The sequence below is a fragment of the Ranitomeya variabilis genome, chromosome 4, assembly GCF_051348905.1.
Source record: "Ranitomeya variabilis isolate aRanVar5 chromosome 4, aRanVar5.hap1, whole genome shotgun sequence".
NCBI classification, from domain to species: domain Eukaryota; kingdom Metazoa; phylum Chordata; class Amphibia; order Anura; family Dendrobatidae; genus Ranitomeya; species Ranitomeya variabilis.
This window is the reverse complement of record NC_135235.1, coordinates 265792069-266045521: the sequence shown is the minus strand read 5'-3', so window position 1 is coordinate 266045521 and position 253453 is coordinate 265792069. Positions and strand designations below refer to the sequence as shown.

The following is a 253453-nucleotide window of genomic DNA, read 5'->3' as shown; positions in this document are numbered from 1 at the left end:
GTTGGAGACTCAGGCCTCTCTACCACCAAGAGTACCCCCGGGACAGGAATAGTTAGGGTTCCAGTTCAATGGACAGTTTGAGGCCCTCTTCCTTAATGAAGACCATCACAGTATAACACGTTTACTGAGCTATCAGAAAATATGCTTTTGTTTAAATGCTTTTTAACATTCATTAATATTTTTAACATATTTTTTAAGTTCACTATCCATGGAAAAACCTTCTGAAATCTTGTACTTTTCACTTTATCCATTGAGCCTCATAATAATGTGTTACTTACTACCTGTCCTTTAGAGTTCAGTTTTCAGCAATTATCTCATTATCACTACAGACAGGTTTACGATGAAAGATAACATTTATGTATCACAGGATCAACCATTTACTATAGGTGAATACATTTAATTTCCATCCAGCAGCCGGGCTTTCGGTGCAGGATGATGGCATTATTTCACATGACAGGTTTCCTTTAAAGTAACATCCAGTGACATAAATGGTGGGCTGTGCTAAATTTCAGCAGTCTTCCAGCAGGACAATGACCCTAAACATACTTCAAGAAGCCCCCAGAAATGGATGGAAACAAAATGCTGGAGAGTTCAGAAGTGGCAGCAATCAGTCCGGATCCAAATCTTATTGATCACCTGTGGAGAGATCTTAAAGTTGCTTTTGGGAGAAGGCGTCTTCACTAGTGATGAGCGAGTATACTCGTTGCTCGGGTGATCTCAGAGTATTTGGATGTGCTCTGAGAATTAGTTTTCATCGCCTCAGCTGCATGATTTACGGCTGCTAGACCGGCGGAATACATGTGAGGAATGCCTGTTTGTTAGGGAATTCCCACATGTATTCAGGCTGTCCAGAAGCCGTAAATCATGCCGCTGAGGCGATGAAAACTAAATCTCCGAGCAGTCATAAATACTCGGAGACCACCCGAGCGTGCTCTGGGAAACCCGAGCAACAATGCTACTCACTCATCACTATTCTTCACTAGTGATGAGCGAATATACTCGTTGCTCGGGTGGTCTCAGAGTATTCGTGACTGCTCGGAGATTTAGTTTTTGTTGACTCAGCTGCATGATTTACCGCTGATAGCCAGCCTGAGGACATGTGGGAGTTGCCTGGTTGCTAGGGAATCCCCACATGTATTCAAGCTGGCTAGCAGCCGTAAATCATTCAGCTGAGTCAACAAAAACTAAATCTCCGAGCAGTCACAAATACTCGGAGACCAACCGAGCGTGCTCGGGAAAACGCGAGCAACGAGTATATTCCTTCATCACAAGTCTTCATATATGAGACACCTGGAGCAGTTTACAAAAGAGTGGTCAAAAATTCCAGCTGAGAGGTGTAAGAAGCTTGTTGTTGGTTGCAGCGCCCCAGAGTCCTGGTCGTTGCAGTACTGACACTCCGCCACTAAGGGGTCTGATGGCACTAAAGGAGTTCACCTGACCAGGTATCACTGTCACATATTACACTTCACACTCTGGCCACCAGGGGGAGCAAAGGGTTCTATGTATTAGGCCACTCCTCACAATCTGGTAAAACTGGGGGTTGGATAGGAAGTTAGAGAGAAGCTGACTGGGTTTTGCCCAGGCAACATCCTGTGAGAGAGGGAGTTCCTGGGAAGATTCAGGGGGGTCTCTGTCAGGGGTGGGATCCTGACAGTGTCCTAGCGAAAAGGACAGAACGTTACGGAGCCGCGCCTGCACCCGTTGCGGTGGCATCCTAAGAAAGGACACGAAGCGAGGTTTATTGTGGAGAAGTGAGAAATGAGATCACAGCACAAAGGAGAATAGAACCAGTAGGAGTCGTGCCTTAAGATCGTGGCAACATCCTACTGAGGCGCGTAGCCGGTGGCCGGAACGCCGAGGAAGTATTGGGCTCCAAGCATTACTTCAAACAGCGGCAGGACAGTTAACTATAGGTTGGCTGTCTCACCTAAATCACCTAAGAAGACAACGGAGGCAATTGTGGGAGAGGGGCGACTCTAGGGTCCCAGAATAACTCCAGGCCTACCCCGTCATACGGGTGCGTCCTAGCCAAATCATCTGGGGGACGGAGAGAAAGAACATCAGAAACAGAAACAACAGTTGTGAGGACTATCCCGTGGTGCTCAGCAGGGAGGTACTACAACACACAGGCGCTAGAAGGTAGGCACTGATTTCCACCTGCAAAGGGAACTCTGGATGTGCCTTTGGACCGGCCGGTCTCAGCCAGCCCTGTTAGCAGTGCTCTGGATTGCGGATCCTGAAGCCTTCAGTAAAGAGGTAAAGAGACTGCAACCCTATGTCTTCGTTATTCATCGCACCTTGCACCACGCACCATCATCACGCCTTTCATTGGACGCCCCTTAGCAGGGTCACGGACCGGGTCTAGCCACCGTGACAACCCCAGGACCGAGACAGAGAGGCCCAGTACCGAGTACCCCGCGGCCCTGCGTCTGGGGGCGCTCTATTGGTTATAGGAAGAGATTGATTGCAGTTATTTACTCCCCAAAGGTGCAACCAAATATTAAATTGATTGTCAACTATTGTTTCCCGACCATTTTTTTTTTTTGTGAAATTATGTCCAATTTGCCTTTTTTTCTCATTTTTTTTAGTTGCTCCAATACACACAAAGGAAATAAACATTGGTAATTGCTTTTCTGTTGTGTGAAAAATACTTCATTTTCTGGTACAATTTCAAGGGTGCCAACACTTTCAGCCATGACTATAACCACAGTGAGTTTTCAGACCTATTCAACTCTGCTACATCACTGGACTCTACTACATCACTTCATTGAGCCTACAGCTCTACTCTGCTCTGACACTGCTGTTCTACTTCTCCAGTTACTATCCAGTTTCTACAGCCTCTCCAGTTGCAACAAGACCCCCCCGTCTACATCCACATCATTTGTCCACGCTGTTTTCCAACTGCTCATCTGGACTAAGAACTTTGAAGATCCACCTCACCAGGTGAGGTATAACACTCAGAAACTCAATTGACTGACTATATGTCTTTTCTCCAGGAAACGATTAGGTACTGGGAGCTCTGTTTTACCAAAACTGATGGAGCTTTTATGGTTCTTCATTCTGATATGAACTTTATTAGTGATGTTACATAATGAAGGTTGCACGTACAAACAATTATGTGTATCTCAAAGTCTGATTTGCTTGTGTACCTGACTTTGATCTCTTAAAAAAATTACCAGAATTATCGGTGTGTAAATCACCCTTGATGAAATTCTTACATCCTGAAAAGTTAACAGCATGAAAAGTTCACATTTTCTGGGAGGGAGAAGCAATTAATTGCTCGCTTTTTTGGAGGCTAGTATCTGCTTTCACAATATTACTACAAAAATTCTGTCTCCATCTGTTTGATCTCAAAAGCTGAAAGTGAAATTATTTACATGTGGATTAATATCTTCCAGGATAGACCAGAGGAAGTCTAAAATCATTTTTTTAATTAGTATGACTATACAGTATGTAGAGACAAAAGGGATTGGAGTGTTGTTTTGTCTTTTAATACATTTAGAATACATCTCTTTTACTGTATTGTCTGCCTTATCAAGATCACTCGCTATCCTTTTCACATGTAGCAATTGGCTCCATGGAAGTGAGAATTGGTATCATATAGCAGAAGATTGTTGCAGTCCATTGATTTAACATACAAATCGGATTTCAACTACCCTCCTGCTACATAGATAAGAGTGTCCAATAACCGGATGTTTATCTGCAAACAAGTGAGCTTAACTAGACTGAATCTCAGGCATTCTATTATTTCCATATGGAACTTCCCAAGTTCTTCTTTCATACCAGTCCACACCAGAAAAATATTATCTATGTACTGAAGCCAGCAGCGAACATAGCACCAGAGACTAGAGTGATAAAAAGACTTCTCCTCTATGGCTGCAATAAAGATGTTAGCATATGTTGAGGCCATGTTGGACCCCATGGCGGTACCATGGCTTTGCTGGAAAAAATCATCCCCAAAGAGGAAATAATAACTTCATCCAGCACTGCGAGGATGAAGTTTCTGTATGAAGACTCATAGAGAAAAAACATATATAAATGATGTAACTTTAAAGGAGTTCTCCAGGAAAGGTAGTCAATACCAGATCTGTGGTGGTTCAATACCTAGCATCTCCATCATTCAGCTATTTCCATGTCTTGCAACTGGAGTAAACAATGTATGAAGCTAGAACACAACAGTACTGTACATTATCCAGTGGCCATTATAGAGTAATGTAGCTGAGTACCTTATAGTTGTCCTTATACTATATAACAAAGGTGTCTAGAGTACAGAATTTTTGAAGGAAAAAAACAATGACAATACTATTTATTTTCAGTTTTTTATTCTGTGAAATAATTTGTCTTAAAAAAATCAAAATTAGCTCGAGTCATTGATTTAATCATTTTAAAAGCATAAAAAAGTTAAATTTGAGTGAAGGCTAGGGTGAAGTCATTACTTTTCCATGTTGTACGCTTGTGCCGAGTAGTATACAGCCGTTGTCAGCAGCGGTAATCGTTGAGTAAACGCTTCAGTTTACAAACATCATCATGATTTCCACAGACAATGTCGACCACTTTAATTCTGTTAGGATTGTGGATACAATCTTCCTCCTGGCCACTAGGATTCATACCACAGAGCGGTGGGACCCAGGCACTGTTATAGCCATTATGATGCCACGTTTTCTGTAATGGGTGACCTTGACGGTCAATTTTTTTACTTTGCCAACATTCACCCTCAACTTCAACACAACCTTTCTGGGTTCATTGTTTAATGGGTATTTCTTAGCCTTGTTTATGTCTCGGCTCACATAGACCCCTTTGCCTAGCATGCCATCGGGGGATGCCATGAATCCATTCCTGATGATCTTCTTGGCTGCATCGTAGGTGGTGCCATGATACATCGTATAGATCTTGTTCTCTGTCGGATGTTCACTGCTGTGCAGGCAGATTTCCTGAAATGTTGGTAAACACTCTTCATACCAAATGTTACATGAATCCATCATAAAAACAGGTAATAGAGGACAGCGCTGTAGAATGGGATCTATGTTTTATCTAAAAAAATAAATAAAAAGATTACCATATATTGACTGAGGGATAAGCAGTAAAGTTAAAACAAAGAGTGCGGTGGTGGGCTGATTAATCTGTAATGGTAGATTGATCCGAAGGGTGGAGAGGGGAATATAAGAGAAAGGCAAGAAGAAAGAGGAAAGAAAGAAAGAATGAAAAATAGGGGAGCGAGAAGAAAGAGAATGGAAAGAGAGATGAAAGAACTAAGGAGAAGAGAGGGATAAACAGAAAGTGAGAGAGTTAGAGAAAGGAGAGAAGAAAGAGGAAAATAATAACAACTAGGGGAAAAGATAGTCGAGAGAGAATGGAAAGAGAGAACAAAGGATAAGGGAGGGGGAGATGGAAGAAGAGAGAAGGAAAAAAGATGAAATGGAAAGAAAAATGGAAAGAGTGAAAAACGAGAGAACAGATAGAGGGGAGCAGAGAAGTTGGAGAAAGAGGAGAGGAGCAGGGAGAGAGACTAAAGAGCAAAGAGATGAGATAAAGAAGAGATCAAGAAAAAGGAAGAGGAGAGAAACAGAGAGAATGGTTTGAGTGAGAACAAGGTAGAGACTATGGAAAGAAAAGAGTGAGAACAAAGAGGGGGTAGAGGGAGGATAAGAAAGAAGGGAAGAGGGGAAAGAGTGAAAAGAGACAGAGAAAGAGAAAGAGAAAAGGAGGGCGAGAGAGGAAGAGAGGAAATATAGGACAGAGAGGATAGAAATAGTGATGGGTGAACAGTAAAGTTTGGAGTCTGCACCAAACACCTACTGTTCAGACATGGACCCCGAACACAGACTTCTCCAAAAAGTCCCTGTTACTGTTTGACTTCTGCACCCCGAACATTGGGTGTTGCCCACATTGTCATCTATCTGCATGACAGTGAGAGAAGCATGGACGGCTCTGATCGACGGTAAGATTATTACAACCGATCATAGAACTGTGCTTCATCTGACAGTGGGCTCACGGTGTCATCTGACATGGGGAAAACCGCAGCTCTCTGACCGCCGGTAATAATTTTACTGCTGATCAGAGGCAGATGACAGCGTGGCAAACAGATCTTCGGGCTCCCCATTCTTCTGAATTGGGACCCGCCCCATCCTGGCTCCTCCCCAGTTCTACCCATTTTTAAACTGCCATGGAGATGCTAAGTCATACCTCCCAACCGTCCCGATTTCAGCGGGACAGTCCCGCTTTGGCACCGGGGTCCCGCTGTCCCGCTTCGGGCATTTAAAATCCCGAATTTGCGGCCGCCGGTGAAGCCCCGCCCACTTCCGGGACGTAGAGAGAGCCTGTTTTTTTTTTTTTTTATATAAAAGCTGCCTCCTGACCGCCCGCGCAACACCCCCCCCCCTCCCGCCCCCTGTGCGGCGCTGCCACGCTGAAGGAGAGAGCCTGCAGCAATCAAGAAGAAAGGTCAGCGATTCACTACCTCTGGCTGTGTGTGCACGGAGCTCCGGCTTCTGCTCTTAGCTGCTATCCCGGCAGAGAAGGAGAGACGGGGGAGGTGCCGGGATAGTGCAGAGCTGTGAGCAGGAGACTGAAGACTTCAGCAGAGAGCTGCACATGGACATCAGCCGCCCCTGCATCACAGAGGAGATTGTGTGTGTGTGATGTGTGTGATGGCTGCGTGTGTGTGTGTGTGATGGCTGGGTGTGTGTGTGTGATGGCTGTGTGTGTGTGATGGCTGCGTGTGTGTGTGTGTGATGGCTGCGTGTGTGTGATGGCTGCGTGTGTGTGTGTGATGGCTGTGTGTGTGTGATGGCTGCGTGTGTGTGTGTGTGATGGCTGCGTGTGTGTGTGTGTGATGGCTGCGTGTGTGTGTGTGTGATGGCTGCGTGTGTGTGTGTGATGGCTGCGTGTGTGTGTGTGATGGCTGCGTGTGTGTGTGTGATGGCTGCGTGTGTGTGTGATGGCTGCATGTGTGATGGCTGCGCGTGTGTGTGTGTGTGTGATGGCTGCGTGTGTGTGTGTGATGGCTGTGTGTGTGATGGCTGCGTGTGTGTGTGATGGCTGCGTGTGTGTGTGTGATGGCTGCGTGTGTGTGATGGCTGCGTGTGTGTGATGGCTGCGTGTGTGTGATGGCTGCGTGTGTGTGATGGCTGCGTGTGTGTGTGATGGCTGCGTGTGTGTGATGGCTGCGTGTGTGTGATGGCTGCGTGTGTGTGATGGCTGCGTGTGTGTGATGGCTGTGTGTGTGTGATGGCTGTGTGTGTGTGATGGCTGTGTGTGTGTGATGGCTGTGTGTGTGTGATGGCTGTGTGTGTGTGTGATGGCTGCGTGTGTGTGATGGCTGCGTGTGTGTGTGATGGCTGCGTGTGTGTGTGTGTGTGATGGCTGCGTGTGTGATGTCTGCGTGTGTGTGTGATGGCTGCATGTGTGTGATGGCTGCGTGTGTGTGTGTGTGTGATGGCTGCGTGTGTGTGTGTGATGGCTGCGTGTGTGTGTGTGTGATGGCTGCGTGTGTGTGTGTGTGATGGCTGCGTGTGTGTGTGATGGCTGCGTGTGTGATGCATTTGTGTCAAAGCTGCATGTGTTTGTGAGCTGCGTGCGTGTGAGCTGCGTGCCTGTGTGTGAGCTGCGTGCCTGTATGTCATTATACAGTATGGAGCATCATGTGTGGTCATTATACAATATGGAGCATCATGTGCGGTCATTATACAGTATGGAGCATCATGTGCGGTCATTATACAGTATGGAGCATTATGTGTGGCCATTATACAGTATGGAGCATCATGTGCGGTCATTATACAGTATGGAGCATCATGTGCGGTCATTATACAATATGGAGCATCATGTGCGGTCATTGTACAGTATGGAGCATCATGTGCGGTCATTATACAGTATGGAGCATCATGTGCGGTCATTATACAGTATGGAGCATCATGTGTGGCCATTATACAGTATGGAGCATCATGTGCGGCCATTATACAGTATGGAGCATCATGTGTGGCCATTATACAGTATGGAGCATCATGTGCGGCCATTATACAGTATGGAGCATCATGTGCGGTCATTATACAGTCTGGAGCATCATGTGCGGTCATTATACAGTCTGGAGCATCATGTGCGGTCATTATACAGTCTGGAGCATCATGTGCGGTCATTATACAGTCTGGAGCATCATGTGCGGTCATTATACAGTATGGAGCATCATGTGGGGTCATTATACAGTATGGAGCATCATGTGCGGTCATTATACAGTATGGAGCATCATGTGCGGTCATACAGTATGGAGCATCATGTGTGTTCATTATACAGTATGGAGCATCATGTGTGGCCATTATACAGTATGGAGCGTCATGTGTGTTCATTATACAGTATGGAGCATCATGTGTGGCCATTATACAGTATGGGGCACTGTGTGGCCATATTTTTTTGTTTATAATTATTGTATATGAAACAGTGTGATCGGCAGTGCTAAATGGGTGTGGTTGGGATGTGGATATGGGTGTGACTAATTATGAATGGGTGTGGTCAGAGGCGTGGCCTAAAATTTGCCGCGGCGCGCAAAGCGCGCCGCAAACTTTGTCCCTCTTTCCCATCTTCAAAAGTTGGGAGGTATGGCTAAGTCACAAAATTTTGCAACTGTTCAGTATTTTACAACAGCTTCTAGTATAAACCCGTTCCTGTATCGGCCCCAAAGACTCCTTCTAGGGCTTTTATGTGATTGTAGCTATAAAATAACATCTTCAGTTCAAATTAACATTTTCATTCCTTTTATGCCATTTTTTTGGGGTGCAAAAGTCACAAAATTTATTGCAAGTGGTATTTGCACCAAAATGTTGCAACTTTTTTGACATGTGTGGGCACCTCCCAATTTTTAGCTGAGGATTGGCACTTTGAAAATACAACAGCCAATCTTTTTTTTTGGAGATAAGCCACCGCCAGAGATAAGCCCCCTAGGGGGATCAAACCTACTTGATCGTTTGTCCAATATACTGCGATAGTGTAATTTTTCAGTGTATTTGAAAAATACTTATCTCCTATGAAGCCCAGACACAAGTTGGACTTCATAGATGTACAAACATGGTATATTTTTGTCGACTTTGCCTTGACCGACAGAGGCATCTAAGCAGTTAAACGCCTGCAGCCAGGGCTAGCTCCATTTACAGTAGCTAGACTCGGTGCCAGCTGTATAACACAGACGGCACTTGTGCGCCCGAGTCCGTTCTAGATATGTAGTGTGCACATCCGCCATACTGGTCCCCAGCACCACAGACCTCAGCACATGCTGGGGTTTGCCAGGTGCTGGCGCTGGCCCTGATCATATTCAATAGGTAAATAGTATTTTTAAATAGACCGTTTGTATTCATATATTTTTGGGCTGATTTTGCATTGTTCTACCATTTTCAGTAATGTGAATTATTCCTCCTTTTTTTATTCACATATCGGATTTATCTGAAATAACTTTCAACAATGCACATCATTGGCGGAAGCTCAAAGAACGACGTTCCCGTCTTCCTCCGGTGTGTTTTTACAGACTTTTGTTGGACTTTGACTTCTTTTATTGCCTGTGTCTAGGGATGAGAGGACCCGTGGAAGTTCAGGTTCAGGTACCCTACCCGAACTTTATTCTCTTTCTCTCTTCTTCCTCCTCCTCTTCCTCTTGCTCCTACTCTTCTTCCTCTTTCTCCTATTCTTCTTCCTCCACCTCTTCTTCTTCGTCTTCTTCTACTCTTCTTCTTCCTCTTCTTTATCCTCTTCTTCTTCTTAGTCTTCCTCTTCCTCCTATTCTTCTTCCTCATCTTATTCCTCTTCATCCTCTTCCTCCTATTCTTATTCCTACTCCTCTTCCTCCTCCTCCTCATCTTCCTCCTCTTCTTCTTCCTCTTCTCCCTCTTCCTCTTATTCTTCTTCTTCCTCCTCCTCATCATCTTCCTCTTCCTCCTATTCTTATTCCTCCTACTCTTCCTCTTCTTCTTCCTCTTCCTCCTATTCTTCTTCCTCCACCTCCTCTTCTTCGTCTTCCTCTGCTATTCTTCTTCCTCTTCTTTATCATCCTCTTCTTCCTCTTTGTCTTCCTCTTCCTCCTATTCTTATTCCTACTCCTCTTCCTCCTCTTCTTCTTCCTCCTCCCCATCTTCCTCCTCTTCTTCTTCCTCCTCCCCATCTTCCTCCTCTTCTTCCTCATTCTTCTCCTCTTTCTCTTATTCCCTCCCCCAGGAACTTTGAACATTACAACAAACTTCCAGGAGAAGTCCGTGATCGGCGTTTAGCACCGGACAATAACTGGTATTGCTGATCTCCACCTGTCTCTGACAGTCATAATATCCCCCTTAATTGACCCAAAAATGTTGCTGAATTTTATATTTTTTGCTAATTTGACAAAAATATCAAGTAAGGGGTATTAGGACGAGGGTGAAAGGTGCAAGCTATCATAATAAATGGGGAACCTAAAATCTGTTTCTTTCCTGCCCTAAAAAACCTTACGCTCACGTACATTTCATCTGAGATTTCACAAGGTCGTGTTTTTTGAGAGGAGTCCCGGATTGATGTTAGTTAATTTCTTGAGAATTTTTGAAGAACAGGTTTGAGTAATTAATTGATGTGATAAATCTGCGCCCTGGATATTGGCAAGATTAATCCTTGATTAAGATGCAAAAAGATTTTATTTGTTGATGTGATTAGGAAATCCACATGTACTAACACATTAGGAGAATGTGCAGCCTCCTCCTAAGGCCGGAGACACACTGGTGCGAGAGACGGCCGAGTCTCGCTGGTTAAAAGCAAGCTGTGGCACCTGCATTCCGGAGCGGAGCGTGCGGCTCCATGTATTGCTATGGAGCCGCACGCTCCGCTCCAGAGTGCAGGTGCCACAGCTTGCTTTTAACCAGCGAGACTCGGCCGTCTCTCGCACCAGTGTGTCTCCGGCCTAAAAGCCTTTCTGATGAGTCAAGGAAAGATAGAAGCCAGGAACAATATTGTCCACAATGTGCGAAAACAAAAAGTCAGGACCAAATGTGCGAGTTAGATGAATGATTGTCACATTGTATCACTGGATGTATCGCCGGGTGTGGATGCATTTCGTCTCATAAAAATCTCAAATGCATTGAAATCGCAAAAATAAGTGCAATTCCACAATTGTTTTTTTGTTTTTGCTTTTTGGGGTGGGGGGGTTATTTACCATGTTCACTATATGGTAAAACTGACCTGGCAATATGATTCCCCGGGTCAGTACAAGGACGCAGATGCCAAACACGTATCGTTTTTTTTTTTTTATCTCAGTGGTGAAAAAAAAAATTGGAAATTTGTAAAAGAAAATTTGCTTTTGCCGCCATTACCTAAGAGCCAGTAGTGCTTTCATTTTTTGGGATCTGAGGCTTATTTTTTGCGCCCTGAGTTGACATTTTTACTGTTACCATTTTGGGGTAGATACAATGTTTTGATCACCATTTATTGCAATATTGACAGAAAAAAATAGAATTTTTCGAGGTGACAGATTAAATTATTTTATATTTTGATCAAAATTTTATGAATGTAGCAATATCAAATAGGTGTTTTTTTTGTTTTTTTTTACTGTTTGATTTTTCATGCAGCAAAAAGGAAGTGATTTGAACTTTTGGGCTTTTTTTTATTTTTTAAGACTTTTTTTCATAGCAACGCAGCAGCACCGTTATGTGTAGCAGAAATCACCATCTCCTATGAACGCGGCCAAGGGGCTGGATTTCACAGGAGAATCGTTATGACAAGCACAGAGGTCTTCAGCAGACCCCCAGCTGTCATGATTATGTCATGCTGTGGAATGACATGATACATGATCCCTGCGCATTAAATGCCGCTGTCAGAGATTGACAGCAGCGTTTAATAGGCTAACAGCCGCGTGCGGAGATCTGACTTTCGAGATATACTGGCGGGCACTTTTATCACCAGGGCCGTTATGGTCATATGATGGGAACCAATAATACCTTTGTGCCGGTGACCACACACTGATTGCGAACTTTGGTACAGTTCTTCTGATTGACTTATTTTTCCTGCGGAGTGATTATACTACCAATGTGCAAACAATAAAAAGTTCCCCTCCGCATCAGGAGGCGATGTCATCCTGCTGATACCTTAGTGACACATTATATATCTACAGTACTGTGCCATAGTTGGCAGCATTTTTTTCCGACACCTGCCTGAAAGTAAGAATCTTCCAAAACTATAAGTGTTAACAGTTTATTTTATTCATTAACAAAGTGCAAAGAAAATGAAGAAAAAAAGTGAAATTTAAATCAACTCACTTTCTACCTGCCCTTTGATTGACAGTGCTGACTTTACAGGAGCAAGAGGAAGGGGAGATGGTCGGCGAAACAAGTATGTCACGCTGCTGCAATGCAGGTAGAAGCTAGCTCCACTAGGTGGCGATAGAGTGGAGAGAGGTCATGCACACAGATGAAGCAGACCTGCCGTGCAGCAGCGAGGCTACCACCAGGTGGCAGCAGGCAAGTCAAACAAACCGGGTCAAATCCAAGACTGTAATATAGTACCAAAGGAATAAGCAAACCCAGGGTCAGAGACAAGCCAGGGGGTCAGGAGTGGATATGCCAAAGACAAGAGACAAAAGCAGGTCAGGGTCCAAGCCGAGTTCAAGTACCAAGAAGTCCAGACACGAAGGAAACACACAGAGACAGGACAGGGAGCAGGGTATAACACAGACACGGGTCAAGTCAGGAATAACAGCAGGACAAGTCAGGGTGTAACAGAGTCAGCTACTCACGCCATAGGCAGAACTATAACTGACTTGGCCTGCAGGACACAGCGGAGATAAATAGCAAACCTGAGACCAGACTGAGGCTGAGAAAAGTTATCCCCTGACATGACCAAAACGGGAAAAGGGAAGACAGGACTCAAAACCTGGTCTGGATCATGACAAAGTAATTGTGAAATCCCTGCATGGGTTGCAGATGTCTAACAGACATGCAGCCGCGGGGACTCGAACATATTATTCGAGCACACCGATGGCACTCGGTTAGGACCCAAGCATGCTCAGATAACACCTTATCCAGCACGTTCGTTCATCATTACATGTGATAGTTGGGGCCCCGGATCTTCGCGTTGCACCTCTGGCTGCTATAGTAGTTGGCAATGGAACACCATGAAAAAAACATGATTTCATCTAAAATGTAAAGAAATCTAAATTACCAAAAGCCTCTGATAAAAGATCAGTAAATCCTGTGGAAAAGGCGAATATTACTGGTCATAGAACGCAGGAAGCAAATAGTTATCATATTAGTCATTGGTAAGTAATCTCTTCTCAGCGCCGTCATATTCAGCACAGAATCACACAGATTGCAGCTTTATCACAGCCGCGCTTTGTTGGTGGCAGCTATAGTGCCTAATGGGGTACATTGTGCCAGGATCCAAAACTACGGCCATTTCACGCAGCCTAGGAATTCTCTGTATAAGGCCTCGTTCACACGGTCAGTATGTGGTCAGTATTTTACATCAGTATTTGTAAGTCAGAGGAGAAGTATAGTAGAAAAATGTTACCACTTCAGTATTTATCACCCACTCCTGGTTTTGGCTACAAATACTGATGTGAAATACTGAAAAAATACTGACCGTGTGAACGTGGCCCAAAACAGTGCAACCCCTGATGAGCCCACAGGGCAGTGGAGTACTCGGTACCAGGTCCTGTGTTCAGAGGGGGATGTCACGGTGGCTGCGACCCGGTCCGTGGCCCTGGGCATCAACGTTAAAAAAGGGAAAGGTCTTTAAAGGGGATAAAGTTTATGTTCGTGACGCCACCTGTGGTATTCGGTCAGGGTGACCGACGCTGCTTTAAGGGGTCCTCTGGGGTGATGTTATGGCAGCTAGATGGTATACCTTCCCAGGGGAGAAGTGTATCCCCAGGGCTCCCGGTGTGTAGATGGAAGATGGTGAATGGTGCAGTAAGGAACGAGGACGCAGGTTTGCAGTCTCTTTACCTTGTTTACTGACAAGTTCAGGCAGCCACAGTCCAGGGCACCGGATCACAGGGCAGGCAGGGTCCAGCAAGCTTGAAGGCAAGTTAGGAGTCCCCTTGTCCAGGTGGAAATCAAAAGCCTTCCTCTAGCTGTGGTGTTGTAGTCCCTTACTGCCTATGGCTTCACATAAGGTCCTCACAGATGTTCTCTCCCTCTGTCCCCCATATAGGATAGAACATAACCCATATGACTGGTGACTTGAGCCTGTTTATAGGGACTCTAGCACGCCCCGGGCTCTAAACGTGTCACCGTGTCTCCTGGGTATTAAGGCGGACAGGTAACTTGCAGCTCAGCTGTCCTGCTGGTCTCTGATGTAAGTCGTAGTGAGCCTTACAACCTCAGTGTTCCGGCTACCGGTCTCTGCGCCTCAGAAGGAGGCAGCCTGCTCAGGGCTGGTCTCCTCTCCTGTGCTTCGCTCTCCTTCACGCTCACTGCAATGTATTTGGTTTTCTGTATGTCTCTTTCTAGGAACTGCTGCACTGTCGCTACACAGCTCCGTAACCCTCTTCTGCCCCAGACTGATCCAGTCTGTTTCCTGGCAAGAACTCTTCTTACCTTTCCCTCCAAAAACTACCTTATATATGGGGAGTCACCTTGTGAATAGGATCAAAAGCTCCCCCTGGTGGCCTGGAGTGTGAATGTGTTGCATGCTTGTGTTTACCTGGTGATAGTTATCCCTTCTTGCCTCCAAAAGTAACATCACTCTCCCCGTGAGAAAAGCGACATTACTGTGACGACCAGGACCCTGGGGCGCCACACCCACCTATACATGTAGATGTTCTGTAGAAGTGCAGATGGTCTGAATTAAAGCAGCACCCTACATAACAAAGGCAAGAAAAATAAATAAAAACAAGTTTGGGAAGGAATTTTTTTCCCCAATGTGGAGCTTCCTCTTGGCAACATGTTTTTTTTTTGCCTTCCTCTGGATCAACATGTTAGGGCATGTTAGGTTAGGCTATGGGTTGAACTAGATGGACTTAAAGTCTTCCTTCAACCTTAATAACTATGTTACTATGTTACTCTGTCACGAGTTCAAGAAATAGCTGCACTGTGTTCATGGTTGTGTCGGGTGCTACTGAAAGCTGCAGCACATAGAGACTGTGGCTTTAGTTCAGGAAAAAATCCTGCCCCTCGCAGTATTCGCCTTGTAAGCACAAGTCTGATCCACTGCTGGTTATCAACAAAACTGGCACTGAACTGTGCACATTATTTATCACATTTCTTTGCAGAAACAAAAAGTGAAAGCTGGAATACAGAATCTGCAGCATGAACTGAGAGTGCAGAACTAGTGTCATCTACTGTATACAGAGGGGGTATCAGTCATTGTACAGGAGGAGGAGGTGAGCTGTGATATCACCTATTATGAATGGTGGATCCTGTGTTATTTACTGTATATAGAGGTGTTTTCAGTCATTGTACAGGAGGAGGTGAGCTGTGACCACCTATTGTGAATGGTGGATCCTGTGTTATCTACTGTATATAGAGGTGTTATCAGTCATTGTACAGGAGGAGGAGGTGAGCTGTGACATCACCTATTGTGAATGGTGGATCCTGTGTTATCTACTGAATATAGAGGTGATATCAGTCATTGTACAGGAGGAGGAGGGGAGCTGTGATATCACCTATTGTGAATGGTGGATCCTGTGTTATCTACTGTATATAGAGGTGTTATCAGTCATTGTAAACTTTGCACTTAATTCTCTAATTTTCTCTGACACCGCCGCCTATAGGACATGTTCTTATATCCTAGAGTGAAGGTTTCTATAATACTGAACTTTTATCAAAAAAGACAATGAGATAAATATTTATTTTTACTTCTGTTTTTATTATGCAAAATCATTTTGAAAATAACAATTATAGATTTGATTTGATTTATTTGGACAGTGAGTAACATGAGTGAATCCGGAGCTGAGATCGTCAGTCCTCCATATTTTACGCTTGTGCTGAGTAATATACATTGTCACAGTAACTGCTTGAGATTACAGTCAAGTAAAAAAGGCAGCACACTGCAGCGCTAAGACATGCAAACATGAAACATGAAAACTGAACTGCAATACTGCACTAGAAATATGAAAAATGAGAGCGTTTAGCGCATAAAAATGGCCAATTTTATGTGTACCTGATAGCCCCTTTACGGCATCTCTCGTATATCAGGTCCTACGCTTGCCTACCTCGCTGAGAATAAACGTCTCCATGTGAATGGGTACCTGTGAAAACCTCTTCCTAGACTAATATTCTCTCTCTCTGTGGAGGGGTACTGGACCTACTGCGATTAAAACACCTGGGCTAGGAGGCGGAGTGCTCGGTCAGAAGGCTAAATAATATATTTGAAAAAACTGACCGTCACATCCATACATAGACTAAGTGTGAACAGGTGCTGAACCTAGAGTAACCAACTCATATACAGTCAAGTAAAAAAGGCAGCACACTGCAGCGCTAAGACATGCAAACATGAAACATGAAAATTGAACTGCAATACTGCACTAGAAATATGAAAAATGAGAGCGTTTAGCGCATAAAAATGGCCAATTTTATGTGTACCTGATAGCCGTAAAGGGGCTATCAGGTACACATAAAATTGGCCATTTTTATGCGCTAAACGCTCTCATTTTTCATATTTCTAGTGCAGTATTGCAGTTCAGTTTTCATGTTTCATGTTTGCATGTCTTAGCGCTGCAGTGTGCTGCCTTTTTTACTTGACTGTATATGAGTTGGTTACTCTAGGTTCAGCACCTGTTCACACTTAGTCTATGTATGGATGTGACGGTCAGTTTTTTCAAATATATTATTTAGCCTTCTGACTGAGCACTCCGCCTCCTAGCCCAGGTGTTTTAATCGCAGTAGGTCCAGTACCCCTCCACAGAGAGAGAGAATATTAGTCTAGGAAGAGGTTTTCACAGGTACCCATTCACATGGAGACGTTTATTCTCAGCGAGGTAGGCAAGCGTAGGACCTGATATACGAGAGATGCCGTAAAGGGGCTATCAGGTACACATAAAATTGGCCATTTTTATGCGCTAAACGCTCTCATTTTTCATATTTCTAGTGCAGTATTGCAGTTCAGTTTTCATGTTTCATGTTTGCATGTCTTAGCGCTGCAGTGTGCTGCCTTTTTTACTTGACTGTATATGAGTTGGTGACTCTAGGTTCAGCACCTGTTCACACTTAGTCTATGTATGGATGTGACGGTCAGTTTTTTCAAATATATTATTTAGCCTTCTGACTGAGCACTCCGCCTCCTAGCCCAGGTGTTTTAATCGCAGTAGGTCCAGTACCCCTCCACAGAGAGAGAGAATATTAGTCTAGGAAGAGGTTTTCACAGGTACCCATTCACATGGAGACGTTTATTCTCAGCGAGGTAGGCAAGCGTAGGACCTGATATACGAGAGATGCCGTAAAGGGGCTATCAGGTACACATAAAATTGGCCATTTTTATGCGCTAAACGCTCTCATTTTTCATATTTCTAGTGCAGTATTGCAGTTCAGTTTTCATGTTTCATGTTTGCATGTCTTAGCGCTGCAGTGTGCTGCCTTTTTTACTTGACTGTATATGAGTTGGTTACTCTAGGTTCAGCACCTGTTCACACTTAGTCTATGTATGGATGTGACGGTCAGTTTTTTCAAATATATTATTTAGCCTTCTGACTGAGCACTCCGCCTCCTAGCCCAGGTGTTTTAATCGCAGTAGGTCCAGTACCCCTCCACAGAGAGAGAGAATATTAGTCTAGGAAGAGGTTTTCACAGGTACCCATTCACATGGAGACGTTTATTCTCAGCGAGGTAGGCAAGCGTAGGACCTGATATACGAGAGATGCCGTAAAGGGGCTATCAGGTACACATAAAATTGGCCATTTTTATGCGCTAAACGCTCTCATTTTTCATATTTCTAGTGCAGTATTGCAGTTCAGTTTTCATGTTTCATGTTTGCATGTCTTAGCGCTGCAGTGTGCTGCCTTTTTTACTTGACTGTATATGAGTTGGTGACTCTAGGTTCAGCACCTGTTCACACTTAGTCTATGTATGGATGTGACGGTCAGTTTTTTCAAATATATTATTTAGCCTTCTGACTGAGCACTCCGCCTCCTAGCCCAGGTGTTTTAATCGCAGTAGGTCCAGTACCCCTCCACAGAGAGAGAGAATATTAGTCTAGGAAGAGGTTTTCACAGGTACCCATTCACATGGAGACGTTTATTCTCAGCGAGGTAGGCAAGCGTAGGACCTGATATACGAGAGATGCCGTAAAGGGGCTATCAGGTACACATAAAATTGGCCATTTTTATGCGCTAAACGCTCTCATTTTTCATATTTCTAGTGCAGTATTGCAGTTCAGTTTTCATGTTTCATGTTTGCATGTCTTAGCGCTGCAGTGTGCTGCCTTTTTTACTTGACTGTATATGAGTTGGTGACTCTAGGTTCAGCACCTGTTCACACTTAGTCTATGTATGGATGTGACGGTCAGTTTTTTCAAATATATTATTTAGCCTTCTGACTGAGCACTCCGCCTCCTAGCCCAGGTGTTTTAATCGCAGTAGGTCCAGTACCCCTCCACAGAGAGAGAGAATATTAGTCTAGGAAGAGGTTTTCACAGGTACCCATTCACATGGAGACGTTTATTCTCAGCGAGGTAGGCAAGCGTAGGACCTGATATACGAGAGATGCCGTAAAGGGGCTATCAGGTACACATAAAATTGGCCATTTTTATGCGCTAAACGCTCTCATTTTTCATATTTCTAGTGCAGTATTGCAGTTCAGTTTTCATGTTTCATGTTTGCATGTCTTAGCGCTGCAGTGTGCTGCCTTTTTTACTTGACTGTATATGAGTTGGTGACTCTAGGTTCAGCACCTGTTCACACTTAGTCTATGTATGGATGTGACGGTCAGTTTTTTCAAATATATTATTTAGCCTTCTGACTGAGCACTCCGCCTCCTAGCCCAGGTGTTTTAATCGCAGTAGGTCCAGTACCCCTCCACAGAGAGAGAGAATATTAGTCTAGGAAGAGGTTTTCACAGGTACCCATTCACATGGAGACGTTTATTCTCAGCGAGGTAGGCAAGCGTAGGACCTGATATACGAGAGATGCCGTAAAGGGGCTATCAGGTACACATAAAATTGGCCATTTTTATGCGCTAAACGCTCTCATTTTTCATATTTCTAGTGCAGTATTGCAGTTCAGTTTTCATGTTTCATGTTTGCATGTCTTAGCGCTGCAGTGTGCTGCCTTTTTTACTTGACTGTATATGAGTTGGTGACTCTAGGTTCAGCACCTGTTCACACTTAGTCTATGTATGGATGTGACGGTCAGTTTTTTCAAATATATTATTTAGCCTTCTGACTGAGCACTCCGCCTCCTAGCCCAGGTGTTTTAATCGCAGTAGGTCCAGTACCCCTCCACAGAGAGAGAGAATATTAGTCTAGGAAGAGGTTTTCACAGGTACCCATTCACATGGAGACGTTTATTCTCAGCGAGGTAGGCAAGCGTAGGACCTGATATACGAGAGATGCCGTAAAGGGGCTATCAGGTACACATAAAATTGGCCATTTTTATGCGCTAAACGCTCTCATTTTTCATATTTCTAGTGCAGTATTGCAGTTCAGTTTTCATGTTTCATGTTTGCATGTCTTAGCGCTGCAGTGTGCTGCCTTTTTTACTTGACTGTATATGAGTTGGTTACTCTAGGTTCAGCACCTGTTCACACTTAGTCTATGTATGGATGTGACGGTCAGTTTTTTCAAATATATTATTTAGCCTTCTGACTGAGCACTCCGCCTCCTAGCCCAGGTGTTTTAATCGCAGTAGGTCCAGTACCCCTCCACAGAGAGAGAGAATATTAGTCTAGGAAGAGGTTTTCACAGGTACCCATTCACATGGAGACGTTTATTCTCAGCGAGGTAGGCAAGCGTAGGACCTGATATACGAGAGATGCCGTAAAGGGGCTATCAGGTACACATAAAATTGGCCATTTTTATGCGCTAAACGCTCTCATTTTTCATATTTCTAGTGCAGTATTGCAGTTCAGTTTTCATGTTTCATGTTTGCATGTCTTAGCGCTGCAGTGTGCTGCCTTTTTTACTTGACTGTATATGAGTTGGTTACTCTAGGTTCAGCACCTGTTCACACTTAGTCTATGTATGGATGTGACGGTCAGTTTTTTCAAATATATTATTTAGCCTTCTGACTGAGCACTCCGCCTCCTAGCCCAGGTGTTTTAATCGCAGTAGGTCCAGTACCCCTCCACAGAGAGAGAGAATATTAGTCTAGGAAGAGGTTTTCACAGGTACCCATTCACATGGAGACGTTTATTCTCAGCGAGGTAGGCAAGCGTAGGACCTGATATACGAGAGATGCCGTAAAGGGGCTATCAGGTACACATAAAATTGGCCATTTTTATGCGCTAAACGCTCTCATTTTTCATATTTCTAGTGCAGTATTGCAGTTCAGTTTTCATGTTTCATGTTTGCATGTCTTAGCGCTGCAGTGTGCTGCCTTTTTTACTTGACTGTATATGAGTTGGTGACTCTAGGTTCAGCACCTGTTCACACTTAGTCTATGTATGGATGTGACGGTCAGTTTTTTCAAATATATTATTTAGCCTTCTGACTGAGCACTCCGCCTCCTAGCCCAGGTGTTTTAATCGCAGTAGGTCCAGTACCCCTCCACAGAGAGAGAGAATATTAGTCTAGGAAGAGGTTTTCACAGGTACCCATTCACATGGAGACGTTTATTCTCAGCGAGGTAGGCAAGCGTAGGACCTGATATACGAGAGATGCCGTAAAGGGGCTATCAGGTACACATAAAATTGGCCATTTTTATGTGCTAAACGCTCTCATTTTTCATATTTCTAGTGCAGTATTGCAGTTCAGTTTTCATGTTTCATGTTTGCATGTCTTAGCGCTGCAGTGTGCTGCCTTTTTTACTTGACTGTATATGAGTTGGTTACTCTAGGTTCAGCACCTGTTCACACTTAGTCTATGTATGGATGTGACGGTCAGTTTTTTCAAATATATTATTTAGCCTTCTGACTGAGCACTCCGCCTCCTAGCCCAGGTGTTTTAATCGCAGTAGGTCCAGTACCCCTCCACAGAGAGAGAGAATATTAGTCTAGGAAGAGGTTTTCACAGGTACCCATTCACATGGAGACGTTTATTCTCAGCGAGGTAGGCAAGCGTAGGACCTGATATACGAGAGATGCCGTAAAGGGGCTATCAGGTACACATAAAATTGGCCATTTTTATGCGCTAAACGCTCTCATTTTTCATATTTCTAGTGCAGTATTGCAGTTCAGTTTTCATGTTTCATGTTTGCATGTCTTAGCGCTGCAGTGTGCTGCCTTTTTTACTTGACTGTATATGAGTTGGTGACTCTAGGTTCAGCACCTGTTCACACTTAGTCTATGTATGGATGTGACGGTCAGTTTTTTCAAATATATTATTTAGCCTTCTGACTGAGCACTCCGCCTCCTAGCCCAGGTGTTTTAATCGCAGTAGGTCCAGTACCCCTCCACAGAGAGAGAGAATATTAGTCTAGGAAGAGGTTTTCACAGGTACCCATTCACATGGAGACGTTTATTCTCAGCGAGGTAGGCAAGCGTAGGACCTGATATACGAGAGATGCCGTAAAGGGGCTATCAGGTACACATAAAATTGGCCATTTTTATGCGCTAAACGCTCTCATTTTTCATATTTCTAGTGCAGTATTGCAGTTCAGTTTTCATGTTTCATGTTTGCATGTCTTAGCGCTGCAGTGTGCTGCCTTTTTTACTTGACTGTATATGAGTTGGTGACTCTAGGTTCAGCACCTGTTCACACTTAGTCTATGTATGGATGTGACGGTCAGTTTTTTCAAATATATTATTTAGCCTTCTGACTGAGCACTCCGCCTCCTAGCCCAGGTGTTTTAATCGCAGTAGGTCCAGTACCCCTCCACAGAGAGAGAGAATATTAGTCTAGGAAGAGGTTTTCACAGGTACCCATTCACATGGAGACGTTTATTCTCAGCGAGGTAGGCAAGCGTAGGACCTGATATACGAGAGATGCCGTAAAGGGGCTATCAGGTACACATAAAATTGGCCATTTTTATGCGCTAAACGCTCTCATTTTTCATATTTCTAGTGCAGTATTGCAGTTCAGTTTTCATGTTTCATGTTTGCATGTCTTAGCGCTGCAGTGTGCTGCCTTTTTTACTTGACTGTATATGAGTTGGTTACTCTAGGTTCAGCACCTGTTCACACTTAGTCTATGTATGGATGTGACGGTCAGTTTTTTCAAATATATTATTTAGCCTTCTGACTGAGCACTCCGCCTCCTAGCCCAGGTGTTTTAATCGCAGTAGGTCCAGTACCCCTCCACAGAGAGAGAGAATATTAGTCTAGGAAGAGGTTTTCACAGGTACCCATTCACATGGAGACGTTTATTCTCAGCGAGGTAGGCAAGCGTAGGACCTGATATACGAGAGATGCCGTAAAGGGGCTATCAGGTACACATAAAATTGGCCATTTTTATGCGCTAAACGCTCTCATTTTTCATATTTCTAGTGCAGTATTGCAGTTCAGTTTTCATGTTTCATGTTTGCATGTCTTAGCGCTGCAGTGTGCTGCCTTTTTTACTTGACTGTATATGAGTTGGTTACTCTAGGTTCAGCACCTGTTCACACTTAGTCTATGTATGGATGTGACGGTCAGTTTTTTCAAATATATTATTTAGCCTTCTGACTGAGCACTCCGCCTCCTAGCCCAGGTGTTTTAATCGCAGTAGGTCCAGTACCCCTCCACAGAGAGAGAGAATATTAGTCTAGGAAGAGGTTTTCACAGGTACCCATTCACATGGAGACGTTTATTCTCAGCGAGGTAGGCAAGCGTAGGACCTGATATACGAGAGATGCCGTAAAGGGGCTATCAGGTACACATAAAATTGGCCATTTTTATGCGCTAAACGCTCTCATTTTTCATATTTCTAGTGCAGTATTGCAGTTCAGTTTTCATGTTTCATGTTTGCATGTCTTAACGCTGCAGTGTGCTGCCTTTTTTACTTGACTATATATGAGTTGGTTACTCTAGGTTCAGCACCTGTTCACACTTAGTCTATGTATGGATGTGACGGTCAGTTTTTTCAAATATGCTTGAGATTACAGACATAGGTGGGATTCCCCCAGACAACGTCGACCACTCTAATCCTATGAGGATTGTAGATGCAGTCTTCCTCCTGGCCGCTCGGATTCATGCCGCAGAGCGGTGGCACCCAGGCAGTGTTATAGCCTTGCTGGTGCCACGTCTTCTGTGATGGGTGGTTCTGATGGTCTATCTTCTTGACTTTTCCCACCTTCACCCACAACTTCAACACGACCTTTGTGGGATCGTTGTTCATTGGGTATTTCATGGCCTTATTAATGTCTCGGCTCATGTAGACTCCCGGCCCTAACATGCCATCTTTGGATGGTTTGAATCCGTGCTGGATGATCTGCACGGCGGCGACGTACGTTGTGCCGTGGTACATTACATAGGTCTTATGATGCGTCGGGTGCTGACTGCTGTGCAGGCAGTGTTCATGAAATGTCGGCAGACTCTTTTCATGCCAAGTATCACATGTTTTTGCCACAAATACAGGACATGGGGGGCGCAGAAGGCAATTCTGAGGAACAAAGTTCATGATTTATCTGAAAAAATACAAATATAGGAGACAAAATGATTATTCTGTAGAAAGGAGCATCAGAGATAAAAGGGCAAAAAGTGCTGCTGCCCCCCAGCTGCCCTGATAGCCGCCATCCCACCATTACATTTCTTTTGTAAAGGTTTATTGTTTTTGCCTTTGTTCTTCCATTCACTGTTTTTATATCATTTTAATTTATTTATTAAAGATACAATATTTGCAAATTAAACTTTAATATGTTGCCATTTTGTATTGGACGCAATGGCTGCCAGGAAGAAGAGACTCACACAAACAGAACAATTACCTGTTGCTGATGTTGATCTGCTACTGCAACATTCTCCATACTGATCGCTTTTTGCCATTTTATTAAAAAATATAAATAAATAAAAATAAATGGCCAACACCAACATAGGGATGAAGTTTGGTACAATTCATGGTGCTTGTTATGGAGAGAGAAAGAAAAGAAATAGAGAAGATAGAGGAAAGAGGGAAGTGAGAGAAGAAAGAAGCAAAAGGAGGGGGAGAAAGAGAGGGAAAGAAAGTGGAGACAAGAAATTAGAGGGTAGGGAGACAGAAGACAGACAAAGGAGGAAAGAAAGTGGAGAGAAAAGAAAGAAAGGGAGAAAGAAAGAAAGAAAGAAAAATAAATAAATAGAGAAGAGAGAGGCAAATGAGAGAAGAGAAGGAAGAGAGAAAGAAGCAAAAGGAGGGGAAGAAAGAGAGGGAAAGAAAGTAGAGACAAGAAATTAGAGGGAAAGGAGATAGAAGACAGACAAAGGAGGAAAGAAAGTGGAGAGGGTAAAAAGAAAGAAGGAAAAAAGAAAGAGAAAGAAATAGAAAGAACGAGAAAAAAGAAGTAGAAACAAAGAAATAAATGGAAATAAAGGGAAAGAGAAAGAAGAGAGAAAGAAAAGAGGGGGAGAATGAGAGTCAAAAAGGAAAGAAGATTGAGAGCAGGGAGGTGAGAAATGAGATGAAGAAGAGAAAAGGAGGAAAGAGAGAAGATAAAAAGTACAGAGGGAGAAAGAGTAGAATGTAAAAGCAGCATAAAAGTCTTCATTTAGTGTTCCGTGGTGCATAGAGAAAATAAAGTGCACGTTGGTGAAAGAGCCGACTATTGTAGTAATATACTGTGGTGTTAGCAGCAATCTTCTGCGCCTATTCACACCACAGTTGGACAATGTGGGATATAACAATAATAATGATTATTATGTGCAGCCTTGGCCTTACAATAGGGGCAATGCCAATCTAATAATGTATTGAATTACAGACTGTGCATTTCTGGTGAATGTAATGCACACACATCTCATGTAGGCCGTGTTCACACTTTGCAGCGGCGCGCTGCGTGGAATATTGCATGCATGTCTGATGTGAATATAACCATGCAGCCAAGAACCCTGGGATAGCCGCCCAGCCGTGCACTGCAGCTTCTATCACACCCGTTAGCCAAGTTGCGCTATCCGCATGTGGACCGGGGATTTGCAGCGCAGCTCCAGTGCAATATTTAGGGCACGGGACACTTTATAAGCAGTTATCACTTTATATTTTCATTCATGTTTATGTGGATTTTTTTTGTGACTTTTATTCTTTGGTTACTCGAGCGTATTATTACTTGTCACTGCATTCACTACAATATACAAATCCTCTATTGTTCTTTATATTTCTATCTTATAATAGCGGTGTGTTCCGTGTAGAGGAGTCTCGGACATACATGTTTTCCGCGCCATCGCCAGTTCAGGATGAATTTTTTATGATATTTATTTTTCATTTCTTTTACCTGTTCGGACTTGTCTGTGGATTCCACATCTATAAACCGCTGGCTACATCACAATTATTTCCATATTTTATACAGTCCCACCTCCGGTTATTCTATCTTGTTGAGTATGTTTTCTTATTTTGTTACATTATGTTTTTATGATCTGTTCAATAAAATGTGAAATTTATATATTTATAGGTTTATCAGATCTGGCTCGTTAATTAAACTTGGAACATCCTGTTACAAAAATTCTAGTAGTAGCCTCTGCCTAAACTTTAGTTATAGGGCGAAAAAGGCATCGGAGATGAGAACGGAGTGCTCGGACTGGCCGGCGGCTCTCCCGGCCAGAGCGGGATAGCCCCATAGAAAGACATAAAGCTGTCACAGTCAGGTGGGGAGAGCCGCCGGCCAGTCCGAGCACTGTGCTCCAGTCTTGTTCAGTATTATATGGCCGTCTGATTGCACCATAAAAGCATTTACATCACAGGACAAAAAAGAAAAACTCACGATTCAGCAGAGAAATCACCAAGACTGGAAACTGTTCTTCACCCAACTGCAGGTAGAGGACAGCACCGCTCAGCACTTATAGGATGTGCGATATCGCGTGGGCTGAACTATCAATTCTCAAGAAAGAACAATATGACACAAGTATAAAATAAGATTTCCATTTCATCATTCCAGGAAGCAAATTGACTTTTCTCCAGAAGCAAGAACTTTCCCAAAGTGTCATCCGGGGAGGGTGAGAAAAAAAAGTTAGTTAAAAAAATACAGCTGGGAAATAGGGGTTTCCAAAACCAGAAACCTCCACTAAGAAGAACCTGAAGTTCCCCCAGGTTGCACGCTTGGCCAACATCGGGGAGTCTGTAGCAGTGTCCGTGTTCACAGGTCCAGTAGTCGTTTCTGCTTTCGGATGACAAAAACAGAAATAAAATGATCCAGTACAGAATCCATTCAATCAAACACAGAGGGAAATGTCCTAAAATGTTCTCAGTGTGGCTGCGATCTGTTCAGACGCTTCTAGTATAAATGGATCCGTTACAAATGGAGCAAAAACGGAAACCAAAGTCAGATCCATTCAAAGATCAAAACCTTACTTTCCATTTTGCTCCTTTTCTTTTTCAATATTGGGTCAGCTACAAATGCATGATGAGCGCACATGTGAGCCTGAGCTGGTGAGATCAGATGTGATATCCGTTCTTCTCAGTGGCTCTGCTGGTTTTCCTGTTGATATGGACGATCCATGCACACTGGAGGAGGCTTTGGGGTGTACGGGGGGCGGCTGCTGAGAGATGTGGGCGAGCTGCTGCTCCATGACGCCCCAGCCCAATGTGCCGTTACGTGTGGGGTGTGTCACACTCACTTGTAGGCCGCAGACCTCCGCTGTCTCCAGCCCTGAATCTTCCGGAGCCACCGCACATAGATCAGGGGACGCCCAGAAAGTTTCAACACATAGAACTTTACTGGACTGTTAGTTTATCAGATTACAAGATGCGGTATCGGGCACAACACTTCCCATTTCTTGTTTTCTTAATACAAGTACATTGTCAGTTCTTCCTGGACTATCCCTACATCCACTGATCCGGTCAGTCCCAGGGATTCCCAGCCCAGTTCCGCAGTACTGCCGAGATCTGTTACCTTTCCCACACAAGGTTCCACGTCCATCTTCCTCTGTACAGAAGGGGTTACGGTGCCCGACACTCTACACTAAGAATAACCTTTACGTTACCTATTCATGACAATTCACATTATATCACATAAGCTGCACAATACACCGAAAAATGCAGGACATGGTTCACACTCAGCAGTGGTGACCCCGGCATGCCCGAAATCGCCGGGTGTGGACAGCACTTTTGCACGCACCTTTTTTCCGGACATTATGGCCAAGATGGGAAACTTTTACATTTTCCGGCTGAAGCTTTGGTTAGTTTTTACATTATATTACTTCCTTATATTTGTGTCACCCTGTGATCCTTACAAGTACCTCGCAGGGAGCAGTGAACGGTCTAGGGGGTGTAAATGTGGCCATCGGGTCCCTGCTTTCTCCAGGCTCTCATCCTCCAGGAGAGCTCTTGCTTCCACTGGAATGGCAGCCCTGGTAGATGCGGAGAGTTCAAGCTTCACCCATGGGAGGCCACCGATCCCAGACCTTCACTGTGACATCTGGTTCAGAGAACCGCTAAGTTTAATGGCAGCTCTTCTCCTTTCGGAGACACACAGGTTGCATCCTTGAGCAATTTTGTGTGAGACAACGATCACATTTTTTGCTCACTTGGGTAGAGGGTCCTAAGAAATTGTCAGCTGCACGCACATTGACCACCAGCTAATCTGAGGGTGCTGGACACTGATAGATGTTCCTATAGCAATGACTTAGGGGGACAAGCTGCAGTGAAGGGAATGACAGGTCGACGCTCAACCTACCTGCTCTTCTGTGAAAATCCAGGCCCACGCCGCATATATAGGTTTTGTAATAATTAATAACCCTTTAATTTAGACTTCACCTGCAGTCCTATGTAACACCACAGATAACACAGGGGTGACTCTCCGAGTTTACATAATGTAGTAGATGTCACCTGGAGTCCTATGTAACACCACAGATCACACAGTGAGGACTCTCGGAGTACAGATAATGTAGGAGATGTGATCTGTAGTCCTATGTAACACCTCAGATCACAGTGATAACTTGCTGAGTACAGCTAATGTAAATGTCACCTGCAGTCCTATGTAACGCCATAGATCACACTGTGAGGACTCTCGGAATACAAATAATGTGGAAGAGGTGTAACCTGCAGTCCTATGTAACACCACAAGTAACAGTGATTACTCTCTGAGTACAGAATGTAGATGTCATCAGCAGTCGTATGTAACACCACAGATTGCACAGTGAGGACTCCCGCAGTACAGGTAATGTAGTAGATGTCACCTGCAGCCCTATGTAATACAGTGATGACTCCTGGAGTACAGGTAATGTCACCTGCAGTCCTATGTAATGCCACAGATAACACAGGGGTGACTCTCAGAGTACAGGTAATGTAGCAGATGCCACCTGCAGTCCTATGTAACAGCACAGGTAGCACAGCGGTAGTGTAGGAGAGTGATGTAAGGTTGCACATTCTCTGGTTGTAGATCTGGATTGTGTAACCACACCAAACAATAACACTCTTCTTATCTTCTTTTCTTTACCTCTCTGTTGTCTTCCGCCCTCTGACATTAATCCTGACATTACAATTCTCAAGAAATGTTTTGACCCAAAATCTCAGGTTGTAAGAAAAGGTTACAGGAGCGGACACGTCTCCTCCTTGGCTGCAGTCACACATCCGTGCTAAGGCTCCGGGTGCTGCCAGATTTCTTCCTTATGAGTAACACCCTTCATTTTAAAATGCATGGAAAAACGGGGGAAGAAATTCCAAATAGGGCAAAATAGTGGAAAAAAAAAATTCACTCGCCCTCCTCCACATTTTCTAACCCAAAAAAAATTTAAAAAATCATATTCAGTATTGCTAATAAATGAAAAAAAAATATTAATTATACAACACATACAGTAAATAGCTGTAAAGACACCTCCTGCAAAAAAATTGCAATAAAATACGATCACAATACTGTGTGCACCCTAAAAAGCAACTCAAAGCGCAAAACACAAGCCCTCACTCGGCTACATTGACTGTAAAAGAAAAATATTTTACTACATTCTGAATTTATCTATTTTTAATCACTAATAAAATATATATGTGTGTCTATATATGTGTGTCTATACATAATATAAAAAAAGAACCCTGGAAAAAAATAAATTACATTTCCAGGTCATTTTTACCCCACAAAAGAATTCCATAAAAACAAAGTCCCCAAAAATAGGTATTTTTGTGTGCTCACCGTAAAATCCTTTTCTCCGAGCCAATCATTGGGGGACACAGGACCATGGGTGTTATGCTGCTGCCACTAGGAGGACACTAAGTTAGCACAGAAATATTAACTCCTCCTCTGCAGTATACACCCTCTCACTTGGCAATATTCAACCAGTTCGGTAGAAAAGCAGTAAGGCTACGTTCACATTTGTGTTGCGTCGGGCGCAGGTTCGGCGACGCATGCATCATGCGCCTCTATATTTAACATAGGGGCGCATGGACATGCGTTGTCTAGCGTTTTGTGACGCATGCGCCATTTTTGGCGCAAGAGTCAGGGCGCAGAGGACGCTGCATGATGCAGTTTTTTTGCGCCAAAAATCATGCCAAAAATGGACGCATGCGTCACAAAACGCTGCGTTGTGCATGCGTTATGCGTTGCGTCACCGACGCTGCGCCGCAAAACGCAAATGTGAACGTAGCCTAAGAGTATTAAACGAAAGACAATAAAACTATGTCAAAACCAAAGAAGTAACAACAAGCCAAAAGGCTAACAGGGTGGGTGCTGTGTCCCCCAATGATTGGCTCGGAGAAAAGGATTTTACGGTGAGTACACAAAAATCCCTATTTCTCCTACGCCTCATTGGGGGACACAGGATTATGGGACATCCTAAAGCAGTCCCTGGGTGGGGAGCAACATAGCTGCTATTACCCCATGTACCATAGACTTACAGCTAAGGTATTACTGCCGACTGCAGAATGCACCTGCCAAGGGCAGCGTCTGCAGAGGAAAAGGAATGAATGTGGTAATGCTTTGTAAAAGTATGCAAGCTGGACCAAGTCGCAGCTTTGCAGACCTGTTGTGCTGACGCCTGGTGCCGAATGGCCCAAGAGGCGCCCACTGACCGAGTAGAATGGGCCTTAATCCCTGCTGGGATAGGAGCACCCTTGACACGATAGGATTCCTGAATAGCCGATCGGATCCACTTGGCTAGAGTGGCCTTGGAAGCAGGTAAGCCCTTCCGTTGTCCCTCTGGAAGCACGAACAGGACATCTGACTTGCAGAAGGGAGCCGTCCGTGAGATGTACCGTCGATGAACCCTAACCACATCAAGAGTGTGCAGAGCTTTCTCAACGCGATGGACTGGTGCCGGACAGAATGAAGGCAGAATAATCTCTTCATTGAGGTGAAAGGAGGAAACAACCTTGGGTACAAAAAAGGGAGAAGTCCTCAAGACTGCCTTATCCGGGTGAAAAATCAGAAACGGGGGTCGGCAGGAGAGAGCCGCCAACTCCGAGACACGCCTGATTGACGTAATAGCCACTAGAAAAACTACCCTCCAGGAAAGGAAGGTCAGAGAGATGTCCTGCAGTGGCTCGAAAGGGGCCTCCTGAAGAGCTCCAAGAACCAAATTAAGATCCCATGGATCAAAAGGCATTTTATAAGGAGGCGCCACACGGGAAACTCCCTGAATGAACTTCTTAACCGGTAATCTAGTGGCAATTTTTTGTTGACAAAAAGGACTCTGGGGGGAGATTACTGTCGTGGATGGTTGTGGTCAGTACCTCAGCCCAAGCGACCATAGCCTTAGCTACCCAAGTAGTGGCGAAAGATGGAAAGAGCGACGCTCCTGTCGCCTCTAAGACAGATCGAGCCAGGTAGTCAATTTGGCAGTCAGAGGGATTTTTGACTGAAGAACCGTCAGACAAAGAAAGGAGCGTCTTGGAGGCGAGATGCGATACTGCAGGGTCCACTGAAGGAGACTGCAGCCAGTCCTTCATTAGTTCCTGAGCGAAGGGGTATTTGGACTCAAGACTCAATTAGCTTTTGACCCGTGAAACGTTTATCGGGCCTGTCCCTGTGTTTTGGACAATGTCCTTAAATTCAGGATGAGTGACAAATACCCTTTGGACACGTTTTGACTTTTTGAAAGACACCACGTGTTCCTGAGTGGAAAAGGATTCCTCATCCACCTTCAGGGTCTTATTGACTGCCTCAATAAGAGAAGCAAGCGTCTCTTGAGACGTCGAGGAATCCTGAACTAACGATGCATTGGACTCATATTCAGAGTCATGTGCATTGCGGTTCTCAGGAGAAGGGGAACGAGACATTGAAATCGCGGAGGCTGAAGCACAAGCGCGGCCATGGAGAGGGGATGCGACATGGGTCCGTTTTCTGGCACCCTGAGCCCTTAGTGACAGGGTGCGCCCCCTGCTGGTGGACGGATCCGTACCGTCGCCAGAGTCCTCTGCGGTAGACAACATGGGGTTCTGACTTAGAGAGGGACCCCGGAGGGAATCTATTGCCTTGGCCAGTGAAGTCATAGAACGTGACAGGGAAGCGGCCCACTCAGGGGGACTAGGCTCCGCAGGGTCAGAGGCAGCGTTGGTGGCGGCGAGAGGTGACTGCACAAAGGCTGGATCACAATCCGCACATAACAGGGTATTGTGAGCTCGAGGCAAGACAGTATGACAAGTGGCACATGAGGTAAAAAACAGTGTACTTTTTGTTAACCTTTTTGGCCAATTTAGGGTGAGACATAGTGTGTCTTTAAAGATGAGGGCCAGATATGCAGGGTATGCGCTTGCAGGGAAGGGTTAAGCTCTCCTGTACAGCTTACCCCACGGTCCTGTGCCCCCAGGGAGGAATAGGAGAAGATCGGCGCCTTCAGAGCAGTCAGGTCAGCGTTTTCGGCCGGTTTCCCCGCAGAAGTGGAGTCCCAAGATGGCCCCCGAGATTTGCAGGGCGCATCTCGTTCCAAACGAGAAGCGCCTGGATAGTGGGTGGGGAATTAAGCTTGCGGCCTAGTCCGGCTGAAAAGCCGGGGACTACATTTCTGGAACCTGCCGGAGGTGCGTGCCGTGATGGAGCGCAGGATGACCGCCGCTGGCATCCAGCCAGCGGCACCTCTCCCCGGGGACCAGAACCGCACCTTCCCACGCAGGCAGCGTGAGGAAGGGAACTACTCACCGCTACCGAGTGGGAATGCAGCCTCCATTGCGAGGGTATGAGCTCAATCCAGCCTCCCATTGTCGGGGGATGGAGAGGACCCTCTGTTCATCTTCATCTGTGCCTGCCACAGGGGACTTACAGCTGTCGTGGAGACTACATGACGCCATCAGGTGAGGGCCTTGATATGTGGTGGAGCCCAGAACTCTATGTACTCGCCCTCTTACAGGGGAAGATCGGGACCGTATAGGAACCGTCGCCCTAGAGTAGATTATGCGTGCCCCATTCGTCGGAGGAGCGGTACGGGGAGGTATACTCCGCGTGCTCGCCTGTTGATGGTTCGGGGGAGAGCGGACCATTGAAAGGAATCCGTCGCCCCCTTCACTCCGTTAATTAAAAAATGAAAATTTACAGAAAATCCAAAAGAAAATAAAAACGTTGGGGTCTGAAACAGACTTAAGTGCCTCCTACAGACACTAAGCAAGAACTGGTTGAATATTGCCCAGTAGGAGGGTGTATACTGCAGGGGAGGAGCTATTCTTTCTGTATTACTTAGTGTCCTCCTAGTGGCAGCAGCATAACACCCATGGTCCTGTGTCCCCCAATGAGGCGTAGGAGAAACAATGGAATTTTTTTTCCACCTCACTTGGAATTTTTTCCGTTTTTTCAGTACGTTACATGGGTAAAATCAATGGCGTCATTCTAAAACTTCACCCACAAAGAAAAAAAAAAAAATCTTGTATGGCTGTGCGCACGGACAAGAAAATAAGTTCTGGTTCTAGGGGAGAAAAAAAAAAAAAAGCAAGAATGCAGAATTGCCTGGTCAGTAAAAGGTTAAACAGTCATTATTAATGGGGGCGGACGTTACAGTCACCTAAAAGACGCCTCTACCCCATAGGAAATTAGAGCTATAAACTACATGTGATAGTTGGGGGTCTCAGTTCGTCATGTTATACAGTTATACACCTTTGGCCCTTATGGTGGTCAGCAGAGATGAGGCTCCATTGCTTGCACAGTGAGGGTAGGGGGTCTGACTACCCTGGATTCAGACACAAGGGGAGCAAAGCATGTGACAAAAATAAGCATGTGACGGCGTAGAATGTTTTAATACAAGGGCGCAAAAAAAAAGGTCATGAAGTATTTTAGCTCCTCCCTGTATAGTTTTTAGAAATGTCTGTATACCATCCAGCTCTACCAAGGGGTGTACACGATTAGGAACATAAAAAGGTAGTTTACTTACTTCAGAAGTTGAGCCATTCTTGCTCATGGCTTTGTCTGGTATTGTATCTGATAACTGAAAGCGATGGAACGGAAAGCATCCCCTTTGGACTATTAGTATGTAACAGACAGGACTCAGGCCGGGTGCACACGATCCGGAAGTAGCAGCACTTTGAAGGCAATGCATATATGCTGCGTCCAAAGTGCTGCAGTCTATTGAATGCAGGTGAATCCGCATGGGATCACTGCACTGTGCGGATTCACCGAGTTCAATACATTCTACGGGTGAAATTTCTCTTGCGGAGACTCACCCCTCCGCAAGAGAAATTGTCATGCTGTGGTCTGGAAAGATGCGCCGCATGTCTGTCTCCGCGGTTGAGCCAAAGGCGTCTGTGGACGCATAGTGGACATGGGATTTCTTGAAATCCCATCCACTATGCTGTAACATCTGGACGCTGCGTGCTGGACGCTGCACAAGTACAACCCGCAGCAATTACAGATCGTGTGCACATACCCTCACACGTTCTAAGTTTACTGCAGCAAAATTTGCACCGAATTGGGCAAATTATCATGTGGACTCGTTTGCGGAAATGCTGCAGATTTTCCACTCAACAATTCCAGATTGAAAGTGTGCACCCTACTTTGACAGGCTGTGAAAATCTGTAGGTCGATTTCTCCACCGTTAACTTTTGTAATGTCTCGCCCACAATATCAGTACGGTGACCCAGCCGATTTTAGCCCTGAAAATCTGACACATGACCTTTCCGTGTGCACATATTCACCATTAGTAATAATCAGGTCATGGCCGAGCTTCTACGTCACGTTTATTCCACAGCACAATAACTCCTATGCTACAAAATATTTCCTAGGAAGGAGACGCTTGTAAAGTTGCATACCGACTCAAACACCTTTGTACAAGTCCTCCAATCCAGAGAGTGGAAATTACCAACGCTCCATATCCATATTTTTATATATTTATAAAAAAAAAGTCATATTGCACATATGAAATCGCCGAAGAATAAACCATTCCTTATTCCTATGGTAAATCAGTCTGAGGCGGAGTGTCCTAGCTAGTCGTCGTCAGAACTTTCCGAGCTCTCATCTTTGGCCACCTTCCAGTTGGTCCTCCGGCTTTTCCTGGCTTCCATCTCTGAGTCTTTTTTCGATTTTGCTCTCCGGTGATGTTTCCTGCTGGATTTTTCAGTCCTTCGTTCCTTATGTTCCTGTGTATCGTGATCCTCGGATCGGCTCATCTCGTTGCTGGAGGCGTCGCTGTCCTGCCCAGAGGAGGACGGCTGCTTCTTCGAGGTCTTTTTCCGAGTTTTCTTCTTGCGCTTGGATTTCTTTGCTTTTTTTTCCGCGTGGTCCGAGCTGTCGCTGTCACTTGAGGACTCTGTGCTGTCCTCCTGCTCTTTTTTCCTTTTCTTCAACTTTTTGTGTGATCGCTTCTTCTGCTTTTTCTTATGAGTTTTTTTGGATCGTTTGCGTTTATGAGATTCTTGCTCTTTCTGGCCTTTGTGTTTGGGTTTCTCGTCTCCGTTGGTTGTTCTTTTGCTTCCCCCTTCCTCTTCATCACTGCCAAAAGAAGCACAAGTCATTACCTTTCAATACTGGTACCTGTAGCCGGGATGCATCTATTGTGATTTCTGCTGCGATTTTACCCTTGGTGAAATCTTTGGTGACAATCCGTAACGTAAACTGACAAGTTGTAGATATGAAATCCACAGCTCCGCTCAATTTATGCTTTGGATTTTTTTTTTCTACAGTGGCAGATTTCATGAAAATCTCATAAAAAATAATCCTGGACTGGAAAACCAACAACATATCTGTCTAATGACTGACCGGTCTGTCCCTTTACACGCAGGCAGTGAGAGACCCATTACTCCAGAGGAGAAGCCACCAAGAACCGGGCTTTCCAACTAGTCACCTGTTCTGCTCGGTTCCCGGTGGCTTTTAAAGTATGTTTTTCCCTGAAATGCCACAACATTTCAGAGTCAAACATACCTGGCTGAGATCATACAATCGCTCTCCAATTCACTCTGCCCCCAGAAAAAAAAGAAAACAAAGGGGTGACAGCACGAATGACAAATAAGCAATGGGCGGTTTATTTTTGCTCCCCATTGGCTGAGAGATGTCAAACTGCAATGTCCCCTGTTCTTCCACTACTTTACTCCATAAAAGTCATAATAAACTTTAATAACTTCTTGTGTCTCCACACATACCTGTCTGTGTCGAATTCATCCGGATACAGCTCCTTGTAACCGCTATGTCCCCACCTGGAAAAAAGTAAGAATATGAAGGTTTACTGTAAGAATTTTTTTTTTTCCCACAAACTTTTTGCATTTTTATTCAGATTATGCAGCATCCATAATGATAACCTGATTGTCAATGCAACGGTTACATCAGAAGCCACTGACACTGAGGCCAATATTACCAGGAGATAAACGTAGAGCTTGTGATATATTTCATACATGTCCACGCTGGATTAAAAGGAGAACACTCACCGGTCAGGAATGCTGGACTCACACTCGTAGTACTTCTTGGTGAGGGCTCGCACGCTCAGCGCGGCCGGTCTCGGAGTCACTTCTTCAGCAGTCTCCTTTCTCACAACTTCTTTGCCTCCTTCAGCATCAAACCCATCAGATCTCATGCGGCTCCTAACATTAAATATCACTCTGGTAGAATTATTGCACTTTCCAGACATTTTATTTTCCCAAGGTCGACCACTATAGGGCGAGTTCATGGAGCGATTTCTTAAATACTAGACCGGACACGACACCAACTACTCCAGTTGACGAACAAGCCGACAGGAATGATTTTTGAGATCTATGCATGTGGATCCTCCAGTGCGTGACGATTTCAGGAGGGTGAAACATACAGGGATACGCCAGAAGCCCAAACCGCCTGGACCGATAAGGATATGCTCCCAGTGATGGGGCAAATGCAATAGTTTTTGTTTTGCTTTTGTCCACAGCTTAAAAAGGAACCTGTCAGCTCCAATAACAATATTTACCTACAGATATAGGGTTAATCAGATTGATAACGTTATGAAGGTGACCGGTTGCCACTTTATTTTTAAAAACTTTATTCCTCCCGGCTTTCAGTCATAGAAGCGTGCCGCCGGTGCGGCTTTAATCACCGTTCAGCTGCCGTAATCACGCCCTGGCACACTGACTGACAGCGGACTCAGCAGAGTCGCGCTTATAGCCGCCGATCACTATGTACTGAGCGGTGACTGAAGCAGCTGCACCTTTATGACTGAAAGCCGGTGGCTCCTGGGAGGAATAAAGTTCATTTTCACCCAGAAGTTGCTTTTTCAGTACAAAGTCTATGCACCTCCATAATGCTATTTACCCTTTATTTTTCTACACACCTGTAAGTGGCAGAATGACTTCTGAAATACAGTTTTACTCCAGCGACTGCTGTTCCCACAAGTGCACTGAAGGTGGGTCCTAGATCTGGCGTGCACTGAAGGGGGGGCCCTAGATCTGACGCGCACTGTAGGGGGACCCTAGATCTTACGCGCACTGTAGGGGGACCCTAGATCTGACGCGCACTGTAGGGGGACCCTAGATCTGATGCGCACTGTAGGGGGACCCTAGATCTGACGCGCACTGTAGGGGGACCCGAGATCTGACGCGCACTGTAGGGGGACCCTAGACCGGACACACACAGTCCTCTACAGTTGATTAATGGCTCTTGGTTTGATACCACAGCAGGGCCTCGCTCACTACAGAGACCAGCCTTACACCTCAGCACTAGGTTCTGCCTCCAGTGCAAAAGCGAAAGGAACAGGTGCTGAAGTCAACTGCATTTCAATGATGAGAACGTCCTTGATAAACAGAAATTACCGTGATGATGGAGGGAGACACCTACCTGTTATCATTAAACTCCTCTGGATACAGCTCTTTATAGCCATTGTGATCCCATCTGTACAGGAGAGGCAGAGTCAGAACCACACACAGAAATAACAAATTACATCTGGATGCTCAGTGAGCAAAGAGAAGATGTTTACACCAAATTCTTGTAAACTAGAGATGCAAAGAAGTGTTCACACCTCAGTGTGGCCCTGCCCAACACTGACAGTGTCCATCTCTGACCTGTTAACGTCTGGTGACACGCGTCTCCGCTTTGTCCTGGAATCTTCCGTCTGCTTCTCCATTTCCCGAATCTTCCACATCTCACTTTCTTCTTGGATCTAAATACATTAAACACGAAGGTAAAACACAATTTTTTACGTTATCAGATCTTGTATTTTGCTGTGGTCTCACGGGTCCTAAGTGGGTGCGAACAGGAGGGAGGAAAGCAAACAGGGGGTGCACTAACTAAAGATGGTGGGTGAAAAAAATACAATCCAAGGGTCCGTGTGTATACACCAAAGATGCAGCATCCAGCTGTGGGAAAATCCCTTCCTTGCAAGTCCTGCCACTCTCCTGCTGTCAGGTGAGGGTCCGGTTATGCTGCAAGCATAGCAGAGTGCACATGGGGGGGAGCAGCGAGGCCGACGAGCGCCTTATTACACAGCACAGAATGGTGGTCCCGCCGCGGCACCTGGTCCTCACCTGTTCCTGTCTGCATCCAGCTCCTATCTAGTAACGCACCTGCTTCAGACACAGATTGACAACTATTGGTGGAGCATTATGTGCTGTGGACGGGATCACTAACCTTGTTATGTGCGTCTGTATGCCGGATAACATTTCTCAGCAGAACTTTTCCAAGAGGCACTCGGGACATCCCAGAACCTAAGATGTGAAATGTAACTAGAGACGTTACATCCGTCCTGCAGCCGGACGCGTCTCCCCCACACCACAGGGACAAGTGACCCCCCACACACAAATCAAAGTCCTACACAAGTACTCTCTCCCCCTACATAACGGCGTCGCTCACATATCCCCTCACATAGTGAGGCAGGTCACATATTCCTCCCCCACACCCGTCATGTATCTGTAGCACCCCTGAGGGTCCAGTTGCCACAGAGGTACTGCACCTCAGCCAGAGGTGTGCTGCCCCAACTCTGTGGTAAGGAGGGACACTATACAGAACCCTGACACTAGACCTCTCCAGGCCAGGGAGGGATTAGGTAGAAGGTGTGGAGGGAGAAGGGGACGTGAAGGAGAGTAGTAGGAGAGAGAGAGAGGAAGTTGGAGCTAAGAGGAGCTCGTCCCAGCACGAGAGAACAACAGAGTGTAAAGGGAAAGAAGCTCCCAGAAGGAACCAAGGGGTCCTAGGGGCACGGGAACTGTGGAACCCACCCGTGGGGCCCGCATCCACGCTGACCATTGTCAGGTGGAGGGACCAGGTCGCAGTAGGGGACCGGCCCTGAACTAGTGGAGGAACTACAAGTCCCAGCTAGAGATAAGGAGGATGTCGTGTCTGCAAGTGCGACAGCCGGTTCCACACATGTCTCGCTAAAAAGGGAGCCATAGAGGGTGAAGGGGACAGTGAGGACGTCGCCCGACAGGACCCGCGGCGACCAGCTTAGGACACTGTGTGTGAGGCGCAGGGCAGGAGAAGTGGAATCCAGAGAAATGAGTCGACCAGGAAGGGAAACACACGAAGGGGGTCCTGGATAAGTTCCCCAAGCTACCGGAGAGTTGGCTGGACCACTGACCCGGAAGACACAGCACCCGGCCGAGTACCATACTCTGAGAACTGTGAGTAAAACGTGAAGACTGCACCCTGCTGTGTCCTCTCAATACCTTCCTGGGACACTAGCCCTGCACTGCTACCATCCATCAGCGATCTTACTTAAAGCGAACCTGTCACCCCCAAAATCGATGGTGAGGTAAGCTCACAGGCATCAGGGGCTTATCTACAGCATTCTGTAATGCATTCTGTAATGCTGTAGATAAGCCGCCGATGTATCCTAAAAGAGAAAAAGAGGTTAGATTATACTCACCCAGGGGCGGTCCCGCTCCGGTGGGTGTCTCAGGTCCGGTACAGCGTCTCCCATCTTCATTCCATGACGTCCTCTTCTGGTCTTCACGCTGCGGCTCCAGCGCAGGCGTACTTTGCCCTGTTGAGGGCAGAGCAAAGTACTGCAGTGCGCAGGCGCCGGTAAGATCAGAGAGTCCCGGCGCCTGCGCACTGCAGTACTTTGTTCTGCCCTCACCAGTGCAGACAAAGTACGCCTGCGCCGGAGCTGCGGTGTGAAGACCAGGAGAGGACGTCATGGAATGAAGATAGGAGGCGCCGGAGCGGACCTGAGACACCCATTTGACCGGACCGCAGCAGGACCGCCCCTGGGTGAGTATAATCTAACCTCTTTTTCTCCTCTTTCAGGTAACATCGGGGGCTTATCTACAGCATTACAGAATGCATTACAGAATGCTGTAGATAAGCCCCTGATGACGGTGAGCTTAGCTCACCATCGATTTTGGGGGTGACAGGTTCCCTTTAACACCTTTATTTGCCCTGGGGTCTCGCTCTACCCCCGGAGAGCTGTAACAACTCCGCTGCGTCACCGTCTGCCCCAGTGGATCTGAACTGCAGCGTCGGCTTTTCCTGGCCGAACAATACGGGTGGCGTCATGAACAGTCCCCTTATCCCCCATAGACTTTAATCTCATACACAGATCTACCTTTAAATATTTCACTGCACGCCCAGGGCCACCGCTGCCGTTACCACCCCTTTAAGAACCGTCCGACCGGTTCTGAGTACCCCATGGATCTAGCGGGTGTTGCACATACACCCTCACATATGGGGCCAGACACGTACCCCCCACATATATGGGGCCCATCACGTATCCATCTCCCATATACCAGGGGCCTGTCACTTATCCATCCCCCTCATAGCGGGAGCCCGTCATGTATCCATCCCCCACATACCAGGGGCCCATCACGTATCCATCCCCCACATACCAGGGGCCCATCATGTACCCCCTCTATATACCGGGGGCTCATCATGTACCCCCTCCATATACCAGGGGCTCATCATGTACCCCCCCATATACCAGGGTGCTCATCATGTACCCCCTCCATATACCAGGGGCTCATCATGTACCCCCCCATATACCGGGGTGCTCATCATGTACCCCCCCATATACCGGGGGATCATGTACCCCCATATACCGGGGGCCCGTCATGTACCCCCTCCATATACCGGGGGCTCATCATGTACCCCCTCCATATACCCCTCCATATCCTGGGGGCCCGTCATGTACCCCCTCCATATCCTGGGGGCCCGTCATGTACCCCCTCCATATACCGGGGGCTCATCATGTACCCCCCCATATACCGGGGTGCTCATCATGTACCCCCTCCATATACCGGGGGCTCATCATGTACTCCCCCACATACCGGGGGCTCGTCATGTACCCCCCCATATACCGGGGTGCTCATCATGTACCCCCTCCATATACCGGGGGCTCATCATGTACCCCCCATACACCGGGGGCTCGTCATGTACCCCCCCATATACCGGGGTGCTCATCATGTACCCCCTCCATATACCGGGGGCTCATCATGTACCCCCCCATATACCGGGGGCTCGTCATGTAACCCCCCATATACCGGGGGCTCGTCATGTACCCCCTCCATATACCGGGGGCTCATCATGTACCCCCCCATATACCGGGGGCTCGTCATGTACCCCCCCATATACCGGGGGCTCGTCATGTACCCCCTCCATATACCGGTGGCTCGTCATGTACCCCCCCATATACCGGGGGCCCGTCATGTACCCCCCATATACCGGGGGCCCGTCATGTACACCCCCATATACCGGGGGCCCGTCATGTACACCCCCATATACCGGGGGCCCGTCATGTACACCCCCATATACCGGGGGCCCGTCATGTACCACCTCCATATACCGGGGGCTCGTCATGTACCCCCCCATATACCGGGGGCTCATCATGTACCCCCCCATATACCGGGGGCTCATCATGTACCCCCTCCATATACCGGGGGCTCATCATGTACCCCCCCATATACCGGGGGCTCATCATGTACCCCCCATATACCGGGGGCCCGTTATGTACCCCCCATATACTGGGGGCCCGTCATGTACCCCCTCCATATACCAGGGGCTCATCATGTAGCCCCCACATAGCACCCACACATTAGAGCAGCATACACACACAGCAGCCCCCATACACGTCCGCCCTGTGCTCACCCAGCAGTTCCATGCCATCACCCCTCCCTCTGCACCTCCCCGTCCGTACACAGAGCACTCCGTTCCACACCCCAGCACCGCTCAGTCCCGGTGACGTCCGCTCGGCGGCGCTGTACACACACTGTCACTATGACAGGGCCGCAGTCTCCCACCTCAGGCCCCCAGGGTCGGCGCTTCCCGTTCCTTCCGGAAATACCTCTCAGCTGCTGCACAGATCCGGGAGCGGAACCTGTTGTGTGAAGCTCTAGTTGTAAGGGGGAACTAATTGACTGCTGCACCGCGTTCAAGTTTCCATAGTAACCCCAGCGGCTCTGCTTTGCCTCTTGGACTGAGCTCGTGAGTATAACTGGCCGCCCTCACACCGGGTGTAAATCCGCCGCCTTCCTTCATACAATTACACACGGCGCAGAATTCATCCTGGTAACGCTGGACGGCGGCGCAAGAAACAAAACAAAACCGTTACCGGCTCCAACCGCGTCACGTGACCAAACGGCTGCTCTAGAGTGGCGGTCACGTGACGGCCTCATGACGTCAGCGGCAGTTTAGGCGGGAATCTGACAAGAAGGACGTGGCGCTTTTCCTCAAAGACCTTCCATAGCACAGTGACAGAAATGTTACCAGAGGCGATGTGTAAATCCCCAGACAAGCAGATGTCCTCTGTATAAGAGCCTTAGAGCCCCCCGCTAGGTCCGCTGTATAGGAGCCCCAGAGCCCCCCCGCTAGGTCCGCTGTATAAGAGCCCCCCCCGCTAGGTCCGCTGTATAGGAGCCCCAGAGCCCCCCCGCTAGGTCCGCTGTATAGGAGCCCCCCGCTAGGTCTGCTGTATAGGAGCCCCAGAGCCCCCCCGCTAGGTCCGCTGTATAGGAGCCCCCTGCTAGGTCCGCTGTATAGGAGCCCCAGAGCCCCCCCCGCTAGGTCCGCTGTATAGGAGCCCCCCGCTAGGTCTGCTGTATAGGAGCCCCAGAGCCCCCCCGCTAGGTCCGCTGTATAGGAGCCCCCTGCTAGGTCCGCTGTATAGGAGCCCCAGAGCCCCCCCGCTAGGTCCGCTGTATAGGAGCCCCCCGCTAGGTCTGCTGTATAGGAGCCCCAGAGCCCCCCCGCTAGGTCCGCTGTATAGGAGCCCCCTGCTAGGTCTGCTGTATAGGAGCCCCAGACCCCCCGCTAGGTCTGCTGTATAGGAGCCCCAGAGCCCCCCGCTAGGTCCGCTGTATAGGAGCCCCAGAGCCCCCCGCTAGGTCCGCTGTATAGGAGCCCCCCGCTAGGTCTGCTGTATAGGAGCCCCAGACCCCCCGCTAGGTTTGCTGTATAGGAGTCCCAGAGCCCCCCGCTAGGTCTGCTGTATAGGAGCCCCAGAGCCCCCCGCTAGGTCTGCTGTATAGGAGCCCCAGAGCCGCCCGCTAGGTCCGCTGTATAGGAGCCCCAGAGCCCCCCGCTAGGTCTGCTGTATAGGAGCCCCAGAGCCCCCCGCTAGGTCTGTTGTATAGGAGCCCCAGAGCCCCCCGCTAGGTCCGCTGTATAGGAGCCCCAGAGCCCCCCCGCTAGGTCCGCTGTATAGGAGCCCCCTGCTAGGTCTGCTGTATAGGAGCCCCAGACCCCCCGCTAGGTCTGCTGTATAGGAGCCCCAGAGCCCCCCGCTAGGTCCGCTGTATAGGAGCCCCAGAGCCCCCCGCTAGGTCCGCTGTATAGGAGCCCCCTGCTAGGTCTGCTGTATAGGAGCCCCAGACCCCCCGCTAGGTCTGCTGTATAGGAGCCCCAGAGCCCCCCGCTAGGTCCGCTGTATAGGAGCCCCCCGCTAGGTCTGCTGTATAGGAGCCCCAGACCCCCCGCTAGGTTTGCTGTATAGGAGTCCCAGAGCCCCCCGCTAGGTCTGCTGTATAGGAGCCCCAGAGCCCCCCGCTAGCTCTGCTGTATAGGAGCCCCAGAGCCGCCCGCTAGGTCCGCTGTATAGGAGCCCCCCGCTAGGTCTGCTGTATAGGAGCCCCCCGCTAGGTCTGTTGTATAGGAGCCCCAGAGCCCCCCGCTAGGTCCGCTGTATAGGAGCCCCAGAGCCCCCCGCTAGGTCTGCTGTATAGGAGCCCCAGAGCCCCCCCCGCTAGGTCCGCTGTATAGGAGCCCCCCGCTAGGTCTGCTGTATAAGAGCCCCAGACCCCCCGCTAGGTCTGCTGTATAGGAGTCCCAGAGCCCCCCGCTAGGTCCGCTGTATAGGAGCCCCAGAGCCCCCTGCTAGGTCCGCTGTATAGGAGCCCCCCCTCTAGGTCCACTGTATAGGAGCCCCAGAGTCCCCTGTATAGGAGCCCCCCGCTAGGTCCGCTGTATAATAGCCCCAGAGCCCCCTGGTAGGTCCGCTGTATAGGAGCCCCAGAGTCCCCCCGCTAGGTCCGCTGTATAGGAGCCCCAGAGTCCCCCCGCTAGGTCCGCTGTATAGGAGCCCCCCGCTAGGTCCGCTGTATAGGAGCCCCAGAGCCCCCCCCCCCGCTAGGTCCGCTGTATAGGAGCCCCCCGCTAGGTCCGCTGTATAGGAGCCCCGGAGTCCCCCCGCTAGGTCCGCTGTATAGGAGGGCTGTGACGGTATGTGAGCTAATTGGGAATCTGTATTGGCCGACTGTAGAGCTGATTGACACCTCGACTCCAACTGAGCTGTCTGATGTTTGGGGGCATCCTTGTGCCAAGTGTACCCGTCCTCTTACCTAGTCATTCACACAGGGGTCCTGAACTGTATCACTATGGTGCAAAAAATTGAATGTGATCGTATTGCTGATCAGTTTACTGCTAGCAAAAGTGAATTTATTCCATAAAGGGTCAGTGAACATGCCATATTACAGGTGGTCTGCTTGGTCCCATAACCGCTGAGAGAGCAGCTACAAAATCCAGCGTCTTTCCCCAGGATTCGGTGGTCACTTATTAACATTTGGTACGTGCTGGTTGTTTACCGTCCCAATGGCACATAAGGGCTGTGACAATAACGGTAAATGGGTTTCTAATAATGTTGAGCGAACGTGCTCGGACGAGGTGTTATCCAAACTTGCTTGGGTGCTAACTAGTGATGAGCGAATATACTCGTTGCTCGGGTTTTCCAGAGCACGCTCGGGTGGTCTCCGAGTATTTGTGACTGCTCGGAGATTTAGTTTTCCTTGCGCAGCTGGATGATTTGCGGCTACTAGACAGCTTGATTACATTCCCTAGCAACCAGGCAACCCCCACATGTATTCAGCCTGTCTAGCAGCCGTAAATCATCCATCTGTGCAAGGAAAACTAAATCTCTGAGCAGTCATAAATACTCTGAGCCCCCCCGAGCGTGCTCGGGAAATCTCGAGTACCGAGTATACTCGCTCATCACTAGTGCTAACAGATCCCCGCTAGCTCGAATGCTATGTTTGACTTGCCCCGGCTGCATGTCTCGGAGCTGTATTAACACATGCAGAGTTTACCTAACAGCCGCGAGAGATACAACCTTGGTGCCTCGAGCATAGTATTCGAGCACGCCGAAGATACTCTGCTAACAGAGCATACTCGGATAACACTTTATCCAAGCATTATAGCTCAACACTAGTTTTACCCATTTTCTACCACCATTTCAGGATACTGTCCGGAACTTCGGATAGGTCATCCGCATCAGATAAGTATAATTACCGGGACATCATTCTACGCGGTAAGGCTGCCGTCGCACTAGCAGTATTTGGTCAGTATTTTACACCAGTATTTGTAAGCCAAAACCAGGAGTGGGTGATAAATGCAGAAGTGGAGCATGTGTTTCTATTATACTTTTCCTCTAATTGTTCCACTCCTGGTTTTGGCTTACACATACTGATGTAAAATACTGACCAAATACTGCTAGTGTGACGGCAGCCTAATGCATTTCAGCTCCTATTGAAGTGAATATAATCTGACATGCAGTATCTGAGAGCGATGGTGTCTCTGATGTCAGAACCCCACTGACCCGATATGACCTAGTCTAAAGATTGGCTATCAGTCCTGGACAACACATATTGATTTCTCATGGGTTAGGACGCATTCAGATGTCTGAGATGGGATTGCAGTACACAGACTGACCTCGGGTCAAACGTGACCCACGGCCAATCCGTGCATTGCTGTCTGTTCTAAGACCAATTTATACTGACATCTCAGTGCTCCCTTGGCATTACATACTGCAGCTGTAATCCTCCGCAGGGTATGTACTTTGAGTATTTGCAACAGAAATTTCTGCACCAAAATCTTATTAGCAGGAAAAAGGCTGTGTAAAATACCCGTGTTTTATACCCGTTTTTGAATATCTTTTTGGTGTTTTTTTTCCCTATTCACTTGCATAAACATGGAAAGAATTGACGTTCTGCAGATTTGAAACTTCAGTGGATCTGCCAGGAAAAAATAAGCAGCGTGTGCATGAGATATAGGAAATCTCATTCATTTAGCTGGTACTGCTATGCAACATTTTTGGTTGAGAAATTTCTTCTACAAGTACTAAATATTTGCACATACCCTTAAAAGCGATGTTTTTGAGAGGATGGTCCCATAATACATGATTTAATGGACCATGCCAAATTTTTAATTTTACTGAATTCTTTGAATCCATAAGAGTAAAATCTTCTGTTGATCTCTGTATGGAACCAAACGCATGGCGTTACGGTATGCCCCATAGATTATGGATCTGTCATTTCTTTTTGATTTAGTGTTGCTGGGTGAAATAACTTTTTGTAAATGTGGTCACAAGTGTCCACTCGGCAGTTCCAATGCCAGTAAAGTCCTCTGCCTCTTATCAGTAAACTCCTACTTGGAGTTGATTGATGAGATTTCTCTGCTGGACACATTGTGTCAGTGCTGTGCGATATTAGTCAATTGACACGATGGGGGAGAGTTTCATGAGGCGAGCCAGCATACTTGATTGGCTTGGGACTGCAAAAGTAATCATATTTTCATAAAGAAAAAAGTCACAAGTAGACAAGAGAGAGAAAATGCATTATTTTCCATGAGGTTCGGGTTTTGGTACCTGACCCGAACCTTTTAGAAAGATGTGTTTGGGTACCACAACAGTACCCGAAGCCCTTTGAAAATAATGGATTCTCTTTCTTTCTCTTTTTCTTGCTCTATTTCTTTGTCTCTTTCATTCTCTCGCTTTCTTTCATTCTCTTCCTCTCGCTTTCTTTCATTCTCTTGCTTTCTCACTCTCTTTCTCTCGCTTTCTTTCTCTCACTTTCTTTCATTCTCTTGCTTTCTCTCACTCTCTCGCTTTCTTTCTCTCGCTTTCTTTCATTCTCTCGCTTTCTTTCTTTCATTCTCTTGCTTTCTTTCGCTTTCTTTCTCTCGCTTTCTTTCATTCTCTTGCTTTCTTTCTCTCGCTTTCTTTCATTCTCTTGGTTTCTCTCACTCTCTTTCACTCGCTTTCTTTCTCTCGCTTTCTCGCATTCTTTCTTTCTTTCTTTCTTTCTTTCTTTCTCTCGCTTTCTTTATCTTGCTTTCTTTCTTCTCTGCTTTCTTTTCTATATTTTCCAGATCAGCTGTATAAACCTGCTATGGCATCGGTCTGTGAGTGTTAGATTGTTTTTGCTTACATTGGATTACAGGCTGGTTCATAATCGCCTGCTTGTGCTTTAAGAAGTGGCAGCGCAAGATATCACATCTCATACACTCCTCATCATTGAAATTGCAGCACCAAGAAGGACAAATCGTGGAATTATGGAAATAGAACTACAGTGCAATCCTTGACTTCCGTCTCATCCACTAAAAGTGTGGACCGGAAAGTCCAAAAATTTGCACAGTTATTATGTTGATCAGGACTTGTCTGCATTTGACTTCTGTTTTCCATTTATTAATTTGTCATTATCTCTTTTTCTCTATTAGAGAATAAAGGCCACAGCTTTTCTGCCAGAAATCAAGATGGACACGAGTATGACCCCAGAGCACCTGTTATCTCAGGTCAACCACTTCTGGGGCATGCTGGACGACATGGCCGAGAACAACCCGCAGAGCTACCAGAAGTTCATACAGCGACATCTGGAAGAAGGGAGGGAGTTCATGGCGCCCCCCGAACCACACTGGTGTCTTCAGACAAAAATACTGGTACAGTTCTATTCATTACAATTTGTGACTTCATTAGATTGGCTTAATGCCATAGCATTCAACACAGTGTAAACCCCTTTCAGACATCCTGATATTTCTGGTACTGGAAAAACCAGTACCGGTGCTATCCATGTCCGTGTGTACCATCCATGTCCGTGTGTACCATCCGTGTGCATCATCATTGTGACACGTACGGGTATAGAATGGAGAATTATAATGACAGATGTTTAGGTGTTAAATGTGCAAAGATAGATAATAGATATATGTCAGTGACACATATAATTTATTTCTTTGCGTGTGTAGTTTTTTGTACTTGTATGTAGCTAATAAATAAATGAAAACATGGCATGGGATCACCCTTATTTTTACTAACCAGCTAAGGGTATGCAGACAGCTGGGGGCTGGCGTTATTATTCTGGGAAGGCGCCAATATCCATGGAGCCTCCCAGCCTATTAATAACAGTTCACAGCTGTCTGCATAGCCTTTTTGGTTATTAAAAAGGGGTGACCCAAAGAAAAAATAAGGGGTCCCCCAAATTTTTAATAACCAAGAAATGCTAAACAGACAGCTGCAGGCTGATATTAATAGGCTGAGAAGGTGCCATGGATATTGGCCTCCTCATAGACTAATAACAATAGCCCTCAGTCTTTCCAGATATGGTGCATCCATTAGATGCGCCAATTCTGGAGCTTAGCCTCGGCTCTTCCTGATTGCCCTGGTATGTTGGCAATTGGGGTAATGGTTTTGGGGTTGATGTCAGCTGTGTAATGTCCGCTGACATCAAGCGCAGGGATTAGCAATGGAGAGGCATCTATCAGACACCCCCATTACTAACCCTGTGGGGTTAGACGTGTGCAGTCCCATAGAATTACACTGAAACACTGAAATGTGAAGGAGGCTTTAGGCTATGTGTACACGTTGCGGATTCGTGTGCGGATTTTTCCTCACCGTTTTTGAAAAGTCCGCAGGTAAAATGCAATTTACCGCGTATTTCCTGCGGATTTCACCTGCGTTTTACCACCTGCAGATTCCTATACAGGAACAGGTGTAAAACGCTGTGGAATCCGCACAAAGAATTGACATGCTGCAGAAAATACAATGCAGCGTTTCAGTGCGGTATTTTCCGCACCATGGGCACTGCGGATTGGGTTTTCCATAGGTTTACATGGTACTGTACACCGCATGGAAAACTGCTGTGAATCTGCAGCGGCCAATCCACTGCGGATCCGCAGCAAAATCATCCGCAACGTGTGCACAAACCCTGACAGTGAAGCCTCTTAGTGCTGCGGTTTGCTGACACCTGCAGACGGGAATGGAGACAATACATAGTGATTTATACAAGGGGTCCTAGATTTATGTAAGCTAAGCTTGTCTCACTAAGGCAGGGTTCTCACGTTTGTTATAGTTTGTGATCAAATCACAATCCCCGGCATGGCTAACAGTTCACCTTACTTGAGCTAACTGTTTTAGGCTTCTTTCACACTGGCGTCATCTGGCGGACATCGCAATGCGTCTTTTTGGAGAAAAAACGCATCCTGCAAAGTTGCCCGCAGGATGCGTTTTTTCTCCATAGACTTGCATTAGTGACGCATTGCGACGTATGGCCACACGTCGCATCCGTCGTGCGACGGATGCGTCGTGTTTTGGCGGAGCGTCGGCACAAAAAAAGTTCCATGTAACTTTTTTTTGTGCGTCGTGTCCGCCATTTCCGACCGCACATGCGCGGCCGGAACTCCGACCCCTCCTCCCCAGACATTACAATGGGGCAGCGGATGTGTTGGAAAACTGCATCCGCTGCCCCCGTTGTTCATTATTTTCACAACGTGCGTCGGTACGTCGGGCCGACGCCAGTGTGATAGAAGCCTTATAGATGCATGTAAAGCAGTTGTTTCAGGTCAGGAGGTTCGTCAGTCGGGCCGGGCATTTCAAACAGGGCCAACACTTTCATGGGTAGTTCTTCCTGTCACGTTCACTCAATGATGGTCGAGGCATTATGGACTGTTGGATATTTAACTTCCATTCCCAGGTCAGCAAAGCTGCCACTTGGGACTTGGTTTGTACCTTCGACTAGTTCTTCAAATTTCTCATGGCATCTGCCGATGCTAGTGTGATGTGTAAGGTCTTGCAAGCCCCTCTGTGTGCTAGGTGATCTGCACTGGCAGTTTTTGGTATTGCCCAGTCTCTGGGACTGTCCTAGGATATCCTATGGCATGGAGTCCCCAGGAACATTTGATTTTTTGCCTTGAAGTAAAACCCTTTTCTCATTGAATATAGTGGAGGCCACCGATCTCACCGTTTAGGCTACTTTCACACTAGCGTTAACTGCAAACCGTCTCAAATAGTCTTTTTTGCCGAAAAAACGGATGCGTCAAAAAAGTGAAAAACGTATGCAACGCATACAGCATTTCGACAGATCCGTCGCAAATCCGCAAAATGTTTCCGTCGAAATACTGGATGCGTTGCATCCGTTGCATCCGTTTTTACCATCCGTTGCATCCGTTTTTACGACGGATCCGTTTTTAAAATGGGAGGCTCCCAAATTTGATTGGCTACTGGAAAATATGGAAAACTATATAGTTACTGTTTTTACAGCCCATCTTTGAGGGTTTTAGTTTTGTGGCAGCGATGGAAGGTGTTCTTGTGAGGATTGCGAGTTTGGTTACCGACGTTATATTTGAGACGAATCGCCTGGATATCACAGTGCGGGAGAAGGAGGCGGCAACGGAAAGACGTAGGATGCTTCTGCAGGAACGGAGACGACTCTGGATACATCCGATTAATGAACTACGGATGACCCGGGGTGTCCAGTTCACTCTGTACCTGGAGTTGCGTCACAATCCACACAAATTCTACAATTACGTACGGATGGGGATGAAAAAAATTTGACTTTTTGCTTGAAAAACTGGAGGATGTTATCCGAAGGCAGGACACAAGGATGAGGCTTGCCATCACACCGGCGGAGCGGCTGATGGTGACCCTGCGGTAAGCCTCTTTTTTTATTTCATTGCTCATATTTAATGTTATATTACATGCTACAGACAATACTGCGCTGACATATTGCGCACTATTTTCTGCAGCATGTAATTTTTGTTTTGTTTGCGGCCATTCCACTGCTTTTTTTTTTATGTCATTGCTCATATTGAATGTCCTATAACAGACTGCAGAAAATACTGCGCTGAAATATTGCATTGCATTTTCTGCAGAATGGTTTTTTTTTTGGGGGGGGGGGGGTTTGTTGACATGCAAAACTGCTTTTTTTCCTGTCACTGGTCATATTTAATGTTATATTACATGCTGCAGACAATACTGCGCTGACATATTGCGCACTATTTTCTGCAGCATGTAATTTTTGTTTTGTTTGCGGCCATTCCACTATTTTACACCGGTTTCATGCAGGTTTTATTGTGTGTCCCGTCCTAAAAAAAATTTTCACAATGCCATTTATTGAAACTCGTTGGTCTGTGCAATTTTTTCTAACATTTTTTTTTTTTTTTTTTTTTTTCAGCTTCCTAGCTACGGGTGAATCTATGACTTCGCTCCATTACCAATTCCGGCTGGGCATTTCCACTATTTCCGGAATAGTGAAGGAGACATGTCGGGCTATTTGGACCACTTTACAGCCAGAGTATATCCCCCAACCATCCATGGACATCTGGTTGAGAAGTGCAGAACAGTTTCAGCAAATTTGCCATTTCCCAAATTGTGTTGGTGCAGTTGACGGGAAACACATAAGGATTGCGAAACCGGCAGGAACAGGATCGGAGTACCACAATTACAAGAAGTACTTCTCCATCGTACTTATGGCTATTGCAGACGCCAACTGCAAGTTCCTTGCTGTGGACATAGGAGCATATGGACGGTCCAACGATTCTCAAGTTTTTAAAAACTCTCCAATGGGTCGTTGCCTGTATGGAGAGACCTACGATTTCCCGTCAGCCAGACCACTGCCAGGAACAAGTGAACCAGCCATGGAATATGTTTGTGTAGGTGATGAAGCGTTTCAACTCTCGCCGCACCTACTGAAACCGTATAGTAGCCGGAACTTAAACCGTACCAAACGGGTATTTAATTACCGGCTTACTAGAGCACGAAGAGTAGTAGAGTGTTCTTTTGGTATATTGACGGCGAAGTGGCGAGTTCTGCTGACGGCAATCAAACTGAAAACCACAACTATAGACGAAATTGTTAAAGCCTGTGTGGTGCTCCACAACTTTGTCCTTTCAAAGGAGCCCGTTTCCTTGGATGACGAAGAATTGGAGACAACCTTGTGGGACTACCGCGGCAGCTCGGTTTGCTCCACAGGTTCTGTTACAAGGATGAGGGACCAGTTTGCGGATTATTTTGTGTCACATGTCGGGCGGATCCCATGGCAAGACATCATTGTGTGACCTGTTTTCCATGTGTTTTGTTTATGTAAAAAATGTGTTTCTCCCCCCAAAAAAAAAAAAAAAAAGGCCCAAAAGCGTGGTTTTCTTGCTAATAAAACCAATATGTACCTTTCACATGTCTGGTGTTTATTTTTAGTTTACCTTTTTTATTAGTTACCACATTACCTTAATAAATCCACACACACACAAAGAGTAGAATTTAAATCAGACAGAATTTTATTTGAACTCTTTTTTTTAAATTGTTTTTTTTTTCTTTGCAAAAAACATATACAGTGGGGCAAAAAAGTATTTAGTCAGTCAGCAATAGTGCAAGTTCCACCACTTAAAAAGATGAGAGGCGTCTGTAATTTACATCATAGGTAGACCTCAACTATGGGAGACAAACTGAGAAAAAAAAATCCAGAAAATCACATTGTCTGTTTTTTTATCATTTTATTTGCATATTATGGTGGAAAATAAGTATTTGGTCAGAAACAAACAATCAAGATTTCTGGCTCTCACAGACCTGTAACTTCTTCTTTAAGAGTTTCCTCTTTCCTCCACTCATTACCTGTAGTAATGGCACCTGTTTAAACTTGTTATCAGTATAAAAAGACACCTGTGCACACCCTCAAACAGTCTGACTCCAAACTCCACTATGGTGAAGACCAAAGAGCTGTCAAAGGACACCAGAAACAAAATTGTAGCCCTGCACCAGGCTGGGAAGACTGAATCTGCAATAGCCAACCAGCTTGGAGTGAAGAAATCAACAGTGGGAGCAATAATTAGAAAATGGAAGACATTCAAGACCACTGATAATCTCCCTCGATCTGGGGCTCCACGCAAAATCCCACCCCGTGGGGTCAGAATGATCACAAGAACGGTGAGCAAAAATCCCAGAACCACGCGGGGGGGACCTAGTGAATGAACTGCAGAGAGCTGGGACCAATGTAACAAGGCCTACCATAAGTAACACACTACGCCACCATGGACTCAGATCCTGCAGTGCCAGACGTGTCCCACTGCTTAAGCCAGTAAATGTCCGGGCCCGTCTGAAGTTTGCTAGAGAGCATTTGGATGATCCAGAGGAGTTTTGGAAGAATGTCCTATGGTCTGATGAAACCAAACTGGAACTGTTTGGTAGAAACACAACTTGTCGTGTTTGGAGGAAAAAGAATACTGAGTTGCATCCATCAAACACCATACCTACTGTAAAGCATGGTGGTGGAAACATCATGCTTTGGGGCTGTTTCTCTGCAAAGGGGCCAGGACGACTGATCCGGGTACATGAAAGAATGAATGGGGCCATGTATCGTGAGATTTTGAGTGCAAACCTCCTTCCATCAGCAAGGGCATTGAAGATGAAACGTGGCTGAGTCTTTCAACATGACAATGATCCAAAGCACACCGCCAGGGCAACGAAGGAGTGGCTTCGTAAGAAGCATTTCAAGGTCCTGGAGTGGCCTAGCCAGTCTCCAGATCTCAACCCTATAGAAAACCTTTGGAGGGAGTTGAAAGTCCGTGTTGCCAAGCGAAAAGCCAAAAACATCACTGCTCTAGAGGAGATCTGCATGGAGGAATGGGCCAACATACCAACAACAGTGTGTGGCAACCTTGTTAAGACTTACAGAAAACGTTTGACCTCTGTCATTGCCAACAAAGGATATATTACAAAGTATTGAGATGAAATTTTGTTTCTGACCAAATACTTATTTTCCACCATAATATGCAAATAAAATGTTAAAAAAACAGACAATGTGATTTTCTGGATTTTTTTTTCTCAGTTTGTCTCCCATAGTTGAGGTCTACCTATGATGTAAATTACAGACGCCTCTCATCTTTTTAAGTGGTGGAACTTGCACTATTGCTGACTGACTAGATACTTTTTTGCCCCACTGTATATTTGTTATTTTCAATTTTTTTTTTTTTTTACTTTTCAAATTATTTTTATAAAATTTAACATTTGTACATAATGTTATAAATCTTCAAAGTGTGGGGTGGAGATACGAGGGGAGGAGGGGCTGGAAGGTTGGACCACGTCGATAGGTGGGGAAACCCTACTTGGTTGGGGTGCAGTGGAAGGGGTGCTAAAACCAGGAGGCTGACCAGAGGGGGGGTGGTGTTTGGGTAGGGGGAATACTTACTGGGGAAGAAAAGCTGGGCAAGGAAGAAAACATTGGGGAAGAAATTTGGTTTGGGGACCGGGATGGGTATGGGGACTGGGTTGGGTATTGGGACTGGGTTGGGTATTGGGACTGGCGTGGGTATTGGGGCTGGGTTTGGTAATGGGGCTGGTGTGGGGATTGGGGCTGGGTTTGGTATTGGGGCTGGTGTGGGTATTGGGGCTGGGTTTGGTAATGGGGGGTATGGTGTGGAAATGGGGCCTGGGGTGGAATTGTAGTGGATGTGTGGGTAGATTGGGGTTCGTTAAGGGCCTTCAGTAGAGCATTATGGCAGGTATTCATTACCCGCATCTGTTGCTCAAAAGAAAGCTTTTCCATGCTCCTGAGCATGGATTGAAAAAAAAAGATTTGCCGGAGACTGACTTACATCTGAATGCAGCCTATCCAAGCGACTGCTGGTTTCATGGCTTGTTTCACTGATGCGGGATTGCACCATGTTGAAACCAGCAGTCACTTGCTCTCCCAAAATTTTGAAAGAGCTTTGGAAGGATGCATTCAGATGTAAGAACTCAGGAGCATAGCTCCTTTCCTGACCCCTCTGTCGCTGCCGCCACGAACCTAATGGTGGTCTAGAGGTGGCAGGATCAGAGGGGTGGGGTAAAGGGAACGCTATCTGTTGAGCATCAGATGCGAGCAATGAAGGCTGCAATAATGCTCCACTGCTTGGGGCGGATGAAGTGGAGGGGACAGAGGGGTCAGAGGAGGGGTCAGAGGTGTGGGGCCTACCGACGTGGCCCTCGGTGGCGGACTCAGGAGGGATCGCTCCAGAGGGCGCAGAGGAAGATGCAGGCGCCCGGTGGCTGGAGTAGGTGCTGTGAAAGAAAAAACTAAAGAAATTAATATATTGATATGAAAAAGCCCTGACTGAAACCAAACTAAGTAGACAGGTTAACATGGTTATTAGTGGGCTGTAGAATACTTACACTCGGCTCAGCATTGTTCGCCTCAGGAAGGAGAGGGCCTGGCCGTGTTTATATCTGCTCCTCTTCCTTCCTGCAGAGCCACTCGGGGCCTGCATCTCCGCGTTGAATTCCCTCTTAAAGCGATCCCTCAGTGACAGCCACCGCTTCCTAACCTTTCCACCTGTGAAGACAACAATGAAAAGAAAAAAAAAAATTGGTCAATGCAATACATTACATTCAGCTCAAAACATCACTGAAAAGTGAATACTTACATAGTTTGCTCTGCTGCTGTGGATGAAGGTCCTCCCACCTCGGAAAGATGTTCTGGCACACTTCGTCCCAGAGCCGACGGGTGACACCGGTATCGGCATGCTTGCGGTCAGCCATGTTCCAGAGCGGCTCCCGCTCGCGAACCTCCTCGATGAGACATTCGATGTCTATATCGTCATCGTAGTCTTCGGCGGGAGCATGCCGTGAAGCCTGTGCAAAAAAAAAGAAGAAGAAAAACAAATAAATTAGTACACTGAAACACAAAAGTACCAATAGAATCCCCCTCCAAAAAAAAAACTCACTGATGGCTGACCACGGCGATGATTCCGCCGACTCTGGGAGCGGCTGGGAGAACCTTCACGATTTGCTGACTGGTCAGCAGCAGCAGCAGGAGCAGCAGGAGACTGAAATAAAGGAAACAAATTCTCTTTAATGTAGGCATATATTTTCTGTGTTTAGTTAAGTATGAAAATCTGTTTTGTGTATGGTGCAGTGTGATGTGTGAAGCAACGGTTTCACCACTACTTAAACTTGGTTCCTCCTCCACTTGCATCTCTCCACCCGTCTCGCCCCCTTCTGACAGCTCCTCATCTGATTCAGCTTCCTGTTTAAACATAATTTATGCATGTAGTGATCAACAAAAATGTAAATTAAAAAACAAAAAAAAAAACATTTTTTGTGTTAACTTACCGATACACGCTGTTGCTGTGGAGGAGGGCTGTCAGAAGAGGACATTGTGGCGGTAGCAAGGCCGGCGGCTGTGGTCCTGGTGTCTCTGTAAGTTAAAAGACACTTGCAATCTGCTCTACACATTGAAGTAGCAGATTTGGGGTCTTCAAAACTTACTTTTAACGATTGTTGGATGTGGTCCTGGTGGGCTGGTCCTGGTGGGTTGGTCCTGGTGGGAACACAGGCTGCGGCTGTGGTCCTGGTCCCTGGTGTATCTGTAATAAGTATAATGGATTTATAGTTGGACCACCCCCTGAACTAGGTAATGTTTAACGATAAACACCCTGCTGAAATGATGTGAGAAATGTTCATTAACCCCTTTCTGACATCTGACGTACTATCCCGTCGAGGTGGGGTGGGCCCGTATGACCACCGACGGGATAGTACGTCATACGCGATCGGCCGCGCTCACGGGGGGAGCGCGGCCGATCGCGGCCGGGTGTCAGCTGCATATCGCAGCTGACATCCGGCACTATGTGCCAGGAGCGGTCACGGACCGCCCCCGGCACATTAACCCCCGGCACACCGCGATCAAACATGATCGCGGTGTACCGGCGGTATAGGGAAGCATCGCGCAGGGAGGGGGCTCCCTGCGGGCTTCCCTGAGACCCCCGCAGCAACGCGATGTGATCGCGTTGCTCCGAGGGTCTCCTACCTCCCTCCTCGCCGCAGGTCCCGGATCCAAGATGGCCGCGGCATTCGGGTCCTGCAGGGAGGGAGGTGGCTTACCGAGTGCCTGCTCTGAGCAGGCGCTGGTAAGCCTGCTGCACTCTAGTGAGATCGGTGATCTGACAGAGTGCTGTGCACACTGTCAGATCACTGATCTGTAATGTCCCCCCCTGGGACAAAGTAAAAAAAAAAAATTTCCACATGTGTAACAAAATAAATAAAAAATAAATTCCTAAATAAAAAAAAAATATATATATTATTTCCATAAATACATTTCTTTATCTAAATAATAATAAAAAAAAACAATAAAAGTACACATATTTAGTATCGCCGTGTCCGTAACGACCCAACCTATAAAACTGCCCCACTAGTTAACCCCTTCAGTAAACACCGTAAGAAAAAAAAAAGGCAAAAAACAACTCTTTATTACCATACCGCCGAACAAAAAGTGGAATAACACGCGATCAAAAAGACAGATATAAATAACCATGGTACCGCTGAAAACGTCATCTTGTCCCGCAAAAAACGAGCCGCAATACAGCATCATCAGCAAAAAAAATAAAAAAGTTATAGTCCTGAGAATAAAGCGATACCAAAATAATTATTTTTTTCTATAAAATAGCTTTTATCGTATAAAAGCGCCAAAACATTAAAAAAAATGATATAAATGAGGTATCGCTGTAATCGTACTGACCCGAAGAATAAAACTGCTTTATCAATTTTACCAAACGCGGAACGGTATAAACGCCTCCCCCAAAAGAAATTCATGAATAGCTGGTTTTTGATCATTCTGCCTCACAAAAATCGGAATAAAAAGTGATCAAAAAATGTCATGTGCCCGAAAATGTTACCAATAAAAACGTCAACTCGTCCCGCAAAAAACAAGACCTCACATGACTCTGTGGACTCAAATATGGAAAAATTATAGCTCTCAAAATGTGGTAACGCAAAAAATATTTTTTGCAATAAAAAGCGTCTTTCAGTGTGTGACGGCTGCCAATCATAAAAATCCGCTAAATAAACCGCTATAAAAGTAAATCAAACTCCCCTTCATCACCCCCTTAGTTAGGGAAAAATAAAAAAATGTATTTATTTCCATTTTCCCATTAGGGCTAGGGCTAGGGTTATTGCTAGGGTTAGGGCTAGGGTTAGGGCTAGGTTTATTGCTAGGGTTAGGGCTAGGGTTGGGGTTAGGGCTAGGGTTGGGGCTAAAGTTAGGGTTAGGGTTTGGATTACATTTACGGTTGGGAATAGGGTTGGGATTAGGGTTAGGGGTGTGTCAGGGTTAGGGGTGTGGTTAGGGTTACCGTTGAGATTAGGGTAAGGGGTGTGTTTGGATTAGGGTTTCAGTTATAATTGGGGGGTTTCCACTGTTTAGGCACATCAGGGGCTCTCCAAACGGGACATGGCATCCGATCTCAATTCCAGACAATTCTGCGTTGAAAAAGTAAAACAGTGCTCCTTCCCTTCAGAGCTCTCCCGTGTGGCCAAACAGGGGTTTACCCCAACATATGGGGTATCGGCGTACTCAGGACAAATTGGACAACATCTTTTGGGGTCCAATTTCTCCTGTTACCCTTGGGAAAATACAAAACTGGGGGCTAAAAAATAAGTTTTGTTTGAAAAAAAAGGATTTTTTATTTTCACGGCTCTGCGTTGTAAACTGTAGTGAAGCACTTGGGGGTTCAAAGTTTTCACAACACATCTAGATAAGTTCCTTGGGAGGTCTCATTTCCAATATGGGGTCACTTGTGGGGGGTTTCTACTGTTTAGGTACATCAGGGGCTCTGCAAATGCAACGTGACGCCTGCAGACCAATCCATCTAAGTCTGCATTCCAAACGGCGCTCCTTCCCTTCCGAGCTCTGCCATGCGCCCAAACAGTGGTTCCCCCCCACATATGGGGTATCAGCGTACACAGGACAAATTGGACAACAACTTTTGGGGTCCAATTTCTCCTGTTACCCTTGTAAAAATACAAAGCTGGGGGCTAAAATATAATTTCTGTGAAAAAAAAGAGGAATTTTTATTTTCACGGCTCTGTTTTATAAACTGTAGTGAAACACTTGGGGGTTCAAAGCTCTCAAAACACATCTAGATAAGTTCCTTAGGGGGTCTACTTTCCAAAATGGTGTCACTTGTGGGGTTTTTTAATGTTTAGGCACATCAGGGGCTCTCCAAACGCAACATGGCGTCCCATCTTAATTCCAGTCAATTTTGCATTGAAAAGTAAAATAGCGCTCCTTCCCTTCCGAGCTCTGCTATGCGCCCAAACAGTGGTTTACCCCCACATATGGGGTATCGTCGTACTCAGGACAAATTGCACAACAACTTTTGTGGTCTAATTTCTTTTCTTACCCTTGGGAAAATAAATAAATGGGGGCGAAAATATCATTTTTGTGAAAAAATATGATTTTTTATTTTTACGGCTCTGCATTATAAACTTCTGTGAAGCACTTGTTGGGTCAAAGTGCTCAACACACATCTAGATAAGTTCCTTAAGGGGTCTACTTTCCAAAATGGTGTCACTTGTGGGGGGTTTCAATGTTTAGGCACATCAGGGGCTCTCCAAATGCAACATGGCGTCCCATGTCAATTCCAGTCAATTTTGCATTGAAAAGTCAAATGGTGCTCCTTTCCTTCTGAGCTCTGCCATGCACCCAAACAGTGGTTTACCCCCACATATGGGGTATCAGCGTACTCAGGACAAATTGTACAACAACTTTTGGGGTCCGTTTTCTCCTGTTACCCTTGGTAAAATAAAACAAATTGGAGCTGAAATAAATTTTGTGTGAAAAAAAGTTAAATGTTCATTTTTATTTAAACATTCCAAAAATTCCTGTGAAACACCTGAAGGGTTAATAAATTTCTTGAATGTGGTTTTGAGCACCTTGAGGGGTGCAGTTTTTAGAATGGTGTCACACTTGGGTATTTTCTGTCATATAGACCCCTCAAAATGACTTCAAATGAGATGTGGTCCCTAAAAAAAAATGGTGTTGTAAAAATGAGAAATTTCTGGTCAACTTTTAACCCTTATAACTCCCTAACAAAATAAAATTTGGTTCCAAAATTGTGCTGATGTAAAGTAGACATGTGGGAAATGTTATTTAATAAGTATTTTGCGTGACATATGTCTGTGATTTAAGGGCATAAAAATTCAAAGTTGGAAAATTTTTGCCAAATATCCGTTTTTTTTCACAAATAAACGCAAGTTATATCGAAGAAATTTTACCACTATCATGAAGTACAATATGTCACGAGAAAACAATGTCAGAATCGCCAAGATCCGTTGAAGCGTTCCAGAGTTATAACCTCATAAAGGGACAGTGGTCAGAATTGTAAAAATTGGCCTGGTCATTAACGTGCAAACCACCCTTGGGGGTGAAGGGGTTAAAGGTGAACACCAAAAACAGGTGCACGTTATACCATTCATTTCCAAGTCCCCAAAAAAATATTTTTAAATGTGAACCCACCATGTAAAAATATATTTACCACATTTTATTTTCTAAAATCACCTCACCCAAAAAAACTTTAAAGTATAACCTTTATTAAAAAATGAGATGTCAACCAACTCTGTATTGCATGTGTAACCATTGGTACATACACCAGTTTTAAATTTACCTTTCTGAAATGATACTACGGACATTTTTTTAACAAACATTTTATTATTCTTTTTTTTTTTTTTTCACATCACAATTAGGAGCTGAAATGCTCTTTATTTTAAATACAAGTACGGTACATCAACTGCGAATGGTTTCAACAGAAAATCAACACTTTTAAATAGAAAAAAAAAAACGCACGCTCACACATTCAAACCACAAGCTGCAGACTAGACTTTGCAAAAATACATCCGATTTAAAAAAAAAAAAAAAAAAAAAGATAAAAAAAAAAAATACACACATTTAAACTACATGCTGCACAGACCACTATACTTAGTAAATACATCAGAAAAAGGCAATTAACCAATTAGGCATGGACAAATGCACATGCAATCAACAAGATGCACACAAACATGCCTGGTATGTGTCCACGTTCAGGATTGCATCAGGATTTTCCATCAGTATTTGTAATCCAAAACCAGGAGTGTAACAATTAGAGGAAAAGTATAATAGGAACATATGCTCCACTTCTGCATTTATCACCCACTCCTGGTTTTGGCTTACAAATACTGATGAAAAATCCTGACCAAATCCTGATGCAATCCTGAACGTGGACACATACCCTCCCACATGAACAGGCATAAGATTGGCGAAGGCATAATAAAGGCCCCGACACACACAGCGACGCTGCAGCGATACAGACAACGATGCTGATCGCTGCAGCGTCGCTGTTTCGTCGTTGTGTGGTCGCTGGGGAGCTGTCACGCAGACAGCTCTCTCCAGCGACCAACGATCAGGGGAACGACTTCGGCATCGTTGAAACTGTCTTCAACGATGCCGAAGTCCCCCTGCGGCACCCGGGTAACCAGGGTAAACATCGGGTTACTAAGCGCAGGGCCGCGCTTAGTAACCCGATGTTTACCCTGGTTACCAAAAAAAACAAACACTACATACTCGCCTTCTGTTGCCCGTCAGGTCCCTTGCCGTCCGCTTCCCGCTCTGACTGTGTGCCACCGTACAGTGAGAGCAGAGCGCAGCGGTGACGTCACCGCTGCGCTCTCACTTTACGGCGGCAGTCAGAGCAGGAAGCAGACGCCAAAGGACCTGACGGGCAACAGATGGTGAGTATGTACTGTTTGTTTTTTTTTTACATTTACGCTGGTAACCAGGGTAAACATCGGGTTACTAAGCGCGGCCCTGCGCTTAGTAACCTGATGTTTACCCTGGTTACCAGTGAAGACATCGCTGGATCGGTGTCACACACACCGATTCAGCGCTGTCAGCGGGACCTCAACGACCAAAAAAAGGTCCAGGCCATTCCGACACGACCAGCGATCTCGCAGCAGGGGCCTGATCGCTGGTACGTGTCACACATAGCGAGATCGCTACTGAGGTCGCTGTTGCATCACAAAACTTGTGACTCAGCAGCGATCTCGCTAGCGAACTCGCTATGTGAGACGGGGCCTTAAGGTGCAGGCACATGAAGACATACTTACAAAAGCACACAGCCGTACAAAAATATACACACACACACACACACGAACACACACACACAAGCACATAAGCTTTATGCAAATACACATATGTACAACAAAGGCAGAAAGGTGGACCCAAACAGAAGACGCACACACATACACACACACGTAAAAAAGGCTGACAATCCTCCGGCTGGAGCTGCATGTCTTCACAGTGGCTGGCATCAGGGTGGATCTGGACTCTAGCATGGCACTGGCTGTTGCAGGACGATGGCAGGCCTCTGGTTCTCTTCAGGTTTTAAGCTCTTGCTGTAGTCAGTACCTCATACACACACAAATGCACAGGCACACCGATGCACACAAAAATTGCAATACTCACGCTGGCTCTATGGTGGCTGGAGTCTTGTGGCAGGCTTGCTGGAGTCTTGTGGCAGGCTCCTGTGGCAGGCTCCTGTGGCAGGCTGGGGGTCTTGTGGCTGGCTGGCTCTTGCTGGCAGGCTTCCTTGCTTCTCTGTGTCTTGCTGGCATATGTGGGGTTGAAGGCCCAGGCCAGGTTTATATAGATTTGGGGGTGTCTGGCCAATTGGCAACAAAATCCAGCTTCTGAGCATGCTCAGTGTAAAAAAACGTATTGCAGCGCTGCATTGCGTCATACGACGTATCCCGATGCATCCGTCGCTCATAGGCTTCCATTGTAGCCAACGACGCATGCCGCAGGATGCGTCGTGACACGTTTTTTAGGCGGAGACAAAAAACGTTACAATCAACGTTTTTTGCCGACGACGTGTCGCCAATTTTCTACGCATACGTCATACGACGTACACGACGTATGCCAATACGTCGCCAATACAAGTCTATGGGGAAAAAACGCATCCTGCAAGCACTTTTGCAGAATGCGTTTTTTTCTGAAAAAAGACGATTTGAGACGGTTTGCAGTTAACGCTAGTGTGAAAGTAGCCTTATTTGTGTGACCATCTTGGAGATAGTTCAGGATGCCTTTGGTCAACTTTCTCTTTCCAGGGTTCAATTCCTTTCTCTATCGCCTCTCATTGGGGGACACAGGAACCATGGGTGTATGCTGCTGCCACTAGGAGGCTGACACTATGCACTATAAAAGTTAGCTCCTCTGCAGTGTAGACTGGCATTATGCACCTCAGTTTAGCTTAGTGTCAGTAGGAGGTGGACACGGGTCTTTCATTAGACCCTTATCTACCTCAATGTGTGTTGTTTTCTTACAGGTTTTCCGGAGGGATACAGGGTGAACAGTCACACCTGTAATCCCACAATACGGACTATGAGTACGGCGTGTACTGCCACCCCGTATCCTCATAGATCGCTCAACAGGACCATGATCCTAGCACACAAGCGTGCTCAGAAGTCCGGTCCTGCCTCCGTCCCTCACCCACTCGCCCACCAGAGCCTGTCGGTTGCGGAGACGAGGACGTCCATCAGCTCCCTGGACGTCTCATTCCTCTTCAGGTTAGTAATGGCGTGGGATGTTTGAGGTGAGTATTTTCCCCATTCCATCCCATCCCAGATCTTCAAAGGGGGTGCTTTATTGAGGGGATCTCAGATACTGGTCGTTGCATGCGGGCAGCTGCACGCAGATGTAGGGGCCTTTTTTTCTGTGAGCTCGTCTTCCCTTTCCTCACATATACTCTATGCACGTTTTTGCTCTTGTACTGCTTTTGGCTCTAAACTGAGTTGCCTAACGTCTTAGAGGCTATTGCCCACTGTCAATCACTTTTAGCACAGTGTATACTCTCAGACCTGTGTCTTCCAATGTATTCAATGAGAAAGGGATTTTACTGTCCGTACAAATACTCAATTTTTCCAAAATCATAATATGCATAGACCGTTATATTCACATTATTTAACTATATTTGAATTACTTCGTTACCATTTAACATGTGTTTCTTAATAACTATACATGCAGGAACCAGATGAACAATTGCTTTTTATTAACATTTGTGGATGGAGAAGGGTCCCGGATCCTGAATCTGATGGACATCCTGTGCCCCTCGTAGCTGGGGAATTAGTGGACATGACGGATGGAGCAGGTGAGAGAGAACCAACATTATTTCTGCCAATCCTGGACTGTCAAAGAAATAGTAAATTGTTATTATAACTTTTCTACACAGGAATGTAAAAAGATGGACATGAGTAATTGAATGAAAGTTGATATCTGTAATCAGACACTCTTAGGCTGCCGTCACACTAGCAGTATTTGGTCAGTATTTTACATCAGTATTTGTAAGCCAAAACCAGGAGTGGAACAATTAGAGGAAAAGTTTAATAGAAACATATGCACCACTTCTGCATTTATCACCCACTCCTGGTTTTGGCTTACAAATACTGATGTAAAATACTGACCAAATACTGCTAGTGTGATGGCAGCCTTATTGTCTTAGAAACCTAAGAGAATCAAGTAAGGAAGAAAAAATAAGATTGCAGCCTGCTCGGCGTCATCCAGATTTAAAGGGAAACTCTACCTTTTGTCTGCTGTTTACAGCCAGTTTCAATCCTGGCTCTAGTCTGAACTGTGGTGTGTGCAGCAGCCGTGCATCTCCTGACCCAAACTCAATATAAGGCTGTCAAATTCGGGTCAGAAGATCCGTGACCAGTCCGGACATCGATGTCTGTACTCCGACCGTGACTGTCCAATGTGCACAACCGACCTTATAATGCACAGGTGTTGTGCAGACATTGGTGAACTCTGGTGTGTCATACATTGCACACACTTTAGAGGGAAGAGGTGAGGTCCCAGTGCTGTTCACTTCTGCATTGGGAGGTGAGCGACTTCTGGACGTGTGTACAACTCATACTGCACCTATTATAGTCAGTGGGGTCTGTTAGGAACCGCTGCAGTCCATTATGTGAAGGATCCAGCACTTCCATCATATTCATTTTGTTTTTTCTAAAAATGAGTTGATAAATGCAGGAGTGAACAGAGCCTGAAGCACCTACACAGACACTGTCAGACATGATGTTCTTCACATGTTGTGATGCACGAATGACGGGTGGGGGTCACATAACTGATGCCATGTGTAATCAGTTTCCTGTAGCCCTATTATGTGTTACACGGCCTTTACCATTTCTTGGTGCATGGACCGAGGTTATATCATGGGTATAACACCGATATGGAAGCAGAATTTTAAATATATGTATATTAGAAAATTGCATTTTTCCTATTCTAGAAATTAAATGAGAAACAAAATGCTTTTATCAAATCTTAGTGACTATAGCACTGAAGATGTGCAATTGTGTAGTAACTACGTGTGATGTTTTCTGCCAGTAATTAGCATTGCCTACAGCCCAGAGGTCCTGAAGAAAGCTGATGAAGACCCAGTAGAAAAAGACCAGCTCATCCGCCTAGCAATGAAGTACATGGAGCAGCAGCTCCGTGTCGTCCTCTGCCATTCTTACCGCATCGCTCCATTCAAGCTGAAAGGTGCCGCACAGCAGATGAGGAACAGCTTAGAATTAAAAGGAAAAAAGCCGAGAAAGACAAAAGGAAAAACCGAAGAAGGTGAATGAATGTGTTCTAATAATACATTTAGGTTAATATTTGGAGTGGGGGGGTTGCAGCTTATCTGCAGCAAATCTGTTTTTGTTTTCTTTGGTGCTGATTGTACACTAATGTCCCCAAAATATCCTCCATTTGTGCATGAGATCTCTTGACATGTCACACTTAGCCGGTGCTACATTATGCTGCAGATTTTTTGCACATAACTTCCACTTGCTGTAATTCTGTATGAACCTTCATTGTTTACTTCCAAAGGATAGAAAATCATTTCTGCTCAGTGCTGGACAAGAAAATAATTGCAGTACAGATACCAGAGCTGCGTCATATGACAAGCCGTGTACTTGTGTGATCATTACATGACCCAACCGTTATTCATTGGATGTAGGATGTTGTTGAACAACAGTAAGCAAAGATCTTAAGAAATTAGAAAAAAAAAGATACTGGAAAATTGTGTACATTTTTATTATGCTAAGAATATAATTATTTCTCTATCACCTCTCATTGGGGGACACAGGAACCATGGGTGTATGCTGCTGCCACTATGCACAAAAAGAGTTAGCTCCTCCTCTGCAGTGTACACCCTACCAACTGGCATTATGAACCTCAGTTTAGCTTAGTGTCGGTAGGAGGTGGACACGGGTCTTTCATTAGACCCTTATCTACATCAATGTGTGTCGTTTTCTTTCAGGTTTTCCGGAGGGATACAGGGTGAACAGTCACACCTGTGATCCCACAATACGGACTATGAGTACGGCGTGTACTGCCACCCCGTATCTTCATAGATCCGACAGCAGGAGCAAGATCCTAGCACACAAGCGTGCTTAGAAGTTCAGTCCTAGTTCCGTCCCCCACCCACTCGCCCACCAGAGCCTGTCGATTGGAGGAGACGAGGAAGTCCATCACCAGCTCCCTGGACGTCTGATACCTTCCCCATTAGGCTAGGTTCTCATTTCGTTTTAGTGTGAGCGCTAATGGACAGCGTTGCACGGCGAAATTAACGCCGTGCAACGCGTCCGTTAGCGCTCCCATTGCCAGCAATGTTAAAGCGCATTGCTAGCGCGTGCCATTTTCGGCACGCGCTAGCGATGTGCCGGTCTTTTGTGGCGCGCCTCGGACGCTGCTTGCAGCGTCCGCGGCGCGCCCGAGGTCCGTTCCCCGCTCTGGCAGATCGGGGATCTGCGCTAGCGGGGACGTTTAACGCGACCCCTAAAAAGACATTGCGTTAGCGCAATCCGCTAGCGCTTAGCGCTAAACGGATTGCCCTAACGCAATCTGAACCTAGCCTTAGGTTTGAGGTTAGTAACAGATGACGTGGGATGTTTTAGGTGAGTATTCCTACCCTAGAATCCCTCCTCAAATCCGGGGTAGTCATGGGGGGTCCCTTGGTTTTCCCTCTGTCAGGCCTGCAGCAATCCCATTATGCCCACCGCTCAGGATCCCCCTGTTGCTGCTCCGCTTGAGAATGAGGCCTCCACCCCAGGTTGGGCTTCCGCTCTGTCACATTCGGTAGCGGATCTAACACGGGTGTCCCAGACCCTTGTGTCCGTACTTGATAGGTTGCCCCTGCAGACTCCCACAGTAGCCAGCGGGTCGCAGGAACCTCTGTCCGAGCCTCCCATTATAGGCCGCAAAAGATCCAGACAGGAACGCCGGTCTGAGTCCTCTTCTCGTTCCATCTCGCCACACGGTCCTTCTCTGCAGTCGGCTTTCCCCCGGTCCTCCTCACCTGAGTCAGGCGAAGCTTTCTCTGATGCGCCTTCAGAGGATAATTTGGAGCTGGATTCGAACCAAATCGCTAGCATGAGGGATATGGTTCAGAGTCTCATTGGAGCAATCAACCAGACATGTGGCATCAAAGATTCCTCTACGGAACCCGCAGATCAGGCGGTTTCGTTTAGACCGTCTAAAACACCTTCCAAGGTTTTCACTCCTCACCCTGAGTTCGATCAGCTTCTGACCAGAGAAAGGGAGAATCCGACCAGATGTTTTCAAAGAGGAAAGCGTCTTGGTGTTTCATATCCTTTTTCCTCGGATCTCATCGCCAACTGGACTTCTTCTCCCTCTGTGGACCCGCCTGTTTCTAGACTTTCCACCAACACAGTCCTCCCGCTGTCTGGTGGAGCGTCTCTGAAAGATTCCAACGATAGAATCATAGAGTCCTTTGCTAAGTCGGCCTTCGAAGCTGCCGCGTCTGCCCTATGCCCGGCCTTTGCTTCCACCTGGGTTTCGAAGTCTATGTCCGAATGGGCCAAACAACTCCGTCGGGGCATTGTGGCCGGAGCTCCACCAGAACAGCTGGCGGAACTTGCCACCCAGATTTCTCACGCTGGGGAATACTTGGTCTCTGCTTCCCTGGATGCCGCGTCTTGTGCCGCTGAGGCATCTAGTAATGTTGTTGCCATCCGTCGTACCGTTTGGCTCAAGGCCTGGCAGGCGGATGTGTCACCGAAAAAGTCCCTTACCAGTCTGCCTTTTCAGGGATCTCGTCTCTTGGACGCTACCGGGGGCACAAGTTCCCTTCTTCCACAGTCCAAACCTCGCCGGCCTCCTCCTAGGCGGCAGTTTCGGTCCTTTCAACCTTTTCGTCGCTTCGCAGGGTCAAACTCCTTTTCCCAACAGCAGCAGAGGCCGCAGGCGTGTCAAGAAAAGAAGACGGTATCCTTTAGACCCGCTCCTTCCTGGCGTTCCCGCTACTCCCAAGGTAGATCTTCCAGGTCTAGGACTGGAAGATGCATCTCGGAATGAGTCACGGCAAGACCCCAGCGCACCTCCCAAGCTGGGCGGCTATCTCCTCTTCTTCAGGGACGTCTGGATCACCTCAGTGGAGGACGCATGGGTCAGGGAAGTGGTATCCTCAGGATACAAAATAGAGTTCATTTCTCGGCCCCGGGATCGTTTATTCGAATCCCGCCCTCCAAGAGACCCCGCTCTCCAAGAGACCCCGCTCTAGTTCCGGGTTTCTCTGCAGCCATCGATTCCCTCCTCAAATCCGGGGTAATCGTTCCCGTTCCAGAAAAAGAGCGGTTCTCAGGGTTCTATTCGTATCTTTTCGTGGTACCGAAAAAAGACGGCAAGGTTCGTCCCATTCTGGATCTCAAATTGCTGAACAAGAGGGTTCGCCTGAGACACTTCAGGATGGAATCCCTTTGTTCAGTAATTGCTTCCATGGAGGCTCAGGAATTCCTGTGCTCCATAGACATCCAGGACGCCTACCTCCATGTCCCGATCTTCCCGCGTTTTGCGGTACATCAGGAGCATTTTCAGTTTGTCGCCCTGCCGTTCGGTCTCGCAACCGCCCGCAGGGTTTTCACGAAGATCATGGCAGCGCTGATGGCCATCTTGAGGGGGTCAGAGGCCTGGTTCTTTTTCCGTACCTCGACGACATCCTCATCAAGGCTCCGTCTTTTTCTCAGGCTCACGAAAGTCTGTTCATCGTCCTCGACACCCTAGACCGTTTCGGGTGGCTTGTCAACCGGTAGAAGTCCTGCCTTATTCCTTCTCAGCACCTCGTTCTTCTGGGCATGCTCTTCGATACTCGTCAGACCAGAGTCTTTCTTCCCGAAGACAAGAGATCCACCCTTCGTCGGGACGTATGCTTGCTCCAGGGTCCTCGGTTTCCCTCCTTCCGATCGGCCATGAAGGTTCTGGGGAGGATGGTAGCGACATTGGAAGCTATTCCCTTCGCCCAATTCCACTCACGACCTCTTCAGCAGGCCATCCTGTCACAGTGGGACAGGTCTGTCTTCTCCCTGGATCGTCCGATCCGACTCTCTCCCCGGGTCAAACGGTCCCTCAACTGGTCGCTGACGTCACCTCTCATCAGGCAGGTGGTGACGATGGATGCCAGCCTGCTCGGTTGGGGTGCTGTGTTTCTCCACCTGACTGTTCAGGGTCGTTGGTCGGCGCAGGAGTCAACTCTGCCAATCAATGTCCTCGAGATTCGGGCCATCTTTTTGTCCCTTCGTCACTGAGAGAGGATTCTCAGGGGTCTACCAATCCGAATCCAGACGGACCATGCCACAGCGGTGGTATATGTCAACCATCAGGGGGGGACTCGGAGCTCCTTGGCCCTGGCCAAGGTATCCAAGATCCTCCTCTAGGCAGAGGCAACGGTTTCGGTGATATCCGCGGTGCATATCCTCTGCATGGACAATTGGGCCGCCGACTTCTTCAGCCGCGAGGGCCTCGCGGCAGGGGAATGGTCCTTGCATCAGGAGGTCTTCCATCAGATTTGCCTTCAATGGGAGACTCCGGATGTGGACCTCACGGCGTCCCGAATGAACAGGAAGGTTCCACGGTTCGTCTCCAGGTCTCGCGACCCTCTCGCAGTGGGCGTCGACGCTCTGGCCATTCCTTGGTCGCAGTTCGTGCTCCCCTATCTGTTTCCACACCTTCCCTTGCTTCCCAAGCTGTTGAAAAAGATCAAGGTGGAAGGGGTGCCGGTCATTCTGATCGCCCCGGATTGGCCCTGGAGATCTTGGTTTGCGGACATCGTCAATCTTCTCGTCGACGCCCCCTGGTGCCTTCCAGACAGACCCCATCTGCTGTCCCAGGGTCCCATCTGCCACCCGAATTCTCGGTCGCTCAGTTTGACGGCGTGGCTGTTGAGACCGCAGTACTAAGAGCGTCTGGACTTTCGGATCGGGTGATTCATACTATGATCCAGGCTAGGAAGCCTTCGTCTTCCAGGATCTACTATCCTACCTGGAAGGCTTACTTCCGTTGGTGCGAGTCCAACCGCGTTTCACCTATGTCTTTTTCCCTGCCTTCCATTCTGGCCTTCCTTCAGGCAGGGCTGGATTCGGGCCTTGCTCTTAGTTTCCCAAAGGGCCAGGTTTCTGCGCTCTCCATCCTTTTTCAGAAGATGTTAGCTCCTCAGCCACAGGTTAAGACCTTCCTTCAAGGAGTAGCCCACTCTGTCCCTCCATACAGGGCCCCTGTGGATTCATGGGATTTAAATCTTGTGCTGGATGTTCTGAGGGGTTCCCCCTTTGAGCCTCTCAAGGAGGTTTCCCTGTCGGTTCTGTCTTGGAAGGTGGCCTTTCTTGTGGCCATCACTTTGATCCGCCGCGTTTCCGAGTTGGCGGCCCTTTCTTGCCGACCTCCGTTCTTGATTATCCACCAGGACAAGGTGGTCCTCAGGCCTCCGCATTCCTTCCTTTTAAGGTGGTTTCCACCTTCCACCTCAACGAGGACATCGTTCTACCTTCCTTTTGTCCAGCTCCGACTCATCCTCTGGAGCGATCGTTGAACAAGCTGGACCTCGTCAGGGCGGTGAGGATCAACCTGACTAGAATGGCCGCTTTCCGGAAGACGGATTCTCTTTTTGTCATTCCTGATGGCACGCGTAGAGGCCTGCCGGCTTCCAAGGCGATTATTGCTCGCTGGATCAGAACGGCAATTTTGGAGGCTTACCGGGTCAAGAACAGAGTACCCCCTCCTGGGATTAAGGCTCACTCTACCCGGGCAGTCGGTGCCTCCTGGGCGGTGCACCACAGGGCTTCCGCCTTACAGCTTTGCAAAGCAGCAACCTGGTCTTCCATCCACACGTTCGCCAAATTTTACAAGGTCCATACCCCTACGCTTTGGCAGACGCCAGCCTTGGCAGAAGGATCTTGCAGGTGGCAGTGGTGAGTCCTCTGACCTGATGGAAGTCTGTTTTTCCCACCCCAGGGACTGCTTTGGGACGTCCCATGGTTCTTGTGTCCCCCATTGAGAGGCGATAGAGAAAACAAGATTTTTGGTTGTTTACCGTAAAATCTGTTTCTCGGAGCCGTCATTGGGGGACACAACACCCTCCCTTGTTATTCAGTTTCTGTTGTTCTGTGTTCTATGACTGTTTCTCACGTTTACAGTTCTCATGTTTGTGGTTATGTTTCAACCTTATTGTTTTGTCTCCTACTGCTTTCTCACTAACTGAGGTTCATAATGCCAGTCAGTGGGGTGTACACTGCAGAGGAGGAGCTAACTTTTTTTGTGCATAGTGTCAGCCTCCTAGTGGCAGCAGCATACACCCATGGTTCCTGTGTCCCCCAATGAAGGCTCCAAGAAACAGATTTTACGGTAAGCAACCAAAAATCCTGTTTTTATGAAACAATAATACTTCTTTAAATTCCTGCATCTAGAGGTGAGTAGAATTGGTGATCTCACGTCTGTTACGGTGTTACCGAAACCTGCCAGAGCCCAAGGTATCGTGCACCTGTGCCATTCTCATCATTAGGATGTGTGCATGGTACCTAACAATTGTGCACCTGTCCCAGTGGACTTTAGTAGACATAACCAGTCTCGCTCACCTCCAATACAGAAGTATGCAGACCTGGAATATATCTTTAAAGGGGTCATGCAGTGATCGGGACAGAGAGCACAAACCGCTCATAGGACATCAAACATACAGGTCATGCACCTCTATATCAGCATTGCTGTCCACTTCAGAGGCATAATCAGTGTGTAAAAGAGTTCAACCCAAAATCTGCAGCTTTTTCATCTGAACTGAGCCAATACCCAACTGAAGAGAACATTATGGGACTTATGTGTGAAAATGTGCGGACCAAAGACTTCTCAGGCTCCCAGCGTGCCAAAGGGGGTTCACGTGTTTTTTTTGTATTTATTTATCTACTGAAGTACATTCAGTTTTAGTTAATGATTCATTCAGGTTATTAATATTGCTTTTGCCCCTCAGTCCCGGACAGATCATTACTGGAACAGCTAAGCAACATCGCCCTGAAAGAAGAGAAACCTAAACCATCCATAGAGAGAATGACCGAAAGCAAGACTAAGCCAAAAGTAGGCCTGATAGAAGTGATCTCCAGCACAGAGCTACATGAGGATCCGCCGGGCCCTCCACAGTGTGACCTGCCACCCCCTCCACAGTATGACCTGGCTGTAATAAGGGACAAGTCTGGGAAAACACAGAAACTAGTTCTGACGGCACAGTTACAAGGGGTGCGCTCTGTCTCCAGCTGTGATCTAAATGTATCTAAGGTAAGAGGATCGACGTGCATCACTTGTTTGATAAATCTGTCTCATCAATCACAGGCAATAACTTTCACATGGGGTAAAATTCTGTCACTTTTTCTATGGCCGGGTCTGGGGTGGAGAAGAAAAGCAACTTTTGTTTCTCTTCTTTATGGCTTTACTAAATAAATGTCATAATTTTGGACAGGCTGGCAGTAAAAAAAATTTTAAATTGTAGCAAGCTTTGAGTATAGTATTTTTCTAATAGTATTGTCCAGGAAAAATAGCCATAAAAGATGTGAAGGTTTAAGAAAAAAATTAAGCAAAACCTGGCCTTGGAAAAGTCTTTCTTTAATGCAAGTAAAAAAAAAAAAAAAAAATGCTACTGAAAAATGCTCTGTAAAAGAGGCCTGGATGTGAGTCAAGATTCACAGGCCAGTTTACACATCCAACATTTATGGTCCGAGTACAGACCACTATGTTAGGGCTCTTTCAAACGTCCTGATATTTCCAGTACTAGTTCTTTGTCAAGCTTGACAAAGAAAAATCGTGTTCGAAACGCGTTGCTTGCTGACCATCCTGTTTCCGATTTTTCAAACCTTGATGGAATAAAGACTACATTTGATATTTTACCAGAAGCTGGAACTGCTCCCTCCTCCTTTTTCTACATTTGCCAACACGAATGGTCTGCTCTCGCTGTTTTCAGTTGAATATAACTCCCATCATTGTCGCCTGCTATCGCTGATCGCAGCATGAGCAAGGGCTAATGATGAGAGCTGACTCCAGCACCCGGTGCCGAGAAACAGCGCTAACATTACCGCTGCTTGCCAGGAGCCGGTACGTGTCACACTGATGACATCTGTGTGCACGTTTTGCGGCCAGTGCTGCTGTTAAAAAAAAAAAAAAAAAAAAAAAAAAAAAAACGGACCTGATGTCAGCGTGTTTTGCCCATGGACACACTGTCTGTGGAAAAATACTGATGTGCACAGACTAATTCACTTGAATGGGTCTACGTGTGAAACCTATCACCACACGTATCGGACACACTGACATCTGAAAGAGGCCCTTAGGCTACGTTCACATTTGCGTTGTGCGCCGCAGCGTCGGCGCCGCAACGCACAACGCAAACGCGGCAAAACGCATGCACAACGCTGCGTTTTGCGCCGCATGCGTCCTTTTTTCTATTGATTTTGGACGCAGCAAAAATGCAACTTGCTGCGTCCTCTGCGCCCGGACGCAGGCGCCGCAGTGACGCATGCGGCGCAAAACACAAGTGCACCGCATGTCCATGCGCCCCCATGTTAAATATAGGGGCGCATGACGCATGCGGCGACGCTGCGGCGACCGACGCTGCGGCGCACACCGCAAATGTGAACGTAGCCTAAGATGTGCTGAAGGTCCCCTGAACAGGACTGAACATTTGGGTCAGAGGATGCAGAGCCAGTCCTCACATCTTAAGGTCCATCCTTGGTCTGTGAATGACCCTAAGAGAAGTTGGTTCAGAAATGATGTGTTAGAGGGAATATTAACAGATCTGGAAATTAAGAGAACCTATCACAAGGTCAAAAGTGGCCACTGTTTTGCTTTTATTTTGTTCCCACAACTTTCCTGAGTATTCAGATTTTTTTTAGTGTGGATTACAGTAATAAATCAGACAATTACATTTATTTTACTTTTTAGGATGATTTGCTGCTTGAAGTCCCTGGAACATACAGATTGTGCTTAGATCTCCCCACGCTGGTGAATGAAGATACGGTTACTGCAAAGTACAACAAAGCGAACAGCAGCCTGACCGTCTCCATGTCCGTGCTATAGCTGCACCTACCGACAGCCTGCAGTACGATGCCAGACCACAGCCTAATATCCCTGTAGCAGTGGAGTGGTAATGTCTTCAGATTGTTCACAGCTGCGCTGCAGTGTTCTGGCCTGAGTGTAGAGTTCAGCACCTGCGACACCCTGTGATTTTATTTTCCACCATTAGTTTAGTACCACATATTCACACCCAATTGCTAAACCCAAAATGGGTAAATCTAAAGCAGCACAATAGATGTAAGGCTGCCTTCACACTAGCAGTATTTGGTCAGTATTTTACATCAGTATTTGTAAGCCAAAACCAGAAGTGGTGCATATGTTTCTATTATACTTTTCCTCTACCTGTTCCACTCCTGGTTTTGGCTTACACATACTGATGTAAAATAATGACAGAGTGACGGCAGCCTAAAGGCGACAGCGCTGTGGTGGTGTCCAGGAGCTGGAGCGCATTCACACTGAAGATTCAGGAATGTTCACTTGCAGATTGTTGTTCTGCCTAAATAAGCTACAAATCCACCGACAAATGAGCAGAGGTCGTCTTTCGTCAGGTGAAATGATTATTAAGCCTTTTGTAAAATCAATGTTCTTGGCAGCACCTTGTCCTGTGTGAACATGCAGCTATTAGTGGTATTTTATGCGCACACGATTGCGGTAATGTTCTCTGAACATGAAAGTGCTGCCAACCTGTCTGACTAGCTATCATTTAACAGCAAAATTCTTTTAGTATAAATGTGTCCTTAGGCTAGGTTCATATCGCGTTAGTGCCATCCATTAAATGGATCTGCTGATGCCCAATATCTTTTTTTCTACAATCGCACTAACGCATGGTATCGTTGCGTTGGCATGCGTTAGTAATGGAGGTCTATGCACAGCGAACGCTGGAGGGATGTTTGCACCTTAGATTTGCTGTGGATTTTCCTTCCGAAATTTACATGGAAAATACAAAACACCAGAAGTACAGAGAATTAAATAGGATAATTCTTATCTACACTCTGCAGATAATTTATATATGGAAATTCACGTATGCAGAATGTCAATTCTGTGCAAAGGCTGAAACCTCTGGTCACTTGTTTCAGTGTCAATGTTCTTCTGGTTTTATTTACTGGTGGACTCTACAATAAACTAATCAAAATAGCAGAAAATGTCCATTTGGTGCGAATTTCTGTAAGCTTTAATATGGGTCAAGGCTGTTTTTAAGTACATATATGTAGGACAAAAGTTATATTAAATGTGTACTCCACTACTGTCATTGCAGAATAGAATGTTGTAGCCTAAAATCCATGGATAATGAAAGCCTCCCCCATACTGTAGTGCAGACCAAAAATAATCTTGCATAAAAATGGAGCAAAAGTAAAAATCTAAGGGTATGTGTACACGATGCGGATCCGCAGCAGTTTCCCATGAGTTTACATTACAATGTAAACCTATGGGAAACAAAAAACACTCAAACGCAGCGGTTTACATTCCATAGCATGTCCCTTCTTTCTGCAGATTCCGCAGCGGTTTTACAGCTGCTCCAATAGAAAACCGCAGTGAAATCTGCAGAAAAACCGCGGTAAATCCGAGATAAATCTGTAGCAAACACACAGCGTTTTTGCCCTGCAGCTTTATCAAATCCGCTGTGGAAAAATCCACAGTGGATCATTCTACGTGTGTGCATAGCCTAAAGTTTCACTTTGAAAAAGAAGAAAAGTTGAGGCCAAGTGATGGTGCAGAATACCACATGTAATGGTGCGGAAACTGATAAAAGGATTGTTTTTTTCCCTCTAATAATTGGAAATTAATATATACCTTAAAATATATCGTAAGGCGCTACAGATATCAAAGTTGGTCTGCAAATATGTATACTGTACGAGTAATAGGTGTTACACACTGTAAATAGTGGTGTAGTGCTGAAAACGGATCATTCCCACCACCATCCACAGTTCTAATTCATACAGTTTCCGTCACTCCTTCAGCTGTCATTCATCCTTGGACGTTTCTGGTAAATCCTTTTAATGCAACGATGTAAAAAGAAAAGCCCAGCTCGCTCCTGCACCGGGAAGAACATGTCACGTTGTTCTAGGATTGGGAACAAGACGGCATCTTCACTTACCTGACCGCGATCCACACTTCACGGAACCCCGACAAATCTGGAATGGCTGATAAATAGTATACATATTCTGATACTGCATTAACGAATTGTTACTCCTCGGAAGTGATAAAATAATAAATCTGTCTCATCGTCTAAACAGACCTTTATTCATCCATTGCCAAAATCTGCAGACCTCGTACATATAATCAGTGGACCTGATTTGACAGCAAGGATTTAAAACCATCTAGGAAACATTGACCTTTGTGAGAAGACATTGAGGACCTGGACGCAGCACAGTTCTCAGGAGATCCGGCACTGGAGTGATCTGTACGGCCACACAATTAGGTTTCTTTTTTTCCCCATTTGTTCGCTTAAATAAAAAAAAAAAGTTACGTATCTGCATGTGAGTGTTCGGAGACAGGAGCATATAAATAGTCCTATGAGCGCAGCAGATGACCCACAGGGAGGAGATCCAGCAATCTATAGCAGCATGGTGGTCGGCTTCTCCAGGAATTTCTTGAATTCAGCCAACCACTGAGCACCGACGGCTCCGTCCACCACGCGGTGATCGCAGCTCAACGTCACAGACATCATATTGGCAACATCAAACCTGGAACAAGTTCAAGAAATAAAGCTCAGGGAAAATGTGGCCATTTTTTTTTCTTCTTTCAAAAACAGCCATCCACCGAGGGCAAGGGGCGACATGAGGCAGATATAGTGTACAGAGCTAGAGCACTTGCCATAACTGGTTCTGCCCTCGGAGCACTTGCCAGTTCAGTTACATGATGGACAAAATGTTTATTCAGTGTTGATAAATCGATCTACAGTCACTCAGATTTACTGTAAATGTATTTTCGGGTATTTACAGACTGCCGTGGCAGCCACATAACATCCTTACCCTTTCTCGTTATCGGCTGGCACGAGTCTGTTCTCCGATCCTCCCACAGCCAGGATACACGCCTGAGGGGGGTTAATAATTGCAGAGAAGTTCTTGATCCCATACATACCCAGGTTGGAGACAGTAAAGGTCCCGCCCTAGAATAGATCACATGGATGATTATGATTAAATGGCTGAGGTCACTTTGGATTTTATACCTTTATTTCAATGATTTTACATCGCACACAAACCTTCATGATTATCTCATGGCTTTACCCTCTCCTACATCAGGAAAACATGACGGCTATTTTCCAAAAACAAACCTGGGTCCATTGAAGTGAATGAGGCTCGGCTACAGTTTCACATGCAACCGGTGGAAAGGTGGGGTGCCGTTTTGGTAAAAAGTAGCCAAGTTTTTCCAAACCTGGACCTTTAATGAACACTGTAGATGCCTCCTTCACCTAAGTCTCCAAGCTCAGTAGCCCAGTGATAAGGGGAGAACTTACTAACTGACGAGGCCCTGAGACCCCCAGCAATGCCAATACTGGGATAATGTAATGGTGCCCATGTGCGACCTCAGTCTCATCCACTGTCTATGAGACTGCTACAGAAAGCAGAGGACAGCGCTCTCTTATTTCCAGCAGTCCCATAGACAATGAATGAATAGAGTTTGAGCACGCACACCTCTGTTATATTCAGGACAGGTCAGCAGCACCCCGTAGTCAGAATCGGTCTGGGACCCAGAGGAAAGACCCTCAGCAATTAATAACTTCTGCTTTGTGGTACATACCTGGAATTCATGGGGCTTTAGTTTGCCGTCTCGTGCCCGTGTCGCTAAGGACACCACATCTTTGCTAATGGATGTGAGGCCTTTTATGTGAGCATTGAAGACTATGGGTGTAATGAGACCGGCGGGGGTGCTGACCGCCACGCTGACGTCCACCACGTGGTTTCTAGAAATACAGATAAGATTAGACACACCGAGCGGCGTCAGAACGGTTCATCACCAGACAGCCGGACCTACTGCCTAATAACGGTGTCCAGCCAGGAGGAGTTCGCCTCGGGCACCTTCAGACACGACAACGCTGAGGCCTTAATAATGAAATCATTGACCGAGAGCTTAATGTTTTCAGACTTTGTAACCTGTGAAACAGGAAGATATGAAAATCCGTGACATGGCGGTCACTGCTGATGCAGATGTTGGTGTGGGGCGCAGCGCGAAATATTGTCACCTCGTTTAACTCTTTCCTTAACTTCAGTATTTCTCCCATGTTTATGTCGATAGACAGATAGTAATGAGGTATGGTTTGTTTGGACTGCATGAGCCGCTGGGCAATCACCTGCGGGCAGAGATGGGAGAGGAGGTCAGAGACGTTAGTGAGACCCTATGGGCACGGCCGTGTGGCACAGAGGAGCCAGCTCCGTACAAGAAAGGTTAGGAGCGTCGCATCTATCCGTCCGGTGGATCGGTCATGCCTGACGGTTTAAACCCACAGGGTAGGAGTATATTAAAAAACTGCCGTGCCTACAATTTCCTATTATTTAAAGAAATAAATATTGCACTATTTTGGATAGCATCAATAGTAATTACAGGCAGCAGCTTTATATATCTTTCATTTTCCTACGACCGACGACAATGTATAATGACAGATGTCAGATGAATGCTCTCACCTTCCTGATGTTGCTTATAGGAATATCGGTGAAAACTCCAGTAGGAACAGCGCCCACGGCGGGAGATGGTGGTGCAGGAGCCGGCGCAGCGGGAGCCTACGGGCAGACAAATGATCAGGAATAAGCAGCACCGAGCTTTACCATCATGGCTGGATAGAAGTCCGATTCCAGATCCTCTCACGGGGGCAAATAATGGACGTAACCGGCGTATTACGAGCCGCCATGACGAGACGGGAGAGAATTAACCCCTTCACCCCCAAGGGTGGTTTGCACGTTAATGACGGGCCAATTTTTACAATTCTGACCACTGTCCCTTTATGAGGTTATAACTCTGGAACGCTTCAACGGATCCCGGTGATTCTGACACTGTTTTCTCGTGACATATTGTACTTCATGATAGTGGTAAAAATTCTTTGATATTACCTGCGTTTATTTGTGAAAAAAAATGGCGAAAATTTCGCAATTTTCCAACTTTGAATTTTTATGCAATTAAATCACAGTGATATGTCACACAAAATACTTAATAAGTAACATTTCCCACATGTCCACTTTACATCAGCACAATTTTGGAACCAAAATGGTTTTTTGTTAGGGAGTTAAGGGTTAAAAGTTGACCAGCAATTTCTCATTTTTACAACACCATTTTTTTTTTTAGGGACCACATCTCATTTGAAGTCATTTTGAGGGATCTATATGATAGAAAATACCCAAGTGTGACACCATTCTAAAAACTGCACCCCTCAAGGTGCTCAAAACCACATTCAAGAAGTTTATTAACCCTTCAGGTGTTTCACAGGAATTTTTGGAATGTTTAAATAAAAATGAACATTTAACTTTTTTTCACACAAAATTTACTTCAGCTCCAATTTGTTTTATTTTACCAAGGGTAACAGGAGAAAATGGACCCCAAAAGATGTTGTACAATTTGTCCTGAGTACGCTGATACCCCATATATGGGGGTAAACCACTGTTTGGGCACATGGGAGAGCTCAGAAGGGAAGGATCACCGTTTGACTTTTCAATGCAAAATTGACAGGAATTGAGATGGGACGCCATGTTGCGTTTGGAGAGCCACTAATGTGCCTAAACATTGAAACTCCCCAAAAGTGACCCTATTTTGGAAAGTAGACCCCCTAAGGAACTTATCTAGAGGTGTGGTGAGCACTTTGACCCACCAAGTGCTTCACAGAAGTTTATAATGCAGAGCCGTAAAAATAAAACAAAAATTTTTCCCACAAAAATTATTTTTTAGCCCCCAGTTTTGTATTTTCCCAAGGGTAACAGGAGAAATTGGACCCCAAAATTTGTTAACCAATGTGTTCCGAGTACGCTGATACCCCATATGTTGGGGTAAACCCCTGTTTGGGCGCACGGGAGAGCTCGGAAGGCACTGTCTTACTTTTTCAACGCAGAATTGGCTGAAATTGAGATCGGACGCCATGTCGCGTTTGGAGAGCCCCGGATGTGCCTAAACAGTGGAAACCCCCCAATTCTAACTGAAACCCTAATCCAAACACACCCCTAACCCTAATCCCAACGGTAACCCTAACCACACCTCTAACCCAGACACACCCCTAACCCTAATCCCAACCGTAAATGTAATCCTAACCCTAACTTTAGCCCCAACCCTAACTGTAGCCTTAACCCTAGCCCCAACCCTAGCCCTAACGGGAAAATGGAAATAAATACATTTTTTTAATTTTTTAATTTATCCCTAATTAAGCGGGTGATGAAGGGGGGGTTTGATTTACTTTTATAGCGGCTTTTTTAGCGGATCTTTGATTGGCAGCCGTCACACACTGAAAGACGCTTTTTATTGCAAAAAATATTTTTTGCGTTACCACATTTTGAGAGCTATAATTTTTCCATATTTGAGTCCACAGAGTCATGTGAGGTCTTGTTTTTTGCGGGACGAGTTGATGTTTTTATTGGTAACATATTCGGACACGGGAGATTTTTTGATCGCTTTTTACTCCGATTTTTGTGAGGCAGAATGACCAAAAACCAGCTATTCATGAAATTCTTTTGGGGGAGGCGTTTATACCGTTCCGCATTTGGTAAAATTGATAAAGCAGTTTTATTCTTCGGGTCAGTACGATTACAGCGATATCTCATTTATATCATTTTTTTTATGTTTTGGCGCTTTTATACGATAAAAACATTTATAGAAAAAATAATTATTTTGGCATCGCTTTATTCTGAGGACTATAACTTTATTTTTTTGCTGATGATGCTGTATGGCGGCTCATTTTTTGCGGGACAAGATGACGTTTTCAGTGGTACCATGGTTATTTATATCCGTCTTTTTGATCGCGTGTTATTCCACTTTTTGTTTGGCAGTATGAGAATAAAGCGTTGTTTTTTGCCTCTTTTGTTTTTACGGTGTTCACTGAAGGGGTTAACTAGTGATATAGTTTTATAGGTGGGGTCGTTACGGACGCGGCGATACTAAATATGTGTACTTTCATTGTTTGATTTTTTTATTTAGGTAAAGAAATGTATTTATGGGAATATTTTTTTTTTTTTTCTTTATTTAGGATTTTTTTTTTTTTTTACACATGTGGGAATTTTTTTTTTAAACTTTTTTACTTTGTCCCAGGGGGGGACATCACAGAACAATGATCTGACAGTTTGCACAGTACTCTGTCAGATCACCGATCTGACATACAGCCGTGCAGGCTTACCAGCGCCTGCACGGCACCCGGAAGTAATCCTGCAGGACATTTTGGATCCGGGGCCTGCAGGGATAGGAGGTAAGAGACCCTCGGAGCAACGCGATCACATCGCGTTGCTCCGGGGGTCTCAGGGAAGCCCGCAGGGAGCCCCCTCCCTGCGCGATGCTTCCCTGTACCGCCGGCACACCACGATCATGTTTGATCGGTGTGCCGGGGGTTAATGTGCCGGGGGCGGTCCGTGACCGCTCCTGGCACATAGAGCCGGATGTCAGCTGCGATAGGCAGCTGATACCCGGCCGCGATCGGCCGCGCTCCCCCCGTGAGCGCGGCCAATCGTGCTGGACGTACTATTCCGTCAGAAAGGAGTTAATATGTAATTGTTGATGATAAAGTATCAGGGATTGATACGTACACTGACCGGCGCGGCCTTGGGAGGAACAAAGGACTCGATATCTTTCTTCGTAATTCTGCCGTCCGGCCCCGTACCTGGAATATTACCGGAAAACAAGAATGACAACTGGGCATGAAATGACTTGGGACGACCCCTTCTTTTATGAAAGAGCCCTATGTCAGATAAAACCCGCATACACTCGCCTCCAGGACGGCGCCATGTCTGCAGGGCTCGCCTGACACTACGTCATAGTGTGCAGGCAGGCGACATTGTATTCTATGGCAGGTGGTGCAGATGGCGGGGGGCACGCCGCACTTACCCCGGACTTGCTTAATATCGATGCCCCTTTCTGTTGCCAGCTTCTTAGCCAGAGGACTCACAAACACTCTCCCCTTGGATGCCGGAGCCGGGGGATGAGCTGGTGCAGACACGGGAGGAGCGGCAGATACAGGTGGAGCAGGAGGTAGTGCTGCAGCCTGCAAGACAGACATGGCTCCATGTGAGAACAAGAAAAGGCACAACTAGTAAAGAACCAATAATCTGCGCGTTTCTCTGATACAGCTCCTGGCTGGGTAACAGGACGGAGGATAGGTGTTGTAGTTGTCATTTTTCTTAGGGGATTCCTCTAACAGAAATTGCTGGGAAGCGACAGGTTACTAAAGAATTTAGCAAGCCTTAGAATTGCAGGAGTCACTTGTGGCATCTACCACAGCTGGCTGGTGATGGATGGGCACGGGTGGGGACTTGTCAGAGATACAGACTTTAGTGGGAAATCGAGGTCCCTATAATTCAGTGATGTCTCCCTGGCTCCGCTGGGAACCATTGTGCAACAGATCCAGCAAAGTGTTCTGCCTTCTGTTATAAATGGAGGGGAAAATGACATTTAGGTGGAGACTTGTGCAGAGCCTCTCTGGTGTGGAGAGACGGGTGCGGGGGCCGCAGGGGGCTCAGATATAGGACACGGGCAAGAGACCTGCCATTAGTGCAGTAAGGAGAGGTTCTGCACTGTGACTTCAGGCTCGGGATGCCGGGACTTGCATGTAATCATGCAGCAATTCCCATGTACGCAGCCTCGAGTTGCCATTTGAGGGTGCAAACTTCTGTGCGAGATGCGAAGACTTCTGCATTAGGAAGCCCTGATCCTAGACTAAAAACAAGCAATGCTGAGACCCGCAGAGCCCGACATTGTAAGATGCTGGCATTCCTTCCCGATGCAGATGTGAACCGAGCCTTAGGTTATGTGCACATAGAGGATTTCACAAAGAACGAGATTTATAGTGGAAACCTTCTCAGGAAACGCTCTTTTTTTGAGACGTTATGGAATTGTTTCCTGAAGAAGTGTCTGAAAAGTTTTTGGAGAAATTTTTTTTTCTCCATGAAGCCTATTGATTGTTCAGTGGCTAGTTTGGACCATTTGCCACCAGGAATTTTTATAAGACCTGAAACAGAAAAACGCATAAAGGGAACCGATCACCCCCAAAATCAATGGTGAGGTAAGCTCACCGTCATCAGGGGCTTATCTACAGCATTCTGTAATGCATTCTGTAATGCTGTAGATAAGCCTCTGATGTAACCTGAAAGAGGAGAAAAAGAGGTTAGATTATACTCACCCAGGGGCGGTCCCCGCTGCGGTCCGGTCAAATGGGCGTCTCAGGTCCGCTCCGGCGCCTCCTATCTTCATTCCATGACGTCCTCTCCTGGTCTTCACACCGCAGCTCCGGCGCAGGCGTACTTTGTCTGCACTGGTGAGGGCAGAGCAAAGTACTGCAGTGTGCAGGTGCCGGGCCTCTCTAACCTTTCTGGCGCCTGCGCACTGCAGTACTTTGCTCTGCCCTCAACAGGGAGACAAAGTATGCCTGGGCCAGAGCCGCGGCATGAAGACCAGAAGAGGACATCATGGAATGAAGATGGGAGGCGCTGTACCGGACCTGAGACACCCATCGGAGCGGGACCGCCCCTGGCTGAGTATAATCTAACTTCTTTTTCTCATCTTTCAGGATACATCGGCGGCTTATCTACAGCATTACAGAATGCTGTAGATAAGCCCCTGATGCCTGTGAGCTTACCTCACCATCGATTTTGGGGGTGACAGGTTCCCTTTAAAGGACCGAACTCCTGACCAGCAAAGCAGTTTCACAACAGAACTAAATACTAAGAGTCTTTCAAGGGGATTTTTTCAATATTTTTCGGACCCGCGTCAGATCTCTGTGTGCACAAAGCCTTACTTCTACAATGGTTGGTGACTGTTACGTACCGGGGCCGGCTGCGGCTTAATATCCACTGCTGCAGCCGCTTCCTTGTAATCCGCAAAGCTTCCGACATCGGACTCCTTCTCCACTATGATACAGAGGGGGGTCCCGAGGGGAACGTCACGGGTGCCCTCAGATATCAGGATTTTGGCCAAATACCCTTCTTCTTGTACTTCAAAACCTTGCAAAGTGTAAAGAATGAATGTTATTAATCCTTTGTCTGTAATATAATCAATTATCCACATTAACCCATCACTTTCTGACAGCTTCGGAGGCCTGGACATGCGATAAGGACAAATGCCTCTGCAATATGTCTGATGGGAAGCACATACCTAACGGGATGTGCACCTGCCTCCAGAACAGGAGTCCCCCGATTCCCACTGCCTGCCTCCAGAACAGGGGTCCCCCGATTCCCACTGCCTGCCTCCAGAACGAGGGTCCCCCGATTCCCACTACCTGCCTCCAGAACAGGGGTCCCCCGACTCCCACTGCCTGCCTCCAGAACAGGGGTCCCCCGACTCCCACTGCCTGCCTCCAGAACAGGGGTCCCCCCCGACTCCCACTGCTGCCCGACCACAGGAGAGGTGGCTTACATGCGCAGGTTCACGGCCACCTCCCTCACCATTGCCATCGGGCACCAGTCGGCATGGTAGATTGGTGACAGTTAGGATATTGTAGGGTATATGCCAGTCGTGGTCACTTTTTTAGCTATTTTTGGCAGATCTTTTTTGCCAGGAGAACACTGGGATAGGTGTAATTTTATATGGATATATAATAAAATTTGCTTTTTAAGGGAATTTATGTTCACTACTGTTTTTCTGAGTTCCCATGATTATTTAGATATGTTAGATTACCTCATTAATTCATAACATGGCCAGTTTTTTGTCTAACCCCATTAATACGGATCTATGGGCACAGGACGCTAATCAGGTCTTTTCTACCAATTACGAGGCGGCTGAAAACGCAGAGAATCCATCCCTCAAAACGCTCTTTAAGGAATTATATATAGCCTACAAAGAAAATATAAAATCTTGGTGGGAAACAAAGGGGTTGGAAAACTATATAAAAAATAGGATTGTCCCCAAGGGCCTCCGTATAGGTATACAATTTTCACCTAGAACAGCTAACCCCCAGTTATTGGCAGCGTGGACGAAGGAGTCAGTGGAGGCGTCAATAAGGTTTATGCAACTCCTTCTTATAGAAGAGAAGAAGCAGTTTGAGGAGTCAACTAAAAAATTGAACAGTTTGATTGAGAAAGTTCAGAAACATAAAGCAGACCCAGATTTTACTAGACGTGAGAATACACTGCAGACATCTGTGGAGAGATTTCAATCTAATCTGAAAGATCGGAAGCACACACAGTTCACACGGGACCTCAGTGAGTTTAAAGAAAACAGAGCGTACGATTACCAGAGTGGTGTTCAATCTGAGGTGTCATCATCGGACGTAGACACGTCGGACACAGAAAGAACAGAAAGTTTTACCACGTCTAGAGGAAGGGGTAAACAGTCACGAGGAAAATGGCGTATGCCAAGGTATCAGCACAGACAAAGAGGGGGTGGCAGAGAGCCCAGATTGCATCAGGGTACACCTTCTTTGTCTACCTCCTCATCAGTACCTCAATCATCATCTTTTTTAGACCTGGGTCCCATGGGGGGTTACGATCTGAGGAGAAAAGCATTGTAGGGCAAGGTGAAATCATTAATCTTTCATCATATGTATTGACTAGAGAGGACTACTCCTTATTGGGAAGGGGTCTAAATTTTGTTCCCACAGGCTCATATGATTGCTTTAGATGGGTGAAGGATTTAAACTTGTTCGGACGAAATTTGAAATGGAAACTGTTTTTTCAGCAGAATGATATAGAGCACTGTAGGAGGCTAGGCATATCGGAAGATGACATTGAGAGCTGGCGTACTCTGACGGATCTGCTAAGTGAGAATGATCAGGTGCGAGGGAAGGGCCCTTTTACGGATTTAAAGAATAAGAGTACCAGGATGCCTCCCATCAGTGATATCACCAGCATAGACATCTTTATGAAACTGGTGGAGGATGATCTGTCTAAGATCAAAAATGAGAGTCATGAATGGGCATGTAATTTGACCCAGGATGAGAGAGCATCCCTGAAAAGGCTAGAGAAGAATAAGGATATTATCATAAAGTCATCAGATAAAGGGGGTAACCTCGTTATAATGGACCATCCGATATATTTGAATATGTGCCATGCCTCATTATATGAGCATGATACATATGAGGTCTTAAGGAAAGATCCCACAGATGAATATAGGAGGCGATTGGAGGATATTCTGGATCAGGAAAAAGGAGGAGGTTTAATATCTGACAGTGAATATAAGTTTATGCTACCTGAAAAACCCATAACACCAACTTTTTATACCCTGCCCAAGGTGCACAAGGGTCTGATGCCCCTTAAGGGTCGTCCCATAGTATCTGGGATCGACTCGCTTACACAGAATAGTGGTGTGTACCTGGACAGGGTATTGAGACCATTTGTCACATTACTTCCATCTCATGTGAGAGATACATCCCATTTATTATCTATGCTGGATGGTATTACTGTGGGGGATGACATATTGCTAGCGTCGATAGACGTTGAGGCACTGTACAGCAGCATCCCACATGAGTATGGGAGGGAGGCTGTGGCACATTTTCTAAAGACAAGGGCGGTGGAGTGTGGTGAGCATAATGTTTTTGTTCTTAGGTTATTATCGTTTGTCCTGACCCACAATTACTTCCTGTTTAGTGGGAAGTACTTCCACCAGCTCAGGGGTACAGCGATGGGGAGCCCTTGTGCCCCCACGTATGCTAATATCTTCCTGGGCTGGTGGGAGGAAACCCTCATTTTTGGGGAGGAGGAAGCGTGGTGGAGCCCCTTCATCACGTTATGGGCCAGATATATCGATGATATTCTGATATTCTGGTCGGGCTCTGCAGATGAGTTTTGCAGGTTTGTTGAGAGCATCAATGTCAATATGATAGGCTTGAGGTTCACATCTGAGTACCATGAGCACAGTATAAATTTTCTTGATCTGACCATGTCAAAAAAACAGGATGGAGGGATTGATACATGTACTTTTCGTAAGCCTACTGCGGCTAATAATTTGTTGAAATGGACAAGCCATCATCCTTTGCCCCTAAGGAGAGGAATACCGAAAGGGCAGTTCCTACGTATTAGGAGAAATTGTTCAGACGTTAGGACTTTTAAGAAGCAGGCAAAGGACCTGTATGGGCGGTTTAGAGCAGGAGGCTACCCTAAGAATATGCTGGATGGCCCATTTAGGGAGGCTTTAACAACTAATAGACAGTCCCTATTAGTGAAAAGGGATCGGGAAACAACAGAGAATGTAGTTAGAATGATCGGCACCTATGATGGGCAGTCAGATAGGGTATTCCAGATTTTTCGTAAGCACTGGGGTATCCTACTTGCTGACCCCAATCTGAGTAATCTGGTGTCTCCTAAACCGAGTATCACGTACAGAAGGGGGAGGACCATTGGAGATACCCTGGTCCACAGTCTGTATGAGAAGCCCAGGAAGGAGGGTACATGGTTAGACAGAAAACCGAATGGTTTTTTCAAATGTGGTAATTGCTCGAGGTGCTCGATGATGACACAGTGTAAGACCTTTCGCAGTGCAGCAAACGGGAAAGTATATCATATCAGAGACTTTGGTAATTGTAAGTCAACCGGTGTTGTATACAAAGCCACATGCACCTGCCCGAAAGACTACATCGGTAAAACGATTAGGGAACTGAGGGTAAGAGCTGGAGAAACACGTGGGTGACATAAGGAATAAAAGAGACACCCCGGTGGCCCGTCATGTGAATGAAGTACATGGGGGCAATTTGAAAGAAATTACCTTTAATATGGTGGAATTGATTAGACCTAAAATAAGGGGTGGTAACCTAGATAAAGCCATCCAACGGAAGGAAACAGAATGGATGTACAGGTTGCAATCATTATCCCCGAGGGGGCTTAATGAGTATCTGTCATAAACCTATTTTATTTGATTTCCTTATTTTTTGATAGATTCATTTCTGTGCTCGTGAGAGGTGTTATTGGTGGGGGATATATTTTTGAACCAAAATGGCATGTTATGGCATGTGTGTACATGCACCTCATTGTGGGTTTTATCAGAATTTGTATGTTTTATACTGCATACCTTTATCAAGAAAGACTGCCGTTGTCCTTTAATTACAATTTTCGCCTCTCTAAAAATAAAAAAAAGTTCCCCTATGTATCTGGGTTAATTGGGTAGTGATGGATATTTAGTATCACTATCATATCTTACCCTGTGAGATTGTGCACTGGGGTTTATGCATGTATCAAAATTTTCCCGGTACTTCAACATATTGGGATCGGTACATAAATCTCAGTTGTTACTTTAGGTGGAATGGGAGGGGACTTCCCGGCTCTGTATAAGCAAAAAGTGATTCAGTAGTGCTGTGCGGGTTAATTCCAATAGGCATGCACAGTGCTCTGTGTCTCACGCTATGCATCACAGACAGGGGTAATGAGACGTTGCTTCCGGTCCTGCGCATTGAGCTGGAACGCACGCCGCAGGATGGAACGCTGGTGTTAGTCACTCTCAATGGGGGGACTACTTCCGGGTATCTGTAATGCTTGGGGCTCCACGCTGGAGTGGGAGATCCGCCGTTGGGGCATGGCAAGTAACATCTGATTACTCAGTTTTCTCGGCCATCGCTGATTAGTGATGGTGCTGATTGGAGCGATGGTATAGACGGGGGTATTTAACTCCGCCCGATGTGGACCGCCGGTTATGCTTTATATCTATGGCATCTGGTATCTGATGTATATGACGGGCCTCCTGATGAACCGCACCACGGGGAAACGCGTGGAGGCGTACATTATCAGGATAAGTGTTTCCCATCTTTACTACTATGCAGCTTAACGGCGCATTCTATATGGATTATTGTTGTCACAGGCCCCATCTATGGGCATTGTCCAGACTACTAGATAATCATTTCTGCTAGGGTTTGGCTCTATATAGTATTGTATGGGCATTTTTCTTTCTTTTTTTGTACATTGATACTGTTGTATTGCTGTATTGTTATCTGTATATGGCAAGGCTGGTAATATACCCATTGCTACTAAATAGCAATTAGCAACCATGCTGATGAAGAGATTGTAATCATAAATGGTGGCATGTGTCCTGCTCTGGTCTTTTTTTGCTATTTTTATTATATTTAGTTTTTTTAATTTTTTTGTGACCGTTTTTTTGCTTTTTTCATTTCTGTTCTATTACACTGGCCAACAGTGAAAATGTTTCTGAAATGAAAATAGCTGGTTTGTAATAATTTTAGCATCCTAAAAACGAATATGTTACTTAAAAATCATTATTAGCTCTTGTTGCTGAGATACAGGTCATTTAAGATTATTATGCAGGAAAATAGGGAAATTTTGAATTTTCAACAAATGTGTATTGGTAAACCTGATTACAGACCTGTTGAACCAATGTCAGCCATTTTATAAATTGTGTCTGCATAGTTTGTACTAATTGAAGTCTCTTTCTCTTGTTGCAGTAATTTTGTGGAGAGAATTTACACTTTGAAAATGCCTCGTAAATGTGCAAATATTGTTAACAATTTTTGTTACGTGTGTGGTTATGTGACATTTGCCAACCAAAGAAGACCAATTACTCCACTTGTGAAGACTGCTTACCATCATTACTTTGCTTATACGTGGCACTTAAATACGTGGCACTTATACGTGGCACTTAAATACGTGGCACTTATATACGTGGCATTTTGAGACCTATAATTTTTCCACATTTTGGTCCACAGAGTCATGTGAGGTCTTGTTTTTTGCGGGACGAGTTGACGTTTTTATTGGTAACATTTTCGGACACGTGACCATTTTTTATCACTTTTTATTCCGTTTTTTGTGAGGCAGAATAACCAAAAACCAGCTATTCATGAATTTCTTTATACCGTTCTGCGTTTGGTAAAATTGATAAAGCAGTTTTATTCGTCGGGTCAGTACGATTACAGCGATACCTCATTTATATCATTTTTTAATGTTTTGGCGCTTTTATACGATAAAAACTATTTTATAGAAAAAATAATTATTTTGGCATCGCTTTATTCTGAGGACTATAACTTTTTAATTTTTTTGCTGATGATGCTGTATGGCGGCTTGTTTTTTGCGGGACAAGATGACGTTTTCAGCGGTACCATGGTTATTTATATCCATCTTTTTGATCGCGTGTTATTCCACTTTTTGTTCGGCGGTATGGTAATAAAGCGTTGTTTTTTGCCTCGTTTTTTTTTTTTTTTTCTTACGGTGTTTACTGAAGGGGTTAACTAGTGGGACAGTTTTATAGGTTGGGTCGTTACGGACGCGGCGATACTAAATATGTGTACTGTACTGTGCAATTTATACTCTTGTAATGAATTCTTCTCGCTACCTACAGCACATACTTCCATGGCGTGTATCTAAAAAACGAGAGCTAATTAAACAATTCTGTGGGTATATTTGAGTTTCTCGACCCAAAATTAGTAATATTTGCCTATTTTCATCAAAGAAACATAAAAAAAGTTGTTTTTTGTTGGCCTGTGTTATCATTGTTTTCCCACCTGTATATCAGGGTGAGATAGGGCAGTGAGGGGTAGTCCACGTTGAGTGGGGGCGCCAAAAAAGCGTATCTAGGGTGCCAACCTCCACAGCAAGGCAGGTGACAGTTAGGATATTGTAGGGTATATGCCAGTCGTGGTCACTTTTTTAGCTATTTTTGGCAGATCTTTTTTGCCAGAACACTGGGATAGGTGTAATTTTATATGGATATATAATAAAATTTGCTTTTTAAGGGAATTTATGTTCACTACTAGATTGGAAGGACCCAGTTCTGGATAAGGTGCAGGACGCAGAGGTGGATAAGCCATAATGTCCATCGTGACACAGCCCCTTTAAGCAGGATCACCGGTTCCTCCCGGACTGATAAAATAAACCCTATTATATTCCACCCCGTGTCTCAGGGCAGATACCTATGGTGGCTTTGTCCGTTTCGATCTCTGCCAGCAGATCTCCCTCGCTGAGCTTTTCTCCGACCTTCTTTTCCCATTTCTGTATTGTGCCCATGGTCATTGTAGGTGACAGTGCGGGTAACATGATCTGTGCAACAAGAGAAAACAGTGATGATATGCTACAAATCCACCGACGGCATCAATAGTAAAGGAGTCTACTCAGTATTCACCGGTAAGCGCTGCAGAAAACGCACAGCAATAAAGCAACCATATAATCACGTGATTGCAGCATCTATGCGACCCCAGATCTGCAGGCACCTGCACTGGAGTCTCTCCTGGTGATCCTTGCAGACCACAGACAATAATGATGATGTGACGTCAGATTGCCGATTGACGACCTTCCAACATGAACAATACGGGATACGGCCTCCTGAAAACCATTCCTGGTGGTGGCGATAGTGCAACATGACATCTGTATGTAACCTTGAATGGCCACCTGGTCAATGACACATCCCGCAGACATTTACACTATGTCCAGACAGGACAGAAGAGAGAAATCTGTACTGTATTTGCCACCGATTTTACCTTATGCACAGAGTTGACAAATGGTGGACGTAAAAAGAAAAATTGACTCTGCACGCAGAAATTTGGAAATTATCCACCATGTGTGCTGTTATTGCAAGAAGATGCAAATTTTCCATCTGAAAATCCAGACGAAAAATCCGCAGAAAATATGCAACATGCTGTTAATGGACACCACGACGTTGTCCCTTGTCTGCTGGACGACGTCAATGTCTGGATTACCTTCATGTGAGTGGGATAGGAGCTTCCGGGGGCTTGAACAGGAGCTTGCTGTGCAGGAGCTGGTGGTGCGGCGGCCGGGGCTGCAGGAGCTGCGGAGTCCAAGGTGTAGTTCTTAAAGGCATCAATGAGTTCTGGCCTGTGCATAAGAAATGAAGATATATGTATTAGTAGGATACGTCCTCAGGGGGCCAATATACTGCAGACCCTCCTACACCAAGCCCCCTGTCCTGCACCAAACGTTAGGAGGTGTCAGAGCCACAACCGACGATATCATGACTCCGGCGCTGATGATCATCTCACCCGACGGTCGTGCGCACCTGTCCCGCTCATTACATTGTTGATCACATAGGTGTGTATAGACGTGACGTGAGCGGCGTTGGAATAACACTTTATTCCATCTTTTGGGTAATAAGCTGTTAAACCTCTACGTACAGAATATTCGCACGCTACCCGGCACTCACTTGTCTACCGTGATGCAGATGATGGACCCGATGGGGACGTCTCTTGTCCCTTCTGAAACGAGAATCTTCGCCAGGTAGCATTCCTCCAGACTCTCAAACCCCACTGTGGCCTTATCCGTCTCTACCTGTATATAAGAAAACATGTCAGAGCCGAGCGATTGTGCCCAAGCTGCAGGATCCATAGTGGATGAAGGCGCCCGCTCTCCGTCACTCTGCCCATGATGGAGGGCGCAGGCATCACCTCCATGATTACCTCCGCGATCAGATCCCCTTCATTAATTTTCTCTCCTTCTTTCTTTTCCCATCGAGCAATGGTCCCCATCTGCATTGTGGGGGAAAGAGCCGGCAAAGGCACCTATGAGAGAGAATGCGGGTCCAGTCAGACTAGGGTCCGTCCCAGCACATTGTGCCCCCAACATCCATATAGTCAGATGGGAGTCCCAGCACAGAGTGCCCCCAACATCATATAATGGGGGAAAGAAATCATTTGTGATGCATCATTAAAAATATACTAAACCGGTGGGGGATGGGGGGGCCAAGATCACCAAGGAACTAGAATGAGACAAAGCTAAAAATGGCTGGTGGATGCCAAAGACAGCAATGAATGCCGAACAAGAAGACCGGGGGAGGGGGTCCGCGCTCTTTCTTGCTGTCTGCTCTGAAGTCACAGAAACTCGCTGGATACCAACTGCATAACACGACACAGCGGACCAGGGCCGATCCCGTCGTTACTAATCCTCATCATTAATGACGCCATCAGCTCGGAGCAACATTGATATTAAACGCTGCACATAGCTGCCAGCACTCGCACACTAGAGGACGGCGCTCCCTGATCATGTCTATGGGAAAGTCCATCACATCCTCACCCAAGAGTCTTTACCTGGAGTCTGCGACATTGTCTGCACAGTTATTTTGTGGTTACAGAGGGGTAGCAGGGAGAGGAGGACCCCACAGAGCCGCCCATGGCACCAGGGAGGGGGGAAGGCACCATAGAGCCACCCAATACACCAGGGAGGGGAGAAGACCCCATAGAGCCACCCAATACACCAGGGAGGGGAGAAGACACCATAGAGCCACCCAATACACTAGGGAGGGGGAAGACCCCATAGAGCCACCCAATACACCAGGGAGGGGAGAAGACCCCATAGAGCCACCCAATACACCAGGGAGGGGGAAGACACCATAGAGCGCCCAATACACCAGGGAGGGGGAAGACACCATAGAGCCACCCAATACACCAGGGAGGGGGAAGACACCATAGAGCCACCCAATACACCAGGGAGGGGAGAAGACCCCATAGAGCCACCCAATACACCAGGGAGGGGGAAGACCCCATAGAGCCACCCAATACACCAGGGAGGGGAGAAGACCCCATAGAGCCACCCAATACACTAGGGAGGGGAGAAGACCCCATAGAGCCGCCCAATACAACATGGGGGGGGGTGGGGGAGAGAGACCCCATAGAGCCACCCAGGGCACCAGGGAGGGGGAAGACCCCATAGAGCCAGCCAATACACTAGGGAGGGGAGAAGACCCCATAGAGCCGCCCAATACACTAGGGAGGGGAGAAGACCCCATAGAGCCGCCCAATACACTAGGGAGGGGAGAAGACCCCATAGAGCCGCCCAATACACTAGGGAGGGGAGAAGACCCCATAGAGCCGCCCAATACACTAGGGAGGGGAGAAGACCCCATAGAGCCGCCCAATACACTAGGGAGGGGAGAAGACCCCATAGAGCCGCCCAATACACTAGGGAGGGGAGAAGACCCCATAGAGCCGCCCAATACACTAGGGAGGGGAGAAGACCCCATAGAGCCGCCCAATACACTAGGGAGGGGAGCAGACCCCATAGAGTCGCCCAATACACTAGGGAGGGGAGAAGACCCCATAGAGCCGCCCAATACACTAGGGAGGGGAGCAGACCCCATAGAGCCGCCCAATACACTAGGGAGGGGAGCAGACCCCATAGAGCCGCCCAATACACTAGGGAGGGGAGCAGACCCCATAGAGCCGCCCAATACACTAGGGAGGGGAGAAGACCCCATAGAGCCGCCCAATACACTAGGGAGGGGAGAAGACCCCATAGAGCCTCCCAATACACTAGGGAGGGGAGAAGACCCCATAGAGCCGCCCAATACACTAGGGAGGGGAGAAGACCCCACAGAGCCGCCCAATACACTAGGGAGGGGAGAAGACCCCATAGAGCCGCCCAATACACTAGGGAGGGGAGAAGACCCCATAGAGCCGCCCAATACAGCAGGGAGGGAGAAGACCCCACAGAGCCAGGCATCGGGGACCCCATAGAGTAGTCCACTGCATCAGTGAGCGGGGGACCCCAAAGAGCCGCCATGCACACACAGAGTCTGTCTGCAGATAAGTTGTGACCAATCTGCTCAGACATTTTCTGCACTGTGTGCCCGCTCCCTAGAGCGTGACCGTCACTGTGGAGCAAGAATGGACATGTTGTCTAGGAGTTTGCGCCTGTGACGGGACGATGCGCCGCACATAGATGTGTGATCAGACCCGCCTGGACCACCATACAACTGGTCAGTGGTCGCTGTTGTCAGTAGTGACCAATCAGAGAGCAGCTTTCATGTCCCACTCTGCGCTGGTAGGATGAGAGCTGCGCTGTGATTGGTCGCTCAGCCCCCTGTGATCCTCCGCGGCCTCGGTGCCGTCCTCACCTTCTGATGTGGGGGCAGACTGTACCACCGCCGCCCGCTCTCCGGTCCATGTAGCCCCGGCAGCCGGGCTGTACACCCCCGAGCTGGAGCCGCTGTGAGAGCCCGGAGCCGGCTGCCTGTGCCCGTGTGGTACCGCCGCAGCCGCCCTGCTTGGCTCCCATTCCCCCGGGCCGGGAGGACAGAACGGAGAGGGCCGCGGAGCCTCAGGCACAGGCGGAGCATGGCTGCGGAGGGAAGACTCAGGGCCTCGGTCCTCAATGACCTCCCCGGCGATACGGGAACACTGACGGCAGACGCTGCAACCTCAGCCTCCCCCTAGAGGTCGCGCTTCTTAGGGTGTACTAAGAGCCGCCATCTTAGTACACCCACGGGAAAAAAGAAAACCCCAAGTAATATTACATAAAACACGTGATGTATGAGGCCGGGCGCGGAGCTAACCCTCACAGTGAGCTACAGGGAGCGGAAAATATCACTGTAGGGGCAACATTCTCATCAAAGGGAGGACAAAGATGGCGACTGCAGACTTCCGGTGACCTCAAGGTTCGGGCGGAGTAAGATGGCGCGTTCTGACGTTAGCCTGCGGCAACGTGAGGTCGCTGGATGGGCGGGGCGGGGGGTGTCAGCGAGTGACAGCTGCTCCTGGCAACGCTCGGATCACGTGATCACACGAGCAGCGTCTGGGGGAATGCGCTGGTGACGGCGCCGGGGAGAGCTGATCCACTGTGACTACCGGGAGGGGGCGCTGTGCGCACTGGTGTGAGGGTCCATGCTTTTACATTCTTTAAGGGGTCTTTTCATTCTTAAAGGGGTTTCTTCCAGATGCAGTACTGCGCATAACCTGTGCACACGTGTGGCGCTGTTTGGTTTTTTTTGTTTTTTTTTTAGAAATCAGCCGTGTTTCTTTAAATTCCTATAGACTCGTCCTCATGGTGTGACCCCTCCAGGCGCTTCCCTCGGTGCCAGGTGGGATGACTGCATCGGACCTTTTGGATTCCCCCCATTCCCATTGTCTTCCCATGTGATGTCCGGGCTCACAGCCCCCAGATCCAGGAATCAGAGGGCTTCATGTAAGGCGTTTTATTGTCATCGGGATCCTGGTGGCCACGTGCAGCCCCCTAGTAGTCCCCGGTGGTCCCTGTACCCCATCGGCCACGTGCAGCCCCCCAGTAGTACCTGTACCCTATCGGCCACATGCAGCCCCCCAGTAGTCCCTGTACCCTATCGGCCACATGCAGCCCCCCAGTAGTCCCTGTACCCTATCGGCCACGTGCAGCCCCCCAGTAGTCCCCGGTGGTCCCTGTACCCTATCGGCCACGTGCAGCCCCCCAGTAGTCCCTGTACCCTATCGGCCACGTGCAGCCCCCCAGTAGTACCTGTACCCTATCGGCCACATGCAGCCCCCCAGTAGTACCTGTACCCTATCGGCCACGTGCAGCCCCCCAGTAGTCCCCGGTGGTCCCTGTACCCTATCGGCCACGTGCAGCCCCCCAGTAGTCCCTGTACCCTATCGGCCACGTGCAGCCCCCCCAGTAGTACCTGTACCCTATCGGCCACATGCAGCCCCCCAGTAGTACCTGTACCCTATCGGCCACGTGCAGCCCCCCAGTAGTCCCCGGTGGTCCCTGTACCCTATCGGCCACGTGCAGCCCCCCAGTAGTCCCTGTACCCTATCGGCCACGTGCAGCCCCCCAGTAGTACCTGTACCCTATCGGCCACATGCAGCCCCCCAGTAGTACCTGTACCCTATCGGCCACGTGCAGCCCCCCAGTAGTCCCCGGTGGTCCCTGTACCCTATCGGCCACGTGCAGCCCCCAGTAGTCCCTGTACCCTATTGGCCACGTGCAGCCCCCCCAGTAGTCCCTGTACCCTATCGGCCATGTGCAGCCCCCCAGTAGTACCTGTACCCTATCGGCCACATGCAGCCCCCCCAGTAGTACCTGTACCCTATCGGCCACGTGCAGCCCCCCAGTAGTCCCCGGTGGTCCCTGTACCCTATCGGCCACGTGCAGCCCCCCAGTAGTCCCTGTACCCTATCGGCCACGTGCAGCCCCCCAGTAGTACCTGTACCCTATCGGCCACGTGCAGCCCCCCAGTAGTACCTGTACCCTATCGGCCACGTGCAGCCCCCCAGTAGTCCCTGTACCCTATCGGCCACGTGCAGCCCCCCAGTAGTCCCTGTACCCTATCGGCCACGTGCAGCCCCCCAGTAGTACCTGTACCCTATCGGCCACGTGCAGCCCCCCAGTAGTACCTGTACCCTATCGGCCACATGCAGCCCCCCAGTAGTCCCTGTACCCTATCGGCCACGTGCAGCCCCCCAGTAGTACCTGTACCCCATCGGCCACATGCAGCCCCCCAGTAGTCCCTGTACCCCATCGGCCACGTGCAGCCCCCCAGTAGTCCCCGGTGGTCCCTGTACCCCATCGACCACGTGCAGCCCCCCAGTAGTCCCCGGTGGTCCCTGTACCCCATCGACCACGTGCAGCTCCCCAGTAGTCCCCGGTGGTCCCTGTACCCTATCGGCCACGTGCAGCCCCCCAGTAGTACCTGTACCCTATCGGCCACATGCAGCCCCCCAGTAGTCACCGGCGGTCCCTGTACCCCATCGGCCACGTGCAGCCCCCAAGTAGTCCCTGTACCCCATTGGCCACGTGCAGCCCCCCAGTAGTCCCCTGCGGTCCCTGTACCCCATTGGCCACGTGCAGCCCCCAGTAGTCACCGGCGGTCCCTGTACCCCATCGGCCACGTGCAGCCCCCCAGTAGTCCCTGTACCCCATCGGCCACGTGCAGCCCCCCAGTAGTCCCTGTACCCCATATGCCACGTGCTGTGCGTCCCGCCATCGTTCTGCTCCCCATAGAGCAGACGGACGTTTATTTCCCGCCTGCAAAAAAGTCATAGTTACTCACCGTTAACGGTGTTTCTCGGAGCCCATGACAGCACTACGGAGAGAGGGGATCCGCCCTTCAGGGACAGGAAACCTACAGATAAAAGGGCGGTACCTCTCCCTCGCATCAGTTGGTTTACAGAGCATCAGAGGACCTCCAGGTTAGTTGCAACAGAGAGAACATTATTTTATAAAATTTCTTAATAGAGGAACCCCGTGCCTAAACGTATAGTATATACATCATATAAATTATATAAATTATATTTAAAAAGGTGCTCACCGCACTCGTAATGGGAGGGAATAAGCAGGTGCTGTCATGGGCTCCGAGAAACACCGTTAACGGTGAGTAACTATGACTTTCTCGGTCTCCCATGACAGCACTACGGAGAGAATTGCAGAGATTAAGCTTAGGGAGGGACCACCGCCTCAAGGACCCTTCGTCCGAAGGTTAAGTCAGATACAGAGGCTAGATTTAGTCTATAGTGCCTAAAAAAGGTTGATGGTGATGACCAGGTGGCCGCCTTACAGATTTGCTCTATTGATACCTCTGACCTCTCAGCCCATGAGGTAGCTACTGCTCTTGTGGAATGCGCTTTTATACCATCTGGGATCGTATTCCCCGAGGATGAATATGCCAAGGCTATTGCTTCCTTAATCCATCTGGCTAAAGTCCCCTTGGATGCCCGGAATCCTTTTCTGGGACCCTGAAAACAGACAAACAAAGAGCCTTCCTTCCTATACTCCCTGGTGGAATCTAAGTATTGGACTAGGCATCTTCTAACGTCTAGATTATGGAAGTTTAGCTCTTTCTCGTTTTTCGGGTCTGGACAGAAGGATGGTAGGGATACCTCCTGTGACCTATGAAATTTTGATGCCATTTTTGGCAAATAGGCTGGGTCGGGTCTAAGAATGACTCTATCATCCAAGATTTTAGTGAAAGGTGGATTAGAGGAGAGGGCTTGGATGTCACTTATTCGGCGCGCCGATGTTAGAGCTACTAAGAGAATAGTTTTAAGTGATAATGTTTTTATGGAAATCGTTTGTATAGGTTCAAATGGAGGGCCCGTTAATGCTGAAAGGACTAAATTTAGGTCCCATGAGGGTGTTTTTTGAATAACTAAGGGTTTTGATCTTGTAACCGCCTTAATAAATCTTATTGCCCATGGGTTAGCAGCAATGTTTTGGTTATATAAGGCTCCTAAAGCTGCTATTTGTACCTTCAGGGTACTGACTGCCAGCCCCTGCTCCAGACCTTTTTGTAGGAACTCCAGAATTTTAGGAATTGAAGGCCTGTCCTGGATATTTACCTTGGAGACAGATAGGAATTTCCTCCATGTCTTCCCGTAAATTTTAGTGGTGATGGGCTTTCTACTTTTTAAGAGTGTAGCCACTAAGTTATCTGAGAAACCTCTTTGTCTTAATAGTCCCCGTTCAAAAACCAGGCTGTCAAATGGAGGTTCGACTCCTGTGGGTGGAAGATTGGACCTTGATGTAGAAGGTCTGGCATATCCGGTAGAACCCACGGGTCTGATATCGATAGTATCCTTAGCCAGGAAAACCATGCTCTTTTTGGCCAGAATGGGGCAATCAGGATCATTTTTGTTTTGTCCTCTCTGACTTTCCGAATGACTGCTGGAATCAGAATGGTTGGCGGAAAGGCGTATGTCAGTTTGTGTGTCCATGGAATCAGAAAAGCATCCAGAGCCTGGGGATTCCCTTCTGGGCTTAGAGAACAAAATTTGCCTACTTTTTTGTTTTTGCAATTGGCGAACAGGTCTATTGTTGGTGTCCCCCACATTTTTGTGATCTGATTGTAGATGGATTGGTTTAGGGACCACTCGCCTTGTTTTAACTGAGTCCGGCTCAGGTAATCTGCCCTTTCGTTGTTTGAACCCTGGATGTGTAGTGCCGAGAGGGATAGTAAGTTTTCTTCCGCCAGTTTGATAATTTTGGCTGAGGAACTCATCAGTGAACGAGACCTTGTTCCCCCCTGGTGGTTTATATAGGCTACAGTCACTTTGTTGTCCGAAAGAACTTGGACATGGTGTCCCTGAATATCGGCTAGGAAAAAAAGAAGAGCATGATATACCGCCCAAAGTTCTTTTTGGTTTGAGGATGCTAATAGTATTTGATCTGACCAATTTCCCTGGGCTATTTTGTCCCCCAGGTGGGCCCCCCACCTTTTGGGGCTCGCATCGGTTGTTATTATCCGAGAGATGTTTGGTACCCAAGGGACTCCCTTTGACAGGTTTTGGTCTTTTCCCCACCAGAGAAGGGAATGAATAACTGACGAATCTAGGGTGAGCCGGCTTTCCAATTTGTTTTTTAGTAACAATTGCCATTCCAGGATGTGCCACTGAAGCTCTCTTGTATGAAATTGCGCAAAGGGTATCGCTGGTAGGCATGAGGACAGGGAGCCCAGAAGCGACATTGCCCTCCTTAGAGTCATTGAGGGATTGTGTAACGTTCGCGCTATCATGGACAATATGCTGTCTTTTTTGGGACCCGGAAGCCGGCATTCTTGGACCCGAGAGTCCAATGTCAGTCCTAGGAACTCTTGTACTTGACAGGGTTCCAATTTCGATTTTTTTATGTTTATAAGCCATCCCAAGTCCCTCAGGATGGTCATCACTTGGTCTCTCTTTTCTCTGCAACTTTGTGCTGAGTTGCTTGCGATAAGGCTACGTTCACATTTGCGTTGTGCGCCGCAGCGTCGGCGCCGCAGCGCACAACGCAAACAAAAACGCAGCAAAACGCATGCACAACGCTGCGTTTTGCGCCGCATGCGTCGTTTTTTTCATTGAATTTGGACGCAGCAAAAATGCAACTTGCTGCGTCCTCTGCGCCCCGACGCGGGCGCCGCAGCGACGCATGCGGCGCAAAACGCAAGTGCGCCGCATGTCCATGCGCCCCCATGTTAAATATAGGGGCGCATGACGCATGCGGCGCCGCTGCGGCGCCCGACGCTGCGGCGCTGGCCGCAAATGTGAACGTAGCCTTAGAAAGTCGTCCAGGTAAGGGACTATTAGTATATCTTGTTCCCTCACGTGGGCCATCATTTCCGCTATTATTTTCGTAAATATACGTGGGGCTATTGAAATCCCGAATGGAAGAGCTTTGTATTGAAAAAACCTTATTTGGCCCTTTATGGAGACTGCCATCCTGAGGAATTTTTGGGATTGATTGTGGATGGGCACATGATAGTATGCGTCGGTTAGATCTATTACGACCATGTAGCAGTTCGGGAAGAGAATCTTTATAGTGGACCTTATCGTCTCCATTTTGAATTTGTAATTTACGACGTATCTGTTTAGGTTTTTTAGATTTATCATTGTCCGAAAGGACCCGTCGGGCTTTGGTACTAAAAATAGAGGGGAGAAAAAACCCTCCCCTACCTCCTGAGGAGATATTTCCCGAATCACCGATTTTTGTAGTAGGGTCATGATTTCCTCCTCTAATGCAGTCTGTTCTGCAGCCGAAGATCTTGTTTTTGTTATCACATAGTTCCGGGGAGGGAAAGACACAAAATCTATTTTTAGGCCATACCGTATGAGATTTAGGATCCAGATGTTGTTGGAAATTTTTTCCCAGGCGGGAAGGAACGATGTTAGTCTTCCTCCCACCAGAGGATAAATGTCATTTGGAGAACTTTTTGTCACGGGAGGTGTTGCCAAAGAGGTAACCCCTATCCCTTCTCCTTCCTTCTTCCCACTTATTCTGCTCTCTGGGGGGTCTACGACGAAAAAATCTGCGGCTCCGAAAAGACTGTTTAAATGGAGTCGGACCCAGATTTGGAAACCCCTTCTTCTTATCCCCCGCCTTTTGGAGGATGTCATCCAGGGTTTCTCCGAATAAAAAATTGCCCTCACAGGGGATAGAACATAACTTTAATTTTGTCTGTAGATCTCCCGGCCAGCTCTTTAGCCACAAGGTTCTTCTGGCAGCGTTGGAAAGAGCAGCGGCCTTAGATGTTAGGCGTACAGAGTCCGCCGAGGAGTCCGCCAGGAACGCTGCTGCTGCTCTCATTGCAGGGAACGAATCCAGCAATTGTTTTCTGGGTAACCCGTCTTTAATCTGATTTTCCAGCTGGTCGATCCACACCATAAGGGATCTGGAGGTGCAAGTAGCTGCAACTGCAGGTCTCAGGCTACCCCCAGCTGATTCCCATGCTCCCTTGAGGAAAGTATCCGCTTTTTTATCTAACGGGTCTTTGAGGGTACCCATGTCCTCGAATGGCAGCGCGAATTTTTTCGAGGCTTTGGCTACTGCAACATCTAGTTTTGGTGCCTTATCCCAGAAAGAGGAAGCCTCATCCTCGAAGGGATATTTTCTTTTAAGGGAGGGTACCGAGGAATTTCTTCTATCCGGTTTCTCCCATTCTTTTTTAATTAATGTCTGGACATTAGGATTTAGGGGAAAAGTTCTTCTCTTTTTTTGTCCCAGACCTCCAAACATCACATCTTGGGCCGTTTTGTCGGGTTTGGGTTCCTCCACCCCCATAGTAGCCCTAACTGCTCTCACTAAGGAATCTACTTCCTCTAGTGGGAAGCAATGTCGGCCCGACTCTTCCTCGGACGAGGAAAGGAGGGATTTTGAATCGTCCGAGTCAGCATTTTCGGACGACGATCGGCCCGAGTGGGAATGTACTGATTCCTTCACCTTCTTCACCTCTTTTTTGGAGGATAGAAGGGCATTCTGAACCTCAGATCTGATCACATTTTTTAGTTCAGAAGCGAAGTCGGGGGTCTCCTCACATAGTAAGCGTTGGATGCATGACTTGCAAAGCTTTTTCTCCCAGGTTACTGGTAAAGCTTTGTTACAGGTGGGGCAGACCCTATTTTTCCTTTTCTCCGTGCTCTTCTTACCCTAGTAAGGGAGAAGAGGGAGCTCCATTATAAATATGTACATTCACGAAGATCACTCACCACCTGGATGTGAAGGCAGGTACCGGTTCTGGAGGGGGACTCGGGCCTGGTAAGGAAGGTCCTTGAGACGGAGTATTAGTTTTCGCAGCGGATCTGCTGCGCCGTGTGGAACGGCTGCTAGATCCACTCCTGGTGCTCTTTGCGTGGCGCTGCTGTCCAGGCTGCAGCTCCTGCGTGTCGCTGTCCTCCATGGTTACAGGGAGAAAGTGCGACACCCATGTGTGCACAATCTCCCTTTTTGTAACCGGCGCCAATCCCCCAGCGTCTGCCGCACTTCCGGTTTCCTGCGCGCTCCCAGGGAGAAGATATTACTGCGCATGCGCGCGCGATGACCCGGAAGTCCTTGCCGCATTTCCGGAGCGGCGGCCATCTTTGTACACCCGGAGCGTGCAGCGGTCGGCACAGGAGCTCCGGGTGATCAGCGCCCCTTCTTCCTATGGAGTCTGGCGGCGTTCTCCCCTCGCTCACCCTGAAGGACCCCTCGGTCCCAGCGGTGGCGGCTTCGGGAGCCGGACAAGCCGCGGCAGGAGCCTCCTCGCTGCCGGAACTCGACCGCCCGGTCCCGGTCTCGGTCCATCGGTCTTCATGTCAGGTACCGTCCGATAGAGAGGTTCCCTGTCAGGGACAGGAAACCAACTGATGCGAGGGAGAGGTACCGCCCTTTTATCTGTAGGTTTCCTGTACCTGAAGGGCGGATCCCCTCTCTCCGTAGTGCTGTCATGGGAGACCGAGAAAGAATGGGTTTCCAGTGTCAAAATCAAAGCGGCTCTGTCTGAGGATAAAGGTCTGGTGTTAGTTTAAAGGGGTTGTCCGGAGGGGGGTTATATGGGATGGGTGGGATTCTGGTACCCGGCGCCCCCACGATCAGTGGCTGGAAGGAACAGTGCACCGAGCTGAACCGCTCCATACGCCATATAGTGGCCATTCTCAGTACTGCAGCTCGGATCACATTCACTTCAATTGGAGCCGAGCTGCAGCCTAAGAGAATGGCCACTAGAGGGCGCTGTGCCGGCTCCATACATGGTGTATTTCCGGTGATCGGTGGGATACTGGGTGTAAGGTCATCGATATCAGATCAGTGGGGGCCGTGCACATGTCCAGATGTATTCCTCAGCCCTAATTCTAACCACTAGTATGAAAGGAGACAGAAGTGACACTGGGCCCCTCACACAGTACAGGGCCACACAGGAGCCGCATGGCCCGGGTCTATGGATACAGATCGGGCTAAATGGGGGATTCCGTTTATAACAAACAATTGTCGGTGAAACAAACAAAGCAGAAGGAATTGTCAGGATGTTGGATTTGGAAGAAGTTTGGCAGTGACTAAGTCTCCTCTCACCATTGTGAACACTTACTCACCGAGCTGGGCGAGCATCTCAGGAGGGATAACCTGTAGATATCTCATAGGCAATTTTAAGGTTTTGTCCGGAGTCCGGCTCTTCCTCCTCGGGAGGTGAGTGAAGCCAATGACGCTGTGTATCGGGTCTCGTGCGGAGTAAGTCATGAATGGCGGTAAATAAGCAGCCGGCACCGATGTGACACATCCTTTATATACAGACACTCGTATGTACAGTGCGGGGAGCAACAACCCCAACAGTTTATAATAAAATAAAGCCAATAGTGACATTTGCTCCGTACGAACCGGAGGCAGAAAACAGTAATAACCGTACAAGTGGTGTAGAGAAACGTCTGCTGCGGACAATACGTCTGCCGATACAAAGACCTGGAAAAATAGACTGTATGAAATACAATGAGATACAAAACAGATACAGCACGAGGAAAGACGCCGTCTACACACAGGCAGCCAGTACTCTCACAGAGCATGGCGCCCACGTACCATGTGGCGGTGTACAGTGCGCAGATCACATATATACAGATGTATCGGTGTGAAGAGCCGGAAATCAGAGAAAATCCACTGACGGCAGAAATGGTGAAGATGGGGAGAAACTGAACCCCAAAATACGAGAAGAACAACAACGTCTCATTTATTTACATGAAACCAGAATCTTCCTGTAATAAACCTGATTTATATGTGGAAACCATACGCACTGAGGCTCCACGGCACTAGGAGCCTTGTCCATGGCCATGAAAGGGTTCATCTGGTTAAAAATGGCTGCTCTCTTCCAGCGTGGACACATTACCTCTATATAACGTACTGAAATTTTGTTGCCTAGACCCTTCATAAACATGCACACTCCACACGACATTGGGTGTAAGCCAATGCCTATGTCCCCCTCCAGACCCTTCTGTCCCCCTCCAGGCCCTTCTGTCCCACTCCAGGCACCTCTGTCCCCCTCCAGGCCCTTCTGTCCCCCTCCAGGCACCTCTGTCCCCCTCCAGACCCTTCTGTCCCCCTCCAGGCACCTCTGTCCCCCTCCAGACCCTTCTGTCCCCCTCCAGGCACCTCTGTCCCCCTCCAGACCCTTCTGTCCCCCTCCAGGCACCTCTGTCCCCCTCCAGACCCTTCTGTCCCCCTCCAGGCCCTTCTGTCCCCCTCCAGGCCCTTCTGTCCCCCTCCAGACACTTCTGTCCCCCTCCAGGCCTTTCTGTCCCCCTCCAAACGCCTGTCCTCCAGCCTCTTGCCTCCCTCCAGATGCCCTATATCCCCTCCAGACCCTTCAGTCCCCTCCCGGTGCCTGTTCTCCTCTAGACCCCTCTGTCCCCCTCCAGACCCTTCTGTCCCTCTCCAGAAACCCCTACCTCCTCTAGAGTCCGTTGTCTCCTTTTAGACCCCTCCACACACCTTTCCCTTGCAGACTCCCCTCTGTCTTCCACTATACCCTCTTGTCCCCCTCTAGATCTCTGTCCACTCTAGACCCTTCTGCCCCCGCCAGACCCTTTTCTCCGTCTATTCCCTCCAGACACTTTTGGCAGTGGCATGCTGAAATGTAACAGCCTGGTCCTTTCGGCCCTCATACCTGGGATACCCCCCATACACATTAAGGCTGGGGCTACACGGTAATGTTTAGTGCGACCAAAGCTCGCTGTGCGTCGCTGTTACATCTCGGGAAATGCAGCAAGTGAACGTGGCGGCATTGTGACCCATAAGATTGTGTGATTTCGAGACGCAAGTGGTAAAAAGTCCACCGGCGTCTGATTTCTTGTGACTTGCCTTTTGCGGGTGCAGTACCCTCAGGATTTAATCGTGACCCCATTCACTTATATTCCACCGCGATGTGGCAGCGACACGTAAGAAACATTGGCCACTTGGCAAAGTCTTGGGCAAAGTGGTGGTGTAGCCCCAGCCTATACAGTCTCATGGTCCCACTAACATTGCTGGAGTCAGTACGACCACCAGAGGCGATCACGCTGGATCTATTCATGAGTCCAGATCTGGAGTGATCTCCTCAGCTTGTAGTTACCCACTGCCCAAACCACCGAGGCCCGAAGAGCAACAATGGGAACCTCGGAGTGGTCACCGATCTCCATCACGGCTGGATTTTGGTTTTCTAGTGATCCCGCCATTGTGTCTGGCATCACACCAATTACTACACAAGTCACACAGAGCCGCCGTCCACACCGCTCCCAGGATGGCAGTGCGCGCAGCACGTGGCGGCTTAGTCTGTACAGGCACTTATCCACGTACGAGGCCACTACATTGTACACCTATTGCCGCCTCCAATCGATATAGTCACCAAAGTCATAGAAAATATAAGAACATCTGCAGATAAATGATATCTATGGGGTGTGAATATCCTCGGGACTATTCTTCTATTTTCAGCACATTCCCACAATCCCAACCTTCCCTTCTCCTCCCCGAAGAAGTCTGGATAATGGAGGTTTGGGAACAGATATCTGCATTGTATGTAGTAATGGTGATGACTGCGAGAGCCAACTCCATCAACAACTGTGCAGCGATAGAATTCGCCTTAAAGGGATTGTCCAGGACTTTAATATTGAAGATCAGATGATCAGAGCTGCAGTACCGACAATGGCCACTAGTGTTCGGTGTTGCGCTGTTCTGCTCCGTTCACTGCTTATATACCGTCGCTGTAAACAGCCGATCGGTGGTGGACCCCCGCCTATATACTTTCAACCACTGGACAACCCTTTTTAATAGTTCTTGGTGCGTAATACTTCATGTGGTTGGGGAAACGTGTGATTATGAGGTATAGCAGGTTTTATAGCAGCAGTTTGGGGGTGAACGCATGGAATGACCTTGTGAATCGGATGAGTATTTGTCTTCATACCAGTGATGTAATGATGATGTCATAATGAAGATAGCAGCAAGCCGGGAAGAACTAGGAGGTAGCAGGACAAGGGCGCCAGCAGGCAAGTGTCATTCATAGGACAGGGGGTATTGAATGAAACCCACCAAGACAGAATGATGGGGAGACATCAGCCCATCCTGGGGACCACCGCTACAGAGTGACGAGGAGACACCTGCCCGTCCTCAGGACCACCACTACAGAGTGATGAGGAGACATTAGCCCGTCCTCAGGACCACCGCTACAGAGTGATGATGATACATCTGCCCGTCCTCGGGACCACCACTACAGAGTGACGAGGAGACACCTGCCCGTCCTCAAAACCACCGCTACAGAGTGACGAGGAGACATCCACCAATCCTCGGGACCACTGCTACAGAGTGACGAGGAGACATCCACCAATCCTCAGGACCACCGCTACAGAGTGACGAGGAGACACCTGCCCTACCTCAGGACCACCACTACAGAGTGACGAGGAGACACCTGCCCTACCTCAGGACCACCGCTACAGAGTGACGAGGAGACATCTGCCCGTCCTCAGGACCACCGCTACAGAGTGACGAGGAGACATCTGCCCGTCCTCAAAACCACCGCTTTAGAGTGACGAGGAGACATCCACCAATCTTCGGGACCACCGCTACAGAGTGACGAGGAGACACCTGCCCTACCTCAGGACCACCGCTACAGAGCGATGAGGAGACATCCGCCCATCCTCGGGACCACCGCTATAGAGCGACGAGGAGACGTCCACCAATCTTCGGGACCACCGCTACAGAGTGACGAGGAGACACCTGCCCTACCTCAGGACCACCGCTACAGAGCGATGAGGAGACATCTGCCCATCCTCGGGACCACCGCTACAGAGTGACGAGGAGACATCCACCAATCCTCGGGACCACCGCTGCAGTGACGAGGAGACATCCACCAATCCTCGGGACCACCGCTACAGAGTGACGAGGAGACACCTGCCTTACCTCAGGACCACCGCTACAGATTGACGAGGAGACACCTGCCCTACCTCAGGACTACAGAGTGACGAGGAGACACCTGTCCGTCCTCAGTACCACCGCTACAGAGTGATGAAAAGACATCTGCCCATCCTCGGGACCACCACTACAGAATGACGGGGAGACACCTGCCCATCTTCAAAACCACCGCTACAGAGTGACGAGGAGACACCTGCCTGTCCTCAGGACCACCACTACAGAATGACGGGGAGAGCCCTGCCCGTCCTCAGGACCACAGATGCAGAGTGATGAGGATACATCTGCCCGTCCTCAGGACCACCGCTACAGAGTGCTGAGGACACATCTGCCCGTCCTCAGGACCACCGCTACAGAATGATCAGGAGACATCTGCCCGTCCTCGGGACCACCGCTACAGTGTGATGAGGACACATCCGCCCGTCCTCAGGACCACCGCTACAGAATGATCAGGACACATCTGCCCGTCCTCAGGACCACCTCTACAGTGTGATGAGGACATCCTCAGGACCACCGCTACAGAATGATGAGGACACATCTGCCAGTCCTCAGGACCACCGCTACAGAATGATGAGGACACATCTGCCCGTCCTCAGGACCACCGCTACAGAGTGATGAGGACACATCTGCCCGTCCTCAGGACCACCGCTACAGAAAGATCAGGACACATCTGCCCGTCCTCAGGACCACCGCTACAGTGTGATGAGGACATCCTCAGGACCACCGCTACAGAATGATGAGGACACATCTGCCAGTCCTCAGGACCACCGCTACAGAATGATGAGAACACATCTGCCCGTCCTCAGGACCACCGCTACAGGGTGATGGGGACACATCTGCCCGTCCTCCGGACCACCGCTACAGAATGATCAGGAGACATCTGCCCGTCCTCGGGACCACCGCTACAGTGTGATGAGGACACATCTGCCCCTCCTCAGGACCACCGCTACAGAGTGATGAGGACACATCTGCCCGTCCTCAGGACCACCGCTACAGAGTGATGAGGACACATCTGCCCGTCCTCAGGACCACCGCTACAGAGTGATGAGGACACATCTGCCCGTCCTCAGGACCACCGCTACAGTGTGATGAGGACATCCTCAGGACCACCGCTACAGAATGATGAGGACACATCTGCCAGTCCTCAGGACCACCGCTACAGAGTGATGAGGACACATCTGCCCGTCCTCAGGACCACCGCTACAGAGTGATGAGGACACATCTGCCCGTCCTCAGGACCACCGCTACAGAGTGACGGGAACACATCTGCCCGTCCTCAGGACCACCGCTACAGAATGATTAGGACACATCTGCCCATCCTCAGGACCACCGCTACAGAGTGATGAGGACACATCTGCCCGTCCTCAGGACCACCGCTACAGAATGATCAGGACACATCTGCCCATCCTCAGGACCACCGCTACAGCGTGATGAGGACACATCTGCCCGTCCTCAGGACCACCGCTACAGAATGATCAGGACACATCTGCCCGTCCTCAGGACCTCCGCTACAGCGTAATGAGGACACATCTGCCCGTCCTCAGGACCACCGCTACAGAGCGATGAGGACACACCTGCCCGTCCTTAGGACCACCGCTCCACAGGCAGCTGCTTTCTGTGAGATTCTTTTGCTTGATTGTTACTATGGATTGTATTGAGCGGATTAGATCTGGCCATAGCGGATGATCGGTCCGTCTATGGCCAAGCAACGAGTTTACCAGGTCCCCGAACGCTCCCCTGCACCCAGTACAAATGACACTTGTATGCTGCACCCTAAAAGCAGATAAAGGAAAGGTGCTACTGATGGGGGGATTATTGGTGTGCGAGAACAGGGATCTAAAAAACAAAAAACGGGAGAAATCACAGAACTCACTCCAGATACAAAGTGGAATATTAATCTCACTGTCAGGTTGTAATGGATCACATCATCACAGGCAATATTCAGATCGTGCAGTCACCAGTGAAACCATCAGACACGTGACCATTACCAGTGCATATACGCAAATAATGTAGGCATATTTAAAGGGAGTGTGTCACTCAGGCTACTGGGGCAATACCAGTGTCGGGCTTGGGATTAAAACACAAGTGCAAACTTACTTTTTTGGCTGCAGATAGAATCGGCTTTTAAGAGAAAATGAACTTTGCAAACATGCGGTAAAGTGCTCCGGCCCTTAGCAGTGAACCCATCCCGATGACTCCCCCTTGGCCAGATATAGACACTGAAATCTTGGGATTCCTTGACCGGTAAGTGTGCATTGCTCTGGGAAATGGCCGTACTGCAAATGTCAGAGACGGTTACCTACAGCATGATCAGGACCACCCGTGCGCCAGGAATGGGCACATATGGCACATGCACAGAAAGTCTCACAAAAGATAGAGCCAAAGAGGCGTTGGAGCACTTTCCAGGGGAAGGACTGCCCAGTGAGCACCTGCCACGAGAGGGACTGCCCCCTGAGCACTTGCCGTGACAGGGACCGCCCCCTGAGCACTTGCCATGACAGGGACTGCCCCCTGAGCACTTGACAAAAAGCTTAGGGTAAAAATGATCAGACTACGAGTCACGGTATCGGTGGTCTTGGGTTAGCGGCCATCATCCTCCCATACGTGGGTTTAGTGCCATATGGAGGATGGAGCTGTTCTGAAGATCTAGTCTGTGCAGCTGCTAGAAGCCAAGGATACTCCCATTACCGGCAAGATGCCCGTCCTCACAAATCCTCATCCCGGTCTCCGGAACGATATATTCTCGCACTAATATTGGCATCGGTTACAAAATATTACGATGCTGTGAATAAAAAGAACCTCAATCTAAAACGTGTCGTCAGTGAGAACTCGGACGTCACAAAGTCTATAGGAAAACTACATCTATGAAAATAGGACGCTCCGAAACCTCAGTAAAAGGCGACATCTCGCCCCTTTTTTTTCCAAAAAATACTGAATTTGCTCCGTTAGGATATGTACAAGAAGCTTGTGATGTCCACAAGTCATGGACAAGCTGCTCTGTAAACCACTACGTCCACCACGCTCCTCTATATACAGCCGTCGGCACTGCTCCCTCTGTATAAGCAATGTCCGGAAGGTGCCCATAGGGACCTTTTTTGGCAGCTTGAAGAATAATGCACTCAGACGATGAGTCCGTCACTTGTCTCCTCCGGTGAAGGTGCTCGGTGCTGTTAGTTGCTTCCGTGGTCCTCCTCCACCCATGCCACGATTTTACCCTCCCAGCCTGGAATGATATCTTCATCATGAAATACCTGGCAAAACAGAAGAAAGCGAAGGTCGACTTCATCACCCGCCATATGGATTTACCAGTCACCTATGCAAAAATTCACTACTTCCATCCAGTCCCATTTGCAGCCATATTTAGGGCCTATATGGCAGCATAGGTATGTGTAATATGGAGCCGCACGGCCTCCGGGAGATGCCACAGATATATAATCTCCCACAGGAGGGCAGAATATCTCCACATTTTACTCTGAGCTCGGAAGGGTATGCGGGGCAGGAGGGGCACACACCTATACGCATTAGCCCTTATGCAACCGACAGGGTCTATGTGCCGAAAATAAGAGGAAGTTGGTATAAATGTGACATCTGCGAGAAATCTGGCGCTTTGTATAAGGGCTGAATGGCCACCGTAGTAATAACAATGGATGCCATGTCACACGGGTGCAGCACCACTATAGGGTCCGTGTGGGTCTGACCGCCAGACCCTCGCTGCTCACAACTTACTTCTTCTTTGACTGTTCCAAATTCAGGATCCAGAGCTTTGAAGTGATATCTGTGGTTTCCTTCTCTGTCAATGGCGACCTTGAAATCCCTCAGCGTCACCTCTCCTAACCTGGGGACACATAATCCGCCATTAGTCTCCGGAGCGGGCACCATTGCTGTAGTGCCGGCGTTCTGCACGGATCACAATCACCGCTGCCAAATCATTGTATTAAAAATGCAACATATATAAATGACTGTCAGCTGATTATAGGATATAATAGTGTAGTGCGGACCATGGCGGCACTCGTCTACCGCACAGTGTCTGCTAGTGGTAATGGGGGATCTGCAGGTGAAGCCCACTGGTAACTCACAGGGCAGGAAGCATTTACCTCTTTGGTATGTTAACCATGAAGGGTGTCAGCGAGCGATCTGTAAAGTACAGCACTTTGGTGCAGGAATTACTGCTTCCCATAACCGGGGCACTCTGAGAATGCGGCATCTCTGGAAAGAAAGAGAACGTTGGAAATTATTGTATGTGTACAAGATACGGAGAGAAGTATACGGCACCAGTCTTAATCACTGAACTCTGCTTTTTCCTCCAGCCTCATTAACCCCAGTATATAACCTCCGACCCCCTCACCCCCAGTGTATAACCTCCGACCCCCTCACCCCCGGTGTATAACCTCCGACCCCCTCACCCGACCGGTGTATAACTTCCGGCTTCATTGCTCCCATGTATAACCTCCAGCCCCATTGCCCCCGGTGTATAACCTCCAGCCCCATTGCCCCCGTTGTATAACCCTGCCTTTACTACCATGTGACAGACCAGTCGGTGGTGCGGAGTTCACTGATACCAGCGCGGTCCTGTAATAGGAGACACCGGGGTAACAAATCCATTCATGACATTTCTTTCCCCTATCACCTGTGAGTGATTATTATTGAGAAATGGAAGAAACCGCAGCAACTCAGCCACAAAGTGGAGACCCTGTAACATTACAGAGTGGGGGCCGTGTGCTGAAGACAGAAAAGTCACCAACGCTCTGCTGACCCCATAACTGCAGAGTCCAGAACTCCTCGGGTATAACATCAGCACAAACACTGCGCCCCCGCTGGGAGCTTCATGGCTGATGAGCTGCATACTGCTGTACATCACCAAGCACAATGCTGAGCCTCGGATGGAGTGGTGTAAAGCCGCCACCACTGGACTATGTGATAAGAGCGGAGAGAACTTCTCCACATATATATACTCATCACACAAATCTCCAGGGGGACATAAACTAATAACTAATGTCACCTCCATCCTCCCCCATTACTCTGCAGACGGCCGCCCTCACACATAGAGCCGCATTCACACCACGTCTCCTTCCAGGGCGGCTTACTGGCATTTGGAGGCCACGAGTCTCTGTAATCATTTATCTCTTTATTTCCAGACAGTCGTCCTCGTGCCTAAATATGGGAGAGATAACACAAAACATTAGAATAATTTTCAAAAGAGCAAAATCAGAACCCCAGCCAAGCTGCTGCAGAACATCTTGGAGAAGAATTAATAATCAACAGACATTTGTGATTCTCAACAGGAATTTTCCCTATTTTTCCTCCAAGAGGTTCTGTAGCTGCTGTTATGTGTATTTTAAGGTGTAAGTCATTGCCCTTGGCAGCATAATAAAAATCTGTATGTAATGTGTGTGTATATGTATGTGTATGTATATATGTGTATATGTGTATGTATATGTGTGTTTATGTACGGTACGTGTATATATGTGTATATGTGTGTGTATGTATATGTGTGTGTGTCTATGTATGTGTATGTGTGTATATGTGTGTGTATATGTATATGTGTATTGTGAATACTTTCTTTCACTCCCTGCCTGAGCACCATGGACGTACGTTACACGGCTCTTACCTTCCTGTCCTGCCTCCTCTGGTTCTCGATGGCGTGCAGTCTGTCCATCAGGCTTGCTATCCCCTGCTCCAGGCTGTCTATGGTGTGATGTTGGGGGTCATGACCACTGAAGCTATTTCTTAGACTGCGCAGAGCATCGCGGACCAACTGCAGATCATTAGCCTAAAGAGAAGGCACTGGATTAGATCTCTGTGTATATAATGTGGCATATAAAAGTTTGGGCACCCCTGGTCAAAATTACTGTTATTGTGAACTGTTAAGCAAGTTGAAAATGAAATGTAAGATTTGTGTGGTCAGATAACTTTGACCGAGGTTTCAGACCTTAACTAGCCTGTTAGGGTTATGGCTTGTTCACTATCATTGTTAGGAAAGGCCAGGTGATACAAACTTCCCAGCTTTATAAAAACCCGGCCTTCTCTAACCTTGTGTCAAAAACCAGCAGCCATTGGTTCTACTGAGCAGCTACCTAGCATTCTGAGAAAGGTGGAGGCCCATAAAGCAGAAGGCTATAAGAAGATGGCAAAGAGTTTTCTTGTTGTCCTTTCCTCAGTTCAAAACATAATTAAGAAATGGCAGTACATAGGAACATTGGAGGTCAAGATAAGATCTGGAAGACTAAGCAAAATGTCAGTGAGAGCTGCTCATAGGATTGCTAGAGAGGCAAATCAGAACCCCCGCTTGAGGGCAAAATACCTTCAGAGAGATTTAGCAGACTCTGGAGTTGTGGTACATTGTTCTACTGTTCAGAGACACCTGCACAATACGGCCTCATGGAAGAGTCATCAGAAGAAAACCTCTCCTGTGTCCTTACCATAAAATTCAGGGTCAGAAGTATGAAAAATATCATCTAAACAAGCCTGGTATATTTTGGAAACAAGTTAAAATAGAACTTTGTGGCCATAACGGTAATTTTGACCAGGTATGCCCAAACTTTTACATACCACTGTAGTTTGTAAGGCTCAGATTCCACCAATACCACAATCTGACCAGTCCGGACTTCAATATGACAGATCAGGTCAGCGTAATTCACCATCATGACCAGCAGGGGACACTATTGTCCAGTACAAGGTCTGGTCTCTAAACTGCGGCTGCACGGCATGCTGGGAGTTGTAGTTTTCAAACATGTGGAGAGCCACAGATTGGAGACTATGGACTGACAGTATATCTACATGAGGCAGTTTTGCCATAATTACTTCTGATCACCATGGGCCAGATATACCCACCGTACGGGGCGCAGGGTCTCGTGTAGGAGCTTTCCCGGACGTCTGCAGGAATCCGTTAGTCTGTGACGGGCGACTGATGTAACTGCTGACCTGGGAACACCGAAACCACAAGATGAAGAAATATAGAAAGTAAAGGAAGGCGGGGGTGACTGACCTAATGGAGGAGGGGGCAAATGACCTAATGGAGGAGGGGGCGACTGACCTAATGGAAAAGGGGGCAAATGACCTAATGGAGGAGGGGGCGACTGACCTAATGGAAAAGGGGACAAATTACCTAATGGAGGAGGGGGGCGACTGACCTAATGGAAAAGGGGGCAAATTACCTAATGGAGGAGGGGACGACTGACCTAATGGAGGAGGGGACGACTGACCTAATGGAGGAGGGGGCGACTGACCTAATGGAGGAGGGGGCGACTGACCTAATGGAGGAGGGGGCGACTGACCTAATGGAGGAGGGGGGCGACTGACCTAATGGAGGAGGGGGCGACTGACCTAATGGAGGAGGGGGGCGACTGACCTAATGGAGCAGGGGGGCGACTGACCTAATGGAGGAGGGGGCGACTGACCTAATGGAGGAGGGGGCGACTGACCTAATGGAGGAGGGGGCGACTGACCTAATGGAGGAGGGGGCGACTGACCTAATGGAGGAGGGGGCGACTGACCTAATGGAGGAGGGGGCGACTGACCTAATGGAGGAGGGGGCGACTGACCTAATGGAGGAGGGGGCGACTGACCTAATGGAGGAGGGGGCGACTGACCTAATGGAGGAGGGGGGCGATTGACCTAATAGAGGAGGGGGGCGACTGACCTAATGGAGGAGGGGGCGACTGACCTAATGGAGGAGGGGGCGACTGACCTAATGGAGGGGGGGGGCGACTGACCTAATGGAGGAGGGGGCGACTGACCTAATGGAGGAGGGGGCGACTGACCTAATGGAGGAGGGGGCGACTGACCTAATGGAGAAGGGGGCGACTGACCTAATGGACACATTCTGCCCAGATGAAGACTTTACGATTCCAGTATTTCTATTTCTCACTGACTCCCCTGTAACTGGGGCCGGTACATTAGACCCGATTACATAGGAAATTCACAGTAGGGCTGATCCGAGTGCTGAGACCCAGCAATCACAGGATCACTAGGACGGGGGTGAGGACTTATTGTGCGGCACTCGGTCAGCTCTGTGTATCAGGAAGGCATAGAGGTCACCAACCAGCGCTGCCTTCTCTATGGGGAGTGCGGCCACCTCTGACCGCCGGCTCCTACAGACGCACGATCTCCCGCAGACTCTGACCCCCGATCTCCCGCTGACTCTGCAGTGAAGTTATAAATCCTCTTTCCAGAGTCACGCGGACCGGTCTGATTGACAAGTAGATTACCTGGTCCTCCTCCTCCCTGCTCAGGAACTGCTGGAGAAGAACCTTCCTGTTTTCTAACTCTTTCTGGAGATCGTTCTGCATGAAAAAGACATATATCAGGAAACCACGGAAACATCTTTCTAGGACTTCACTACTGATGACCCATCTTTAGGGTTTGACTTCAGCACCCGCATCAATCTACTGCCTGAAGCGCCCCGACACCGCGGAGGTGGCCCAGCTCGGAGCATGGTGGCTGTGCGTGGACGTTCCGCCTGGCTCCCTGAAATCAGCAGGCTCTGCCGAGCTTCCTCCCATGTACATGCGGGGTTAATACTGACGGATCCTGCAGGCTCGGCCGAGCTTGCACCTATGTGCATGCGGGGTTAATACTGATGGATCCTGCAGGCTCGGCCGAGCTTCCACCTATGTGCATGCGGGGTTAATACTGATGGATCCTGCAGGCTCGGCCGAGCTTCCTCCTATGTGCATGCGGGGTTAATACTGACGGATCCTGCAGGCTCGGCCGAGCTTCCTCCTATGTGCATGCGGGGTTAATACTGACGGATCCTGCAGGCTCGGCTGAGCTTCCTCCTATGTGCATGCGGGGTTAATACTGACGGATCCTGCAGGCTCGGCCGAGCTTCCTCCTATGTGCATGCGGGGTTAATACTGACGGATCCTGCAGGCTCGGCTGAGCTTCCTCCTATGTGCATGCGGGGTTAATACTGGTGCGTCCCGCTGGCTCGGCCGCACTCCTACCTTTTGATGATTGACTTCAGAAACTTTTCGATGCACCTCGTCCAGTTTTCCTTGCATTTGCTGTATGAGCCAATCCTTTTCTGTGATTTCTTTCTGCAGGAGAGAAGAGGTTTCGCCATTTACTCCGTGTTTCCCAGGCAGCGCGTGTAACCTCCCATGCACAGGTAACAATGGACTGATCCCCTGCCAATGCCATCCCTCCCGATCGCTCTCGATAGTCCGATTTTCCTCCAAGCATCACTGTGTATGACTTTATCCATTCACACAACTCGTATAAAAATAAAGCCGTACTTTATATTCTGCAATATACTGGTTTCTTTCTTCCAATTTCCTTTGTAAATCCACCTAAAAAAAATAAAATAAAAGACATTGTAAAAAGTCTTAGCCAAATCAATTCTGTTTTTACAAAACTTCCCAAAAAGACTGGGGTTTCCCTTCAGTGCCTCCTGTGATTGCAGACATTTGTTCCAGCAAACCAAAGATAAATCCAGCAAATGTGATGCAGACTGGAATACGTTCCAGTACCTATTGTGCCTGCAGAATGCTATTAAAGGGGAAGTAACAACTAAAAAAAAAAATGGAAGGCAAGAGGCAGAGCATGGAAATTGGGACTGACTATAGTGCATTTATCAAAATTAGATCAAGCAAAAAGCCAAAGTGTTGCCCGTAGCAGCCAATTAAGGATTTTTTGGGAAAATTCTAGCAGTGGGGCTAATACTGGCGATAGGCCATCCCTTCACTTTTCCTTTGCACTGTGATAGTTACGTTATTTTGAAATTCTGGCTACTATTTGCCCCAAGTCTGTAGCCGCCTCTTAGGCTCTCGCACCCTGTGCTCAGGTCTATGGTGGATCACTTGGTCACCGGATGGTTTGGTGACATTTCAGTGCCACTCCTGAATCCACTGGCAATCGCTATCCCCGGAGAAAGCAGAGCTTCTAGAGACCCCCAGGTTCGGGCTACTCACGCTCTGATTGTGCAGCTCGTCCTTGTCCATGTTGGTCCTCAGTAATTCCTGCTTCAGCTGCAGCACGCTGTCCTCTTGCTGCGCCATCCTCTGCTGCAGCGCGTCCTGTGGGGAGGAGGAGACGCTAAGGGATCGTTCACATGGGACAGAAATGCCTGCCAAGTGGCCGACGGCAAAATCTGGAGCAATGCGCGATATGTCGGCGCTCCATCAATAAAGATTAATGTTCTTTGCAGTATGTTTCCACCTGTTGATTTATGCTGATTTTCTGCATGGATTTCACCCATTTCGGGTCCTCGGCAGCACGGAGGTGCATGCGGATTTCCTGAAAATTTTGCCCCAAGCATTGCACAGAGCGATCCCACATCTTTCCACCACTTTGTATGGAAAGGGGGAAGACGAGGGATGTTACACAGTGCGGCCTGTGCAGGAGAAGACGGGCAGCCGGATAAGTGGAGGCTACCAGATGGGTGGAAGGTCCTGCAATGGCCGTGGTCCCAGCACATGTGGCCTCTGCGCTCAGAAGATGCCCTGACACCCAGATATAAAGCATCTAATGTGTACGGAGGCTCCCGAATCTTCCCAGACAGCGCAAGAGACAGGATATTCTCTGCTGCCTCCATGACACCCCGACACACTCCTCACCTCCATGACACCCTCCTCACCTCCATGACACCCCCGACACCCTCCTCACCTCCATGACACCCCCGACACCATCCTCACCTCCAAGACACCCCCGTTACCCTCCTCACCTCTGACACCCCCGTTACCCTCCTCACCTCCATAACACCCCCGTTACCCTCCTCACCTCTATGACACCCCATTACCCTCCTCACCTCCGTGACACCCCCCTTACTCTCCTCACCTCTGTGACACCCCCGTTACCCTCCTCACCTCTGTGACACCCCCGTTACCTTCCTCACCTCCGTGACACCCCCGTTACCTTCCTCACCTCCGTGACACCGTTACCCTCCTCACCTCCGTGACACCCCCGTTACCCTCCTCACCTCCATGACACCCCCGTTACCCTCCTCACCTCCATGACACCCCCGCTACCCTCCTCACCTCCATGACACCCCCGTTACCCTCCTCACCTCCATGACACCCCCCGCTACCCTCCTCACCTCCATGACACCCCCGTTACCCTCCTCACCTCCATGACACCCCCGTTACCCTCCTCACCTCCATGACACCCCCCGTTACCCTCCTCACCTCCATGACACCCCCGTTACCCTCCTCACCTTTATCGCTTGCAGGTTGCGATTTTCCTGCTTGCAGCTCTGAAGTTCCTTCTGCAATGAGAACATTTTACGGGTGAGACTTACTAACGTCAGCTTTCAGCCCGACCATGTCTGGGATTACAAAAAGAGACTCTTTTTATTTCGGGAAAGAGCACCACTCTTAGCTACAGGCCGTGACTGGTATTGCAGCTAAGCACCATTCTCTTTTCCAATCCTGGACATCCCAATTAAAAGAGGTTTTAACAATCAACTGTGTGAAATAAGGTCTGCAGATCCTCATCCCCCTGCACTTGTATGATTGTCAGCAGCTCATCCCCCCGCACTTGTATGATTGTCAGCATCTCATCCCCCTGCACTTGTATGATTGTCAGCAGCTCATCGCCCCTGCACTTGTATGATTGTCGGCAGCTCATCCCCCTGCACTTGTATGATTGTCGCCAGCTCATCCCCCTGCACTTGAATGATTGTCAGCAGCTCATCCCCCCACACTTGTATGATTGTCGACAGCTCATCCCCCCTGCACTTGTATGATTGTCAGCAGCTCATCCCCCCGCACTTGTATGATTGTTGGCAGCTCATCCCCCCCCCCCCCCGCATTTGTATGATTGTCGGCAGCTCTTCGCCCCTGCACTTGTATGATTGTCAGCAGCTCATCCCCCCGCACTTTTATGATTATCGGCAGCTCATCCCCCTCTACTTGTATGATTGTCGGCAGCTCATCCCCCTGCACTTGTATGATTGTCGGCAGCTCATCCCCCTGCACTTGTATAATTGTCAGCAGCTCATGTCCCGGTTTTATGCATTTTCTTGCTTGCCGTTTGATCAGCAGAATTGTTTACACAGGGCCAAGATCGGGAAATCCTCCCCCAACATTACCACCAGGAGACCCCTTTACATGCAATAAAGGGACTGTCCCATAACAACTTATATATGATGCCAAGACCCCACTAATCCCAAAAATAGGGTCCCAAGGCCCGCAGTGAACGATGCATCCCCACCACCCTTACTCTGAATGGAGCAGTGATTGGACATTTTCACTGGCGCTCCATTCACACAAGCTTCTTTGGGACCCTCGTTCTTAGGATTAACGGGGGTCCCAGAGATCTTCCCTGGGGCAACATAAAAATAAATTAATTAATAAAAAACAATTTAAAAGAAAAAAAAAATTGTAAAAAATAAATAATATCTACTTTATAATTGTCTAAGGGGTACTTCTGTCTGTCTGTAACGGAAATCCTGCGTCACTGATTGGTCTCGCCAGCTGCCTGTCCTGGCTGCCGTGACCAATCAGCGACGGGCACAGTCAGGCCGAGAATTAGTCCCTCCCTACTTCCGTCCAGTCAGTGCCCGGCACCCACTCCATACTCCCGTCCAGTCACCGGTCACACAAGGTTAATGCCAGAGTTAACGGACCGCGTTATACCGCGGATAACGCACTCAGTTAACGCAGCTCTTAACCCTGTGTGTCCCCAACTTTTTACTATTGATGCTGCGTATGCAGCATCAATAGTAAAAAGATCTAATGTTACAAATAATAATAATAAAAAATAAAAGGTTATTCTCACCTTCCGACGTCGCGTGCTGGCCTCAGCAGTGCAAGCGGCAGGTTCCGGTGCCAAGGATGCTATGCGAGAAGGACCTGCCATGACGTCACGGTCATGTGACCGCAACGTCATCACAGGTCCTGCGCTCATACCAACCCTGGGACCGGAAGCTGCCGCGTGCACCGCACACAGGCGCCAGGACTTCAAGGGGCCTTCGGAAGGTGAGTATATGTTTATTTTTTATTTTAAGTCTTTTTTAACCACGCATATAGTGCCCACATTGCTATATACTACGTGGGCTGTGTTACATACTGCGTGGGCTCTGTTATATACTACATCTCTGTGCTATATACTATGTAGCTGGGCAATATACAACGTGACTGTGCAATATACAATGGGACTGTCCAATATATTACGTGACTGTCCAATATACTACGTGGCTGTGCAATATACTACGTGCTCTGTGTTATATACTACGTAGCTGTGCAATATACTATGTGGCGGTGTCGGTTCTGTTATATACTACGTCGACTGTGCAATATACTACGTGGCTCTGTTATATACTACGTACCTCTACAATATACTACGTGGCTCTGCTATATACTACGTCGCTGACCAATATACTACATAGCTGTGCAATACACTACGTAGCTGTGCAATACACTACGTGGCTGTGTTACATACTACGTGACTGTTATATACTACGTGGCTGTGCAATATACTACGTGGCTCTACAATATACTATGTGGCTATGTAATATACTACGTCGCTGACCAATATACTACATAGCTGTGCAATACACTACATAGCTGTGCAATACACTACGTGGCTGTGTTATATACTACGTGCCTCTACGATATACTACGTGGCTATGTTATATACTACGTGGCTCTGCTATATACTACGTCGCTGACCAATATACTACATAGCTGTGCAATACACTACGTGGCTGTGTTACATACTACGTGACTGTGTTATATACTACATGGCTGTGCAATATACTACGTGCCTGTGCAATATACTACGTGGCTCTACAATATACTACGTGGCTATGTTATATACTACGTGGCTCTGCTATATACTACGTCGCTGACCAATATACTACATAGCTGTGCAATACACTACATATCTGTGCAATACACTACATAGCTGTGCAATACACTACGTGGCTGTGTTATATAATACGTGACTGTGTTATATACTACGTGGCTGAGCAATATACTACGTGCCTGTGCAATATACTACGTGGCTCTACAATATACTATGTGGCTATGTTATATACTACATGGCTCTGCTATATACTACGTGGCTGACCAATATACTACATACCTGTGCAATACACTACGTGGCTATGTTATATACTACGTGGCTGTGTTATATACTACGTTGCTCTGCTATATACTACGTACGCTGTGTTACATTCTACGTAGCTCTGTTATATACTACGTAGCTATGTTATATACTACGACACTGTGCAATATAGTACGTAGCCTGTGCTATATACCAGATACCATATATCAGAATGTAAGCCCGCAAGGGCAGGGTGCTCGCCCCTCTGTATCAGTCTGTCATTGTAAGTTTGTCTACTGTAAGTGATATCTGTAACTTGTATGTAACCCCTTCTCATGTACAGCACCATGGAATCAATGGTGCTATAGAAATAAATAATAATAATAATATACTACCTACATATTCTAGAATAACCGATAAGTTAGAATCGGGCCACCATCTAGTAAAATAATAAAACCTAAAATGTTGATTTATTCATTTCCACGTCCAAAAACAAATTAAGATGAAAAATAATATTACGCATATTTGGTATTGCCATGGCGATAACGGTCAAAGTATTGCGAAGGAACAAAAATTAATAAAAATGTCGGCATTGCCCTTTTTTACATTTGCCAAAAAAACTCCTCCCAAAAAAAGTACAATACAAATTGATCGAAACGTTGCATGTACCCCAAAATAGCACCAACGGTATAGGGTGCTCGCCCCGCACACAGCGAGCCCTCGCACAGCCCCATCGACCGAAAAGTTAAATAATAAGTCTCAGAACATGGGGACACAATTACGTTTCTAGGTCGTTTTTACTGTACAAGGAACGACATAAAAACATACCATGGAGGAATTACTTTTTGCTTTTTTTGGAGCCATTTCACTGCAATTGGAATTATTTCCCATTTTTCGGCACATTATTTAGCAAAATGAGCGGTGTCGGCCAAAACCCCAAAATGTTCCCATCTACCCCGGAGGTAAGACCGCGCAGGGCACCCGCCCAGAACGCACAGCCGCCTCTCACCTTCACAGCCTGGTTCTCACTCATACTTTGGTCCAGGCGACTTTTGATGATGACCTGAAATGAGAGTTTCCGTCAGTGGCGTCCGGCAGCACGGTGACCGGGTGCATACGACCAAGGTGGGAAGGAAAGGTGCGGGCTCACCAGCTGTTCCTCCGGGCACGCCCCGTCCTCGCGCAGGCAGAACAGGCTCTCCTGCTCGTCTTCGGGAAGGGATCCATGTAGCAGTAAGGCCTGAATAGGAAACACGATACTGTAACCAAGGGGGGAGAATGGCGTGGAGCCGCCTGTCACTGGAGACCATGGAGGTGAAGATAAAGAGCTCCATTGTGAACGAGAAAATAGGACGACATTTCTGTGACCCGAGTCCGGAAGAAAAAAAAAAGTAATGACATTGTGTCGCTTTTTTATTTTCAAGTTTAGCCCCAATAATGACAGAATCTGGGGCACTTTATTTATGTAAAATTATTCTTTCCCCACTTATAAGCCACTTCTCAAAGGCAAGAAGGACTGCAAGGTCACTGAGGAATTAGATTACATCTGTCTATTCAAGTCAACGGACAAGAGTGGGTCACTATTTTAGCTTTCTACTAAGTGTTTTATCTCACTCCAGAGCTGGTCTCACAGCTACACTGCTCAGTACTGCTGCATAGTGTTCTCCGAGTTGCTTTAGAGCAGTGTTTAATCTCATCCAAGAGCTGGATTCACAAATACACTGCTTAGTCCTGTAGCATAATGACCTCCATGCTGCTGCTTTCCAGTGTTTCATTTCACAATAGTGCAGGATTCAGAGCTACACTGCTCTGTACTGTTGTATAATGACCTTTATGCTGCTGTCGCTTACTACAAAGTGCTTTATTTCCCTACAGATCAGTTTTCACAGTACTGCACTATAATTCCTCCCATCTTGCTGAATTATATTAGTATTTTATGCTGTGTGACACCAATCCCTGATAGATGTTCATTATGGGCCGATACACACCGTGTGACCCCAATCATTGATCAGTGCTCATTATGGGCAGATACATGCTGTGTGACCCCCAATCATTGATTAGCACTTGTTATGGGCAGATACATGCCATGTGACCCCAATCATTGATCAGTGCTCGTTATGGGCAGATACATGCCGTGTGACCCCAATCATTGATCGGTGCTCGTTATGGGCTGATACATGCTGTGTGACCCCAATCATTCATTAGCACTTGTTATGGGCAGATACATGCCATGTGACCCCAATCATTGATCAGTGCTCGTTATGGGCAGATACATGCCATGTGACCCCCCATCATTGATCAGCACTGGTTATGGGCAGATACATGCCATGTGACCCCAGCTTGTCCCCATAAAACACCATCACCCATTTTCCCAGTGTGACCAACGTTCTCCTCCCACTGCACGCGAATGACAGACGGGCAGATAACAGAAAAGCCCCATATAGTGAGCTGATAATTATGGTTTCACACCACAGATGTGGCGGATGCCATGACGCTTACTGTCCTCTCTGTATTATAATTAGCAGGTACGCCATGATCCAGCCGCACTGCACTCCTTACCACCCACAGCCGACACATGAATGACAATGACCTAACACCCGGCAGCGGCATCCTCTGCTCACACCTGCTGCTGCTATTCCGACCACATTGTGAAAAACCTGTTATTTACCAAAACGGCATCTGATAAATGTGATAAAGCCGCGTACAAAGAATCCAAGTGCACAGATCTGCAGGAGCAGAATATCCCCAAAGTGGCTGCATCTAAAGAGTTAGCAGGGATCTTGTGTATGGCAGTACACATTACTGACTGCAGGGGGCAGAAGTTTAGGTTTTTTTCCACCCCTGACTCACCTGTAATCCGGATATCATTTTTTTGGCTTCCTCCATCTCTTTCTCCAAATGGTCCTGCTGCTCCAGGAGATGGTCCTCCCAGGAGGTGTCCGGGGACAGAGCAGGGCTGGGGGGCTGACAGTCAGGTGGAGGAACGGGGGCTTCATCTGTGAGAAGCAGAGCACAATGTGTGGAGGGCAGAAAAATCAGGACAAAGCAGAAAGTATTATCAGCAATGCGGTACTATGGGGGCATGATATGGCGGTATTATATCACCAGTCCTGACATTGTCTGCTATTCAGGAGCATTTTTTTGGGGGGGGGGTTGGGGAATTCTGCATTGTGGTGTTCCTCTATTATTCCTCCTGGAAATGTTACAAGCCGGGTCATCACTCACCTTATCAGAGGGATAGGGGTGTGTCCCAACATAATTAGCCCTAATTGGATAGTATACGGACACGCCCAAAACTGGCACCGCCCCACTATCAGTTTTGATGCGTTTCCAGGAGGAGTAACAGAGGGACGGCAGAATGAATTGTGAAAAAAAAATACAGTACTCCACTTGTTTGCTGCCTCTAAACCTAATAATGATTGTTCTCATTCACTGACAGCAAGCAAATATCTTGAAAATGGAGGCCAATGTTGTATAACTCCAGCCCCCGAAGACGCTGCCCTCGGCACAGCACGGCGCTCAGGCAGAAATGTGGCTCCTCACAAAATACAAATTTAGGAGCATCTTTTATTTCTAACCTTTCCATGTACTATTCCTCTATTGTTCCGCCTGGAAATGTATGAATAAAATGATAACTATGTGTCAACATTGTTAAAGAGGCGCGTCTCTACATACTCAGCACTGATTGGACAGTATCAGGGTGTGTAGCGACACGCCCCCAACTGGCACCGCCCCGCTAATAATGTTTCTGTATTTCTAGGAGGAGTAACAGAGGGGCGGCACAATGAATTGTAAAGATTATGCTAAATTTTAAGGGGGGAAAGCGCCAATTGTTCTATAGAAACCGAGGTATCAGGAGAGGCGTCAGACCCCCTTTAGGGACCACCTTGGGAACAGGTAGACCTGACCTCGGCATAACAGAGTTGGGCAGAGATCAGATGAAAATTCTGGTGCGCATGCATCACTTTTTTGACCACTCTTAATAAGGGGTGTGGTTTAATGACAATGGGTGTGTCCTACCAGGAAGTGGGCGTGGCTTGCAGCCTCACCTTTCGCGGATATGCTCTCCTCGCACTGTATGATGGTAATCTCGGCCTTCTCTTCGCACTGGAGCCCGTTGACCTCGGATTTTACGCTGTGCACAGGACTTGGCGACGCCAGGCTGAAAGCGAACATATCGGAGGGTTACAGCTCAGACGCCCTCCCTGGTATGAGAATACGTCACTGCAATGGCTGGAGGGATTACGGGGATATGTGACCCCGCGCTGATCACGTGGCCGGCCACATCACACACGCAAGATGTATGCAGCCACTTCTGGCTGCGCTTTTACGTCTCAGGCTGCAAGAAATGGTTCATTTATGGGTCCCCACTGAATTATGGGAAATTACAGCTGTCAGACGAGCTTCATCCATAATCATCAGACAGTGCAATCGCATTAGTCTCCAGGGGGGAGTGGGCTTAGTGGGGTCTAATCCTTTATACAGAGACCCTGATCATCTGCCGGGGTGAAACGTAACCCTGACTGGTGAGAAGGATTTTACCTACACTGTGCAGAATTATTAGGCAAGTTGGATTTTAGAGGATTATTTTTATTATTGATCAACAACCATGTTCTCAATCAACCCAAAAGACTCATACATATCAAAGCTTAATATTTTTGGAAGTTGGAGTGGGTTTTTTTTTAGATTTGGCTATCTTAGGAGGATATCGGTTTGTGCAGGTAACTATTACTGTGCAGAATTATTAGGCAACTTAATAAAAACCAAATATATTCCCATCTCACTTGTTTATTTTCACCAGGTAAACCAATATAACGGCACAAAATATAGAAATAAACATTTCTGACATGCAAAAACCAAACCCCAAAAAATTAGTCACCAATATAGCCACCTTTCTTTATGATGACACTCAGCAGCTTCCATCCATAGATTCTGTCAGTTGCTTGATCTGTTTACGACCAACATTGCGTGCAGCAGCCACCACAGCCTCCAGACACTGTTCCGAGAGGTGTACTGTTTTCCCTCCCTGTAGATCTCGCATTTTATGAGGGACCACAGGTTCTCTATGGGGTTCAGATCAGGTGAACAAGGGGGCCCTGTCATTATTTTTTCTTCTTTGAGACCTTTACTGGCCAGCCACGCTGTGGAGTAGTTGGAGGCATGTGATGGAGCATTGTCCTGCATGAAAATCATGTTTTTCTTGAATGATACCGACTTCTTCCTGTACCACTGCTTGAAGAAGTTGTCTTCCAGAAACTGGCAGTAGGTCTGGGAGTTGAGCTTCACTCCATCCTTAACCTAAAAAGGTCCCACAAGTTCATCTTTGATACCAGCCCATACCAGCACCCCACCTCCACCTTGCTGGAGTCTGAGTCGGAGTGGAGCTCTCTGCCCTTTACTGATCCAGCCTCTGGCCCATCCATCTGGCCCATCAAGAGTCACTCATTTCATCAGTCCAGAAAACCTTTGGAAAGTCAGTTTTAAGATATTTCTTGGCCCAGTCTTGACGTTTTATCTTATGTTTCTTGTACAAAGGTGGTCGTTTTTCAGCCTTCCTTACCTTGGCCATGTCCCTGAGTATCGCACACCTTGTGCTTTTTGTTACTCCAGTAACGCTACAGCTCTGAAATATGGCAAAACTGGTGGCAAATGGCATCTTGGCAGCTTCACGCGTGATTTACCTCAATTCATGGGCAGTTATTTTGCGCCTTTTTTGCCCAACACGCTTTTTGCGACCCTGTTGGCTATTTGCCATGAAACTCTTGATTGTTCGGTGATCACGCTTCAAAAGTTTGGCAATTTCAAGACTGCTGCATCCCTCTGCAAGACATCCCACAATTTTGGACTTTTCAGAGCCCGTCAAATCTCTCTTCTGACCCATTTTGTCAAAGGAAAGGAAGTTGCCTAATAATTATGCACACCTTATATAGGGTTTTGATGTCATTAGACAACACCCCTCTTCATAACAGAGATGCAAATCACCTGATTTACTTAATTGGTAGTTGGCTCTCAAGAAAAAACACCAAAAACAGGCAGAGATGCTTACCTGTCTGAATAGGCCTCAATACTAATGCACAAGCAGGATGCAGCGGACCCAAATGAAATAGCAAATGCACAGGTGCAATACCTGATGAGACAGCCAGCCTTCAATAAGGGTTTGGCCGTGTGGTGCACCCGTGCACTAAGATAAAAACTGTATGTGGCGTGTTCACACAGGGAATGCAGGCATCTGGCTCCAGCCTATTAATGACGCCCTATGGCGGGCTGCCCAGTGCCAAAATGCATCCCGTGTGAACAGAGGCCACAGTGTACAGAACCAATTGGGCCCAGCTGCACCCTGCAAAAAGATATACGTGCAAAAACAAAACATATAAATATATGTAAGGTATTGGTTGATATTCTGGCCATAATATGGAAGCTGGCAACCCACGTCAAGGGTCCTTACTTATTGCCAGTCCTACACTAACATGAAAAACACCAAAAAAGGAACAATCCAAGAAAAAACACCAAAAACAGGCAGAGATGCTTACCTGTCTGAATAGGCCTCAATACTAATGCACAAGCAGGATGCAGCGGACCCAAATGAAATAGCAAATGCACAGGTGCAATACCTGATGAGAGTTGGCTCTCAAGCCTGAACAGCTTGGAGTAGGACAGCATGTATAAAAAGGATCATGTGATCAAAATACAACTTGCCTAATAATTCTGCACGCAGTGTATTAGTGAGACAGACGCATTGGAAGTAAGGAGCCTTTAAGAAAAAGCAGAAACTCGGGACATAACTGGAGATGGGGAAAACCATGATTAATGCAGACAGTGATTCTACTTCCCACTTATCAATGAATACTTTTCTGTAATTATAAGGAAAGATGAGGTGGGAAAGTGTCCTGTAACATTAACTTGGGAAAAGTCAGGTTATTAATAATTGTCCTTGCCTCCACAAAACTGCATGGTCTGACACCGGGAGACCACCTAAGACCTGCCGAATATCGGGAATACCTCAAAAGGAGTGCTGTAACCAGAAACAGCCTTACAAGACCTGCCGTATGCTGAGAATGCCCCACAAGGCCTGCCGTATACCGGAACACACCCCACAAGACCTGACGGAAACACCCCACAAGACCTGCCGTATACCAGAAACACCCCACAAGACCTGCCGTATACCGAGAACACTCCACAAGACCTGCTGTAAACCGGGAACACTCCACAAGACCTGCCGTATACCGGGAACACCCCACAAGACCTGCCGTACACCGGGAACACTCCACAAGACCTGCCGTATACAGGGAACACCCCACAAGACCTGCCGTACACCGGGAACACTCCACAAGACCTGCTGTAAACCGGGAACACTCCACAAGACCTGCCGTATACCGGGAACAACCCACAAGACCTGCCGTATACCGGTAACACCCCACAAGACCTACCATATACCGGGAAGACCCAAAAAAACCTGCCGTATACCGGGAACACACCACAAGACCCGCCGTATACCGGGAACACCCCACAAGACCTGCCATAAACCGGGAACACTCCATAACACAAGCCATATACCGGGAACACCCCACAAGACCTGGCGTATGCCGGGAACACGCCACAAGACCTGCCGTATACCAAGAACACCCCACAAGACCTGCCGAATACCGGGAACACCCCACAAGACCCGCCGTATATTGGGAACACCCCATAAGACCTACCATATACTGGGAACACCCCACAGTACCCGCAATATACCAGAAACATCCCACAAGACCAGCCATATACCGGGAACACCCCACAAGACCTGCGGTATACCGGGAACACTCCACAAGACCTGCCGTATACCGGGAACAGCCCAATATTGAGACATGCAGTCTCCTAACACAAGGCTTTATCAGATATCAGGACGTCTCAGTTCCCGGAGGTTTGGACACATTTCTAAATGTGGAATAGATGAGATGTCCCCTATATGCAGTGACAGATCACCAGGTGGCAGCTTCTGATCATGCAGCCAGATGCTCTTATCTTGATAGGACGGATCTTCCTATTCAACAGCTTAAAAGGCCAAACACCTCATTAATTCCAGCAGCTGGGCCCGTCCGGAAAATTAATTTAAAGAAAAATTGTGATTAACTCTTTTGAAGCCATAAACTAATAGAATTAATCTGAGCAGCGTTATGTTTCTATTGTTGGCTTCAAAGGAAGGAGAACGGAGACTTAATTGAAATATTCATCTGTGGCACCTGCCGAGCAGAATCCTGCGCTGGAGCCGGCTCCGCACCCTGCAATCTGCCCACCCATCAATATCCCTACTAAACAGACAAGAATCACTGCAAAATCCAAAACCTCTATAAAATCTAACATACTTTAATGGATAAATATTATTACTGATTTTACAGCAACTGCTCCGCCATTACCAGAGCTCCCATGGCTATGCTTGTGAACAGGGTGCAACCCGCAACTACCAGACATTTATGGCATTTACAGTCAAAATGTTATATATGGCCCATATAGGGCAGCCCCTATAACCAGTGACAGATTGGTGCATCAGGGGGACCTCAGGGCTTATAATCGGCCAGGAAAGAGGGAGAGAGACAGCAGGTGAAGGTTAAAGCTGTAAATATGGTGGTTGGGGGGCAGAAGAGTGTTGGAGGTGGAAGAAATGGGTTTTCACATTGCTTTTGAAGGTTTAGGAAGTGGGTGAGAGTCTGACGGATGAAGGACACAGAGGTATTGTCACGACACAGTAGCAAGGTATCCCGGGCCTAGGGGTTCCTTCCCTATCCCTAAAGCTAGGGGCGACCTAGCTATCCCTACTCCTCAGATTATTTCTGATGGTGAAGAAGCCAGGGCCACGTGCCTTACTGAGCTCCTGAATCATAACTTACCTGTCCCCTCCGGCACAGAGGGACGTGGGGAGTTGCTGTGTATATGAAGACACAAACCAGACTAACAAGGGAAGACGTACAAGGATAAATGAAAATACCAATACTACAAAATATGCACTCACAAACAACACAGTGGAACGCCGGGAAGTAAAGGGAGGAAAAAACAAATAGAAGAGGATGAGGATATGCACACAGACAAATCACCAAGCAACAATCTCCTGAAAAACACTCCAAAACGCCTCAACAAACGACCAAGACCTCCAGCTCCAACCAGGCAGAATAGAACTAACTTTGGCAATGCCTGATTGCCAGAGGGGAGTCGCCAACACTGAACAGCTGAGACCATCAAAACACAAAAGCTAAAGGGACTCTAAACTGAACAGATTAACCCCTGTGCTGCTGGCAGAAACCTCCACTGTTTAATATGAAGAAGTGCTTCTAATTAGTGCAGAGAGTACAAGAAATCATATGCTATGGTTATCTGGCTCCTGTCAGTCACAGTAAATTCGTGACGATTGTAAGCAGGGTTTTAGGAGGTCCAGAGATTACATATGGGGAAATATCAGGTGTTTAGGACAGAGATGTAAGGAAAGGACAGGTTATGGACTGGAGATTACATGTGGGGAGGTATCAGGAGATTAGGGCAGAGATGTATGGGGAGGACAGGTTATGGACTGGAGATTACATGTGGGGAGGTATCAGTAGATTAGGGCAGAGATGTATGGGGAGGACAGGTTATGGACTGGAGATTACATGTGGGGAGGTATCAGTAGTTTAGGGCAGAGATGTATGGAGAGGACAGGTTATGGACTGGAGATTACATGTGGGGAGGTATCAGGAGATTAGGACAGAGATGTAAGGAGAGGGCAGGTTATGGACTGGAGATTACATGTGGGGAGGTATCAGGAGATTAGGACAGAGATGTATGGAGAGGACAGGTTATGGACTGGAGATTACATGTGGGGAGGTATCAGGAGATTAGGGCAGAGATGTATGGGGAGGACAGGTTATGGACTGGAGATTACATGTGGGGAGGTATCAGGAGATTAGGGCAGAGATGTGTGGAGAGGACAGGTTATGGACTGGAGATTACATGTGGGGAGGTATCAGGAGATTAGGACAGAGATGTATGGGGAGGACAGGTTATGGACTGGAGATTACATGTGGGGAGGTATCAGGAGATTAGGGCAGAGATGTATGGAGAGGACAGGGCGATGGTACAGGGGAAAAGGCAAAGGAGTAATGTCGAAAAAGGTAATTTACCCAGGCAATAGAATTGAAGATAGATTGGAGGAGGCAGGAGGATGTTCTAGTAGTCTCAGGAGGAGATGATGAGGACATGCATTAGCATTTTTGTTGACTCTAGTTTGAGCATTGGAGAAACGTTTTGAGGTGGAGGCACAGGAGGTGACGTGCGGCTTCAAAGAAAAATATGAGAGTCATGCATCATATGGCTATCCTGGGGTATCCTCAGTGCCTTACAGGTAAGTGTAGAGCCATTTATCTCCTCCAGACTGCAGTGAGAGGGGAGAACCAGGGAAGAGCGGGGGACACAAGTATCCCGTGATGGCAGCAGTGGGACCAACAGCCATCTAGCAGGTGACAGGCTGTTTAGGCATAAATTCCTTATAGAATGTTTTTTTTTCCTATTAACCCACTTTCTTTAGTTCTGTAACCAAATCAGTGCACCTCCTCCCTGCTGTGCCGCCATCTACAGTACTTGTCACATGCTGACACATACTGTACACGTCTCCTTTATATCTTCATCAGACGCCGTATAGCACTTATATATTATGTATGGGATTTTACATGAGTTCAGACAAAGCCAGAAAACAAATCCTCGGGAGAATTCTTCACATGCGACGTCTTCCCACTAACCGGTGTCAGTCCGGGTTAATAATTCATCTCATTTATTAGACCAGCGATCTGCAGTAACAAATTGCAGGGACCGAGACAGAAATGGAGGTCGTGGGCGATATGTATAAATCCTGATCAAGACTAATAAGATCAATACGACACGACAGAAAACTCCAGAGCTGCGGTATTTATCAAACTCAGCAGAAGCTGAAATCACTGTGTAAGCCGCCTGCATATGGCGGCACATGTGCACCGCCGCTTTATAGGCGACAACACCGTCACTGCACCTGCATACTACACTTCTGCAGGCCTGACATTCTGCATGTGCCGCCATATCACGCCATTAGTTTTTTCTTCAAAAATACACATGAATCTGAGAAAAACTTCTGTATCACATGAAATTTCATCAAAGAAAATGTGTGGTCGGAAAGCAACCTATTATTCAATCACTGTGTTTGTGGTTTATGTATTTGTTTTACATGTTGATAACTTTTTTAACTTTCATATCAATCTTTTTAAGTGAAAATCTAACTTCTTGCAATTCTCACACTGGCCACTAGTCCTAATACTCAACTCCTACATCCTCTTGGACAAACTGACTGACTCAGGCCCTGCTGTTTGTAGAGAAGTGTTATCTGTGCATGCTGTATTCTGGGCAAAGGTCCTTGTACAGAAGGAAGAGGTGAGCTGTGACATCACCTATTGTGAATGGTGGATCCTGTGTTATCTACTGTATATAGGAGGTGTTATCAGTCATTGTACAGGAGGAGGAGGAAGTGAGCTGTGACATCACCTATTGTGAATGGTGGATCCTGTGTTATCTACTGTATATAGAGGTGTTATCAGTCATTGTACAGGAGGAGGAGGAGGTGAGCTGTAACATCACCTATTGTGAATGGTGGATCCTGTGTTATCTACTGTATATAGAGGTGTCATCAGTCATTATATAGGAGGAGGTGAGCTGTGACATCACCTATTGTGAATGGTGGATCCTGTGTTATCTACTGTATATAGAGGTGTTATCAGTCATTATACAGGAGGAGGTGAGCTGTGACATCACCTATTGTGAATGGTGGATCCTGTGTTATCTACTGTATATAGAGGTGTTATCAGTCATTGAACAGGAGGAGGTGAGCTGTGACATCACCTATTGTGAATGGTGGATCCTGTGTTATCTACTGTGTATAGAGGTGTTATCAGTCACTGTACAGGAGGAGAAGGTGAGCTGTGACATCACCTATTGTGAATGGTGGATCTTGTGTTATCTACTGTATATAGAGAAGTTATCAGTCATTGTACAGGAGGAGGAGGTGAGCTGTGATATCACCTATTGTGAATGGTGGATCTTGTGTTATCTACTGTATATAGAGGTGTTATCGGTCATTGTACAGGAGGAGGAGGTGAGCTGTGACATCACCTATTGTGAATGGTGGATCCTGTGTTATCTACTGTATATAGAGGTGTTATCAGTCATTGTACAGGAGAAGGAGGTGAGCTGTGACATCACCTATTGTGAATGGTGGATCCTGTGTTATCTACTGTATATAGAGGTGTTATCAGTCATTGTACAGGAGGAGGAGGAGGTGAGGTGTGACATCACCTATTGTGAATGGTGGATCCTGTGTTATCTACTGTATATAGAGGTGTTATCAGTCATTGTACAGGAGGAGGAGGAGGTGAGGTGTGACATCACCTATTGTGAATGGTGGATCCTGTGTTATCTACTGTATATAGAGGTGTTATCAGTCATTGTACAGGAGGAGGAGGTGAGCTGTGACATCACCTATTGTGAATAGTGGATCCTGTGTTATCTACTGTTATATAGAGGTGTTATCAGTCATTGTACAGGAGGAGGAGGGGAGCTGTGATATCACCTATTGTGAATGGTGGATCCTGTGTTATCTACTGTATATAGAGGTGTTATCAGTCATTGTACAGGAGATGTGTATAGATCCTGGGCAATATCTCATTTTGCAGGGATCCAGGAGGCAGCATACCCACATTACGGGTTCTTTAGTGTCAACGAAAACGACCTCTAGTTCTGGGACTCGCCACAGAGAAACTCTTCCTAACAGTCACAAAGTTCCACTTTCCTTCTAGGACGCTGTAAACCGAGGATGTCTCTGCCTTCAGCCTTATTTATGGAGTATAATCAGTCTTGTCAGTATGAATTAATCACAGGAATGACAGATGCGTTTCTGGAAGGAGTTTCCTCTTCTGAAGAACATCAAAGGGCGGACGTGCAGCCGATATTCTGGCTTTCCTGAAGTATCAAGAGACTACTGAGGATTTTACGACCTAAAATATATTTGCTTTTTACACGTCCTCTGAGAAATCACCGATCCTTCACCATCACACCCTGCCTACGACAAGTCAAATTAGTGAAATATATGGGACGCGGGGACCATGTAGGAAATATTACTGTAATGTCTATGATATGGGATGTTTATATTACTGTGTATAAAACATGTTATATGCTGATAAATATTGCTGACAGAGAAGTGCGGGGAGGCTCCTGCTGCAGACAGAACAGTGGGGGGAGGCTCCTACTGCAGACAGAGCAGTGGGGTGAGGCTCCTGCTGCAGACAGAGTAGTGGGGGGGAGGCTCCTGCTGCAGACAGAGCAGTGGGGGGAGGCTCCTGCTGCAGACAGAGCAGTGGGGGGAGGCTCCTGCTACAGACAGAGCAGTAGGGGAGGCTCCTGCTGCAGACAGAGCAGTGGGGGGAGGCTCCTGCTGCAGACAGAACAGTAGGGGAGGCTCCTGCTGCAGACAGAGCAGTGGGGGGAGGCTCCAGCTGCAGACAGAGCAACGGGGGAGGCTACTGCTGCAGACAGAGCACTGGGGGGAGGCTCCTGCTGCAGACAGAGCAGTTGGGGGAGGCTCCTGCTGCAGACAGAGCAGTGGGGGGAGGCTCCTGCTGCAGACAGTAATCTTACTGCCACAACAAGATTATTTTTTATAGATTTTGCATTTTTATTGTAATATCATACAAAATAGCGTTGATTAGCAGAGGATATCAAATATGCCAGTGAAAAATTTTACATCAGAAATTTGTTTACGTCACCCTGCCCTCTTTTCACCGCCATGCCATTTTCTAACCCACACACACACACACACACACACACACACACACACACACACACACACACACCTACATTTTTCCATAAGGAATTGGGGCACAAGAAACTCTTTTTGTAATCACTGGGTTCTAGGAGGGTACTGGCCCGGACTCGGAGATTAGCAGCTCAACCAGTTTTCCAGCCTTGGCCTTACTGTAATGGGGTAAGGTATTTGAGGCCATCAATAGTCACAGGCTACTAGCTGATAGTATGGTGCCTGTGCAGGGGCGTACACATATGTGCCAAATTTTAGTGCTGCCGTTGTGGGAGGTGTCCACTTTTCCTTATGGCCGTGAGGCCGTTTTCACATCATGCCCTCTCCATGCTGCCTGAATGTGCGTTTGGGCTCCATCATCGAATGAAGCATCACAGCATCACGCAAAAAAAAAAATTGCTGATTTTTAGGAAATTTTGGGAGGTTTCATTGGCGCCCAGGAGATCTTTCAGTTCAGCTGAGACTCTACAGCTATGGTCTGTGTTACTAGACGTACAGTAGGCCCGCTGTGCCCCTTTATGGTTTCTGTAGACCCCCTGTATGTAGGGACGACAGCTCTGTATTAATTCATGGGTCGACGCGTTTCACAAGTTATATTAGAGCTGCACATGGGCAATGCTGGGCCCATGGGGCTCTATAGTACTATATGGCTATGTACCATGGATCCGAGGCAGGAAGCAGAAGGCCTTGTGTTGGGCGTCTGATGAACGCGCCTATCGGACCTAGCTGAGAATAATCTGCAGCGAGCCTGTTGTAGACTTGGTAGTGCACATACATCGTCTTGCTCCCATTCCCTAGTGCTTCATACAAGACAGCGATGCTGAAATTCACGGCACTGGGGTGATATCTATACCCTGTGCTAATGGAGAATGATGTCACCCTAAGAGCACAGTGACGGCAGGGTGACTGCCATGTGTAAGGTGAGGGCTTCACCGAGAGGGAATGGGTGGAAATAGATTCATATCAGTACCGTTATAATGAGTGCTGCAGACATAGCGCGTGCTGATAATATGCACAGATGTCTGGGGGATCGTCGCCCTAAAAGCCTCCAAGCTAAAAACTGTAGCCAAAAAAACAACCACGTAAATGCACCGCCATATAGGAGGACATACAGCGAGCGTCTGATGATATACAGCATCCAGAAATACAAAGTGATCACACTAAATAAGGGGCCACCGGCCACAGTTGACCTCTGGATGGGGTGTTAGGGCCTGAGGGCCTGCGATCGGCTCCCCTGTGGGTTTAGGTGGAGGACCAATATTGTACGTCTGTCATGAGCCGCCAATCAAAAGTAGAACAAAGCGCGAAATGTACGAAAAATCTATAATGAATGACTGCAGCTGATAAGAGAATGCACATGACGGCCCAGTGGGGCTATGGAGACATGACCTGTATTACCCTCGCACCGCTCTGCGTTATGCCATGTTTGTTATGTGGCTTGCTGTGGTACAACTGTCTGCAGCCCGTGCACCCAACGCGCTCCGCACCCTGCATCATTTATGTGTTTGGCAGCTAAAGCGTCCATATCCCACCCAATATAAACCCTCACCAAGACCAAGGGGTCTTCCACAACCTTTTTCTAACAACGCCCTGTCCACTGGTCACTGAAGCCACTGATTGCCGGCAGGATCGGGTGACTGATGGATGGGACGCCATGACTTCCAGGTGGATGATATGGTGTCAGTCACCTGAGCCTGCAGCCCATCAGTGGTCAGAAGGTGGAATGGATGGGACGTCATGACTCCTGGTCCCAGTAGGGGGGGATAGAGCAGCGGGGAAGAGGAATGGTAATTAACACTAATTTCTTATTACAGTTGATAAACTGAGTAATAAGTGTATGGCCGGGGTCAAACATGGAGCAAAAAGTGTAAGGTTAGCAAGTCATACTGCCCCAAATATGCCAAAATGGAGGTATTAAAAAAAGCTCAAAATCTGAAGAATGATAACGGTGTTCTTACTCCATAGAGTGTGTACATCCACCACTGCCGGAGCGGACTGGTGGGGGGCTGGGTGTGTTAGCCCCTCCAATCTGATATTACTGAACTGTCCTTATGACTTCATATCTAATTAATCATAATGCCTCTGAGGGCATCAGGGCCTTATAATGGCATTAGGCAGGGCAGGATTTAAGGATATGGCCAATTAGGCACAGATGAGAGAGCTGTAAAAAAAGCCACGTACCATCTGTGCCGTAGCGAAGTCATCAATTACAGCGAGGCACATCCTGCACCTCAAATACAGCCATAACGCTGACATATCCGCGGACGGGTCCCTCCCTAATCATCCTCCTGGCTCGGGATATCTCCAGATGAGCAACTTAAAAATAAAGTTGTGTTCTTCTGTCGGGTGTTGTTTATGCTCTATGTGTCTATGTGCAAATGTATGGGAGGTCCTAAGGAAACTGGCTGGAAGGGGAGGGTGGGTACATCTGTACCGAGAACTGGGCGGTGGTCGCCTAATGATCTCCAAACGTGACTGTCCGTTCTATGTGTCCGAAACATGGCACCCGGCACTGCAGAGGGGGACACTGACTATTCAACACAACATCAGATGTGCCCCTTAGAAATCAATGGAAACTGACCCAAAAGTCCCAAGATAGCAAGTTATCATTCTGTCATTGCTGGAGAAACTTCCACCACTGGGACCCCAACCGCTCCGGATCATGTAAAGCTGGAATGCATATCCTCGACCACCACTCTGTTCAGGTGGTGAAATGTAGACTCCCAGTCTCAAGATTGGTGGGTGTCCGAGAGGTGGAACCCCCCCGGCGATACGTCAGTTATCACCTATCCATAGATCCCCACCGATCTGGAGCATAGAAATCTGCAATGCCCCATCTGAACGGAGCGGTGGCAATGTATGGAGCAGTGCTGCACATAACTGGCGCTCTCCTCAGATGGCAAACTGCTATTCCTGGGTTTGGTGGGGGTCCCACAGGTGAAACCCCCCGTGATAAGTCAGTCATCACCTATCCAAAGATCCCAGACGATCGGGAGCTTAGAAATCTGCAGTGCCCCATCTGAATGGAGCGGCGGCGCACATTCTCAACCACTGCTCTGCTCTCAGATGGTGAACTGCAGACTCTCAACTCAGGTTCGGTGGGGGTCCCAGTGGTGGACCGCCCCTGAGAGAAGTCAGTTAGTTCCTGAAGATCCGAAGCAGAGACATCTGCAGCGCCCCGTCTGAACAGAGCGTTGGCGATATATGGTGCTGTGGTGGTGCACATAATCATCTGGTGCTCTGCTCAGATGGTGAACTGCAGATTCCCACCCTCAGGTTCAGTGGGGGTCCCAGTGGTAGACGGCCCCCTAGAAAAGTCAGTTAGTTCCTGAAGATCTGGAGCAGGGACATCTGCAGCGCCCCGTCTGAACGCAGTGGTGTGGCACATAACAAATTGTCGCTCTGCTCGGATGGTGTACTGCAGATGCCCACCCTCGGGTTCAGCGGGGGTCCCAGTGGTGGACCTCCCCCGTGATAAGTTAGTTAGTACCTATCCTTAAGTTCCTGAAGATCTGGAGCAGGGACATCTGCAGCGCCCCATCTAAACGCAGCGGTGATGCACATAACAAATTGTCGCTCTGCTCAGATGGTGAGCTGCAGACGCCCACCCTCGGGTTCAGCGGGGGTCCCGGTGATCAGTAAGTTATCACCTATCCTATGGATAAATGAAACTTGCCATCTTGATGAAAACCTTTTAAGTAACGGTAACTGCGTCTGTCCTACCGCCTCACACCCTTGTGCCAGTCATCACATGGCACAAGCATCTCGTGCTGACGGGCGCCCTACAAAGAAGCAGCTTGTGAATACAGAAGACATAAATTACATTAAACCAAATGTTCTATATCCAGCATGTGAGACCTGCACGCCCGCGGGTATCTCCGCAAGCTCTGCCTAAAGACCAAAACTTCAGACTCTGCAGGGCGGTAATGCCCAAAAGCCACATTGTGACCGCAGCGTGAAGAACGCAGCAAAACCGGCTGCAATTCTGCCCGGCTATTACTTGCATTTGACGGTGTCACAACCTATTGGTCTCATCCCCCGGACGGTATTTGCAACTGGTGGCGGCAGATGCAGCATCAAGCAGGGTGGCCTGTTTGCCGAGACAACGGTGTGACGCCAGAAGGTGGTCCTGCGGGGGGCAGACGTGTACACGTCCATGGTGCCACACACCTAATGCCGCCTGTGATCATTAATAATGGCGGTACTACAACATATATATATTCAGAATGCCAGCATGTGGGAAAGGTGCAGCATGAAGCGGGTGACATCCTCCTCACCATTTCACCAGCTTGCCTCCCATGGTTCGGATTCAAGCCTTTGGCATCATGCAGTCTGTGCAGCCGCCGTGCGTGGTTTACCAGCCGCGTCCCCTCCAGATGCTGCTACCTGTTTACCGAGCCCGGCGCTGCTGCGATCCCTCCATCATCTGCACTTTGGCGGCTGATTCGTCCCTGGTCTCCGGCACATCAGACCTTCCTGGGCGGTTTTCATTCCAAGCCCCCAGCTCCATCCCACCCTGCAGCTTGTTTTCCCTCTGTGGCAGCCTTCTAGGTGCGGGCAGGGACGGAGCTCACCGCAGCCGAGGGGGCACACACCGACGGCATCGTCTTAGCACCGGTACAATGCAGCCGTCCCCGCAGCCATTCACTGATCCTTCTCCTGCTTCTTCCCCTCGTCCTGTCACCCGGAGCCGTGCAGGAGAGTCATCCCACCCAGCATCACAGAAGATGAACACAGGCTCCGGAGGAGGGGGAGGGGACGCTCCGTCCAAGAGGCGGAGGAAGGGACGGCGGGTACCCGGGGACGCCGCGCAGTACGAGAGGCTGCTTTGGCTTCTCCTATCCGAATTATTAATATTCACAGGAACAGGATGGAAGAACGGAAAATACAGGAAAGTGTCTGATCAGTGACCCCAAACTTATAGAGACCAAGGCGCAATGATGGATGATAGACAGATAGATAGATGGATGGATAGATAAATAGATAGATAGACAGATAATAGCTAGCTAGATAGATAGATAGATACACAGATAATAGATAGATAGATAGATAGATAGATAGATAGATAGATGGAAAGATAGATAGATAGATAGATAGATAGATAGATAGATAGATAGATAGATGGAAAGATAGATAGATAGATGGATGGATGGAAAGATAGATAATAGATAGATACACAGATAATAGATAGATACATAGATGGATAGATAGATAGATAGATAGATAGATAGATAGATAGATAGATAGATAGAAAGATAGATAGATAGATAAATGATAGATGGATAGATAATAGATAGATGGATAGATACATAGATAGATTATAGATGGATAGATAAACAGATAGAAAGATAGACAGATAAATATAGATGATAGATAGCTAATAGAAGATGATAGATAATAGATGATAGATAAAGATAGATAGATGATAGATAATAGATAGATAATAGATAGAGATGGATGGATAGATAATAGATAGATAATAGATAGAGAGAGAGAGAGAGAGAGATAGATAGATGGATAGATAATAGATAGATACTGAAGGTAGGAGACCCCAACGCACGTTTCGCATTAGCTTCTTCAGGGGGGAATAGTGCGTTGGGGTCTCGTACCTTCAGCAACCAGGTCAATAAGATGAGTATACCATCTTTTTCACCCCATGTCTGATTATTATTATCTTACCATGTTGTTCTATCAGGCTTCAGTACTGATTTGTTCTGACTTCAGTGTAATGGTATCTTATGCCTTATGACTACATGCATCATTTGTTTGAATAATCTCATACCTTGTCTTATACATGTCACTTACCCCTTTATATTGTTTGCAATGACTGGCTCTTCCTAGTTCCTTATACCTTTCCCACTTGGGACTTTTAAAGGGACCTTATACCCCTAAAGATTCCTCATGAGCTCAGGGTTTTTATGAGCCACCATCTGCAATAATGTGACTGGCTCCTGACCTGTGTAAAGTATGTGTATCTTGCCCTACTTGGTTGCGTGAAGGTGCTTTGCTGCTCTTTCTCCTTTCTGATTTGTGTATTACCTTTTATTATGCTTTTTATTAATTGTTATAATAAAATTTATACTTTTTAGTATTCAGTAAAAAACTTCCATTTTTTTTCGGTTTTCTGCAATTTTGGAAGTGCCAGTAGTATAGACCTTTTTTTCTTTTGGAATTACTAGTGTTAGGCTGGGGTCACACATTCGGCTCGCGTGTAACAAGTGTCCGCGGTGCGTCTGCTGAGAGGCCGCTTATTACATTTCGCCGCATTGCTAATAACTTGATTAACTATTGTTAATGGCCGCATGCTTTTGTGGGTGAAACAGCTGTTCCCTGCAAAATCGAGCAATTGCTACATGAGTCATTAGAAATCCATGTGGTTTTCAGATGCAACGCGGCTGCTCTATCTTTCCTCATCCCTGCCTTCCCCCATTTGGCCTTACCCGTACCCTGCTCCATTCTGCCTCATCCCTTATCATTCTCCAGCTAGCCACGTCCCAACCCTGCTCCATCTCACCTTACTCTACTCCTTCATGCCTTACTCCATTTGGCCTCACCCCTTACCCTTCTCAGGTAGATAAGCCTCTATAGTGATCTATTTGGCCTCACCCCTTACCCTTCTCAGGTAGATAAGCCTCTATAGTGATCTATTTGGCCTCACCCCTTACCCTTCTCAGGTAGATAAGCCTCTATAGTGATCTATTTGGCCTCACCCCTTACCCTTCTCAGGTAGATAAGCCTCTATAGTGATCTATTTGGCCTCACCCCTTACCCTTCTCAGGTAGATAAGCCTCTATAGTGATCTATTTGGCCTCACCCCTTACCCTTCTCAGGTAGATAAGCCTCTATAGTGATCTATTTGGCCTCACCCCTTACCCTTCTCAGGTAGATAAGCCTCTATCGTGATCTATTTGGCCTCACCCCTTACCCTTCTCAGGTAGATAAGCCTCTATCGTGATCTATTTGGCCTCACCCTACTCCATTCTACCTTACCTCTTACCCTGATCCATTCAGCCTCATCCCTTACCCTTCTCCAGCTGGCCAAGCTTCTAGCCTGCTCTATTTGGCCTTAACCTACTCCATTCTACCTCACCTCTTACCCTGATCCATTCGGCCTTACCTCTTACTCTTCTCCAGCTGGCCAAGCCTCTACCGAGCTCTCTGTGGCCTTACTCTGCTCCATTCTACCCCACCCCTTACCCTTCTCCAGCTGGCCAAGCCTCTACTGAGCTCTATTTGGCCTTACTCTGCTCCATTTGGCCTCACCCCTTACCCTTCCAAGGTAGCCAAGGCTCTATCGTGATCCATTTGATCTATTTGGACTTACCCTACTCCATTCTACCTCACCTCTTACCCTGCTCCATCCGGCCATACCTTTTACCCTCCTACATTCTGCCTCACCCCTTACCCTTCTCCAGCTGGCCAAGCCTCTACCGAGCTCTATTTGGCCTTACTCTGCTCCATTTGGCCTTAGCCTACTCCATTCTGCCTCACCTCTTACCCTGCTCTATCTGGCCATACCCTTACCCTACTCCATTGAGCTCACCCCTTACCCTTCTGCAGCTGTCCGCACCCCTAACCTGCTCCATCTGGTCTCATCCTGTTGTTGGGGAAGTATCCAGCTGAATTTCTTTTACCCTGTGTTGGCACACAGTGACATCAATGGGCCATCCATGTAATGTAGCTGCGCTGTGCTCTTGTCTATCAAGGGGGAGACCTGAGCAGGAGATCCTTCTCCTTTGCATTGATTACCCCCGTAGGTCACATGAAAAGAGATTGCCTGAAGGTGGCCGACTGCGATCGGCTAGTGAGCCTTCGGATGCCAGTCACCCATTTATGTTTTATAGTTGACTGATTTTTTCCAATAAATGTCTATGGCGAGGACAAATGACAAATCCCCAAATTCTGTGATACTGCGCCGTCTGCTCCGCAGTATCGTCCCCTGGTGTATGTGATCCATAGAGCTGCATTCAGCATAAGATAGGTAGACATGATTGCTCGCTTATGTGGCTGATCTGAATGCACGTGCCACAAGGAATGCAGGGCGCCATCATTATGGCAGAATTATTATATGGTCTGTAGTACCCACCATCAGGCTGCTGTTTGCAATTTTACGGTATTATGTAGTAGTACGACACAAGTGAAATAGCCTTTAAAGGGGTATCTCCATTTTAACAACCACAACATAGATGATAATGTGCTGATCACTGGTGGTCCCCAGACAATGGATGGAACATGTGCAGCCAACACTCCATTCAAACGAGGGACTTCAGTGCCTAATTCCTGAGATGGGTGTGAGCCCCAGTAGTCAGCAAGATATCACCCATGCTGATGATAAAAGATAAGTGGAGTTAAGCAAAAAAGATTTGTAGGTCCAGCGGCCATACTGGTTGTCTCTGGCCACAGGACCAGAGCGCTGCGGAGACCCCCACAACGTCACGATGCAATGTACACATGGCATGGTGGAGGCCGAGTGATCAGAAGAGACGCCGCCAGAGAGGACGTGACCACTGGATTGGGGTCTTGCTAATCTTTTTGCTCAACTGTAGAGATAATTTGCTGAGATGGGAATTACCCTTTAAAGGGCTCCATTCACTTCTAGGGGAGATCAGAAAACTGCAGAGCAGTCGTGTGTGCACAGTGACCACTCCATCATTGGCCCAGTTCTATCAGAGGTAGCACCCGCATCTGTCAGATATTTAGGACCTCTCCTATAGATCAGTGATGACGATGGCGCCTCTTACCCCGATGACTCGGATGGAGAGCGACTGCCTTGACCTTCGTATTGCTGCACCATTGCCCGCACGCTCCAGTACGGGTTTCCAATCTCTTCTTCCACGCTGCTGTTCCTGTAGATTATTATATAATGTTAACATCCAGACTCATATATTGGCGAATAGCTCCGTACCTACATATACTCCCCCTGACCCAGCTGACTGCTGATAGAGGGGCCGCACTGTGAGGCGTACCCCACCGCTGCAATCGTTATCCCCCAGCTATAATGTTCTCACCACTGCTAATACCTCCTGCCAGCAGACAGTGCTGGAAAGAAGGATCGGGCATGACGGACTACAACCCCCATCCTTTTATTTTCCACGTCTGGCAGCAGTTACGATCCAATGCACACTCAGTCAAACAGAGCATGCATGTGAATGGGGGATTCATTTTTGTAGAATGTGCGCTCGGCTGATAGGTATACTGTCACCTTTAGTTTGCCCCAAAATTATATAAGAAAGATAAGGTTTAAGGTAAGAAGATGGGATTGATTTGAAGAAGAGTGCCACATCTGACCACAGGCTGGTTCCGGTATTGCAGTTCAGTATCATTTACAGATGAGACGCAATAGCATGCACATGTGCGGTGAGGATAAAATACAGGGATCCATGCTGGTGAGTGGCCCTGATTCACAATGTTTGGGGCGTTCTGTGGATTTCACGTCACCCTTTGCACGAGTCGTGATCCCTCTGTTCTGTCCCATGGTTGGGATGATTGGTATTTTACTCCTCCTCGCTTTGTGCACGGTTTTTATACCGCTACCCTCGGCCATTACAGCTGTGATTTATACCTGGCAGGAATAACTCTGCCGCCGCACAGGAATAAACGCGGACAATAAAGCTGCCGCCTGGCGGTGATGAGGCCTTATATCTCTCAGCTGCTGCACGGAGAGCAGACAGAGAGGGATTCATCGGAGGGGGAAACAATCTGCGGACCGCTGCTCTCAGTGTAAATGACGGCACTGAGAAGCCTCGACTCGTCATCTACTCCGATTTCCATTCAATTCCTACCTGAGAATCTGGGTAATGATGGAAGATAAGACACCGTACCGAATACTGATCACGGTCCCCTGACACCTTGCAAAATGAATGTCTGCACTGTTCTTAGAAAATAGTATGCAAAGATGTAGCAGAGCCGAACGGGTCGTTGCCCACTGGAATGGAGGCATGAGAGATTTCTGCACATATCACAGGAATCAGCCCGTGTCATGCAGGTAATGACCCCTGGTGATGCCCCCCACTGCTGCAAACCTCTGCAATAATGGATTGGGCATGTTGGAATCCATCACGCATCATACAAGGTGCTTATAGAATGTGCAATGTCAGTATCTCTCCTGCCCTTTCCCAACCACTATACACAAGTGACTGGGGGGTTTGATCTCCAATAGCCGATCTTCTTGCCATCCCTTTGAAAATGCCCTGTGCACATCTCACGCTGTCACTGACCGCGGTTACCTTTGTCGATAGCGGAAAACATCTCGTCCTGAGCGCGACATGTCCTGGCGAACCTCTGCGAGGGCGGCGGCGGCTCCCTGCGCCATGGCTGTGGTGGAGTGGGGCCTGTGATGGGCAGAATGAGCGGGCTGGCTCTTCCCTGGCGCACCCAACGCGCCATGATTGCTGGATCGTCCGGACACTGGCTTGAAGTGAGCGGCTAAGGTGAGTACGAGTCTCATGATGGACTTCAGGTTTCCCTCCACAATATCTGTAGTTAGACAATGACATAGTTTAGAGGTGGAGGGATTTCCAGGACTGATGTATTGATGGCCGATCCTTAGAAGAAGCCACCGATATCAGACCAGTGGTGGTCCGACCTCCGGCACCCCACCGATCAGCCGTGACCAGGTCCCAGATGTACGGTTTATGGAGCCGTACACCATGTAGTGGCCGTTCTGCGGTACTGCAGCTCAGCTCCTGTTCAGGTCATTAGAGGCTTTCTATTCTGTATCTGATGCAGCCATTCTCTATCTGAGCCATCCCCCCTATCATCTCTCATGGGAAGCCCTGTCTCCAGATTTCTCCTCTCCTCCGCCTTTCCCCAGATCTTTCTGACAGTCCATCACAGTAAGTGAGTCCTCCCCAATAATGGGAAGAGACAAGATTAACCAGTTCATGACCACAGGCACATTTGCATTTTCACACATGTGAACGAAAAAATTTAAAAAAAAAATTGAAATCATTATTTCCTCTTTTATTTTATGTGATATGTGGGGCCAAACTTTTATGTCCTTTTAGTTTCCCATTATTAGATTTTTTAAAGACAACAAAGGAGCACTATGATACATTTTAAACTGTGCTCTCCTTTCCGTAGTAATTATTCTTATGTATCACGCACACGGGCATTTTTTTTGTGGGTCAGAGCGAGAGACAGTTGTCTGGACTAACATTTCCTTCCTTCCCCATTTTCCTTTCCCCCTTCTCTTCTTTGGCTTCTTCCCTTCCTTCTCTTCTTGCTTTTTTTCTCTTCTTTCTTTCCTTCCCTTCTATCTTTCTCTTCCTTTTTTCCTCTTTCCCTCCTTCATTTCCCTGCCTTTTATTCTTTACCTTCTTTCCTCTCTTTATTTTATTTCATTCCCTTCTTTCCACCCTTCACTCCTTCCTTCCTTTCCTTCTCTTTTCTTTAATTCCCATCTCTCATTTTCTTTCCTACTTTCTTTCCTTTCCTTTCTTTCTCTTTCCTACCTTCCTTTTGCTTCCTTCCCTTCTTTCTTTTCTTTCCTTTACTTTCTTTACCATAATTGCTTCCTGTCCTTCTTTCCTTCACTTCTCTCTTGTTTTTGTCCTGCCTTTCTTTCGGTCTTATCCTTTATTTAACTTTTCTTCCTTTACCTTATTTCCTTCCCTTCTTTGTCTTCCTTCATTCCCTTCTTTCTTTTCTTTATTTCCTTCCATCCCTTCAGTTCTCTGTCATTTCCTTCCTTCCTTTCCCATCCCTTCTATCTCCTTCCTTCCTTTCACTTCCTTCCCTTCTTTCCTTTCCTTCCTTTCTTTACCTTATTTCCATCCCTTCTTTCCTTCCTTCCCTCCTCTTGTTTCTTTCCTTCATTCCCTTTTCTTATTTTCTTCCTTCCCTTTGCATCCTTTCTCTCTTTTTCTTTCCTACCTTTCCCTTTCCCTTCCCTTCCTTTCCCCTCCTTCCTTTACATTCAGAATTTGTAAAAATTGAACCAAGAGTTAAATGGGTATTAAATATATATATATATAGCACATTATAAGAGGGGGTAACGCGTGGTCCTGGGCCGCAGTAATTCTCACCTTTGGCCGACGTTTGATGCATTCGGATCTTTTTAGATGCCATGAACTGCAAAACTTTCTCCACGTTGTCCTTCATCTCTAGCGTGCCGCTCGGCTTCCAGTGAATCTCGCTCAGTTTTTCACCAGCTATGGCCGTGGGAAACAAAACGTATATTACGTATCAGAGAAATCAAATCGATCCGATTCTATACACTGGGCCCAAAATCTTATTCCAAGGGGACAGAAAGAATGACACAGCGTCCACTCACATCAATAGATTGTGTAATGCAGGACTGGTCCTCCAGGGACGCTATTTGGCCAAGAAATGAGGGTCCTGAACAGCCCCCCATAAGATATAATGCACTAATAGGGTTTTCCGGCTTACGTTTCCTCTGAAACGCTGCAGTGCTTAAGAATAAACCATACATGTCGGCAATAACGCAGCCAGACTGATTCATTGGGCAGCCTGAATTTACCGTCAGGTTCCCTTTATAGTGTGTATGGGGTCAAAATGATGTTGGGGGAGATGAGGATCTATAAGGTGGTGGTGAATGAATCCCCCATTGGTACGTATTAGATGTGGTGGTAGTGAGAGTGTGTAACGCACCACAACTCCGGAGTTTCGCTTTACCCTTTTTTTTGTCTGCCGTGTGTTAAATGGAAGGTCCATGGATAGTTTCTAGAGAGACCCCTATATGTGACAAATATAATCCCAAATAATTTGCACTCACCGACTATTTCTATCAGATGAGACAACACCACCCCATCTCGCAGGTCCAGCCGCAGATCCTGGACGGGGTTAACTCCTGCCTTCTTTTTCAGCTGAGAGTTCACCCAGGCGACATAAGCCTGCAGCTGTTGCTGTAAGACATAAAAATCCGATATAGAGAATAAATATAGGATCTGATATACCACACGACTGCATAATACTGTACACAACACGCACTGTAATGCTAGAAATGGCACACTTGTACTGCCCCTATTATGGGACGGGGACCGGAACTTGCTTGCTGGGACTGGTGCGGGTCTGAACCTCACTGAGGTTGAACAGTCATTTTGCCAAAATTGGTTGTGGATGAGGAGTTACACGCTACAGAGAAAATCCTCAGGGTAAAATGAAAGGGAATGGTTGATCTGACATCTAAAGCATTAATTTATCCTACAGATTTTCAATTTTTGCAATGTGTTGTAAATCCACAGCATTTCTGCACCAAAACCCTCCATCGTTTGGTGCAGATTTTGCTGTTCTGAAGGATTTCCAAACCGCACAGCATCTCAATTTTTGAGCAGATATTTTCAGTAACATTTTTTATGCTTTTTTTGGGGGGGGGAGTAGGTGGGCGACAACACTAATTCATGTATCTGTATGGTGGATGTTGGGAAGGATTTAAACTAGAACTTTCTCATCTGTTAAAAGGACAGGACTAATACAAGCTCAGGTCCCTAAGAAAATGGCTCCTGTGCACTGGGTTAATGCAGTGGGTTAACTGTTTGCGTGCTGTATGCTGTGTGTGTGCACGGGACACTGACGGTTAATACATTCAGGTTCTCAAGTGCAATATTTCTATAAACCGCAGGTCACAACATATGCATTGAGGTCACGGATCAAGGACCTGCAGCGATTGATCTGGCAGGGTAAATCCTCAGCCTCAGCGAGGTCGGACCAGTGTGCTGATTATCCGGTAGATGCTGAGTCAGTCGGATGTCTGACATCTACATGACAATGAACGTGGATCAGAATAACAGGAAAGTGAGGGCAGAAGAAATTCATTGTACACACAGGGATATATCAGGCAGGGAATATCCACACCGCCTTGTCTGGGGGTGATGCATCAATACATCTATCCCTCCATGTTACACTTTATTTAAAAAAAAAAAAAAAAAACCCACATCATAGCTACAGAAGAAGGGGATCTGAGCTTCTTGCTAAAAGCCAGTCATTCTGATATCTCAAAGTGTATTATATCCACTCCTTGAAGCTAACATTACCCATTAGATGTGTTACTCACCCGTCCCAGCTCCACTGACGGACTTAGCTCTGCTTTTTTTTAAACTTTAGGCCTTTTCGAGATGATTTCATCGTATACTTGCTTAACTGTTCTCAATTAACAGTAATTTTGACCAGGGGTGCCCAAACATTTACATGCAATTGTATGTCTCTGTTGTTAACAATATCCCTGCTGCAAGTATCTGATTGCATATATGTCGCTATTGTTAACCCTATACCTGCTGCAAGTACCTGATAACATATACCTCTCTGCTGTTTACCATATCCCTGCTGCAAGTACCTGATAACATATACCATATTTTTCTGACCATAAGACGCACTTTTTTTCCTCCAAATTTGGGAGGAAAGTGTGGGTGCGTCTTATGGTAGGGATGTAGCATGTGGGGAGGGGGGCAGCAGCCAGTGGGATCGCACTGTTATCCCACTTCAGGAGGTAGAAAAATGTCCCCACTGCCAGGAATCAGCGCTGGGGAAACCATGTGGTCCCGATGATTAAGTGCAGTGAATATTCATTAGCTACTCCCCGCCCACCTATCAGCTGAGCGGTGAGCCAGGAGCAGCAAATGAATACTGCACTTAAGCAGCACACACATGGATTCCCCAGCTCTGATTCCTGCAGCAGCTGGGGAGATCCGTGTGTCCGGGGGAGGAGGAGGCAGCAGCAGCAGGGTCCGGGGGAGGAGATGCTGGTACCTTCCTGGGCTGGAGCTGAGTGCTGTGCAGTGTGCACAAGGAGGACCTGTGATGATGTCAGAAGTGGGCGGGCTGGAGCATCACCTGGCAGCACAGAGTTCTCCCTCTTCTTGACATCATCACAGGTCCTTCAGACTCCAACACTAGAATCTGCAGGATTCCATTACCTGTGCTGTGGAAAGGCAACAAGAGGGAGGGCTCTGTGTGTGCAGTCATTGGATGCTTTTACGTCACTACAGGCTGGCTGCCACAATTAAGAGGTTAGTCTTTCCAAAACACAATAAAGCACTCTGCCACTCCTTTAGTGAACTATAACTCCCAGCATGTCATAGGATCTGCAGGACATGCTGGGAGTTATAGTTCTCTCATGGGATTTTAAAGCAGCACTCCAGTGTTATTTTGCAGTGCTGGAGTGGTGCTTTCAATATAAGCCCTGTGCCCCCATTTTTATACTCACCCTCCAGCGTCTTCATATAGTACTTCACAGACACCACACTGGTCCCGCAGCTTCCAACATAATAACATACTATTATATATAATAACACCACATATAATAGTATGTTATTAAATATTTTACCACATTTTTTGCTTCAAATATTTTTTCCCCTATTTTCCACCTCTAAAACCTGGGTGCGCCTTATAGTCCGGTGCGTCTTATAGTCCGAAAAATACGGTACATCTCTGCTGTTAACAATATCCCTGCTGCAAGTACCTGATTGCATATATGTCTCTATTGTTAACCATATACCTGCTGCAAGTACCTGATAAATACGTCTCTGCTGTTAACCATATCCCTGCTGCAAGTATCTGATAACATATACATCTCTGCTGTTAACCATATCCCTGCTGCAAGTACCTGACTGCATATATGTCTGTACTGTTAACCATATACCTGCTGCAAGTACCTGATAAAATATACATTTATGCTGTTAACCATATCCCTGCTGCAAGTACCTGATTGCATATATATCTCTGCTATTAACCATACCTATACTGTAAGTTCTGGACCGCATATACTTGTTATCCCTGTATGTAACTGCTCTCCAGCAGAATCCAGTGCTTCCAACTTCACTTGCCTTTCTGCTGTTCTGTATTGCCTACTGCTATGATCCTTGCCAATCCACGTGGTATCCTTTTCCACTGCATCATTACCTCCGATCCCTGCTGTTCCCCCTGATTGACGGCTTAGAACATCCACCTCACCAGGAGGGCCTATGACTCATGTGATGTTGTAATGGTACACAGTGACAAAAGTCTCCATATAGTTCTAGAAAAATGTTTTACATTTTCTCTTTCAGGCCGTAAGCGACTCACTTGCTATGGACTTCATGACTTTTCTGGGGTTTTTTCCACAGTAACATGTTACACAATTGTTTGTTTTGAAGCACCAATTGTCTGACAATTGCTGTCACATGTCGCCATGTAGCCCCAGCCTAAAATTCCATATATATATGGTGAGTCCCACGTGATGCCCAATGCTTCCCCTCTCCCCCTGCCTGGGTCCCTCTGTGTCTCCTCTTTCAGCTGCGACATATTTGTGACTGCTGCAGCTAATCACCCAGTGATTGTTTGCAACCAAAGCAGGCTCTACAACGATCAAGCTGTTGTACAAACATGTGACCGCTGCAGCCAATCAATGGCCACTGATCGCATGCACACGCATTTGCATGCATTACAGGAGTATTCCCGTCTTAGGATATTCACTAAATAGGGGGTACAGTGACCTTCAAGACCCCCCACACATCCCAAGCAGTGTTGCCAAAGCTTCATTCTATACATTACTGGGGGACGGACCCCCATGATAAGTGATGGCACGTCCTACAGATACCGAATGCTAATATTAACTTTGCTGGGAAAACTGCCCAAAATAGCAACAGATTTTACTTGCAAATGACAGCAGCCATGGCATGACTAAAGCGCCAGCCGGCCAGCATATGCCAACACTAACACACAGCCTCTGCCATGGCTGCAGCTGAGCCTGTGTAAACATGGGACAAGAGGGTCGGCGGCCCAGCTCCTGGGGAAGAATGGCCCATCTGTGCCCGTCACACTGCAGACATTGTTTACCGGCCTCTCGTTACCCCGGGCTGCTCTCCAGGCTTTGGCTCCATTTCAGATATCGAGCTGCCATGCAACAATTACTCAAGATAACAAATACAAAGCAAAGGGAAAATCAATACAGCAGGATGCCTGCGACCTTCCCAGTAACCGCTCGGAGTCCCAGCAATGGCAAGGAAGAAGATAGCAGGAGTCTGGGAGAGATGAGCGGCACTGGGAGGTCACCAGGATGAAATCCACCATCGGGGTCTTCTGACCTTGAAGCCACTTTGTGTAGCGGGCACGGAGATGGCGGAGGTTGAGCGTAGGCTCTATGCAAACCATCAATAAAAGAGCCTTTCTGATCCCGCAGTGAAACGGTCGCTGGTATTTGCTTAAATCAATAGTACAAGCAAATATAAGGACATTAGTAATATATCATATCAGAAATATATGCCTTTTTTTCTCCACTTAGGAGCCACTTTTTTCCTCTTCCTGAACTTATCATCATTTACTCTGAAAAACAGCTGCAGTCTATCTTGGCCAAAATAAGGTGGACTGCCGCCTCACTGAGAGATCGCATTACAGCTACCTACAGAGGTCTATGGTGCGGGGAGCAGAGTGATAGAGGGAGGCAGAGAAACATAGAGTGTGTTGCTGCTTTCCAGTAAGTGTTTATCTCCTCTCAGAACTGGATCACAGCTACACTGCTCAATGCTGCGGTATAATGTCCTCCGTGCTGCTGCTATTTTCTACTAAGTGTTTATTTCATTCCAGTACAGGATTAACATTTACACTGCTGCTAATTTCTAGTATTTCTAGTAAGTGTTTATTTCACTTTAATGCGTGATTCACAGCAAGACTGTTCATCACTGCTATATAATGGCCTCCTTGCTGCAGCTACTTTCTAGTAAATGTTTAATTCACTACAATACTGGATTCACGGCTACACTGCTCAGTAGTGCTCTATAATGTCCTCCATGCTGCTGCTACCTTCTAGTAAATGTTTAATTCACACCAATGTTGGATTCACAGCTACATTGCTCAGTAGTACTGTATAATGTCCTCCATGTTGATGCTACTTGCTAGGAAGTGCTTGTTTCACTCCAATGTAGGATTCACCAGTAAACTGCTCAGCACTGCTGTATAGTGTCCTCCATGCTGATGCTTCTTGCTAGGAAGTGATTTCTCTGCAATGTAGGATGGGCAGCTACACTGCTCAGCACTTCTGTATAATGTAATCCATGCTGACGCTACTTGCTAGGAAGTGATTATTTCAATCCGATGTTGGACTCACAGTTGCACCTGTATAATGTTCTCCATGCTGCTGCTTATGAGCATGTGCCATGTAGAGACAGGAGAGCACAAATTCCTCCCGTCTGTGTGTGCTGTGTATGTGTGACACCAAAATTTATTTCTTTTACCCATCGAAAATTAACAATAGAGCTCACAGAGGGTAAAATTGTTGAAAAAATACAAACTGTATAATGACCAGAAATAGGCAAGCTCCTTCTCCTCGTGCACATGAACAGCATCTTATTCTGAACAGTCATCCAAGAGGATAATGCCTTTCATTTCTTTCCCTCAATAGTCACAACTAAGCTTCCTGCTTCCTTTAGCAGTGACTCCCTTTTTTGCTAGCAGCCATAGCAATTATCAAAACAGCGCTTCCTCTTCCCCCTCTCCCAGTTGCAACATCATTGCCTCCCCTTTCCCCCATTCATGAAAGCAGTGCCTTCCTCTTTCCCCAGTAGTCACAGAAGTGACTTCTCTTAAAGTAAATCTGACCCCCATCTATTAACAGTCTTCCTCGTTGATACAAAAATCGATGAAAAAGAGACCTTCGTACTGTATGAGCGTAAAGCTGTAGGGGATGAAGGAAGGTCCAGGTTTGGAGATGGAGGAAGGTCCAGGTTTGGAGATGGAGGAACGTCCAGGTTTGGAGATGAAGGAAGGTCCAAGTTTGGAGATGAAGAAGGTACGGGTTTGGAGATGGAGGAAGGTCCGGGTTTTGAGATGGAGGAAGGTCTAGGTTTGGAGATGGAGGATGGTCCAGGTTTGGAGATGAGATAGGTCCAGGTTTGAAGATGGAGGAAGGTCCAGGTTTGGAGATGGAGGGAGGTCCAGGTTTGGAGATGGATGAAGGTCCAGGTTTGGAGATGGAGGAAGGTCCAGGTTTGGAGATGGAGGAAGGTACAGGTTTGGAGATGGAGGGAGGTACAGGTTTGGAGATGGAGGAAGGTCAGGGTTTGAAGATGGAGGAAGGTCTGGGTTTGGAGATGGAGGAAGGTCCGGGTTTGGAGATGGAGGAAGGTCAAGTTTTGGAGATAGAGGAAGGTCCAGTTTAGGAGATGGAGGAAGGTCCAGTTTTGGAGATGGAGGAAGGTCCAGTTTTGGAGGTGGAAGAAGGTCCTATTTTGGTGTCTCAGTTATACTTTTTTAATTTTGCAAAGTTGAGAGCTATTTCTACTATAACGTCCTGGTGGTACCGACCTGATGGACCAATCTGACCTGGAGCTAGTTGTGAAGTCATATAATTTGGCTCTTGCATGTCTTTGGATGAGCACTGCTGAATGCTAATCTGGATTGGTGATATGGCGGTTTCACTTCATAGATGCGTCGGCCGACAGCTATCTCTCCTGACTTCCCTCATACACGATCATGCTCGGTTTGCCTAATAACGCATTCACTTTCCAGGACCTCTTTATGTAAGACGACATGCTTCAAGGACACTGTATTTTCCATCTTGTGGATAAACTTGACATTCCCCAGGGAAAACTTGTCAACAAGCAAGAATGCTTCACTGCACAAAACCTCCCCGCTGTGTGGTGCCATGGGAAACTGGCATGGCTTCCTCCAACAAGCCACGCAACTCAATCAGCTCCAAGCAACGAGATCCAACCATTTACCGGGGTGGAGGATGATATTCAATAGCTTTTCTGCACGTGTTTGTTAGCTATTCAGAGCGGCCAAGTACTGGTAGTGCCAAGGGAGGGTGCAAATATGCATGCCCAAAACAATGAATGTTCTGCGAGAGGTTCTTTTGGATATTTTGCCACCATATTGGCAAAACATTAGATAAAAACTCAGTTAATGGGGTCTTATCGTATACGCTCTGGTATCTAGGGGGTCTATTAGGTGATAGAGTGCAGTAGTATGTGCCAGCCTACTTCTCACAGTGTATAAAGAGGGGCGATCACATGGAAAAAGTGACCACACAAATCTTGCAAACTGATCCCATGTCCTGTTTGTACTGCACTCTGACTACCGGATAATAGGTCACAACTTAGATCAGCGGGGATCTCAACCAAAAGACAGCGGGGGTAGGAAAGTGCACTGCCACCATGCATCCTGTTGGGTATGCTTATTATTTTGGCAAACACTAACCAGCAGCAAGTAACCTGCAGACACTTTAGTAAGAAAAAATATAGCAATAGGTTTTGACAATCCTCCACCTTAAAGGGATGGTTTCTTCTAGGCTACCCCTGGCTAGCCTGACGATTAGCTAATTGCCACAAGTTTGGCTTCATAGATCACTGACGATCATCTACAGGGAAAGTGTGTGATTACATGGCCGGGTGTGCCATATTCTGCTCTCCGCCCTGGCTAATGAAGGGTATCCCGCCATTTATAGGCCCCAGGTGACCCTTAGCAAGCGGCAGAGCGGCTACATCACTGCTGGCCACGCTTGTCATCGGGTTCAATGATGCACATGACTGTTCCATGAGCTGTAAACTGACAGCAATGCAGGAAAGCAAATCATCAACCCTCCGATATCTGGAAGCCGACGGTCCACTACAGGGTTAATTTATGACAAGGACAACTTCTTTTTCTTCTTCAAATACGTTTTATTACAAGGATTTCAACAATTGATCCAAAATTACCAGCTCCAAAGTCTGCAAGAGGTTCTGCCCTGTGGATAAGCGGCAGCACAGACGGCTGGCAGCAGCTTATCTCCCCAAAAAATAAAACGTTTACAATGGCTGGTTTCCAATGAGTTTTGTGTGGTGTCAGAGGGCCCAGGCGATTTATCATCTACTCCTTGTCGCTCCATTGTCCAGGAGCCTCACAGGAGAGCTGGCAAGTATAACCGGTAATTAAAGGGAAGTATCATAAAAAAGTAGCAATGAATAGACTCTGACCCTATCTTTTGTATTAAAGAGTCTAAGTGTACGCAGATGTCACAGGGAGGAGGAGGTGTGCTGTGACATCGTCTATTGCGAATGGTGGATCCTGTGTTATCTACCGTATATAGAGGTGTTGTTATCAGTCATTGTACTGGAGGCGGAGGTGAGCTGTGACATCGTCTATTGTGAATGGTGGATCCTGTGTTATCTACCGTATATAGAGGTGTTGTTATCAGTCATTGTACAGGAGGAGGAGGTGAGTTGTGACATCGTCTATTGTGAATGGTGGATCCTGTGTTATCTACTGTACATAGAGGTGTTATCGGTCATTGTACTGGAGGCGGAGGTGAGCTGTGACTTCATCTATTGTGAATGGGTGATCCTGTGTAATCTACTGTATATAGAGGTGTTATCAGTCATTGTACAGGAGGAGGAGGTGAGTTGTGACATCGTCTATTGTGAATGGTGGATCCTGTATTATCTACTGTATATAGAGGTGTTATCAGTCATTGTACAGGAGGTGAGCTGTGAGATCAGCTACTGTGACTGGTGGATCCTGTGTTATCTACTATATATAGAGGTGTTATCAGTCATTGTACGGGAGGAGGAGGTGAGCTGTGACATCACCTATTGTGAATGGTGGATCCTGTGTTATCTACTATATATAGAGGTGTTATCAGTCATTGTACAGGAGGAGGTGAGCTGTGACATCACCTATTGTGAATGGTGGACCCTGTGTTATCTACTGTATATAGAGGGGTTATCAGTTACCTATCATTGTAATCTTATCTTTGTTGATAAGGAAACTGCTGAAAACTCTTCCAGAAAGGACTGGAAGTTAGAATCTAAAAGATTCTCAGTGGCCAATGTGAAAATTGCAAGTTGATTAAGTTTTTTTTATGATTGTGATCTTTAAAAAAAAACAACAATGCCAAATTAAAAATAAATAAATGTAACATGAAAAATTATTTTCTGATTATAGCTTCCCTTTAAAGAGGCTGTTGATTCATGCAGCAAGGACAATGCATGAGAAATAAGACAATGTGCAGCCTGTTTGTCTGTTTTCACAGTGAAAATCGTTGATTCAGACGTTCAGTCATCCAGAAGAGGAGCAGCAGCCGCTGTGTTCGCTCCGGAGAAGTGCAGCACATGAATTTAGCAGTCGGCTGGAGGGGCCGCGCTCCCCCCATCTGCTCCCCTACAGGAGGACGGTGAATGAAATGCACAGCGCGGGGGCATATGGGTTCAGTACGACTACGAGGGTATGAGGAACGCTAAATATCTACCGGCCCAGACAAAGCCAAGGCTCCCGGTGTATCCCTTTAAATGATTTCTCAATTTAGTGATATTCGGAAATAGCGTAATGAACAAATGTCACATAAAGCTGCCAAATCGTGTGGCCGGCGATTATCTGCAGATCTCCTGATCAGCTCGTTCCTATAATGTGATGAGTGACTGCAACTGGAAATCCGCCAGATGTAACGACCCACAAAAGAAAGGGAGGTCCGAGGAACTAAAGGCAAAAATATACCCGGGACCAAACACGTCCCCGCGGCGTCCCTAGTGCAGAGATAAAAGGAAATGTAAGTGTATACATAGAAAACAGATCGCCCCAATACACCCGTGTAACTACTACACCACAGATATACAGCAATACAACTGGCTACCAGTACAAAACCATCACTGGCACCAGGCACACCTGTCACGGGAGACCTAGGCAGGAAAGAGCTAATAACCCGGGCCCCTGCGATTTCCCTCAGACTAGGGAAATCCTGACTGACCCTCTCCCAGAGTTTACACTGATGGTGTGCATGTCTGGGCCTCCACCCTCGCCCTATCTCCTGTTTCAACCCTAGGCTGAAACTACCTCCCACCACCCAGTGAAGACCACACTCCAATACCCACAGTTAGCACAGACAAGGATAACGGAAAAGTAAGCACCACGCCGCAGTCACTCAGGAATACACTATGAATGCAAAGGGCAAAACAAATACAAATATAGGAAGGAGCAAATAAGACAAAGGGAAATACACCACCAGCAACGAATCTCCAACAACCAGCTCTCCACTCCAGACCGAGATAACCACGCACTAGACAGAAGCTATAATCGGCGACGCCCAATGATCAGGAGAACTATTTGAAGGCAATGGGCTTGGCCCAGCTTCCAATCCGAGCACCAGGTAAATTAACCCCGGACCAGCTAGATAAAATCCAGCCGACGCCAATGAGCACATAGTGGACAAAAGCGGAATTACTGCTGTCTGTCGAACGACCTGGTCTGAACAGCGTCCGACATGACAACACCCTCATTGGGGGCCACAGCCGCCTCTCTATTCACATTAGATAACCATCGGCCAGTCAATTGCTCAGCCCACAGCTGTACCGCCCCACTCCCCCGTACACAGGACCCCACAGCTATACCGCCCCACTCCCCCGTACACAGGACCCCCAGCCCACAGCTATACCACCCCACTCCCCGTACACAGGACCCCCAGCCCACCGCCCCACTCCCCGTACACAGGACCCCACAGCTATACCACCGCACTCCCCGTACACAGGACCCCCAGCCCACCGCCCCACTCCCCCGTACACAGGACCCCACCGCTATACCGCCCCACTCCCCCCGTACACAGGACGCCACAGCTATACCGCCCCCCTCCCCCGTACACAGGACCCCCAGCCCACTGCTATACCGCCCCACTCCCCCCGTACACAGGGCCCACAGCTATACCGCCCCACTCCCCCGTACACAGGACCGCCAGCCCACAGCTATACCGCCCCACTCCCCCATACACAGGACCCCCAGCCCACCGCTATACCGCCCCACTCCCCCGTACACAGGGCCCACAGCTATACCACCCCACTCCCCCGTACACAGGACCCCGCAGCTATACTGCCCCACTCCCCCGTACACAGGACCCCACAGCTATACTGCCCCACTCCCCCATACACAGGACCTCCAGCCCACAGCTATACCACCCCACTCCCTGTACACAGGACCCCCAGCCCACCGCCCCACTCCCCGTACACAGGACCCCACAGCTATACCACCGCACTCCCCGTACACAGGACCCACAGCCCACCGCCCCACTGCCCGTACACAGGACCACACCGCTATACCGCCCCACTCCCCCGTACACAGGACGCCACAGCTATACCGCCCCACTCCCCCGTACACAGGACCCCCAGCCCACTGCTATACCGCCCCACTCCCCCCGTACACAGGGCCCACAGCTATACCGCCCCACTCCCCCGTACACAGGACCGCCAGCCCACAGCTATACCGCCCCACTCCCCCGTACACAGGACCCCCAGCCCACCGCTATACCGCCCCACTCCCCCGTACACAGGGCCCACAGCTATACCGCCCCACTCCCCCGTACACAGGACCCCCAGCCCACCGCTATACCGCCCCACTCCTCCGTACACAGGGCCCACAGCTATACCGCCCCACTCCCCCGTATACAGGACCCCACAGCTATACTGCCCCACTCCTCCGTACACAGGACCCCACAGCTATACTGCCCCACTCCCCCGTACACAGGACCCCACAGCTATACTGCCCCACTCCCCCGTACACAGGACCCCATAGCGATACTGCCCCACTCCCCCGTACACAAGACCCCACCGCTATACCGCCCCACTCCCCCATACACAGGACCCACAGCTATACCGCCCCACTCCCCCGTACACAGGACCCCCAGCCCACCGCTATACCGCCCCACTCCCCCGTACACAGGGCCCACAGCTATACCGCCCCACTCCCCCGTATACAGGACCCCACAGCTATACTGCCCCACTCCTCCGTACACAGGACCCCACAGCTATACTGCCCCACTCCTCCGTACACAGGACCCCCAGCCCACAGCTATACCATCCCACTCCCCCGTACACAGGACCCCACAGCTATACTGCCCCACTCCCCCGTACACATGACCCCACAGCTATACTGCCCCACTCCCCCGTACACAGGACCCCACAGCTATACTGCCCCACTCCCCCGTACACAGGACCCCATAGCGATACTGCCCCACTCCCCCGTACACAAGACCCCACCGCTATACCGCCCCACTCCCCCATACACAGGACCCCACAGCTATACTGCCCCACTCCCCCGTACACAGGACCCCACAGCTATACCGCCCCACTCCCCCGTACACAGGACCCCCAGCCCACTGCTATACCGCCCCACTCCCCCGTACACAGGGCCCACAGCTATACCGCCCCACTCCCCCGTACACAGGACCCCACAGCTATACCACCCCATTGCCCCATACACAGGACCCCTCAGCTATACTGCCCCACTCCCCTGTACACAGGACCCCACAGCAATACTGCCCCACTCCCCCGTACACAGGATGCCACAGCTATACTGCCCCACTCCCCCGTACACAGGACCCCCAGCCCACAGCTATACCACCCCACTCCCCCATACACAGGACCCCCAGCCCACAGCTATACCACCCTACTCCCCCGTACACAGGACCCCCAGCCCACCGCCCCACTCCCCGTACACAGGACCCCACAGCTATACCACCCCACTCCCCGTACACAGGACCCCCAGCCCACCGCCCCACTCCCCGTACACAGGACCCCACAGCTATACCGCCCCACTCCCCGTACACAGGACCCCACAGCTATACCGCCCCACTCCCCGTACACAGGACCCCACAGCTATACGGCCCCACTCCCCCGTACACAGGACCCCACAGCTATACTGCCCCACTCCCCCGTACACAGGACCCCACAGCTATACCGCCCCACTCCCCCGTACACAGGACCCCCAGCCCACAGCTATACCACCCCACTCCCCGTACATAGGACCCCACAGCTATACTGCCCCACTCCCCCGTACACAGGACCCCACAGCTATACCGCCCCACTCCCCCATACACAGGACCCCCAGCCCACAGCTATACCACCCCACTCCCCGTACACAGGACCCCCAGCCCACCGCCCCACTCCCCGTACACAGGACCCCACAGCTATACCACCGCACTCCCCGTACACAGGACCCCCAGCCCACCGCCCCACTCCCCGTACACAGGACCCCCAGCCCACCGCTATACCGCCCCACTCCCCCGTACACAGGGCCCACAGCTATACCGCCCCACTCCCCCGTACACAGGACCCCCAGCCCACCGCTATACCGCCCCACTCCCCCGTACACAGGGCCCACAGCTATACCGCCCCACTCCCCCGTATACAGGACCCCACAGCTATACTGCCCCACTCCTCCGTACACAGGACCCCACAGCTATACTGCCCCACTCCCCCGTACACAGGACCCCACAGCTATACTGCCCCACTCCCCCGTACACAGGACCCCATAGCGATACTGCCCCACTCCCCCGTACACAAGACCCCACCGCTATACCGCCCCACTCCCCCATACACAGGACCCACAGCTATACCGCCCCACTCCCCCGTACACAGGACCCCCAGCCCACCGCTATACCGCCCCACTCCCCCGTACACAGGGCCCACAGCTATACCGCCCCACTCCCCCGTATACAGGACCCCACAGCTATACTGCCCCACTCCTCCGTACACAGGACCCCACAGCTATACTGCCCCACTCCTCCGTACACAGGACCCCCAGCCCACAGCTATACCATCCCACTCCCCCGTACACAGGACCCCACAGCTATACTGCCCCACTCCCCCGTACACAGGACCCCACAGCTATACTGCCCCACTCCCCCGTACACAGGACCCCACAGCTATACTGCCCCACTCCCCCGTACACAGGACCCCATAGCGATACTGCCCCACTCCCCCGTACACAAGACCCCACCGCTATACCGCCCCACTCCCCCATACACAGGACCCCACAGCTATACCGCCCCACTCCCCCGTACACAGGACCCCACAGCTATACCGCCCCACTCCCCCGTACAAAGGACCCCCAGCCCACTGCTATACCGCCCCACTCCCCCGTACACAGGGCCCACAGCTATACCGCCCCACTCCCCCGTACACAGGATCCCCAGCCCACCGCTATACCGCCCCACTCCCCCGTACACAGCACCCCACAGCTATACCGCCTCACTCCCCCGTACACAGGACCCCCAGCCCACCGCTATACCGCCCCACTCCCCCGTACACAGGGCCCACAGCTATACCGCCCCACTTCCCCGTACACAGGACCCCCAGCCCACCGCTATACCACCCCACTCCCCCGTACACAGGACCCCCAGCCCACCGCTATACCGCCCCACTCCCCGTACACAGGACCCCACAGCTATACCGCCCCACTCCCCCGTACACAGGACCCCCAGCCCACAGCTATACCACCCCACTCCCCCATACACAGGACCCCCAGCCCACCGCTATACCGCCCCACTCCCCGTACACAGGACCCCACAGCTATACCGCCCCACTCCCCCATACAGAGGACCCCACAGCTATACCGCCCCACTCCCCCATACACAGGACCCCCAGCCCACAGCTATACCGCCCCACTCCCCCGTACACAGGACCCCACAGCTATACCGCCCCACTCCCCCGTACACAGGACCCCACAGCTATACTGCCCCACTCCCCCGTACACAGGACCCCACAGCTATACCGCCCCACTCCCCCGTACACAGGACCCCCAGCCCACAGGTATACCACCCCACTCCCCCGTACACAGGACCCCCAGCCTACCGCTATACCGCCCCACTCCCCGTACACAGGACTCCACAGCTATACCGCCCCACTCCCCCGTACACAGGACCCCCGGCCTACAGCTATACCACCCCACTCCCCCGTACACAGGACCCCCAGCCCACCGCTATACCGCCCCACTCCCCGTACACAGGACCCCACAGCTATACCACCCCACTCCCCCGTATACAGGACCCCCAGCCCACCGCTATACCGCCCCACTCCCCGTACACAGGACCCCACAGCTATACCGCCTCACTCTCCCGTACACAGGACCCCCAGCCCACCGCTATACCGCCCCACTCCCCGTACACAGGACCCCACAGCTATACCGCCCCACTCCCCCGTACACAGGACCCCTAGCCCACAGCTATACCGCCCCACTCCCCCGTACACAGGACCCCACAGCTATACCGCCCCACTCCCCCGTACACAGGACCCCACAGCTATACTGCCCCACTCCCCCGTACACAGGACCCCACAGCTATACCGCCCCACTCCCCCGTACACAGGACCCCCAGCCCACAGGTATACCACCCCACTCCCCCGTACACAGGACCCCCAGCCTACCGCTATACCGCCCCACTCCCCGTACACAGGACCCCACAGCTATACCGCCCCACTCCCCCGTACACAGGACCCCCAGCCCACAGGTATACCACCCCACTCCCCCGTACACAGGACCCCCAGCCTACCGCTATACCGCCCCACTCCCCGTACACAGGACTCCACAGCTATACCGCCCCACTCCCCCGTACACAGGACCCCCGGCCTACAGCTATACCACCCCACTCCCCCGTACACAGGACCCCCAGCCCACCGCTATACCGCCCCACTCCCCGTACACAGGACCCCACAGCTATACCACCCCACTCCCCCGTACACAGGACCCCCAGCCCACCGCTATAACGCCCCACTCCCCGTACACAGGACCCCACAGCTATACCGCCCCACTCTCCCGTCCACAGGACCCCCAGCCCACCGCTATACCGCCCCACTCCCCCGTACACAGGACCCCACAGCTATACCGCCCCACTCCCCCGTACACAGGACCCCCAGCCCACCGCTATACCGCCCCACTTCCCCGTACACAGGACCCCACAGCTATACCGCCCCACTCCCCGTACACAGGACCCCACAGCTATACTGCCCCACTCTCCCGTACACAGGACCCCCAGACCACAGCTATACCGTCCCACTCCCCCGTACACAGGACCCCACAGCTATACCGCCCCACTCCCCCGTACACAGGACCCCACAGCTATACCGCCCCACTCCCCCGTACACAGGACCCCCAGCCCACAGGTATACCACTCCACTCCCCCGTACACAGGACCCCCAGCCTACCGCTATACCGCCCCACTCCCCGTACACAGGACTCCACAGCTATACCGCCCCACTCCCCCGTACACAGGACCCCCGGCCTACAGCTATACCACCCCACTCCCCGTACACAGGACCCCACAGCTATACCGCCCCACTCTCCCGTACACAGGACCCCCAGCCCACCGCTATACCGCCCCACTCCCCCGTACACAGGACCCCACAGCTATACCGCCCCACTCCCCGTACACAGGACCCCACAGCTATACCGCCCCACTCCCCCGTACACAGGACCCCCAGCCCACAGGTATACCACCCCACTCCCCCGTACACAGGACCCCCAGCCTACCGCTATACCGCCCCACTCCCCGTACACAGGACTCCACAGCTATACCGCCCCACTCCCCCGTACACAGGACCCCCGGCCTACAGCTATACCACCCCACTCCCCCGTACACAGGACCCCCAGCCCACCGCTATACCGCCCCACTCCCCGTACACAGGACCCCACAGCTATACCACCCCACTCCCCCGTACACAGGACCCCCAGCCCACCGCTATACCGCCCCACTCCCCGTACACAGGACCCCACAGCTATACCGCCCCACTCTCCCGTACACAGGACCCCCAGCCCACCGCTATACCGCCCCACTCCCCCGTACACAGGACCCCACAGCTATACCGCCCCACTCCCCCGTACACAGGACCCCCAGCCCACCGCTATACCGCCCCACTTCCCCGTACACAGGACCCCACAGCTATACCGCCCCACTCCCCGTACACAGGACCCCACAGCTATACCGCTCCACTCTCCCGTACACAGGACCCCCAGCCCACAGCTATACCGCCCCACTCCCCCGTACACAGGACCCCACAGCTATACCGCCCCATTCCCCCGTACACAGGACCCCCAGCCCACAGCTATACTGCCCCACTCCCCCGTACACAGGACCCCCAGTCCACCGCTATACCGCCCCACTCCCCGTACACAGGACCCCCAGCCTACAGCTATACCGCCCCACTCCCCCGTATACAGGACCCCCAGCCCACCGCTATACCGCCCCACTCCCCGTACACAGGACCCCCAGCCCAACGCTATACCGCCCCACTCCCCACCGTACACAGGACCCCCAGCCCACCGCTATACCGCCCCACTTCCCCGTACACAGGACCCCACAGCTATACCGCCCCACTCCCCCGTACACAGGACCCCCAGCCCAACGCTATACCGCCCCACTCCCCCGTACACAGGACCCCCAGCCCACCGGTATACCGCCCCACTCCCCGTACACAGGACCCCCAGCCTACAGCTATACCGCCCCACTCCCCCGTACACAGGACCCCAGCCCACCGCTATACCGCCCCACTCCCCGTACACAGGACCCCCAGCCCAACGCTATACCGCCCCACTCCCCCGTACACAGGACCCCCAGCCCACCGCTATACCGCCCCACTTCCCCGTACACAGGACCCCACAGCTATACCGCCCCACTCCCCCGTACACAGGACCCCCAGCCCAACGCTATACCGCCCCACTCCCCCGTACACAGGACCCCCAGCCCACCGGTATACCGCCCCACTCCCCGTACACAGGACCCCACAGCTATACCGCCCCACTCCCCCGTACACAGGACCCCACAGCTATACCGCCCCACTCCCCCGTACACAGGACCCCTAGCCCACAGCTATACTGCCCCACTCCCCTGTACACAGGACCCCCAGCCTACAGCTATACCGCCCCACTCCCCCGTACACAGGACCCCCAGCCCAACGCTATACCGCCCCACTTCCCCGTACACAGGACCCCACAGTTATACCGCCCACTTCCCCATACACAGGACCCCACAGCTATACCGCCCCACTCCCCCGTACACAGGACCCCACAGCTATACCGCCCCATTCCCCCGTACACAGGACCCCCAGCCCACAGCTATACTGCCCCACTCCCCCGTACACAGGACCCCCAGTCCACCGCTATACCGCCCCACTCCCCGTACACAGGACCCCCAGCCTACAGCTATACCGCCCCACTCCCCCGTATACAGGACCCCCAGCCCACCGCTATACCGCCCCACTCCCCGTACACAGGACCCCCAGCCCAACGCTATACCGCCCCACTCCCCCGTACACAGGACCCCCAGCCCACCGCTATACCGCCCCACTTCCCCGTACACAGGACCCCCACAGCTATACCGCCCCACTCCCCCATACACAGGACCCCCAGCCCAACGCTATACCGCCCCACTCCCCTGTACACAGGACCCCCAGCCCACCGGTATACCATCCCCACTCCCCGTACACAGGACCCCACAGCTATACCGCCCCACTCCCCCGTACACAGGACCCCACAGCTATACCGCCCCACTCCCCCGTACACAGGACCCCTAGCCCACAGCTATACTGCCCCACTCCCCTGTACACAGGACCCCCAGCCTACAGCTATACCGCCCCACTCCCCCGTACACAGGACCCCCAGCCCAACGCTATACCGCCCCACTTCCCCGTACACAGGACCCCACAGTTATACCGCCCACTTCCCCATACACAGGACCCCACAGCTATACCGCCCCACTCCCCCGTACACAGGACCCCCAGCCCACAGCTATCTCACCCCACTCCTCTGGCAGGTTGGATACTATATAGCTGGAGGACCTGATCAGATAAATCTACATTTCTGTTGGGAAAGTTTCAGTAAAACTTGCCTTTTTGTTCATTGAATTCCCTGGTGTTGGTAGGTATAGGAGTCCAGTGGGCGGACCTATATGTCTGTGCATGCTCACACAGCTGTCAATCACTTGTAGGACCGCACACTGGACTCATATACATACAAACACTAGGGAGGTAATTGGATAAAATGAAATTTATATTGACTCTTTTCCAATAGACTCATATATCATTCTGCTTCTCTATCCTATGATGCCCAGAGATCGGACTACATGTACAACATGACAGGTCCCCTTTAAATTTGGGATTGTGGTCTGACCTTGGAGCACCCGGCTGTCCGGTTGTATAGCACTGCAGATGTGGCGGTCCTCCTGCCACTCGGGGTACAGAGGAGATTTCCTCGTTATTTGCTTTACCGTACAGGTTTGTGCAGTCTCAGCCCTCGTGGAATAATGGTGCCTTGCTTTTATGAAGGATTTGGCTCATTGTGCAGGTTATCGGCATTATCTGGCCACGTCTGACCCCGGGGATTTACCAAACTCATCTACATTTTTAGCTTTTAGTAGCAGATTTCTGCCCGGTGTCAGATAAATCATCACGGCAGATGCCCTCACCCCCGCTATCAACTGCTGAGAGTGCAAAACTGGTGAATGTCAGCGAAACCCCCCCATTTATCATCTGCACAATGACTGCACACTCCCTGCACGGGGGGGGGTCTGTAAGGAGGGTCTGCTCCGTGCACTGGGAGGTCACACTAATCCTATATTAAATCTGAATAGAAATATGTGACCCCCAACCAGATGCTACATCCGTCCTTGAACAAATGTATCTAAAATACACAGACGTGTTGTCCTTATCTGACGGTTCCCCTTGAATTCTCGCTAATAATACAATTTTATATCTCTTTATGGCAATCAGTTATTCATTTTCCTGATAGACAGCTCCAAATCCCTAGTTTACGACATTGGTTTATAGGATAAAATTCTGCTACGTGCAGCCGCCACTAGGGGGAGCTCCCTGTATACTGTATACATTGTACCGAGCTCCCTCTAGTGGTGGCTGCATGCATAGCATCATGTGTATGTCTATACCTATGCAGGACATTGGGATGACAAAAAACCCAAATATTTGATCAATCAACAGCATTCACGGAGCGGTGCAGAAGTGGCGTAAAAAAAAAAAACACCATGTATTCATCCACCCGCCGTCATTGCAGACGTCCAGGAGAGGATTATGCTCTTCTTGTATTGTCAGTGAGACGGTATAATATATCTGGAGATCGGAGACCGCCAATAGCCCAAAGGGGGGATTTCTACAGATATCAGTTCTTTATTGGATAAAATAATTAGAAAACCATGAAGGGCTCAGATAAGACCTTCATTACATAACCGGCAGCTCCAACGGATTCACTTAGTGTTAATTACTAATCATCTTATCATTGCCAAATAGCGGAGAGATGGAGGGGTCAGATCCACTGTGTGAGTCCGGCACTGTGTATGGGGCAGAACGCCGGCAGCACAGATCCTCCATACAGAACCGCTGACGACACAGCCGGGGCACTGACCCGCTGGCCTTGGACAGGTGTACGGCCGAGTGACCCAGTATTCCTCCCAGGGAACAAACGGATCCACCGGCATCCATCCAGCTCGGCCCCAGTACAGACACCACGTCCAGACCCCTGCTGATGAAGACCCCTGCGAGGGTCGCAGCGTGGTGTGTGTGTGTACTGATGCCAATAATAAGACGCTGGATGAATGCTGTCTGTTTATCTGCACATCAGATGTTGTGATAATGGGGGCCATGTACTGAGACCCCCGCCGATCGCTAGCACAACAAGGAAGCCTTTCCAATATTCCAGCCTACAGTCCGGACTCCACTGACGACATCTTATCTACAACATGAAGGAAGTTATCCATATGATTAATGAAGCTCCAGAGTGTGGGGTCTCATCACTGGGGTCTCCTCCCCATGGGGCGGACATATCATATATGATACCCGAGCACCAGAGTTAGCAAGGCCGAAAAAAAGACATTTGTCAATCCAGTCCAGCCTGTATTCCATCAGAGGAGCAATGCAGACAATTGCCCTAAAAAAATAACAATGGCCCTACAGCCTAGTAGATCACATGTGAGGGACCACGCTCCATCCCATCCGTGTCTTACAATGACTGGAGACGTCTACGGCGACCACAATACGGTCACTACACAGCGTTTAGACATTAAGGGGCCCATACACTTTTTGCACAGGGGCCTAAAGCTGGATGGAGAAGCCATTCATCGGAATGGCTGCCGTGTAATACCCTGTTTCTCCTGCAGAGGTCAGCGCAGGGGAAAATGCCCAGGTGGTCGACAGATTGATAGCGGTCGTTTCTGACACCTGACAATCACCTACGGTTATACAGTGATCCCCTGAAGCAACAATAGCAATACGTAATCCTAATCCCTAATTGTAGTAATTAGATTATCGTGATTGTCGCGCTGGTAATGGCGGGTTATATAACTTACCAGTAAATAGGAGCCACAGCAACAGGGACGTACGTGGCACAGAGGCACACCATGCCCCTGCCTAAGGGCCGTGGGCAGAGGACGCCCAGCTCTGGGGGGGTCTCATCCCCTTTAACTAGTGGGTGATGGGAACTAGAATGAAACATTGGACTGTAAATTTGGCCTTAGGCTACGTTCACATTTGCGTTGTGCGCCGCAGCGTCGGCGCCGCAGCGCACAACGCAAACAAAAACTCGGCAAAACGCACGCTAAAACGCTGCGTTTTGCGCCGCATGCGTCCTTTTTGGCCGAAAGTTGGACGCAAAAAAAATGCAACTTGAAGCGTTTCTTGCGTCCAACGCTTGCGGCCATGCGGCGCAAAACGCAGCACAACGCATGTCCATGCGCCCCCATGTTAAATATAGGGGCGCATGACGCATGCGGCGCCGCTGCGGCGCCCGACGCTGCGGCGCTGACCGCAAATGTGAACGTAGCCTTAAAAAGGCAGAAACATTTTGGCCAAGAGGAACCAGGAGGAAGTGGGACATTACACACGAGTATCTACATACAGTATGTGCCAAACTGTTACAAAATGGATCACATATTTTTGGATTTTCAGACTGACAAGTCTTAGTTCACGTATATATTAAAGAGGTTGTCTGGATTTTGGAAAAGCTTTGCAGCTGCAACCTGCGGCCGCAGGTTGTTTAAAAAAAAACAAAAAAAAAACAAAACCAATGCTTTTACTCATCCTCCCCAGGTCTAGCTCAGAATCACCAACGCTACTCCCAGTGTCTGCTATTGTCTGCAGCGGTGATGTCAAGTCCACAGCCGCTCATAGTTACTGAACTCATTGATTGGCTGCAGCGCCGCAGACAATAGCAGACACTTGGAGACTCAGCGCTAGACCTGGGGAGGGTGAGTAAAGTGTTTTTTTGTTTTTTTTTACTGGGGCTGGGGACGGAGTTTTCTGAAACTGGAAAACCCCTTAAAGTAGAAAATCTGCTCCAATGTGTCCATGATGTCCCGCATTTATCAATGTATTTCCGCAAGTTTTTGGCATAAACTGGGTAATCACATGCACCGATATTGTGGAAAATATCGCTTTTATGCCACACCAGGCAATGGGCATTGTCTCTATACTTCGGTTGAAGGCCAGAAAATGGTGCAAATCTCTGTTAGCTAACTTTTGGGGGGTCCCAGATCTGACTAATTTGCACTGTTTTGTAAATATTGTGCAAAATGTGGCAACGAATTGCCAGTGTGAATAAATGTGGGCCGTGATGTGGCTGCAGCGGGTGTAGATGAGCTGGTGCGATGCTCGGAGTACCGCAGGGAGGTTTACAGGCTGTGATGTGGCCGTGGCAAGTGTAGATGAGCTGGTGCGATGCTCGGAGTACCGTGGGGAAGATAAAAAGGCCATGATGTGGTCGTGGCGGGTGTAGACGAGCTGGTGCGATGCTCAGAGTACCGCGGGGAGGTTTACAGGCCGTGATGTGGCCGTGGCGGGTGTAGATGAGCTGGTGCGATGCCTGGAGTACCGCGGGGAGGTTTACAGGCCGTGATGTGGTCATGGCGGGTGTAGGCGAGCTGGTGCGATGCTCGGAGTACCGCAGGGAGGTTTACAGGCCGCGATGTGGTTGTGGCGGGTGTAGACGAGCTGTTGCAATGCTCAGAGTACCGCAGGGAGGTTTACAGGCCGGGAAGTGGCCGAGGCGGGTGTAGACGAGCTGGTGCGATACTTGGAGGACTGTGGGGAGGTTTACAGTTCGTGATGTGGCCGTGGTGGGTGTAGACGAGCTGGTGCGATGCTCAGAGTACCACGGGGAGGTTTACAAGCCGTGATGTGGCCGTGGCGGGTGTAGACGAGCTGGTGCGATGCTCAGAGTACCGCGGGGAGGTTTACAGGCCGTGATGTGGCCGTGGCGGGTGTAGATGAGCTGGTGCGATGCCTGGAGTACCGTGGGGAGGTTTACAGGCCGTGATGTGGTCGTGGCGGGTGTAGGCGAGCTGGTGCGATGCTCGGAGTACCGCAGGGAGGTTTACAGGCCGCAATGTGGTTGTGGCGGGTGTAGACGAGCTGGTGCGATGCTCAGAGTACCACAGGGAGGTTTACAGGCCGTGATGTGGCTGCGGTGGGTGTAGACGAGCTGGTGCGATGCTCAGAGTACCGCAGGGAGGTTTACAGGCCGGGATGTGGCCGAGGCGGGTGTAGACGAGCTGGTGCGATACTTGGAGGACTGCGGGGAGGTTTACAGTTCGTGATGTGGCCGTGGCGGGTGTAGACGAGCTGGTGCGATGCTCAGAGTACCGCGGGGAGGTTTACAGTTCGTGATGTGGCCGAGGCGGGTGTAGACGAGCTGGTGCGATGCTCGGAGTACCGTGGGGAGGTTTACAGGCCGTGATGTGGCCGTGGCAGGTGTAGATGAACTGGTGCGATGCTCGGAGTACCGCAGGGAGGTTTACAAGCCGTGATGTGGCCGTGGCGGGTGTAGAAGAGCTGGTGTGATGCTCGGAGTACCTCAGGGAGGTTTAAAAGCCGTGATGTGGCCGTGGTGGGTGTAGATGAGCTGGTGCGATGCTCGGAGTACCGTGGGGTGGTTTACAGGCCGTGATGTGGCCGTGGCGGATGTAGACGAGCTGGTGCAATGCTCGGAGGACCGCTGGGAGGTTTACAGGCCGTGCGTTCAGCAGCTCAGGATTTGCTATGTAAAAATGAAGCCAGCTGCTGACGGATGGAAGGTGTCTGACGGCTCTCGTCACTCTTCAGGATGTGGTTCTTTACCTTCGTGCGCATCCTGTTGTGTCTGCGAGGCAGGATGTCCCCTTATACTATAAGCCCCCGGATTAGTGCTGCTGCAGGACGGGATTAAACGAACCACACAAAATCTGCATCTGAGGTCCCTGAATAATAATCTGTCATTTGGGGGGAGTGAGGAACTACAACTCCCAAAAATGCCAAAATAAGTCATCAATGGGAGCAATTCCCAAATTTGTAACTGTCAAAATCAAACCCTGAATGTCATCTGCAGCTATCGGAGCATGCTGGGAGTTGTAGTTTCACAGCAGCTGCTGAATCCTGTATAAAATTCAATGGAAAAAGCAATTCCTCAACTGTGCAATTCCCTTATGTAGTATTTCTAAATGAATTGTACAATTTGAAATATGGAAGTAGAGGTTTGGTTAGGTAGATGCTTGTCTCCTGAGAAAAATGGCACCTTTTTTGTGGCAATCCGATGTACCAGTCATGAGAAATCTTGAGTAGAAACGATATGCAAATCAAGCAGGACATGCACTGGGGGTGCTCCTTTCACATGCAGTGACACGCCCCCAGTGCACTTTTGCTTGATTTGCATATAGTTTCTACTCTAGATTTCCTCATGACTGGCACATCGGATCTCTACAAAAAAGGTGCCATTTTTACCGGGAGACAAGCACCTATAAAGTCATACCACTAACATCATAAAACAGTGTGCGGACAGGTTCCCTTTCATGCCGCCCAAAATCTAAAGTTTCTGAGAAAATATAGAAAAACTAGTCATGCAGGGGTAGAAGAATCTGCAGGGCGGCTGCTCCTTCAAGCTTCTCCCTGCTCAGTTTTAATTGACTGACAGGTCCCTCCCTTTTTGCATATAGAGAGATCTGTCAACCAATCCATGGTGGGAATATGCCAGAGGGACCCTCCCAGCGACTCTTCTCCTCATGCCCTTTTTTTTTAACAAGAAAGTTTAAGAGTCAACTATAGTGGTCTGTGACAATGGAGCCTGTCTGTATTTCATACTGCCCGTGGTCGGAATCCTGCCCCCCAATGCATTGTCTGATTGAAGGTGCCGCAGTCTCCAGTATTGGCAGAGCGCTGTACATTGTGCAGTGGCCATGAGCGGTACTGCAAGCTCTCCTCCATAAATAGTAGAAAGCACGCAGTACCACACATGGCCACTATGGAATGAGTGGCGCCATGACACTTCCAGTTGTGACTCAATCAGTTGATCAGTCGAGATACCCAAAGTCAGACCCCCTCAGTCTAATATTGATTACCTATTCCAGAGTGCCCCTTTAACATCTTTTTCTTTTTTACAAATAGTGTATGCCTAGGCTAACCCATAATGGGTCGCATATATAAATGCTGGCAGGGTCACGGGGAGGAGTGCGGAGCTGCTGATAATCTCATGACAAGAGCATGGTCGGCTGACATTACATCTGCCACGACTTCAGGCCATCCCTGACCATCACATGAAGTCACGGGGTTAATACCGCTGGTCGTCCCTTGTTGTATCCGCTCCACAACTCGTCATTTGCATTTTGCACTTTCATCAGAATATAAAGTATTAGCTCAGACTAATCCAGGGGCTCAGTGTGGACCCCCATCACATCCCTGTGCTCATCATACAGGCGGATTATACGTCTGCACTGATTATTGTGCCGGGCGCCAGGACGTAATCTGCTGTCTGCGGAGTGACATGATAGGTGCGGACGCCGTAAGACAACTGCTCCCAGACAGAAGAATAAAGCAAAATCAGAAAATGACCAATGCTGTAAATCATTTTTTTGTTTAAAGATACACTCATCCTACTCTTCTTCCTCCTCTTCCATTTGCTCCTCCTCCACTTGCTCCTCCTCCACTTGCTCCTCTTCCTCTCATCCACTTGCTCCTCCTCCTCCACTTGCTCCTCTTCCTCCTCCACCTGCTCCTCTTCCTCCTCCTCTACCTCCTCCTCCACTTGCTCCTCTTCCTCCTCCTCCACTTGCTCCTCTTCCTCCTCCTCCACTTGCTCCTATTCCTCTTCCTCCTCCACTTGCTCCTCCTCCTCCACCTGCTCCTCTTCCTCCTCCACTTGCTCCTCCTCCTCCACCTGCTCCTCTTCCTCCTCCACTTGCTCCTCCTCCTCCACCTGCTCCTCTTCCTCCTCCACTTGCTCCTCTTCCTCCTCCACTTGCTCCTCTTCCTCCTCCACCTGCTCCTCTTCCTCCTCCTCTACCTCCTCCTCCACTTGCTCCTCTTCCTCCTCCTCCACTTGCTCCTCTTCCTCCTCCTCCACTTGCTCCTATTCCTCTTCCTCCTCCACTTGCTCCTCCTCCTCCACCTGCTCCTCTTCCTCCTCCACTTGCTCCTCCTCCTCCACCTGCTCCTCTTCCTCCTCCACTTGCTCCTCTTCCTCCTCCACTTGCTCCTCTTCCTCCACCTCCACTTGCTCCTCCTCCTCCTCCACTTGCTCCTCTTCCCCCTCCACCTCCACTTGCTTCTCTTCCTCCTATCAAAGTTTTCATCCTCTTAATATATTGCAGTCATCATATTATATAGCACTGTGTACTTATAATTGCTCATTTGTCTACCCAGTTCATTATTCAGTTTCCCATTAGGTCTACGACCTCACGTGATTAAAAACTGAGGAGCTGAATCCTTCTAAGCTCTCTGTAGACACTGGAGGTCAATTTTTCCTGAATGAGTCATAAGTTTCTGCAAAAGTCCTTAGTAGAGGGGATGAGAGAGCCACAGGGTCAGGAGGAGAAGAGGGTGATGACTCATGCAGGGACAAGAGACTTCCTGTTTCTACATAGAGCAGAGAAAAGAGGAATTAACTGGGTAGAAAGGGAAAATTAGCAATTGTAATTGCACGGTGCTGTATAATATGATGATTGCAATATGTGAAGATGATAAAAACCTTGATGTGAGGAGGAGGAAGAGGAGGAGTGCTTTTTTAACTGTTTTTTTTTTAACATTTTGACTTTTTGTTCCCCATAGCACAATCCGAATTAAAAATAAATAAATAGAAATCTTGCAGACATCAACATTGTATTTGTGACTGTATTGAAGAGGCCAATGAGAGTGAGGAAAGATCATTGGGAAGGGAAGGGAAGAGAAGGTGAGCTGTGACATCACTTATTGTGAATGGTGGATCCTGTTATCTACTGTATATAGAGGTGTTATCAGTCATTGTACAGTAGGAGGAGGTGAGCTGTGACATCACCTATTGTGAATGGTGGATCCCGTGTTATCTACTGTATATAGAGGTGTTATCAGTCATTGTACAGTAGGAGGAGGTGAGCTGTGACATCACCTATTGTGAATGGTGGATCCTGTGTTATCTACTGTATATAGAGGTGTTATCAGTCATTGTACAGGAGGAGGAGGTGAGATGTGATATTACCTATTGTGAATGGTGGATCCTGTGTTATCTACTGTATATAGGAGGTGTTATCAGTCATTGTACAGGAGGAGGAGGTGAGCTGTGACATCACCTATTGTGAATGGTGGATCCTGCGTAATCTACTGTATATAGAGGTGTTATCAGTCACTGTACAGGAGGAGGAGGTGAGCTGTGACATAACCTATTGTGAATGGTGGATCCTGTGTTATCTACTGTATATAGAGGTGTTATCAGTCACTGCACAGGAGGAGAAGGTGAGCTGTGACATAGGCTCTCGCCTCACCCCTGAGCTTGTCTCCTGCTTTTTCCAGGCATCCTGCTTCATGGTATACCATTACTTAGCATTGGTGCTGTATCTTTTGGCACATTCCTTTCTCCCATTTCTCCCTTTTTTCATTCAATTCCATGCAGGCTATTGTGCCAGACTTGTGATAGATCTCTCTCTGCGTGTTTCAATTAATAGGGGGTGATTGGTATGTGCCTGATTAAGGTCTTGGGCGTATGGTCTATGCCCATGCTCAGATAGTCTTATTCATGCTATCAATACACTGGGTAAAGAGCATGCTCATTTAACACTTCATGCCTTTATTCTATCTATATTGAACAGGACAGTGAGCACGCTCATTCAAAACTTTATACTTTCATGTTCCGTCTATAGAGTCTCAGTAAATCGATGACTGGTCAGTGTATCACCATTAGCTGTGGCATGTATTATTATTCTGTGATCACTATTCTGGGCAAAGAGCATGCCCATTTAACACTTTATGCCTTTATATTCTTTACATTTAACAGGACAGTGAGCATGCTCATTTAAAACTCTATACTGATATGTTCTGTCTATAGAATCTCAGCAAATTGATTACTGGTCAGTGTATGTTCATTGGTTGTGGCATGTATTATTTTGTGATTTGAAATACTATCTGCATAAACAGGAGACATTGTATATATTTAATATTAAGCACTTTATCCATGTGTGTTATTATCATTTTTTTGCAACATGTATTCAGGGGTGGCGGTCTATGGTTCTGTATCCAGGCCTTTTTAAATGGTTTTACTGTGTACTTGTCCTTTTGAGGTGTAATAAAAGTTTTTGATATTTTGTATATTCTATGGGTGTGCATACCGTTATTGGTCTAGTCTTTTTCTTCCTTGTTTGTGACATCACCTATTGTGAATGGTGCATCCTGTGTTATCTACTGTATATAGAGGTGTTATCAGTCATTGTACAGGAGGAGGAGGTGAGCTGTGACATCACCTATTGTGAATGGTGGATCCTGTGTTATCTACTGTATATAGAGGTGTTATCAGTCATTGTACAGGAGGAGGAGGTGAGCTGTGACATCACCTATTGTGAATGGTGGATCCTGGGTTATCTACTGTATATAGAGGTGTTATCAGTCATTGTACAGGAGGAAGAGGTGAGCTGTGACATCACCTATTGTGAATAGTGGATCCTGTTTTATCTACTGTATATAGAGGTGTTATCAGTCATTGTACAGGAGGAAGAGGTGAGCTGTGATATCACCTATTGTGTATGGTGGATCCTCTATGGTGGATATAGAGGAGTGTTATTAATCATCGTAATCCTGCCTCTCATGATAAGGATATTGCTAATAACTGTTTCTGAAAGGATGAAGTATGAGTCTACATACAGGACATCCTATAAGTTATTGGGTCCTGGTTCACCTCTACTTACATAAAGTAAGGTGGACGTACCGAGCTCCTTGGAACTGGCCCAATCTAATATGTGGGAGGATACCCTTAACCTCCCCTTAGAGCAGATATAGAAAATCAAGACGGATCAGGCATGTTGAATTTTAACATGACCCATCCAGGACAATTAACGAGAGAAGCCTGGTAGTGGCAAAAAGGGGTTGTCAACTACTAGACAACTCATTTTTAATAGTGCTGCAGCACAAAAATAAAAATACGGAATACCACTGGTGTTGGTGTTGTATCACGGCATGCTCATCTGAGATGAGCATGCATGTGTACGTATGCAAAGCCTTTATAACTGCTGTGCCCTTGTAATCATCCCATGCCGGAGGATGGTCTGATATAATATGCAACACAAAACTGGCAGCAAACGACAGCGCCAAGACGCGCAGCAGGCTCACTGACAGCACAAGGGCTTCTATTAAATAAAACTTTTATTAAACGATGACCCAAAATTAGTATTAAACAGAAAACTAAACCAAAACTAATTTATACAAAATCTTTATTACAAAACTAGGATAAATAAACCGACACACCTTATTAAAAAACCCTTCTATATGAGACTGGGTTTACAAACTGGCCTGTATGTTCAAAAGCAAAGAAGGTGGAACACCTACCTCACATATGGTACCTACACGTCCCTAGGGTACCCCCTACCTATCTGCGGAGGTTGGCACCCTCTTGGACGCAATGTGGCGCCCCCGCTCCTCGACGGCTGACCCTAGGTGCCCTGTGGGTCCCTAATAAATAAATTTGTTCATGGACACCACATACTCGCCCACACCTGGGGCCCAACCTAATATAAACAAAACAGATGCCAGATGATATTACACCAAAGTGCCACAATGACAAAAAAACAATTTGCTGCCTCAAAAGGCTAAGTTTGATAACATGTGGCACACATGACCGTCTATTCTAAACCTCCTTCACTGGCTATTATACCCTTATGCGCCCCTGCCCAGATTACCCTGCCTAACAGCGGAGGTTGGCACCCTCTTGAACGCAAAGTGGCGCCCCCGCTCCTCGGCGGCTATCCCTTATAGACCCTAGGCAGTTCCCTATAGACAAATGAGACTGCTCAGGGAAAGTGCCTATGGGGCTGTACTAGTGGGCTACAATGGAAGCATAGGTATATGACAATTATAAGAAAAATGCACAGTGAATTAACCCCAATATCCATATGCCATGTATCAACTCCGTTGGTAAATTATCACAAGCAAAGGAGATGTACTACTCTCTATATATTAAAGGCGCATGAATTCAGTGACAATTTTGTTAAAGTATACACATGGTGAACATCAAAGAACAAATAATTAAAAATCTGATACACTTATCTGTGCTCAGATCTCGCCTCTACGCGTTTCCCCCCCATGATATGGTTCCTCAGGAGGCACATGGGAAAAAGAGCCGTGTGTTAAAGCCACATCGGCGATATGCTGTGCCTGGTTGCAGGTTTTTGTAATAAAGATTTTGTATAAATTAGTTTTGGTTTAGTTTTCCCTTCTATTAAATAAAGATTCCTGCACTTCATGAATGAGGCTGACTAAAAAAGAAAAATGACGACTCCTACCTTATTGATACATATGAGAAATATTTGTGCGCGGATTCTGCTCCCAAATATTCTCTGCACCATTGTTATACGGATCCGCAGCGTAACAGGAGGCTGATTAATCTGCCGCACTCACTCCCAGCTCTGAGCCCATCGGCTGTATCCCCCCGTATGTGACTATATGAGGGGATTCCTCTTCCGATGGTCAAAACAATTAGCTAAAATGAAGGTACTGGCACCGACCGCCGCTCCTGGGAATCTGATGCCGCGTCCTTGATAATGCACGCCGCGCGGTCGCTTTCTCCGCTCTGGCACGTGCGCTTAGTGCTCGGCTTACTTAGCTCACCCTCTCTGTCATCTAAACCTGTCCCCACGTGCCGAGACCACAACAATGTGACGGGGAATACGGGTCCGGCCCACCCTGTGCAGACTGCAGGGATTATCGGGGGGTCTTACTATGACAAGAACCTGTAATAATGAGGCTGGGGACTCATCGTCATCATGGCTTCCATTTCCACGCCGCTTTTTTCGGATCCGTTATTGGACACATCCATGTGAATCCCGACAGGGGAACTATGGGGACAGATAGCGTAAACGTCTCCTGACAGAGTATCACAACATCATGTTTCTCTTTAAGACAGACCCCCCACTATACTGCTATTATACGGGATCAGGGATGAAGTCGAGAATATACTGGAAGTCCACGCATCTCCCTCACATCCCTGTATCCGGAGACACCCGGTATATACTAGAAAGATTCTGCGGTATCCATGTACGCCCGATACTCCCTGGCCGGGGAGCAGCCATTCATTAGTAAAGCTCCGGCCTGCCGTGCTGCCGACATGTGTCACGTGTGTTTGGGATGTTGCTTAGTAATAGGTGTCATAGTACAGAGGACGGATGTGATGGTGGCACAGAACTGACAAGTGACATCTGGCCCAAACACACCGATCAGCCATAATACAGCGCCACCAAAACAGCTCCGAAAGGCACGAGCTGTCGCTTGTTCATCACTTGTCCTTACCTAGATCTATTGTGTAGCTATTAACATCTCCATGCCATATACTTGAACACCCCACAAGATCTTCCGTATACCGGGAACACCCCCACAAGACCTGCCGTATACCAGGAACACCCCACAAGACCTGCGTATACCGGGAACACCCCCACAAGACCCGCCGTATACCGAGAACACCCCACAAGACCCACCGTATACCGGGAACACCCCCACAAGACCTGCCGTATACCGGGAACACCCCGCAAGACCCGCTGTATACCGGGAACACCCCACAAAACCTGCCGTATACCGGGAACACCTCACAAGACCCGCCGAACACCGGGAACACCTCTCAAGACCAGCCGTACACCGGGAACACCCCCACAAGACCCGCCGTATACCGGGAACACCCCACAAGACCTGCTGTATACAGGGAACACCTGACAAGATTTGCCGTATACCGGGAACACCCCCACAAGACCTGCCGTATACCGGGAACACCCCACAAGATCTGCCGTATATCGGGAACACCCCGCAAGACCTGCCGTATACCGGGAATACCCCACAAGACCTGTCATATACCGGGAACACCCCACAAGACCTGCCGTATACCGGGAACACCCCACAAGACCTGCCGTATACCAGGAATACTCCACAAGACCTGCCATATACCGGGAACACCCCACAAGACCTGCCGTATACCAGGAATACCCCACAAGACCTGCCATATACCGGGAACACCCCACAAGACCTGCCGTATACCAGGAATACTCCACAAGACCTGCTGTATTTTGGGAACACCCCACAAGACCCGTTGTACACCGGGAACACCTCACAGGATCTGCCGTATACCAGGAACACCCCACAAGACCCGCCATACACTGGGAACACCTCACAAGACCTGCCATACACAGAGCACACCCCACAAGACCTGCTGTATACCGGGACACCCCACAGGACCTGCCGTATACCGGGAACACCCCACATGACCTGCCGTATACCGGGAACACCCCACAAGACCTGCCGTATACCGGGAACACCCCACAAGACCCGCCGTATACCGGGAACACCCCACAAGACCTGTCATATACCGGGAACACCCCACAAGACCTGCCGTATACCGGGAACACCCCACAAGACCTACCGTATACTGGGAACACCCCACAAGATCTGCCATATACTGGGAACACCCCACAAGACCTGCTGTATACCGGGAACACCCCACAAGACCTGCCGTATACCGGGAACACCCCACAAGACCTGCCGTATACCGGGAACACCCCACAAGACCTGCCATATACTGGGAACACCCCACAAGACCTGCTGTATACCGGGAACACCCCACAAGACCTGCCGTATACCGGGAACACCCCACAAGACCTGCCGTATACTGGGAACACCCCACAAGACCTGCCGTATACCGGGAACACCCCACAAAGTCCTGCTTTATACCGGGAACACCCCACAAGACCTGCTGTATACCAGGAACACCCCACAGGACCTGCCGTATACCGAGAACACCCCACAAAGTCCTGCTGTATACCGGGAACACCCCACAAATTCTGCTATTATGGAGAAGCTTGGACTCGTCATCTAGACCTCATTATCTGCCGGAGTTGCTCGGTCCCTTGTCGCTCGCCGGTCACACATCGGCCAGCCTCGGTATATACTGCAGGCGCCTCCTGTATCCGTCTGTGCACACGATCCGCTGCCTCCAATCAGCCATAACTCACATTCGGCTATACTGTATCAGCAGAAACTATTACAATACACCCGACAGCGGTGAATTACGGTAAAACTCTGCTCTCCTGACATAAAACCTCGGTGGAGCTGAACTCGTCATTAACGTCTCGCCTTCCTTCATAAGGATAACTGTGAATTGAGATAATCCGGCCAGTTTTCCTGCAGATTCGGCTCTGCTACATCTGCACAAATATTAGCAGAGTTTGACTTTTTTTCCTCCATATCCTGTTTGCTACGAACCCTCCACGACGTGCCAGGCGGAAAATGACATTGACCTCGCTGCGAAACCAAACTTCTGCCCAAGTCTCCCAACTGGAGGGGGCGAGCGCTTCATCTCCCATCACAAGCCCCTACATACATGGAGGCATCGGTACAGCGTGCAAATACCTCCGGGAAGCCTTCATTGAGAATGTCCTGCAGATTGCCCCTGGCCAGGTAGGCGATCATCATCCGCCACGGCGGTGCACCGGCTCTCCTGCTTAGTTCCGCTGGCGTTTGCAGTGTTCCCAGGCTAATGCCAAGCACAAAGAATGAGTAGCCATCAGGGATAACGCCGGTCCTGTCTGCTCATAGGAGACTGGAGGCAAAGCTGCAGGGAAGGAGGGGGAGATGCAAAGCAGCACTGAGCATGCTCGTAATGGGATCTCCTACCAGCGAGTGCGGTGTCAGCCCTGACATCACTCACACCGCCGCTTTATAGGATGGAGACACAGGAAGAAGTAACAGAAAACAGATGCAAACCTCTGTAAAGTCAGAGTAGGACCCAGAACACAGTGGCTATAGGGGGCAAATCCGCCCAACGGAAGCTGAGCGGCCAACACATACGTATAACGCCGGGCGCGGGTACGACCCCTGTCCATAAACAGTAAGGCAACGACTGATCTCCGGATATCAGGAACGATCCCATAGAAAATGTATCAGCCGAGCACGGGGACGGTCACATCCCGGACGATGCCCGCGCGCTGACTATCTACGACCAGCAAGAAGCGCGCAGCCATGATACGGAAGCTTTAAGAGTGCACAATTTGGGCCATTTAAAAAAGTTGCAAAACTTTTGAAAACTTTTTTTTTTCTTTACGTAATTGGGTTTCATTAAAGGTTTTGCACCGTTTACCTTCAGTGTTCGCGCTGGCTGCAGAATGAGTGAACTGAGAAACCATTAGTGAGCTAATTCAGAGACTTGGTGACGCCTCTATCTGTCCTTTTCTGAGCTCCTCTCAGCTGATTTATAATCATAGATCGCACCAAACTCGAATGGGCAGGAAAGCAAAGAGCCTGTAAAAGCCAAAGGGTGCAACGTTTTTAATGAAGCCCAATTGCAAAAACAGTTTTAGACAAAAAAAAATGCATTTATGTTAAAAAATAAAGTCCTCAAAGATAGACAACCCCTTTAATAACTTAAAACGGGCACTTTTTTTGCTAAACCTCTGCCCCCATTGCAGTCTGGCATTCCTTGGCAAACTTAGGCAAGTATGCCTTGGTCCATGAAAGCTTAGTTTTGCAGCTATGTAACCGGGCATTCAGGAGTCTGGGAAAGCTGGGTGGCATCCTGTGTAGTAGCAGTAGTACAACTGGTCATTACCCAGGAAGAGACGACTATATTTAACAGAAGGGCACAGGACATCGGGGTTACCCTCATCTGCAATGTTCACCCCATAGACCCCCGGCGGAGCCACTGGTCGCCCCCATGGTCTGGTCACTATGACTTGTTCTCGTCCTGGGTGGGGGGACTTCACATGGAACCTGAGCCCCCCCATATGTGTACATTACTGGGAGGAATGCAGATCCGGTTGTCTCCGTCATGAAGTTGTAGAACTTTCCGGGACTTGGCAAACAATATGTTCTCAGTAAGACGTCAGTAAATATTTCTATCACGTTACAGTTATTTTATGGCAGATCTGAAATTAATGTTAATAACAGATTCGGCTTTTTCCATAACGGACGCTGTGCCCACAAAATGACCCCAAAGCCTCGTCCTGATCCTCCTGCACCCTGTGGTGCTCTGTCACTGTCCGGCTGCAGAGGGAGTGAACTAAGAGTCTGTGAGTGAGCTCGGTCCTACTGAGTGGCCGGAGACTGTATACCTCTTATCTGTCTGTGTCTGGGCTCCTCGCAGCTCAGTTCTGACCACATCAAAACTCAACGTGAAGGAAACAAAAAGCTTCAAAAAGCCGAACGGTGAAACAATTCATCATGACATCCAGCTGTGAATGAGACCAGAAAGTTTCATATATTATCTCATCACTGTGTGCATTGTGTCTACACCGTGACATCACTGTGTGCATTGTGTCTACACCGTGACATCACTGTGTGCATTCTGTCTACACCGTGACATCACTGTGTGCATCCTGTCTACACCGTGACATCACTGTGTGCATCCTGTCTACACCGTGACATCACTGTGTGCATCCTGTCTACACCGTGACATCACTGTGTGCATCCTGTCTACACCGTGACATCACTGTGTGCATCCTGTCTACACCGTGACATCACTGTGTGCATCCTGTCTACACCGTGACATCACTGTGTGCATCCTGTCTACACCGTGACATCACTGTGTGCATCCTGTCTACACCGTGACATCACTGTGTGCATTCTGTCTACACCGTGACATCACTGTGTGCATTCTGTCTACACCGTGACATCACTGTGTGCATTCTGTCTACACCGTGACATCACTGTGTGCATCCTGTCTACACTGTGACATCACTGTGTGCATTCTGTCTACACCGTGACATCACTGTGTGCATTCTGTCTATACTGTGACATCATTGTGTGCATTCTGTCTACACTGTGACATCACTGTGTGCATTCTGTCTACACTGTGACATCGCTGTGTGCATTCTGTCTACACTGTGACATCACTGTGTGCATTCTGTCTACACTGTGACATCACTGTGTGCATTCTGTTTATACTGTGACATCACTGTGTGCATTCTGTCTACACTGTGTGCATTCTGTCTACACTGACATCACTGTGTGCAATATGTCTATACTGTGACATCACTGTGTGCATTCTGTTTATACTGTGATATCACTGTGTGCATTCTGTCTACACTGACATCGCTATGTGCATTCTGTCTACACTGTGACATCACTGTGTGCATTCTGTTTATACTGTGACATCACTGTGTGCATTCTGTCTACACCGTGACATCACTGTGTGCATTCTGTCTACACCGTGACATCACTGTGTGCATTCTGTCTATACTGTGACATCACTGTGTACATTCTGTCTACACCGTGACATCACTGTGTGCATTCTGTCTATACTGTGACATCACTGTGTACATTCTGTCTACACCGTGACATCACTGTGTGCATTCTGTCTATACTGTGACATCACTGTGTGCATTCTGTCTATACTGTGACTTCACTGTGTGCATTCTGTCTATACTGTGACATCACTGTGTGCATTCTGTCTATACTGTGACATCACTGTGTGCATTCTGTTAATACTGTGACATCACTGTGTGCATTCTGTCTACACCGTGACATCACTGTGTGCATTCTGTCTATACTGTGACATCACTGTGTACGTTCTGTCTACACCGTGACATCACTGTGTGCATTGTGTCTACACCGTGACATCACTGTGTGCATTGTGTCTACACCGTGACATCACTGTGTGCATTGTGTCTACACCGTGACATCACTGTGTGCATTCTGTCTACACCGTGACATCACTGTGTGCATTCTGTCTACACCGTGACATCACTGTGTGCATTCTGTCTACACAGTAACATCACTGTGTGCATTCTGTCTATACTGTGACATCACTGTGTGCATTCTGTCTATACTGTGACATCGCTGTGTGCATTCTGTCTACACTGTGACATCGCTGTGTGCATTCTGTCTACACTGTGACATCACTGTGTGCATTGTTTATATTGTGACATCACTGTGTGCATTCTGTCTACACTGTGACATCGCTGTGTGCATTCTGTCTACACTGACATCACTGTGTGCAATATGTCTATACTGTGACATCACTGTGTGCATTCTGTTTATACTGTGATATCACTGTGTGCATTCTGTCTATACTGTGACATCACTGTGTACATGATAGTCACCAGGAGGAATTGGAATAACAGCCATACTGCTTGTCACTTTGATTTCCCATAAGATGTAAGAAACCCCTCAGTCCTTTCTTCTATATCTTCAATAATACGTAACTGTTACCTGCCGCAGTAAAGCAGCACACTGCGGTGTGACATCCTCATGTAAGCGATGGGGCTGACAGATCAGCAATTAGGACATTTAAAGCAATTATTTAGGAGCTTACTGAATGGTACAAAGCGACTAATCCGCGGGCACATGGTCACGTCGTCAGCAGGCAAACACGTCGCCACTGACTGATGGCAGCTAATGGATAGCAGGAGACGTTGTGCCCCTCTATGACGCGGTAATGGTGCGTGCAGTGCGAATCTGCAACGGATGTGACTGCAAATCTACGGTGATACTCCACAGAGGTCAGACATAGAAGGGTCCCCCACCTCAGGACCCCCCACCCATCACCAGAGCAGGCGCCATCATGTAGCCATTATAGATGGGGAGGAGGCCGCTCAGACGCGTCTTACTATTCAGTCCTATGGAAGGTCCGAAAATAGTTGAGCTCGTCTGATCGGCCATTTCTGGAAGTAACTCGATTCATTTAAAATTAAGAAAGTTGTGGAATTTGGGAAAAAACAGAAAGCGAATAGACAGATAGTAGATCGATAATAGACAGATAATGGATAGATCTTGGGGGTACTCACCGGTGCTGGTGCGGGGCCGCTCGGGGCCAGACTCCCCATACTCCTCTCTACGGAGAGCTGAATCCTGGAACACAGAACACAGGTGTCGCAGGTTACACACAGACCCTGGGGATCGGCCGCGCTCATTACTCAGGGTGGGACGCTCGTAAACCTCAGGATGTAAACTACACGGATGTTTATAGGAATAATCCCACGTGTGGCATCGTATATAGGGCGAGATCAGACACTGGGAGGCTCCAGCACGGATCAGTCACCACAGTCTCAGCATTACAGATATGGACGGGTCCTGTGCACATGTAACGCGGCTGCCATCCAGGCACTGTGCTACCAGGAGCCACTGACTGTACTCCGCACATACACAGGGACCACCACCTCAAGGGGAATGTGTCATCCTAGTGTTTACACCAGGTTACATGGATTTTTTAATGCAATTTTTTAAAATCATTGTCTATATTAAAAAAAGTGGTAATTTTGCAATTTGGTTTTATAGACCATAACTTCCTGTTATTACTAGAAGAGTTTTCAGCAGAGACAAAATTATAATGACTGCATAGAGATATACAATAGAATACACAGGATCCACCATTCACAATAGGTGATATCACAGCTCACCTCCTCCTCCTGTACAATGACTGATAACACCTCTATATACAGTAGATAACACAGGATCCACTATTCACAATAGGTGATGTCACAGCTCACCTCCTCCTCCTGTACAATGACTGATAACACCTCTATATACAGTAGATAACACAGGATCCACTATTCACAATAGGTGATGTCACAGCTCACCTCCTCCTGTACAATGACTGATAACACCTCTATATACAGCTGATAACACAGGATCCACCATTCACAATAGGTGATGTCACAGCTCACCTCCTCCTCCTGTACAATGCCTGATAACACCTCAATATACAGTAGATAACACAGGATCCACCATTCACAATAGGTGATGTCACAGCTCACCTCCTCCTGTACAATGACTGATAACACCTCTATATACAGCTGATAACACAGGATCCACCATTCACAATAGGTGATGTCACAGCTCACCTCCTCCTCCTGTACAATGACTGATAACACCTCTATATACAGTACATAACAGGATCCACCATTCACAATAGGTGATGTCACAGCTCACCTCCTCCTCCTGTACAATGACTGATAACACCTCTATATACAGTACATAACAGGATCCACCATTCACAACAGGTGATGTCACAGCTCACCTTCTCCTCCTGTACAATGACTGATAACACCTCTATATACAGTAGATAACACAGAATCCACCATTCACAATAGGTGATGTCACAGCTCACCTCCTCCTCCTGTACAATGACTGATAACACCTCTATATACAGTAGATAACACAGGATCCACCATTCACAATAGGTGATATCACAGCTCACCTCCTCCTGTACAATGACTGATAACACCTCTATATACAGCTGATAACACAGGATCCACCATTCACAATAGGTGATGTCACAGCTCACCTCCTCCTCCTGTACAATGACTGATAACACCTCTATATACAGTACATAACAGGATCCACCATTCACAATAGGTGATGTCACAGCTCACCTCCTCCTCCTGTACAATGACTGATAACACCTCTATATACAGTACATAACAGGATCCACCATTCACAACAGGTGATGTCACAGCTCACCTTCTCCTCCTGTACAATGACTGATAACACCTCTATATACAGTAGATAACACAGAATCCACCATTCACAATAGGTGATGTCACAGCTCACCTCCTCCTCCTGTACAATGGATGATAACACCTCTATATACAGTAGATAACACAGGATCCACCATTCACAATAGGTGATATCACAGCTCACCTCCTCCTCCTGTATAATGACTGATAACTCAGGATCCACAATTAACCTTCAGCAGTTTTTCTGGATGCACTTGAGCATCTCGGCAGGAGGTTGTTCCACACATGTTGGAGACCTGAGCCCAGATCTCCTGCGTATGAGGCAGATCCTTCATGTGACCCCAGACTGGCTGGATGATGTGAGATCAGGGCTCTGGGACATTGGCTGGATGTCACTGTCACAGCTAAAACACCAAGCCCCAGCAGTGGCAGAGCGCCAGCACTGGACACAGGGAAGGAGCATTTGGTTTTTATTATTATAGATTTTTAAGAGTGTTTGTGGTCTACTTTCCTGTGGAAAAGTCCTTTTAAACTAGATATTAAGGGGTTAATTACCAGTGTATATGGGCAGTGCTGGGTCCATCTAGTGGTTACTTTGCAGTACTGCTATGTAGCTTCTCCATATATACATAGCTGTGTTGTCGCCATCTAGCGGCTGTCTCCCAGTACTACACGCTTGTCTGGCGGCGGGATCAGTGACACTCGTCACGCACCGGCCGCCCCGTCACGTGGTGTGATGGCCCGGGAGCAGGACGAGGTACCGGAGTGCAGTCTGGACGTCACCTCAGACTCGTTTGACCCGCTGCTCGCCCTCTACTCCACCGACACTCCGCTCCCGTTCCCGGACGTGCGCTGCTTCAACAACTTGGCCGAATATGAGAGCTTTCTGCAGAGGGGTGGCCGGCCGAGAAGCCGGTCACAGAAGCCGGAGAAGAAGGGCCGGAAGCCGGCGCCGGACCCGGAGCGCGTGCAGCGGCTGAAGAAGCTGATGCTGCCGGTGGAGGGCGGCGCGGAGCAGAGCCGGGCCCCGCGGAGGGGCAGGAGGCCGCCCCGGAACGTGCTGACCCGCATGGCCCTGCTGGAGGGCAGCCCCGTGGGCCGGCTGTACCGCTGCGTGCAGGAGCGGCTCCGGGTGCACGTCCACACCCGCACCTTCCGGGGGCTGCGCGGCGTCTGCTCCGGATTCATCGTCGCCTTCGACAAGTGCTGGAACCTGGCCATGGTGGACGTGGACGAGACGTACCGGAGGCCGGTGCTGGGCCGGGCCTTCTACAGCGAGCCGCAGCTCACCCTGCCCCGGCTGATGGCCCGGCTGCGGCTGCAGGAGGACCGGCCGGCGGAAACGGGGAGGAAGGAGACGCCCGACTGCCAACCCGGGAGGAAGGAGACGCCCGACTGCCAACCCGGGAGGAAGGAGACGCCCGACTGCCAACCCGGGAGGAAGGAGAAGCCGGACTACCAGCGGGTGTACACCCGGCACATACATCAGGTGTTCATCAGAGGAGAGAGTGTCCTGCTGGTGCATGTCCCAGAGTGAAGGGCCTGGACTACAGCTCCCAGCAGGCTCTGGAGGGAAGCCACATTCACTGACCCCAGGACTCCTACTCTCAGCCTGCACTGACACCCCCAGGACTGCAACCCTCAACATGCTGACTCCTCCCAGGACTACCACATGCCCTGACACCCCCCAGGACTACAACCCTCAGCCTGATGACACCTCCCAGGAATACAACCCCTGAATCCGATTCCCACACCCACCCCCCCTCCAGGACTACAACCCCGACTTCACCCCTCAGCATGCTATTGGGGTAGTGGAGCCACAGGCTGTAGAGCCGCATTATATACTGTGCTCAAGTAGGTTTAGGGGCCATCTTAATAGTTTGGGGGGAGTCAGGTGGGCCACATGCTGGGTCAAGCAGGCCATTGGGTGGCACATGTACTGGGGTCAGGCGGAACGTGTGTGGGTAGGGCGGGCTGTGTCCTGATCACTGTGGGTTAGGCGGGCCCTTGTGTGGATAGGGCGGGCTGTGTGCTATGGTCGCCATGGGTCAGATGGCCCGTGTGTGGGTAGGGCGGGCTGTGTCATGATCACTGGGTTAGGTGGGCCCTTGTGTGGATAGGGCGGGCCGTGTGCCATGGTCGCCGTGGATAGGGCGGGCCGTGTGCCATGGTCGCCGTGGATAGGGCGGGCCGTGTGCCATGGTCGCCGTGGGTGAGGTGGGCTGTGTGTGGGTAGGGTGGGCTGTGTGCCATGGTCGCCGTGGGTCAGGCGGGCTGTGTGCCATGGTCGCTGTGGGCTGTGTGTGGCTAGGGCGGGCTGTGTGCCATGGTCGCTGTGGGTCAGGCAAGCTGTGCCATGGTCACCGTGGGTCAGGCGGACTGTGTGCCATGGTCGCTGTGGGTAGGGTGGGCTGTGTGCCATGGTCGCCGTGGGTGGAGTGGGCTGTGTGCCATGGTCGCCGTGGGTCAGGCGGGCTGTGGGCCGTGTGTGGGTAGGGCGGGCTGTGTGCCATGGTCACTGTGGGTCTGGCAGGCTGTGTGCCATGGTCACCGTGGGTCAGGCGGGCTGTGTGCCATGGTCGCTGTGGGTAGGGTGGGCTGTGTGCCATGGTCGCCGTGGGCGGGGGGGGGGGGGGGGTGTGTGTGCCATGGGTCAAGTGGGCCGTGTGTGGGTAGGGCAGGCTGTGTGCCATGGTTGGGTGGGCTGTGTGCGATGGTCGCTGTGGGTAGGGCGGGCTGTGTGCCATGGTCGCTGTGGGTAGGGTGGGCTGTGTGCCATGGTCGCCGTGGGCGGGGGGGGGGGGGGGTGTGTGTGCCATGGGTCAAGTGGGCCGTGTGTGGGTAGGGCAGGCTGTGTGCCATGGTTGGGTGGGCTGTGTGCGATGGTCGCTGTGGGTAGGGTGGGCTGTGTGCCACGGTCGCTGTGAGTTAGGCGGGCCCTATACAGGTCGGACAGTCCTCCGGTTCCAGAATCCTATAAGACTCTTTTTATGGTGGTTTATCATTTTAAACCCCCCCCCCCCCCCCCCACTACCTCGGCACTTTGCCTCCTTCACTTCAGTGACTCATTTTTATGGAAATTACAAGCGGCGTGGTGCACATCACAATGTCTTCCCTTCCAAACCCCCCCGCTCCACCGCACTGCTGGCCGCTTCTTCCAACAGAGTCATCATGTCAGCAGCAACAGATTGGCTGCAGCGGTCACTTTCTATCTGAGCCAGAAAACAACATCTTCTGAAGCGTGATCACTGCCACCAAGAGTGAGGGGATGGTTTCATCCAGCTCAGACAGAATTAACCGCTGCAGCCAGTCCGCAGTTGCTGACGCCTCTGCTGGAAGAAGCAATTGGGGTGGTGTGGAGGAGCAGCGGGCCCAGTACGCTCACTACTGTAGATAGGCAATCATGTACTACTACCCCTGGGGTCACGGTGGCCCACATCAGGCGAGCAGGGGCGTCTATATCATGTCCATGGGTCGTATAAAGGGTCCATGTGGTGAATCAGAAGCACTTTAGTGGGGGCTACCTCTCTTATAAATGCACATTGCTGGGATATGCCATCTCTGTGATTGGAGGGGCCACAACACAGGATCGGACACTCCAGTACAGCTCTGCAGGGAAAACATGGGAGTAAATGTAGCTCCAAATCATGCTATGGCCCCTTTATTCTCAAGCCAAGGCCTTAAACCATCATACAGTGATGGATGAGTTGCTTTAAGCGCCAACACATGAAAGATTAGGGGGCCTTATATTTTATCTAGCATTCAGCTGGAAAGGACATGGGAGGGGATATATCACAGTCATGTTTGGTGAGTGTCGGACGGTGACGGTCATATCGCTGCACCAGGAGGCTGCTATGGGGAAATAAGACACATTAGAATGATCTTGCACGTAACCGGGGTGAGGGGGTCTGCATGGGACCCTTTCAAATATCTCATCTACAAACACCCAGTGTTAGACCCGGGAAAACCAATGAGGATTGTAGCAGTTTCAGCAAGAGGCTTCTGCGTTAATCCCTTTTTATTTGTGTACTGTTTTCCCGTCTGTGTTTGTCTTTTTGTTATTTCATCTTTTTGTACCTTTTTTATATATTAAATCAAAAACATAAATTAATATGTTTGTTCCTTTCTGCTCTAAACGTGCCCACAACCTCTAAGAAGGAAAGTCTAGGTGAGCTGTGTTACCGTGTGTACGGGGGTGTTAGGGGCTCTCGATGGCCTAATAAAGGGGGTGGATGTGTGAGCGGTCTACCAGGTGTTAGAGGCGAGTGGGAGAAGCGGAGTCCCCCTTTATAGTCGTATTCGATTCACGAGTGCATTAAGTAAACGGGCATAAGTCACCCCCCCAAGTACTTGGAAAAAAGAAAAGGCAAACAACATAAAAGGGTAAATGTCCCCAATACCAGAAGCAAAGAAAGCTCCATGGAAAACAGTTGATCAAAGTCAGAGTCCTAGTGATCAATAATCTAAAAATATCTACGTATACACCATGTTCCAAATTATTATGCAAATGACATTTTTCTCGGATTTTCCTAAATGGTCAGTGCAAATGACAGTCAGTCTAATAAAAGTCATCACCCGTTAGAGTATACATCGAATTTTATTGAAGAAACCTCCCAATGATAACAGTATAATCTCCAAAATGAATAAAAACTCACAATGCACTGTTCCAAATTATTAGGCACAGTAGTATTTCTAAACATTTAATATGTTTTAAAGAACTGAACATGCTCATTTGTGGAATTTGCAGCATTAGGAGGTCACATTCACTGAACAAAAAAGCTCCAAACTCCAAAACCTCCTAACAGGCCAAGTTACATGTTAACATAGGAACCTTTCTTTGATGTCACCTTCACAATTCTTGCATCCATTGAACTTGCGAGTTTTTGGAGAGATTCTGCTTGTATTTCTTTGCATGAAGTCAGAATCGCCTCCCAGAGCTGCTGATGTGAACTGCCTCCCACCCTCATAGATATTTTGCTTGATGATACTCCAAAGGTTCTCTATAGGGTTGAGGTCAGGGGAAGATGGTGGCCACACCATGAGTTTATCTCCTTTTATGCCCATAGCAGCCTATGACTCAGAGGTATTCTTTGCAGCATGAGATCGTGCATTGTCATGCATAAAGATGATTTTGCTCCTGAAGGCATGTTTCTGCTTTTTATACCATGGAAGAAAGTTGTCAGTCAGAAACTCTATTTACTTTGCTGAGGTCATTTTCACACCTTCAGGATCCTTAAAGGGCCCTACCAGCTGGTTCCCCATGATTCCAGCCCAAGACATGACTCCTCCACCTCCTTGCTGACGTCGCAGCCTTGTTGGGACATGGTGGCCATCCACCAACCATCTACTACTCCATCCATTTGGACCATCCAGGGTTGCTCGACACTCATCAGTAAACAAGACTGTTTGGAAATTAGTCTTCATGTATGTGTGGGCCCAATGCAACCATTTCTGCTTGTGAATACTGTTTAGGGGTGGCCGAATAGTAGGTTTATGCACCACAGCAAGCCTTTGAAGGAGCCTACACCTTGATGTTCGAGGGACTCCCGAGGCACCAGCAGCTTCAAATATCTGTTTGCTGCTTTGTAATGGTATTTTGGCAGCTGCTCTCTTAATCCAATGAACTTGCCTGGCAGAAATCTTCCTCATTATACCTTTATCAGCACAAACACATTTGTGCTCAGATACAGCCACAAATCTCTTAACAGTATGATGATCACGCTTAGGTTTTTGGGAAATTTCTAATGTTTTCATCCCTTCACCAAGGCATTGCACTATTTGATGCTTTTCAGCAGCAGAGAGATCCTTTTTCTTTCCCATGTTACTTGAAAACTGTTACCTGCTTAATAATGTGGAACATCATTTTTAAGTAGTTTTCCTTTAATTAGAATCACCTGGAAAGCCAATTATCTCATGTGTTTAAGATTGATTTCAGTGATCCATTGAGCCCTGAGACACAATACCATCCACGAGTTTATTTGAAAAACAAAACAATTAAATCTTTATGACACTCAAATCCAATTTGCATAATAATTTGGAACACAGTGTAATAACAATACAGCATTGTCACTCGGTGAGCAAGATCAGATGACAAAGGTTTCGCCATCAGCGGCTTCATCAGGGGTGAAATGACTCCATACAAAACCTGTGACAGAAGGTTAAACCCAACATATAAAGGCATCTCTTATCTACATAATAGGCGATATCTTGGGAGGGACAATCGCCTCCGCAGCCATGACTCTAAAGGAGGCGGCTCAGGAGGTGAGCCCGCAGCATACTGAGCAGAAGCTGCTAGTGTTGCTGGATCTCTGTCTGATCGCCAGTTTAGCCATTTCAATGCCACTGTCGGTCTCTTGCCAGCGACATTTAAGCGATGCCATTTCCAACGCTCACACTCCAGCTACTATCTGGTCCCAGAGACGTGATCATGGGGAATTCATGGGGACGCCCTAATAATTCCCATTCCAGTCCTCCCGTGAAGCTCAGCTACATAGGAGCTTAATAGCGATTTTGCTATAATCCTGCAGTAAATAGCACAGGCAACTGCAGCTTCAATGGACTAAAAAATAAAGTATAAATTATTTTTTAAAATGTGTTTAAATCGGTCCCTTCTGTTAAAAAAATAAACATTTGATATAGTTGCATCGGAAAAAGTCTGATCTATCAAAAAATGCTTCTTTTTTTTTAAGCAATGATGGAAAATATAAGAACGCCAGAATGACCGCACTTCCCAAATAAATGTGATAAAAAGCAATGGAAATGTCAAATGTAAGTGTATAACATATATATCAATAGCATGAGGACTATGAGGGGAAAAAGTAACAAATATTCCCTAAACAAAGCAACTTACTAGAGATGCAAAAATATATATAATATGCTGACAAACCGCTCTGTAGAGGCATATAAGGAGGGGCTGCTAGATGACAAGCCTCCTTTTCCCAGCACCCCCGATGACCCTTTCTTCTCAGCACTGCTGCTGGCCACCTCTTCCCAGTGCCCCCGCCGGCCCACTCTTCTCAGCCCTGCTGCTGGCCGCCACTTCCCAGTGCCCCCGATGGCCCTCTCTTCTCAGCACTGCTGCTGGCCGCCTCTTCCCAGTGCCCCCGCCGGCCCTCTTCTCAGCCCTGCTGCTGGCCGCCACTTCCCAGTGCCCCCGATGGCCCTCTCTTCTCAGCACTGCTGCTGGCCGCCTCTTCCCAGTGCCCCCGCCGGCCCTCTTCTCAGCACTGCTGCTGGCCGCCTCTTCCCAGCGCCCCCGCTGGCCACCTCTTCTCAGCACTGCTGCTGGCCGCCTCTTCCCAGCACCCCCCGATGGCCCTCTCTTCTCAGCACTGCTGCTGGCCGCCTCTTCCCAGTGCCCCCGCTGACCCTCTCTTCTCAGCACTGCTGCTGGCTGCCTCTTCCCAGTTCCCCCCACTGGCCACCTCTTCTCAGTGCCCCCGCTGGCCCTCTCTTCTCAGCACCGCTGCTGGCTACCTCTTCCCAGCACCCCTGATGGCCCTCTCTTCTCAGCTCCACTGCTGGCCACCTCTTCCCAGCACTCCCGATGGCCATCTCAGCACTGCTGCTGGCCGCCTCTTCCCAGCACCCCCGCCGGCCCTCTCTTCTCAGCACTGCTGCTGGCCGCCTCTTCCCAGCACCCCCGATGGCCCTCTCTTCTCAGCACTGCTGCTGGCCGCCTCTTCCCAGCACCCCCGATGGCCCTCTCTTCTCAGCACTGCTGCTGGCCGCCTCTTCCCAGTGCCCCCGCTGACCCTCTCTTCTCAGCACTGCTGCTGGCTGCCTCTTCCCAGTTCCCCCCCACTGGCCACCTCTTCTCAGTGCCCCCGCCGGCCCTCTCTTCTCAGCACCGCTGCTGGCTACCTCTTCCCAGCACCCCTGATGGCCCTCTCTTCTCAGCTCCACTGCTGGCCACCTCTTCCCAGCACTCCCGATGGCCATCTCAGCACTGCTGCTGGCCGCCTCTTCCCAGCACCCCCGATGGCCCTCTCATCTCAGCACTGCTGCTGGTCGCCTCTTCCCAGCACCCCCGATGGCCCTCTCATCTCAGCACTGCTGCTGGCCACCTCTTCCCAGCACCCCCGCCGGCCCTCTCTTCTCAGCACTGCTGCTGGCCGCCTCTTCCCAGCACCCCCGATGGCCCTCTCTTCTCAGCACTGCTGCTGGCCGCCTCTTCCCAGCACCCCCGATGGCCCTCTCTTCTCAGCACTGCTGCTGGCCGCCTCTTCCCAGTGCCCCCGCTGACCCTCTCTTCTCAGCACTGCTGCTGGCTGCCTCTTCCCAGTTCCCCCCACTGGCCACCTCTTCTCAGTGCCCCCGCCGGCCCTCTCTTCTCAGCACCGCTGCTGGCTACCTCTTCCCAGCACCCCTGATGGCCCTCTCTTCTCAGCTCCACTGCTGGCCACCTCTTCCCAGCACTCCCGATGGCCATCTCAGCACTGCTGCTGGCCGCCTCTTCCCAGCACCCCCGATGGCCCTCTCATCTCAGCACTGCTGCTGGTCGCCTCTTCCCAGCACCCCCGATGGCCCTCTCATCTCAGCACTGCTGCTGGCCACCTCTTCCCAGCACCCCCGCCGGCCCTCTCTTCTCAGCACTGCTGCTGGCCGCCTCTTCCCAGCACCCCCGATGGCCCTCTCATCTCAGCACTGCTGCTGGCCGCCTCTTCCCAGATCTCCCCACTGGCCACCTCTTCTCAGCGCCCCTGCCGGCTCTCTCTTTGCGATGCCGCTCCTCTTCTCAGCCCACCAGTTGGCCCTCTCTTCACGGCGCTGCAGCCAGTCCCCTTTTCCCTGAGCCGCAGTTGGCCGCCTCTTCCCCGTGCTGCTTTGCTTCTTCCCATCGCCGCCTGCCTGCTCAGATATATACATTACATTTTTGTATATCTAATACATTGCAGAGTCTAGGGGACATTTATGTTACATTTGATATTAAAAAAAAGTAACTCAAAATAGTGGAAATAAAACCATCAGCCCCGTGAGCAAAAAGAAAAACAAGCTCCGTACGGAAACTAAAAGTCACAAACTGTTCTTTCTTCCTTTTTCTGCACATTTCAGGTTATCTATAATAACCCCAGAAGCGTTAGGTTTTGCCGCCGTCATGTGACCCGCAGTCGCGCCGCTATTTCCTACCGCACCATAACCGCTGTGAATAATGGCGGTCTGCGGGTTTTCACTGCACTTCTGGTTTTTTTTTGTTATTTTTTTCTTGCTGTAAATGATAAAGTGAATTCTGTCACAGAAAGCGACAAATAACGAGACTTCACGTCAGCGCGGACGGACGATAAAAAGATGCGGAGAAACATCGGCCTGGACGGGCTTGTAGCGTGTGTGCACACTGCGGCTTTCCGCCTGCGGTTCGCCCCCTGTGAGCTCTGCGCCCGGCACTGATGCTGAGCGGCAGCGGATCCCTCAGACATCACCTCATCCCCGTCACACTGTACTCACCGCACAGCAGAAGACGCAGCCGACAATTCAGCGCTGCCGCACGTCTCCACACAGCGGCCGGCAGCGTGCGGCAGTCACCATAGCAACCGCTACCACAGGGGAAGAGGCGTGGCCATCAGTGCACCCTCAGCCTATGGGAAGCCTCTATCCTCGGTTCCGCCCTCTGCTTTCTCATATCGGTATCTGACTGGTGAAGCACGTAATGAGGCGGGACTAAAAAGGCGCCGTGTGATTGGTCAGCCCGATGATTGACAGCCGCACTGGATGGCGCCTTGTTTACTTGTCCTTATGACCTGGCAGCTGCCTGTGTGGTCGCATCACGGCAGCAGAGTTGTCAGGATTGTCTTTAGGCCTTTTATAAATAAAGCTTTAAATTATTGTGTATTAAAAACTTCTGCTTGTTTCTCATCTACTTTGTGCACATGACAGCCCTAGATGCCCCTTATGTGAGAAAGTGTGTGATGAGGCGTTGCCCATGGTGATGACAACACGTAACCAGGGGACGTGCTACATCCTTAAGGCCAGCAACGGACTGGTTGTGACTGATCGTCAGGACAAGAGCTGCCGTCCAACGCTGCTCAGGGGCCGGCTCTTCCCAGCGCTGCTGCGGGTGATTGACTGCTCTTTGCTACTTACACACATTGGGAAAGACCTGTCAATCACCGGCGTCAGTGCTGGAAAGAGGCGGCGCTGGAAAAGAGGCAGAGGAAAGGGGCGGCGCTGCAGAGAGGCAGAGGAAAGGGGCGGCGCTGCAGAGAGGCAGAGGAAAGGGGCGGCGCTGCAGAGAGGCAGAGGAAAGGGGCGGCGCTGCAGAGAGGCAGAGGAAAGGGGCGGCGCTGCAGAGAGGCAGAGGAAAGGGGCGGCGCTGCAGAGAGGCACAGGAAAGGGGCGGCGCTGCAGAGAGGCACAGGAAAGAGGCGGCGCTGCAGAGAGGCACAGGAAAGAGGCGGCGCTGGAAAAGAGGCAGAGGAAAGGGGCGGCGCTGCAGAGGAAAGGGGCGGCGCTGCAGAGAGGCACAGGAAAGGGGCGGCACTGCAGAGAGGCACAGGCACTGGAGAGAGGCAGCCGGCGGCGCTGCAGAGAGGCACAGGAGAGAGGCAGCCGGCGGTGCTGCAGAGAGGCACAGGTGCTGGAAAGCGGCGGCAAAGCAGAGAGGCACAGGAAAGAGATGGCTGGTGGCACAGCAGAAGCGGCAGCGCTGCACTAGTCTCATCTCCAGCTATGATCCCCGGACTGGATATATAAACTACACCTTCTATAAACACTGGAGAGTTTCAGAGAAATAGTCCTGACCGCAATCGTGCAGCCGAGCTTTGATCCAAGCCGTCCGCAGTGAGGGCAGCACAGATCAGCCCGACATCTCCCTTTAATGGGAAGCTGCAGGTTCTTGGGGCCCCGACTACCATAAGTTACTCTGGAGCAAATGCGGCAATTCAGAGACAACATCCCCCCGATTCATCATCTGCACTTATTTCAAAGCAACTTTTTTTTTGTCTTGTTTTATTCACTGACTTTTTTTGGTGTCAAATTTCTCAAGAATTGCGCATGTAGATCGATGAATTTCTCCAAAAGAACCAGTTATTTACAACTTTTTTATTTCTAAGATGCTTTCCTTTTTTTCCTCTCTGTTACTTTATGGAGCAAAAATCCTTTAAAATATCACACGTTAATTTTCAACTGCATAAAAATAAATAAATCAGAACGATTTTCCATTCGGATACCTGGAGTACAATTGCACAAAAATGTTGTGCCATTTTGAAAAGTCGCAAACAAATTAGGCTAAAATATCCGGATAGGTACAGTGCCATGCGAAAGAATTCGGCCCCCTGGAACTTTTCAACCTTTTCCCACATATCATGCTTCAAACATAAAGATACCAAATGTAAATTTTTGGTGAAGAATCAACAACAAGTGGAACACAATTGTGAAGTTGATCGAAATTTATTGGTTATTTTACATTTTTGTGGAAATTCAAAAACTGAAAAGTGGGGCGTGCAATATTATTATTGTTAAATATGCTCATTTTGCACATTTATTTAATCAAGACTATTCACCAGGTGCGTTACTCTTAAAGAAAAAAATATCAAGATGTTTTCATAAAAAATGTAGAGGTTTATTGAATTGTCCACAGAAAAACCACATTGCAGCAAAACATAAAAATAGATGAAATAGTTACGAACAGATTGTCCATTTGTAAATATCAGCGCTTGTTACTCATCTTTACCAAAGTTCTGAATGGTAAAAGCAGTCTGTCTGTGTGAAGTCTGAAGTCATCATGGCTACCAGCTGTTCCTTCCTTGTGTGACTTGTCTGATGTCCATGGAGAATGATGGTGAAGGCAGGAGGTGACAGCTCCCACGTGACAAGCCCCCCCACCTCCTAAGAGCTGTGTTTATATATGTGTCCTACAGATCACGTGTTCTCTCTATATGGTGTTAACTTATACTCTGAGCTACATATACAGAAATAGCTTTTTGTAATGTCAGCAAGAAGCAATGTGTTCTTTACTGAACACATTCAGAATAAGAATAATTCAATTAATAATTAATATTTAACACAAACTCACTCCAGAAGTTCATTGTGGATCTTTGAATGATCCAATGTTGTCCTAAATGCCTAAAGATGATAAATATAATCCACCTGTGTGTATTCAGGTGTCCGTATAAATGCACCTGCTCTGTGATAGTCTCAGGGTTCTGTTTGAAGCACAGAGAGCATCATGAAGACCAAGGAACACAACAGGCAGGTCTGTGATACTGTTGTGGAGAAGTTGAAAGCCAGGTTTGGATACAAAATGATTTCCAAAACTTTAAACATCCCAAGGAGCACTGTGCAAGCGATCATATTGAAATGGAAGGAGCATCATACCACTGCAAATCTACCAAGACCCGGCCGTCCCTCTAAACTTTCATCTCAAACAAGGAGAAGACTGATCAGAGATGCAGCCAAGAGGCCCATGATCACTCTGGATGAACTGCAGAGATCTACAGCTGAGGTGGGACAGTCTGTCCATAGGACAACAATCAGTCGTACACTGCACAAATCTGGCCTTTATGGAAGAGTGGCAAGAAGAATGCCATTTCTCAAAGATATCCATAAAAAGTGTCATTTAAAGTTTGCAACAAGCCACCTGGGAGACACACCAAACATGTGGAAGAAGGTGCTCTGGTCAGATGAAACCAAAATCGAACTTTTTAGCAACAATGCCAAACGATATGTTTGGCGTAAAGGCAACACTGCTCATCACCCTGAACACACCCATCCCCACTGTCAAACATGGTGGTGGCAGCATCATGGTTTGGGCCTGCTTTTCTTCAGCAGGGACAGGGAAGATGGTTAAAATTGATTGGAAGATGGATGAAGCCAAATACACGACCATTCTTGAAGAAAACCTGTTGGAGTCTGCAAGAGACCTAAGACTGGGACAGAGATTTGTCTTCCAACAAGACAATGATCCCAAACATAAAGCAAAATCTACAATGGAATGGTTCACAAATAAACGTATCCAGGTGTTAGAATGGCCAAGTCAGAGTCCAGACCTCAATCCAATCGAGAATCTGTGGAAAGCTGAAAACTGCTGTTCACAAACAATCTCCATCAAACCTCACTGAGCTCGGGCTGTTTGCCAAGGAAGAATGGGCAAGAATTTCAGTCTCTCGATGTACAGAACTGATAGAGACATACCCCAAGCGACTTGCAGCTGTAATCACAGCAAAAGGTGGCGCAAAAAGCATTAAGTTACAGGGGCCGAATAATATTGCACGCCCCACTTTTCAGTTTTTGAATTTCCACAAAAATGTAAAATAGCCAATAAATTTCGTTCAACTTCACAATTGTGTTCCACTTGTTGTTGATTCTTCACCAAAAATTTACATTTGGTATCTTTATGTTTGAAGCATGATATGTGGGAAAAGGTTGAAAAGTCCCAGGGGGCTGAATACTTTCGCAAGGCACTGTAGTACCGTGGTCACACCGTCAAAACAAAAAAAGAAAAGAGACCGAACAAAGTTATCTAAAAAAAAGCAAAAAAAAAAAAGCCACAAATTAAGCAGAGGATAAACAGCAATGATGATTAGAACCAGGTACAAGGACCATGGTGAATCAGGTCACAGCAGTGGCCACTGGGGGGCGCTCCTCAGACTTCCCACCCGGCGTCTTTTTCTATTAGTGCATACGGAGAAACCAGTCAGTTAATCATGCCGGGCAGGGCGGGGAGAAGCTATAGGGCAACACCCTGAGTGAAATGATTATTTCTCGTCACTTTTTGATACAATACAGACATGTTATGAAATAAATCTGCAATCACAAAGGAGAAATTAGGAACAAGATATTTAATAAACACATACAGACAAATCTCTACAGTCCTGCTCCCTTTCCTGAGCGCTCTCGTCTCGGGTTGTATCATTAGCTTGTAAGCCGGTTCTGTAGATTATGCTTCATAAGGCATTTACACTGTCTGGGATCAGCCATATTCCGCTGCCAGATTACAGGACTTTACTCTTAGATTAAGTGCCGTCTATATTGAGATTAATAATGAAGGAAACAAACTTTATTAAAAAAAAAGTAAAAGAATCACAAAAATAACATCATAACTTTATAGATACAAACTGGAGGGATAATACACTGCATTGATGCGCACATTGATTTAGTGCATTACAGATCAAAAACTGATAATACAAAGTGCAGAATTAGGCCACATTCACACCTTGATCCAACCGTGGGGTCTCCGGACCTCAGATAACTGCATCATACGCGGTCGGCAGGTTCTTCCAATCCATGAACATAGTGTGACACTGGCCTTATCCATAGGAAGCCCAGTAAGATTTAAAAGAAGGCATTTTTTTAAGCTAAAATTATTTTTGCATTATGGATTTCATTAAAAAAAAAAAGTGAGCTATTAATGATTCTACAGCCTCTATGTATCAGCAGTCTGCAGAATGTACCATGTTCCTTGATACATAGAGCTTGTAGAATGCAATCTGCCGAAATGTTTTTAATGAAACAATTCTAAAATAAAATAATGTCTTTATTTAGCTTCTATAGCCTCAATGTATCACAGTACATAGTCTGCAGAATGTACCATTTAGTGTGATACACAGAGGCAGTAGAAGAGAAAATGTTCACATTTTTAATTAAACCCGATTCTAAAATAGAATATTATGACTATTTAGATTATACAGCCTCAATGTATTATAGTACATGGCAAACAGCAGACTGAACTACGGTAAATACTATGATACACAGTAGCTGTAGAAGCCGAAATGCCAACATTTTTAATGAAACCGTATTCTAAAATAGAATATAGCCACTATTTAGATTCTACAGCCTCAATGTATCACAGTACATAGCACACAGCAGAATGTACCATTTACTGTGATACACAGAGGCTGTAGAATATAAAATTTCCATATTTTTAATGAAAGCTTATTCTAAAATAGATTATTGTCACTATTTAGCAACTACAGCCTCAATTTATCACAGTACATAGACGTCTGCACAATGTACCATTTACTGTGATACACAGAGGTAGAAGAAGAGAAAATGTCCACATTTTTAATGAAACCAGATTCTAAAATAGATTATTTAAATTCTACAGCCTCAATGTATCACAGTACATCGCAAACAGCAGGATGTACAACAATGCATAGAGGCTGCAGAAGACGAAATGTAAACACTTTTTATGAAAACCTATTTCACAACGGTCACAGAGTATTGTCACTATATCCAGGGGCTGTTTTTAGGTACTGCCCCCTTGCATTACAATTTTAGACACTTTATTCTTCTATTTATAATGACTTTACAACTCTCCTGACATCTCTCATTCAGAAAAACCTTGTATTCCCCCATGAAATAATAATTCTAATTGTTCTCAATGGGGAAAACCTAAACTTTTCTATTTTTCATACATTTTCCCAGCGCAAAAACATCATGCACCCAAACGGGACGTCTGACCTGGGGCTTATTGTAGATGAAAGGGCTCCATGACAGATGAGCGACCTCAAATCGAATTTACTATGAATTCCCCCCCCCAAAAAAAAAAAATAATTCAGATTTGGCAGAATCCACATTTTTTTTTCATTTCGGAATTCGATTAAGTATAAATTCCAGCAAATTTCTAGCCGCCAGCCTGCAGTCATGAGGGGCATGACGACCATGACGTACGTCGCACCCCATGTGGGTCCCAGCGGACAATGGAAGGGTCGGAAGTTGGGAAGAAGGTAATAGGACATCGGGGCGGTACTTAAAGGGGTTGTCTACCTTTTCGGACTTTTTTTTTTTTTTTACCTTAGTATGCATTTGGGGCTAAAAAAAAACAAAAATTGCAGTTGGGCGTCATTAAAAAGTTTGCACCGTTTTCCTTTTTAAGCTTCTGTGTTGCATCATATGTCGGCTGCAGAATGAGTTATCTGAGCGCCTGTCAGTGAGCCGGCAATGGTGGTATGTCGGAACGTTTGTAACTTTTATCGGTCTTGTTTTCTGAGATCTTCTCAACTGATTTATGACCACAGTTTGTAAAAGCAAAACGGTGCAAAAGTTTTAAGGAAAGCCAACTGCAAAACTAATTTTTAGTCCCAAATACATACATTTACGTTAAAAAAAAAAAAAATGTCGCCAAAGGTGGACAATCCCTTTAAATGTGCCACATTTTTCACATCGCTCTTGCCAAGTATGGCGGCTACAAAAAGCCCAGCATGTCCCCAGCAGATAACGCCAGCAGTCTCGGTGAATTTGGCGGGGTACCTTCTATGTTTCGAGTTTTTGCTGTAAATATCGGCACGTCTGTGAGCGTCCAAGTGTGCACTGAACCCGACAGAACCGTGCCCGTCCTCCAGCTCCGCCGCCGGCTCCGGTCCAGCAGTTCTGGGCAGGCTCGCTACACCAAGGTGCCATTGACAGAGTTGTATTTCCGATACGGTGGCGCCTGCCCAGCATAGCCGCCATCATGGGCAGGCTTACGCGGGGGGGTGACGGCACGTTTCCTGGCGGTCTCCTGTGGGATAAAGTTTATGGTAGCGTATTCGGTCACTCCAGGGTCTTGCCGGACGGCGGCTTTCTTCTGGGATCGGCTGTGCATTGGCCGCCGCACCACCTCGATTTCTGCGTACTGCACGCTGTCATCCGCCGGGAGATTTCGTTTCCGAGTCTTGTCCACAACGGAGTAGACCGGCACATCCGCTACCGTGTCGTACATTGGGGCTGCCAGAGGGGCGCTCTAAGAGACGAGAACATTAGATACGGGCATTACTGCAGGCACCCCGGCATTACTGACAACCCCCGGAACTTCTGACGACCCCTGGCACTACTGACGGCCCCCGGCACTACTGACGACCTCCGGCACTACTGACGACCGCCGGCATTACAGACGGCCCCCGGCATTACAGACGGCCCCCGGAATTACCGACGACCCCCAACATTACTGATGACCCCTGGCACTTCTGACGACCCCCGGCACCCCGACATGACTGACGACCCCCGACGTTTATATGGTTCGGTACCTTCACTTACATTTACTCGTCTGACTTTCGATTTCTTGCTCTTTAATTCTGAAAAAAAAATAAACATTTTTTTGACTGCACATTTTACTGGTATTTTAACACCAAGAGATTTTGTTCAGGTTGTTGAAGGGATTTTCCTATATTTTACTTCACTGTATATAGAGGTGTTATCAGTCATTGTACAAGAGGAGGAGGTGAGCTGTGACATCACCTATTGTGAATGGTGGATCCTGTGTTATCTACTGTATATAGAGGTGTTATCGGTCATTGTGCAGGAGGAGGAGGTGAGCTGTGATATCCCCTATTGTGAATGGTGGATCCTGTGTTATCTACTGTATATAGAGGTGTTATCAGTCATTGTACAAGAGGAGGAGGTGAGCTGTAACATCACCTATTGTGAATGGTGGATCCTGTGCTATGTACTGTATATAGAGGTGTTATCAGTCATTGTACAGGAGGAGGAGGTGAGCTGTGACATCACCTATTGTGAATGGTGGATCCTGTGTTATCTACTGTATATAGTGGCGTTATCGGTAATTGTACAGGAGGAGGAGGTGAGCTGTGACATCACCTATTGTGAATGGTGGATCCTGTGTTATCTACTATATATATAGAGGTGTTATCAGTCATTGTATAGGAGGAGGAGGTGAGCTGTGACATCCCCTACTGTGAATGGTGGATCCTGTGTTATCTACTGTATATAGTGGTGTTATCAGTCATTGTACAGGAGGAGGAGGTGAGCTGTGACATCACCTATTGTGAATGGTGGATCCTGTGTTATCTACTGTATATAGAGGTGTTATCAGTCATTGTACAGGAGGAGGTGAGCTGTGACATCACCTATTGTGAATAGTGGATCCTATATCTCCTGTATATAGAGGTGTTTTCAGCTTAGAAGCCTTATGTAAACAGGCTGGGAGTGCACTGGGGGTGTGTCAATAAGTTTCTGCCAACTGCAGTGAAACGCCCCCAGCGCACTTCATTCCGGATTTGCATACGGTTTCTATTCTGGATTACTCATGACTGGCACATCGGATCTCTACTAAAATGGTGCAGATGCGATTCATTAGAGGGAACCGCTCTGTGCACAATATGTAGCAAGACCAGAACAACGCTCCCAGGAGAAACTCATGGCCACCGGCCAAAAAGGAAGCTGTGCTCTGATTGGCTGTCGTGGAAAACTAGTCTGTATGTGTATATGGTGGACCGGTATATGGGCGCATCTATACGCCGCGTTATTCACCTTACCTTTCTTCTTGGTCTCCTTTTTAAACAGTTTTCTGTAAAGAAATTAAAAACAATTAAAACCTCTGCTGTGTGATTCATTCGCCTTCATTTGCCATTTAATACCTTGTAAATAGCGCCGACATATTGCGGATCCGTATAAATCTCTCAATCATCATATTCGCCCTTTCTCTTGTGGGTATTTGTAGGGGTTTGGTTAAAAGGTCTGTAGCAGTGATGTGCTGCGGACAATCACTGCTCATATGAGCCTAGTGAGTGACTGCAGCGGTCACATGTTGCAGACAGGACATCACTGCTGCAAACAAAAACTGTCAGTGAGCATCAGAGGTGGAGATCGAGCAGTAACATTACAACCCATGACTCTTTTTTTTTTTTAGTTGGATAAACAGTTTTAATACAACATAAAACTACACTGTAACCAGAGGCAAAACTGATGATCACAGCCTTACTGTGGATGTAACATCGCCACGCTCCAGGTATACATATATACCAGTCATGGTGCAGATGTATGGAGGTGGCTAGGAAACAGAGATGCATGCAAGGAATGCATGGCAACCAATGGCTAGCTGAAGCCCCCCTCCCTTGTGAAATCCAGTCACATGCTGAGACATATAGAAAATGTCTATATAAATAAGGATAAATTGCAGGTAAAATTAAAATATAATTTTTTTACATATTTTTATTCTTCCCATTCATTCTATATTAGAAATACTTGGCCTGAAAGGGTTTAAAAATATCTTAGATTTTTTTTAATTATTATTTAATTTTGGAGAGAAATAAAGTTCAAACTAAGGCTAAAGTAATAGTAAGTGCAGGAATGAAGAGTGCCCCGGTGCCCTCTACTGGCCACACTGCGAATTGGAGGTGTCAAGGATTATGTAACCAAAATAAACAAGATAAAGACAGAAATAAATAATAAATGTGTCAGAAATATGTTTATTGTTTAATGGAATCCTGTCCCTGCTATAACAATTCACTCTAGACTGAATTTACTGATCTAAGGGAATGTATAACCATTACGGGCTCATCCTCATTTATTCACGATTTTAAGTTTAAAATTTTTTAAAAAGGTGTGTGTATATACATATTAGTAAAAAGTATATATAAAAAGAAAAGAAACAAAAAAAAAAAAAAAAAAAGAAATCCCACTGTCTGTTCTCTCCGGTACAGATTAAGCTCTGAGGTCCTGGCGTTCCTCCTGGTCACTGGTCACAAGCAGGTGATCGCTGCAGCATCAGCGGCCATGATAGTAGTATCCCGCCCATGACGGCTGCTGCAGCGATCACATGCTGACCAATTGTAAATAGCGCCTAGGGGACCGCTGGAGAGCGCCAGTGCTGGATCTTGGGGAAGAGAAGAGGCAGGCTGTCCAAATATCGGGTGGGCACGTAAGACCCCAGCTCTTTGCAACCATTGTCCGCTCTAATGGATGATCTATAGTGCGGTTTAACCCCTCGGCTCCGCACACACAAGTAGCACTGGTTTGGGGATTTCTGGAAATCTCGGACCGGCACCAATGCTTTTCGGGTAGCACAGGTACTCCCAGGTACTTTTAGCTGTAATATAACACCAGCTGCTTTTGCATTTATTGTATTTCGGGTTATATAAAGAATGAGGAAGTAAGCGGAGGATTCAATGACAAGTAACAGAAGAGGATTAAGAAACGAGCGACAGTGAAACCAGTCTGACGTACGGCCTGAAAAGAAAAAATAAATAATGTTTTTGATGTCACATGTTCCTCCACCGGTTCCAGCACATACACTGCATCGCCCTTTTTTCTATCTATAATATTATTGTTTGTTTTGTGCTTTTAGCAGATCTTCTGCAGGCAGGATCACTTTTTCTTCCCTGAGCCACAGTGATCTCTATCTGCACCTCATCCCTCGGCCGCTCTTCTATGTCGGGCTCCATGACAGATGCTACGAGAGTGATATATGTGAATTACTGGGGCAATTCATGAATTGCTATATGCAAGAAAAAGTCACAAAATAGAACGTACTCCACATTTGTGCCATGATTGGCAGCTTCTTCCTGCTTCACGCCTTTCTGGACAACTTTTTAAAAAGTGGATAAGAAGTAGCCTATCATTCACACCTGACAGTGGCCCGTCATCTGAGCAAGACATATTACTCTATGGTGGTCCCAGCCTAACCTAATAATAAAGTAAAATGGGGTTTTTCTACTTAAAAAAAATAACCCCCAATGATTCCAATAATATAAAATAACAAGGACAGATCCACACCACTGCTCTTTTCTCAGTGTTTGGCTGCAACGATGACGTCACGTCAACGCTGCAGACAATCAGGGAGCTCAGCGGCTTCTGCCATCCACATTGTCAGAGCCGCTGAGCTCAGTGATTGGCTGCAGCCAAAACAGACGGTAGCAGGCACTGGAATATGGGAAGGAGGGAGGGTACTGTTTACATTACAGAAAATTTTTGGGGGTCCACTCTTCTAAAACTACAAACCCTCCTTTAAGCCAACTCTGTCAGCGACACAGACAGGGGCGCGCGTTAGGACTTTGGCATGCAATCTCTTCTTCTTTTATTTAGATGACGTTTCCGCAAAACATCACTAATATCCTGACATGAAGAGAGGCTTTTAATTATGCTGAGAGAATGGCTCATATGTTAAGCCCGGCTCGGCCCTCACAAAGGGCTGCATTGAGCAGAGCCACTCCTGCTGTCACACATCCAGGAACGGCGTACCCTCATGGCTCAGTGAGGAAGCAGACTGCACAGTTTCGACCGAAAGAAACCAAACAACTTCACTTACATTCCCTGACTGACAGCCACCCCCGGAGAGCCGGAAATATCAGTTCTGAAAAAAATTCACCCCCAACATGGCAAATGCACCATGCATGGCACGCTGTGTGCAGGACGCTGCAGGGAGGACGGTGAAGTCCATGGATCGGTCGGGTCTGTGACATTGTACTCAGTGCATCTCTTTAAGGACAAATCATGGTATCTCAACCAGTAAGATGGTGTCTAAGACAGTGTGGCAATGCCAAAAACCATCCGAGAGAGGATATGGCATGACGGCCGATCCTCGCATTGCCGGAGTTGCTGCAGGTGGCTGGATTTAGGTAGGTAAAATCTAGCTGGTAACGTACCTGGTTGACCAGTCACCTTTAGCCCGGCAATATATACCGTAATTATAGTTGCCGTGACTATAATTGTATATAAGGACCCCTAAAAGCATGCACGCTCAATTTGACAAGGCATGCATGTGTCATTTCAATAGGATGAGAAGAATAAAAACCGATGACAGACACTTTTCAAAAGTGGGCATGTCCGATTCAACATGCCCGATCCTAGTCTCCACAACATCGGACAGTCAGTGGCTGCTCCCATCATAGGAGAAGAACATATTAAGTGTAAGGTCACCGTCTCGCCTGCCCTGTCCCCTACGCCCCTCAAGGTGTAACACACGTCGTACTAATATCCGACTAATACGACGGTAAAGTTTCTACAAGGTGTAACTAAAAACACAACTAAAAAGGAGCAGGTATTCTACAAGCCCTAAAGAAAAATGTGAAGCACGAACAAGGACAGGTACAGCCGGTACGGAGCAGATGGGTGTGCGGCATACCACGGCTAGGGGCTCGTGAGATAATGGGGTATGGACAGGTAACACAATAGGCAGCACCAACTACTGTATAACTTAATGATAGTTCTGCAGCTAAAGCCATTGCAAACACACCCTAACCAACACACCAAAACGGTCACTGCCTCCTCCATGATCTGCACACTCCTCTCCTGCTGCTGTGAAAAAGTAACACCACTCAGCTTCACCATCTCGTTCACTGACATTGTACTGTACTTGTGCGCCCCTTTAAGAAGGACTTGGGCACATTGGGGCATTTTTATGGTAGTTGTCGAACGTTGGGGTTTTTTTTAATGAGGGTCTAAGTCAGGACTTATGAGTGAGGCGGTGATACACAAAGGGGTCAAAGAGAGAAAAAGACACAAACATTGGAGACAAATGGAGGGCAGATTCTTCACCGGGGGCCACCGCTCCAAACGCTCAGTTATGTTGGCGCTCGTCACACCCTGAACTTGTCACCCAGATTCAAAGAGAAAAGCATGACCATCTCTCTGCAGCCGCGGCCAACTCACACGGCCGCGCTTCCAAAATGGCACCTGCAGCCCGGGCAACCGGCCTGGCAGCCGAACAATAAGGTCTCATCTCCCAGGAAAAAGGGCGCTAATCCCAGTGTCGGGGGAGAAGCATTCTCAGCACCAGAATCCAACATTTTGTGAAGTTAGGTTTTTTTTTTGAGGTTTTTAAGCAATAACGAGACAAAAAAAAAAGACAATTCTGAGGTAAAAACTATAGGTATGGAGATGCTCCGATCTTAGGCTGGCCTAAATATGGACCCCACTGTCTGGACCAAGCTCCACAGCCACATACAGGAGACCATTCAAGATATCGCGGTCTGAACATAGACCATAAAAGAGGATTGTGTGAAAGTGCTTTTCTTTTTAATAATCTTACACGTAATTTTGGGGCACATTTATTAAAACGGTCTAGCGCCATAGTTGGCTTTGTTGCCCATAGCAACGCAGCACAAGGCTGACTGGTTCAGTTTAGGGGGACTCTTAGACAGTAAGGACATCGTGGTCTGTGCTCAGACCGTTATATATGGATGTGTGAAACCGACCTTTAATCATTTTAATTTCTATACAATTTGGGGGCAGATTTATCAAAACGGTGAATGTGTCTTTGTTGCCCTTAGTAACCAATCACGACGCTGCTTTCATTTTTCCACAGCAGCCTGAGAAATGAAAGCTGCGCTGTGATTGGAGGAAGATTCAGAGTACGCAAGACTTAATAAATATGCCCTAAAAAAAAAAAAAAGCCACGTTTTGCTGTGAAGCTTTTTATTTTAATTTTTTTTAGAAAGTCATTTACTTTCTGTGGGAGATCTTAAAAAAAAGATCTGCATAAACTGGTGCCGCTTTTCCTCTGGCTCTCGTCAGACTTGAGGCAAAAATGTTCCACGGCTAATCTAAGCTTGGGCCTTATTCACAAGCTGCATGTGGGGTTCCAGAAAATGGAGCAAGATCTTATCGTAAGCAGTTTATATGAAAGATTCTGGACCGATGTTTGTATATGAGGTGCGAACTGTGGGAAAAAAAATAATCTGCAGGGGAAACCACACACATGACCTTCAGAGTGGAATTAAAGGGCATGTGCACACGAAAGTTCTGAAACTGTCCTATTATTAAAGTGGTGCCACTTGGCAGGGCTGTGGAACTGGAGTCGGAGTCCATTTTGGTGGAGTTGGTGCCATGGAAATTGAGGAGTCGGAGGTTTGGCTTCGGAGACTATTTTGGTGGAGTCGGAGTCATGGAAATTGAGGAGTCGGAGGTTTGGCTTCGGAGACTATTTTGGTGGAGTCGGAGTCATGGAAATTGAGGAGTCGGAGGTTTGGCTTCGGAGACTATTTTGGTGGAGTCGGAGTCATGGAAATTGAGGAGTCGGAGGTTTGGCTTCGGAGACTATTTTGGTGGAGTCGGAGTCATGGAAATTGAGGAGTCGGAGGTTTGGCTTCGGAGACTATTTTGGTGGAGTCGGAGTCATGGAAATTGAGGAGTCGGAGGTTTGGCTTCGGAGACTATTTTGGTGGAGTCGGAGTCATGGAAATTGAGGAGTCGGAGGTTTGGCTTCGGAGCCCATTTTGGTGGAGTCGGAGTCATGGAAATTGAGGAGTCGGAGGTTTGGTGTTGTGAAATTGGATTTTGGGCTCCCCCGGTGGCCACTGGTGGAATTGAACTGGTGTGCATCATCCTCTCTGTTCACCTGTTTCCATCAGGATGTGGGAGTCGCTATTTAGCCTTGCTCCTCTGTCACTTTCATGCCGGTCAACATTGTAATCAGAAGCCTTTCTGTGCATGTTCCTGCTGCTAGACAACTCCCAGCTAAGTTGGACTTTAGTCCTTGTTTGTTTTTGCATTTAGTTCCAGTTCACAGCTGTAGTTTCGTTTCTGTGTCTGGAAAGCTCTTGTGATCTGAAATTGCCACTCTGATGTTATGAGTTAATACTAGAGTCTTAAAGTAATTTCAGGATGGTATTTTGATAGGGTTTTCAGCTGACCATGAAAGTGCCCTTTCTGTCTTCCTGCTATCTAGTAAGCGGACCTCAATTTTGCTAAACCTATTTTCATACTTCGTTTGTCATTTCATCTAAAATCACCGCCAATATTTGTGGGGGCCTCTATCTGCCTTTCGGGGAAATTTCTCTAGAGGTGAGCCAGGACTATATTTTCCTCTGCCAGGATTAGTTAGTCCTCTGGCCGGCGCTGGGCGTCTAGGGATAATACGCAGGCTACGCTACCCGGCTACTGTTAGTTGTGCGACAGGTTTAGTTCATGGTCAGTTTAGTTTCCATCCTTCCAAGAGCTAGTTCTGATGTTTGCTGGGCTATGTTCTCTTGCCATTGAGAACCATAACAGTTTGACCGGCCCCAAAAAGGGTTAAATTAATTGACAGAGAAAGGAGAGAAAAGAGAAGTCTGCTGAAGATTTTTTTTTTTTTTTTTTTTTTTTTCCTTCAGTTCTGAGTGTGCTTGTAATTGAATCTCTTGCAAGTCTGCCTATATTGCAGCCTTTCTCTCTCTCTCTCCTTCTAATCCTGGAATGGCTCTGTGTTCACCTGTTTAAAATGGATATTCAGAGTTTAGCTGCAGGTTTGAATAATCTCACCACGAAAGTTCAAAATTTACAAGATTTTGTTGTTCATGTTCCTATATCTGAACCTAGAATTCCTTTGCCTGAATTTTTCTCGGGGAATAGATCTTGCTTTCAAAATTTCAAAAATAATTGCAAGTTGTTTTTGTCCCTGAAATCTCGCTCTGCTGGAGATCCTGCTCAGCAGGTCAGGATTGTGATTTCCTTGCTCCGGGGCGACCCTCAGGATTGGGCTTTTGCATTGGCTCCAGGGGATCCTGCGTTGCTCAATGTGGATGCGTTTTTTCTGGCCTTGGGGTTGCTTTATGAGGAACCTCAGTTAGAACTTCAGGCGGAAAAGGCCTTGATGTCCCTATCTCAGGGGCAAGACGAAGCTGAAATATACTGCCAGAAATTCCGTAAATGGGCTGTGCTTACTCAGTGGAATGAGTGCGCCCTGGCGGCGAATTTCAGAGAGGGTCTCTCTGATGCCATTAAGGATGTTATGGTGGGGTTCCCTGTGCCTGCGGGTCTGAATGAGTCCATGACAATGGCTATCCAGATCGATAGGCGTCTGCGGGAGCGCAAACCTGTGCACCATTTGGCGGTGTCTACTGAGAAGACGCCAGAGAATATGCAATGTGATAGAATTCTGTCCAGAAGTGAACGGCAGAATTTTAGACGAAAAAATGGGTTGTGCTTCTATTGCGGTGATTCAACTCATGTTATATCAGCATGCTCTAAGCGTACTAAGAAGCTTGATAAGTCTGTTTCAATTGGCACTTTACAGTCTAAGTTTATTCTGTGACCCTGATTTGTTCTTTATCATCTATTACCGCGGATGCCTATGTCGACTCTGGCGCCGCTTTGAGTCTTATGGATTGGTCCTTTGCCAAACGCTGTGGGTATGATTTGGAGCCTCTTGAAACTCCTATACCCCTGAAGGGGATTGACTCCACCCCATTGGCTAGCAATAAACCACAATACTGGACACAAGTAACTATGCGGATTAATCCGGATCACCAGGAGATTATTCGCTTTCTTGTGCTGTATAACCTACATGATGTGTTGGTGCTTGGATTGCCATGGCTGCAATCTCATAACCCAGTCCTTGACTGGAAAGCTATGTCTGTGTTAAGCTGGGGATGTAAGGGGACGCATGGGGACGTACCTGTGGTTTCCATTTCATCATCTATTCCCTCTGAGATTCCTGAATTCTTGACTGAATATCGTGACGTTTTTGAAGAACCTAAGCTTGGTTCATTACCTCCGCACCGGGAGTGCGATTGTGCCATAGATTTGATTCCGGGTAGTAAATACCCTAAGGGTCGTTTATTTAATCTGTCTGTGCCTGAACATGCTGCTATGCGAGAATATATAAAGGAGTCCTTGGAAAAGGGACATATTCGTCCTTCGTCATCTCCCTTAGGAGCCGGTTTTTTCTTTGTGGCTAAGAAAGATGGCTCGTTGAGGCCGTGCATTGATTATCGGCTTTTGAATAAAATCACGGTTAAATATCAATATCCGTTGCCACTGCTGACTGATTTGTTTGCTCGCATAAAGGGGGCCAAGTGGTTCTCTAAGATAGATCTCCGTGGGGCGTATAATTTGGTGCGAATTAAGCAGGGGGATGAGTGGAAAACCGCATTTAATACGCCCGAGGGCCACTTTGAGTATTTGGTGATGCCTTTTGGTCTTTCAAATGCCCCTTCAGTCTTTCAGTCCTTTATGCATGACATTTTCCGTGATTATTTGGATAAATTTATGATTGTGTATCTGGATGATATTTTGATTTTTTCGGATGACTGGGACTCTCATGTCCAGCAGGTCAGGAGGGTTTTTCAGGTTTTGCGGTCTAATTCCTTGTGTGTGAAGGGTTCTAAGTGCGTTTTTGGGGTTCAGAAGATTTCCTTTTTGGGATATATTTTTTCCCCCTCTTCCATCGAGATGGATCCTGTCAAGGTTCAGGCTATTTGTGATTGGACGCAACCCTCTTCTCTTAAGAGTCTTCAGAAATTTTTGGGCTTTGCTAACTTTTATCGTCGATTTATTGCTGGTTTTTCTGATGTTGTTAAACCATTGACTGATTTGACTAAAAAGGGTGCTGATGTTGCTGATTGGTCCCCTGCTGCTGTGGAGGCCTTTCGGGAGCTTAAGCGCCGCTTTTCTTCCGCCCCTGTGTTGCGTCAGCCTGATGTTGCTCTTCCTTTTCAGGTTGAGGTCGACGCTTCTGAAATCGGAGCTGGGGCGGTTTTGTCGCAGAGAAGTTCCGATTGCTCCGTGATGAGACCTTGTGCTTTTTTCTCGCGTAAATTTTCGCCCGCCGAGCGGAATTATGATGTTGGGAATCGGGAGCTTTTGGCCATGAAGTGGGCTTTTGAGGAGTGGCGCCATTGGCTTGAGGGGGCTAGACATCAGGTGGTGGTATTGACTGACCACAAAAATCTAATTTATCTTGAGTCCGCCAGACGCCTGAATCCTAGACAGGCGCGCTGGTCGTTGTTTTTCTCTCGGTTTGATTTTGTGGTGTCCTACCTGCCGGGTTCTAAGAATGTTAAGGCGGATGCCCTTTCTAGGAGTTTTGAGCCTGACTCCCCTGGTAATTCTGAACCTACAGGTATCCTTAAGGATGGAGTGATATTGTCTGCCGTTTCTCCAGACCTGCGGCGGGCCTTGCAGGAGTTTCAGGCGGATAGACCTGATCGTTGCCCACCTGGTAGACTGTTTGTTCCTGATGATTGGACCAGTAAAGTCATTTCTGAGGTTCATTCTTCTGCGTTGGCAGGTCATCCTGGAATCTTTGGTACCAGGGATTTGGTGGCAAGGTCCTTCTGGTGGCCTTCCCTGTCTCGAGATGTGCGAGGCTTTGTGCAGTCTTGTGACGTTTGTGCTCGGGCCAAGCCTTGTTGTTCTCGGGCTAGTGGATTGTTGTTGCCCTTGCCTATCCCGAAGAGGCCCTGGATGCATATCTCGATGGATTTTATTTCGGATCTTCCTGTTTCTCAGAAGATGTCTGTCATCTGGGTGGTGTGTGATCGTTTCTCTAAGATGGTCCATTTGGTTCCCCTGCCTAAGTTGCCTTCTTCTTCCGAGTTGGTTCCTCTGTTTTTTCAAAATGTGGTCCGTTTGCATGGTATTCCGGAGAATATCGTTTCTGACAGAGGTATCCAATTCGTGTCTAGATTTTGGCGAGCATTCTGTGCTAGGATGGGCATAGATTTGTCTTTCTCGTCTGCTTTCCATCCTCAGACTAATGGCCAGACCGAGCGGACGAATCAGACCTTGGAGACATATTTGAGGTGTTTTGTGTCTGCAGATCAGGATGATTGGGTTGCTTTTTTGCCTTTAGCGGAGTTTGCCCTCAATAATCGGGCCAGCTCTGCCACCTTGGTGTCTCCCTTTTTCTGTAATTCGGGGTTTCATCCTCGATTTTCTTCTGGTCAGGTGGAATCTTCGGATTGTCCTGGAGTGGATGCTGTGGTGGAGAGGTTGCATCAGATTTGGGGGCAGGTAGTGGACAATTTGAAGTTGTCCCAGGAGAAGACTCAGTTTTTTGCCAACCGCCGGCGTCGGGTTGGTCCTCGGCTTTGTGTTGGGGACTTGGTGTGGTTGTCTTCTCGTTTTGTCCCTATGAGGGTTTCTTCTCCCAAGTTTAAGCCTCGGTTCATCGGCCCGTACAAGATATTGGAGATTCTTAACCCTGTGTCCTTCCGTTTGGACCTCCCTGCATCTTTTTCTATTCATAATGTTTTTCATCGGTCATTATTGCGCAGGTATGAGGTACCGGTTGTGCCTTCCGTTGAGCCTCCTGCTCCGGTGTTGGTTGAGGGCGAGTTGGAGTACGTTGTGGAAAAAATCTTGGACTCCCGTGTTTCCAGACGGAAACTCCAGTATCTGGTCAAATGGAAGGGATACGGTCAGGAGGATAATTCTTGGGTGACTGCCTCTGATGTTCATGCCTCCGATTTGGTCCGTGCCTTTCATAGGGCTCATCCTGATCGCCCTGGTGGTTCTGGTGAGGGTTCGGTGCCCCCTCCTTGAGGGGGGGGTACTGTTGTGAAATTGGATTTTGGGCTCCCCCGGTGGCCACTGGTGGAATTGAACTGGTGTGCATCATCCTCTCTGTTCACCTGTTTCCATCAGGATGTGGGAGTCGCTATTTAGCCTTGCTCCTCTGTCACTTTCATGCCGGTCAACATTGTAATCAGAAGCCTTTCTGTGCATGTTCCTGCTGCTAGACAACTCCCAGCTAAGTTGGACTTTAGTCCTTGTTTGTTTTTGCATTTAGTTCCAGTTCACAGCTGTAGTTTCGTTTCTGTGTCTGGAAAGCTCTTGTGATCTGAAATTGCCACTCTGATGTTATGAGTTAATACTAGAGTCTTAAAGTAATTTCAGGATGGTATTTTGATAGGGTTTTCAGCTGACCATGAAAGTGCCCTTTCTGTCTTCCTGCTATCTAGTAAGCGGACCTCAATTTTGCTAAACCTATTTTCATACTTCGTTTGTCATTTCATCTAAAATCACCGCCAATATTTGTGGGGGCCTCTGTCTGCCTTTCGGGGAAATTTCTCTAGAGGTGAGCCAGGACTATATTTTCCTCTGCCAGGATTAGTTAGTCCTCTGGCCGGCGCTGGGCGTCTAGGGATAATACGCAGGCTACGCTACCCGGCTACTGTTAGTTGTGCGACAGGTTTAGTTCATGGTCAGTTTAGTTTCCATCCTTCCAAGAGCTAGTTCTGATGTTTGCTGGGCTATGTTCTCTTGCCATTGAGAACCATAACAGTTTGGCTTCGGAGACCATTTTTGGTGGAGTCGGAGTCATGGAAATTAAGGAGTCGGAGGTTTGGCTTCGGAGAACATTTTGGTGGAGTCGGAGTCATGGAAATTGAGGAGTCGGAGGTTTGGCTTCGGAGCCCATTTTGGTGGAGTCGGAGTCATGGAAATTGAGGAGTCGGAGGTTTGGCTTCAGAGACCATTTTTGGTGGAGTCGGAGTCATGGAAATTGAGGAGTCGGAGGTTTGGCTTCGGAGAACATTTTGGTGGAGTCGGAGTCATGGAAATTGAGGAGTCGGAGGTTTGGCTTCGGAGACCATTTTGGTGGAGTCGGAGTCATGGAAATTGAGGAGTCGGAGGTTTGGCTTTGGAGACCATTTTGGTGGAGTCAGAGTCATGGAAATTGAGGAGTCGGAGGTTTGGCTTCGGAGCCCATTTTGGTGGAGTTGGAGTCATGGAAATTGAGGAGTCGGAGGTTTGACTTACCGACTCCAGAGCCCTGCCGTTTGGAGTATATAACTACGAAACGAGAATTTGCTGAGATTTTGATATGGAGAACAGCAGCAGCATGCTTCATAGTAGAAATGTACCCTTCAAATGGGATGGCCATTATTATTTTTACTTTAAAAAAACGTGGGGGTCTAAGAAACAAGGAATATTACATATATATATATATTATATACAAACACACACACACACACACACACACACACACACATTAAAATACTGGACCTTCGCCATTTTTCTGCTCTTGTGCATGTGTTCCCCGCTAATCTATTTGGTACCTCATCCAGTGGGGAACATCACATTAGAAGCCACTGATTGGCTGCAGCGGTGACGTTTCATCCAAGCCGGAAGAGACAGTCTCCAAGGTTTGACTTCCGGACCAGACGGACTGGAGCCAATCATTCGCATTGATTGCAGCGATCGCGGAAAAATAATCGTAAAGACCTACGGGTGACATCCACAGCAGCATAAAGGGGCACCAGGCGTCCCTTGGGAATGGGTTTTCTTTTTTAATATTTTGCGGTAACAACCCCATTGATGATAAAGGTAGCACAAGGCACACCCGGTCAAATCTCAATATAACACCCCAAGATGAAAGAGAGTAGTTGACCTGGAGACCTGGAGTCGTCTGATCAATATTTAACAATAAGGAAAAGGAAGGAAAAGGGAGAAAAGTCATAACCGGAACGGAATTCTAGAGTGATCAACCAGTCACGTTGCACAATGGTGTAACGGAGACAGAATATACACGATTGTCCTTCTACCCCATCAGATCTCATCAGACCAGTCTAACCGGGAGTGAAAGTGATCGGCCTCTTCACATCGATCAGCTTCTGCATCTATATGGAACACATTTTTATGACGTTTGACAAATGGGTCAATCCTGCATTCAGATTAGGGCAGCAGAAAAGTAGGGCACTTCCTTCTGCATGTATTAGTTATTGATGAATGAATGGCTGAAACTTGGGTAAAGTTCCCCGGGATCAGAAGATATTAGAAGCTTTGAGATTTAGAGGCTGTAGACATGGGGCAGCGTTACAGCGCTGGGTCCTGGATGCCACCATGAACGACAACTGCATGATTCTCCCAGTGTTTGCAGGAACTATCCTCGAGGGGCTCTGCTTTTCTCTCCAGCTCATGGAGTGTTGCTTTCTACTCTCGTTAAACTGTGTATGGAAAATTATCTTCAAGGCAATGTTGTCGAATAAGAAGGAACCGACTTGAGCAAATTCGCTCATCTATACTCCTATACGCCTAGGCGTCCAATGGGCTGAGCTACTGGCACCTAGGAGTCTGGTAGGCTGAGCTACTGGCGCCTAGGAGTCGGGTGGGCTGAGCTACTGGCGCCTAGGAGTCCGGTGGGCTGAGCTACTGGCGCCTAGGAGTCCGGTGGGCTGAGCTACTGGCGCCTAGGAGTCCGGTGGGCTGAGCTACTGGCGCCTAGGAGTCCGGTGGGCTGAGCTACTGGCGCCTAGGAGTCCGGTGGGCTGAGCTACTGGCGCCTAGGAGTCCGGTAGGCTGAGCTACTGGCGCCTAGGAGTCCGGTAGGCTGAGCTACTGGTGCCTAGGAGTCTGGTGGGCTGAGCTACTGGCGCCTAGGAGTCCGGTGGGCTGAGCTAATGAGTGATTTACAAGTGTAAACTAATAAATGACAAGTTCTACCAAATCGTTTCCTACAAAACCATCCCCTGCTGCTCGTGGATCAGATGCCTGTGTGAGGTACCACGTTCCCTTTAATTTGAGCAGCCCACGTTGCACCGGCTGACTTTTTTTCTATTTTGCACAGGTCGAGCTACGTGAAAGTCTGATAAGACACCAAAACCACCCAAACACGTGTAACCAATAATAAAGCATCGGCGGTGTCTGCAAATCGTCTTCACGCCGTTACTGGAAACCATTTGGATTCATTACAAGGAGAGAACGGGAGACAATCAGGAAGTCGAAAAATACAACCGCAGACACACACAAGATTTTACTTTTTTTTTTCCATACGTGAAAATGTTTTTCTTTTGTTTTTTTTTACTATAGGCATTAATAATAAGAAAGTCTCTGCTAAAGGAAACACAAATGACAGCGAAAACTGAGCAGCAAGTAAAAGTGTTCATCCCACAGCGAGGAAACCTCCCGAAAAATCAACAAGCAGGCGTCACTGTAACCGTGCCCGCCAAACCACGGGAGGCCGCACAAGACATTCTCCGCACTCTACACTTGTTCTTTTGAGAACAGAACACTTTTTATGGAGCTTTTTTCATTTTAGTTTTTCAGCCAAATGCTGCGAGGAGTTTATGGTGTAAAACGCACCACACACGATGGGTGAAAGCTTGGGGCATTTGGGGGTCAGAAGTTGTCCCCATCCGGATGACCAATGGAATTAGGATGGGCTCCACGTGGTGGAAGTGCAGCTGCTAAAGAGACGCTTAGGAGCAAGCAGCCATTTTTTATGCAGCACAATTTTGAGTGGTTTTTTTTGCATTTTTAATGCAGTTTTTTTATTCAGTTTTTATTCCTTTTTTCATTCTATTTTATTTATTATTATTTATTTTATTCCTTTTGTCTTTGATGACTTCGGCGTTATTCAAATAGAGATTTTAGACACCAGCATCTAAAAAATTTTTCTAATATATATATATATATATATATATATATATATATATATATATATATATATATATATATATATATATATATATATCTGCTCTTTGGCACGACGGGTGACGCTGCATTTTTAGTGATTTTTTTTTTCTATAGTTCTTGATACTTTTTTTTTTTTCCTTTACACATCTTTATGGCGTCTTCTTTATGCCGAGTGGAAATGGATCTTAAACTTACAAGTGTGTGAGGAGGAATCGGAGAGTTTCAGCTCAGTTTCCCTCCAAAAGTTCCTCAAAAAATGTCGGCTGTGCGCCCCGAGAACCCGGCGAGTATTCACAGGAACAATCAGAGGAGGAGGAGAACACAGAGCCGTCCCCGCTGCTGGATTATCACCCTCCTGGTTCTGGCTACAAATACTGAGGGTATGAACACGGCCTTGGATTTGGATGCAGTTTTATGACACATTTTAGCATTGTGGGTTGTTGGTTTTTTTTACACTTTTTGAGTAGTTTTTTTTTTTATGCAGTTCTTAGTTTGGCTTCAACGTGATTTTAGCATCGCATTTTTTAAGAAAAACGTTTTTGATGCTTTTTTTTTATTATTGTGGCTATTTATGGTTTTTGTGCTTTATCCTGTATTTTTAGTGTGATTTTTTTTTCACCTTTTTACCACGGTTTTTAGTGCTGGGTTTCAATGAGTTTTTTTGCCATTTTAGCGCTTTCTGATGCGTTTTTTATTGTGGCTTTCTATGATTTTCACATATTTTTAGCTCCGTTTGCAAAGCAAAATCTTCACCGACAATTAAAGCATTAAAAAAACGATGGTGAGGAAAAACTACAGAGAAAAGCAACGGAAGAGAATGCACCGAAGAACCGACTTAGGCTATGTGCACACGTGGATTTGGCTGCGGAGCCGCAGCAGTTTTCCATGAGTTTACAGTACCATGTAAACCTATGGAAAACCAAATCCGCTGTGCGGAAAATACCGTGCGGAAACGCAGCATTGTTTATTCCGCACCATGTCAATTCTTTGTGCGGATTCCGCTGCGGGTTTACACCTGCTCCTCAATAGGAATCCGCAGGTGGAAGCTGCACAAAAACCGCAGGTAAAATGCAGGGCGTTTTACCTGCAGGTTTTTCAAAAATGGTGCAAAAAAATCCGCAACGTGGGCACATAGCCATAAAATAAAAAACCGCATTTAAAACCGCGGGTGGGGTGCGGTATTTACGCGCTCTCTGTGCAGAAGGTGTCGCTATACCGCAGCCGGGCACTAGAGGGCGGCCCCGGCCCCAGGACACAACTTTCTCCCAGTGGAGCAGAACAGGTGCAGAGGTCACACGGAGCCACAGCTCCTCCGCGTCCGGTGCTACTTACTGCGGCCACACGAGCTTCCCCCCGCCGCCGCCGGTGCTGCCGCTGTTCCCCATCTCGTCCCGGACTCCTCCATGGAGCGCGGCGGCTTCCTGGTCTGTGCGCAGCGCCCAGCACGGAACCAGTGGGCGGAGCCTGGCAGGTGGATGGAGGCGGGGATAGGCAAATACCCCACTCAGTGACCGAGAGGAGGGCGGAGCCTTGGCGAGTGGCGGTGGGCGGGGATACGCAAAAATGTCTAGACTTAGAACTTAGAGAAAGGTCAGGGCGGGGCTATGCAAATGCTACGTCAAACAGCAATCTGATCGCGATTAGGGCGGGGCCAAAGTCTTCTATGCAAATAGCACATTCATTTTTAACCCCTTAAGGAGATCATTTTTAAAACTTCTTTCTTCAATGTTCTCTTATAGTGGAGAAGGCAGATTTTTATTTTTTTCTATTTTTTTTATGTACATTTATTGAGTTGAATTTTTTTTTTGTAATTAATATAAACTATTAATTTATGTTTTATTAATATTTACATTCATTTTAATTTTATTTAAAAAAAAGATTTGAATTTGATTCTGATTTACTCTTTCTGGTGAACATTGAGCTTCTTAATATTTTTTATTATTAATCATTAATATTAGTTTTATTTTAATATTTCATTAATTTTTTTCATTACTTTTTTATTATTATATTTCTTTTAATTAGCCTTTTTTTTTTTGGCCCCATTCTGGGGAACATTGAGCTTGTTAATATTAAGTTTTATTATAACTATTAATATTTGATTTAACATTTTATTTTCGTTAATTTCATTTGAATATTTCATTAATTATTTTTACTACATTTTTATTAATATTAAGCATTCATTTAAATTGTATTATTCATTATATTTCTTTGAATTGACTTTTTTTTATGGCCCCATTCTGGGGGACATTGAGCTTATTAATTAGTTTTATTATAATTATTCATATTAATTAGTAACACTTGATTTTAGTAATATTTGTATGAATATTAATTAATGTTATTTTAATAATATTATTTTTATTTAGTTTTAATATTGTATTCATTTTATTATTCATTATATTTATTTCAATTGCATTTTTTTAGGGGGAAGGGGGAAGCATTGAGCTTATTAATTAGTTTTTATTAACTTGTGAACCAAGTGTATATATTTTTAGCTAGGTTTTTTTTTATTTAGTTATTTATTTAGTCCATAGTGAAAGCAGTAAAGTGAAAATCAACTAAAAAGAATTCACAAAAATATTTCAAAAATTGGATAAAGTGCCCAATAATAATAATGTGCACTGTAACAACCGGGCCCCTCAGGGGTGCTGGGTAATGTGGGGGGTCGGTCCTATGGGGGGCACATGTGGCCCTGGGCAGCTGCCTGATCTAATAGGGGCGTTAGTAATAGGCTGTGATCCGGATACCAGTGAACCGCACGCCATGGTGTGAATGGCGCCCTATGGAAGCCTGCGTGCATCGACTACTACGCGACCACGCGCAATGTGGGGGGGATGGCATATGGCTGTTTTATCAGTATTTCGCACTGTGCTGCCTCTGCATTTATCATGGGGCTGCTGCATCCTGGAAACAGACCTGAGGCAAAGCGGATAAATCTGCCGCATTATGTTATGTGTTTACCCAAAAACCGCACAGAGCAATAAATGCCTAATAATGGACGCCAATAAAACACTACTCAGCAATTCATGAGAAGCGATAAGGACACTTGGAGAATAAGCGCGGAGTGTTAGGCATTTATGAGTCCATATAATCAGTGAGCCACCTTGCTGACTGTTTCCTTCCACAGCTCCATGGTCTTCTAGGCTTGCATTTGGGGATATAACAGGATGCTGGTGACCTCTAGTGGCAACAAATCAGCACAACAAGTCTGCAAAAACCGCCTCCTATGTTTCGTCCTTGGTGCGGTTATTACACACTGATTTCTGAGCTGAAATCTGCCGCAGTTCTCACTTATTCATACATTTTTTTTATAAGGAAACACTCCAAAAAAAAAAGCAACAGCACAACTCCAGGCCAGGGTGTTTATCTGAATATTGACACTCCCCATTGAAATGAATGGGTAAAATCTGAAACAAAAATGTGCACTACGGTACCAACAATTGTCATGCCGCAGATCTTTTAAAAAAGGTGACAAAATCCTGTTTCCATGCAGATTCTGTGCGCGCACAAAACAGCGCATTATGTTGCTAAGATTACAGTAACACTCATCCACGTCGCTGGTATTGTCAAATGCAACGGATTTTATGTGCAGAAAATCCGCATGTAAAAACTACAGCATATACACACCATGTGAACACAGCCTAGAAAATCTACCATGTGAACACAGCCTAGAAAATCTACCATGTGAACACAGCCTAAAATATCTGTACCATGTGAACAGTCTAAAAAATCTGTACCATGTGAACACAGCCTAAAAAATCTGTACCATGTGAACACAGCCTAAAAAATCTGTACCATGTGAACACAGCCTAAAAAATCTGTACCATGTGAACACAGCCTAAAAAATCTGTACCATGTGAACACAGCCTAAAAAATCTGTACCATGTGAACACAGCCCTAAAAAATCTGTACCATGTGAACAGAGCCTAAAAAATCTGTACCATGTGAACACAGCCCTAAAAAATCTGCGTCGCCGATCAATTTACATGCAGAAGATGACCACAACGTGTGAATAAAATGTATTGAAATCTCATCTACTTTGCACTATTCTCATGTGGATAAACATTTTTTGGGGGGACTTTTGATAATTTTTTTTTAATTATCATTAATGACCTGGCCTTATTAAGACACAGCTCCCGATACTGTGGATGGTACTGCAAGCTGTCATACAACTGGATACGAGGGATCTGCAGTACCAGTAACGGCTAGTACACAGTGTAGGGACCGTTGCCCCTTCTAGAGCATTGTGGCCCCTATAATCTGCTGATCTATGGGGGTGCCCAGTTCATACCTCCCAACCGTCCCGATTTCAGCGGGACAGTCCCGCTTTGGCACCGGGGTCCCGCTGTCCCGCTTCGGGCATTTAAAATCCCGAATTTGCGGCCGCCGGTGAAGCCCCGCCCACTTCCGGGACGTAGAGAGAGCCTGTTTTTTTTTTTTTTTATATAAAAGCTGCCTCCTGACCGCCCGCGCAACACCCCCCCCCCTCCCGCCCCCTGTGCGGCGCTGCCACGCTGAAGGAGAGAGCCTGCAGCAATCAAGAAGAAAGGTCAGCGATTCACTACCTCTGGCTGTGTGTGCACGGAGCTCCGGCTTCTGCTCTTAGCTGCTATCCCGGCAGAGAAGGAGAGACGGGGGAGGTGCCGGGATAGTGCAGAGCTGTGAGCAGGAGACTGAAGACTTCAGCAGAGAGCTGCACATGGACATCAGCCGCCCCTGCATCACAGAGGAGATTGTGTGTGTGTGATGTGTGTGATGGCTGCGTGTGTGTGTGTGTGATGGCTGGGTGTGTGTGTGTGATGGCTGTGTGTGTGTGATGGCTGCGTGTGTGTGTGTGTGATGGCTGCGTGTGTGTGATGGCTGCGTGTGTGTGTGTGATGGCTGTGTGTGTGTGATGGCTGCGTGTGTGTGTGTGTGATGGCTGCGTGTGTGTGTGTGTGATGGCTGCGTGTGTGTGTGTGTGATGGCTGCGTGTGTGTGTGTGATGGCTGCGTGTGTGTGTGTGATGGCTGCGTGTGTGTGTGTGATGGCTGCGTGTGTGTGTGATGGCTGCATGTGTGATGGCTGCGCGTGTGTGTGTGTGTGTGATGGCTGCGTGTGTGTGTGTGATGGCTGTGTGTGTGATGGCTGCGTGTGTGTGTGATGGCTGCGTGTGTGTGTGTGATGGCTGCGTGTGTGTGATGGCTGCGTGTGTGTGATGGCTGCGTGTGTGTGATGGCTGCGTGTGTGTGATGGCTGCGTGTGTGTGTGATGGCTGCGTGTGTGTGATGGCTGCGTGTGTGTGATGGCTGCGTGTGTGTGATGGCTGCGTGTGTGTGATGGCTGTGTGTGTGTGATGGCTGTGTGTGTGTGATGGCTGTGTGTGTGTGATGGCTGTGTGTGTGTGATGGCTGTGTGTGTGTGTGATGGCTGCGTGTGTGTGATGGCTGCGTGTGTGTGTGATGGCTGCGTGTGTGTGTGTGTGTGATGGCTGCGTGTGTGATGTCTGCGTGTGTGTGTGATGGCTGCATGTGTGTGATGGCTGCGTGTGTGTGTGTGTGTGATGGCTGCGTGTGTGTGTGTGATGGCTGCGTGTGTGTGTGTGTGATGGCTGCGTGTGTGTGTGTGTGATGGCTGCGTGTGTGTGTGATGGCTGCGTGTGTGATGCATTTGTGTCAAAGCTGCATGTGTTTGTGAGCTGCGTGCGTGTGAGCTGCGTGCCTGTGTGTGAGCTGCGTGCCTGTATGTCATTATACAGTATGGAGCATCATGTGTGGTCATTATACAATATGGAGCATCATGTGCGGTCATTATACAGTATGGAGCATCATGTGCGGTCATTATACAGTATGGAGCATTATGTGTGGCCATTATACAGTATGGAGCATCATGTGCGGTCATTATACAGTATGGAGCATCATGTGCGGTCATTATACAATATGGAGCATCATGTGCGGTCATTGTACAGTATGGAGCATCATGTGCGGTCATTATACAGTATGGAGCATCATGTGCGGTCATTATACAGTATGGAGCATCATGTGTGGCCATTATACAGTATGGAGCATCATGTGCGGCCATTATACAGTATGGAGCATCATGTGTGGCCATTATACAGTATGGAGCATCATGTGCGGCCATTATACAGTATGGAGCATCATGTGCGGTCATTATACAGTCTGGAGCATCATGTGCGGTCATTATACAGTCTGGAGCATCATGTGCGGTCATTATACAGTCTGGAGCATCATGTGCGGTCATTATACAGTCTGGAGCATCATGTGCGGTCATTATACAGTATGGAGCATCATGTGGGGTCATTATACAGTATGGAGCATCATGTGCGGTCATTATACAGTATGGAGCATCATGTGCGGTCATACAGTATGGAGCATCATGTGTGTTCATTATACAGTATGGAGCATCATGTGTGGCCATTATACAGTATGGAGCGTCATGTGTGTTCATTATACAGTATGGAGCATCATGTGTGGCCATTATACAGTATGGGGCACTGTGTGGCCATATTTTTTTGTTTATAATTATTGTATATGAAACAGTGTGATCGGCAGTGCTAAATGGGTGTGGTTGGGATGTGGATATGGGTGTGACTAATTATGAATGGGTGTGGTCAGAGGCGTGGCCTAAAATTTGCCGCGGCGCGCAAAGCGCGCCGCAAACTTTGTCCCTCTTTCCCATCTTCAAAAGTTGGGAGGTATGCCAGTTTGCTAAAAAAGATTTAGAGAGCAGAAACCCTGATTCCAGCGATGTGTCACTTACTGGGATGCGTGCTGTCGTTTTGATAATCTGCTGATAAAACAGTTATTTTATCACTGGAGGATTAGTAAACCTGCTGCCAGGTAGTCCTTCATACTCATAAGCTCTGTACTGGCACTGATTGGTAGCTTTCTGTGTACACTGTGCATAGGCAGAAAGCTGCAAATCATTGATATGCAGAGTTAGGCCGGCGTCACACTCGGCGTAAGACAATACGGTCCGTATTTTACGGCCGTAGTACGGCCGAAATACGGTGAAATGTTCCCAAAATAGTGATCCGTAGTCAGGGTGTGTCAGCGTATTTTGCGCATGGCATCCTCCGTATGTAATCCGTATGGCATCCGTACTGTGAGATTTTCGCGCAGGCTTGCAAAACCGACATCTAATGGATTTATGTGCTCAAATGTTCATTAAAACATATATACAGTATGTATATATATATATGTCATTGAGACACATATATATATATATTCTGTATTTATATTTCATTCAGCGCGATATCTGTGAACAGCCGGTAATTCAATTGCCGGCTTTTGCTCTCTCCTTCACAAACCCGACAGGATATGAGACATGGTTACATACAGTAAACCATCTCATATCCCCTTTTTTTTTTGCATATTCCACACTACTAATGTTAGTAGTGTGTATGTGCAAAATTTCAGCGCTGTAGCTGCTAAAATAAAGGGTTAAATCGCGGAAAAAATTGGCGTGGGCTCCCGCGCAATTTTCTCCGCCAGAATGGTAAAGCCAGTGACTGAGGGCAGATATTAATAGCCAGGAGATGGTCCATGGTTATTGGCCCCCCATGGCTAAAAACATCTGCCCCCAGCCACCCCAGAAAAGGCACATCTGGAAGATGCGCCTATTCTGGCACTTGGCCACTCTCTTCCCACTCCCTGTAGCGGTGGGCTATGGGGTAATGAAGGGTTAATGCCACCTTGCTATTGTAAGGTGACATTAAGCCAGATTAATAATGGAGAGGCGTCAATTATGACACCTATCCATTATTAATCCAATTGTAGGAAAGGGTTAAAAAACACACACACACATTATTAAAAAGGATTTTAATGAAATAAACACAGCGGTTGTTGTAATAATTTATTGTTCTCGCAATCCATTTGCAGGCCCTCGCTTGGCAAAATAATTAACGCACAATATACATACCTTCTGATGTCAGATCACGTCCCACGAAGTAATCCATCTGAAGGGGTTAACTAATATTACAGGCAGAGCTGCGATAAACCACTCGCTCGTGCCTGTAATCCCCGGGTGCTGAAAGGAAAGCAGTGATCTGTACTTACATTGAGTCGCGGTGATGCGCCCCTGCTGGATGTTCTCATGAACTGCAGCCTGGGAACTTTTTCCCACGCTCCAGGTCATATGAGGACATCCACCAGGGGGCGCATCACCGCGACTGAAGGAAATGTAGGTCAATGACCTACATTTCATTCATTCGCCGGGGAATTACAGGCACGGAGCACAGCTGCATTTGCAGGGCTCCTGCCTGTAATATTAGTTAACCCCTTCAGATGGATTACCTCGTGGGACGAGACGGTTCACCAGAAGGTATGTATATTGTGCGTTTATTATTTTTCCAAGCGAGGGTCTGCAAATGGATTGCGAGAACAATAAATTATTACAACAACCGCTGTGTTTATTTCATTAAAATCCTTTTTAATCATGTGTGTGTGTGTTTTTTAACCCTTTCCTACAATTGGATTAATAATGGAAAGGTGACATAATTGACGCCTCTCCATCATTAATCTGGCTTAATGTCACCTTACAATAGCAAGGTGGCATTAACCCTTCATTACCCCATATCCCACCGCTACAGGGGAGTGGGAAGAGAGTGGCCAAGTGCCAGAATAGGCGCATCTTCCAGATGTGCCTTTTCTGGGGTGGCTGGGGGCAGATGTTTTTAGCCACGGGGGGGCCAATAACCATGGACCCTCTCCTGGCTATTAATATCTGCCCTCAGTCACGGGCTTTACCACTCTGGCGGAGAAAATTGCGCGGGAGCCCACGCCAATTTTTTCCGCCATTTAACCCTTTATTTTAGCAGCTACAGCGCCCAAATTTTGCATACACACGCTACTAACATTAGTAGTGTGGAATATGCAAAAAAAATGGGGATATGAGTATGTAAACCATGTCTCATATCCTGTCGGGTTTGTGAAGGAGAAGGAAAAAGCCGGCAATTGAATTACCGACTTTTCACTAACAGCGCTGCGTATTTCTCGCAAGTCACACTGCTGGTCCGTGTGGAATCTGTATTTTTCTCGCCCCCATAGACTTTCATTGGCGTATTATTTGCGCAATACGCTGACAAACACAGCATGCTGCGATTTTGTACGGCCGTAGAAACCCGTATAATACTGAACCGTAATATACGGCTAATAGGAGCAGCCCCATTGAGAATAATTGTGCCGTATGTAATGCGAGTTTTACGGACGTAGTTTCTGCGCTCTTACGTCCGTAAAACTCGCCAGTGTGACGCCGGCCTTACACAGAGCTCAGCACTCAGAGAACTGCTAGATCTGCAGCAGAGAAGACAGTACTTTTATAAAAATGACAACAAGCAGCCCAGTAAGTGACACATCACTGGAATCATGGTCTCTGCCCCTACATCATGCTGCTCTCAGAAGGGGAAGAGAAAACCTGGTGACAGATTCCCTTTAATCACTTATTTTCATCAATTAATAAAATGCAAAAAGTGAATGAATAAAAGAGAAATCTTAATCCCATCAATATTCGGAGTGTCCGCCCTGGACCTACAAAATAGCCTGACAGAATCTATTCTGCTAATTACACCATCAGGAGGAGTCTGATCGGCTCCAAATTTATTCTGCAGCCTGACACCGACCCCAACATCCGGCCAAAGTCTCTAAGAACCATGAGTCCTGGAAGTGATGATCCAGCCCCTCCAGCCAATCTCACATTGTCCTGTCTGTCTGGGATCACATGAAGACACAGAAGGATCCGCAGAAGCCTCATACACAGAAGATCTGGAGGCAGGTCTCCAAGATGTCTGGCACAACCTCCCGCCGAGTTTTCAAAAACTGTGTTCAAGTGACCGAGAAGGGACGGAGGTGGCTGGCCGTAACCAGATACTGATGATGGAGGCGATGGGCGGGCACCAGATACTGATGGAGATGACAGGCGGGCACCAGATACTGATGATGGAGGTGACAGGCGGGCACCAGATACTGATGGGGATGACAGGCGGGCACCAGATACTGATGATGGAGGTGACAGGCAGGCACCAGATACTGATGGAGATGACAGGCGGGCACCAGATACTGATGGAGGCGATGGGCGGGCACCAGATACTGATGGAGATGACAGGCGGGCACCAGATACTGATGATGGAGGTGACGGGCGGGCACCAGATACTGATGGGGATGACAGGCGGGCACCAGATACTGATGATGGAGGTGACAGGCGGGCACCAGATACTGATGGAGATGACAGGCGGGCACCAGATACTGATGGAGGCGATGGGCAGGCACCAGATACTGATGCAGATGCCAGGCGGGCACCAGATACTGATGATGGAGGTGACGGGCGGGCACCAGATACTGATGGGGATGACAGGCGGGCACCAGATACTGATGATGGAGGCGACGGGCGGGCACCAGATATGATGGAGGCGACGGGCGGGCACCAGATACTGATGGAGATGACAGGTGAGCACAGATACTGATGATGGAGGCGATGGGCGGGCACCAGATACTGATGGAGATGCCAGGCGGGCACCAGATACTGATGATGGAGGTGACGGGCGGGCACAAGATACTGATGGGGATAACAGGCGGGCACCAGATACTGATGATGGAGGCGACGGGCGGGCACCAGATACTGATGATGGAAGCGATGGGCTGGCACCAGATACTGATGATGGTGGCGACGAGCAGGCAACAGATACTGATGATGGAAGCGACGGGCACCAGATACTGATGATGGAAGCGATAGGCGGGCACCAGATACTGATGATGGAGGCGATGGGTGGTCACCAGATACTGATGATGGAGGTAATGGGTGGTCACCAGATACTGATGATGAAGGCAATGGGTGGTTACCAGATTCTGATGATGGAGGCGACAGGCGGGCACCAGATACTGATGGAGATGACAGGCAGGCACCAGATACTGATGATGGAGGTGACGGGCATCAGATACTGATGATGTAGGCGATTGGTGGTCACCAGATAATGATGATGTAGGCGATTGGTGGTCACCAGATTCTGATGATGGAGGCAGCAGGCAGTCATCATATACAGATGATGGAAGTGAGGGGCGCCTTCTGCACAGTCCTGTGTTTGCCCCTTCGGCACAGTCCTGTGTTTGCCCCTGCTGCACAGTCCTGTTTGTACCTTCTGCACAGTCCTGTTTGTACCTTCTGCACAGTCCTGTATTTGCACCTTCTGCACAGTCCGCACCACGGGTGGATTAAGGGTAGCCAGGGTCCCGGGCTGTTCAGACACTGTGGGCCCCCCAGTCATGTGACGGGGTCATCATATACCTGAACCAGATTATTCCAGAAAAATAGTTGCTGTGTGAAACTATAACCTGTCAAACATCCATTGATCTAGTCAATTTACCCTTCAAAACCTTAAAAAAAACAAAACCACAATACTATCACTATAAGTGCCAGTATTCACAGGAGATCTGTACTTAGTATGCAGTGTCTGTGTAGAGGTAATACAGTGATCACCGGTGACATTATACACAGGAGCTCTGTATATAGTATACAGTGTATAGTCTCAGTGTATAGGTAACACTGACTCACCAGTGACGTCTCTAGGTGAAGTCCTTCATCTTTCATCCAGCACAGACCGCCATCACTTCATCCAGCCAGGACTTGTCTCTGCAGGAAATAACAGAGTTATCTAGAGCTCCGCTTGCAGAACACATTACTTAATTTTCCCCAACTTCTACATTACACCACATGAAGAAAAAGAGGCGACATAGTGTCACTCTACACAGTAACAGGACCGCCCCCCCATTTAAAACAGTGTCCTAAAAAAATAAAATAAATATATCACTGCAGTAATAATATCCCTTAATTAGCCCCTATGGTAATAATATCCCCCATCCTGGCCCCGTGTATCTCATTCCTGGCTCCAGCCATATGTTCTCCCATCTTGCCCGCATGAGTATCCATTCTGCCCCATATGATCTCCCCGTCCTGCCCCATCTGGCTCCATCGTATCCATCCTGCCCCATGATCCTGCATGATCTGTCTCCAATCCTGCCCCATGTCTTTCATTCTGCCCCGTGTCTCCAATCATGCCTCGTATCTACATTCTGCCCATATCTCCAACCCTGCCCCATCTGTCTCCAGTCCTGCCCCCAATGTGTCCAGCATCTCTGCCCCAATGTGTCCAGCATCTCTGCCCCCAATGTGTCCAGCATCTCTGCCCCCAATGTGTCCAGCATCTCTGCCCCCAGTGTCCAGCATCTCTGCCCCCAGTGTCCAGCATCTCTGCCCCCAATGTCCAGCATCCTGTCCCCAGTGTGTCTAGCATCCTGCCCCAGTGTGTCCAGCATATTGCCCCCAGTGTGTCCAGCATATTGCCCCCAGTGTGTCCAGCAATCTGCCCCAGTGTCTCCAGTATATTGCCCCCAGTGTGTCCAGCAATCTGCCCCAATGTGTCGAGCATATTGCCCCAGTGTCTCCAGCATCCTGCCCCCAGTGTGTCCAGTAATCTCCCCCAGTGTCTCCAGCATATTGCCCCCAGTGTGTCCAGCAATCTGCCCCAGTGTCTCCAGAATGTTACCCCCAGTGTGTCCAGCATATTGCCCCCAGTGTGTCCAGCAATCTGCCCCAGTGTCTCCAGAATGTTACCCCCAGTGTGTCCAGCATATTGCCCCCAGTTTGTCCAACATTCTGCCCCTGTATCTCCAGCATTCTGCCCCCAGTGGGTCCAGCATATTGCCCCCAATTTGTCCAGCATCCTGCCCCAGTGTGTCCAGCATATTGCCCCCAGTGTGTCCAGCATCCTGCCCCCAGTGTGTCCAGCATATTGCCCCCAGTGTGTCCAGCATCTATGCCCCCAGTGTCTCCAGCATATTACCCCCAGTGTGTCCAGCATATTGCCCCCAGTGTCTCCAGCATACTGGCCCAGGCCCCCCAGATGCCGTTCGCAATTTAAAAAAAAAAAGTTCTCCTCACCTGTCCGGGCTCCTTCGGTGAAACAGCTCCCTCCAACAGCACGCACTCGCCGGCGATTGACAATGACATCAGACACCGGCTACGTGCGCGCTGCGGCTGATGTCAGCTGCCAGCCTCCGATTGGCTGGCGGCTGTTAACTATTGATGTGCGGGCCTCCACCCGCACATCAATAGTGTTTAACTGCCGCAGCGCCGGTAGGGGCCCGTTGAGCAGATGAGATGGGGCCCGATGCGGGCCCTCTCTGCCCACCGGGCCCATACGCCAGTCAGGGCAGTAATGCCCTGATGGTGGTGGGCAATCTGAGCGGTAGCCCAGGGCCCCCGCACACCACTGGGCAATGGGCTACCGCCCAGATTGACCCTATTATAATCCGCCCCTGATTTGCACCTTCTGCACAGTCCTGTATTTCCGCCTTCTGCACAGTCCTGTATTTGCACCTTCTGCACAGTCCTGTATTTCCGCCTTCTGCACAGTCCTGTATTTCCGCCTTCTGCACAGTCCTGTATTTCCGCCCTCTGCACAGTCCTGTATTTCCGCCTTCTGCACAGTCCTGTATTTCCGCCTTCTGCACAGTCCTGTATTTCCGCCTTCTGCACAGTCCTGTATTTCCGCCTTCTGCACAGTCCTGTATTTCCGCCTTCTGCACAGTCCTGTATTTCCGCCCTCTGCACAGTCCTGTATTTCCGCCTTCTGCACAGTCCTGTATTTCCGCCTTCTGCACAGTCCTGTATTTCCGCCTTCTGCATAGTCCTGTATTTCCGCCTTCTGCACAGTCCTGTATTTCCGCCTTCTGCACAGTCCTGTATTTCCGCCTTCTGCACAGTCCTGTATTTCCGCCTTCTGCACAGTCCTGTATTTCCGCCTTCTGCATAGTCCTGTATTTCCGCCTTCTGCACAGTCCTGTATTTCCGCCTTCTGCACAGTCCTGTATTTCCGCCTTCTGCATAGTCCTGTATTTCCGCCTTCTGCACATGTACGTTCTCAGGAATCTCCCATCTTCCCAGTCTCTGCTCGTTTTGGTGTCCGGGTAAATAAATGAGAACCTGTGTGATCCGTGAGTCCCACCATCATTGCCAGGGAGGAGAAACAAAAGCAGATCAAGTAGTTTGCTTTAGCAGCACCAGGGACAATAACGAGACTATGAACACTGGCAGGGAAATGGGACATTTGGCCCGACACCGGCATTCCTACCATTTACAGATGAGGGGCTCTGGTCTGGATCTTTAACATGCTCAGTCAATTATCATTTCTGCTTAGGAAGCGCGGGGGGCACCGAGGCGGCCACATGGGCTCACAGGGGTTCGGACTTGGCGCTCTGATGAAAGGCGGTGACATTAAATAACATAACCCAACTCATTACCGAGGAATCCCGGAATATCCATGGTAGAATACACGGCCTCTAACTAATATCTTACTACTAATATCTTACTCCGTGTTCCCAGCTTCGTAGTGAATTCCCGCTTTTCACATTTTTGTCCTTTAATGGCAGAGGGTCGCCCTGATAAAACCTTACACTTTGCACAATAACACCGCCTTCGAGGTTGCGTCACGTTTGCTCGTTTTTCCAGAACACACGATGTAAACAGGGATCCAGTAAGGGACACGGCAGCGGACTGGGCAGGACTGAGCTAACGTCCTTTAAAGAATGCAAAGTCATCTTGGTAAAATGTCACTGCCCCGGCCCGATCTATGCCAGCGGCCAAGCGGAGCCCAAACAGCTGCCGAACTATTAATACCCCCTACACCGCCGCAGTCACTGGGCCAAACAGGCCTCAAGGGAAGCAAAAGGATCTGCAGGCGATGCAGGTTTTTTTTTTACAGAACCATAATAAAAAATAATAATCTTTATTTTTATATAGCGCTAACATATTGCGCAGCTTTACGGTTTTGCACACATTATCATCCACGAACTCTTCTCCCAACATGTAACAGACCGAACTGTTATCATTAATAGCAATGACACGAGCAGTGTGATTGGGTAATAAACTTACACGGTCAATGTTGTTACAACAAACTTCACGTAAGTTAAAAGTAACGGCAAATTTAAGAAACTTTGCAACATATCTTATCAAAGAAAACTTGCTTATTTCCCATCTTATGAGCCATTTCCAATCCCCCCGCCGACTCCTGAACTCTTCATCCACTCTGAAACCTGATAAAATCTGTCTTGCTCAAAGTAAAACGTACTAACAGATGACGTAAGGGGGAGCAGGATGGAGGAGAGCAGTGAGAAAGGGGCAAAGAGACACAAAGATTATGCTGCTTCTTTCTAGTGTCTTATCACGCCCCCAGAGCCTGAATCACATCTACACTGCTCAGTTCTGTTGTATAATATTTATTGTATCAGAGCCTGAATCACATCTACACTGCTCAATTCTGCTGTATAATATTTATTGTATCAGAGCCTGAATCACATCTACATTGCTCAGTTCTGTTGTATAATATTTATTGTATCAGAGCCTGAATCACATCTACACTGCTCAGGTCTGTTGTATATTATTTATTGTATCAGAGCCTGTATCACATCTGCACTGCTCAGTTCTGCTGTATATTTGTTGTATCAGTCTGAATCACATCTAAACTGCTCAATTCTGCTGTATATTATTTATTGTATCAGAACCTGAATCACATCTGCCCTGCTCAGTTCTGTTGTATATTATTTATTGTATCAGAGCCTGTATCACATCTGCACTGCTCAGTTCTTTTGTATATTATTTATTGTATCAGAGCCTGAATTACATCTGCACTGCTCAGTTCTGCTGTATATTATTTATTGTATCAGAGCTTGAATCACATCTACACTGCTCAGTTCTGCTATATATTATTTATTGTATCAGAGCCTGAATTACATCTACACTGCTCAGTTCTGTTGTATATTATTTATTGTATCAGAACCTGAATCACATCTACACTGCTCAGTTCTGCTGCCTAATATTTGTTATATCAGAGCCTGAATCACATCTACACTGCTCAATTCTGTTGTCTAAAATTTCTGTTGTATCAGAGCCTGAATCACATCTATACTGCTCAGTTCTGCTGCATATTTATGTTGCTGCTGCTTCTCAACATAATAACATTAAAATCCTGTATGATAAAAGAATCTGCAGCTGGTACTATACTTTTCTTTTAAAGGGAATCTGTCACCCCTGGACGTTTTTTATCTAATACTATAGGCATACATGTAGTTGAATGGTTAAACCAGTCCTACCTGTATACCTCATAGCTGGGGTGAAGACATTGCGAAATTGATTTATCATCTTTTATATTAATTATTTCTTCCAGGCTCTGGGGCATGCAGTGTAGAAAGCATGCTGGTAGAAATCACTGCCTCCTCACTTCATTATACTATCACCCCCCCCCCCCCCCATCAGCGTCATGCTGACCTGGTTGGCGCTGTAATCCTGCGCATGCGCTGTGCGATCGTGCGAACACAGAAGATAAATTCAGACACTGCCCATACAGTGCAGACCATAGTGCGGGCTCAGCACCTGAGCCTGCTCTATACTTCCCGCGCCCAACCTGTGACCAAAATGTACATCACAGGTCAATAAGAGGTTAAGATAAAATGTTCCAAGGAGCTATTGAACAGGTCGGCATTACTGCTGGATACATTAGTTTTACAAGGAGGCACATTGGTTTGCTTCCCAAAAATGAAGCTACAAGGCGATGTCAACAAATGATGCCACGGCAGATGTGAAGTGACAGCTCGATCTACAGGTATATGGCCGCATCCCAGGGTCTATATATAAAAAGCATGTGCAAGAATCCAGCATTGCTGTCTCTTTATAGCTAGAGCTGGCACAATGTCCGGTGCTCGGAGCCAGCGGCTGGAATGGTGACCACATTTTCTGCATATTTATAAATGTGTTTCTGATGAAGTGATCTTTATATAAGACCTGAGATAATTACAACTATTATACCAGTGAAAACCAGATTATTAGCAAAATCTGCAAACTTTCTGGTGTTCGCAATAAAACAATCAAACAATGGAAATCGCTCAACACAATTAATATAACCAGTGCTGTCTCTAAATTCAGCACAAAATGTTGCATTTACTCTCTCAGGATTATTCAGTATCTTTAGTACTTAGTAGAACCTTTCTAGCTGTTATGACCTGATGCCCCTCTGGCTGTTATGACCTACTGCCCCTCTGGCTGTTGTGACCTGATGGCCCTCTGGCTGATGACCTGATGCCCCTCTGGCTGTTATGACCTACTGCCCCTCTGGCTGTTATGACCTAATGGCCCTCTGGCTGATGACCTGATGCCCCTCTGGCTGTTATGACCTGATGCCCCTCTGGCTTTTATGACCTGCTGCCCCTCTGGCTGTTATGACCTGCTGCCCCTCTGGCTGTTATGACCTGCTGCCCCTCTGGCTGTTATGACCTGATGCCCCTCTGGCTGTTATGACCTGATGCCCCTCTGGCTGTTATGACCTGATGCCCCTCTGGCTGTTATGACCTGATGCCCCTCTGGCTGTTATAACCTGCTGCCCCTCTGGCTGTTATAACCTGCTGCCCTTCTGGCTGTTATGACCTGATGCCCCTCTGGCTGTTATGACCTGATGCCCCTCTGGCTGTTATGACCTGATGCCCCTCTGGCTGTTATGACCTGATGCCCCTCTGGCTGTTATAACCTGCTGCCCCTCTGGCTGTTATAACCTGCTGCCCTTCTGGCTGTTATGACCTGATGCCCCTCTGGCTGTTATGACCTGATGCAAAAATGATACATAGCCAGACACCAGTGTGTTGATACCTGAGGAATCTTAGCCAATATCTCATTAGCAATGATCTCCAGGTCACTAATATCTGTGGGTGGTCGAAAAAGTTAAGAGAAGAGATTGCCTAGCAGAAACAACAAGAAAGACACAGTCACAAACTCAATCTGGAAGTTACAGAATAAATGGATAACGTACAGTGTAACTGCTTATAGATCCTTTAGGGCGTTACATTATCAGGACAACCCCTAACTTTTTGCTTTATTGGGGGATATAGATGTCATAGGGGTCCCCCAGAGTGTGGGGCCGCTATAAAAACAGCTCTCAGTTTGCACAGGGCTATTGTGATTAGATCACCCCTTTAACACTTGTCGTACAGTGCATCCCTAAAAGTGTTAGTATTCGGTGCCCCTGCGGTCACCCTTCACACCCTGGAGGTCACCCTGTTTTTTATTATCTTATAACATTGGCAGCTGTTTAAAAAAAAAATTAGTAAAAGTTGAACAACTTGTACAAGTTTGGCTGAATGTGCCAGAATCTTGGCAGGAAACAATGTCTCCTCTGTTGCCCGTGTTTATTTCTGTTCCCGCAGCGCATTCCAAGTGGAGAAACATCCCAAGGTCGTGTGATCACTTTAGTTTCCCCGGAGAAGTTTGTCATTTTCACACGTAGGGAACTATACAATGTCCGTATAACGTGGCTCTCAATGAACATAGGGATGTAATGGCGGTCACCGCTAGACATCACGATGGTCAATTCCATAGGGTTAGACTGAGGAATAGTATCCTGTGCTGCATTAACCTTCGGAGAGCGCTCAGGAGCTGCGCTCCCTCTACAAAAGCCTCTAATAAAAAATAAACATGTTTGGTACTGCAATGTACAAAAAGTCAGATCTGTCAAAATATAAAATGCAATTTTTCAGTCTTTGCACCTCAAAATCCTAAAAAGCTAATAAAAAGGAACCAATAAAAAATGTAAATAAATAAAGACCTCAGAAAACGGTGACAAATTAAAAAAAAATAAAAAATACTAGATGGTGGCTCGATTCTAACGCATCAGGTATTCTAGAATATGTATGTACCGTAGTTTATTTATGAAGATTTTAGAATAATGCAATTTATACACAGGATTTTCCGGGTAAAATATATACATTATCAGTGAAGCGGGGTTTAAATCCCGCGCCAATATCACTGATTGGTTGCGGCCGGCCGGGCGCGACCAATCAGCGAGGCGTGGTTTAAATCCTGTGCCCATTCGCGGCCGGACTGCGCCTGTCGCTGATTGGTCGCGGGCAGCTGGCGAAACCAATCAGCGACGCTGGATTTCCGTTACAGACAGACAAAATTAGACGATTATATAGTAGATACCCGATGCGTTAGAATCGGGCCACCATCTAGTATTCATATAAACATTGGTGCTTACATTTATGTTTTAACCCATTGGACACACTGCCACTGTTTTTCTCCTGTCTTTATTTTAAGAGTCAAAACTTTATGGCTGTGTGCACACTTTGCAGTTTTTGCTACGGATCCGCAGCGTTTTTGGACGCTGCGGATCCGCAGCAGTTTTCCATGTGGTGTACAGTACAATGTTAACCTATGGAAAACAAAAAACGCTGTGCACATGCTGCGGAAAAAAACGCGCGGAAATGCAGCGGTTTTCATTCCGCAGCATGTCAATTCTTTGTGCGGAATCCGCAGCAGTTTTGCACCTGCTCCATGTTAAAAACCCGCAGGTGTTCAAAACCGCAGTGGAAACCGCACAAAAAAACGCGATAAATCCGCAGTACTTTTTGCACTGCGGATTTCATCAAATCCGCTGCAGAAAAATCCGCAGCAGAATCCGCAAAGTGTGCACATAGCCTATTAGTCATCTATCGCTGTATGACAGCTTGTTTTCAACAGGATGACTTATAGTTTTCAAAGACACCATTTATTTTACCATATGATAAACTTAAAAACGGGAAACTTTTTATTCTCTCCCTTACACACTGTCCTCCATGTTATTCTCTCCCTCACAGACTGTCCTCCATGTTATTCTCTCCCTCACAGACTGTCCTCCATGTTGCTCTCTCCCTCACAGACTGTCCTCCATGTTATTCTCTCCCTCACAGACTGTCCTCCATGTTGTTCTCTCCCTCACAGACTGTCCTCCATGTTATTCTCTCCCTCACAGACTGTCCTCTATGTTATTCTCTTCCTCACAGACTGTCCTCCATGTTATTCTCTCCCTCACAGACTGTCCTCCATGTTATTCTCTCCCTCACAGACTGTCCTTCATGTTATTCTCGTTCTAGTATATGTTTGTAGTTTATTTATGAACGCCGATTGGTTGAGGCCGGCCGGGCGCGACCAATCAGCGTCGCGGGATTTCAGTTACAAACAGACCCTTAGACAATTATATATATATATATAGATACTGCAATATTGAATCATTACAATATTTGATACAAGTAATGCTATAAATATTGTACAAAAAAATATAGGAAAATGTAATAGAAATAGTTTTTAAAAATCTTTAAAAAAAAAAAATGCATATTCAATATCAAGGGGTCCATAAAGTGTGTCTATGAAAATATAACATTATACAGAAAATAGTTTTAAAAAAATTGAAACCTCAAAATTGCCATTTTTCGGCTGCCGAACTTTTCCCAGAAATGCAATGTAAAGTGATCAAATATTACCAATAAAAAGTAAAAAGTATAGCTTGGCATGCAAAAAAACAAGTCCTCAAATAAAAAGGGTACGGGTCTCAGAAAACATTGACATGAACCATTATTTTTTATTATATTTATTATTATATATATATAATATTATTATTATTATTATTATATTATTATTATTAATATAATATTATATTATAATTATATATTATTTATTATATATATTATATTATATATAATATATATTATTATATATTATTATTATTAATATTAATTATTAATTAATATATTATTATATATATAATATATATATATAATATATATTATATTATATATATTATAATTATATAGTATTATATATTATAATTATATTATTATAATAATTATAATAATATTATTATTATATTATTATATTATTTATTATTATATATATATTATATTTATTATTATTTATCTGGCCAAACAATCCTACTTCACCACCCTCATCACCTCACTATCCAACAATCCAAAATTACTTTTTGAAACCTTAAACTCCCTCCTGAAACCTAAAGTCCAGGCCCCCATCACCAATCTCAGTGGGGAGGATCTGGCCACTTACTTCCTAGAAAAAATCAACCACATCCATCAGGATATCTCAGCCAAATCTCCTCAGTGCCTGGATCCCCTTCCCTGCCACACCTCAAGCTCACTAGACATCTTTGAGCCTGTCTCAGAAGAAGTTTCCAAGCTCCTCGCTTCTGCTCGGCCTACAACCTGCAACAGTGACCCCATTCCTTCACCTCTCCTGCAGTCTCTCTCACCAATGGTCACCACTCACCTGACTAAAATATTTAACCTCTCTCTTTCTTCAGGTATCTTTCCCTCCTCATTTAAACATGCCATCATTACCCCTTTACTTAAAAAGCCATCCCTGGACCAGAACTGCACTGCTAACTACAGACCTGTATCTAACCTTTCCTTCATCTCTAAACTCCTGGAACGCTTGGTCCACTCCCGTCTAATCCGCTATCTCTCGGATAACTCTCTTCTCGACCCCTTACAATCTGGTTTCCGCTGTTTACATTCCACTGAAACTGCCCTCACGAAAGTCTCTAATGACCTACTAACAGCTAAATCTCAGGGTATGTGCACACGTCAGGATTTCTTGCAGAAATTTCCTGAAGAAAACCGGAAATTTTCTGCAAGAAATCCGCATTATTTTTTTTTGCGTTTTTTTCGCGTCTTTTTTAGCATTTTGCAAGCGTAATTAGCTTGCAGAATGCTAAAGTTTTCCAAGCGATCTGTAGCATCGCTTGGAAAACTGACTGACAGGTTGGTCACACTTGTCAAACATAGTGTTTGACAAGTGTGACCAACTTGTTACTATAGATGCTGCTTATGCAGCATCTATAGTAAAAGATAGAATGTTTAAAAATAATAAAAAAAAAAAAAAAATGGTTATACTCACCCTCTGCAGACAGCCGATGTCCTCAGCGGCGTCCGTTCCTAGATGGTGTGGTTCAGGACCTTCGATGACGTCACGGTCACGTGAGCGGTCACATGACCGGTCTCGCGACCAATCACAAGACAGTGACGTCATCGCAGGTCCTGAACCACACCATCTATAGGAACCGAAGCAGCAGCATGCAGCGGTGAGAGGCGGGAACACTCCGGGGGCCATCGAAGGTGAGCATATGACTATTTTTTATTTTAATTCTTTTTTTTTTTTACCAATTATATGGTGCCCAGTCCGTGGAGGAGAGTCTCCTCTCCTCCACCCTGGGTACCAACCGCATATAATCTGCTTACTTCCCGCATGGTGTGCACAGCCCCGTGCGGGAAGTAAGCAGATCAATGCACTCCTAGGTGTGCGGAATCCCCGTAATTCCGCATTTTTAATGAACATGTTGCTTTTTTTTCCGCAATGCGATTTTTTCGTGGAAAAAAATGCAACATTTGCACAAAAAATGCGGAATACACTGTAAATAATAGGAGGCATATGTTAGCGTTTTTTTCGCGTTTTTATCACGTTTTTATAGCCAAAAAACGCGAAAAATACTGAACGTGTGCACATGGCAAGGTCATTGCTCTCTGCTGATTCTCCTGGATCTCTCTGCCGCATTTGACACTGTGGATCACCAGCTCCTTCTCACTATGCTCCGCTCCATAGGCCTCAAGGACACAGCCCTCTCCTGGTTCTCCTCCTACCTCTCTGACCGCTCCTTCACTGTATCCTTTGCCGGCTCCTCTTCCTCTCCTCGTCCCCTTACTATCGGGGTTCCGCAGGGCTCAGTCCTGGGCCCCCTCCTCTTCTCTCTATACACGGCCCCTATTGGACAAACAATAAGCAGCTTTGGGTTCCAGTATCATCTCTATGCTGATGACACCCAATTATACACTTCTTCCCCTGTCATCACCCCTTCCCCAATTCAAAATACCAAGGATTGTCTGTCTGCTGTCTCTAACATCATGTCCTCCCTCTATCTGAAACTAAATCTCTCCAAAACGGAACTTCTTGTGTTTCTCCCTTCTACTAACCTCACTCTTCCCAACATTGAAATTACCCTGGGGGATTCAACCATAACTCCCAAGCAGCATGCCCGCTGTCTTGGGGTCACATTCGACACCGATCTTTCCTTTACTCCCTATATCCGATCACTCACTCGCTCTTGTCACCTGCATCTTAAAAACATCTCCAGAATCCGACCTTTTCTCACCTTTGAAACTGCTAAGACTCTTACTGTCGCTCTTATTCATTCTCGTCTGGACTACTGCAACTCTCTTTTAATCGGTCTCCCTCTTACCAAACTTTCTCCTCTCCAATCCATCTTGAATGCGGCAGCCAGGGTCATATTTCTATCCAACCGCTTCACCGATGCCTCCATATTGTGCCAGTCATTACACTGGCTACCCATTCGCTACAGGATCCAGTATAAACTCATCTCTCTCACCCACAAAGCTCTCCACAGTTCTGCACCGCCTTATATCTCCTCTCTCGTCTCTGTCTATCACCCTACACGTGCCCTCCGTTCTACAAACGACCTAAGACTAAAGGCCCCGTCTCACATAGCGAGATCGCTAGCGAGATCGCTGCTGAGTCACAAGTTTTGTGACGCAACAGCGACCTCCATAGCGATCTCGCTATGTGTGACACGTACCAGCGATCAGGCCCCTGCTGCGAGATCGCTGGTCGTGTCGGAATGGCCTGGACCTTTTTTTGGTCGTTGAGGCCCCGCTGACATCGCTGAATCGGTGTGTGTGACACCGATCCAGCGATGTCTTCACTGGTAACCAGGGTAAACATCGGGTTACTAAGCGCAGGGCCGCGCTTAGTAACCCGATGTTTACCCTGGTTACCAGCGTAAATGTAAAAAAAAAAAAACAGTACATACTCGCCTTTCGGTGTCCAGGTCCCTTGCCGTCTGCTTCCTGCTCTGACTGAGATCCGGCCGTACAGCGAGAGCAGAGCGCAGCGGTGACGTCACTGCTGTGCTCTCACTTCTCACTTTCCGGCCGGCAGTCAGTGAGAGCAGGAAGCAGACGGCAAGGGACCTGGACACCGAAAGGCGAGTATGTACTGTTTGTTTTTTTTGGTAACCAGGGTAAACATCGGGTTACTAAGCGCGGCCCTGCGCTTAGTAACCCGATGTTTACCCTGGTTACCTGGGTGCTGCAGGGGGACTTCGGCATCGTTGAAGACAGTTTCAACGATGCCGAAGTCGTTCCCCTGATCGTTGGTCGCTGGAGAGAGCTGTCTGTGTGACAGCTCCCCAGCGACCACACAGCGACTTACCAACGATCACGGCCAGGTCATATCGCTGGTCGTGATCGTTGGTAAATCGCTATGTGAGACGGGGCCTTAACATCCCCTGTAATCCGAACCTCACACCTCCGTATCCAAGACTTCTCTCGTGCTGAGCCAGCTCTCTGGAATGCACTTCCCCAGACGATCAGACTGATACCTAGCCCCGACCTATTCAAGCGCGCTCTAAAAACCCATCTCTTCAAACAAGCCTACCACATCAACTACTCAGTAAACTAACTTTGCCCTGTTCCCTCCTTCCAAATATTACTCTGAATTTGCACCCTACTATTCATCTGTCTCCACACCCTCCATGCACGATAACTGCACTTGATACTTGACTATTGCGCTGATGACCAGATCATGCAGCTTTATACGAAAATCCCTATTATAATTGCCAGACCTGAAATAACAAGCACTTTTCACCTATTGTGTCCCCCCCATTTCCTTGTAGATTGTAAGCTTGCGAGCAGGGACCTCACTCCTAATGTCACTGTTTAAATTGTCTTAACTTGTATTGAATTTGTCTGTACATGTCCCCGCTTAATTGTAAAGTGCTGCGGAATATGCTGGCGCTATATAAATAAAGATTATTATTATTATTATTATATTTTTCATTTTCAAAAATTTGTTTAAACCACTAACATAGTAAAAATAAAAGTTATAAAATAATAATTAAAAAATAAGTTTGCTATCGCTGTAATTGTCCTCATGTGGGAGATCAGGTTACCGAGTGAATTGTACCGCACAATGAATGGCGTAAAGATGAAGCACGAAAAAAAAAATATGGAGGAATTGTTTTTTTTCATCATTTTCTCCACTTGGATTTTTTTTCCTTTGTCTTTTTTCAGTACGTTATATTTAAAACTGCAATAAAAATTTTATAACGCTTGGAAAAAGTGGAGGAAAAAAAACAAAAGCAGAAAAATGAAAATTGGCCGAGTAAGTGTATGGGACCGTAGTGGGGTCCGCACAACATCAAGCAGGTGGTTTTAATGTTACAGCAGTTATGTAAGAGTAATGTGATACACAGCGATACAATGCGGCGTGTTGTATGCAGACGGAGATGGCGGAGAGGTCACAATACATATTTCTTCATCCCACTTCATAGGACGTGGACCCGCAGAAGGGCAGTGGGCCAGAGCTGGATTATTCAGGACTATGGCAGGAGGAATACGCTGCTCTCTGCAGCTGGGATCACACTATCAGCTGTCAGATCTCAGAATGAACTCATCCCTTGTCATGTCGCAGTACGGTAGCTGAAATGATCCTGCTGTCCGCTAATCCAATGTGCATAGAGAGCTAATCAGCGTCTCTTACTTGCTGATCCGATGACTTGTCCAGAAAACAGAAGATTTGTCTTTTCTCATATCCTCCGTCTATCCGCTGAATAGGGGCAGACAAGCGTGCTGGGATAATGAAACCATCTGACAGCACTTTTACAGAAAGTTCAATGTTGGGGTGTTGGGGAGGAGCACAAGAGCCACCACTCTGTATATAAGGCCATTGGGTTTTGGTGCATGAACAGTTCTGTCTGACAGCTACCACTCAACACCTGAAGAACATGGATGTGACAATCCAACATCCCTGGTTTCGCCGTCAATTTTTCTCCTTCTTTGGACCAAACAGGATCTTTGAACAGAGTTTTGGAGATCACCTTCAGGAGTCCGAACTCTTTCCCACTGCGCTGTCACCTTTCTTCTTCAAATATCCTTTCCTTAGACTTCCATCCTGGATAGAAAGCGGCTTCTCGGAGGTAATTCTCAGCTTGTTTTGTTCGTTTCCTGTGGTCCAATCTATAGGGACTAGCTGTGGTGAGACTACAACTCCCTGCATGTTCTGATAAGTCATCCAGGATATGGGCTAAGATTATGTAAAAGAAAAAAAAAAAAAGAAGTCAGAAGGGCGAGGTGGGAAGTCGATAGATGAAGATTTTATCTGTTTAGGTTCCGGAGGGTATGTCGGTAAAATATGTGTTACTATTGGGGAGTAAAATGGCAATTAATCCTATAATAAAGGGACAAGGTGGATATAGCGAGGAGGGACTGAGTGTAAATATTTGCATTTTTGCTTCAGTAATGCATGGTTAGGAAAAAGGTTTTGGAGAAAATATTAGGGCATCTTACATGGGATCTCCACTACATCTAAGGACTGTAAGCTGTGACCATTCCCTGCCCCTGAGGAATCACTATGCTAGAAGAACAATATCTGATATTCCAGCTGTATTTTTATTAGGAACCCTAGGGATGCAATGTAAAACCAGTATTATTTAACAGCATATGGCGGTATTAGTCTGGGATTTATGGGGCGGTATTGCTTTGGCTTTCCGAACATATATTAGGATAGGGTCTGCATAACCATAAAAATGTGTTTGTGATTTGATGGAGATTTTCGGTCTTGTGATTTTGGGAACGAGTCGTAAGTGGTTTTGGATTTACAACATCCATTAAAACGGGAAGAAAAAAAATTAAATTGCAGACAAGTCACAAGTGATTCATAGTCACAGTCGCATGTAGTTTACAGTAACGTCTACGCAAAAGTGCAACCAAAAATCTTGCCGGTTTGCGGCTGCATTATATGAAGTCTTGCAAAGTGACCACATCCGCAATCAGCACTTGTGATGTTGTAATGTGACGCTTCATGTTGATCAACCAAAGTGATTTTTTGTTATGTGGACACTATATGGAGTCAGTATTTGGATAGTATATTGCAATATTATCAAGACTCCTGAGCTCATCTTTTACTTTTTAAAATGCTAAAATCCATCATGATCACAACTACCGTAAATGGACAGCCAGCTCACTGAGAGATCAGATTACAGCTGTTTACTAAAGTCTATGGAGAGAAGAGTGAGGGCAGATGTCATACGCAGACTCTGATGCTTGTTTTTAGTAAGTGTTTTATCTCACCCCCAGAGTATTACACACCTGCCCTGGTTATCCCAAGCTCCACTTCCTTCCTCTGGGTTCGCTGCCCTTTGCTGTGCTCCAAGTTGGGTTTTACAGGCAGCCCATAGTGGATCAATGATATCATCTCCCTAGACCTATTTAATACACATTTAGACACCCACCTGTTTTTTGGGATTGAGACACTAGAGTTCCTTGTTTGGTTTACTCCATTACTCGTGCTTGCTGTGTTTTCAACTTGCACCCCTGCTGGATTCCACTTTGTCCGTCTTCCTTCTCCTGAGATTCATATGTGTACCAAGTCCATGTGCCTTCCTGCTTGCTGCATCAACGCCCAGGCTCTGTGTGCTCACCTGGACCTGAGCCTTAGAGGTTCCACTGTACCTGTGGATTCAACACAGAGCAGGATTCACAGCTACACTGCTCAGTACTGCTGCATAATGGTCTCCATACTGAGGCTTCTGGACGTGCTACATAGAAACAAGGGAGCAGAAATTCCTCATGTCCCTCACACAGCACGCACAGACATCAGAACAGCTACTCGCCTCCCTCTAGCTCAGAGAAAACTGAAAATTAGAGATATATTCTGCATTTTCACCAGTTGAGACTTATAAAAAAATGTTTCCCTGTAAGATCACTGATGATATATCAATTCTTGTTTTGGTCTCTGTGTCGGATCAGAAGTCCTGTACATTCTCGTCCCACAGTAATAAATCAGTTGGCGCCGAGAGATTCCCTTATTAATAAGTACATATCCCCTTACAGTACAGACATGTAGTCAACAGCTCTCTTTGACATGTAATTCGTTTTCCTTATGAAATGCAGAAACACGAGCCGTCGTGCAGTGATGTTACCGGAGATTAGGTTATGCAATCATGTTTGTTTTCGGGTTCTTGCATTTCCTCTTTGGAGCAGATGTTATTAGTTTGGGATCTTCACTGGGGTTGCATTAATACCAATACTATCTATGGTCCATCTCCTGACGGTCGTTAGCTGTCCCGCAGTGGTGAGGTCCTAACTACCTTACATGACATCAGCGGTCATGCGCTACCATCACCGCTGAGACCAGTGACTGACTGCAGCAGTCAGAGGACCATAGTCGGAACAAGGCAACCATGAATGACCAACAGGACCACCAAAGCGGCAGCATGGGGACTATACTTATGACTTTATTTAGGAAACCATCTGAGTGACGACCTAATGTTCCTGGTCATGTTGCAATGCTAGGACATTGCCCTTCAGGGTAGCTACCTTCAAAATCGGTGACACTAGAGAAATTTCTTTTGATCCAGGAGAGAGCATGGACGATTGCCAAAAAGACTCAACTTCTGATTAATGGGCCCAGAGAGGTGAGAAAAACTAGGAAAAAACCTGTTACTTACCTGCCAGAATGGCGGACCTCCACTGTACACAGCACTCAGTCAATCACCGGTCTGTAGGGATCAAAATTTGTTGGGTGCGTTAGGTGAGCTCTAAAGCCTCCTAGTAGAACAAACAGTATTGAGGTTGATCCAATCTGTCTGGTGGGACACGTTATGCTGAGTACAGAAGAGCGGCGCTGGTCGGAGAGGTGGGTATAAGGGGTTTTCCAGTAGTAGACAACCCCTTTAAAGACTCAGGTAGGTACAGCAGTACTTAAATTATGCCTAAAAACAGACTCAATTATCCTGTACATTACCGGGAACCAGATCGTAAAAGCAACGTAGTCTTAACCACATCTGAAACTTGGGCTTTTCGGGGGCATTCCTGGGGAGGTTGGGGGTTAGCTTAGATGTCCTCAATATTGGTGTAAATTTTGGTAAGTACAGTATGGTTAAACTAGGTTTTAGTTCTGTGTTTTCAAATGTGAAGATACATTTTGGTGGAGAACCTCCATATTTAGGTGGTCTTCTAGGACCACTATCCATTCGACCACGGTTATAATCACACGTTCTATCGTCTTCCACAGATGAGAATGGAAAAGGACAAGTTTTCTGTTAACCTCGATGTGAAACATTTCTCCCCAGAAGAGCTGAAAGTTAAAGTGATGGGAGATTTCATTGAAATCCATGGAAAGCATGAGGAGCGTCCGGTAATAATTGGGATCCTCCTGTTGGACCCTTCTTTACGTGGCTTTGATGACACTTGCACTACATTACTCTCTATTTTGATTTCCGTCAAGCTTTGTTGTAATTTTTGATCGCAATATTATTGCCGTCAAATTTAGCAGAACCAATAAAAGTCAAATTGTTTTTTCTGAGAGTCCATTTAGAGCCATTATAAAGATCTTCCACCATAGTTGGTACTTGTTGTCCTCCCTCTGTAAGCAATTCCTCCTATCCACCAAGTGACCCAGAGGTCTTCCCTTTCTCCATGAGCCTTCTAAATGTTCCAGAGTTGAGAAGTTTCCATGTTAGATGGCAGACAAAAGGTTAAAAGTGGCAGCACATTTTTAAGTGTTTCCAGCTAAAAGCCTAGACAAAAAGCCATACATATCTCCCTTAAAAAATCATTGGGCATGTTGACTCGAAACATGCGTGATACTATTCTCCTCTTGAAAGTCAGCTGAACTTTGAAGCTTATGGACTCCAATGTAAAATGTCCAGCAGTGCCCCCAAATATTACAGGTCTTCAAAAGTTCAAGTCTTCTTCTTTTGGTCTCTCTTAGGCTCCACAACTAGATGAGACTCCAATTTCTACACACCCAATAGATGGCAGGTCTTGCTGAAAGTCTTGCTGAAATCTAATATATATGGTCACTTTGCGTCAATGTTATCCATTAATCTTACGACTGGCTATTCTCTCACTTCCCAGGATGAACACGGCTATGTTTCCAGAGACTTCCAGCGTAGATATAAAATCCCTGTGGATGTTGATCCTCTCTCCGTAACCTCATCCTTGTCCTCAGATGGAGTCCTGACCGTAACTGGACCAAGAAAACTGGCTGACGTTCCTGAGCGCTCCATCCCCATCACCCGTGAAGAGAAGGTGGCCATCGGTGCCGCTCCCAAAAAGTAGAATCTCTCAGCATCTCCAGCTAGAGGAGACACCTTTCCACCCTGCCAGAGAGTGCACACGTACTACACTGCTACATGTATTTATTTGTGCTGTCCTGTGACCAAACCAGATTACTAATGAGAATAAAGGTAAAGAGAAGCATCTGCAAGCGGCTTATTACCGATGAATTCATCGCACCAGTCAGAAGGGACCCAGAATGTTTTATGCAATTTAATAACCTGATATTCCATTCAACTGCAGCTCACAAAACATAAGAAAATACATTAATGTGATATGTCACAGCTCACCTTCTCCTCCTCCTGCACAATGACTGATAACACCTCTATATACAGTAGATAACACAGGATCCACCATTCACAATAGGTGATGTCACAGCTCACCTCCTCCCCCTGTACAATGACTGATAACACCTCTATATACAGTAGATAACACAGGATCCACCATTCACAATAGGTGATATCACAGCTCACTTCCCACTTAGGAAGAATGCATCTAATTTTTGGCTTAGTTTCCAGTACGAAAATTGTAAGATTTTTTTAATATAGATTTTTTTTTTTGTTAGTGATATATATGAAAAAAAAAAAAACATTAGCAAACATTTTTAAAAATAACATTTAACATTAACTCAGGTTTTATACAAGAGTCCGTTTTCTGATGTCCGTTCAAAGCGTAACCGTCGTTTTAATTTTTACTGCATGAATCAATAGTACTCATGAAAATAAGCAATTTTTTAATATATCTCATCGAAAAAATCTGCTTCTTTCTCTGCCAAAATTGATCAGTAATTATCAAAATTTGCAATTATGGGGTAAAATCTGTATTCAGACGACAGACTTTCCCATTACTAAGATTGGAGATGACATCTGCTACGGATACTATTCTATCCACGATACACTCCAACCCCGACGCACGTTTTGCCGTACCTTTGTCAGGGGTTAACCCCAGGTATAGAAAAACAAGCCAAGCTACAATACCTGACACCATCCATGATCAGGGGTGGTGCTGGTTTTGGAATACAGCAGGCATGATAATCCAATCTTGTACAAACGCCTTATTCACCACTTTTGTCTGTTTCACTCTAAAAGAGCCATAATTAAGTGATAAGGGATAAATAGAGCTCCGTTTTTAGAACCTTCAAATTTTATCATTAAAAGAGAACCTGCCACATTAAAAAAGGGGAAAAATACAGTCTAAACCATTGGGTGAGCAGAATAGAATGATACATAGTTTTTTCAGTATAACTTATATTTTATTCCATGAAATCTGAGAAAATTCTGGGCTTAGGAGTCCAGTGGGCGGTCCTAATGAGTGGCTGCCAGCTTTAGAAGGATCACCCACTGAACTCTTAGGCCTGAAATGATCAGAAATGTAATAAGTAAATTACAGCTATACTGCATCAGTGTGAAAAAGATAAAGAAACGCATAACACGAGTTTAGGAAGATGATGCAGAAGTGTCAGTGATCATCCATAGATGATAGAGCATTGGGTCTACAACATTTACATAGAAGCTCAAACTTAAAGCAGATGTCACCAGATTTCACAATACAAACAGAATACATGTTGCACACCTGTTCCTGGTCTGGGCTCTGCTTTATCTGCCCCAGTCCATTGAACTTTCTAGTGCTCCACATGGGGCTTTGCAGATGGCCTTGAGTGCTTCCATGTGATGAACTTCCAGGGCCTATTTAAGAGCTTCTAAGACTCACACCCGGGCCTTGGTATCGAATCTGAGCCCTTTACGCCATCTGCCTGACTACAGTTTCCGGACATCCTCCGCCTGCCTGCGGTTTCCGGACATCCTCCGCCTGCCTGCGGTTTCCTGACATCCTCCGCCTGCCTGCGGTTTCCTGACATCCTCCGCCTGCCTGCGGTTTTCTGACATCCTCCGCCTGCCTGCGGTTTCCTGACATCCTCCGCCTGCCTGCGGTTTCCTAACATCCTCCGCCTGCCTGCGGTTTCCTGACATCCTCCGCCTGCCTGCGGTTTCCTGACATCCTCCGCCTGCCTGCGGTTTCCTGACATCCTCCGCCTGCCTGCGGTTTCCTGACATCCTCCGCCTGCCTGCGGTTTCCTGACATCCTCCGCCTGCCTGCGGTTTCCTGACATCCTCTGCCTGCCTGTGGTTTCCTGACATCCTCCGCCTGCCTGCGGTTTCCTGACATCCCCCACCTGCCTGCGTTTTCCACCGTCCCACCTGTCTACCTACGGTTTCCAGTCCCTTTACTCACCAACCTGCTGTACCGACACTCCTGGTCCATGTGTCCACCTGAACCTTGGGACTAGATGATCCACCTCACCCATAGAGTCTCTGGAATGTCTTGTAACAATACATTATAACATACATCTCCTAGACCTGATGAATTTGTTTTACTC

General features: G+C 47.6%; 7 protein-coding genes across 19 annotated transcripts; 3 read left to right on the top strand and 4 right to left on the bottom strand.

The window, feature by feature from the left end:
• Window positions 1–34185: 34185 nt before the first annotated feature.
• NKAPD1 (NKAP domain containing 1) lies at window positions 34186–41822 on the bottom strand. 5 transcript variants are annotated; one of them, XM_077249794.1, is made up of 7 exons: window positions 41691–41822; window positions 38045–38121; window positions 37480–37577; window positions 37256–37309; window positions 35884–36036; window positions 35602–35655; window positions 34186–34954 (listed from the first exon to the last, which is right to left on the bottom strand). In XM_077249794.1, exons 2-7 carry the CDS (start codon window positions 38111–38113, stop codon window positions 34450–34452), a joined length of 933 nt encoding a protein of 310 aa, XP_077105909.1. In that variant the 5' UTR covers window positions 38114–38121; window positions 41691–41822; the 3' UTR covers window positions 34186–34449. The 5 variants fall into 5 exon arrangements, with proteins under 5 accessions (XP_077105909.1, XP_077105910.1, XP_077105911.1 ...); XM_077249795.1 differs by having other exon boundaries at window positions 41647–41749; XM_077249796.1 differs by lacking the exon at window positions 41691–41822 and adding an exon at window positions 41544–41671.
• Window positions 41698–76035, top strand: PIH1D2 (PIH1 domain containing 2). Of its 4 annotated transcripts, none has more exons than XM_077249781.1 (6): window positions 41698–41830; window positions 47330–47548; window positions 63679–63802; window positions 65038–65271; window positions 71948–72249; window positions 73903–76035. In XM_077249781.1, exons 2-6 carry the CDS (start codon window positions 47366–47368, stop codon window positions 74035–74037), a joined length of 978 nt encoding a protein of 325 aa, XP_077105896.1. In that variant the 5' UTR covers window positions 41698–41830; window positions 47330–47365; the 3' UTR covers window positions 74038–76035. The 4 variants fall into 4 exon arrangements, with proteins under 4 accessions (XP_077105896.1, XP_077105893.1, XP_077105897.1 ...); XM_077249778.1 differs by lacking the exon at window positions 41698–41830 and adding an exon at window positions 44013–44292; XM_077249782.1 differs by lacking the exon at window positions 41698–41830 and adding an exon at window positions 44267–44405.
• Window positions 76036–76253: 218 nt separating this feature from the next.
• On the bottom strand, window positions 76254–95446 carry DLAT (dihydrolipoamide S-acetyltransferase). Of its 3 annotated transcripts, XM_077249762.1 has the most exons (15): window positions 94921–95422; window positions 92489–92590; window positions 92236–92360; window positions 91775–91910; window positions 90992–91118; window positions 83977–84152; window positions 82042–82198; window positions 81744–81817; window positions 78657–78752; window positions 78218–78325; window positions 78010–78128; window positions 77776–77938; window positions 77007–77143; window positions 76570–76718; window positions 76254–76478 (listed from the first exon to the last, which is right to left on the bottom strand). In XM_077249762.1, the coding sequence occupies exons 1-14, from the start codon at window positions 95140–95142 to the stop codon at window positions 76589–76591; spliced, it is 1872 nt and encodes a 623-aa protein (XP_077105877.1). In that variant the 5' UTR covers window positions 95143–95422; the 3' UTR covers window positions 76254–76478; window positions 76570–76588. The 3 variants fall into 3 exon arrangements, with proteins under 3 accessions (XP_077105877.1, XP_077105876.1, XP_077105878.1); XM_077249761.1 differs by having other exon boundaries at window positions 76254–76718; window positions 94921–95446; XM_077249763.1 differs by having other exon boundaries at window positions 76254–76718; window positions 81750–81817; window positions 94921–95423.
• Window positions 95447–104260: 8814 nt separating this feature from the next.
• On the bottom strand, window positions 104261–197874 carry DIXDC1 (DIX domain containing 1). Of its 4 annotated transcripts, XM_077249759.1 has the most exons (21): window positions 197765–197874; window positions 186650–186713; window positions 148484–148613; window positions 147774–147899; window positions 145974–146223; window positions 144489–144593; window positions 125957–126069; window positions 124758–124903; window positions 123058–123147; window positions 122917–122970; window positions 119074–119124; window positions 117833–117937; window positions 117158–117211; window positions 116867–116959; window positions 116129–116203; window positions 114753–114842; window positions 113530–113691; window positions 113006–113072; window positions 112016–112127; window positions 111648–111756; window positions 104261–111172 (listed from the first exon to the last, which is right to left on the bottom strand). In XM_077249759.1, exons 2-21 carry the CDS (start codon window positions 186686–186688, stop codon window positions 111092–111094), a joined length of 2052 nt encoding a protein of 683 aa, XP_077105874.1. In that variant the 5' UTR covers window positions 186689–186713; window positions 197765–197874; the 3' UTR covers window positions 104261–111091. The 4 variants fall into 4 exon arrangements, with proteins under 4 accessions (XP_077105874.1, XP_077105873.1, XP_077105871.1 ...); XM_077249758.1 differs by lacking the exons at window positions 186650–186713; window positions 197765–197874 and adding an exon at window positions 182280–182531; XM_077249756.1 differs by lacking the exons at window positions 186650–186713; window positions 197765–197874 and adding an exon at window positions 179174–179270.
• LSM11 (LSM11, U7 small nuclear RNA associated) lies at window positions 188959–191331 on the top strand. Its single transcript, XM_077249799.1, has one exon. The coding sequence runs from the start codon at window positions 189057–189059 to the stop codon at window positions 189855–189857; it is 801 nt and encodes a 266-aa protein (XP_077105914.1). The 5' UTR covers window positions 188959–189056; the 3' UTR covers window positions 189858–191331.
• Window positions 197875–202298: 4424 nt separating the features above from the next.
• On the bottom strand, window positions 202299–222569 carry LOC143764341 (uncharacterized). The gene is made up of 4 exons (XM_077249814.1): window positions 222422–222569; window positions 206509–206540; window positions 205271–205308; window positions 202299–204977 (listed from the first exon to the last, which is right to left on the bottom strand). Exons 1-4 carry the CDS (start codon window positions 222472–222474, stop codon window positions 204639–204641), a joined length of 462 nt encoding a protein of 153 aa, XP_077105929.1. The 5' UTR covers window positions 222475–222569; the 3' UTR covers window positions 202299–204638.
• A 23729-nt stretch (window positions 222570–246298) lies between these two features.
• LOC143764337 (alpha-crystallin B chain) lies at window positions 246299–251220 on the top strand. The gene is made up of 3 exons (XM_077249806.1): window positions 246299–246932; window positions 250031–250153; window positions 250876–251220. The coding sequence occupies exons 1-3, from the start codon at window positions 246741–246743 to the stop codon at window positions 251077–251079; spliced, it is 519 nt and encodes a 172-aa protein (XP_077105921.1). The 5' UTR covers window positions 246299–246740; the 3' UTR covers window positions 251080–251220.
• The last annotated feature ends 2233 nt before the right edge of the window (window positions 251221–253453 follow it).

Excerpts from the sequence above, each read along its gene's own strand:
- PIH1D2 (XM_077249781.1), top strand. The coding sequence starts at position 47,366 with ATGGACACGAGTATGACCCCAGAGCACCTGTTATCTCAGGTCAACCAC. Across the intron at positions 47,549-63,678 it reads GTCTTCAGACAAAAATACTG|GAACCAGATGAACAATTGCT; the intron begins GTACAGTTCTAT and ends CTATACATGCAG. Across the intron at positions 65,272-71,947 it reads AAAAGGAAAAACCGAAGAAG|TCCCGGACAGATCATTACTG; the intron begins GTGAATGAATGT and ends TTTGCCCCTCAG.
- LOC143764337 (XM_077249806.1), top strand. The coding sequence starts at position 246,741 with ATGGATGTGACAATCCAACATCCCTGGTTTCGCCGTCAATTTTTCTCC. Across the intron at positions 246,933-250,030 it reads TAGAAAGCGGCTTCTCGGAG|ATGAGAATGGAAAAGGACAA; the intron begins GTAATTCTCAGC and ends CGTCTTCCACAG. Across the intron at positions 250,154-250,875 it reads GAAAGCATGAGGAGCGTCCG|GATGAACACGGCTATGTTTC; the intron begins GTAATAATTGGG and ends CTCACTTCCCAG.
- LSM11 (XM_077249799.1), top strand. The coding sequence starts at position 189,057 with ATGGCCCGGGAGCAGGACGAGGTACCGGAGTGCAGTCTGGACGTCACC.
- DLAT (XM_077249761.1), bottom strand. The coding sequence starts at position 95,142 with ATGCTCCGCCTGTGCCTGAGGCTCCGCGGCCCTCTCCGTTCTGTCCTC. Across the intron at positions 84,153-90,991 it reads AACGGACAAAGCCACCATAG|GTTTTGAAGTACAAGAAGAA; the intron begins GTATCTGCCCTG and ends ACACTTTGCAAG. Across the intron at positions 78,326-78,656 it reads CTATAAGCAACATCAGGAAG|GTGATTGCCCAGCGGCTCAT; the intron begins GTGAGAGCATTC and ends CTCTGCCCGCAG.
- LOC143764341 (XM_077249814.1), bottom strand. The coding sequence starts at position 222,474 with ATGGGGAACAGCGGCAGCACCGGCGGCGGCGGGGGGAAGCTCGTGTGG. Across the intron at positions 206,541-222,421 it reads GGGAAGCTCGTGTGGCCGCA|AAAACTGTTTAAAAAGGAGA; the intron begins GTAAGTAGCACC and ends ATTTCTTTACAG. Across the intron at positions 204,978-205,270 it reads CGAAAGTCAGACGAGTAAAT|AGCGCCCCTCTGGCAGCCCC; the intron begins GTAAGTGAAGGT and ends CTCGTCTCTTAG.
- DIXDC1 (XM_077249758.1), bottom strand. The coding sequence starts at position 182,342 with ATGATGATCGCCTACCTGGCCAGGGGCAATCTGCAGGACATTCTCAAT. Across the intron at positions 148,614-182,279 it reads TCAATGAAGGCTTCCCGGAG|CAACAGCTGCAGGCTTATGT; the intron begins GTATTTGCACGC and ends TATGTCTTACAG. Across the intron at positions 124,904-125,956 it reads GGAGAGCATATCCGCGAAAG|ATGAAGCCCCCGTTCCTCCA; the intron begins GTGAGGCTGCAA and ends TGCTTCTCACAG.
- NKAPD1 (XM_077249793.1), bottom strand. Across the intron at positions 37,578-38,044 it reads ATACAGACGCACATAACAAG|ATCCAAGAAGAAAGTGAGAT; the intron begins GTTAGTGATCCC and ends TAATGTATTTAG. Across the intron at positions 36,037-37,255 it reads GAGGAGTTTAATGATAACAG|GAGCCGCATGAGATCTGATG; the intron begins GTAGGTGTCTCC and ends ATTTAATGTTAG.